The sequence below is a fragment of the Lytechinus variegatus genome, chromosome 2 (genome assembly GCF_018143015.1).
Source record: "Lytechinus variegatus isolate NC3 chromosome 2, Lvar_3.0, whole genome shotgun sequence".
NCBI classification, from domain to species: Eukaryota; Metazoa; Echinodermata; class Echinoidea; order Temnopleuroida; family Toxopneustidae; genus Lytechinus; species Lytechinus variegatus.
The window spans coordinates 59,378,323-59,636,196 of record NC_054741.1 but is presented as its reverse complement, the minus strand read 5'-3'; the positions used below and the strand labels follow the sequence as shown (position 1 = coordinate 59,636,196).

General features: G+C 36.2%; 4 protein-coding genes, 2 long non-coding RNA genes and 18 other non-coding genes across 26 annotated transcripts; 21 read left to right on the top strand and 3 right to left on the bottom strand.

The window, feature by feature from the left end:
* Window positions 1-18,904: 18,904 nt before the first annotated feature.
* On the top strand, window positions 18,905-25,235 carry LOC121406893. Its single transcript, XM_041597764.1, has 4 exons — window positions 18,905-19,488; window positions 20,901-21,197; window positions 23,380-23,511; window positions 24,937-25,235. Exons 1-4 carry the CDS (start codon window positions 19,377-19,379, stop codon window positions 25,233-25,235), a joined length of 840 nt encoding a protein of 279 aa, XP_041453698.1. The 5' UTR covers window positions 18,905-19,376.
* A 70,373-nt stretch (window positions 25,236-95,608) lies between these two features.
* On the top strand, window positions 95,609-169,769 carry LOC121408502 (P2X purinoceptor 4-like). 3 transcript variants are annotated; one of them, XM_041599982.1, is made up of 12 exons: window positions 95,609-95,785; window positions 96,391-96,462; window positions 97,125-97,200; window positions 120,387-120,495; window positions 128,270-128,356; window positions 130,133-130,274; window positions 133,075-133,205; window positions 133,718-133,744; window positions 135,851-136,007; window positions 161,858-161,974; window positions 164,247-164,368; window positions 169,681-169,769. In XM_041599982.1, exons 2-11 carry the CDS (start codon window positions 96,412-96,414, stop codon window positions 164,313-164,315), a joined length of 966 nt encoding a protein of 321 aa, XP_041455916.1. In that variant the 5' UTR covers window positions 95,609-95,785; window positions 96,391-96,411; the 3' UTR covers window positions 164,316-164,368; window positions 169,681-169,769. The 3 variants fall into 3 exon arrangements, with proteins under 3 accessions (XP_041455916.1, XP_041455917.1, XP_041455918.1); XM_041599983.1 differs by having other exon boundaries at window positions 164,247-164,372; window positions 169,681-169,764; XM_041599984.1 differs by lacking the exon at window positions 164,247-164,368 and adding an exon at window positions 163,899-164,114 and having other exon boundaries at window positions 169,681-169,756.
* Window positions 169,770-186,140: 16,371 nt separating this feature from the next.
* LOC121409789 lies at window positions 186,141-186,302 on the top strand. The gene has a single exon (XR_005969223.1). It is a non-coding gene; the product is annotated as a U1 spliceosomal RNA (small nuclear RNA).
* Window positions 186,303-187,430: 1,128 nt separating this feature from the next.
* LOC121409788 lies at window positions 187,431-187,592 on the top strand. Its single transcript, XR_005969222.1, has one exon. It is a non-coding gene; the product is annotated as a U1 spliceosomal RNA (small nuclear RNA).
* A 1,211-nt stretch (window positions 187,593-188,803) lies between these two features.
* Window positions 188,804-188,965, top strand: LOC121409787. Its single transcript, XR_005969221.1, has one exon. It is a non-coding gene; the product is annotated as a U1 spliceosomal RNA (small nuclear RNA).
* A 1,207-nt stretch (window positions 188,966-190,172) lies between these two features.
* On the top strand, window positions 190,173-190,337 carry LOC121409799. The gene has a single exon (XR_005969233.1). It is a non-coding gene; the product is annotated as a U1 spliceosomal RNA (small nuclear RNA).
* A 591-nt stretch (window positions 190,338-190,928) lies between these two features.
* On the top strand, window positions 190,929-194,296 carry LOC121409544. The gene is made up of 2 exons (XR_005969175.1): window positions 190,929-191,250; window positions 194,002-194,296. It is a non-coding gene; the product is annotated as an uncharacterized LOC121409544 (long non-coding RNA).
* Window positions 191,391-191,552, top strand: LOC121409791. The gene has a single exon (XR_005969225.1). It is a non-coding gene; the product is annotated as a U1 spliceosomal RNA (small nuclear RNA).
* On the top strand, window positions 192,774-192,935 carry LOC121409785. Its single transcript, XR_005969219.1, has one exon. It is a non-coding gene; the product is annotated as a U1 spliceosomal RNA (small nuclear RNA).
* LOC121409796 lies at window positions 194,142-194,303 on the top strand. The gene has a single exon (XR_005969230.1). It is a non-coding gene; the product is annotated as a U1 spliceosomal RNA (small nuclear RNA).
* Window positions 194,304-195,529: 1,226 nt separating this feature from the next.
* Window positions 195,530-195,691, top strand: LOC121409786. The gene has a single exon (XR_005969220.1). It is a non-coding gene; the product is annotated as a U1 spliceosomal RNA (small nuclear RNA).
* Window positions 195,692-196,910: 1,219 nt separating this feature from the next.
* On the top strand, window positions 196,911-197,072 carry LOC121409783. The gene has a single exon (XR_005969218.1). It is a non-coding gene; the product is annotated as a U1 spliceosomal RNA (small nuclear RNA).
* Window positions 197,073-198,279: 1,207 nt separating this feature from the next.
* Window positions 198,280-198,441, top strand: LOC121409782. Its single transcript, XR_005969216.1, has one exon. It is a non-coding gene; the product is annotated as a U1 spliceosomal RNA (small nuclear RNA).
* Window positions 198,442-199,668: 1,227 nt separating this feature from the next.
* LOC121409781 lies at window positions 199,669-199,830 on the top strand. Its single transcript, XR_005969215.1, has one exon. It is a non-coding gene; the product is annotated as a U1 spliceosomal RNA (small nuclear RNA).
* Window positions 199,831-201,055: 1,225 nt separating this feature from the next.
* Window positions 201,056-201,217, top strand: LOC121409780. The gene has a single exon (XR_005969214.1). It is a non-coding gene; the product is annotated as a U1 spliceosomal RNA (small nuclear RNA).
* A 1,209-nt stretch (window positions 201,218-202,426) lies between these two features.
* On the top strand, window positions 202,427-202,588 carry LOC121409779. Its single transcript, XR_005969213.1, has one exon. It is a non-coding gene; the product is annotated as a U1 spliceosomal RNA (small nuclear RNA).
* Window positions 202,589-203,654: 1,066 nt separating this feature from the next.
* On the top strand, window positions 203,655-203,816 carry LOC121409794. Its single transcript, XR_005969228.1, has one exon. It is a non-coding gene; the product is annotated as a U1 spliceosomal RNA (small nuclear RNA).
* Window positions 203,817-205,042: 1,226 nt separating this feature from the next.
* On the top strand, window positions 205,043-205,204 carry LOC121409792. The gene has a single exon (XR_005969226.1). It is a non-coding gene; the product is annotated as a U1 spliceosomal RNA (small nuclear RNA).
* Window positions 205,205-206,406: 1,202 nt separating this feature from the next.
* Window positions 206,407-206,568, top strand: LOC121409778. Its single transcript, XR_005969212.1, has one exon. It is a non-coding gene; the product is annotated as a U1 spliceosomal RNA (small nuclear RNA).
* Window positions 206,569-207,634: 1,066 nt separating this feature from the next.
* On the top strand, window positions 207,635-207,796 carry LOC121409777. The gene has a single exon (XR_005969211.1). It is a non-coding gene; the product is annotated as a U1 spliceosomal RNA (small nuclear RNA).
* Window positions 207,797-209,006: 1,210 nt separating this feature from the next.
* LOC121409801 lies at window positions 209,007-209,166 on the top strand. The gene has a single exon (XR_005969235.1). It is a non-coding gene; the product is annotated as a U1 spliceosomal RNA (small nuclear RNA).
* An 18,290-nt stretch (window positions 209,167-227,456) lies between these two features.
* On the bottom strand, window positions 227,457-237,938 carry LOC121409542. Its single transcript, XM_041601456.1, has 8 exons — window positions 237,793-237,938; window positions 237,305-237,425; window positions 235,970-236,089; window positions 233,898-234,059; window positions 233,219-233,290; window positions 229,868-230,059; window positions 228,868-228,954; window positions 227,457-227,651 (listed from the first exon to the last, which is right to left on the bottom strand). The coding sequence occupies exons 1-8, from the start codon at window positions 237,849-237,851 to the stop codon at window positions 227,535-227,537; spliced, it is 930 nt and encodes a 309-aa protein (XP_041457390.1). The 5' UTR covers window positions 237,852-237,938; the 3' UTR covers window positions 227,457-227,534.
* A 48-nt stretch (window positions 237,939-237,986) lies between these two features.
* LOC121406891 (transmembrane protein 145-like) lies at window positions 237,987-242,105 on the bottom strand. Its single transcript, XM_041597763.1, has 6 exons — window positions 241,939-242,105; window positions 241,391-241,462; window positions 240,254-240,403; window positions 239,388-239,466; window positions 238,781-238,950; window positions 237,987-237,997 (listed from the first exon to the last, which is right to left on the bottom strand). The coding sequence occupies exons 1-6, from the start codon at window positions 241,988-241,990 to the stop codon at window positions 237,987-237,989; spliced, it is 534 nt and encodes a 177-aa protein (XP_041453697.1). The 5' UTR covers window positions 241,991-242,105.
* A 2,245-nt stretch (window positions 242,106-244,350) lies between these two features.
* LOC121409541 lies at window positions 244,351-245,640 on the bottom strand. Its single transcript, XR_005969174.1, has 3 exons — window positions 245,563-245,640; window positions 245,250-245,330; window positions 244,351-244,446 (listed from the first exon to the last, which is right to left on the bottom strand). It is a non-coding gene; the product is annotated as an uncharacterized LOC121409541 (long non-coding RNA).
* Window positions 245,641-257,874: the final 12,234 nt, after the last annotated feature.

Here is a 257,874-nt window from a genome sequence, read left to right as displayed (position 1 = left end):
GAGCTGCTCAAAATATTGCGAGCAGTTTTCCGCTCCAGCAAAGTTGACTACCGCTCTTACAACGCCCAGTCAAAGTTTGGCACCGCTGGACGAAAGTTCGTGAACGCTTGGGTCCGCTAGGCCAACGCAGAAATCTTGAACGCTGGACAACCGCTGCTTCGCCAGCGTTGCCCGGCCGGTAATTGAACGGTTCACAAACTTTGGTGGAGCGGTTTTCCGAGCGGACACGGGATTGCTGAAACGGTGCTTTCATCCATTCATTGTTAAATAATAGCAATGAAGGGATGTACTTTTGTCTACCAGAGTAATTGTGGCGACTACAATGAGTAGCTGCATATATAGTACACTCTCATAGTGTTAAACCCGATCATAAACCCATGTTAAACCCATAATCATAGTGTTAAGGTTAAAACTGTCGAGCCGACGCCCGCATGCGCAGAACTCCACTCTATCAAAGCTCGAGTCACCGCTAAACCAACGCTCGCGACCGCTCGCCACCGTTAAACCAACGCTAAAGCTACGCAGCGTAGCTTACGCTGGCTTCAGCGGTGCACCGCTAAGACAACGCCCATGTTTTCGATTTTTCCCCTATTTTGTGAGCGGTGACGAGCGTTGTCGAAATTCGCCCCTCTCTCCCTACCGCTCCAACAACGCTCGGCCACAGGACAATCATACACACAATTATGCACCCTCGCGTATCTTCCCCTCACATTTGACACATTAACCTCTCCGATCCCCCTCTTCCACCCCCCATGGGCGGAAATCCCAGGGGGGACAGGGGGACGTGTCCCCCCTACTCAAAATAGTAGGGGGGACACAATGTCCCCCCTACTAATTTTGGTCTTTTATGATGGTAAGAAATACATCATTCTAAATCGAAATAAAACATGTATTTTGGGACGAGATCCCGGGGGGCCACTTCCATTAACGATTGGATACCATGCGCGACCATGGGGTCTCAAAAAGCACCCTAAACACGTATTTTCCATATTCTGAAAATGCACCCCTAAACAAGTAATGGCGTGTGAAACCTTACCCTTATTGGAAACAAAACGATACTTTTGGCAAGTATTCCCTGAATTGAACCCCTAAGCAAGGAGAGCGATATTTTATTGTTATGTCACGGGCCCGTCGATCGTCGGTTTTACCTTTACACATCATTAATTTTGGTTTAGTATGCGGCCCCACCTTCCACACCTCGCAAAAATCGGACTCTAAGTCTAAACACGTAGTGTTGGGGCAAAAAGGACATCCTTTTAATTTTGTTTTATCATTCCCGCAAATATGACCCTAAACACGTAGCTTTCCTAGCGAAATAGATACCCTTTTTTCATTATTTTTGTGATTTTGACACCCTTATCACGTTACGTACGTAACGTGCCCTATCGTGAAAAAGACATCCTTTTTACGTGTTTTGGGGTCGCGCATGCATGGTATCCACTCGTCAATGTAAGTGCCCCCCCCCCGGGGACGAGATGACCTTACTTTGGCGATAATAACCTTTTATTTTTGCTTGTCATATTTTCCCGCCAATTGTCCCCATTGGCGGATCCAGGGGGCCGAGCACCCCCCCCCCCCTTCTTGGCGGAGCAAAAAAAAAAAGGGGGAAAGAAAGAGGAGAAAGAGAAGAGGACGACGAGTGCATAAAATAAGATGAGGGGAAGACTTGGAAAATAGAAAAAATCTTTCGTGCCACTATATAAAATTTTCGCTCGCGCTCTGCGCTCGCATTGCCTGTTAGGTGATTTACATATCTTGTTCAATATGTAGTTCGTGTATCAAGTTTGGAAGTCAATATACAAAACATATTTCACCTCGGAAATCGAACTTTCATTATGTTGTGCAATTTACAAATTGGTTTTTAAAAAGTGCTCTGTAAAAATGTCAGTTTTATGGTTTGAATGTTAACATTTGCTGCTTGCGCTGCGCGCTCGCAAATATCAGGTACCTATTATTTTCGTGTATTCCATAAAGTTTTCAAAAGACGCATCAGCTAGCGCGCTGCACGCTCGCATTTTGATTGGCGAGTAATATAAATGTTTCAATATTGATTATACAACAAACTACTTAAAATACCCTTTTCATGACAGTTTATCAAAAATTATAGCTCGCGATTTGCGCTCGCATTAATGGTTAAAAATATATTAACTGATGCATCCTATTCATAATCACAAAAGTGAAATGTCCAGTTTTTATGCCATGATATCATCAGATTTCGCGCCCTCATTAGGCATTAATAAATATGATATCAATTTAATAATTAAATTGTCCCTTTTGTTTCATCTCGCGCTTAGCAAGAGGAATAGGAAGATAGTCATCATTTTCATATGATGGCATGTCGTAAGGATGTCCCGGTCCTATGTCAAAACTCAAAGTAATAATAATATCAGCTCTTTTTTTAAATGCGATCCATATTTTCATGATTAAAGTTGTATTTAGAATGCCTAGATTCTAGGTCTAAATATGAAACATGCTCGCGCATGTTTATTCAGATACTCAACTTGTTCTCTAATTTAAATCATTATCCAGTTTCAGATCACAATATCAAAATTTTATGCTCGTGCTTTGTGCTCGCATTATTAATGTAGGAACACCCCATATTACTCATCCTTTTGATGATTTACAAAACATGAACAGAGTGGCCCACTTTTAGGTCTAAATCTCTATTTTTTTCTGCTCGCGCTTCGCGCTCGCATCAATCGTTAAATGATATAGCTATCCTGTTTATGATTACAAAAACTGATTGAAATTTTCCATTCTTTCTTTTAAAAAGTTCAAAAATGTTCAGCTCGCGTTTCGCGCTCGCATTTTTTTATTGTTGAAATATGTGACACCTTCATGGCTAAGTGCAAGCAGTCCTTAGCAAGTACCATTTCAACGGGTAACAGTTTAAAACGTATATAAAAATTTTTGCTCGCGCTTTGCGCTGGCAATATTAATACTCATGCCGTAAAAATGGCTCAATCTATTGTTTACAAGATACTCATTTTGATGCAGGATTATCTGACATAATTAAACAAGAATGGAATGGAAAAGGATTTTTCAGTTTTGGAAATACACAATCAAGAGGAACTGCCATTCTATTCAATCCTAAACTTGATTTCACAGTAAATCAAACAAAAATAGATCCTGAAGGAAACTGGGTAATTTTGGATTTGGTAATGGTTTCACTGAAATTCACATTGATATCATTGTACGGACCAAACGAAGATAATCCTGATTTTTATGAAAAGATAGGGAAACTTGTAACTGATTTTGATAATCCGCATATTATTATATGTGGTGACTGGAACTTAACACAGGATCAAAATATGGATAACTATAATTATGTAAACATAAACAACCCCAGAGCTAAGGGAGTGGTTGAAGAATTAAAAAATAAATTTGAATTAATTGATCCATGGAGACAACAAAATCCATATGTTAAACGTTTTACATGGAGGAGAACATCTCCAGTAAAACAATCCCGTTTGGATTTCTTTTTGTGTTCAAAAGAGCTTTTGTCTATTTTAAAAGAAACAGATATATTGCCTGGTTATCGAACAGATCACTCAATGGTCACTTTAAGTCTTAGATGCTCTGATTTTGCAAGAGGTAAGGGATACTGGAAATTTAACAACTCCCTCTTAGAAGATCAAGCGTATGCAAACTTAGTAGTTGAAAAAATTATTGATCTTAAAAAACAATATGCTGTATATCTCCATACATAAAAGAGAAAATTCAAGATATACCAAGTCAAGACCTGCAGCTGACTATAAATGACCAGTTGTTTTTTGAAGTCTTACTAATGGAAATAAGAGGTTCAGCAATATCTTATTCTGTGAAGAAGAAAAAACATGATTGAAGAAGAGGATTTGTTAGAAAAGAATATACAAAGATTAGAAAGTGAACTGAGCTTTAATCCCAACAGTGATCTAGAAAGACAAGTATTAGAAAAACGTATTCTACTTCAAGAAATAAGAAATGTGAAATTGAAAGGTCAAATGATAAGAGCACGTATAAACGCCATTGCATATGGAGAAAAACCTTCCAAGTTCTTTTTAAATTTGGAGAAGAAAAGAAATGTTGAGAAAACTATGTCGTCTATAACTTTGAGCAATGGATCAGTTGTTGACAACCCAAAAGAAATAACAGATGAATGTAAAAAATTTTATTCAAAATTATATTGTAACAAAGATCATATTTTAGACACAGAAAGTTTTCATGACAGGTTAAAGAATTTGGAGATAAACAAATTAAAAGACCATAACATGAAAAGACTAGGTGGTCCTTTAACCTATGAAGAAGTGACTGAAAGTCTTAAAAACATGAAGAATGGGAAGGCCCCTGGTTCGGATGGATTTACAGTAGAATTCTTCAAGTGTTTTTGGAAAGAATTGGGACATTTTTATGTCAGAGCAATTAACTATTCTTATAAGACAAAGAAGCTCTCAAATTCACAAAGATTGGGAATTATTTCTTTAATACCCAAAGGAGAGAAACCTAGACAATATTTACAAAACTGGAGACCTATAACTCTTTTGAACACGTCATATAAAATTGCATCTTCTGCTATAGCCAATAGAATTAAAAATATATTGCATGAAATTATCCATGAAGATCAAAAAGGGTTCATGAAGAATAGATATATTGGAGAAAATATTCGTATTATTTATGATACTCTCCATGAAACTGAAGAATTAAATACTCCTGGGATGTTGTTATTACTCGACTTCGAGAAAGCTTTTGATTCAGTTTCACATAATTTTTTATACAAAGTCTTAGAAACATTTAATTTGGGGCCTTCCATTCATCAGTGGATTCAAACATTTTATAATGAAAATATGTCTTCAGTATACATAAATGGTCATTTGTCAGAACGTTTCTTTATAAATAGAGGCTGTAGGCAGGGTGATCCCCTTTCCTCTTATTTATTTCTGTTATGTGCTGAAATTTTAGCAGTTATGCTTCGTCAAAATGATTGTATTAAAGGAATTGATATTAAAGGAAATATTCGGAAAATTACTCAGTATGCAGATGATACAACCCTCTTTTTAGATGGTTCGAATGAATCTCTGAACAGTGCCCTTTCTGTTATTGCGATTTTTTATTCACTTTCAGGATTGAAAATTAATGAAGGTAAAACTAAAATTGTTTGGATTGGATCGAAAAAATATAGCCCATACAGAATTAAAACAAAAATGAAACTCTCGTGGGTTGATGATGGCTGTTTCACTTGTTTAGGTATAAACTTTTCTTTAAATTTAGATAACATTGTATCTCTTAATTACATACCTGCCCTAAACAGGGTGAAGCGCCTAATTCAAGTCTGGTCAAATAGAAACATAACCCCACTAGGTAAAGTAACTCTTGTTAAAACTCTTTTTCTTTCACAATTTAATTATTTAATTTTGTCTTTACCAAATCCATCACCTGTGTTTATAAAAGAGCTGGAAAGGGTTCTGTTCAGTTTTTTGTGGAATAAAAAACCTGATCGTATCAAAAGAATTCAGATTTGTAATTCCTATATGGAAGGTGGTGTGAAAATGGTAAATATTGAATGTTTCTTTATGTCGTTGAAATTAACCTGGATACGAAGAATGCATAATGGATTCATGGATAATATATGCTTCAATTCTTTTTTGCATGCCATCCCTTTTTCAGACTCCAATTTTTTACTTTATAGTCATGGCTATTTAGAAAAGTTTGTTGATACAATAACAAACCCTTTTTGGAAAGATGTACTCTCCTCATGGTGTATTTTTCGGAAAGCAAATAGATGTTCCAGTAGAAGAGAATTCTTTTCTGAACTCCTATGTCATAATGAAGACATAGTTATTAACAGAAATCTAGTTAACTTTAGGCACTGGAGTCAAAAGGGTTTAAGATTTGTCAACGACTTAATAGGAACAGATGGTCAGGTTTTAAGTAGACAAAGAATTATTGAAGTGTACAATGTTTCCATTGATTACCTTACATATTTCATTATAAAACAAGAGATCAGTGAAAAGTTAGAGAGTTTTTCGCAACCTGATAACGATTTTGTGAAGTTAACCACTCCATTGAGACCAAATGTCATTACTGTATTGATGAAGCAAAATAAAGGTTGTAAAAATATTTATGTTCCATTGGTGAAAAAAAAGGTATCTGATAACTTTCAAAGAAAAAAAAAATGGGAAGAGAGAATCGGAAAACAATTCTCACTGGAGAAATGGCGTTGTTTTAATTCTATACCGTTTCAAGTAATGACAGATGTTTCAATCAGGTGGTTTCAATATTGCTTAATTAACTGTATTATTCCAACGAATTTGTATTTGTGCAAAATCCAAGCTAAAGCAAGTAGTACTTGTACTTTCTGTACCTCCCAAGTTGAAACTATTGAACATCTGTTCTTTGAATGCCACTTAGTTAAAAAAGTATGGGCATACTTTGAAAGGAGACTGTTTGAAAGATGCAAATTAGTATTAAAATTAACCATGGAAAATGTTCTTTTTGGAATTACTCCCATTAAATACAATAGAGCCTTAAATACACTGATTATTTGGATAAAATGGATGATATATAAAATCAAATTAGCTGGAATTCGTCTTATGCCACAGAAAATCCTCTACGAGTAAAAGAATTATTTTTTGTACGAAAAAGCTATTTCATGTGAAAATATGCAGCAAGCATCTTTTGAAAAGTGTTGGTCAAATTTTATTAATCTTTTCGACTAATGTCGAAAAGATTGTCAACTAATGTCGAAAAGATTTTCAACGGTTTGCGAGATACAATTTTGCATCTTTTTCTTTCGTTCTCTACATGAATTAAAGCTATGTTTTTGCTTTTGGTACCGTAAATGATTCATTTTTGGTTTGGTTTGGTTTGGTTTGGTTTTATTTACCGTATAAAAATCACAATAAAATACATTGCACAAGATATGATATTAAATATAAATATATAAACATGCACATAAAAATATACGGATGGATCACTCTATTCAGAGCCATTGATATAATGGCTCTGTTCTTCCTAGAGGTCCAGTATATTTTATAATAAGACTGTATTATCAGCTTTTTATACTGTTAAACACTCACTTTCTGATTATTTTTGTACATTGACTGAAAACAAATGTAAACTGAAGCCATATTGATTGTGCAAGCAGATCTACATGTAAACTGATTATATATTGAATAAAACACCCTACTGTGGGTGAAAAAGAAATTGGAAAAAAAAATATTAATACTCATCTTTGTCAGGATTTACAAATCAAGAATAGTGTCTGTCGAAAAGATTGTCAACTAATGTCGAAAAGATTTTCAACGGTTTGCGAGATACAATTTTGCATCTTTTTCTTTCGTTCTCTACATGAATTAAAGCTATGTTTTTGCTTTTGGTACCGTAAATGATTCATTTTTGGTTTGGTTTGGTTTGGTTTTATTTACCGTATAAAAATCACAATAAAATACATTGCACAAGATATGATATTAAATATAAATATATAAACATGCACATAAAAATATACGGATGGATCACTCTATTCAGAGCCATTGATATAATGGCTCTGTTCTTCCTAGAGGTCCAGTATATTTTATAATAAGACTGTATTATCAGCTTTTTATACTGTTAAACACTCACTTTCTGATTATTTTTGTACATTGACTGAAAACAAATGTAAACTGAAGCCATATTGATTGTGCAAGCAGATCTACATGTAAACTGATTATATATTGAATAAAACACCCTACTGTGGGTGAAAAAGAAATTGGAAAAAAAAAATATTAATACTCATCTTTGTCAGGATTTACAAATCAAGAATAGTGTCTCGTTCAGTAAATATTATAGGACTAAATCTAGACATTTTCCGCCCGCGCTTCGCGCTCGCTTTAATTGTTTACTCATATACCTATTCTGCTTGATTTACAAAAAGTGCTTAGAATTTCCAGTTTTAGGTAAAAATGTCAAAAAGATTCAGCTCGCGCTTCGCGCTCGCATTATTTGATTGTTAAATGCTACTTTAACAGGTATCTTTTTCGTCAGTTCATTTCCGCTCGCGCTTTGCGTTCGTAGTAATTATAAAGTTGCATACATGTCTTTTTCAGGATAACAAACATTGCCAAGAATCAGTTCAAATTTTAGGAAAAATACATAGAATTTCCAAAAAAAATAGCTCGCGCTTCGCGCTCGTATCATATAAATGAGGATTATGATATTATATATAGTTATAAGAATAAAATTGATCTGTTTCAAATCATTCCAATTACCTGTAAATATTGTGATTATATGTGATTTTGAATACCAATAAAACACATAATTAAAAAAAAAAAAAAAAAAAAAAAGAAGTGATTAATGAGGACTACCATTTCAAAGAAACAAAAATTATCTTCGAGCTGCCGATCGGGGAAAATATGGCTCAAACAAATTTCCGCCCCCCCCCCTATTGGCGAAGGCTGGATCCGCCCCTGTGTCCCCCCTACTTTTTGGGAGAGATTTCCGCCCCTGCACCCCCTCTCCCCTCCCCCTCTCTCTCTATCTCTGTTACATAATGTATTAACAAACATGGTTATTTACGAATATGCTAGGGCTCGAACCTGGAACCTCTGTATCAGTTCGCTACTTTCTCCATGTAGCTTGGATTACAGGCGCACGTCACTACGTCCATCTTTGTTTTAATTTGCCTTGTTTAAACGGTTTATATCTGACGCTGTTATGAGTGTTATGTAGAACTGGGCCCCGTCATACAAAGAGTTTCGATTGATCCAATCAATCGTAACTCTATATTGAAATTCATCAGTGTCATAATTTTTTTTTCTGGGAAAAATTTGCACAATGCCTTTTGTATGCAAAGAGAAGCACAGTGAATTTTCAAGAGAACAATGAACGCATGAATATCCATCATAGCTAAAAATATTTTGAAGTTTGAACAAACATGCATAATAGTTGTTGACGTTTCTGGCCGTCCATAGTTGCGATTGATCGGATCAATCGCAACTCTTTGTAAGACGGGGCCCTGGAGTGCCTTGTCTCTATTTCTCTGTATAGATGATATTATGACACCTAAAATGGACGATAATCTAAACAAAAAATCTGTCACAAAATTATTATTGCTTTGATGGAAAGGGAATAATTGAGAAGGTTACACACACAAATATTGGATAATGATGATGATGATGAGCATTTGTAGAGCGTCATTTATCTCTATAAAAAAAAAACCGGAAAAAAAATATTCAAAGGCACCGGCTCCCCAATATGTCACAATTTATTAAAAAAGATGGTCGTAAGTTCAGATTGTTGTTATACAATCACGAAGATGGATTGGTACAGAATTCCAATGCCAAGGAGCAATATTACTGACGAAAAAGCTCTATCCCCGCAAGTTTTCAAATACCTATATTTATTTTTTAATCAATCAAATAGATTCAGATTTTCTTTCATAATAAAACCGAAAATTCTTGAATCATTTCATTTGGAAACAAAAGAAATAGTTACATTTTTTTCATCGTAACCGACATATCTTGAGTTATTGCGTTTATCAAAGGGAGCAATTTCCTGAAATTGTGAGAGTTTCATCCTTACCTCTCCTTGACGAATCTATTTTGGTATTCTCAAATAGCAATTATCTTTCAGCGACAGTTTTGATTAGGGCCGGGGCAAACGGCGTATTAAAATTGACGTCACGTTTTGTTCTCGTTTGGACTATTTTGGGTATTATTCATTTATATGATTCCGACCTTCCCCCCTTCTTCGTTTTCTTTTCTCAGCGCCTTTTCCACTTTTTCTTGAATGCCATAGGGAGGGTTACTCCCCGCCCCCCCCCCCTTGGAGCTGCTTCTGATCTTACATTAAATTTGTATTAAAATACATATTTATACTTTTTACTTTAGTGATTTAGGCGATCATGATGATCTGAGTGGCTCCATTTCGATTGCAAATAGGTCTACAGCTTAAGTATATATATAGTCATCTATCCTGGATTAATTGGATCGTTCCAACAGTACCTTCTTGTAATCAGCTAAAAGTACATCGACTACCATTGTGCATAATTGGATAATCGAGATGGTGATTTCTACGAGAAGAATGATCTGGCGTTCTTTTATGATTTTGACGTTTATTTTGTCAGCCAGCCATCCCGGAGCAGTGGGTAAGACGATATAGAAAGCCAATGAATGAGACTACTTTAATAAAAAAAACAAAACTTATTATGTAACATGACACACGAAATGTGTGGCATAAATAAATATGTCACTGTGACACAAGTAAGTGTGTCACAGGATAAACAATGTAACTCACTCATGTGTGACTTCATCGAGGCGTCACTTGACTCCATTTAGTGTGCCACTTTGACAGTAGTCCGTATGGAGGGGAAGGGGATATTGAACCCGCATTTGGCCAAGAAATCTTATCTGTATTAAGGAGCACCGACTTAAGACTCGTTAATACACACGATAAAGCGCGCCAAAATTGGCTCCACTTCGTAATTCCGAAGGTTCTTTATTCCGAAACACGTAAACAGCCTAGACCTCGATGTTCTTTAATCCGAAAACGAAAAAGGGTTCGTTAATCCGAACATTTGTGACGTTATTCCGAAGGTTCGGTAATCCGAAAACGAAATAAGGTTCGTTAATCCGAAAACAAAATAAGGTTCGTTGTTCCGAAGGTTCGTTAATCCGAAAACGAAATAAGATTCGCTATTCTAAGGTTCATTAATCCGAAAGCGAAATAAGGTTCTTTATTCCGAAGGTTCGTTAATCAAAATAATGAAAACGGGGAAAGCAGAGGAAGGCAAGGGCGGCCGAACGAAATTTCGTTTGGGGGGCAAAGCCAAAAATAACACTCGTACGTCAAATTGGCACTTTGGTGATATTTTCACCATGAGATTATCATCTGCGTGAAGTCATTGTGTGTTTCATAGTAATTAAGTAGAGAAAAGCCTTTTGAAGTGACTTCTGATTATGGAAAGATGTATATTTAGGCTTTAGTTTTCGCGAGAGAGTATAATGAGCGAGCGGTTTGGAAAAAAATTCAAAGCTGAAGTTGTAAAACTCGTTTTGGGGGTCAATCACTGTTAAAATGGCATTATTGCGAGGTGTTGCGAGCATTTCAATAATAAATGAAAATGAAAAAATTCCGAGCAGGTTTCTGCTATCATTAAAAAGATGTGCATCTAACCATGGACCCTAGGGTCCATGATCTAAATAAAGAATTAACACAAGCGCAAAGCAAGAATTTTAATATACTGTCCAGAAAAGGAATCTGTTAGAGATTGCATTTAGTGACCTATTTATGATTCATATTTCACCAATCTAAAATGCATACTATAAAAAGAGCATTTATTTGGAAAAAAAAGGAAATTTCCCAATTTGGAAAAAGAGCATTTCCCTGTTATTTATTTTGGGGTGCAAGTGCCCCCTTGCCCCCCGGTGGATCTAACTTTCACAAATGGGGGGGGGGGCGAAATTTTTCTCACCCATAATTTCCCCAATCGGCAGCTTAAAATTTACTTTTGTTTGTTTGTTTCTTGAAAGAGTAGTCCTAAGAGTCAATAATAAGCTTTATTCTTATAAAATGAAATAAATGACGAGCTCAAACTTTTGAAAGCATGAAGGCCTAATAAGACATGATAATAAAAATATTGGTATTATTCACCAAGGGAAGCCACTTCAGTTCTGAAAACTGTTCCCTGTGGGCTCTGCTATTATCACTACCCCGGCTTAAGCTGTGCTGCCTAGGCGCCCAAAGGAAGTCATTTAATGAATTTCTTCCTACCGGGCACCTCACCTGGGTTGAGTGCAGCACAGTGTGGATAAATTTCTTGCTAAAGGAAATCAAGCCATGGCTGGGATTCGAACCTATGTTTCATAGTCAGAAGACTAATCAACTTGGCCACAACGCCCCCACATAAAAAGTAAGCATTCCGAGCATTTTTGTAATTATGAAAAAAGGATTAACATTCATAATACCGGGCGTAACGACCAATAACATTTTATTAACATTCATATTCTTTATTGCCATTTTTATTATGATCATCGTTTAGATTAAGATCACCTCTTTTATTAGTAGCAGAAGCTCCTATTAAAAATGACATCCCCTCCAATACAAATCCTATTATCTGGAGGTTACTCGTACGCGACCAACACCCTTAATCTCCTGCGTCCTTAAACCATTTGCTTAGGCAGCATTTGCTCAGATAAAATCGAAATTAAGCATAATTCTTGATCCGGGCGCATATTCTTACTGCAATACATGCTTTGGCCACAACACACATACATGTATGTATCATCGTTCGTTATTACTATTATTGTATAACATCCTGTTATCTTGTAAGAACAACACCGATCTTGTTACCAAAATGAATTGATTTAATTTTCGGAAATACAAACCTTATTTAATTTTCGGATTAACGAGCCTTATTTCGTTTTCGGATTTACGAACCTCATTTCGTTTTCGGACTAACGAACCTTCGGAATTACGAACCTCATTTCGTTTTCGGACTAACGAACCTTCGGAATTACGAACCTCATTTCGCTTTCGGATTAACGATCCTTCGGAAATACGAACCTTCGGAATAACGAACCTTCGGAATATCCGAACCTTCGGAATAACGAAGCTTTGGAATAACGAATGTATGCGCCAATATCGAGTGCCACATTCTCATCCATCATGTCAATGGGCGGTCGGTTGATATAGGGTTGTTATAGATAATAACCAACGGAATTTAATGAAAAGTTTGTTTTAACAACTATCTGTCTTCCAAATTTTCATTTTCATGTCTATATTTAAAAATGACTTGCGTATGTTTATAGACCTCATTTGTCTGAATTTGAATCAGATTTTGAACTTACCCTTTTTCCTTCTTTCATAAATACATTCAGATTCCATTATCATGATTATTGTATTTTTAAATCGTGCATGCATGTTTGATTTCTCAATTCAGTATAAAAGTCCACTTCTTCTCCTTTTTTTCGAAGCGAACATCAAATGCCATCCAAATTCTAGTAGTTGCTACAAGCTTCTACCTGATAACTATAAATATGATACTGCAAGAGGCGCCTGTGACAACATCCAAGACCACACTGGATCGTATCTGTTTGTACCTTCATCTCAAGAAGAAGAAGATTTGGTTAATGTTCTATTCTCAGAAAGGTCAGAGCATGGCTTTTACATCGGCTGTTGGGCGAGCGGTGAAGACTCGAATTTCAAATGCTACCACGAGAACCAGGATTTTCAATATCACAGTAAGTGCTTGCTAAAAATGAGCGATCAAAATGAGCATTTTGGGATTTTATTGTCTTATTCAATATTGATTGGATAACTTGAAACATGCGATTAACATTGTTCTTGCATTCGTAAAATTAGATTCATCATGTTTATCTGTTTATAGTAATATCTCTTTGCTTGACGTATTAATGAGTTTGCTTGTTAAATATGATCTTATTCATTTCTTGTAGTTGCCTGGATAAGCTTTGTACAGACATGTAGGCCTATAAATATTGTCATATCGTATTGTCTTCAGTAAATCGAAAGTCGCCCACGACTTAAGTTTTATCGTTTTATACTTTCCAATTGCTATTACATTTAAATTTGCCTTAAACCAAGATTGGCGTCATATACATGTATGTTTAAAACTTGTTCTTAATTTGAATTTGAATTTCATTTTTTTTATTTTGCTATATTATGAGATATGAAAGCTCTACGAGGCTTCATCGAATTTACTGGTTTAATGTCGACATTCTTATTGGTCATGTGGAATATCATTTAACGATATTAAAAAAAAATGAAAATCCATATTTTATTGTTCGAATGGAAATCTGAAACAGAAATACTCCGAAGAATCTTTTTCCCCATTGATCGTGGGCCCAGCAGTCAGTACTGTGTAGCGCCAGATCAAAATGGTTTGTCAAAACATTTGTATTTATTTATTTATTAGAACATATTTAATCAGGTACAAAAGATCAGTATAAAACTGTTTTTCATCAATGACCTGATGAATACATAAAGAATAACATAAATCATCACATCATACATGAAAATAAAGTCAGAATCTAAATCAAAGATAACAATACTAAGTAACATAAATAAACAAATATTGTTACTCAAATGGTAATATTAATCAAACTAAAATATTTTAAATTATTAAAAGGGGACAGTAACTAATTTCAATACTACTAATTGTATTTTTAATTCGCTGATAAAAACAATGAACAATGAAATAATTCTGGCACAATAGAAAATCGAGTGAAAAAAATGGTAATCAGTTATAAAGTGCTGCGGTCATTTTCTATGACCGTAGCACTTTACATAATTCTAATAGATCTATGGGTTAAAGGGAGGAAAACAATTCTTAACGAACAGCTTACTAATATTTAACTATGTCTTGAGAACTGGAGTCATGTTTTACAATATCATTATTAAGGTCACTCATAAATAACATCCTTTCATTTTGTATGGACAGTCAAGATCAAAAAATTATCAAGATCATGTCCAATGATGGGGCACAATATGTAAGGTCCCAGTGATTATGTTTTTACCTGAAGACTGGGCGAGTTCCATTATCAAAGAAAGCTATGTTGTTTCAGGGTTTTGTCCTTGCGTTCTAAAGAAGATAAAAGATTAATGGACATATAAATTCCAACACAACCTCCGGAATATGTCATATTGTATAATTAGGCCTATATAGACAAGAGGATTGTCTAAGCTTCACCATAATTCGGATTAGAAATTATGTTAAAATACAAGATTAAATGAGGGAATGCTATCTATAGAGTTTGAAAGGCGCCTAGCCTTGAATTGAAAACTAGAAATTTTGTCGCAACTTAGACATGTTGGAAGCTTTTATTTCCATTCACTGAATTCATCAGAACAATGTGATACCAGGAGTCATTCGAACTTTCAGCGTAAATTTGGAAATGAGGATCAACGTCGTCACTATGAACGATGATCTCATGCGCCAAATAGGGACCACAATAAAAGAGAAATTCTGTCAAATCAATAGAAGACCATGACCCGTATTCTGAAGTCGAGTTTAACTTAAACTAAGGTTTAAAGTTGTGGTTTAAGTATGGATAGCCAATTGTTACACAAATCACTAAACAATAGAGATATCATATTTCAGCTCATTTGGCTCTCAAATCATTCATAATTGTCTAGGAAGTATAAATAGATGATTGTCTTCACCATCGATGCATCAGGAAAAAGCACAGTAAAAATAAGAAACTTACAACTTAATAAAGATTTTGACACTTTTGGCTTCCCATACTTAAACCACAACTTTACACCTGAGTTTAAGTTAGACCCGACTTCAGAATACGGGCCCAATGGTCTAGCCTTTTTTGGTAGTAAATCTGAAGAGTAGACCAACTGCTTGTGGGCCAAATGCATTTATACACAAACTTTGGCTCGCCCGCGGCTTTTCATTTCATAATTTCGTTTATTTTCGTTTCCAACGTTTCCAATTATGTTTTATTCTAAGATGTACATTAATTCAAGATAATCATCATATTAGCAGGTGGGGAATGGAGGAAGCTGCTAAAAAACGAAACTTGTAGAGTGCATCCTCCTATTATATTATGCCCTAGCCGCTATGTTAACCTCCTCAAGTTTCAGTTTAATTCGCCACTGACGGAAGTAGGCTATAAACTTGTTTAACGTGAAAAGTATTTAGATTATGAAGTTTTGCGAGTTTTTTTTTCTTTTCTTTTATTTTTGATATTTCTTCACTTCCTCAATATGAATCTTTTCTACAACCTAGGCTTGCATCTTACATTTTCCAACTATGTTTTTCTGGGGCTAGTTTATTTCACCCCTAAAAACTGTTGCCCCAAGCTAGTCTTGTATTAGGTCTTTGACTTAGAAACATTTCTTACACACTTTTCTCGCTTAAAAATATGATACTTTAAACTTAAGATATTTCAAAAACGGAAAAAAGAAGATGAAAAAAGAGAGAGTGTGTAGGACACGGTCAACTGCATGGCGGTCAATTGAATATTGTTGGCATATAATTAATGTTTAAAATCTGCAATCGAACGCATTTTTGGCGCTGAGCCTTAAATCAATGACTTTCTTCCAGACCATATTAAAGCTAATGGAGGATCTTCCTAAATTACTACATACCCGATGCTAAGATGCTAAAATGTACAAATATATAGTCTCTTCTAAATTGAAATTTTTCTCCATGTATACTTTCCTAATTGTTCAGATTGGAACCCAGACAAATCGAAAGACGACAGAGAGGAAAGGGGGATTTGTATGAGGAATACTGGTTGGGAACTGAAAAATGACCATCGGGGTGTTTTGTGTGAACGTAAGTTTCGAGAAGTCAAAGTAACTGTCCCCTATAAACATGATAAAGTTCAAATTCAACTTGATTCCTATCGATACATTGTGCTGGATACAACTCATGGTGGGGGGGGGGGGTGCTTCACAGAGTTTTAGTATATGACTTTAGTGTCGCACCGAAATGTGTTGCTGTGTGCCGTATGGAAGGCATCACCGCATTGGTCAAATTATTTTAAGTTGACGCGCGTTACTTCGTATTAATCAATGAGATTGCGCGTTACATAATTATCATGTGTGTGTCAACACTATATGACTTTAACTTACACCTAACTCTTTGTGGAACACCCCCTCCCCGCTATGTTTTGAATTAATTGTATTGCACACTTGATGAATTAATTGCACAATGTTGCATTTATATTACTTTTTGTCTCATCTGAGACATTCAATACTGTTATATAAAATGAAACGGGTAATGAAATTGGTATCCCGAGGTATATTCATATCACACGATAAATTTAATGATTTATATTAACATGGCTATCATCATATCTATATCTATGAAAAGTCTGTTTGTTGTGGATAAACGTTTTACCTGAATGTTGAAATAAATATGGTATATTCCTAACTGTTTTTCAAGCAAAGAGTAAGTGGGATCAAGTGTTTCAAGATACCATCCTAGGGACGTAGTCTTAACAAAATAACGAAGAGTCAAGAGATTTGCGATCATAACACCTTATTTTTATTTCTTTAATAGTACCAAATGTGACAGTGACACCTGCCATTCCTACTTTATCAAATGTGTCAGTGACGCCTACCATGCCTACTCTAACCCAACCGTTTCGTTCTCGTACGTACGTCGCGTCGCCATCTCCCAATGTCTGCATGATGGCTCAACCTCTCTGGGTGAGTGGTTCGCTCAAGAATGCTAGGCGGTGTGGGGTGATCTGTATGCAGGATACCAGATGCTCTTCATTCGACTTCACCAAGGACTCCTTGGACGGGGACAGAGGGCGCTGTGAACTGTTCACAGAAGAAAATGGCATGATGACAGCAAAGATCAGATGTCGCCATTACACTCTTCTCAATAAAACATTGTAATGCATATCGTAGATATTGAAATGATGGTGTTGATGATGATATCAAGCTCAAGTTTGTGAGTTTATAATTGAACCTACTTCTGGGGATATTTTCCTACATTTTACATATTAACCGGGGACGTCCTCGGTTCAGATAACCATGACAGCCAATTCCTAAATTAATTTCAATCCACTTCATTTAGTTAACTAATGATAACTATATGTAAAAACTAAAGATTCTTTAGTTAGGCTATAGGGGAGTTTGGAATTAAGCATCAAGGTGAGCGAACTTTGCTCACATAAATATATATGTCCAATCATGAGCCCGATTGGTGGATTTAATTTGAACTTTTGAGTGTATGAGACCGCGCATGTCCCCACTTTGGTGATTAACAATATTGGAGTCCCCAATAATTGTCAAAATGCAAAGGTGTGTGTGTTTGTGTTGGGTTGACAAGGATGTGTGCGAGGAAGAGGGGAAGGTAAAATATAATTGATAGCTGTTATTGATAGCTCTTATGAGTAATATCCCCATCTTCAGATGGAGGTCTCCCACATTTCTATACATACATGTTCAGTAATCAAAGAAAAAGTAGATATAATTTTCACAGTACAGTTGATATTTTATAATGATTTATGTACATTATTCATTATGTTTGAAAAATTGTTTGCCTTTTATGTAGTACTGAAAAAAAATATTATACTTGTATATACTTTGTTTTTGTTTTGAAATGTGGAAATAAAATAAATCAAATCAAATCAAAATCAATTATTATCGTCATCATAATTATAGATGTTATACTCATTTTCATCATGACCATTATTTTCGTAATTGACAGTTCGTTATTTCAGGCAAAAATGACGTAAAAACCATCAGGGACATAAAAAAGGGAAAATTATATAATCTGTGCCAATTTGTTTCTAGCATGTAGAACTTTCTTTGTTTAACGGATGAGTAAAGAAAATAAAATAAATGGACCTGCTTACCGTTCGAGAGTCATATTATTTTGTTAATTTATGATTAAGCAAATTTACAGTCATCCGTTTCATTAAAAGCAGAATAGTTGAGATAGCGATAATATATTCTGCTTTCAGCTCCACTTAATGACACTCCGTTGGGAATTGTAAATCATTGTCTTGTCATTTTTGTTTGTTTAATGCAGGCGTCTGTATTTTTGATGTAGTCTTTGTACGGGCAATGATCGTACTTTTTGACGTGCAAAATAATTCTAGTCAAAAAAATATTTCACAAATTTGATAATTTATTTATTATTTTGGTCACTCTTTCCTTTCTTTGTCGGATTGAATAAATTTACGGAACGAAATACAAGGAACCCAGATTGAAAAAAAAATGTCAACCATTCTGCGCAAGACTATCTTCAACCTTGATTCATATAATTTGGATCAAAATATAAAATGTAGCATTTCAAATCCAGCGAGATACTATACCCTGACTTCGTTCTTCCAGATGTGGTCTCTGAATACTAAACACAAATTAAAACCTGTTTTTAATCACCCAGTTTTTAATGATCGAGAGTAAAGCATTGATATTGAATTTCAGGTAATGACCTTTCTCCTAAACACAAAGAGATCCGCAATTGTCTTTCTTGGGAGACGATGAATTAGCACGCGATTATTATTATGGACCCCGGAAATGGACAGTAGTGTCCTATTTTTTAGGTCTAAAATCGTTAATTTGCCGCTATCATTAGTATTCAATGTGTGTTCTTGATTTACTAATAATGGGCAATACTATGATCTGATGATGGTCCAATTAGGTCAATGAAAAGCATTGGAACCCGGATGACAGCCCCATTAACCATTGCTGATAACTAGTCTAGAATCGTTTTACTGTTGACCAGACGTTGATCTGTCATGTCTTCGATTTCTGCAGTGGAAAGCTTCAGAGGAGTCCGAATCGGAATGTATGAGATATTTTGTGTTTGATTTTATTGCACTCATCACATTTCAATCTTCGAACTATAGGACATTAAAACACTATTCCTGATTATTCAGACTGTATCAGATCGATGAGAAATCATTTTTTTATGTGTGTGGAATTTGCGAATGACCATAATGGTCACGGAATATAAGAGGAAAGCGTGGAAAGAGAAACCGGCCTTGCTCATTTTCATCTTGCTCGTCTCTTCGCTTGTAGCAACCGCTTATCCTGCTCAATGTAAGTACACTTCAGATGAAAAAATGTGAATTATTTTTATTGCTAGTTTTATCTTGTACAATCAATAATCAATCAATCTTGAATCTTGTAATTGTGAGAGTGGAAATTAAAACGATTTATCAGGATAGATTAATCATGTTAAAGGAATTTGTTTGGTAGTGAAAGGTGTCAGACTACTTTATTACTATTTCATCAATCGCTACATAAGGAAGATGTTAAACCAATTTATCTAGTGTATTAGTGTACTACATGAACATTTAAAAATTAGATCTATATGTCTGAACTGACATGTTTCGCATTTTGTGATTCAACGGAAAAAAATCAATTTTATTGCGAACCTTTGGACGAGTTTCCTGCTTGTTTTAAACTAGGAAGCAGAAACCTTATATCTTTGATGATACTTTTCTTTAATCATCCGACGAGCAAATGCAAAAGGTGTTTGGACCCCCCTCCCCTCCCGTGGAAAAAAAATGGATGAGTTCCCTAGGCGCCAAGGGTGGTACATGCCCCTATGTGATATATATTCCTATATGGGATATACATGTATGTTATAATATTGTAATAAAGTTCAATCATTATTTTTAGTATAGTGTACTTTCTAAATGATATAATTATAAATCACCCTTTGAAAATCTATTATATGATTTCATCAGTGATTTTTAGTTTAATTAAAAGGAGTTAACAATTTGTATCAATCTTTACTCTTTTCGTGTCATTTTGTCTCCTCACAGGATTAATTCCGGTGTCTACCTATCCTGGAGACTAATAACCGATATCGTCTTTGGAATCTAATGAGAATAATAATAATGATAAGAAAGCTATTCAAAATTCATTATTTGTTCAATATTATTCTTATTACCATTGAGATTTCTTCATCTTTGTTTTTATTTACTTTTGTACAATTATGCGCAGCACCCATGTTAAACATCATGTTATCGTTATCGTCGTTGTTGTTTTGTTGTTGTATATATTCTTATATCATTTAACTATGCCTCTGTTTAATTTGCTTTGTTTTTTTATTTTTTATTTTTAGTGTTGTTATTGTCTGCCAGATTCGAAATAAAATTAACCAAATATTGTTTCCGGTATGCATATTATTTATACAACCTCATGATAATGATTATTTTGCAAATTATGCGGAATTCATAAATTTGGGTTCATCACAGATTAAGTTCATAACCGAATCAATACTTCAAACATTAAACATACATTTAAGATGTTTTCTGACTTCTCTTGTTTAATTATGCAAATCTTGAATTCAATAATCAGTTGATATTATGGTTACCATAACAAATTAAGTACCTAAACAAGTCTACGGCCAAATCAATGTATCTCAATAATCTGGTTTCGAATCAGAATTTGAACTGTGCGGATATCAAATAACTGTCTAATTCTATCAATTTTCTATGCAGTCACGTATTCGTGCCCAGATGGGTGGGCACACCCCTCACTCGACTCCAACCGCTGTTATAAGCTACTGGCCGATGGAAGCGCAATGAAATGGGCCGAGGCCCAGGTAGCGTGTGAGGAACCTTCATTACCTGGCGGCTCTTATCTCTTCGTTCCTTCATCTATGGAAGAGGAGATTGTGATGCAGTCCATCTACCAATCTGCAGTGGCTGATTCTGAAATTTGGATAGGATGTTCTGATCTTGAAACGAACACAACGTTTATTTGCTACCACGAGAACGAGGTCTTAACTTACAAGAGTAAGTCCAATCACATCAGCTGCTTAAAACAATCATGAGGTCAATAAACTGAGAAATATGTTATTGAGAAAGCTACATAATATTGCAGGCTTACCATGGGAAAGATTTAATCAATACTTACCGGGTAAAGGTAGTTAGTTGGCCAGGGGCTGGAAAATATGACAAGCAAAAATGAAACGGTTTTTACCTAAAACGTAAGGTCAATTTAATCCCAACCAAATTGATGACAAGCAAAAAAAAAATCACCCAAAATGTAAGGTCAAGATATGTGTATTATTTCGATTGTGAATGGTGTATCTTTCTCCATCAAAAAAACCAAAAATATTAGGGGGACATTTGATATTTTATCCCCCTACTATTTTTGGTAGGGGGGACACGCCCCCTGTCCCCCTGGAATTTTCGCCCATGGTTAGTTGGGTAAAATAAGGAAGAACGCTGCTGTGTAAAAAAAAAAATGCTCATACATGAGGCATGCAATTTTCTTACAAATAACGTGTCTGTTTTGATGGTGGAAAAGAGACCTTTTTCCTTACTTTCACGACAATTTTCAGCTCGCTTTTCTGTAGTGAACGAGGGCAGACACCGACGTTGACTCGAGCGATCAGAGGACTGCTACGACGTTCTCGTTCACTACTCCTAAAAGTCTATTAATTATTTTCCTTTGGCATCTCAGAACAGATTAGGGACACTGGCCTTTGCCCCCCCCCCCTTGAAAAGAAAACGTCCTTACTGATGAGAATCAGATGTAGTACACTAGGACTCCCTTTTTTTTTAAACAAGTCCTTACATTTTTATTCATAATGCATATAGCATTTTCATTAATTTGGTGTACGATAAAACAGCAGTGTGGTTAAAGGACAAGTGCACCCCAACAAAAATTTGATTTGCCTAAAAAATAGGAAAATTCAACAAGCATAAAACTGAAAATTTCATCAAAATCGGATGTAAAACAAGAAAGTTATGACATTTTAAAGTTTCGCTTCATTTCACAAAACAGTTATGTGAACGAGCCAGTTACATCCAAAATGAGAGAGTCGATGATGTCACTCATACTATATTTCTTTTATTTTTTATTGTTTGAAATATGAAATATTTTGATTTTCTTGTCATTGTCATGTGAAATAAAGTTTCATTCCTCCCTGAACACGTGGAATTCCATTATTTTAACATTTTGTGCTTCAGGCAAGGCGATCCTAATCATCAAATTCGCAAAAAATTAAATATTGTACAATTCAAACAATAAAAAACAAAAGAAATAGTGCGTGAGTGACATCATTGACTCTCATTTTGGATATAACTGGCTCGTTCATACAACTACTTTGTTAAAAATAAGCGAAACTTTGAAATGTCCTAACTTTTTTATTTTACATCTGATTTTGATGAAATCTTCAGCATTGTGCTTGTCTGATTTGTCTCTATTGATTCAAATCAACATTTTTCTGAGGTGGACTTGACCTTTAAGTACAGTGCCGCGAATCGAACCCGCCATCATCGGAGATCCAATCAAGAGCCTTAGACCACTCGGCCACGGCACCTCAACCTCCACTCTTGATCATTGTGTTAACGATGTAATCGCAATCGATTTCTATTTTATCACTTTTTTAACACCAGCTCGTTATTCACGTAACATCACCAAAGTACATCAGTCTGTATATGCCCATAAGGGACGTACCATTAGATATCCAGAGGAGGCTGGAAGTCCCCCTCCCCCCTCCAAAAAAATTGACTCATCATCAGAGTAAAACAAAACTTCGTCCAATAACAATCTGAAAGGTGAAAAAATTGTCTCAATGGAGTAAGGAAAAAAAAATTGCTCAAAGAAGAAAGGAAAAAATATTGCATCAACCCAAACTTCCAGCCCCCCTCCCCCGGTATCTAATGGTGCATTTCTAATAATGTTAATGTCTAGCGATAGACTATACTTATGAGATTGAGTGGCTTAAACTTCAAATTAATAATATTTTATATTCTTTTTCATTAATACTTTTGTGAAGATCGAAGTATTCACATTCCTTTTAAAAGAGGTCACCGGTGGGTTCTAAATCTATTGACTAAAACAATGCGAAGTCTAACGAAGTTTAACGAAGAAGACATTCTTGTGATATCATATGTCTGGCCTGCATTCATTTTCAAGAAGTGGTCAATTCTTTCATTTTCTTTCATTTTTTTCCTACTGTGTCAGATTGGAGTCCTGGAAATCCTGATGAAAATAAGTCAGCGAGTAAACAAAATGGCGCCACAATGAATATCCAGAATCCGACCAGTGGATGGGTGCAACAAAATAAAAACTTCGAAGGACCTACTGTATGTGAACGTAAGTTGATTTGCCATCTTATACAATATCGTAATGCGCCCAAATTTTGAAGAGTGCAGATATGGCGGATGGAGCAAAACTGTTAAAAAGATTGTATTTTTCATACAAAAAAATCACAGATTTTGAAATATGATAATTTCCTCTTCCTTTACCTTTATATCTTTATCTTTAATTTGTTTTTCCTCAATAATTTAAGAGTGCATTAAAGAAGCACCTCAAACTGGAAGCTACTTGAGAACAGTATTACCAGTAAAAATCACACATTTTGTACTGTTAGTTTCTAGTGTTGTAGATTATGCAGGGTATGTTAAAATATAATATTGTTTCATACATTAGGTAGATTATTGTTTGCTTCAGATGTTTGCAAATTATTTGACTGATGGATATGTATTTTTTTACCATAATCCAGTACTTGTCGTAGTTTATACTTTTTGTTACAATATATTGATATTTTATACTAACAATATGACCCCATTGGAAAATGAGCCTTTCGTTTTTCATGGGTTATCTTGTCAATTCTTCAATTCTTCAATTTCATTGTATTCTCCTGTGATATTCTTGACGAATGAAATCAATCAATCAATCAATTTTCTTGGTCGTGAAAAACATTTCATCCCTTGATTCTTTGTGGAAATTATAATGTTTGCGTTTGAACATATTTACCCCCCCCCCTCGGTATTTCTTTATCACTTTAAAAAGATATTTATTTCAAACTTATTTTCATCAAATTGATGATTCTATATGAGAAAGGCGCAATGAATATTAAATCCTGGAATTTGCATGTAAAATCGTAAAATATTTTTACTAAACACGCTTTTTTATATACGCTGTAACAGTTTAATGAATAACGCATAACAACAATAATAAACATAAAAGGTGGGTGACTAATAATTCTGAGGAATTACCAAATCGTTGAAGGAGGTTGTAAAGATTCAGTACAGGTAACATTCATAGGTCTGCTGTTTATGTTATCAAGTTAACTGTGACCATAGGAAGGTTTGGCATCAGTTGAATGTTATTTGAATTTATCATTGATTTTGTTTTATGTAGATCTACCAATTTCTCATGGTGCATTTATATCATCAAATCTCCACAATGCAGCTTTAATACACTTCTAAAGTTTATACCCATCACTGGATCAAGAGGGAACGTGCATGTTTATGATATTTGAAATAACAACTAGTGTTTTTCGATCAATGTTTGTGAAAAAGTAAAACAATACCCATGCAACAGAATTCCTGATATTTTACTTTAGAAAATGGCCAGGGTCAGTTTAAGCCAACTAATGGGTTTATTTTCATTATTTTTTTTAGATTATCAATTAACCAATGTTTGCACTCCATTCATCTGTAAATTCAATTTAATTCAGATTGTGATTTATTTCTGACATATCTTCTACGGTCATTGTTCTCTCTTTGTTTGCAGTACCGGCTACTGAACACGCCATCTCATCCTTTTCTCAAACCTACGTCATCAAGCACGACACTTCGACGGGTGTTGCGTTGCAGGACTGGTGTCAATCGAGTACACCAATTAAGGAACCTTTTGGTGTCAGGAGCGGGACAGAATGTGGCGCAGCTTGCAATCTTTGGAGAGGGTGCTACTCCTTCAACTTCATCCGGCCTCCGGGACAGCCGGGGGAGGGGCGTTGTGAGCTGATGGGGGCTGACAACGGGGATATGCACTATGAGGAAGGATGTAAATACTTTGTTATGAAAGGATAGTGTGTTACATACTTCATCGATTGACAGTTTAGATCTAGGCTAATAGGAGGGCCTATCACTATTTCATAACTCAATCTTTATTCTAGTTATTGTACAAAATAGTTGTCTTTCCGTTGATGCCTACAATCAAAGTTTTGATTGTAATAGTTTGTTTAGGTTTTGGCAACTAGAAATATTTGATTTTTCAACACTCTACTGTAAACAGGTCTTAGCCCTCGTGATTTAATTTCTGGTTCGAGTATAAGCCACATCATTCAGATATCTCCAATCATTGTTAGTATGGCATGCTCATTCAATCATTGCTGGTGCGTGGGCATGGCTTCTTGTACAAAAACACAACAGAACTCATAAGGATCATATATTTCGAAATATTTTTGAAATTTGACATGATTTACTCTCACCATCCTGAAATGATGCGCAAATTCTTCGAAGATTAATAAACTAAAATGATAAACAACTCTTCGTCAGGAGGTTGCAATTATTGACCTAGTTGCTCCTGGAATCTAGAACACATAATTAAATCGATTGTCGTATGGCAGATTATGGAAGGCAAGAATGGAAGAGAGGCTATCAGGAGCGAACTATGTAAATCGTGATGGCTAGCAAACACGCACATACAGTTTATGCACGCACTCACACAAGCCCACTCACCCCCACCTTCGCAAACACCCCAACCCCCCCTCCCACACACACAAACACGCCCTCACACGCCCATTTAAGTCCACCTGTCTTCCCTTACATAGCGGAATGCGAAATTTACAAAGACTAAAACAGAAGGGGCGGAGAGGGGAACGTAGGAAAGAGAGAGAGAGAGAAAGCGATGAGGGAAAGAAAAGGGGAGAGAGGGTAGTATGGAGAAAATTCTTGTACAGTGCGTCCCAGAAGAAAAAGGAAACTAGGATTCCCACATATTTTTTCTTGAAAGTAAAATTAGTTGTGATATTTCATTTACATCTTCGTACAATTCAATTATTTCTCTACATTTTGATACCTAAAATGTGACGAACGTGACGAACACTGAACGCGCGCAGGAAAAATTGACACGATCGATTCGTGATGCGACAGTCGCGCTTATTTGACTATTAACTTGTCAGCATTTCTTTTGTATTCTTAGTTAAGTTTCTCTCGCTGATCCCTGAAATGAGTGAGGATTCAGATTAACACGTGAGTTTCTATGCAAATCGTTTCTAATAGGTCTCATTATATATTCATTGTCTGTAACCGGCCATGCTTGAATGATTTGCTAAGCTGTTGAGATTCCACTCTTACCATAAGTATCAGATTCATGTAGTAAAAGCATATTTAAAGGTCAAGTCCACCCCAGGAAAATGCTGACTTGAATGAATAAAGAAAAATCAAACTAGCAAAGTGCTGAAAATTTCATCAAAATCGGATGTAAAATAAGAAAGTTATGACATTTTAAAGTTTCGCTTATCATTCACAAAACAGTGATATGCACAACTTGGTGACTCAGTCGATGATGTCCATCACTCACTATTTCTTTTGTTTTTTATTGTATGGATTATACAATATTTCATTTTTTATAGATTTGACAATAAGGACCAACTTGACCTAACCATACAGTATTAAACAACGCTATTTCCACATGTTCAGGGAAGAATTAATCGTTGTATCACTTGACAATGAGGAGAAAATTAGAATATTTCATATAATAAAATACAAAAGAAATAGTGAGTGGATGATGTCATAGTCTCCTCATTTGGATACCAGCCAGAATGTACATATAATTATTTTGTAACATTAAGCGGAACTTTAAAATGTCAAAACTTTCTTATTTTACATCCGATTTTGATGAAATTTTCAGTGTTATGCTCATTGGATTTTTCTCTTTTTATTCGAATCAACTTTTTGATGGGGTGGACTTGTCCTTTAATGATTGTAAAATGTATCTATGGAAACGGGCTTTCTTTTTTGTGGGACGCACTGTATATACACGTACCATCATCTATCACAATTTGCAAATCAAATATATATCTATCCTGCTTAAGGATATTAGCCATGAAAAATGTTCAATATAAATTGAATTCATGTTTCGTATCATACCTTATATCAATGGCAATCTCATCAACAATATCGTTTTCTTTCAGACTCGAAGTTCCCAGATCGAGTTCTGCAAGACACCAGATGATATTTAATTTGCATCGATGGTTTTCATCACAACCAGATAGATTTCATCAACAGCGCCATCACCCAAAAACTCCTTGAAAACGAAACACCGATAGAATACTGGTTTCCTTTTTGTCCTTTATCTATTTTTTTGTCCAACTTAAAAAAAAATCAGGCGATACAGGTAAGATTTCCCTCTTTAGTATTTTTTAAAATTTCGGCTGAACTTGGTATTAGTATTAACATAAATGCATGTTGACATAGAATAGACTATTTATACTAACCGTAATCAACCTCTCCCCCCCCCCCTCTCTCTCTCTTGGCTCACCTTGTACTCACATCGTTTTTTTTCTCCCGTTCACCATCCGTCTTCTATCTTTTCACGCACACACAGACGTGTGCACATACCCACACGTTCGTTTAAGGTATGAATACAAGTTTATGAAATATGAAGTTGTAAAGTACGTTTGATGTTTTTCTACCGTTGGCTCTTTTTCTTCTTCGTCATAATTTGGCGATTCCCAAACTTTTTTAGATTCTCGCGTTCATGTGTCTCTAAAATCTCTTACTATGTCGACTACAAAGCTGCCTCCGGGATGAAATTTAGTTTATTGCTGCATAATAAGGTCCCCAAGCATCAGGTGCTTTTGAACATCTTTCGATTCTCCTTTTATACTCATTCGATGTCAATTAAATCGTCTCTTTCTCTCTCCCTCCCTCTTGGTGATGCTGCTCCCCTCTTCTTCTACTTCTCGAATCCCACAGCTCACCAATTTAAGAAGGGTCCGTTTCTTAGTTACTGTCTGATCCAATCCAAGATCTCCATAATTTATCCCATTAGGCCCATGAAAGAAAAGCAGCCAGTTCGTGTCCCTAATCAAATACTGTCCACCAATCTAGCATCTTGCTCGCTTCTGTTCATTTCCTCCTGCCTGTCTCGAGGCATTTACCATCCCTCTTATACGATATTTTCTCCCTTTCTGCCATCCTACCAGGTTAAGAGTCGCCGAAGATAGTGGCATGTCAGGTCTAGATGGCATGACTATACCGATGAGAAGGGTTGCACCCATTTCTTTTTTCTTTTGTAATGTTCCATCGATCGAACATTGACTAGCAAGAAAATAGCGGTAGATGAGGAAACACGGCGCGTTTGAATTGAAGATTTTAGGATGTGAAGAGATTTCAGTCAAACCTGCTTAAAATGTGTATGATATCAAATGGTAATGTTGATCCTTAACTCATCCTGTAAAAGTACAGTTGTCAATACCTCTCCACCCTCTGGGATCTGAGGGAGTGAAGCTATTCCGGGGGATATTCAACGTTCCCTTCTTTCATAAAGTTTTATTGTAATTAAAAGTGTAAGTGTGTGAAGTTTCCGTCAAATACTTTGACTGCACTGGAACTTTTAAGTCAGCACATCGCAGGCAAATTCAGTTATTTCAGGTGATCACAGTCGGATTATATTATTGTTAAGTTTGTTGCTGACATTCATTTTTTTTTTTGGGGGGGGGGCGTCACTATCTTGCTGGAGGGCAGGGCGGGGAGATGCATGATAACAGAATATACGTTAACCGGCTGAATTTTTCGCTCTCAATACCAACGTCAATTCCTACGCCAAACTTCATCACTCGCCCGTCCCCCTCCCCTTCTCGATGGTAGGATGTATTAAGACACCTATACAGTGTCAAGATGTTTTTATACCACATTGTGAACTACCTCTCCCTTGAAGAGATTCATAACGAGTAGCCGGTCCATTGCATCTAATAGCAGAGTTGACCTTCTTGTTTTACCGAGTATCTCTTCAATTTGACCAATTACACCGCTCTATCACTTATCATCCTGCAGTGGTAGCGCCTTGATCATGTTGGTGCACTCAATGAATTACCTGAATTAGGGGGCGCAATCCCTATTATCATGAAGCATATCGTTAATAATTTATGCAGACTGTTAGCCAACTTAATAGTATGGAATATATCTTGCTTTGTATTAGCTGCCCGACACAGCAGTAAACATGAAAATCATTATGCAAGCCTTGGTCGGGGAACAGAATCTTAACTTTTAATGCAAATGATGTGAAAGGTACCCCTATGCTAGAAAATTAGAATACAAATTTTTTTATTTTTCTTTTTCTCAAAATCATTGTTAGTTTTTGATAATGCAAAAGAAAGAGAGACATAGAGTGGGAGAAGGTAGAAAGAATGAATGAAGGGAGTGTGTTTGTATTTTCTATCATCTTCCACCACCATTCATTTTTGTCCTTTATTCCTTTCTTTCTTAACACCCTACTCCCTATTTCTCTGTCATAAAACAGACCAGTGCACTGTCTACAACACATTTAGACAACCTTTCCAATTTAGAGTCATCCTTTACTTACAAGTTTGTGAGGATGCTATGGGGGCGCTATTACATGTAATTATCGTTCCTGACCCGAATGTCTCTGTCTTATGGACTTATCGAATGGATGGTTTCTAATGTGAATTACCGGGAGATCGAGCACGTCCGTCTTCTTAAAAGCTCATTATCCCTGATTATAGCGTGTATCTGCTTATTTTTTGAGCAGGCCCCTTTTGGCCAGCCTTTGGACACAGCTTATCCGAGCTTAGCTCTGTGCTTTTTCATCGCACCAACATCATCGTGGCGAATGTACGAACAAAATTTTGAAAAACGAATCTTTGCATTTGCTAACAGAATGTGTTAACGTAAGGTTTTGTGTGGTAAATAATCTACACAAGGTTTCATCTCCAAGTCGAGAATAAATAGAATCTAATAAAAATATAGTATTTTCTTACGATGCTAATTCTATATTTTAATAAATTCGTTTGATAATCATCACAAATAAAAATTTGCCTTATTTAGAGAATAATGACTACATTTTCTGGTACTAATTTTTAATAATCACTGGCGTGGAAATGGGTGGGCTGAGAGAGGGCTGCTCTCCTCCCCCTTTTTTTGTTCTTAGTCACGACCAAGAACAAAAAAGGAAAGAAAAGGAAAGGGATAAGGCTGAAATATGATATTATTTTGTGAATATTATATTCTGTAAACATTATGTCAAAATCTATCACAAACCTGGATTTTCGTACTGAAAATTTCGAGAAAAAAAAATTTTGCTATCAACTTTTCATTGGTTTGAAGCGTACACCATATCGGGCCCCTTAAAATATTCGGCTCATTACGCCACTGTAAATATCAATTAGGCCTACCTTTTCAGACGATGTCCTGTACGAATTCCTAGTTTAGAAAAAGGTATTCTTCGGAATGGTTAAGAAGGGTTTAATTATCTACTCAATTCAATTCTCAGCGTAGCTGAGAGAGTGGAGGGGGCACTAACAAGCTCTTTGAAGCCAAAGCTCAAAATATAAAATTTGCCGGAGTGCATTTTACACTTATTCGACAGATTTCCTGGATTCCACTAGCAAGGATCATCACAATTCGAAATCTGTTTTGTAATGAAAGCATGCATGCCAGCATGTTAACGAAGAACTCCCCTCATCCAAACTCAGTCCATTACGGAATTTAATTCATTAAAAAGCAAGCGAACGTTGTTGTGCGTGTACCCCCTGTGTCTTGATTGAATTGAAATCAGTAGCCATGTTCCTAACGTCATCATGTCAAATCTCAGTCCCACGGGCTTGTTCCCATGAACGTTTACTCACATCTGGCATGGAAACAATCATTTTGTCAATTGATATTTGTGACGTAATAATTCTCAATTATGGTGATGGTAAGAGCTCTATCATGAAATATGGATATAATGTGCTGTACCACAAAATCATTAAACCTTTGATGATATCCTGAATAATGCGAACACGCCATTCGATGGTCTTCTCTACTTGCTTCACGTCTTATGCTGATAGCAAATACGTCACAACCTGCGCACGCAGCAAAAAGTTAGCGCTCCTGCTTTTATATGACTTCGTACCGCACTCATCGACGAATCAGCGTCGAGGCCTGAAGATAGCGACAGAGCAACTCATACACGCGTATGCTCGCCCGTTACCAGTCGTGCTATCTATCTTTGATAACGCCCTCGTTAGTACTACTTTTTTTCCTTCGAACTTGTCCTATATTTCACGTGCGTAGCTGAGAGAGTGGAGGGAACACTGACAAGCTCTTTGAAGTTGTAGGGTCCATCATTGAGGAGTTGTTCAAAAGGACATCTAGGGGCACATGGTGACAGTTCTTCTCTGCACCGTGTGTTCATTTTTGGCGACCAGCGGCTCAAATGAGTTCCTTCTTTTCATTAAACGAATAATATGGGAGGACGATAATGTCGTTTATCGTATCGTGTGAACCTGTTGGATTTGTTCGAGAGCAGTAGAGCTGTAGGCCTATAGTCGGGGTGCCCTTTGGTCGTGTGAGACACATCGGTTACACCAATTTCCGATTTTCCCCTGCATGTTTTAGTCGGTTTGTCAAGACTTAAGTCTACGAATGATATAATGAATATTGCCTGCCATGGCCATCAGTGGTCATCGATATGACCATAAACGTATCATTGATATATTTGGATTTATTTGTTATAATCGTGATGTAACCAGTGCTCATTTTGTGTTGGCGTGCTTTTGACGGAATCGAAATCATCGTTGAATTGAGAATATCGCGACGTTGAGATCCAACACGTTTTTAGTTACAATTGTTTTCTGTATTTTTTGTCCGACATTGTCTCGCATCGGAGCCCTCCATGTCGAATCCTTGAGGGAAGAAATCTAATCTGATTATTACATTGAACATTCATAGGATTATACCCCCGACGGCTTCCATTTTAGGCGGGTGATTCCGGCCGTGATCGTGACAGGACATCACAATTCGTAGATGCACAAGGCTCCGGTGAGGAATAAGGGAAGGATCGAATGATTAGCAGCGACAGGGAATTCATGCATTCTCCTCTTTCATTTCTCGTCCAAGACCACTTTGCCTCGTTTGAAATCTATACTTAAAGTATTCATGAAATGTGTCTCCCGTGTATGTTATGGTGATGGAAAACAGGATAGTTGGCGAAGATGTCCTAACTGACAAGAAATATTTCGCGGAGAGGTAAGGATATTTTAAAGTGAACTTCACGTAATTGTGTGAATTGTGGACTGGTAACCTGAAACTACATCAAGACGACGATAAGCCTTGTTGCTCTTTCCGGACAGCAACAAATACAATTTGTTTTCTTTTCAAACTTTATAAACGTGACATCACCCTACCGCATTCGTGATCAATACTCGAATTTAATTCTACACCTCATTTCTTTAGTCCAATTTTTTAAGATAATTAAACCAAAGAAGTGAATTAGTTCCAAGCAAGAAAGTCTCCAGAGGACATTTTGGAAATATACAGATTCCCAAGGCCATTGGTTCGCCATCAGTACCTAAAACTCATACAAGTTATCCAGGAATTACTCAAAACACTTTTAAAGAGTATAAACTCTTCTGCTGCGAACACTCTTCTTCCGCACTTTGGGACCTTCCATTATCACCTCCAGAGTCAACCTCATTGCTTCCTATCGTTCTTTTATCTCGGAGACATTGATGGACGCCAAAATGGGTTCGGGAACGAAAATTACGGCGCTTTTTACGTCCATGTCGGACACCTTTTTCGATTACGACACACCTAAGATGGTGCAGATCAAGAGTAAAAAAGTCGGCGCCATCAATCGGCTCGTTCAGATGGGCATCATCTTATATGCTTTCGGGTGAGTTTCATGAAGCAATTGCATTGTTAAGCCTTTACCTGCTGAACGCGACAGTATGAATATCGTCCTGTTTTCATTGTTCATTCATGAGAGTTATAATCGGATTGCATTAATGCGGTTCCACCGGTATGGAAATATGAGAGAGTCTAGTGCACATTTCAATTTCCCGGAGTAATGTTTATTCTAACGTCACTCCGATTTACCCAGTAATACAAGTGTGAGTGTTGGGGACATCTTGTCATGTCCGTGTCTCATTTGGATTTCAATTTTCCTGGGTTTAACAATGTATACCTTCATAAACTTTTTCAAGTAATCAAACTACTGGAAGCCAAGTGTTCCGAGTAATCCCGATGACTGCTATTGTAGTCCCATTATTTTTGATACATGTGATCACCGATTGTCAATGTGATGGGGAAGGCGGGGTAAGTTGAGCGTAGGGGTAAGTTGAGCCACCCCCCCCCCCCCGCCGATAATGAATGCGTCTGACATTGTGGTGGCGCCATATATTGATGACCAAAATTATTGCATATCCCCTAACCCCACCACATTGTTTTCAACGTTGAAACCAAAAATAATTTTTAAGAGGAAAAAATGAAAAATTCATTCAAAACATTAAAAGGAAAAAAGTGTGAAATAAATAAGTGTTTTTTTTAACCAAATGCATCTATAAGTACAATAAAGGCACAAGAACAATATTGTTAGTCCATGCAGGTATGGATCTTCATTCTTGTCATATGCTTTTACATGATTATAAGAAAGGTGTGGATGTGAAAATATTGCATGAAGTTCGGACTGGGGTAGGTTGAGCCAGCCAACATGCGGCAAGATGACCTATGGTAATTCATAGTGATAAAAATATTGAAATGCCATCGATATGCAGGCAGAAAGGACCAAATCACAAGACAGTTGTTTTACTTTTAGAGGATGTTAGTATTTATAGAGAATTAGAAAGTGAAAAGACTTTAAATAAAAAATTGCCATGCTGCTTCTTGTCCCATAGCTATTGTACAAATTTATTGTGGCTCAAATTACACCAGAAGGTAGCTCATCCTACCCCATGGTTGGGGAAAGTTGGGCCATTTGACATCTTTCCCAAGAATTAAGTTTTAAGGCAAGGTACTTATTTCTACACGATTATATCATATAAGTTTTAACATGAAAAAAAGCAAAAAATTGCTCAACTCCCCCAAATTGCTTTCCCATAAATAATGATGATTTGAATTTGCAGTATAGTTCTCACGGCGATTATACTCCGTTCCTACTATTTGTTCTCTCCTAAAATTTGTTAATATTCCCTTTTTATGAGCGTTTCATGGATACCATACTAGTTCAACTCGAGTCAATTCTTGATTTCATTTCAATTCAACTATAATATCAAGTCATATAATCAGAAACAAATTTAAGGTTTGATATTCTAAAGAAAAGCAGTATAAAATAACGCACATGGAAATGGATACAATGGGTTCCACTTAAAATAGTGCTTGTAAAGTATGAATCCCCCTTAAGAATATAGAAATATTTGGGTATTATAATGCACGCTTTTATAATAAGAAGGAAAATAAATGCGTATACAGTTTAAAAGGGGAAAAAGGGAATACGAAATTTTGCTCATAACAGATCACCCCCCCCCTCTCGAGGGACCAACGGACATTTTCATTAATGCATCTCACCCGGTGGAAGTTTCCTTCGAGTACGTGTCTCCCCGCCCAACGATTGCCCAACCTGGTGGGTGTTTCATAAAGCTGTTCGTAAGATAAGAGCGACTTTAAGAACGACTGGTGATCCTTTCTTTTGGTAAATGGTAGACACCATTGACGATGGTTTAGTGCGTAAGAAAGGTTCACCAGTCGTTCTTAAAGTCGCTCTTAACTTACGAACAGCTTTATGAAACACCCACCTGAACATTTTCTCCTTGGAAGACAAATCCTAACCTTCTCCCTTTCTTGCCATTGATTTATAAAACGCCATCGCTGGAGTTTCGCTCCTGGCCAGGTGGAGGTATCGTATAGTAGGACCATCCCCCGTCGTCATTATCAGTGTAGCTACCATCCATTCAACTTAATTGAATGTAATGATAATTTTCTGACTTGTAATAATGCACAAACAATTAAAATAGCCTCTTGTACTATTTATAAAAAAGAGCAATTCGGCTGAAATACATTGATAAAGCGTATCGGGTTCGTCTTAGGTATGTTGAACTCGCAATCCTCACATTCAAATCATGAATGATAAAAGTTCTTGTTTTATCCCTAAATAAATAAATTCTAACTTGCTGGCGAATGTAGGACTTGCAGTTTACAAGTAGCAGTCAGGGTTAGTGTATGCTGGTATTGAGACCCACTTTCCTCAAGAACGCGACGGGGGGGGGGGGGGGGTCTGCAAATTGACCCAAAACCGCCAAAATTAATATTTCTTTCCTGTACTGTTCTACACATATATATCTTCTTCTTTTTTCTGTTTATACCCTCTGGGGTTTTCAAGATATTGAAGGAAAACATTCAATTGGACTGCATCATTTATGTGCTGCAGTTATTTCGGAAGCGCACTTTTGATTGCTATGTTTTAAATGTTTAAACAACTGCCATGTTTAATAGAAAGGTTCATGTTACAGGCCTATACGGAGGAAATGTGAGGGAGAGAGAAAAGAAGAGAGAGAGAGCCAGAGAAAGGGGGAAGGGGGTGAAGGAAGAGTGAAGGGGTGTAGTGTAAATTTCGATTGGTTTGCAACCCCGAAACATCCAAACTCCCGTACCACTTGTTGTCCATCTATCTTTCTATCTATCTATCTAGCTATCTATTTAGGCCTATTTATCTCTTCCTGTCTCAAACTTTCCATCTTCTTTTCCCTACCAGTCTTGCAATAAATTGTTTAATGGTATTTCATTACCTCAATCATTTCCTCTTTCAAAAGTAATCATTACTCTGGTTTTTTTTTATTCAATTCGTTGAATGGGCGGCTCTAATCAAGACAATCATAATGGTTAAATAACCGATGTCAATTCTTATCAATGAAGGTTTTTAGTCAATGTGAATGACGATCGATCAAATCAACCCAATTTCATTAACCCGGTACAGAAAAAAAAGGATCGATGTGAAAGACGTGATGTAATTAATGCATGCTCTTTTACGGATATTCATTCTTCACGCATACATCTACGAGGTAAAATCTTTCATGCTTTATCTCATAAATAACAATTAAAATGTTATTGAACGTCTGAAATAATCAGCACAGCCATTGTTCGGACAGGGATTGAAGTTATCTCTACCGAATTAGATTAACCTGATATAATGAAGAGTCATGATCAGAATGATCATAATGAATTTACTTATAAAGAACAACAAACAAATCATTCAGATTTCACAACAAATCAAACTCGAAAGATGAATTATCAGATTAACATACGGTTTGAATGAAAATAGAGGTTAATTACGCTAGGAAGCGAGTGAAATACGCCGATCATTAAATGTCATACATTTCGATAAAGGTTATGGAAGGGGGAACTATCAATCTTGTTACGATCAGTTTCATAAATTGTATTGTACCGAAATGAAGAAAAAAACTTTCAAAAGTTACTCTGATTGGCTGATCTCAAATTTGTATTTGTAGTGAAATCGAACCCTGATATGACCGCTAGGGAACCATGGAAACTTTCTTTTAAAATGAGGCATGGGGATCTTAAAATCTTAAACGAAATTCTTCTAGGTTTTTTTCAAACTCCTTCAAATTTGAAGGTTCTTTCAGTCCTGATGAAGTAATGTGTACAGTGTGTGTGTGGGTGTGTGTGCGTGATTTGCATCGGGGGGGGGGGCGTTTCATGAAAGGACTTGTCGGACGTTTTATCCGACAAGTCCCATTTTATCCGAAAGTTACCATAGGAACAGTGCCTCTCAGTCAATCAAAATCATAGAAAGATGTCAGATCTTACAACTTGTCGGATGAAAATATTGATGAAACGCTCCCCAGGTTGATTAAAATAAACATCAAAGAATTTATTTATTTATTTCCTTTTGTTTACCCAGGGTAACCCCACCAGTCGACTAAGCACTGTTTTTCTGAGTGGCCCTGCATACAAGTAACAAATACATAAAGCACAAACAATGAAAAAGTATTAAACAAGGAAGAAAATAATTATGTTCTAAGATACAAGCAGCGTGCAGGACATACACACAGACATACTGAAATACATGTGTGTATGTAGAACAAACAAGATGACAATCTTATTTTTTGTTTTACATTTTCAGAGAATATAAGCCTAATTGATCGGCTTTGGTACTAAATTCTTTTCTTAGGGGGTTGCAAAGATTTAAAAAAAAAATACTTTTCTTTAGAATAAGCAGTTGTCCCAAAATGAAGGCTTTCCGTAATACCAAGCATGGTGGCCGTCTCCTTTACCCAATTAGACTTATATGGTCAACAAAATCAAAACTGTGTCATAAGAGTGCGTGTTTTAATGTTGCCAATCAATACTTTGAAACATTAAACATGTTAAATTTCTGACAACAATTTGAGTAAAGTTGGTAGATTGCTGGAAGTGTTTCGAAGAAAATTATATCCAAATAAAGAATTATAGTGTATTTGCATAACCTTTTCACGAGATCTGAAAATGATTTTTAAGACCGTTAGACCAGCCTGAATGCGGTTTTGTGAGCTATTTAACAAGCTGATCACCCTAAAAGCATTTCAAAGTGTTCCCAGATTAACTGAAGATCAGGCTTACTTCTGGCCCCGTCTTACAAAGAGTTATACGATTGATTCAATCAATCATATCTCTAAGGAAATCCATCAGTGTTATAATTTTTTCCAAACTAAATTTGCATAATGTCTTTTGTAAACAAAGGAGAACACATCAAATAGCCAAGAAATCAATGAATTTATGAACATACGTCATATATACATGTATAGATCATATTTTGAACAAATATGCATTTTATAATTACGTTTACTTTGCTGGCTTTCCATAGTTGTGATTGATTGGATCAATCTTAACTCTTTGTCAGATGGGGTCCAGGTCTCGTCTCTTTCTAAGGTTTCACCGATGCTTTCTTGTGGAATGCAGAATGAAATCTTTGAAACACAAACACTCGTAGAATATTTGGGCAATAATTCCCAACTTTTAACTAACCCTGGGGTACATACTGTCCACACAACTATTGGTTAAAATTTGTCAAATTCGAGTAATAAAAAGTAATAATTGAGTAATGAATTTGCTCAATTTGTTAATAATTGCCCAGAATATATATATATCTTTTTACCTATATATCACCCAAAACAGGGGAAAGTATATGTTGCCCAACATTTTAAGTGTGCAAGATAATAAACGCTACCCAGAGGAATAGCGTATATGCATTCAAAGGACAGGGGACTCTGGCTATATACATAACCCTCATATTCACAAAACGTATTCCCAATTTTGGTGAAGATAAGATAATATTTTATTAAACTCTATCGACCCCCGATCGGGAGTATGAGAGTCTCAACAAGAAAATATTTACAATAATGAACATGCACATATAACTGAACATACATGTATTTACAATAATGAGTTTGCGTATAATGAACATATTTACAATAATGAATATGCATACAAAATGAACATATTTACAATAATGACTAAAAAAAAGTATTACATTTTAGACATTAGGCTGAAATATATCAATAATAGGCATAATCATTGACATAAAATATGCTTAAGGTAAGTGAAAAGAAATCTGAATCGTGGAACAATATCGTGTTTGCCCAATTTAGCATATTTTTCGATGACATCTGTATCACTTCATCCCCATGCTCTTTCCTTATTTGCACGACGAAAGTAAGAACTACAGTCATAATGTTATTATCAGAGTTTGTCAGAGTTTGAGGTATGGTACAAGATGAACAGATCATTATCATACTGAAATGCTTTACGCTGCATTATCATTCACGGGAACGGACCGTACATTTTGGTCAGTATATTATCATTCTGAAATACTAAATAAATCATTCCTAAATTAAAGTTTGGTCATCTGTCTCCTTGAGGCTATAGCTAATTTGTCACCGATTCCGATGTGGTGGGGGCATAGACCAGTGGCATAATGTGCAGGAAATTATGTGAGGCTGCGTCGAATGAATGGATTTAACAATTTCGAAGAAAATATGCGTTAGATACCTAATAAGCCCAGCGCGCACTACACTATGCGATCCGGTGCGACGCGATGCGATTATTCAATAAATCGCATTTTGCATTAAATGTGACATTTCCAAGAATCAAATTATTTCATTTGAAGTTCGGCATAATGTTAGGAGTAACAAAATCATCATAATTATACTTTGCGACAGGCCCTGCGTTCGGAGTAAAAACTGATGATGACGTCATGACGATTTGGAATTGATTTTGCTTGTATTCCGAAGTCCTATCGAATTCGGAATTCTGATTGCTAAGATTTTATTGGTTGGAATGTTCTATCAAATATTCAATTTCTTTCAGATTCGAATCGCAACGAATCGCATTGTGTGCGAGTGGACCTTTAAAATAACAGAGAAGTATCATAATGTCGCGGGAGAAAAAGAACTCGGCTAGATGTTAGGGTCAAACCGTTGTTTATTACAGTAAATACCTTATTCTTAAAAACACTTTTTCGGTTTAATTTTAATCTTAATCATTATTTTCAGTATGATTGGAATGGAGCATAGCCTCTTGGAAAACTTCACTCGTAATATTCACACATATTGAGTTAGACCATGGATTGGACGATTAAACCTGCAACCATATCATGATATTTTGGATATCAGAGATTGAATCTCGAAGGTATACATAAAGATGCAGGAATGTTTTACTTGCATGGGTTTTCAAAGGTAATTTGGTGTTTGAATGGTTTACGCAGTTTCTGAGGATTGCCATGTCATCTAGGTCATAGATCCTTCCTCTTTTACCGGAAACCCCTTTCTCCTTTCAATGCCTTTCCCATTTTCTTCCCTCGCCAGCACCATTACAATCACACTGGCCACACCTTGGTGATACAAATAATCCATTTCGTCTACCAACTGACCATCAATATCCTGCCATTTCAAGATGCTTTTACATACACCTTCATCTTAAAATCAAATGCCAGGCAAATTCAGACTGTCCATTTTCCCAAAGCGGGTCCTCACTCATTCTTAGATTTCGGATTGGTGAATACAGGGCCCAGTTTCCGAAAAGGGTATTGCCAGGACCTGTATATCCGATATATTACGCGATGCTGCAAGTAGGGCACCTGTCATTTTAGGGTGTTTTCGCGAGACGACGAATTTTAGAACAAAGAAAATAGTTTTAATGTCAAATGTCCTTCGTTACTAAAGGCAGAGGTCTTTATTAAAATTAATGAATCAAATCGACAGTTTCGTTCACAACTCTGGGAAAACGACATATTTGCAATATCTCGTCAGCTAAAAAACTTTCGACCAAACTTCTTATCCGGTTCACCAACTTTCGACAAAGACCTCCCACCTGCTTTTTTGTCATTTGTCGGGAATTTTCAATACATCAACTGTGTTCTCGAATGCGGCGTGCGTTCCGGTGTGAAAACACACTATTGTCAACGTATTGACGAACAATTCGTTGATAATTTCTCCGCCAAAATTGCTTATAGATCTATTGATCATCACATGAAATATACAATTATTCGTTAATAACAGCTTATATAAACACGACTGTAGACGAAAGATTGCTTGCAGATATTATTCAACTGAGGCTGATAATAACTAATTCACATTATATGGTTTGATAATACCCTAATAAATCGAAACCTCAACAATACGAGAGGCGTTCTTTGCAAAGTCTGTTTCATGAATGTTTAAACCATGGTTTAAACACCAAACATATATCTTGCAGATAGATATCTATTGAACTATTCCATTTGTAAGTAACATAATCCATTTTAGAATCCATTTTTAGAAGCCGTCTTTGATTTTGGACATACTGGACCAATGACTGTCATTTCATCTTGTCCTAATGTATTAGTTGACAATTTAAACCACTGATTATAAAAAAAATAGAGACACTAAAATAAGTAATACAAGTATGTGAATTGTCTATTTTTAAGCATTAGCAGCCATTTTTTTGACGCCATCTTGGATTTGTAGGTCTATAGGTCTATAGGTCTGCTTATGTTCCCTTTACCTGTATCAATAGATCAATTTCCCTTTTCAAACCATGAAACATGCATCGAAATTGGATATCTGGGTGGATTAGTGAGTTATGTCCATTTTCTGTTAATGGCAGCCATTTTGGACGCCATCTTGGATTACGGTAAACGCTAAAGGAGGATTTATGAAGACTTTAGTATGTTACTCAATACGTAATATTGGACCTATCCTGAAAAATATCAGCTTGTTGCCAGAAATTTCCATGTTAAACCTAATGCATTTGGCCTCATGGGTATCCAATACCAGTTAGCCACATTACATTCGATATAAAGATAAAGTGCCCGTTATTTGGTGACTCTCCGCCGTATATAAAGGGAGAACGGAATGAGTTAAGCTCCCCTCCACTAGCAAAAAGGAAACAGGTAACAAAGTGACACTGTCTCTAAAAAAACAAAAATAATCGTTTCCGTAATCTACATTAACTATACTGCAATATACCAAGTAATGACTTGCCTATATCATTTCTCTTTGGATTGATCAGGGATAAGAATTTCCCCCAAAGAAACAAAAAACACTGGATAAAAATTAATGCAAAATTAAAAGCGCCAATTTTCTATTTGTTTTATCCTTTTCTGTCTTGTCAAATCAGAATAGACAGCTTGTGGTAAAGTTATGTTGTGCCATTAAACGTCAAAAATTCAAAGAACATATAGTAGTGCAAATTAATATCCTAGTTTCATCATAATTATTTCCGAAATATGGAGAATGGAGACCAATTGACTTCCACTGATAGGAAGGGGCGTACCATTATAATTACACGGGGAAGGTGATTATTCTAATCGAGGAGACGGTCATCTTTTCATCAGAACGACCTTTCCACAGGCCATTTTCTGACCCTGAATGACTGACGATGACCGGAACGAACGTTATGAGTCTCTTCCTTGATGTTTGGCGCCAAAAACAGCCGTGGCTGGTCATTCTTGGGACTTAGACCAACAATTACATCGCCAATGTACGACTGGATGATTTGCACTTCATCATAATTGTATTTCCTTCTATTGCGAGAAGAAACAGAAACTTTTTTCGTAGGTATCCTTTGGTTTGAATTTGAAGAATTTGACCAGTGATTAACGACTGCCCTCAGGCAATTATAGCGCGGCTAAAAGTGCGTTCTGTTGACATTTCATCAGATGATACCCACAGCATGAAGGTTCTCCTTTAGATGGACATAAACACAGAAAAATAAATGCAAAATAAAGAATAAAAACAGAAAGAGAGAGAAAAAGATAGATAGCTGGATGGATAGAAAGAAAGATCATGACAGTATGAAATAATGAAAAATGTGGAATAATAAAAAAAATGAAAATAAAGAAAATGGAAAGAAAAAAGTGAAGAGTGCGTGAAAGAATAAGACAATAAAAAGACAAAGAAAACAGGCTGCAAAAAATAAAAAATAAACGAAAAAATGAAACAAACAAAAGACGACGTAAGAAAGAAGGGAAGAAAGAAGGGAAAGAGGGAGGGAGAAGAGACAGGAAGTATAAATCATGAAGACGATATCTTTTCGGATGCACTCCCTCACAGCATTTTCATTGCGATGATGAGGATGAGATACTACATTGGTCATATATTAAAGAGAAACGGACGCCACATCCATAGTCGGCCTCTAGTTTATAACGAGTAATTTATAGTGTTTTGATCTTTTCGCTGCCGTGTATGCAGATGTGCGTATTTGTTTGGTATCATTTACATGCAGCTCGGTCGAGTATAAAGTAGAGGTAAAGAGTAAAGGTTACTTATTAAACAGTGGGGTCGGGTTAACGTTGAAGTTGAAGTAAAGGAAATAAAGAAAGGAAAGAGAAGAGAAAAGGGAGCTTTCGCATTTACTACGAAGACACTCTACAACGCATCGTTTGCTTTGGAAATGCAATTAAACTCATAAAAGAGAGCTGAGAGGCTTTTGTCGAAGGTTGGGGGACTGGGACAGCAGATCATTCGAATATTTGGACCGGACGAACAATTGCAAATATCTCGTTATCCAGAGTCAAGAGATTCCGATGCTGTCCCAATCTACCAACTGTCGACAAAAATCTCTCAGCTCTACATTGTGATTTTTCTTGCATTTTCAAAGAAATTGAAGCGTTGTAGAGAGCGTTTCCATAGTAAATGCGAAAAGTCCGAAAGAGAGAAAGGGAAGTGGGAATATGGTGGTGGGGATAAAGGAGAAACAGATAATAGACTACACGCTACATTATGTCACTCGACACTACAATTGTGTTATCAGATACACCATTGTCCCCTGCCCCCTCAGTGTACGGCCATGAAGAGAGTAAAGAGATTTTAGGGACCTGTTGCATAACCCCCCCCAAAAAAAAAGTCTCTAGAAATTAGAAAAAAACTGGCAATTCAAAACCATGCCGATGACACTCGAGACATTAACAAATATCTTGCCAAAAAATTGACAGATCTTTTCTATCATGCAGCAGGCCAAATGATACTTGTCAATAGAAAATGTATCTATTCCTTTGCCTGACGTTCTGAGTGCGTTCCGTTTAAAGTCAAACTTTCATAGTCATCTTTGATGACCACAGTATTATGTTTTCACTCATTGTAGCTTCATAAACGAATTCAGTTAATTTACTATAATGTGAATGTTTCGAGTCTACAATTTAGTCTCCTCGCAAACGCTTTGCTCCGAACATGTTTTCCAGAGCATAACCTAAAAAAATAAAAAACAATCAAAAGCACGCACGGTTCGATCTGAAGTTGGATTCAATCAAGATCACGGGCGGTGATTCCAAAAGTAGGGATGGGGTTGGGGACGAGCCCTCTTAAATCTTTTAATTTCGTACAATCGAACGTTTCGTCTCAACGGCTGTGAAAAAAATTGATGTGCTTGCAGGATACTTCATACAAATTCTAAATATGTAAGGGCGCAATCTGGTGTTAACATGGTTAAGGTTTTTTTCTCATAGCCACAGATAAGATAATCCAACGTGGACTTTCCATACTTTTATGGAGTGTTAGGGGTCTACTCATGCAATAAGTAACAAAATAATTTTCGTCATTAAAGTTAAGAAGAGAAAAGAAACTCAGCATCCAATATAGGTGTGTACCAAATTTCTTAATGAGTGTAGAGTTAGACAACATGGTTTAAAGAACACGGGTCTGCTGTGCACCCCCCCCCTTGAGAGGCATAAATAGAATTTGTAATGTAAAAATGCCGGGAAAACAGACGTGTGCCCCCCCCCCCCTTGAAAGTGAAAAACTTTTTTTTTCTTCTTTTTTTTTGCTTGTCAAATTTTTCCTCGCCCCTTTCCCTCCTTTGAAAATCTTAGGTCCGTCCCTGGGTTAGACCAAGATGTTAACTAATTAGAGCACTTCCATGTGTGTGATTTTATATCAATTTCATCTCATACCTTCGACGTTAATATCCTTGATCCGTCATTGATATGGATGTTTTCTACAGAATATCTATTTAATTGACCGTTGTCCTGGTGATTCTTGTCTTGCTGGTATTATCAAAGATTCAAGTACACTTGAGCATGGAAAATATATGTATTACCCACGAGAATGCTTCATTCTGTTTTGCTTTTTTAACGAGCAAGACAAGCAATGCTATCATCGTTGGCAAGCAATGGCTTTGAAGTCGCATAAACAAAATGACCATGAGAACAATTTAAGAAAAATGATTATCATAACCGAAAGTTAAAGATGATCTTATCTTATTCTCCGCAGAAATACGACGATTCGAATAGGAAACGTTGAGCGTGTTAAAGACAAAAAAAAATGGCACCTTGTATTAAAGTGTATTTCGTACCCCGAAAGTTATTCGACCAAGAAGGAAAAAAAATGAGAAAAATATAGGAAAATGATGAAATATGATATTATTTGAATGTTATGTAAGAGTATATCACAGAATTGGTTTTCCATTTTTAAATGAATGAATTTTCCCACATATGCCATGCTATATACCCCGTCAAATATGTTTGTTCATTATGTCAACATGATTAGTGTATACTTATTATACGTATGGTAACAGCATTAGTTGAATAAATGCCTTTGACATATCCAGTAGGTATATTTTCAGAATAATAATTAGACAAGGACCGCAGACAGCAAAGTAGAATGGGGAGTGAGAATTCGTAGTTGCAATAATATCGGTAGACAGTGCTCTCTTTACGAAATATATCTAAATTGAATAGGGGAAGGCGGGGTAAGTTGAGCATAGGGGCAAGTTGTGCCACCACCTCCAGGCCAACAATGAATAACCCTTTACCCAACCATATTGTTTTTTACTTTGAAACAAAAAGTACTTTTTTAGATGGAAAAAATACAAATTTCAGCAAAAAAGTAAAAAGGGGTGTAAAATAGTGGAGTGCTGTTTCCCCGCACACGTCTTTAAATATGATAAAGAAATAATGTATTTTAAAGACGAATTATCATATCAATTCTAACATGCAAAATGCAAAAAGTGTCACAACTTACCCCGCCTTCCCCTATAACTTTGAAATTGTTGAATGGTGGAGTAAACTGCTGTCCAATTTTCAAGAGAAATGGTGAATCGTTTACATACATCTACATACACAAAGGCGATGAAACTCATTAAACATACCAGGGAATCACTTTGTAAAACCATGGACCTACCACTGTGACAGAGTGGTAGGTCCATGCATGGTGAAACTAATAAAGGATTACACACAGTGATATGCTAGTAAGATTCCGTCTAAACAAAGCCTAAGCTGAAATATTGATTATTTTTACACGAATCTATATATTTTTACATTTAATCTACAAGTTTACTCGTGGGAATAGATTTTATTTTTTTTTCTGAACATCTTGACAATAAGCAGGCAAGAAATCATACATGGATCTATACGCACCCTGAAAATCAAAATTGTTTTATAGTACGAAAAATATCATTCTTTGTACCGTAAAGGTCAAGACATCTTCCTTAATAATGTTTATTTGTTACTCATGAAATATTTTACTAATTTAGCACGTGCCCTGGAAAGAGGGGTGCTGGGCGAGTGGGGGCATAGGCGGCGGAAGCGGGGGTTGGGGAGACAGGTCCCCCTAAATTTGAGGTGGGGGACGGTCCCCCCCTAATTTTTTTTTTGTTGAGAACTTTTTTTTTTGGCTTGTCAATTTTTTTTCCTGCGTCCCCCCAAAAATTGAGACGTACCCCTCCCCCTGAATTTGTTGTAAAGCCCCCCTAAAATTTATCTTTATAAAATTTTTTGGTAGTCAAATTTTTCAGGTGGACCCCCCAGAAAAATTATTTTGCCTTCCGCCGCCAATGGGGGGGGGGGGGGTGCGTGGGTTATTTTCCATAGGCAGCACCCACTGGAAATCCGGTAGGTATAATTTGATAAATAGCAGAAATGTAACCGAAATGAGTTACATTTTCTAGTAAAAGGCTTTTCCCCATTTTGGCTTCTCTAGACCAAAATGACCTTGGTTTTGTACTGAAACTGTTTTTGTGTTTTGCTTGTCAAATTTCTTGAGACAAAAATGACCTTCAATTTATAGTGACCCCCCCCCCTCCCCCTCTTTTTTTGCTTGTCAAATTCACTTCAGCACCCCTTGTGTAAAAAAAGAATGGAAGAATTGTTTAGCAGCGATTATTGTATGATAAGATTCTGACTTATCCCCCAACTCCCTTTGCTCAAATATGGCCTTTTTTCGAATAATGCTGGTGTTTCTATTCATTTTGGAGCAATTTCTTTTTAATTATATAATATACAAATTGTATACGTCAAACCATGTGAAATGTAAACTATTAGAAATTGCCTGAAAAATGAATCTCAGATCACAACATATGCAATAGAAATAAAATATCCTTCTCGAAATGGACTTGATTGTTGGTAAATAATGATTTTTTTTTGTTATTTTTGGCTTACTAGGGACCATTTTCAACCCTACCGGTCGCATCCCGGGTACAAGTAACCTAGAAAAAATATAGCTGGTAATGGTATACTATTATAATCACAATGCCATCATGATAACAATGCATTGGTGAACCTCGAATCTATTGTTCTCGATTGAAAACCCATTTTGTTGATTTTGCTGTTTGAATGTGTCCTTCACAATAATATCTGTAAAAATAACATATTTGAAGAAACTATGTTGGAAACGTATTTTTTTATGCAGAATATCTTAAAAAGATGTCAGATAAATTAATGGCTCTAGATGTATTGTCAACGATCAGGAGAATTGGTTCTTGATATTTGTAGTTTTATGACGTATGCAGTCTCTCATTGTAAACATTTAGAAAATTTGTAACAAAATATTCATATGCCGCCTTAATAATGAATGAATAATGTGTATTTATTTACATAAAACAATGATGTTTGGGAAGGTTGTGTGAGGATCGAGGGGTACACAACTTCGAAAAATACGTGATGAATGTGCAGTTTTATTTTAAGCAGTTTTAACCACTTTTCATGGTATTCGGACCGTTCATTACATTGGAGTCTTATTTACTTGTCTGTAGGAAGTGTTCGCGTATAAATTGCAAGTTACCCATCACCTACAGAGAATGTATGATTGGAACAAACAACAACTTCGAGAAATAATGTCGTTTCCAAATGATTGTTTATTACTTTATCACAAGGTCCTAATAGTTATAAAAGTTAGATATGGATTTGAGGAATGAGTATGACCACAACACTTTTCTCGAATAGAAGCATGAAACGCTCTGCCTTCGAAGGTGTGAAAAAAGTGCGAGGGGCCTCAAAATTCCATCTCCAGTGGTCTGACCGAAACAGCAGTGGTGAGGATGATGGCGACGCTATATTTCAGACCGGTAATTCGGAGAAATTTCCCATAGGCATGCATCCAGTTCAAACCTTACCTGTTGCGCTTGTTAAGTCCGCCTTTCTGTCCAATAAATCTATGGGCTGTTTAAAACGTAAATTTAATGAAAAAAGGGACATCAGGAATTGTGAACGCACCAATGATGGAAGCTTTTATAGAATCTCATTAATGATTTTGTTTTTTACCCCCCCCCCTTCTTAGGCATGCGGAAATGCCGACGATTGTAAAGGTTTTTTGAGAGGGGAAATGCCGTTGATATCACTTACGCTAATGACATAGTGCATTACAAAAATGAGCGGGGATCAAGAAAGCAGTATGAATAATAATGAAGTCAACAAAATGGGCCGTATTAGAAAGATAATGAAACCCCTTTCACGTACACAGAGTCATGATTCGAACTAATACATGATTCATCAAATCCTTGCTTTAAACTATTATAAAGTTGATGAGTTTTTACGCGCAATAAAGTGGAAAGTTGGGTAAAGTTTGGAGCAAATGATAAGGCAATTCATCATTCAGACATGAATTTCTTTCAAACGTCTCTTACTGAAAGAGATCATTGAACACCCACCCCCAAAGATAAATAACTAAATAAATGAATAAAATAAACAAATAAATAAATAATATGGGGTTATTCAATCATTTGGGCCATAGACAGCTATAAGGATGGAATTTGGAGAAAGTAATGAAGGGTTGTCAAGGAGAAAAAAATAAATTTGTTGATACTCCAAGTGCCCTCAACCGTGCTAATAAGATGGAATATTGAAGATAGTTTAGAGAGATATCATGTTGCCCATTTTGATGGGAATAATTAGGGTAATGATTGCTACAGTCTGTGAATGATTAATGTTTCCCATCTGCTGTCTTTTCGATGAAAATTTTATTGGAAAGGGAATGAAAATAGCAGTAAAAGAAAAAGATGCAGTGGGGAAAGTGGTGAATGAGCGTGGCATGGACCCCCACACTGAGGATTTTTTGGGGGCGGTTATGAATAGACAGGAAGAAATGATATTAAGGGAATATGAGGATATAGAGAAAAAGGGGAAGGGGGAGGAAGAGAGGGAGAGTGGAAAACAATGTTTGAAAGTGGTGAAGTGATACTGGTATCTTAAACTTCGATGAACATTGCCAAAACTCGTGTGAACTTTAATGGAATGACTTGCAGTGACGAATAGGCCTCTACTTTAATTAAACTTTCATTTGTCCCCTTTCGAAGTGTTCTTGAGAGCAAGATACACTTACTGTCAAATTTATTCTTAATGGCCTTGCCACCTTTGTACAAAGGTTAGACATGTGAAATCAAGTATTTAGAGTCATTCGAGCAAATAGGTTTGATATACTCTGCTTGGTTCGGTCAAGAATGGTAAGACTGCTGCTGGAATTCAATGTCACATATCTGTCTATTTGTCAGCTTTAGGTCGTAATGCGTGAGAGATAAAGTCTGCCTAATGAACATGACGATTGAATCGCATCGCCAGTTCATTGACAGATTTATTGCTGACAGTCCCGTTTCTATCCAATAATGACAGAAATTTGAGCCGAGAGACCGTGTCATTTTCTGATCTCTGCCCTAATTAGAAACACCACCTATTTTGGTTATTAGATGACAGCTTCGTGCATAGCTTTTGTTTTGAATCTCAATATTTTTACGTTTGTTTTGAAATAGGCCATGACCACTCCCCCCCCCTCCCTCTTCCATATTGTGGGCGAATGCCTATATCATATTCCGGATCAATGTCATGTCCTTCATCAGCATCTGCCCTGTGCTTAAAGATCTAAGAGGCTTACATAGGAGGCAGTAACGTTATAAAGTCAGGCTACCGGCAGGCTACCAAGGGGGAACATAGCAAGCATTCAATTATTGAGTGGGTGTGAGTGGCTTTGATGATTATTTCATAATTATGTACGTTTAATTTGACAACGCATTGTCTGTACATCGATTTGATGTTGTGTATATTCAGTTCAATTTTCTTTCATTAATTAGGCTATAACGAGTGAATTCGTTGATGACAAATGCTGCAATTATGATTTTACTGTGAATATACACTTACAGTCATCTTGTAATTATATCGATTGTTAGGGGAGATAAATTATGATTTACGCAAACTTTTAGACTAAAATTGATTTTTAGAAAACAATTGTTGTTAATAGCAGGTTAGCAGCTATGAGAATTTTTCATTTCATACAGGGTCCGTGTGTTTGTTTGAATGGTTTGGAAATTCATGATTACAAGAACGACGAAGCTTAAACTGTGATATTGTTCCGATAGATCAACTAGGTAAAATAAAATGAGCTCATTATGAAATATTTCACCGAAGGCGGATATACGAAAACTAGGACGTGGCAGTGTAATAACGAAGTTGGTGTGTGTGTGTGTGTGGGGGGGGGGGGTTGCGCTGGTAGTAATGTGTGGGTGTGGGTTAATGTGTGAGATATCACAAAATATTAAAGAAGAAACAAAATTATTAAAGGGATAAGTTTGGGGGAGCATGAAATAAGACAGGTCTTGTATGCCTATGATATGACAATTTGTTGAAAGACATGGATTCAATAGAAAGGTTGCATTTTATTTTTGAAGAATTTGAAAAAGTCAGTGGCTTAAAGGTAAATATGGACAAGACACATTTTATGTACATGGGTAAGGAAAATGGAAAAAAACAAATGACCCTGTATATGTATTTGGCAAATATGTTAGGGACGTTAAAATTTTAGGAGTAATATTTTCAGTTGACTTTAGATTAAAAGATGATCTGAACTATAAAGAAATATTAAGTAAAATAAAAAAGCTTTTAGGTTGGTGGAAACAACGAGACTTGACTATTATGGGAAAAATACATTTATTGAAAACATATGCATTGACAAAGTTAAATTATGTTTCATCCATCCTTGTTGTCCCCTCATGGGTGTATATAGAAATCGAGAAATTATCATTTGATTTTATATGGGGAGGGAAAGATCGTATTAAAAGAAAAATTATGTATCAGAATTATAATTGTGGTGGGGTTAAAATATGATAAATTTTGAAATATTTGTTAGAACGCAGCGTATAATGTGGGTAAAAAGACTTTTGTATGGAGAAAGAAATCTGGGGTGGAAGATATTTTTTTAATATTCCCTAAGTTCAGTTGGAGGAAGGTTAATTTTTCTATGTGATTATGAAATAAAAAGTAAGTTGAATATTCCATCTTATTATTTGGAAATGCTAGATGCTTGGCAAGAGATGGATAATTTAAGACATTTCAATGGTTCTAAAAATCCAATCATTTTCAATAATAAGAATATTTGTATAGAAAATAAGATGATATTTGATAAAGATTTGTTAGAACGAGGGTTAATTAAGGTTAAACATAACATTGACAGTGGACATGCTAAACCAGTCGCATACTTTTTGAACCTTGGTATGGAAAGTGATCTTTTGTTTATAATAGGTGAAATATATCATGCAATTCCAAGTGATTGGAGAAATGATTTAGGTTCGATACAATTTTGTGAGATAGACTTAATTAACTAATAATATAAACTTGTTTCTTTTGGGGAGGAAAATTAGCTTTAAGGAGGTACCATGAAGAAAAATATATGAATATTTTATTAAAGAATTGCAAAAGTCATATGATTTACAGATAAGAGATGGACAAAATAATCATAATTATACAGAGAAAGAAATGGGTGAATGTTTTTTTAGACCAAGAATAACATTATTAATTGGAAGACAGAGGGAATTTCAATTTAAGCTTCTGCATGCTGGGGCAATTTACACTAAAGTTAATTTGTTTAGATTTGGATTTGTTGAAGATAATCTCTGTTCGTACTGTAAACGGGAAACGGAAACATATTCACATATATTTTTGTCTTGCTTAAAGGTCAAACTGATATGGGAAACTTTGATACAGCGATTTGAATAAGATGAAATAAAGGACTTGAATTGGCGGGATATATTTGTTGGTTTGTCAGGCAATACAAATATAATAAAAAGTTGTAAGACTATTATCTTTATGGTAAAATATATATTATTTATATTTAGAAAGGAGGGGGTTTTACCAACCATTGACGATATACATAAACTTATTTTAGAATATAAGGATCAAGAAAAGAAAATAGCTATTAAAATGGAGAAATTAGGGCGGCACGTGGGAAACAGTAGAATTGTGACAAGGTTAAGTTTTAAGTCTTTATTTACTTTCAATATATGTTATGCTTCTCCCGTGAGCTTGTTATATTCAAAATTGTTCATCGAATTGTTTTGTACTTTTAAACATGATTTATTTATGATGAGTGTGAGCAGATCTTCTGGCCAGTGGTGTGTTTGTGTGTGTGTTGGGGCGGGGGAGGGAGGGGGAAGTTTGGTCTTTAAGCATTTTTATAACTGATTTCATTGTAGAAAAAAAAGTGAAAATATGAAGTGTAAAGTATTGTATATGACTTGAAATGTTAAATTGAAATGTTATGTAACTTTTTTTCTTGAAATCAGAATAAAAACATTATTCAAAACAAAAAAAAACGTCGAATAGGCTCTGGAATTGCAGGAGGAAGTGTGTGAGTTTTAAACAAGGCAATCGATAATGCGAATGTTCCAAGTTGAATTTATAAACATTTTGTGTCGGTCCGCCTATTCTTTCTGCCTTTATAATTTTAACTCCATCTCAATTATTTTGTGTTTCAGAATATACACATAAGTATATATATATATATATATATATATATATATATATATATATATATATATATATATATATATATATATATACACATATTATTGATCACACAATTAAGTGCACAACAATGAAACTAAAGAAAATGCATCCACTCAATGCAACTAGATCATTACAATCAGAAGGCTTTGTGTCACTGGGCCCTACCGTTACAAACCTCAATTCATTCTGAAATAAAATATTCATGGTCTGTTCTCCCTCAAGGGGTTGGACAATCAATTATTCATGGAAGGCTGAATTATGTAGCAGAAATATATGGTTCTTAACACGATTTATTTTTGTATCATGACTTGGACTGATTAAATGTTACAGTTTTGCATCATAAAGTAATGTCATGATAGGATATCCAGGGAAGTGGGAGGTCCCTAACCTTTGACAACTTAGTCAAGAGTTGCTCAAGAAAGAAGCAAACACACTTATTCAACTTTCCAAAATGATTATTGATTATGATATAATAGTTTTTTTAAGATAGGTAAATCAAATTTAAATCTGCTTAAATTATTCATGTCATACACTTATGACAACGGCCGTCTGCAGAAACCAATGAAGTCTTTTCTTTTATAATAAGGGTAACAGCGATGATAATAATACGTATAAGCAAAAAGCGCCTATTTACAAAAGTTTCAAAACGCAAGAGAAAATAGTACTTTATTTGTAAGTGCCAAATGCAGTTACATTTCAATGCAAATTAGGTTTATTTTTAAACACCACCAATTCATGGGATCAACATTTACAAGACCACGATGGACTTATCTTTATCTTTTACCTTGATTCCTCCTTGTCGAGGAGCATAAGAAATGAGATGATGACGGACTGGAAGGATGCGACCGAGCGCAGATACAATCCTATCGATTAGACTTAATGAAATATTCACAATTAAACTTTGCCACCTTTCTGTTCCCGCCGTTATAACAACCCGTCGTCTGCTAGCGTATGGAGCGTGAATAATACACGGAAAAACCTTTTCGCGCCTCTTCCCAACCCTAATTGCCCGTTTAGCGCTGTGTGCAAGTTAATTGAGGCCAACTATTTTCCCCTTTCTTCATTTTGAATTCATTTGACTTCGTAAATCCAGCATTTGCCACACACACGATCTATACCCGCCAACTTTTCTTATGCCATTTTTGTTTGTGACATGATTGGCATGTATGAGAAAGATAAGTTCTATTTTATTTTACAAATTTATAAAAGTGTATTGTGAGGTAGATTTCGAAAAAGCATTTAGTTTACTAGATAGATTGTCTTTTACTACTATATTGTAATTTCATTCACATTGTATCAGAACTGCATTTTGGCAAATAGAAAATGCTTTTAACATTTTAAAATAGATATGGCATCTATTCTGCATCATGATAAAAACACACAATATTGTTTGAAGAATTAGCAAATATATTGACTAAATTGCTTTAGCTCATTGCAACCATGGAAACTATAAAACACTTAAAAGGATATTGAAAATGCCCGTGTCTGCGTGTTAAGGAAAATTGTTAGATTCGCTACGTTTTGAACAAGATTGTGTCTTATTCTTGGGCAACAACGAATATCCTGGGAGAAAATTCCCATGGATAAACTTACCCCAGTCCAAATCCTAAACCCTTAGCCTTACCCCCATGGACCTTTCCGCTCCCAGTCATGAGGAGGACTTTTCCTTGAATAAATCCTGAAAGCACCTGTCTGTTTCCACGCCCTGTTAGACTCCAACACATTTCATGACACGCTGAAAGAGTCTGAGGGGAGACTCTGCTCCGAGTGGCATTTCCTCTTCAGCTGCACTCATCCACACTCGATTTACCAGGGAAACAGAAGAATATATGGGAAAAAGCCAGGGAAAGAAACTGAATCAGAAACGCTAAGGCTTGGATGGTGGTACAAAAATAACAAATAATATTTGAATATTTCAATTCTCCTCTCACATCGACCTGCAGGTCTGGTATCAAGAAAGATTGATCTGCGAACGAGAATATATAGAAGTAGCCATCTTTAGATAATGTTATCATAATGAATAAACGAAATATTATTGCAGTTAAACAAAGGGCAATCCTAACGATGTATTGAGGAGTCAAAACATTTTATGAAACACGTTATCCATAATCTTATAATCACAAACCTTGCTTCATCTGCACTTAAAAAACAACATTGTTGAATTCATATTTCCTGAGATTCAACAAGGCTCCGATAATCGCTTGGAATCCTTTGATATCATTTCTGGGAAACACAAAGTCATCTACATGTTTTACCACATAACGACCCCCTATAGGACGACATTCTAACCAAAATGACACTGATGCGTGTTAATGATACATAGATTCGTGTATGGTGTGTCAATATGATGACATCATACGGTTGGCTCATCTCTTTGGACAAGGACAGTATTCCTATATCTTATAAGACACTGGTTACGAAACGCTTCGAATGTTTCACGATGTTGGGCTTTATTAAACCCAATGCAAATATGTTAGTTTTCGCACTTTATGTAAACGTTAGAAATTACCATTCTAGTTTAGCTTGTTAATATCTGCTTTAGCTTTGTTTCATAATTCATATTGGACAACTTAAGTAATAGTGTGTTTATTGTTTCTTGTACATCTGGAATTGATAAAAACAGCTCGATATAGTATAGTTGTACGTGGATTAGCGCGAAGATATGCTCTTTTTATTTACTTTAAAAATGTTTTAATGCCTTAGCTTTTTAGATATTTTTCACAATCTCCTGATGAATTTTGAGAAGCTCTCCCTAGTTGTGATTGTTCAAGAAGAAGAATACTTAGCTGTTCTGTGGATTAGGACTCGCAAAGAGATGGATATACGTGTAGATCTACAGACAGGAAGGGCATCTGGCTTGAAGCAGATGGTTCTTGCATTTTTTTAAAGGAAACCTGTATATACGAGCAATGTTACAGAACAAACCTTGCAGATATTATCTTGAAACACGTCCCTCAGTTCATCCTCTTCTTATCCCCACCCGGGAAATGTTAAAGAGAATACATCCATGATCCACCTATTAACACGGCAGTGCCAAGATCCACACTTGTTCAAAATCAAGGCAGACACCCAACAGTAGAGAAATCAAGAATTACCCCTGCGGGTCTTTATTCGATGTTATTTTCGGGTTAATACCAATAAAGCTACTGCATCAGGGTGGATATGAAACTGTTTAACAGGAGAACGCATGATCTGGACTGAAAGAAACCCTCTCAATTCTCCCATTAGAATTAAAGTACGATGACACAAGCATGTACAGACCAAAGCTTTATGATCTAATCTAATGAAAGTTCGGGTATCTGGTCGAACTATACGCATGCGATATTGCTTTTGCATTACACTGGAATTGAATCACTGATTAAAGTAACTATGGCCTTAATCTAAAGACAACCTCAGTAACGTCATGTCTCCAGACATTATTTTATGGTCCCCTCATTCGCCAAGAAAGAGTTTCGACAAAATACTAAATCATTTTAACAAAAATTCTTAGAGCAGGTTTCGTGATGATATGAGATGGACGTTTTTTGTTTTACGAATCTTGATTGTTAATCATTGTCTAACATTTCGAGAATGCCCTTTAGGAGACAAAGATTCGACTCTGATTAATGATGTACGGTAAATATGAATCCAGATAAGAAAGATAAAGATGAGAGCGGATTGATAGAATGTGACAAATGTAACAAGAGCAGAATTGCGACCAATGTGAGAAGGTTTACAGATGTTAGGAAAGATGTGGAGGGGGAAAACAGGAGAAAGAGGAGGAATCACTTGTATAAAGAAAAAAAGATGCAGAAAAATGTGTGGGAGGTGCAGGATGAAGAGGAGGAGAAGAAGATGATGATGATGATGAAGAAGAAAAGGAGGAGGATGATGATGATTGTGATGATGATGATGAGGAGGAGGAGGAGGATGATAATGATGATGGTGGTGATGATGATGATGATGATAATGATGCAGAAGAAGAAGGAGAAGAAGAAGAAAGAAGAAGAAGATAATACAGCTGAAGAAGAAAAACGAAGAACACAATCGCGGAAACAAACTTTAAAAGAGCACACTCTTTCTTTATCAGTTCCATCTGAAAGTGATCTTCAGTGAGGCAGTGTCATGCTTCCCCGATATATGGAAATCGTTGTAGATCTACCCGAGTACGTATTCCAACAGTGTTGCTCCCTTGAGGGAAGACATGAAGTCGTTCCTTCTCTGGTAACGCCACGAGTCTCCCAAATATTTATACTGTGACACTGAGGATGTGTATTTAATCTAATTCATTCTTGTTAGGACGTGTTTTTTGTCCCTGCATCTTTAGGCAAAACAAAGTTTATGTTTCCGTTTATGGTAAATCCCGTAGGAACTCGGCAGGACAGCTTTTTGCTGGTAAACGCCAAGCTGGTATATGACCAATTACCAAGGAAACATTTTACGTCTAGGTTAATCAGTCAAAGTGACTGACCTTATAGACAACAGAATATTACTCTCGAGTCTTTTTATCAAAGTGGGGAAAATGAATGGGGATTCGAACTCGAACTCACAGCCTTGCGATTGTGAGTCCAGTGCTCTAACCACTGGACCACACGACCCGTATAAGTAATAACACTAATCGTTTTGATCTGTTCAGCTTAACAGAAGGCCAACAAAACCACATTACTTTGGGGTTTAAGTGGAGAATCCCTCAGCAATGCTGATTAGGACGATTCAACATACACAAACGAACGAAATATGAATTAATTTGCGTCTCATATGATCTATTTGATGAGGGTTGCTTAAGAACCCATTAAATATGTTTTTTAACGGAATATGCCAATATTTCACCAACCGACTTGGAGAATTGTTGATGAAGATAATAAATGGAATTTAACATGCCCGAACGACACATTAGCCTTTGTTTCCGAGAATTCCTGCTTTCTGACACGACTAGAATTAAAGTATGAACACAACTAGTTATGAATACACCCGTGAAGAGTGAATGTTAAATGTCAGTTCAATCAAGGCTTTTGTGAGGCCAATTCCAAACTCCAGGAGCTTCCTTGTTTTGTTGGACCCTCCTCGTCTCGTTGCCGCACGGGAAGGAACCGGAGCGTGTGTCAACACTAGACCCTCAAACCGCAGCGATTCTCTGTCTCATCTCTCTATGTTAATTGAGAAATCTGACTCCTATCATCGCGTACCATCTTCAACTCTTCAAGATGCGGCTTAGTGCATATTCACCCAAAATATCTGTTCATATTGAAAGATCTAAGCGAGGTATGACATGTATGGAGGGGGTATGGCTCTTGAAGAGAGGAAGGGGCGATGGTCTTGTGTTTGTGCTTTGCAGTGATGCTCAATGGTTGGAGAGCTCTCAGAACTTCGGTTAGCTTTCGGCCATGCAATCATGTCAGTGATCTTCATCTAAGTCTATCTTTATTCTAGGTTTCCCAGCTTTTCGATAAATCAAAATTCCCTGACTTTTTCCCCGATAGAATCTAAAAAAAAATCTTGATAATTCTTTAAACCCATTGCCAGTTTCGCATGCTTTTTAGCATGTTTCGCAAGTTTTGCAGTGTATTACATGTATTTCCAGTCTAAAAAAACAATTATGTAAAATACCACCATAATAAACCAGCTTTTCAATGGATGTTGTTTTGATATGCAACAAAATATAACAGAGTTTAACTGACTAGTGTGCTTTCGACTTTTGGGCAGATCAGAATTTGCTGATTTTTCCTGTTTCGAGGTATTTTTAAAACAATTTCCCTCATTTTTCCCTGACTGGAAAAAAGTGAAATAATTTTTCTTGAAAGAAAAGTGAACTTAATATAATAACAATAATAATTCTAGTAAAGCTTTGACATTTAGTTTGCCCTATTGTAGAAGAATTTATCCCCATGTATTATATTCAATCATAATAGACTCCTAATGGCTGTTTCATTAGGCTGATCGTATTGTTACGTAAGACTTTCCACAAAACGCTATAAAAATAAATTTTCTTCTTCACATTTCACATATTTAACTATATGCGTTGCCTTAAGACCAAATAGAAATGTATGGAGTAAGTGAACCTAAATACGATTAAAAATGACTGAAAATGTAATTGGTTTGGCACTTTTGCTTATTCGAATTCATGGTAAAGCTCAAGATCATTAAACATGGATTAATTAATCATTCTCATGTTCCATGTGCTTGGTCATATTATATTTATTGTCCAATAGGCGATGAGACTGGATGATCTACAGTGACGGTAAGATAAAGTGTTTGTGCACAAAGGTGCACAATACGTTTATTAGTGTTTGAAAACGATCTAAAGTGTATTTGTTTTTGTTCCAGCCTTTATTTCGAGATTCTTTTATCTGGATAGCTGATAAAATATGCCCACCCCATCCCATTCTTCGTCCGTCACCAATATTCTTATGATCATTATACCGTGACATCAATCGTAAGGCAGCTAATCTCCATCCGCTTTATTTGACTGAATCGATTTTATTGAGAAATTCGAAACTGCGTTAGAATCCTTTATTGATCAGCGGGTTGGGATACCGCACAACCGTCAAGGCTAAATGACGGTATCGCCTCTAAGTTTGATTGGGAATTCAAATCGTAACACTTGATTATTTACGAAGTCCTCTGTATACAGCATTGCGTATGCAGTCTCATTTGCTAAGGGGTGTTTAATTACCCGACCCGACCCAACCCGTACTCAGCTTCATATTCACCACGGAAATATATAATTCTTCCATCCCTGATATCTAAAATAGCTAGAGATTAAATCGCATATATTACGTATGGTCTTAGGGACCCTACAAACTCTCACACTGTCAACTTATTAAGACGTCGACATTAATTGTGACTGAGAATAAAAGTTTATTTCATAAAGGTTGTAGAATGTGGAACGAACTTCTGTAACTACTTCATCTAGCAATGGGTACAGTCTAGTCTTCAAGATCTCTCTGACTTTCAAACAGTCGTGACATTTACCCAAACGATTTGAATCGAAATCGACTTCCTATCTGTCGAAGGTCGTTGGGAAAACATGCACAATCGAAGCTGTAACATTCCTGCTTTCCTTTTCCCTCTCCTTCGAGATGGGATTGGTCTCTTTTCTGAAGGTGAACGAATCTTTTCCACTTGTCATGCTTTGGAGAATTTCCCCCGGAGATTGTTGGACAAACTCCGAACGCAAAGAGGCCTCTGGGGTCCGCCTCTTAGTAACGGATAAAGGGAGATCACTTTCAAGAACGTGAAACATCCGGGTGGCCGATACGATCCCGTGCTCAGGTGAACATGAAAAGAACATGACTTCTCGATGCTCTCTTTAAAAACAACACTTAAAGGTTAGCTAAAGGTTATAAGGTTCAAGTAAAAAAAAAGAACTTTTTAGTTCTTATTCAACTTGGGGAGGGAAGGGGGGGGGGCGGTTCCAGTCACACATTCATGTATGTACAGTTATCCAATGCTTCATTTAATCATTGCAGGTCTGAAATCCATAAAAGGGTTATAACAGATCTTATACAGGGTCTTAGGCAACACAATGGCGTGAACAGTGCACGATCGCCCTCCCCGTCCAACATCTTTCTTCCTATTTCTATGTTAAATGCCAAGTTCAATACAATTGTGATCATTTCCATCTGTAGAAAGAATATCGAAAAATCCATCGTCAGACAAAAGTACACGAAGCCTTGGTGGTTAGGAAGGTCAACCTCTATTGAGGGAAATGGAACAATACGAGGCCTGACAATTAGGGATATATGAAGACTAAAATCAATCTGGGGAAGTAACTATCTCCTACCCATGCACTCTGACGTTAAAGCAAGATATAGTTCTTGTATTACTCACTTTGCCTCTTCACTTAATATAATCATATCTGGGGTATGGCCATTTGAAGGTTAGGGGTTTTCCATAGTCACTCGTTATTCATTTTTAGTTCAGTCGTCGTTATCCATTTCATTTCATGCAGGTATTTTCATGTTATGTTAGTCCTTCCTAACTACCTAACTCATCAGTATCAACACTGCGATGCAATGCCGAGACACCCCGCAAGTTTTGTACATGGTGAATTCATTTTGAATTATTATGTATTATTCACTCTTATTTTTACACAATTTTGAGCTTTAATACAAAAATAGATTCAATAATAAACAAATTTAACAACCGCATACACACTAGTCCGTCGCTATATGTTTCATCAATATGTTTAGGAGTTCTGTCGGATTTTGCCAATCCTCCGAAATATCATTCTCTTTTTTATGTATTCAATCTAATTTAATGGTACCTTTATAAGCAATGTTCAGTGAAGCAACGGATGTTACTCTCTCTCGGACGTGAGACATAAATGTGTTCTTACAGTCTGAGAGAGAAAATGATAACTTGTGGAAGATAAATGGAGAAGATAAAAAAAAGAACCTAGAGAATCTCAGAGGATGAATCAGAATGGGGTTGCGTGGGAGAGACGGGTGACAGAGGTTTAAAGCTCTGTTTTGACAAGGTACTGTATACGGTGTTATAGTGAAAGCGTCCTGATAGTAGGTGTGTATAAAAACAGTCGTGTTCATGAATCCTATTCTCAATTCACCATCGTTTCCTTCCCTCGAGGGCCTGTTGGTATGACAGCTTCTCACAATGCTACAGCCACACCTAAGAAACCGATCACAAAGCGACCGATGGTTTGTAATAGGGAATAACGTCAAAGTATTTTGTCGGCCTGGGGCCCGTAACACAAAGCTTAGCAATGATCGTAGAACATTTTTTATACGATTGATCCTATTGACTACAATGTCAAATCAATCGTTAAAATAAAGTGTACGATCAATCGCTAACCTTTGTGTTACGGACCCTGGTGTTGGTTTCGCCGGTGTGAAGGTGGCATAACTTCCGAATGATCAACAAATCATGACAAGAACCCCTACCCCCACATAAAAATACACAAAAGCACACACAAGCACACCCACACACACACACACGCACACATACCTATCGCACATTCACCCACTGAATGTGTGGACGATGATAAAATTCAGCACAATTTTCTAGCTCTTAGATTCCTAACCTTACTACGATAACTTATAGAGACCTATTCATGGTATTCTACCCTCCATTTTATATTCCATATAAGTGTTTATTTAATGCGGTTTGGGGGAACTGGTGGAGTCTTTGAATCCCTTCAAAAAATGTATAGATATCTTTGATAATCCACAACCCTCGAGATCCTAGACCCATCTTAACAGATCGGGCTATTCGGGGGAAAGAGTTATAGAAAGTGACGTTGGACCTTTTATTAACCGAACGAGGAGGTGTTGTCAAAATTTAAGGCACCTCGGTATTTCTTGATACCTCTTTTGTGCATAGATTATGTCACATTCACACCTTTGTCATATGAAATCTTTTAATCATACAGTCCTTATCAAACGCAATGACAAAGGTCAAATCAATGATATTATCTTGATATAATTATGCGTATTTAAATGAATAAATAAAAATAAACTAATAGACTTGTAATCAATTTTCTTAAAACTTTTCCAATTACCTGTAAATATTGTGATTATATGTGATTTTGAATACCAATAAAACACATAATTTAAAAAAAGAAATTCTTAAAACTAGCTAAAGTCTATAGTCATTAACCACAATATCACTTGCTGAAGATCGTGCTTGATAATACCCCGGTGACCAGTGTCACTATGAAAAAATAACACCTTACCTTGTTTATTCAGGATAGGATTTCTGTTTTTCAAAAGTAGAAATTAATGATTGACTGGAGACGGTGCATGCCACGATATGAAAATATCGAGCTAAAATTGACCAGAGAGAAAAGAGAGATGACCCGACGAGTCGGGCTGAACGATCCCTCGGTTTCAACCTGTCCCTTGTGGTCAGTTTATTTGGACATATCGGACGTGATTCCTGCAATCATCTATCAGGGGTGAACGGCTTGGTGTTTTCTCTCCAGCTCCTCTTGTCACGCTTGTGAAGTATCAGGGTCAAAATGAGTTCACATGACACCATGATTATGCTGAAGCTTAAATTCAAATGACATTTTGGTAAATTACAGTTTACGGCTCGAAGGTACATCTCTTGAACATCTTTCTTTCAATAAGGATGCTTTTTGCACACAGTGGATTTATTCTAAATTCTAGTTTTGGCCTAATGAAAAAATTATTTTAGGGGGGGAAATGTATAGTTCAATTACATTGAACACACTGCTTATTTCATTTTCAGCAAAAAAATATAACCAACATAGCAACAGACTTACTCTTTAATGATGATAGTTTGTTGTAAGGCAACGTGCACCCAAGGTGGTGTCAGAGAAATTTCAATGGGGGAGGGAAGGAGGGGTGCAAGATAACTGAAAAAATGTCCTAAATTTGTCTCAGTGGCACGATAAGAGGATATTTTGTAATATTTTTCAGCCAAACCCTCTCTCTTTCAATACTTTTTTTTCCAGCAGTACCGATGCTTTTAAAACGACATCAACCATTGGATCCTAGAAAGCAGTTGATTACATGTCAACTCCCCTGCGGCACCATCTCTATATGCACGTCATGCATTTCGATATGACATTAGTATTACCGCCATGAAGTATTCTTTCATTTCAGTGTAAGAAATAACTTTATTCTAATATAAATTAGGAAATTAGAGGAAGTTTTAATGACTTGCAGTGCATACCTTGCTTCGGAATTCGATGTACTATAACCCCAGATAATAGACAAATCGCTTTCCCGTGATTCTGTTTACAGCTTATCGTTGCTTTCTGGTTATTTATTGCAAATCTCTGGGAGAATGTCTGGATTGTTTGATACGAACCATGTTGTTTATGGAGGGTATAAATCACACGTGCATACATCATACACAAGAATGTCAATTGCATCGTAATAACTGGCAAATGACATTTCTTATCTTCCTGAGGACTGAATTACAGATGAACCATACATCGATGATCATCATACAACTTGTGGCTTCTTTATGTCATATTCACACGTCTTATCCCAGCCCACATTTTTTGTGAAATATTTAAATATATAATGTATTTTTTAAACTACAGATTAATCAAGAATCTGGTTTCGAAATCTGAAATTACAATTATTACGAATGACCTTTTCTTCACATTAGTTGGGTCAATAACCTTCCAGTTGCAAGCCATCAATTATGCGTGTTTATAATCGACATAATGCCCCTCCCCCCAAAAAATAATAATCAAATATATATCTCATATAAACGTATTGGTGATTTTAAATGCTTACATCATCACCACAATATAGGCCATTGATTTACCTAATTTTATCATGCTAAACAAAATGAAACAATTATGCCTATATTTCTAAGAAAAAAATACAGGAAAAGGCCTACATTTATCTGACAATCTAGTCTAGGTTTACATAATACTTGTACATGTGGATTCATGTCACACAAAGATCTAACCTCTTTAATGTCCTGTTCCTATAGGCTATTTTAATCCCGATGAATGTAAGTATCTACATTACATTATACGTATAATGTAGGACTGCCTTATGGAATAAATACCTTGATAATATCATCAAATGCGTGTAATAATGATCTTGTGTACACACAAATAGATCTACCTTAGATGTGAACATAGCCACATTTTACTTTTATTGTGTGTGAGGAAGGGCGTGAGTGTTTGATTTATATATTGTAATGTGTATGAGAGACACGGTGTGTGGGTGTATGCGGAAGTGTGTTATTATGAAAGAAGCGTGGCACGTTTGAAGTTTGACTTGGAAATGTTTTGATGAGCGTAATCTAGGGAAGATGTTAACATATTCCCACGTAAGACATTATGGATGTAAAAGAAATGTGTGGAGTTTCTGTCTACGTAACCACACGGGTAGCTCGACTGATGCTTTTTAGTTTTGTGTAAGTGGCCGACTCAGCATTGTGAGCTCATCACGTGACATCGGTTAGAATACTCCCCCGTGAGTGGAGAATGTGCATATGCTTTTGCAAGATTTAGATATTGTCTTGAAACATGGGTGTTTGATGGATGATTTGCAAGTGATATAGGGTTATGGTATGGGTTCTTATTTATTTTGCTTAAAATAAATGTTCGAATTAAATTTTTCTTAAATGCTCGAATTAAACAAAAATGTTTTTTTTTTAATTCGAGTACATTCACAAAGTGCGTTATCTTGGTAAGATATTAACAAAGCCAACACGTATTAAACATGAATTAGGGTGTGTTTAGTGTTTGGTAATTTGTGTAATTATCCTCCATAAGTGCTAAGTCTGTATCACATGCTCCATAGGTCATTATATGACTATCCAAAGTCCATTGTACACACTGACCTTGATCTGTGTTAGATGTTAACATATCGTTATACATGACTTCGACATACACGTGTTTAGAAGGTATGTTCGGCTTGTATAAGGGTCTGTGTGTATTTGTGTGTATGTGTTAATGATGGTGAATTAGATTCATAAGGGATTACTATTACCATAAAATGAATTATTCATGCTCGTATTACGATTTGATATGATTTGTGGCTTTCTCGTGTTTTGGCTTACCCCTATTTGATGCACACCAATGGTCAATTTTATTTCTCAATGAATGAAGAGATACACGTTTACAGACGTCAATATACCCTAAATTCTTAAAACTTTTTTCCAGCACATACTTCATATGGATTTAAAGTACCAAATTCATCTTTATTAATGTAATATGCATCTAAATATTCGGACATTTTGTTGGTAACATGATGGATTCGAAATTACCCGGGCAAACATCGAGATGCACTGAACTCATGAATCGTTGACATTCATGTTGACTCATCATTCATTCTTATGACACTGATTTGGAATGAGTAGAAATGTCAACAAAGTATCAAGTCACTCTTTCGAGGTATCTCATCAGCCATTCATGCAGGATGTGATCCTGTAACTACTTATTGGAGTCACATTTTATTAAAGATTCGTTGATTTATTTGATAATTCGTTTTGGTACAATATTCACCTTGGCGCCGCTGACATCGATGAGCATATTGGAAGCGCCGTGGTGTAACGGTTCTGACTCTCGTTTTGTAACCAGAGGGTCGTGTGTTCGAATCCCACCATGGCCTAGCGTCCTTTGGCAAAGCGTCAAACCACAATTTCACTCAGTGTTAAATGGGTACCCGGTAGGATGCGAAAGCCCATGTAGTATGCCTAGCAATTGAGTCTTGGAACTCTTGTTGGAATAATCCCCAGGGATTGGAGAAGGTGCATACATTGTATGCGGGCATGCAAGGATCAGATGACCGGGGTAATAATATATCTGTAAAGCGCTTAGAGACGTCGTTCCCATTTGTTAAGCGCTATATAAATGCGGAATATTATTATCGTTATACTCTTTTTAAACCGGTGTGATATCACCTTTACTGACAGGGTGAAACATACATTATATTTGTGATATATTAAAACGTCAAAGACTTTCCAGGAAAATACATCATTCTTTCAAATGTCAAAACCTAGTTGATCTACCTACCTCATGTCATATACGCGAACCTCGGCTAACACATCTCCTGGGTGTACCGTGAAGACAAATCTTGACCGATAAAACTTATCATCAATGAGGCTTCGAACGAGGTCGTCGGTGTCCCTCGTGGCCTGCTTGCGAGCCGACATCACCTCATAAATATCGATGTCGGCATCATACGTGATTAATCAGTCAAAGCACTGCGACCTCCCACGCCTCGTGTCATCTTTTTTCAGGGGCAAGCTAAACTTCTTTCAATGACAAAAAAATATATATCTATGTATAACCCTTAAAGATGTTAGTATTTCTCAAAGAAAAATAAAGAAATTCAATTTTAATAATTTGCCGCCTGCATTCCTCTCTCCCTCATGACCCTCTTACAGATTCAGATTTAGATTAAAAGTATCCATTGTCTCATATAACAAAGATTCAGTCTGCACTGGCATCCATATATATATGAAAGACATGAAAGATATTCAACACAATTCAATAGCGTACGCAGGGGTGGTAACAGGGAATAAATCCCCTTAATTATTTGCTATCCAGCCCCCCTCCCTAAGAATTCCCCCCCTCCCAAAAAATAATATAATATATAAAATTGATAAATTTTGTAGACCCTTTTTTGTTCGTTTGTTTTATTTTGCGTTTTTTGCTTGTAATTTTTTTTTCAGGTACGAAATGACGTAAAATTTTGGGTGATGACCTGGGGGGGGGGGGGGGGGCTTGTCATTTTTTGTTTGGTAGGAAACGACCTAAAATTGGCGTTGTAGGCTTTTTTTTGGGGGGGTTGTCAACATTTCATTCAGCCCCCCCCCCCCCCCCTCCCTTTAAAACATCCTGCGTATACGTTACAGACACAACTACAAACATAACATCTATCTCTGTTTGCATGATTTTCTTTCTGTCATTTTACTCCCCCCCTTTCTTTCTTTCTCTCTCTCTCTACCCCCTCTGCTCTCTTACCTTCTTATCTATGTCTTAGTTAGTCTGGTTGTCTGCCTCACTCTCTCTCTCTCTCACACACACAAAGACAAGCATGCATACATCAAGATTATAGACAGCTTTCTTTCACCAATAAAATTTGAATATTGGGCTTGTCTCAAGGAATATATAATATAAAAAAATTACAATCTTAGCTTGTTGATAGGGTTGCTGATATACAAGCAAGTATTGTTTGTTGCTAAAAAGGGTGCAACCATCCCCCTCCCAAAAAAATTAAACAATCTAACCGTCGCGAATTTCTCAGATGTGTTTAAACGGCATTATTACTTCGACAGGTTACCACTACCTCTACTTGTTCAGAAATAGTGCATTTCATAGATTTCTTTCTACCTGCACTTCTTGTAAAGAAGAAACAAAAAAAAAGAAACAAAGCCTCGTTTAAATAAGACCTGACTGCGATATTCCTTAATCGATTTCAAAGAGGTGAATTTGAGGTGTTTATGGCGGAGTCGTTTTCTCCATTCGTGATTACACTCAGTGTTCTTGCATTTGAAGTGGGTAAAAATATCATTATACCATATCATATGCACTAAATGATGAGTTTGACGTGATTATCCAGATTATTATATGATAAAAGAACACCAAAAACTCACGTTAACATTCCCTTGGAATATTTTTGTTCATAAAAATAGAATCAACTACTCAGTAATTCTTCTTCCACTCAGTAATTCTTGTTCCATGATGTTCTTACGCATATGACTTGTGTTTATCTACATGCATTTTCGACCGAATGTTTAAACATTGTTTTTTCCGCAGAGTAATGACTTCAAAATTCGAGATTGACAAACGTACTATGTTACTCGCTCATGAATAATGTGTTGAGTGGAAATATTGATTTATTTTCGTGAAGAAACCCTCAGGTATCATAGTTTAGAATTAGTTCTGCTGGCATAGATCATGACATAACCTAGATCATGACGAGAAGTTATTTATCATTCCGGTTCGGGAATGAATAAAATTAAGGAAGGCATATATTACGGTATTTCTGAATAACCTGGTGAGCATTTCCGAAACATGATAGTATTCAACGATTTCACCGACAGCCCTTGTAAAACTGCTACAAATAATTGGCTAAAAATAGATTAATTAGTGAAAAACACTGACAATAATTTGTTTCATGAAACACCCCCCCCTAAAAAAAAAAATGTGTCACGTGATTTTACAAATGGCGGGAATATGAGGTTATCCAAATTGGTCATGAAAGTGTAATTTTATTTCAAATGATAATGAAAATTCTGTAGTGGTTAGGATAAAGGCATAAATGTGCAGAGAATTACTTGTACGAATACATATGTTTATCTACGTACATTATTATTTCAGGTTGAAGTGAATATCATCTAGAATGTAATATGACAGTTTTCCATAACACAAAGGAATGTCTAATGACCCACCTTCTACCTTATTTGGATTGCGTTGAAAGGGAAAATAATTCAAGCTCTTTAAAATCAAACTTTTAGACGAACCTCAATTATTTACGAAAGTTTAGGAGCATATCTTTTCATATTAGGAGCAGAGGCCCGGTCTAGTTTTCTTATTACCTCGGTGGCCTTTCATTCTGCTTCAGGTAGTTCATATTATTAGAAGAATCTTCTATGGCCGACCTATAATTCCAGCAAGCTTAAACACGATGAGAGGATTACCCTCTTCCTAAATACTGTATGTAAGAAAGGTGAGAGGGGTATTGTATCACGTATCTGGTTGATGCGATGAGCCGTGCTTAAGGTGATAGCGTGAATAAAGTCAGTGAAAAAGATAAATTGAAACCGGCATGCGAAAGAAATGGCGCAGACAGATACAGTGATATTGGATTCAATGACGTTACGGTGATTTTGACATAAAATTATTCGATGGATTTAATTGGTCCATTAAAAATACCGAGTTGCAGTAGAGTTAAGACTGCAGAGTAGATAGTGAAGAGCCAATTTGTTAACGGAACCAAAATAGAACCAAAATGCGTTGCGACAGTAGTATAATTTTCCTGTAAAGTGAGTGATAATCGCATGTAACTTTGTTCATGCACATGGGTCTTATGCTAACTACGGACCACCGGTTAATTGTGTCGCATCGAGGATTCAGGAATATCATACTCTTAAAATACTTGGGCAAACAATGCCCAACTCTTAACCAACCCTGGGCAACATACTGTCCACACAACTACTGGTTAAAATCTGCCCAAATTGGGTAATAAAAACTAATGATTGGATAACAAGTTTGCTCAATTTTATAATGATTGGCCAGAATATGTATACATATATTTTTTTACCAGATAAATCATTACCCAACCCAATGGACAATATGTTGCCCAACATTTTAAGTGTGCACGCGTCAATGCAGTAGTCGTGTGTTTTTGTGGGCTGGCATCACCTAATTGTTTCATGTGCGTACAAATTAACATGGGAATGAAAAGAAAATAATGAATTGATAACACATACCATATATTCGTTTTACGTGAATGGAATATTATGATCATTTTTGTACGATTTCTCATTTGCCTACATGCAGTTTCTGTAAAAAAAAAGGTGCGCATCGTATCCAGGGATCAACTCAGTCCTCTGCCCTATTACATGACTGATAAAATAATTAGACAGTATCATTTTCACTGCCTGTTTTCTGTAGATCAGAATATAGACTTCCAAGAATATTGGTATTCATTTAATGCTGTATTTAAAAAAAAAAGCCGAGTGAGGCTTTCTGCTGCTCCATTTTAGGAACCCGCACGTAATAAACGTGGTAATCAAATATGAAAGTGTGTCCCTTCATTTATTATTTACTGCTGATAATGTATTTGAGAGAGCTGAATTACATGAAAAATGAATATGACAAAATGGTCTCATCAATATTGAATTTATGGAGTATTCAAACAGAATAAATCGAAGGAAAGAAAAGAAAAATATAAGCGAAGTTTTGTCACGCAAACGGTGTAAATGATCTTGTGAAGACGTGGGGTTTGATTTTAGATTAGATTGTATTACATGCTAATCAATTCATCCATCTTATTTGTTTATTTATTTATTTATTTATTTACTAATGATGTACAATTGTCAAGCATAGTCACATTTCCTTGTCCTGTAAACACTTTCTCGAGCTAGTCATACAACTAAAACGAGGCACGGTGAATCGTGGTGTTATTAAAGATAGATATCGAGAAACATCAACAACATTGAATCAATAGGATGAGACGTGATGATTATTATGTTGGAGTGCCATCGTCATCGGTCAATTCTTTTTTTTGCCTGGCAAAGAAAAGGTCCATTCCCGCCTTGAGCGGTATGATACATCTAATAATAACCCCCACTTCTTGGGAGTCGAATTGGGTAGGAAAGGGGATGGGTTGATAGCAGGAAGAGGGTGATAGGGGATGCGGAAAAGTAAAGGGATGTGGCGGAGATGGCGGTGATGAGGAAAGAGTGATCGGGGAAACTGGAGCATCAAAGAAATAAGATGAAATCGTTTAGAACGGGGAGGGGAGAGAAAGGGGTGACTAAAATAAAGCTAGGTCATGGAGGGAAGAGAGGAAGATAGTTGGAACGTGAAGATTGAGAGGAAGATAAATGGATGGAGGAAGAGTGGAGTTTGGGGAGGTGCGAACAACTGGGTACGAATGAGATTGGAAATTATTGACCAGTCAGTCTGAATTAATATAAATAGAAACAAAGAGGGATTGTCAAGAGTGACCTTTCAAAGAAAGTGAAACGAGGAGGGAAAGTCGATAGATGAATGGAAAATTAAAAGGAGGTGATAATAAATTCAAAGCCGGGACTCACCACAAAAGGGCAGGGGCAATGGTCCGTTATGAATTTTCAAAAAAATGAAAATAAAAAAGGGAGAAAAAGGGTAAAAATAGCAATAAAAAATTAGAAGAAAGAATAAATCACAATATAAAAAAGGAATCTCTTTATCATAGCATCGGAATTATTTCATTTGCATATTGTTTGATGCATAAGATGGAAATGAAATAAATTTCTTGAATCTTGAGGTAACGTTACAGTTTAGTCGCCCAACCCCCAATAACCTTGTGCCGCCCTAGCTAAGTTTCAGGGCGGCTGAATGCATATAAAGTGGTTGAAAATGAAAATAACAAAAGGATAGATGAACAGACAATCAGACAGAAAGGTAGACAGATATACAGACATAATGTAAGAATAAAATCAATGGACAAACCACATGGTTTTGAAGTTGGTTTATTCAGCTTCTTTTCTGGCGCTGCGATTCTTCTCTCTTTAATTGGTGGGGGTCATACTATCATTCTTCATGGGAAAAAGAAGAAAGCTTCCGGGTTACAGTCTACGGTCTTAAGAATCATTTCATAACGCGCCTCGTCAATTATTTTCACCATTCGAATTTGCTCTCGACTAATCAGAGGCAACGATTTTAGTACCTTACAAGACCTCTCAGTGAATATCACTTTTAAGAGACTTCGTGAAATGAGCCCTGTTCTCATTAGAAATAAAGAAAGGAAATACATCCCCATTTATTACAACATGAATATGTTTTTTTACATGAAGCCCTGAAGCTTAAACCTTAAGGTAACGATTATGTAGTCATGTTCACCGTAATTAGTAATTGTATTTTTGTAATGCGATCCCGGTCTGTATAGTTGTGGGCTCGGAAGCACGTTGATTCAAGGTCATACATCACAATGATTAGTCTGATATCATCACAACCCATCCGTGGTATGCTTTCATCCCGTAATGCGTAACAAACGACCTTGAGGAACGACTTACGTAATTGACACCATGATATATGATTATCAATCTATCTTTCCAACACCACCGGCTTCAAGAGTATGTACTATAACCAATTTTTCGTTCCTGTTTTTTTTCTACATATATATATATAGCTGAAAGATCATTAGGAATAGAATTCGAATCTTTTATTTGATATATTATTATTCTCTTCAGTCATTAAAACGTAAAATTACCCTATTCGGCAATGCTTTAACTGGGCGACCAACGGCATGTCACATCTCCTGGAGACGTTGCACTCACATGCCGACATGCAAGACCAACTTGGTTTTAGTCCGGGTCGCTGAATAGCGAGAACACTCCCTCTCTATTATGAGCTACGTAATGGCGCCTTTAATATATTGTATAAAATTATAACGATGAAGATGTATGCAGTAGTTGTAGCTTTATTCAGCGCTAGTGTGAAGTTTGCTTCGTCACACCTCGATTTCATGAGTTAAGCATGGATATATTTTTTATTACTTTTTCTCAATATGAGTATACCCCTTGCTCTCCTTCCCATATATCCCTTCTCCCTTCCCCGTGTCTCCCGTGGCACCCGCTCCCTCTGTCTTACTCTTATCTTACTCTCTATATATTTCTAATATCTCTACGTATCTATCTACCCCCTCCTTTTCATTATCTTCACCCATCCCGAACCACTCATCTCTCTTGCTTTCAATCTTAGCGAGTGAAGAGTGATTACAATCGATGGGACAGGCCACAATGTCAAGCAAGATGGCCAAAAAAGAATCGCGTTAATGCACGAGTATTAATTGCCTTAAAGCAATATCTGCGCGCACTGACGTCTTATAATCCCATTTGGAAACGGCTGAATATGTCATTAAGTATTCTTTAAATGTTGTATATTCCAATATCATTTATTTCTATTTACCCGTGGTTGAGAAACGCCTCGTGGAATGCTATTTGATATTTCATCAATGCAATCCCATGAGGAAGGTAATGATCATTTCCGTAAAGTTCGTGTATCACTCATGATAATGATATTGAATCTTCATGAACATGGCCAATGCATGATGGGATAGTAAACGTTCATGGAGAAAGGATGGCGGTAATATACCGATTGTTTATGCCTGGCCTCAACGAGACATAAATTATGAATAAAACTTCATACTCATCATCAGTTGAGGTTCCAATTCCTCCTCATTCTTTGAAGACAATATTTTCTTTTTCTTTCTTCTTCTTCTTCTTTCTTCTCCTTCTTCTTCTTCAAAGGGGTTGGGATGACATTTAGTCAATAACTAGTCTTCATTTAGGCACGTTTAGTTTGCCACTATACATCATTGCTCGTAGGGGTTATGAGGCTTATCTACAAAACGGGTTTGGGCAGAATCGTTCTTTGAAATTAATCAATTACTTTAAAAGAATGCCCAAGTTGCAGAGCAGAGTGTAGGAGGAAGGAATGTCTTACCTAAAGGAGAAAGGCAAGATGAAGATTGAAGGGAGGGTATAACGACAGACTCCCTCTCTGCATTCACCCCCCCCCCTGTCACGTCTTTCTGTTCTCTTTCTGTTTTCCTATTTGCCTCGATCACTTTTTTTTCCTTGTTTAATTTTCAATTGCAAGCTTCCATCTCTCACTTCAACACATTCTCATTAAAATGTTTGAAAGCAAAGCTACAATCAAATCATACCTATGAAACTACATGAATTGCAGACTACTGTTGTTTAGTGAACATTAACAAAAACACACAAAGTCGTCCAAGTAAAATGATTGAACACGAGAAGAATTCGAAATCAGTTTCCGCAATCGGAGGATTCTCGTTCATCAAAGCTTCCTTCTAACATTACATTTCTCCCAATTCCATCAATTTTTTTTCAGCAAACTCGAGGGACCCACCTTCATCACGTTCATGAAAGCAATACGGTTGAATGTAGAATGCTGCTCCAGAAATGAGACTTCTCGTGTAAAAGTGATAAGAAATTGTTCTCTTAACCCGCAGCACTTAAGCCCCTTTTACAACTTGTGGTAAGACTGCTTACAACCGTTGCGATTGTATGCAATACATATTGTGACAAAATGATCGCAAACGATCGCACGAGCAATTGTGAAAGCCCCTTCATAAACTTGTCGATTCGATTTCATTTTCTCCAGGATGAAATGTACACCCTCACCCTAAATAATTCATTCTTTTTCCATTCGCTTTTACTTTTATATTATTCTTTATTTAAAGAGGGCTAATTTGGACTTTGTTTATGCCGTTTCAATTCGTAATTCCGAAGCTTCGTAATTCCGAAACACGTAAATTGCCTATACCTCGATGTTCGTTAATCCGAAAACGTAAAAGGGTTCGTTAATCCAAATATTTGTGGCATTGTTCCAAAGGTTCGATAATGCGAAAACGAAATAAGGTTCGATGTTCCGAAGGTTCGTTAATCCGAAAACGAAATAAGGTTCGTTGTTCCGAAGGTTCGTGAGTCCGAAAACGAAATAAGGTTCGTTAATCATTTCGTGGTCGGACTAACGAACCTTCGGAATTACGAACCTCATTTTGTTTTCGGATTAACGAACCTTCGTAATTACGAACCTCATTTCGTTTTCGGACTAACGAACCTTCGGAATTACGAACTTTCAGAAATACGAAGCTTCGGAATATTAAACGAACCTTCGGAATATCCGAACCTTCGGAATAACGAAGCTTCGGAATTACGAATGTATGCGGTTTATACTACAGTCACACCAATGAAACCGCATCCAGATTGACCAAGGTTATTACGTTATCTTAAATGGTGTATTATCGGTAGGTTTGGAGTCAGTTCACTTGGTGTGACTAAAGCCCCTTTCACAACTGACATACGACCATTTGCGAACTTTTGGTCGCGCGACAGGCTGCAACAGGAACCAATCGCTATTCATCTCATAAGATCGCACAGAGGCTTTCACAAAATGCAACAGCTGTCGTACAACACAAGCAACGAGTAAACCCCGTTGCACGAGTAAGTCGCATTTGCTCGTATTGTGCTCGTGCGAGTGGTCGTGCGATGACATGCGAGTGTTGCACGAGGGATTGCGAGTGGATTCATATCAGTCTCAAAAGTTGCACGACTGATTGCATAGTCGCGAGAGTCGACGTGAGACAATGAGATTGCTCGTACCTTTAAATGAAACCAGTGCGAGTGTCGTGATTGGTGAGAGGTATAGACCAATTCGAACTCAGAGCAATGTAATATAGCAGCCATAGCTTGTGGCTTCCAATGGGCTGTCCGCCAATCTGTAATGAGCTAGTTATGCGTATGTATGCGCGTATGTATATGTCATTTTGTTTCAATGGGCCAATGAATTAAACCTGTACAATTACAGATTTATGTAACAATTAGCTGTCCATCATTAAACCACAACCTTAGAAGAGTTTACTTTAAACCAGAGGAACGGTCGCATACATGCGAATGCAACGGTAGTGCAATGTTGTAAGCCGTGTTGCGATATATTATCGCACTCAGTGTGGTCGCTACCACATGTGCAAGTGTTGTACGACCTCCAGTCGACTAAATGCGACTATTTTTATTTGCGCCACCTCTCGCATCAAGTCGTACAACATTGAACAACACTCACACGATAATCGCCCGACCGATGGTACGATCTGATGCGAGTGAATGAATCGATCGTATTTGATCGCGTTTGGATTTTGAACATGTTCAAAGTTCAGATGCGACCAGTCACGACCACCTCGAGTTCTTGCGATCCTCTACAACGACAGCGAGTGCTCGCAAGACACCAAGAGATCGATCGTGCAACAACAAGAAAATGCTGTTGCAGGCGGTCGTAAACTGGTCGTACGTCAATTGTGAAAGAGGCTTAAGGCATTAAAACAGAAATAAAGCTTTATACTAACCAAACCCTCCACGATGCATCTATCAAGCCCATATTTTCTCAAATTTCAATATTCAATTCTAGTTTTAGTAAAGGTCTGGTCTCAACTCCGAAAATCCCAATTATACATGTTATAATTTGTATAAATGTATTTACATATATTCATAATTTCGCCGAGATGACTGATTTTGCCCCGAATGAAAAGAGTTTTAGTTTGTTTGCCAGATGCCATTTTTTCCATTATTCAAGTGTGAGAAGAAATTGATTTGCCCTCAGCTTGGAGATTGTGATACATTTGTCTAGGTTTACAATTTAAGTAGACCCGTCGTTGATCTCACGAAACTCTAACGATTTATCATCATGATCATACATAATGTTATCCCCAAAACACAAATCTTTGGTGAATGTCGTTTTCATTCCATGTTTCCATAACCATGATAATTATCTATTGCTTAGGGCTTTCATGTTCTTTCCCGCAAGCATCGACCTCGCACAGATCACTAGGTTATTCATGAGAAATGTTTGGTGTGAGTTCGTGAACGTATGTGTCGATGTATTCAAGCGTAGAAAACGATTTTGCACCCACAAGTCGCGAAACTCAAGGCTTTGCCAGGATATGACGACAAATTACTTGGTGCATCCATAATCAGGTTTCTAGTAGCATGACTTTTTTTCTGGTGCTTAATAATACAACATACTAACTTTATACGTGAATAATATTTGAGTAATTAACTCTGCTTATTAAGAATTCCTGTAGAGGTACATGCGGGTGAAGGTCCCATGAAACCTTTCAAAAGAAACGCTCATACAAATGTTTAGCCAAACCATGGACCTATTATAATAGGTCCATGGCGAAACTAGGCAAGACTTTTAAACAAATCTGGGGAAAAGTGGTATAAAATCTTAACCACATTATAACCATACCGTTCATGAAAGTTACAAGTGCCGACAAACTTTAAACTTTGTAGCGCGTGTTATAGATGTCAACTGACAAAATTAGATTGATTAAAAGTGATCTTACACTTTTTATCTTGGTGTAAAAAAAGAAAACATTTTTGAGAGACAAATATGTTTTATCAGGGGCCGCGGAATCGGAGGGGGTTGGGGCTTTAGCCTTCCACAACTTTTTCAATAAACATGTATAAAAACGTAAAAAAAATTACCATCTGCATGATAGTGTGTCGTTTGCATAGTAAGCCCCCGCCTCCCCCTACTTTCAATGTTAATGATGTTCATGATGCCCGCAACATTATGTAGGATGTTTAAGTTTATCAGGAGATGTTTCGTGATACACTTTTAGTAGCTTTGTTTCACGGTTCTGTTTTTTGTGGTTTTGTTTCACCCTTTAACCTTCTATCGTCATAAGCCAACTATTGATTAAAACAAGAAAACCATGAGACACATTACCGGTATTGGTCCCCATGAAGATTGACTTGTCGACATTGGTAGATTATTAAAACATGATGACGAACTCCATATTGTTTCGATTTGGTTGGTTCATTCCATCCCTGACCGTGACCTCCATAATGTCGCAGCCACACAAACAAGACAGACTCCAGCCCAATCACAGATAATACGTTATTTCCAGTGTCTACCATCGGTTTGTTTGGGGTCAATTTGGCCAGTGTGATTGAGGCAGTATTTATAACGTCAATGGAATTTCTCGTCGTTTGGCAAATTAACTCCACCGTAGCTAGTTGTGCTGTATAGCAGAATGACGTGTTTTTGTGTTCTCTTCTTCAGAAAAGAATGCGCGTGAAAAATACTGTGTAACAGAAAACAGAATTCACCGTCAAAAGTTGGTAAATATTTGAAGTAAGAAGTACAATCAGTATGAAATTGATGGCCTACCAATGCAAGCATTGCATTGAAAGTCATTTTCTCAGCAACTCTGAAAAGTTTGTTAATTAGTCTTTTTGTCATTATTTCCAGTTGAATTATCGCAGAATGCGCAAATTAATAGCCATTTACGTAGTGTTGACTGACTCGGTTTCGAATCATTGATCTAGCAGCTAAGAGATCATAGTCATCTACCTTCTTTGCCTTTCATACACCCTACATTTTTTATTCCATACCATTTTGATAAATAATAGTTCAAACATTTTCCTTGTTAGTACACATGCCCCTTATAAAGGAATATATAAAAGGAGACCGGTAGATTGCTATAGTAGAAGTAATAGTTTAGTAGTAGCAGTAGCAGCAGCAGCAGCAGCAGTAGTAATAGTAATTTCTTTTTTAGTTTTATTTCATTTTTTTACTACAGTGAGATCTACACGCCTTACAAACTTCAGATATGAAATGTTGCCCATGATTTATACATACAATAATGTCAATTGTGTATTTTAGGGAATATGATCATCAGGGTAATTTATTCATATAGATGGATTACTGGAGGCTGAGTGAATGCTTTGGCAGTCGAACGGCGATTATTAGAAAGCATCTATCACTTGAATTACTTGTGTTTCTGAAGCGAAGAGTAATGTATCCATTAACCTTATCCCGACAGATGAAGATATGAAATGAGCCGGGTAGGAAGAAAGAGAAACAGAGATAGATAGATAGATAGGTAGGTAGGTAGGTAGGTAGATAGATAGATAGATAGATGGATGGATTACTACTACTTCTTCTACTACAGCTACTTCTACTTCTTCTACTACTACTACTACTACTATTACTACTACTACTATGTTGTGGATACAATTCAATTCAGTCGAGGATAAAAAGAATGTGAAAGAAGAAACAAGCAGGGCGAATGGCCAAAAAGATGAAAAAAGACAAACAAAAAAGACATTCAGACATATAAAGATCTTTCAAAGTCTGGATAGACAGAGTAGATCGACAGAAAGACAGAGGGTACAAAGATAATCAGACAAAAAAAGAAAACACGATACCAAAAGCGATGAAGCCTATTTTATACATTTGTCATAATTTCAAGTTCACCTTCTTTTGATTCCAATAACAAAATAAATAAGATGAACACTGACTAGAAAAATTCATATCTCAGGAAACCCAATCCAAGCTATCAGCCCTGTTATAGTCTTCTACCTTGCCACTGTGATCAACCGTATATACTCTGAATTGCTGCAAGCAAATATCTATGCCTTTTTCAAATCTCATTTTGAAAGACTTAACTCCGGTAAGATGAATGGCTGCTCCGGATAAATTGGCAGCTAAGGCGTGAGAGCTTAATTAGTGTGACTTGGTTGGCAATGATGGCCGGTTTGAAGACAGGAAAGAATGATGATGAGCATTCTGCTTGAATATAGACACGCCATCGACGGGTCCTGATAAACTGTGTTATTCTTTGGCATCGGTGGTTTTCGAAAAGACGACAATGGCATTGAGAGAAAGTGGACACAGTATACAAAATATGGTGCCGATATTTATGGATTGTTGGCGCTCTTATTAGGGATGATGATGGTGATTGAGATGGTGATGATAATGATGATGATTGGGATGGCGATGATGATGATGATGATTTGGATGGCGATGATGACGATGATAATGATGATGACAGTGATGATGATAGTGATGGTGTGGTGTTGTTAATGTTGCTGCTGCTACTGATAATGATAATAAGAAAAAATGATGTTGCTGCTGTTGCTGCTGCTGCTGCTCTGCTGATGATGATGGGGAAGGGGATGAGGTTGATGGGTATCATTTTGATGAGGGAGATAAGGAAGAGGCTGATCATAATGAAGGTTTTTAAAATTGATGATTAAAATTACAATGCGAGATGAATCTGTTGGAAAACCAGGAAGGTGGGAGGTTCCCTGGGAAAACAAAGCATGTCTTTGTAGCTTTATTATCATTATACCAATATCATATCAATAATTATGATTGATACAAATAATACTTGTAATCATGTATCTCGCCAAAATCATATTAATATGAGAATAAGCTCCAACTGCTCAATTACTTCAGAAGTACATGTACATTACATATACAGAAAACATGCAAAGGATTGTCCATGAAGATCTAAACCCCTCACAAAATGTTCTGCAGCTCAAGTTTGAGGGATGATATATTTTTTGTTACGGAAGTATTAAAGGTGAAACTGGTTTCATTGGAAAGATTTATTAGTCCTCTTTACAATAATTTGTTGTAATTATGTAATCATGAAATGTGTAATTACCCTGAATAAAGGGCAAAGTCAAAAGTGAAATGTTGCAAAATGCATTTCTTTAGAAATCTACCCAGGATGCAGGTGACAGTGAATGTTTCATTAGTGTGTCATTTAGAGTGAAAGGAGTGGTTTGTGTTGTTGAAGAGATGTGTATCGACTGTTTGCATGATTTAGTGTTTGCTTTAAGAGTGAAGTGAAAGCTTTCATAAATTTAAAATGTTCAACAGCAATGAAACCAACATTCTCATCTTTTGAAAATTCAACATCTTTTTGAAATGGCAGAATTCAACATTATTCCAAATACATTTAATCTATTACCATGAGAACACACCATGCGTGGACTTTCACACATCAGAACATCAACATGATCAATATCATTCAAACTCAGTCCATCTTCGAAACAATTGGAAATTCGCGATTAGAAACGACAAATTTACAACATTTAGTTAATGGCATTGCTGCTTATTTATCAAGTCTATGCATTCCATGATAACATTATCATTTACATCATTGTAAAGTGGAGTAATTATGCTTTCCATCGACGCCATATCCACATATGATAATGGCGCACTAAGGAATAGATTACCCTTCAAACTTAAGTTGTAGAACTTTTTTTTGTAACTTTGATATATCTATATCTTTCTCTTTCAATTTGTATGATTATTATTTCCAGCTGAATCGAATCTTAAAGTAACGACAAATTCGATGGGAGTTCTACTGGTAGTTTGTTTTTTTTTTTTACATAATTTCCACAGATAACCACTTTCCATTGCTTTAGCAGGCATATGACACCTTAAACTAGATAAAAAGATGCAAGAAAGAAGAGAGACTAGCCGATGATGGGTTCGTTTCATTATGATGATTGAAGATTGAGTGTGTAATAGCTCAGCAAACCATGTCATTTGCATGGCTATCGTGACAGGGGATTTCTTTTCACACGTTGCGCCAAGGAAAATCGTGTTAGACCCACTTGTCCACGTCTCCCTTCCGGAAAGGTCGAAAAAGGTGGAGTGACGGGTAATCCCGCACGATCTTTTATACAACTGACACGTTTTAAATGACACTGTTGTTATTAGTATATAATGCCGCTGTGTAGAGAGTAGATAATGTTTGTAGAACATGCTCCCATCTCCCCGTCAAGTAATCAGTCACCAAACATTGGATTTAGACATCTGAATGATGGAACTTCTTTATATCTTGGGAAAATATATCGCGATGATTCCCAGAAGTGCTTTGACTTGCAGCTTAAGAGATATTTGATCATCTGCTTGCTAATCGGTATTTAGTTATACTGTGTCCCCACTGTCGTACAGTCCTTTACGAAAGCCACGATTTTCCTTTCTTAACAGATCGTGAACATTATTGAACTATTCAAAATTTGTCTACGATCAATACGATTACCACGACTGATCTGATACGATCTGATAAGATCACTACGATTTCTTCACGATTAAGTACGACGTTTGAATCGTGGAGCGAATCGTGACAACACTGTAAAAAATGAAGTTTAAATTTGAACTAGAAAATCAGCACTCGTAGTGCAGTCACTATACAAGCACTGTAAGTGCTAAATTAGCACTTCATTTTTTTTCAGCGAGTGAGAACTAGGTTTAATATTTTGTATTATTATCTAGAAGTAGGATTTTAGAGGCGCAGATATTTTTTGACGTCTGACGAGGTTATTTGAGAGAGACAAATTATTAGTTCTTTTAACGTGCATGCCTATGAAACCATCCAACATTGAAAATATTGGACGAAATGATTATTTTTTCCCTGCCCAAAAGATATTCATTGGTTGATAAATAATTGTGCGCATGAAGATGTTGTTACGTCACAATGAAACTGCATTTCGTAGTAGTTGCCAGGCCAGGAGCCCGTTGCAGAAAGAGTTGCAATCAATCGCAACTCTAAAAATCACGCGCAACTTGATTTTCAACCAATCAACAGCGCGCATTTGGGACTTGCGATTGATTTTTTGACTTGCGTTTAAACGCAACTCTTTCTGCAACGGGCCCCAGGTATGGTAAAGGAGCGAGAAATATTGTTACTCGCTGAAGAACAATATTTCTACGCAACCTACTTAATGCCTTCCAATATTCCCTAAACATTTTCTTATCTAACCGGGGGTGCATATGCAATATGCACTGATTTATTACTTTACCTATAACATTACAAAGAGTAAAATGGGAAAATTATAATCCACTTAAAGTAAGGTTCGCCTTTGATTGGTTAAAAGTATGTCACGTGATGTTTTTAGTTCAGCCCCATCATGCCACTCTATCAAGCATTGCCTTGTGTAGTTATTATTGCACATGGTGTTCATGAAGTTGGACATACTGCATTGTGTATCACCCCATCCACAATAAAATATTTAAATATATGGAATAAATGTATGAAGCAATTGATCAAGGTTTCTGTTTTTCACCTGCAGGTACAGGTACAGGTGATGAAACACATGATCTTATCCTCGGTCAAAAGAAAGTAAAGATAAGAAACCTCCATTTCCCTTCATTAGCATCCCATATAAGAAGTGACAATTTATACTGTCTCGAGCTTTGATAACCATGTACTTACTAGACGGGGGAGAGAAACAATGTAGTCTTTGATTTCCAAAGTCATAATTATGTTAGTAGCACATACAGAAAGAGCGTACTAGATATATAGGGTCGGTCAGTTAGGATAGAAAATGTGTAAATCGCTACTGATTTTGCTAAAACGTATTCTTGTAATGTTATATCACATTGGTTACACCTAAATTAAATTGCGCAAATAAAGAGTAATGATATTGTTCATTCCGCTTTGCTCTCCAACCGTATGAATACCCAGAAAGGGGGAGGGGAACTTACCTTATTTTAAAGAACGCCCCATATAATGCTCTGTGTCTCTATTTCGCTCTAGGGCCTTTAATGAACATAATATCTGATTTGATTTCGGTAATATTTGTTCTACCTGCGCCAATGCAGCTCATTTAGACAAGAGAACTCGTCAATTCTCTACAACTCATAACCCAATCAACTTACCCTGGACATAAGCATGCTTACCAGTTATCATTTTTTCACTGCAGCAAAATCACAGATTGATCTGAACGTGCGAATTGTGTAATGTATGTTCCGAACACACAAATGCTACGTGTATAGATCGTCTTCTGTGTCTGCGCTTCGTCTACGTTCGTCTTATGTGTCTACATCGCGCTAATGATGAATTATGCATACAATATAATTATGTTATTCATCTTAAAATGCTAAAAATTATTCGAATATGCACATCAATAATTTGTAGCCTTTCCAAGTAACGTAGAAAACACGGAAACAATTAAATAAATTTATTATCATTTATTTTAATTTAGTCACTCAAACACAATCAGGATTTGGATTTCAAGATCAGTTTATACTGTTAGGAATGTTTTACATCATGGACGTAGATAGGTCTATAATCTTTTTACCCACAATGTTGTGTAATGCCATATGCATTGACTATGGCTGGGCAATAGCAAAAGATATATTAATGACCTCTAGTACATGCGACCCGTGACAATAATGACTATGAGGCAATACTCATTCCTTATTAATTTAGCAATCCCTCGCGAGCTGTCCTGTAGGAATAATAAGCGAGAGATAGGTGTGTTTAGACGCTGGCACGAGACTCAGACTCAATGTCCATAGCAATTAGCTTCAACTTTCGACTTTCAAATCAATCTCTTTTCCACTTTATCAAATATGACGAAGGTATAAAGCTCCATGCAAATGCACGGCTCACTGCATGAAATGAAAGAATGAATACATTTTTTTTACTAAGCATAAAAGCGTAAACTGAAGAAAAAATGTATATACATCAATGCCTGATATAACATTAACCACGTTGGTTACGTGAAAATGTACATTTGCGTAAAAATTTAAACTTCGCCAAACGCGAACTACTGAAGAATATTTTATATCAGTCTGTATTCTTTTGAAACCTCCATTAAAGTAAAAAAAAGTATATCATTGCTCTATCATTAAATTTGCAGATTGTAATTACGTCTTTCTCCCTATACCAATCGCCTTAATTTCGTCTTTTTACTATACCCCATTGCCCTTGTTTCTTCTTTCTACCATGTCTACCTAGACCAATTAACATAATGCCCTCGCCGAATTAGCTACTTTTCCATTTCATCTTTCAGCATTCCATCCCGAGATTTCATTCTAGAATTTCGAATGTATACAGTCCGATGATAGTAAATCGGGACATCTTTATGCTTTCTTTATACACAAAGCTTTCATGAGCATGGAGTATTTACAGATACATGCATGCATGTTGGTTGATTAAGATTATTATAGATATTATTCTACACTATGTTGTGCTGTTTTATATACATCAATGCCCTTTTCTTAAGAAAAGTCAGACTTCTACTAAACAAACAGCCTTGTTAAATGTTTACCAAACGTTTTAGAAATTTTGCTCAACATTTTCAGAGTGTCTGTGAACACCCACATGCAGCAGGTGCAACAGTGAAAAATAGTCAAAATCGATCAGGGGCGGATCCAGGATTTTCCAAAGGGGGGGGGGGACACATTTTTCCGAGGAAAAAATTGACAAGCCAAAAAACAGGTTTTCAACTAAAAATAATGAAAAAAAAACGACAAGGAAAAAAAATAAAGGGTCTTCACTTTCAAAAGGGGACACACTTTTGTTTTAACGGTATTTTTACATTACAAATTTTAATTGTGCCTCTCAAGAGGGGGGCACGGGCCGGATTCACCCCTCCCCCTGGATCCGCCAGTGAAACCGATCGATTTTATGACATTGAAAATAACGTGATAAATTTCATCGATGTGACTTCGGGTTTTCCGGTGTTGCTGTAGCCTCATTACCGAGTATCATTCGTTGCAGTCGAACTTGAGTAAAATCCTATTCGTCATTTTTTTTTATTTATCACTTTTTATTTTCGTCTTTATATCAATTTCTATACAATGTCTTGTAACGATCAGAAACATGAGATCATTATCGACGGAAGCGACAGGTTCATGTTTGACATGAGACGTAAACATTGTTATTATTGCAGGCTTTCTATGGCTCCGGTTATAATGAAAACATGATCTCAAAGGCATTATGATTGTCTAATCATACCAAGGAGAATATAAAATGGATGTCAGATGGCTCCTTCGATGCTATTCCATAATGATTATGATGTCAAGGCTGTTTATTAAATACTTGTAATTATTAAGCTGCCTAAATGATTTTGCCAAAGAATACATTGCGCCAAACGTTTTATGTTTTCAATTTACTTTTCTCTTGTATATTATTGTGATTTAAAACTGAAGTATTGTTATGCGAAATAAACATCACTATGAAAATTCGAGAAATTACTGAAAAGGAAAAGAAATCATTCAGCTTATTCTTGGACAGGGCTATCTACAAGTTCAATATGAATATATTGTCCCTTTACAGGGCAATATTTAGACATGATCGCACACTTTCCTGAAAACAAACACTGCTTGTGACATGACTTGTAAGCAAGTCAAATACGTTTTAATGAGCTAAAGCAATGGCGAGCTCACAAAGACAATCTACTGTCTAAATACACAAGCCTACTTCAATTTCAATTACGGCTTGGCAAATGGCTCATTTAGTACGGCGGCCTTAACAAGGAGGGGAAATCCACCTTCTTAAAATAGGATTACATGGAGATAGAAAAAAGGTAATAATGAGGCCCTTTAATTCCATTACAGGGATAGGAAGTAAAAGTGTATCGTCGTGTGAACAAGTCACACTTCGAATGTATAACATGTTTTAGAAATCCTTAAATTGGTTTTGTTACAAGAAATACGTAATATAACATGTATTATAGCCTACACGAAGGACATAATACAACAATAATTGTGTTTTGCGATTTACTTTTGGGTGAGTATTCGTGATTGCATTTGTCTCATATATTACCTTACAAAATATGGACAAAAGTATGTGTTGAATGATACGTGTAATATTCAACAAGCCAACGACTGGGAAAGCTGTCGAAGTTATGTATTTTCAGCGTTACATGAAGCCTTAGATTCAAATTTTAGGCTAATCATCAATGAGCTATTTGATTGCTGAGTATTTTATTATCAAACAGCTGTATCAACACGTTGCCAAAGGCATTTGATTCAAATTATGTTGAGAGAAAAGGAAATATTGGTTATTCTGTATTTGATACATCAGCTGTGTTTGGCATTGTTGGTAAGGAGAGTTTAGTTTTTCTGTATATTTTCGTCGTGTTCATTCTTTTTACAAAATTAATGGAAACGAAGGAGCTGAAAGTTAAATATTAATTTTGATTTTTTTCTGAATAGTTCAGTACTTGTATAACAATATTAACAGATATATTCAGCTTGTTGTCGTTGATTACTGTATTATTTATAGAAACTAAAAAAACTTACTATAGATTTCGGTTCCGTTTATTTAGGAAGTATTTTAAACAAAGCATCAACATTCGTGCGCTATATGGTAAATGCTTTACAGATATTCAATTTCAAATTATATTCAAATCAAGAAGGAAAATTGTATTGAAAACCCAGTGCTGAATGAAGCCGGGAATTTTTAATTCGTTTACTTATTCATGATTATTTATACAGGGTGGTAAAATTACCAGAGTGAGAGTCTCCCATGTGGTCCTGTATTTAACAATAAAACAAGTACAAACAGTAATATAAATATGTATATAAATCGCCGAATGGGAACATTTTCTTTTAATGTGGACAAACGTCATAATTGAATTCACGGCTAATTAGTATTATTTGTCCATCACTCATTTTGTGTGTGGTATATATACCACACACAAAATGAGTGAATGACAAATACAAATTGCCTTTTATAAAGTGTTTACTTTCATGCAGGAAAACTTTGTCCAATCTCTAATATTATATTCTAAAGGAGATCATTCCCAAGCGATTGCAATTTTCTGAATAATTTCAATCATTGTTCAGAATGCATTGGTAATCATGTAATGTGGAAAACATAATATACTTGAAATCGCTGTTTCGTGTGGAAAAAAAGATTGGAAAATGGAACCGTCACGTTATAGATCATGTTTATCATGTATCCTCGATGACACCATTTTAGGCGTCGGCAACATAGCATACATGATCTTATTATCTTCATTATCCCTCACCGTGTCTACTCAACTGTATCTCTGATGTTTTAATGGATATTTCGAAGGAGAATTAAGCGAAATCAGCCAATTTTTACTTTTAATGGACGAATTTTCATAGGTTAATGTCAGGTGATCTGTGCATAAGGCAAAGCAGTGATGAATAACTATAATGTTCACCATTACGATACATCGTTTCCGCATGATCGCTTTACTGGGAGGTCCTTGACACATATTTTGTGCTAATTTCGGATCCATTTAACATGTTATGTCAGAGTGCATCATCTCTAGTTTCCCGTTTTTTACTTCAGTGCAAATGTTTGAATGTGAAGTCCAACATTTTTTCCCCTTTTAAATGATTATGTGAAACAATTATTTCACTCTCGTCTTGTAATCAGTTAGTTGTGTGTTCGAATCCAACCATGGCCTAGCGTCCTTTGGCAAGGCGTCAATCCGCAATTTGCCACTCTACCAGGTGTTAAATGGGTACCCGGTAGGAATCGAAAGCCTATGTAGTATGCCTAGCAACTGAGTCTTGGAACTCTTGTTGTAATGCTCCCCAGGGAGTGGAGAAAGTGTATACATTGTATGCGGGCATGTCAGGATCCGATGACGGGGTAATAGCATGTATGCAAAGCGCTTTTTACAGAGACGTCGTTCAAATGTATCAAGGCTATATTAAAGCGGATTATTACTATTTATTATTATTCTTTTTGAAAAATAGAGGTGCTTTTTATTTGCTAAATGGGAGTTAATACTATTCGGCAGATTTGGCAGAACGCGACTCAGCTGTATTTATATCATTAATGACGCTTCCTCATCATCTCGTACATTGAGACAAACTCCTTACTTTTTTCACAGTTTCCATTTCTAGGTGAAATTTTGACATATTCCCTTCTGACAGTAAAACATGGGACGTTGCGCAGTGGACCGTGTGCGTTCAATGTTACAACATCGTACAAGCCTCATTGCCCCAATTCTCCACACATCGCTGACTTTATCATCGTTGGGGAGTTCCATTAAAACACGTAATGAGCCCGCTTATGCCTTGCAGCTTAATTTTAATTGAAAATGTAGCCTTTTCGATGCAGATAGTATACTAGAGACTCCTAAATGTTTCATTATCGCTTTCCGATGCAATTAGCACCGGTGATATCATGTCAATATTTCTTTATGCGAAGAGCTTTTTTTTTCTCAGCGAATAACGACGAAATGTTCCTGTGACTTCTAATTATGGAGTATGTTCTGAATCAACAATGGTTATCCATAACTTCAAATTAAAACTTAAGATGCAAACTGATTCCTTTTTCATGTTTATTAAGATTAAAAATTTCCATGGCATTGGATATTTTACCTATAATATTCGCAAGCAAATCGAATGAATGCTTTCAGATATTTTATTTTTCTTTTCCTTATTCCCCCTTTCTTTTCTCTTTCTCTCTTCCCTTCATCTTATACCTTTGCAAGCGGATTGGGAGATGCGCCCCCCCCATCACCACCACAAATTGATACACATTAAAAGAGAGGAGTGAAAAGAGAGAAGAGTGTTAAAGAGACAGAGGGGGAAAAGGTTCGTCGAATTTTATACATAATACATTCCTATTTTTATGTTCTTTCGCCCCTTTATCGAATACACTATCGCAGGGGCCGCGGAACGGTTTTCAAAGTGGGGGGGGGGGGGGGGCGCTGACCATGAAAAAAAAACACAGTCATTTTTACGTTTTGGAAAAAAGTAAGGGGTCGAACCCCGCCCTCCCCCCCCCCCCCCCCCCGCTTCCGCGGCCCCTGTATCGCACCTGCTGGCAGTTACATGTAGTCGATTTTCAAAATTGGACACACTCAAACACACCCACAGTTTTTTTCTGATAGTCACCCTCACCCACCCCAAGCTCTTGATTCCTTGATAACCCACTTTCCCTTTCCCACTGCGTCCTTGTGAGTTTTCGAAGCTTGAAATGATTCATGATTCGATTCCTAGTCGATTGAAAGAACACCATTAATGTCCTTTCCCGTTAAGCCTCATTAGACAGCCCCGGACATATAGCGTCGAAAGGTCAAATAAACAGAGAAAAGCAAAAGTGAAATATCCAGAAGAAAGACCTCTGTAAAATGATTGAGTCTTCTACTTCGTTGGTTTTCAGGATCCGTTTTGCACAGATTGCCCCTTGACTTTACCTCTGCGGATTAACATACGAGCAGATACGGCGAAATATCCATTAATGCGTACATAATTGACAACAAGACCTTGTAATGTGCATAATAAATGATATGGGTTGCATTGCAATGTAACGTTTCTTTCGTTCCCCTAACTTTTTTTTTCAAATTGAGGAACATCCCTTGCTATGTTGCAAACTGTTGTTGGCCTATTTAATAGTTTCAGTATTCAATTGTTGACCAAGAACATAAAACATTCAAGATCACATTATAAAAGATGTGTTTACAGCCATTACTCAAAACTGAAAATAGATACGTTGTCATCGCGGAGGGCACTCAATTATATTTGTATACACGTACATGCGCGACAAAGAAAAAAAATTGTTCATAAGAGTAGCATTTTCAAATTTTGTAGACATGATATGGTGTTTGAGAATTATTCATTTCCGTTCATAAAAGACACAAAAATACGATCAAAGTAACAATACACAGTCAAATGTAACAAAGTTGGCCGAAAATGCCAACCGTGATAGCAAATAAAAATAGGATAATACATAAATGAAATATATGAAATGAATACAAACAATGAAAGCAAAGGGGTATTTTCTTACAGATTTTTTAAGGTTTAATACTGGCCTTTTCCCCAGTAACTGCTTGTCAATCCCGTACAGAAATGGTTTATTTGTGTTTAAAATCATTTCTACAATATACCATTATTTTGCTAACATTATCTTTAGTTCATTATGTTTAGTTCATCATATCGAACAATATTGCACCTTTACACACCCCCCACACACGCACACACACCCGCACACCCACCCACACAAACACACCCTCACACATCCGCACACCCACCCACACACACACACATACCCTTATCATTATCACGCGACTGCACAAATGACAGTGATGTACATTGTACATCATGGAAGAGTTTCACGAATCGTGTGGATTACTTATATGCTTCTAACATATTATGTTATAACTTGTTGGCACGGTACTGTACGAGAGATTGGAAGATGTCGCCAATTCTTCTGGGAACGTATTTTTTTTTTACAATTAGTTCCCATTCATGTCCGTCTTAGAAGACATAGCGAGCATTGTGGTTAATCCTTAAATGAGGGCTTAGGGGCTATTATCGTGCAACCTTAAAGACAGATTATCATCTTCGGCTTTATATTCAAACGCAAGTTATAAATCAGCATCATCGACTAGGGCCCAATTACACAAACTTAGAGATTGATCGCTACTTTGAAAGAATAAATCTGACTGGCTCCTAGTACTGGACAAAATGCGCATATCACGATGATCTTGATAGGCCATAACTTTTGTGTTTCGGGGCCATTGGACAGAAATTTTACAAAGAAGGAGACCTATGTGGGTGAAAGAGAAAAGGCGGGCATATGATATTTTCTTGACTGACTTTCCGAGTTTTCAGTCTCAGAGTAATTTTTGGTTGCTGTTCAGGCAATCTCAATCTTATCTTCTACAAATCTTATCTTCGGCATACCTGAGTGGGATTTGAGTGGCCACTCCCCCCCCCCATGTTGATGACTCTTTTTGCTTGTCAAAAAATGATACCGGAAACTTAGGCGATGAGCCCCTAAATCGTGGGTTCTGTCAACAAGACTTATCGCGTTTACTATTGGAAAAATAAAAAAAATGAAATTAAATGTGAGGGAGTAATAGGACATGGAATCAGGGGTGCTTCTATATCATAGGATTTTGACGAAAGAATATAGAAATGGACGCAAGATATAATTGGTTGACGTGGGTGTAGGCCTAATCGTGACGAGTTTTCATCTGGCGTGTTCGATGATCCTGCACTGGAAATTGTCCATATTGTTATAGCAACATACGCGAAATGAGACGAAAAAATGTTCTGTTCTGTCTTGAATTATTCGTACACACAGAAGGGGATCTAACATTACGTACATTGTTTTGTTTACAATAAAGTTTCACATTAGGAATGTTCCTGAGATTCATTTACATTTTCTATGAATATGATGACATTGGATTTCATCCATTTCTGTATGCCTTTACTTTAAACAGTATGCCAGAAATACGGTATCTTTCATATGGTTTTCACTCTAGAGTAGACAAAATAATGTGATGCGTTTTCGAATCGTCTCAGGTAAAGTGATGCGAAGGTGTGAGATTTTAAGATTATTTCAAGTTGTCAAAGGACTACGCCCAATTGCATGTTTCTTAATCTTGTCCATTTTCCTTGGGTAATCATGAGTACAGAACCAGTATAGGTATAAGAAGGATTTTGAACATCTTATAGAGAAGTAAGAAGCCAAGACGATTTTAAGGTTATTTTTATATAAAAAATAATAATGTAAGGTTTTGTGGTACTTCGTGTGAGTGATGGACAAGGCAACGAAACACATCTCCAGAGAATGTTGGATATAGAGGTAAATGGACAAAGTAAGGTGAAATAGAGAGAGTGAAAGGGAAAGAGTGCAGGTGAGTATGTTTTGGAGGTGTGTATCTTGGTGTGTGTGAGGGTGTGTGTAAGAGAGAGATAGAGAGAGAGTAAAGTTTGGGTTCGAATACACCAAATTATTTTTTGTATCAAATAACTGCATTTATTTGAAGAAAAAAATATTAAGGGCCAACTATGGACTAAAAAAGTACCAGATAAAATATGTTGCGAAATAATCATGATGATAACGCATCGCTGTAGATAATTTAAAATCAAAATGATGCAATTGAAATGCATGCAGGAACAAATGTTGCCCACTGATGAGTTTAGAAACAGAATGAATACATAAAACAAAGTCCTACTTGATGCTGTGCATGCTGTATAACAAATCTAAAGAAACTTCTCTTTTGTAAGTCACGGTGTTTTTTTAATCAAAAAAATATGGTGACTCGTAAACTCATCTCGGTCCCCCGGCGGCACTTAAACGTTCTGAATTATATCGTTCTCAATCGAACCGTGTATCGAATATTCTACATCCACCGGTAATTGTAGATACAACTCGATATAAAGATTAATACAACATTTATCAGACCAATAAAATTATTATTAATGAGTAGACAGTTTTTAGGTTTTAAATCAGCGTTTGAATTGTGTTTTATTCATTACGACCGCCCCGGGTGCCGTTACGAGTTGATGTGTCTCCTAAAGTTTAACGGATGATACGAATGCAATGCTTGGCTCTCTCATGCAACTTCGAGGAAAATAAAATAAATGAGGATAAGTGAAAGAAAAAGAAGTGATCATGGATCGCCTTCCATAATGATTAACGATACAATGTATTTACTTTTTTAAACATTTTTTTCTAGTTTTGTTGGGTTCCCATGATTTTATCATGCAATATTGTTTATACTTAGGAATCCTGTCAGTATAACTGTCATGTTCAATATTTACTTGACATATTTAAATGTATTATTCACGAATGAATGAAACTGAAATGAAAGCCATACCATTTACGCAGTTTAAGATTGTCTAAACCATGTAATCCATCTGCTTGCCTTGGCGAAAACAAAAACCATGAGATAATTATTATGATAGAAATCAGGAAATATGGAATTAATGCTTGTTTTTATATTAATAACTATGCATTATATTTTTATGAATTGAAAGAAAAGCCTATTGATGATTATCACCATTCAATAAGAATTTAAGTTTTAACTTCTTGCAAGATGGAAGCACGGTATCGCTTTTTGTAATGATATAATGTAAACAATTCTGTCATGTTGGAAATAGCTCGAAAAATACCACCCATAATGCATCACTCACTTCATATGCAGACAAGTCTTGAAATGTTTTCTTTGAATAAGTTTTGAGAAACCACTACCGCGGAATACGCACATATAAGGCAGTAATGTTTTTCTTTTCAAACCAGCAGATTGTCTAGACGCATGCCGACAGACGCTATGAATACGTTTACTCCACCTAATTCTAGGTCTTCGCGGCTCTTTAGTCACGTCTTGAGATCGATGTTGTCTACTACTCCTTTGTTTACCCTTAAATGCCCCTGAGCGAGTCCATTACGATCTTCTAGATGTCAGCAAAACCTTTGGCAAACGTCATACACAGGTTTACAGGTGTCTCAAGGTGCCAGGACTCGTCCCCAAGTGAATATTTGATTTGCTCTGTTACGTCAGCGGTGTAGCCCTGGAAGTCGACCTTCAGTTCTATTCTCATCCAGCTCCTCGGTCCTTACTAATCCATCAATAATTAATAAAATTGACATTCAATATTTTACGTTAATTCGACCCCATCGTATCGCTTTAGAAATGTCAAGACGAGCTCGTGAATGACTTTGATCACAGAAGACGTCACTGTGGAGACTGAAGGTGTTCAATGACACGAAAGAGAGAGCTTTGTTTAATGATAGCACAGTCGGTGATACAGCAACATTCAAGCACCAATCCCTTCCCTGTTTACTGATAGTTATATATTACTAGGCTTTGATTAAATGTGCCCATCATGTTGTCGGGTTTGAAAAATGATTCGGTCGTTTATCATGAACTTGGCGAAATAACTCTTTGCACAATCAGCGCATTAATAACAAGAAATAACAATTAATATGATTTATTCACCTCAAAACACCTTGTTACAAAAATATGTGATGGTGAAAGGGTCCATATTGTCTAGACTTGAGGAGTAGTGATGGCACATAAGAATAAGTGACAGTATATCAAATACCTACCAGTTTCAAGCCATTGGTGTAAGGGGGGGGGGCTGTTTTGGTGATGATACAAATAAAACTTTGTATCATAAATCACATCTCAAAAGACTATATATGTCAACTGAGATTGAAAATGTATCTTTTTGAGCAATCACATTGTATAGTACTTTCCTTGGGATCAATATCGACCATAATATTCAACACCTTCTAAACTCAGGCTTCTTTTCGGAATCCCTCAACACCCCTGCTAATCACCCCCCCCCCTCCCGTTCCAAGAAATCCTTGCTTGACATCTTGTACTTATGCTTAATATCCATTTTCTGACGGAGGATGAGACGAGGTAGATAATGTTGTTCGTAAGAACTAGATGATGTTGGTTTCATGTCCGTGTCCACGCCTGTCAATGAATCACTCCCCCATGGGATTTGTACCGTATTTGACACGTAATTAAGTTCTTATTACATGGTGGCCACAGTGGCACGTAAACCCCACATGCAAAACACGCTGTTAGGCACCGAGGGGTCACTGTACCGTTGATTATTTAATCGCTTGCTTTACAGAAAAATTGCTGTTGCTACCATCTTAAAGACCTACCAGGATGATGGTTTTTCAACAGCCATGATCGAGCGAAGACGTAAACATGTTCACAAAAAACCCTCCTCGATTTGTTGTGTTTGAAATGTTCAAGGACTTCTCCTTGGAATGTTTTCAAGGTTCGGATTGAACATCTTAACAACTGGGAATCGTGGCTTGCGCCTGTAGCGTAGTCCAGTGGAAAGGGAAGTTTAAAATTGATGAGGATGTCCTTGGCTCGATCACAGAAGCGTCACGTGTTTTTGGTCCCATATGAAAATACACACACGCATGCATGTGCACTAAACATGCCGGGCAAGATGCAAGGCGGGGAGACAGACTTTCGTCATTTTTTTTTGCACTAACTTGCTCCTAATCACTTTTCTTATGTGAAATTCCACATTTTCTTCATTACACAATGCATATTTCAGCGTACCAATCTAATTGATAATTCAATTGTTATAATATCCACCGCGATACGATGGCACTTAACGTGAACAAATCTCATCAGTTAGACCTTTTAGTATCCGTTCCGGTCAGAGATGATCACTCTGTTGAAGTTTAATCGTAATAAGCAGGTGATTCATCTCCGTTGGTATATAAAGAAAAATTATTTCCAGCATTAATTCAACCAGTGTAGGTCTTACATGTAGGGTCACTGGACACGAAGTAAGATTATCAGAGCGTAATCGATGTCGACCTCATCAGGTCGCCATCTTTCAATGACTGTGCGTCTTTTCCTCTCTTTTAAACAGGTGATTACAATAACCTTACGGATGATATTCATCCGTGAAGGTGTCGTCGAAAGGCGGTCTTTCTCGTTTCCTCAAAGTGTGAAAATGGCTTCTCGGCGTTGGCCCCCCTTATTAAAAAGGCAATGACATTGTAGGCTGCCTCAATGGCTGAGTAGAGGCATCTCCTTTCAAAGATTTCTGGAAATGTCCTTTCTACTTACCATGCTTTTAAAAAAGCTCCATTGAGCAATTAAATTGAAACTTTGAGCAATCTTCGAAAAGTTTAGTCCCGACTTTCAATGAACGATTATTTGAAAAATGATAGAATTATGGCAGCCCCTTCAATGACTGTACTCTTACCCGAATGTTCGGAATGCGAGCAAAAACCCTGTGCAATAATTAATCAGTCACGGGACCGAGAGCCTTGTATCCACCTAGGTATACTCTGTGATATGGGTCGAAGCCTATATACAAATCGATGACATTGGTGTAGAACTCAGTTTCGAGCCAGTCTGGCAACATGAGTATGAAGACATAAAGCTTCCTTCTGGCTTCAAGGATTGTTTTCTCTTTTTTTAATAACATCTTATTTGTTGTTTATGTTGTTTCTGCAGGTACGTGATAATTTGGCAAAAGGGCTACCAAAGCACAGATAACGTTGAGGGTTCAGCCACATCGAAACTAAAAGGAGTTGCTTACACAAATATATCCAATTCTTCAGACCTCAGGACACCGTTTCCAGAGAGATACAATAGAGTGTGGGACGTCTCAGATTACGTCATACCTGCACAGGTACAGTTGATCATTCATAATAATTTTCCAACAAAAATATAAATATATCGGAAAGACGTGTTACTGAAGTCATAACATCATCATACCATCACAATTTTACTCGGGGTTACATTATTTTGATGACAGTGATGCCCTGTAAGTTCAATAACTTTCGGACACAAACATCTATTTAGATTGTTTCTTTGCATTTTTTTAAGGGAAGGGTGACTTTGCTCCTGAAATTGGTTATAGTAATTGATAACTTATAATGCCACGTTATCATAGCCCCCTGCTAGACACTTGCATGTCAATGACTATTTGAAAATCATTGTGTTCAGTTTAGAATAGGGCCAACATTATTTGGTTCTAAATAACGCTTGATAGGGCAGTGACATATGTTTTAAAATCTTTACATTAGCTTATGATCATTAAGACTCATTGTAAAAAATGTATTCATTTTATCTTGAATGTTTCCTTCTTCATGCCCACTTAACTTTATATATATTTATCCTGATTCCCTTTTAATCTTTAGTATCTAACCTAATGTTAAACTTATTGAATCAATTATTCAATCTTATACATCTATATTCTCTTTTGAAACATCTTTTTTTCCCATGTCCTCACAGCAAACAAACGGGTTTTTCGTCATGACAAATATGGTCTTATCGCCAATGCAATCAAGGGGATCATGTCCAGAGGTAGGTATTCCTTTTTTCTTGTCTCTTTTGTTTAATATTTTCAGTCTTTTCTGCGTGGTGTTTCTACGATTTTACAAGTCTAATCTATTCCAAACTCCTACTTTCTTCATCATATTAGTCTCCCTGTCTTCCACTCTCTTACGTTCATTTCATGTCATTTGAATTCATAACGATTGCAAGCGTTATGACTGACATTTGCATAGTTCTTTTTGTATTCCGATATTGTTGTTTAGCCGGAAGCAAAAAAAATATATGTAAAAATCCTATGTAAAGAGATCATGAAGTGGTTTGGGTTTTTATTTTTTAGCATACTTTATGTTTATAAATCTAAATTGAGCATATCAATATATAACGAAATATTATTCAATTCAATTAATGGAAAGAACCAGAATGTCAACATGCATTGTTAAACGTCCTGATACTGAAATCTTCAAGGCTAATTAAAAGAAGTCACATTAACCTAAAAAAATGATGTTGATGAAACTTCTACCTCATTTTATTTTCTTTCACCCCCCCTCTTATGCTATTTGTCTTTTCTCTATTTGTTCCCTAACTCCCTCACCCTATTGCTCTGATCCTTACCCCTCTCTCTCTCCCTGCCCCTCTCTCCCTTCTTCTCTTTCTTTCTCTGTTTCTCTCCCTCCCTCTCATCTTGAATGCAGGATCCCGATATTGATAGAGATACATGCACGTCTGATGATGAATGTACACCAGACGAGGGTATCATAACAGGAAATGGTAAGTTATATTTTCTTTTTTCAACAGCGATGAAGCTGGGGCTTCTCCTCCTGCATTCATACTATCGTATCACATTACTCATGATGAATAAATAATAGACGCTGATAGATAGTAAGGGATATTGAACGGACGGATATGAAAAGACGGGGAATGAAATAACAAAGGTTATGAATGAGCGCGAGATAGCGATGAAGACAGAATCGAAAGAGGAATACCAGATTTTATTGATTCCGCATTTAGAAATATAATAAACAAATTTAAAAGTTTAATCAATCAATATACTCGTAGCTGAAATACCAAGGAACAAAATTAGCCCCAAGAGGATTAAATTAGTTCCAATTTAAACAAGAAAATCAGCACTCGTAGTGCAGTCACTATACAAGCACTGTAAGTGCTAACTTAGCACTTCATATTTTACAGTGTGTCTGGGAAAAAGTAAAATACTGTAGTTTTACCATTAAAGTATTTGGAAAGAGCACAGGACACATAAAAAAGCACAAGGAAATGAACAACATATTGATTTTCTGGCTTCCCCTAGTTTTAGAACATAGGCCATAGCCCAAGCCTCAACGCACAAGCCGTGGGGGTTTCATATCTTCATTAGATTGAGTTCATCTGATGTAATGCTGACTCCATATATAATTGATCATTATTATTAATGTTGAGCTGAAAACTCCGAAAAAGTTGTGGTGTCTAAATTTCACCATCGTTGTTGTACATGCAAGGGCGTGGCAAGTACTACACCCAAACCTTTAACATTTATGGTGTTAGTTCAGCACCAACGGTGTTGATATATCACCTTTGGTTATTTCAGCGACCTTTGTTCAGTTACATCTGGGGTCGTGTTTTTTTGCTATTACACACTGGTGTTTTTCTCAGTACCTTACTATCATGGGTGTCGATCACGGGGGGGATGGGGGGGATATATCCCCCCCAATATTTCAAGTGGGGGGATGGCCTGTATTATCATCCCCCCAATAATTTAGGGTAGAAAAATTATAATAATGATGATGAAAAATGAAAAGTTTGATCATGATGATTATAGTATGCCATCAATCAGTTTGTTTCCCTCGCAATTTGTGTATATTGTTATTAAATAAAAAACATTCTTTTTCAGGACTATTAAACAGATGGGTGGAGGTTCAAGATGAAAAAGAATGAAATGTTTATGAATCTGATATTTTTTAACAAATGACATAAAAGGACCCCAACGAAAATCAACTTTTGTTGATAGGGTGTTCCATCCCACCAGTGGTGAATAAATTAATTTAAATAAATCATTAATTCAAAAGGGTGGAAAAATAAACGGGAGGAAAAGGGTGGCAAGATAAATCTCTAAGGAATGACGGTAAGCCCGATGGCGTACGAGAAGCCACACAGGTTGTAATTTGTGCTAGTCTTAATTGGTCCGAATCTGCATTTTATCATCATGCATTAAGAAGAATAAAGATATTGCCAGTCAGGTTAGATTTAAGAGAGAAGTTGTATACACAGAGGCGTCAATCCTGGGTGGGGGGGGGGGGCAGGGGGCGATCGCCCCACCAATGAAAATATTGGGGGGCAAACATATCGTTTTGCCCCCCCCCAACATTTCCGCATGTGCAACTAAAAATAAGATAAGATTGTAATGCTACACTGAAATCAGCAAGCGAGATTGAGATACCAACTCGATTTTGATTTAAAATCGTGCTCAAAATGTCTGCTTTTCAGATTGGAATATAAAAATTTTCCGCTCGCGCTTCGCGCTCGCATCATGTACCAAAACCCCATACTTTTCATGATTATATAGGTGAATAGAATGTCCCGTTTTCAATTCTAAACCTCAAAAGAACTTTGATTTGCAATAATCTTTTGTTGGATATATATCTTCCATTAAAGTGTCTTTTTTCCAGATCAAAATTTTCAGCTCGCGCTCGCACCTATTGTTCTTCTAGATACCCATCTTAATCATTGGTACCAAAAATGCTTAGAATATCAGCTTTCAGGTCAGAATATAAAGAAATTTCAGCTCGCTCTCTAGTGAGATACATGTATGGACCCTCCTCATGAGTTACTACAAACAAACCTAAACAGGTACATTTTTCCTGTTTTCATGACATACTAAAAAAATTTAGCTCGCGCTTCGCGCTCGCATTGTTGGTGAAGGTGAAATATGTGTCTCTTTCTCATGAGCCTATATATACAGTGAAACCTTTCTATAGTGACCACCCAAGGGAAACACAAAATGTGGCCTTTATAAACAGGTGGCTGCTATAGACAGGTTCTTATACACACAATCTGCCTCCTTGGGAATCGGTTTTGGTGGTCACTATAGGCAGGTGGCCACTATAGACAGGTGGCCACTAACACAGGTTTGACTGTATATATATATATATATATATATATATATATAGGCCTATGTGTGTGGGGGTGTGTGGGTGAGTTTGTTCGTTTTTTGTGATCGAGCGCCTTTGGAACGTTGATTCATAATTTTGCCACCCCCCCCCATCTGAAAAATGGATCGACGCCCCTGTGTATACATCATGCTCAATAAACAGATCACTATGTACATGGTCCAGTCAATTTTTGTCATTTTTTTTCTCGGTATGAGTTTAGAATAGGCTTACTTGTAACACAAATTGAATTTTCAAAAAAAATTATACAAGTATAGTACACTACAACAATGAAGGAATGTCCAAGAACACCATGCATATCAACCACTCCCAAATGTCCTAACTTGTGATTTTAGTGGGGGTAATGTTGAAAGATCCCCATCCACAAGAACATTTGTGTCAATCATCCCCCCCAACCAAGAATACCGATCGACACCCATGCTTACTATATAAAGAGTGCCCGACCTAAGACATCGCCATGACGGATGCGGTCCATGGTATTTTGCGCAGCTCCTCCCTTCCTTTCCCATCCGCCGTATTGAACCTCAACCGTGCAGATATCGACTGCTACAGCTAGGGTAAAAATGCTTAATTATAGAAGAGGGAAAGGAGGACAGGTGCACCCCCTTCCCACCTTGACCAGACAACTTGTGACCAGTTTCGTAACCATATGCCTGACATATTTATTTAACAATTTGATACAGACGGTGTGAAAATTGCTCGGAGGGGACGAATATAAGACTCGGTCAAACCATCACAGAGCGAAATTGGAATCACGAATAAATTCACTGATATTTTAACAACTGGACACTTCACATAGTGGAAGCGTTTCACGAAGTGTATTGTCAGAGATTTTCACCGACAGATGTTATAAGCTACTGAAATCCTTCCATTTGATTGGCTGGGAGAAAATTAGTCGGTGAAAAATCTCTAACAGTACTCTTCATGAAATACTGCTCTGGTCTTGATAGGAATTGTTATAAAGAGAGAGAAAAGTGATGCCGTCTTTCTTTCAAGCCGTTTAATGTATTTATTCCAGGTGCTAAGTTTTAAAACAAAGGGGCTGGAATAGCACCTGTTGCTCGGTGCGGAGTAAAATCAATGAAAGCTGTGTGTTTAAACGCCTGAGGTAAGAGCTAATCGAACAAGCGGAATTTATTATGTGTATCCTTACATTGGGCACGCTTCGACAGTAAAGTGATGTTGTTATTTTTTTGCAAATTATTTTGTTCGAGGCAGCGCAAGGTGACTAGTTGCTTAAAATGTCTCCTGTTAAGTTAAGGTTTTCGACACAAAAAATAAAAGATTTTTCATGATTCATGGAATTTCATTTTTGTGATTAAATAGAAACTCATTTTCATTGCCGCCAAGATCTTTTCATCGACATTAAGAAAAGAAATTATCTCCATCTGTACATCGAATATAGAATCATCTTTAGAAGATGGAATTATAAACGGCCTATATAATATACACCATAAACTTATTAAAGATTAAATCAAGGTCGCGACATGAATGAGGCTATCTCACCAAATCTGACTCCATTGCGATGTTTTTGTTGTTGTTATTTTGCTAATATGGAAATGGAATGGTTCTTGGAACTAGATTGTTACCCGATAATTAGGATTATCTGTCTATCAATGGGAAAGGAATATTCGTTCTCCACTAGCACATGTGACTTTACAGATGAATGTAAAGCGAAACTCTTGGATACAAAAATTCCTTCGCAGAGGATTTTCTTAACCTATAGGGGAACATCAATCGAAACACAGATTGTATAACACATCATGTCCGTGTCGGAGAAACGTGAGGAGAATGTGATATAGATGGGAAAGGTGAAGGAACGTAAAATATGGCAAGAGAAACGGAAAGGTGGGAATGTGAGAGGGAGGGAACATATACTTGTAGTAACATGTGGCGAGAATTTAAAGAACCACGTGTCAAGGCCGTTTTAACACTCGTAATAACCCCCACTCTAAAGCGATACCGAAGACTGAATATCGATCGCTCGATACTCCGCCAGACGATAAGTCTATTTTGGGGAAACCTTGTCTTTTATATATCGCTCAATATTGTTTTACATTGCGATATGCTCTTTTCACGCATACATCCTGAATGTAATTTCAAGATCAAAGAAGGAAATGTAGCTTATTGCATGCATATTAAACGGATCCAAAAGATGGTAGATTATTCGATACGATCTCATTGTTTCGAAGAGTTTCTAGTTGCTTAGGACTGTTGATTCAGTATTTTAAGCATGTTTTCTCCACAATTCACTGCAAGGGCTTTTTGGATCACATGTCTTAGAGCCTTTTCACGCGTGAATCTTGAATCATCATTGTAATAATGATTGCATTTCGTCTTTAGAATCATCGGGCCTTTCACACGCTCACTCGAAAACTGATTGAACTCGAATTCCCGAGAATCAGCAGTATGTGTCCTTGGTGACTTGTCAATCAAAGCACTTCATCACATGTACAAGCTACGATGAGTATATGACAAAAATTATCTACGGAAGTGTTTGAAAGGTCACGGAAGCTCCGCCCCAAAACATGTTTTAAAAGCCAAGCCTTTCACACGCAAAATTCGTACCGTAATTTGAATGAAGCTTAAGTATAATTCACCTCCAGAGTAGAATTTGAATACGTGATTGTGATTACCGTTAGTGATTATAATCATGTTCTAGTTTGTTTTTTTACACGTGGTAAATATTCCTTATTAGCCTTATTTTCACTGGAATAAGGCACTCAAATTACAATTTTACCGTGTGAAAGGGCGGCTGGTTTGGCATTAGTTTGAACTTACAGACGCATAAGTTTGCAATTCGAATGTGCAGAGCAGTATGTAACGGTCGATCGTAATCGATGATTTAACATGTAGAAAGGAGCAAAATGAGACAGTAGTATATAAGCCGATGAAAATGTTCCCATGCAGTGACCACGTTGTTTCCTTGTCTACTATTAGCTTCTTTGAACGTTCTTTTGGTATTATTAAATCACTTGTGCAGAAAATCACATGCAAATGTGATAACTATGAACAGTAAATATAATTAGCGATCCCAGTAGACAATACAGATTGCTGACAAGTAAAAATGGCAATAGGATTAAGTATGTTGTTTACATTGATAATTTCACTGGGGTCATTCAAGACTATTGTAGAACGTGTAGAATTGGACTAATCAAGGAAAAAGCAAAATGTTCTTATTGACGATTGATTTGGACTTTTCTGGAAGATTAGAAATTGTTATATATGTAAAAGGCAGGGAGATTATTCAATGACATCATAACTCAAATTTCAGATCCTAGAATATAAAAGGCTGGGAGATCATTCGACGATATCAGAACTCAGAACTTCAGATTCTACATGTAGAATATCTATTCGTCTAGAGTTTATCTCTTATTTATTATTTTCATATCTAAATACCTATTTGCAACTATTTAAGAGAGTTATTCTCAATTTTCATCAAGATCATCAATCTGTTCTAGAAAACATTTTTCAAACCATGGATTGCTGAAATTACGTGTTTATCGTCATCGACTTTGTATTCAAGGACATTGTAGCTCAGACTGTGATCGCCCAACGCAATTCATCAAAAATTTCATCATCGCCAGCATTGTGCGTTTTAACTTAAGGTGATATTACACGCACATTTGTACCTTTATTGGATTAATAGCAGAACTGGCTCTTCAACCCACTGGGGGATGTGTAAGATAATTTGTTTATTTGTTAACCTTTTTTTTTCACATTTTGTATTACCGGTAATAAAGAAATTCAATAGGTTAATTTAATTTGTTATTCGTTGACGTAAATGATATCGTAACAAAGAAAATTGCATTTTTCAAAACCTTCTTTCTTCAAATCAGCTTCTTTCCAGTGATGAGACGAACTATCATTTGAGGTATCGTTCCTTTCATAAGTATCGATCTATGCTCGCTCAAACTCGGTTGCTCGTATATTAATGTTAATCAATCTATTTGACGAAGCACGGGCGGTTAACCGAACAGCTTTGCTTGAAAACGGCTACGGGAGTCAAGTTTCGCGATATAACGAGACACTGCTGGATCGGTTGAAATGAGAACGGCGCCGATTTGGGGAATAGTAGAATCGTCGGGAGGAGCAAACCCAATAAGAAGATTAATGCTTTAAAATATATCAGTTTCATGATCTTTCCCAACTTGTAGGTTGGAAGTGAGTGGAATTTGCGACCTCTTGGGAACATGCTGTTGAATTGAATTCTAACATTTCAATTTTGAAGCGAAGTTTTTGTTTATGAACGCTCTGCATGCGGATATTTCGCGCTTATGAGACGATACGGTCCTTGGTCATGTTGACAGGCGATGACTAGTGATCTATCACAATGATGCATTCTATTTTGATTTGACTGAAAACTGTCTCCGATGCAATCATTAGAAAGAAAAGAAAATATAGAGTCCTATGAGCTCACTGTTTATGATTCAACAAACTTTGGGTGAGTAAAAGGACTTGTGATATGCTTTATTTTTTAATAAAGTCTGTGTAATTCGATAGTTATCATGGCAACAGACCACTATGCTTCTCAACCAGACACTCAAATCCAAGAATAATAAATCAGACGATGTTTGTTGATGAAAAGCTGTCTGGACATTTGTTGCTTCAACAACAACATCACGAATATCGCAGTGAGGACTATTTCTCACCAATGAGTTTGTGTGTTCGTATAGGCACTGTAGAAGTTTTATCCTGACCTTCTAACTGTTCACACAATGTGGGGCCTTCTAGAAATTGATCGCAGACTCAAAACAAAACGACTACAAACAAGGAACTAAACAACTGACAGCTCAGATATTATATTCCCTTCCTGAAATCAACTTCTGCCGATTTCCATCTAAGCTTCGATGACGTCGTATACACATCATTGTCACTTAAATGAAGACCGCGTCGTCATATTGAATTTAAAGTGGACGCGGAATTAAAGATGGCTGGTGACTGTGATTTAATTTGGCTCTCATTTAAGGTTAAAGCTCGGCCTTTCAGGTTCAATTTCTGAGCGTTAGGCAAGTTAACGGCTTGATTGCTTCATTTTCTTCATTATGGGTGGGACACCCTCTCCTGGTGTTTGCCCTGTAAAGTGAACTTCGACTTCCGACTTTTCTCGCACAAACTTATCTCATTTAGCTAGAATCCACTTCGTGATCCCATTTGATTACCTGTCTGTTTTTTTTTCTTCCTCTCCTTTGCGTTCCACTCTTCAATCCTCTTTTCTCCTTGGAAATCAATACATTATCATGATTATAACCATTGTCGTCATCGTTCTATTTGTTTTCATTATCATCATCGTTATCACCACCACCACCATCATCATCAACAACAACAAGGACAAAATCACCATAGCCATTATCATCGTCTTAACCATCACTCACCGCCATCTTAATCACAACCATCCTCGTTGTCCGTGTCCTTTTTGTCATCATAGTCCTGTGAATCAGAAATTGATCATTTTGGGGTTAATTACCTCAACTTAGTTTCTCAGCTTCTTTGTCCGTCCTTTTTGTTTTCATTTTCTCTCCCTTACATCCTACTTAACTTTCGAATCCACAAAGTTTGGGCCTGAACTGCAGAAATAGTACCCGGTTCCTCAGATAAATACTGTATGGTTTATATTATTTTACTGAACTATTTACAAATATAGCCCACAAATATGCGACAAAAGGCTCATATATTTCCTCCTAAATGCCAAATATTCACATTTTCTGATGAAGTAACAATTGGACCACATTTCAAGCAAAAAAAAATAGTTTCATTTAATAAAAGTTTATTGAACATGTTGAATGACCAAAGTGTGCAAATTCATTTGATAATCATCGTATAATATGAAGAAATATTCCGATTACAGGTTTCGTTTAGATCACAAAAATTACTTATTCCGAGAGTATAAAAACCTATAGGTCAAATTCAAATTCAATTGATCATGACAGATTTCACCCCGATGTTTGAAGTCTTTATATTTGGAAATGCATTTATGTAGCTATACGATCTTCATATATTGAACCTAGAACAGACAACATAGAACAGAACATGGAAATCATAAGACCTATCTATATTCTCGTCTGTTCGTTTGATTAATTAATTACTTTTCTAAACACGCTGAACAAGCCAAATAGTCATAACAGAGGAGTCTTTATGGCGGTAGCATGTGTTCATTTGTTTTATAATTAGCTGTGTTTATTTTACCGTTGAGCAAACATCAGTCTCTATCAAGGGCCATCCTCCAGATATTCCTCCTACTCCTCCTTCTCCTCCCCTTCATCAAGTAAAACAGCAATTGCTTAAAATGTACAGGATCTAATCCTGATAGCAGTTTAAAGGGGAAGTTCACCCTGACAAAAAGTTTATTGTAAAAATAGCAGAAAAAATAATAAGAAATATTGCCGAAGGTTTGAGAAAAATTCATCAAGTAGTTAAAAAGTTATTAGAATTTCAATTATTGGATTTGTGACGTCATATGCGAGCAGCATTCCTACATAGCGAATGGTAAAAAATCAATGAAATGTCATTTTCTCAGAAAATTGAAAATGGTTTTCACTTTACCTTTTGTATATCAATAGACAAATCATTTTACACCCGATCATGAATAGAAAACAAAATTATGTCATCAGGTACCATACAAAGTTTGAAATTCATGCATTTTATATTACATAACACATGGGGCAGCTGCTCGTTTATGACGTCACAAATCAAAAAGTTTGAACCCTAATAACTTTCTTACTCTTTAACGGATTTTCCTCAAACCTTCACCAGTATTTTTTATTATTTCTTCTGCTATTTTTACATTAAAGTTTTCTTTGGGGTGAAGTTCCCCAGCCTAATAGGTGGTTAAGAATTACAGTGACACATTAGTGTACCCATGTCGAGAATCAAGGCTTTGTTTCATATTTGCATGGTCTACTCGCAAACACTTGATTTAATTCTCAGATAGTGTTATAGCACATGGGCCAACTATTTTGGTTTACAGTGATGTAGTCTAATTGCCGTTCACTCGGTCTAGTAACTACTAAGTCTTAGACCTAGTAATGATGATTAATGTCTTACGAAAGGGTACTAGCGCATCAAAAGGGAATCGAACCCGGGTCACCGGAATCCGAACCCCCTGCTCTACCGACTGAGCTATACAAAATTATGTTGCACTATCAGGCGTCAATGTCCATGCGTTTAGCATTACAAATATCCATATCCAATGAGGCCTCTCTCGAACAAGAAGGCTTAAGTATCATAATAAAGATTTAAGCATCGCTGTATGATAATCAGAACCTCATTCATATGTAAGGGTATATTCATATGTAAGGGTATATTGATGATAAAGAGAAATCCAAATTATTATTACCACTAATTTTCAATATCCCATCAATGTGGATCGCACAGTGTGAATTGAGGTTAAGTCCTCTATAGTTTATCGTATATGTCCAATCATAATTCATATGTCTGTGTAGTGTCTCAAGGGGCTCCTATGTACGCTAGGTCTGATTCTAGTTTGTCTCCTCCAAGGCGACGTGATGTTTATTTTCTAATCATACCACGTAGGGTTCATGTATGTTCTGTATAATGTGCATACACATGGTCTTTTCTCCCAGGAATTCCTTTTAACATTCATACCACGAACATAAGCAAGGGTGTGTGGATTGAATGGGGTTTCAAACGCCCCTTTATTTATTTTTCCTACACTCTAAAAACAAGAAATGTTAACTTAACATTTGAAAGGTTGGAGGAGAGACAACATTTTCTAAATGTTGCATTTACCACCTTAAATGGTTCTACCCAACACTTAAAATGTTGGATTCAGCTTTATACAAGTTTGGATGTAACATTTGGAAAAGGTTGTCACTCCTCCAACCTTTCAAATGTTTATTTAACATTCAATTTTTTAGAGTGTACACAAAAATAGATGATTCCAGACCCTTTGACAAAAAATATTTAATTGGTAATATCAGTAATGGGTAATATTTCAAAGCCAAATATTGTGTATTGCAAACGAGTTTGACCTCAATATTTCTTCTACTCCCCCGAAAAAATAGATGTTTTGAAATATTTATATGATTTCATCCAAAATATTCCGAAGATTTTTAGTTGCAGAGTTCTGAAGATCACTGATATCAAATAGGTAACGAAACTGATTCCTCAACTGTTTAGTCTGATAAAAAATAATCGAAAGAATGCTTTGATATAACTAAATATATATTTATTCATTCTATTGATGTTGGTATGTTGGTACACGTTTCTGCTTTTGACATGTTTTTTAATAATGCCTTTGAGCCCTCAGAACAATCACATAACTATAGATATCGAAGAGCGTGTACGAGCATATAATGTTGATATTTACCTATTCCGTTTGATGTGTGAATTAAAGAGACATAGGTGTTCTGTCGGTGTTTCTTAAGCATAATCACCAGGGGGGCCTCTCATATAGTAAATTCCTTCTAATATTCATAGTATTTTCATGTGTTCTCCTATAACGGATTGGCCAGCAGATAATGGGTATATAAAACAGTAATCATGATGATCGCTCATGAAAAATTCAGTTCATATAGAAGGATAATCAGTCTTTGACAGTACACTGGGGTCCAAACTAGGATCATATTCACACATTGGGCATTTACTCACCTTTCCGTCTGTAGATGACATTTCCAAACTGAATTTAAGCCATGATGATCGAGTGAAAATATTGGAAATCAAACGTTAGGACCCTTTAAACTTTTATTTTTATTCCGAGTATTGTTTCCTTCAATTTAACTCATATATATATAACTGTATGTCATATGGGCGGTTGGCCGGCGTATAGGCCGATGAATAATAAAAAATCATGATATTGAGAAATGTGTCAGAATAATATGTATAAAATCTACAGCATATAATATATACATATGTATGTATGTATGCGTGTATGTAGTATGTGACGATGAACAAAATGAGGCGATGGGACGTAGCATTTGGGATCACTCTCCTCTATTGCAAAGTATTTGAACTTCTAAATCATGTTCTTGGCTTTAGACACAAAGTTAAAGGTCAAGTCCACCTCAGAAAAATGTTCATTTGAATCAATGGAGAAAAATCGGACAAGCACAATGCTGAAAATTTCATCAAAATGGGATGTAAAATAACAAAGTTACGACATTTCAAAGTTTCGCTTATTTTTAACAAAATAGTTATATGAACGAGCCAGTTACATCCAAATGAGAGAGTTGATGATGTCACTCACTCACTATTTCTTTTGTTTTTTTATTATTTGAATTATACAATATTTCAATTTTTGCGAATTTGAAGATTAGGTCTTCTTTGCCTGAAGCACAAAATGTTAAAATAAGGGAATTCCACGTGTTTAGGGAGGAATGAAACTTCATTTCACATGACAATGACGAAAAAATCAAAATATTTCATAGTTCAAATAATAAGATACCAAAAAATAGTGATATCATCAGTTCCCTTATTTGCATACCGCCCGAGATGTGCATATAACCGTTTTGTGAAATGAAGCGAAATTTTAAAATGTCATAACTTTCTTATCTTACATCCGATTTTGATGAAATTTTCAGCGTTATGCTTGTTGAATTTTTCTCCTTTTATTCATATCAAGTTTTTGTTGGGGTGGACTTGTCCTTTAACTTTACAAAAATATAACAATAATTACGAAAATAATTCATAAAACAAATCCAATTTGCAAGCACACAACCATATCATAATCAAAGCAAGCATTCAATAAAAACCTTTCCAAATGATCACAGCTTTGTATAAACATAAACCTATATTTGCCTTAATTGTAGCAGAAAGGGACGATCTATTCAATGGTTATGTCTAGTGTAGCTTAGTGAATTAATACCATGAGGGATTGGGTTTTGGAGAACTCGGAGGTGGCGGTATATAAAGGCAATGTACTCTATCGTGTCTATAAGCCAGTTCGTAGTTCCTTTCTGCGCATGATCAAAAGATTCTACGCATGATCAGAAGAAGGTCATTTGTACTAAAATGACATGGTGCTTTAAAATCTAATGAGATAAGCACCAACTTTGATGTCTTGATTATTCATATATTCTTTTGAATTGTCGTTTTCATTTATATCCACAAAAAACAACAATGCTTCCACGAACGACTGGTATTTCACAGTTTGCAAAGTACATTGTGCAACATGCTAAGATATGCATTCAAAGTAGGAATGCAACAAATGCCTTCATTAAGTGTTCATTTGTGTGCTATTCTAGTCACCTGGTCTATTCAATTTCTTCATCCTGCTATGTAAGGCAAGCTTACGTAATATCTTGCTTTGAAATCTGCCTATCATAATGAAAGAAATGAAAGGTCATTTGACCAAAATTGTCCATGAAGTAACTACGAACTGGTCTATTGGTTGGCAGCGGGGTGTGGAGGTGCTTTTGAGTCCCAAAACTTATAGGCGCCAAGGATGGGGGCGGGTTTGTAAGATAATACAGATGCATATAAGCCCGATTAGTAAAGATATTATGGACTATAAAGTCGGTAGAAAATACATATGAGACATGTTTGAAATATCCCCTCCCCCTGAATCCTTGACGCCTTAATGGGCATCAAAAGCATTTCCACACCCCACTGAGCACCAATAGAGATGATCATGATCATGATGATGATAGAGTTCATTGCCTTTACTACCTCCTCCTCTTCAAAAACCTAAACCCTCACTGTATTTTTTTTACTTAACTCTACTTGAGAAAACCATATCAACATAACCAATTCCTCCCCCTCCTCCTGCCAAGGTAACTTGCAAACATTGTTATGATTTCCACTTTCCGTTATACTTCATTTTGATTTCAGCTCTTATGACGGTTTTCTATAATTTCCATTTGTAATTGTGTTACAATGCTGCATGTGTTCACTTGGTTATGGTTTAGTTTAATGCTATGTCCCGGATAGTGTCTTCACGATAACAGAATATCTAATCATACACTCATAGAAATTTTGTGAACATAGCTATGTTTTTTACTGTCAGGGGGGAGTCCCCATTCACTTTGCCTGCATTTATGAAGGTGACTTCCTCAGATCATAAAAAATGATAAATAACCCAGTGATATTTTTAATCATTTCACACAAAAGAGTCATTTTAACAGATTTTTTTTTTTTGGGGGGGGGGCTTCATCAAACAAGTAAGGGAATTCTCGAATGAAAGATGGAAAAGACGCAATAGAATGGTGAGTTCATAATTATGAAGTCGCAAGGAGCATGCTTACTGATTTAAACATCGCGAACTGAGCATGCGCAGATGGATTTCAATCCGAATCCTCTGTCCTCTTCTCCTGCCGTCGTGCTTTTGAAGGCTCCCTATTATGACGTCACAGGTCCGCAACTTCCGTGTTTGCGAGAAGAAGACCGTTTCATTACTTCTGTCTCCCGCAGGAATTTAGGCTGAGCTCAACCAAGAGACAGGAGAAAGAGTAAATAGAAGACGATATGGCGCTTTCCCGACTAGAACAATGTCAACATGGCCGAAGTGCGTGTTTTCTGTCTAAACCTTGTTAATACACTTTTGAGAGCACGGAGAGGGAAAAACCTGAGACGGGTAGCTCACCTATCTTAAGGAGCTGAATTAGTTGATAGCTACATCACAAGTCATCTCATCTTCCACCCGCTGGGGTTGGTTGATCTTGTGTATTACGCGGCTTTGCGTGGTGCTGAATCGCTTAAGGCTCGTGTACAAAGTCACGTGGTACTTCTCAATGCATGTGGTCTTTAAACGTAGCCATCTTGTATCTTCATGTGGATCTTCACTGTAAGGTAGAAGATGCATAACGTTCGGGGGATCGGGTTACTCGTGATACATCACGGCAAACAAGTTACCTACATAATAATCCCTATTTAAATGGCAATTAATCCGCTGAGAGTAATTCGATATCTATTTCTCTGTATTTTTCTTGCCATTGTCGTTCTTTGTGTAAATAAAATAAAAGTCGATAACAAACTTTGACATAATCCCATCGAGTCGAAGTCAATATCTAATCTCTTCTGATGGGATAGCTATTTATTATTCAAAGTTGTCCAGAATTTAGAATCTTTTTATGATATAGAAAATATTTTTAAAGCACTTATAAAAATATTAGGCATAGAATAATAATTTAGGTGAATTATGAAAATTTCATTCCATTTACAAAGTGTAACTTGTCTTTAAATTATGGACATAAGTAGGCCTAGACAGTTAAAAGTTTATGTCAGTTGTATGACACCGATCACTGAAATTGTATTCTGGTTTTCCGGTGTGTTTTTCTTTAACTTCACGAATTGAACACATGATTTGATAATGTAATAGTTACACGAAAATCAGTTTCTAGTATCTACAAAGCATTAGAAACTAATATCCGATAATGCTTCATTAAAGCAAGGTAAATAATCACAAGGACTTATTTAAAACTAAAATGTAATGACCTTCTCTCGTTACAAAGACACATTCTATGTAGAAATTCGATCTAATATTTCAAGCTTTAGTTCTTGAATGCATCAAGGGCAATCTCACTCCATCTGGGATATCCCTTCTATTTTCAGTAGGCAGTATTTCAAAACTTAATACGTGTTTAAGATTCATTGCGTTAGGGATTATGCAGAAACAATAAGGGTTATTTTGGTATTATTTACATCTCTGTTAAGGAGTTTAGAACAGCACATTGGACAACATAATAGTGACCAAAACGAACTTAAATGGGAGAGTCAGGTTAATTATCAATTCTATCACGAATTCTAAGTTGAAGATTATAAGATGAGATTGGTTTGGGATTAAAAATATTACGAACCTTTCCTACCCATGACTATCTGTGTAAGTCCTTTGACAAAATTAATGCTTACAGTATGTCGGGTACGTCAGTTTCGTAACGTCAGTTACTATCAAGTCGAATATAGCATAGCATAAAAGGGAAACATACAATTTAGACGTTTTATTTTGGTCTCGTGTATACTTTTAGTTTTTAACATATACCCTCTCAATAAATCCTAGACATGAGATATTGTAATAGGAATTTCACATCTTTACCATTCATATCTTTTGTGGGTAACGTCAGATACTGACACAGTTTTTGCTTGCTGTATTTTTACAAACGCAGATGTGGTGGGAGATTTCCTCACCAACTTCCTGATGGCTACAGTCAACATTGTAAAGAGCCTTATTATTTAGCGCCAGTTACAGTGAATTTGCCTATTCGCTTACTTTTTTTTAGAAGACATTGACTCGTTTAGCTCATTGTAAACGGTTGTACGCTCCATCAAAGACATCCGACATGACAAACAATCATTTTAAGGGAATCACTTCTATTCAGCTAATTTCCCCAGCGATTTAAGCTCGGCACCAAGAAGAGCTTGTACAAAGAGGGGGGATACGCAAGAGAATTCGAAGAGTATGGAAGACGGGTAAAAGGTTACCATGTTTTGAGTACAAAATAATCCACGGATCGGATAAGTGCTGTCTTTATCAATTTATCTCATCATCATTTTGATTAATCATATTTAAAATTTCAAGTGGATGAAACGTTGTCATGATAACAATTTCAGAGGGTCAGAAAAGTGCATTATATTCCGGGATTTAACGAAGACATTGCGTTTTGGGAATCAATTCTTTCGAGAAAAAAATGTTTACTTATTTAAAAGGGATATTAATGACCGATCTAAAAAAAAACCAGAGGGTAATTTTTCGACAAACCCTCCCCCGCCTCTCCCACCAAAACAATATATTTCAATTATTGCACATCTACGAGGGAGCGAAGCTTAAGAACGACAGATTTTGCAATGTTTGTCTCGATGGTAAAACCCACTGCATGTCAGGCCCGTATTTGTTCAAGGGCTGTCTTTGGTAAGAGCGAGTAAAATCTTGTGAGGTGCGAAATAAAGAATGGGCCATCTCTGTTATAATACGGTACTTTCAGAAGATACGACATCTAATGCATTAGGGGGGGTATTCTTGGGCCTTGGGCCATAAAAAAATGAGTGTGACCGATCATTGGAAGGTTTAAATGGATATTCTAACAATTAATGTGGCCTTATTTGGCGCGACTGCCTGTCTTCCGAAACATCTCGTTGCCAACATTACAAGCGTGCGTGTCGAGCGAGGAATCATATGCATCTTTTTTTTTTATAGATAGACAGGGGCTTCCTCTTTTTCTAATATGCTATATTATGCTAATCAGAAAATTTCTTCATTTAGATACCTCGCTTGTTGATTTATTTTTGCTGCCCAAATATGAAATTTGTGACGTTTACTTCAGTCACATTTTAAAATATAATTCTTAGAATTGGGTGCTATTTTCAAGCTATGAGCCCTTAACGAATGACAAGTTTTATCAATTACACTCTTCTATAGTTAAATCCTTGTTGGGGGTTAAGAAGGGCGCGATTACCGGTGTTTCCACGCATGCATTCACATCACTTGGAATTCAGAAAGGTGAGTGCTTACAACGCGAAAAAAAGAGGGAGATTATGAACCGGAGGGAAGAAAATGAGAATCTGGCGAGACTTTTCTTTGAGAAAGCCGAGAGCGGGGCTGAGATAGGTAAGATCGGATGAGGGTAATGAAAAACTGATCGGGTCAGAGATAAAAAGATGACACGATGAAAGATAAGCCAAGCTCAATATTACATTTCATCTTTGACTGATGGCTATAGTCTACAGGTCTAAAAGTGGTAGAGGTGTCAGTTGAACTGAAACTCCTCAAAAGAAACTACTATATACAAGAACATACGGAGAAAGTATGGGAATACATGAGAGATGAAGAAGAGTCATTTGACAACCTTCCAATACAAATATATGACATCTGATACCATGTATTCCTTCCTTCCAATGGTAGAATTGATAATCATTTCTAATAGTTATAAATCCGATAAATTAGACAATTTGTCCCCCCTTTCCCTTTCTTTTGAGGGACAATTTATTGTGTGCTATTACGTACCCCCCCCCCTCTTCTATGATCCCAAACCGATCGATAGCCCCCCCCCCTTGTGATAATGTAACACCTTTACCGGTCTGGAGTCGAAATTGCCGGTATATGGTTGTATAGCACATCAAAAATGGTATTTAGCTGTTTAGAGACGAGCCACAGGAAACAGGAGAACAGTCGGAAGATAACGATTCTAGAAATACTGCATGACCATTCTATTTTCTTCTCTCTCTTTTTTTTTTGGGGGGGGGAGTGGGGGGTTCTATACCTTCTCTTGATTAGTACTTCGGATGTGGAATACCCCCTTTGATCCCTGACAGAATGATGGATCTCCTAATGACGATTCGTTTGACTCAGAGTATCCCTGTCGGGCTAGATATTGCTACCAAGTTTCTGCAAGAATTATTTTCATATAATTCCCTAATTTATTAACATAATCATAATATCATAGCTCCATGTGTTACCTTGAATTATTTAGAAATTTTAAAAGCAAAAATCAAATTTCTTCATGAAATTGTTAACTAAGATATTTATGTACTTATAATGTCGGACGATTTTCGGCCTATGTCCATCAGGTTTATTCACTGGAAGCCGTGTGCAACGTCGCAACTACGTGAATTACATGCATGTATGTTTTATTTATATGGGCTTTAAAATACGAAAATGGATTAATTGCATCGTAACAATCATATTGAGTGTCTTATATCGGAAATAGTTGATCGTTATCGTAAATAAAAGCAATTAGATATTTACCATTGGTAGTTTCAAAGGCACATCACTTGGTTTTAGTTGGGTTGCGACCGTTATGAAATTTAACATAATTACTACAAAACTCTGTGTTGTACTGATTTTCTCATGAATATTTTAAACAAAGGAGGACATTTTAAATCTCGTTACTTAGTTGTGTGCTACGTATCAACTTATATCACAAAACCAAGTGCTTGATGACCATGTGTTGGCACTGCTCTTCACAAAAGAGAGTCAGCTTTCAACAAAAAAACAACGTTCACACAGCGAAAATCAATGGTCAAGCGCTAACCACCTGGCTAGTTTTAACAATATTATTGAGGGTCAAGGTTTGATAAATATATATATATATATATATATATATATATATATATATATGATTTTGGTAATAAAAGTGACATTTTCAGGCAATCAATATCAATAAAAGAATATTAATTTTAACACCCGTTTAGTCATGAATAAAATACACAATCAGGCTTTATTTGTCAATTTCCCATGAATCCAGCAAGTTTTCGTACTACAATGCCATTTTGTTGAAACAAAGGTTGGTCCAATTATCAAGTGAGAACAAAATTTGTTTAGTAAAACGACAAGTGCGAAAATATTGAAAGACTGGATTTATTTTTGGAGTGGACACATGTTCAAGGATCCGACAAGACAAATGCCAGTAATTATTGCCATAAAATTTTATTTTTAGATTTGAATTAATCTTTCTTTAAATCTTTAAATTTTATACTACGTCTAAAAATCATTCAGCGGCTTTATTTATAGTTTAGAATGTTGTCTTCAACTTTAGCTTCAATTCCTGCTAATGATCATATTAATGATTAATGATGATGATTATGATAGTGATGATGGTAGTGATGACAATCATGATGATAACGATAATGATCCAATGATCATGATGACGACGACGAGGATGATGACGTTAATGATGATGATGATGATGATGCTGATAATGATAGTGCTATACGGTCACACCAACGTATCCGACTCCAAATATGATCGTTTTTATACCATTGAATATAACGTGTTATCTTCTGTTAGTCTGGATTGGTTTCGTCAGTATGACTGTGGCATTGCCGCGGCGATAGTTCAAACTACATCCTGGTAAAGTAAAGCAGCTTAAGAATCTTTAATTCTCTTAGTGATTCTTATTTACTGTCTTACACACTGCATTTATTCCCATGCATTCATTTTGGGTATCAATACCTTCAGAAATGCGTGGTTATCTCTTCGAAGGGTCAATTTCCGATCCATCCTCCCCTAAACTTCACGTCTAATACCCTCTCCGCTATTTCACGACATACCCTGGAATAAGCTTTCGTGACTATTTGGCATTTGAAGCGATGCATGTTTGTTCGATCATCATTACAACAATCCATGCTCCTACACCTGAAAAGGAGGAAAAATCAGGCCTTCTCGTTAAATGTGATGTCCGGAGATGGTTATGTTGTGCTATCCCATTACAAATTCGAATTTCAAAGATACCATGTTCATGATGTTCTATTAAGCGTCAGAATACTAATTCTGGCATGAATTCCTCTTATTAAACCCGATGAGGTTTATAATGTTCTTGACTTTCCTTTTTGATCACTTAAATCATGTTTAATGAGGCTAACTCAGAAAAAAATAAAGAAGAAGAGTTGTTTTTCGTAAAAGAAAATAAAAATCCCTATTAGCTTGTCGAAGTGCACTTGCCCCCTCACATACACCCGTTATATTTGTGTTACATGCATGATATACACCTGTATTCCTTTGCCACTTTAATGAAAGGCAGTAATTTCTTGCAAAACTTCATTAAACAAGTAGAAACAAAGGAAGAAATTAAAATACGAGACAAGTACCATACGTTTGATAACAAATAGTAAATGAGAGTCAAGGATTTGGATATATGATATATGCTCGAGTAATACAGAATAACATAAAATGATAACGTTAATAACGAAAAAGAGTTAACAAGATGATAATTCATGAGCAGTTCATGGTGTAATGGTTGGTTCCCAAACATTCTGAACTATATATTATACATGTATAGTATGATGATGTTTTGTATATGCTTTCAGATAAAGTACGAACAAATAGCTTTTAATAAATGTGATATGTTCTGTAAAATCGGGAACAATGCCTTCCCTTTGCAGCACTATGAGAAAAAACGCAGTTATGACGCACAACAATATTTTGTTTATCAGTTCAGTTTGGTTTATTTTCAATAAAACTCAACTCAATTTAACAGTAAAATAAATCATTACAAAAATATAAATGAATATACAAGTATATACAGTATAACAATGTGACGTAGATAAATAACAATAGACACTAAACAATATGATAATCAATGAACCAGATAATCATGATAAAAATAACTGTAGAATATTCATGATAAAGCATTTTGCATATAACTTCTTTTATTCATCTTTACTCTTTAAATAAATGTTGAGAAAATAGAGGGGTCCACTAAAAAGCAGGACTTGTTGAGTGTGCATTCCTCTAATAATAAAGAAAAAATCTCTACATTTCCAACTTAACTCATGTACTTTTAATTATTACTTCCTAACATTACTTCAGGCCTGTCAGCAGGTTCTAACATAAAATGTCCACTGTGTCTACTGTAGGTGTAACAAGAGTATTACAATCGAAATAAATGTCTTCTGAATTTCCATCTATCAAATGCATTTATTGTCGTCTTTACTGAATTCCCTGATCGTATAAGCAGAAGTCTAACAATGTTAAAGTATCCACGTCGTATTGGATAAAGCATACATATTTTCCACCCCGAGGCATTTTGAAACACCATATACGCAGTCGCTCTCGTCAGCTATCTTTCTGCGGCCTCCTCTCACTTGTGTTCGTCAATCTCTCACTTTACAATACAAATGTCGGCGCTTTATTGGATCTTAACGCATTATAATTGAGAGGAGATACTCTGTGTTTGATGAGAAAACCGGTCGACCGGCACCTTCCTGCATTCGTTGCGGAATTTCCATTTCTCCGCGGGCGCCAGGGGCTTTTTGGCGGGAAACAAGAAAAGCAAATTTGGCTAGTCTTATAAGAATCGCCTGCTAACCTGATTGCAAATTCCTGTAATTTAGGCATAAGTAGTGAACATTGTTTGACGTGTATAATGTGGTAATCGGTTGGGTCGAAGTCATTTGGTCAGTGTGTTGGTGAGTCCCAAACTCCCCGAAAGAAAATCGAAAGTCTTGCAATCAACTTCAAAGTTCACAAAATGTGAAGCATATTGCAACAAAATCCATAAACAATTTCTAGCATTAATATCATTATCATTGCAAATGCGCACTTAATATTTTTAATGGATAGCACATAAACGTCTCACTGTACGTTTACAAGTTTTCATGTGACACTTATAATTGTTGTGATGTTCGAATAAATAAAAAAGTTGCCGTCGTCTTGATTATATTCGTCACTTGCGCCATTCGAAACGGTCCGCATTATGTTTTTAAAAATGGTCTTCGCCCTGTTCGGAGTGTACAATATTTCACTCCCGACATTGGTGCCGAAGTGTAAATCGTTAACAACTTAAATTTTCTTCATGAATTTTCATGATTTTCTTGCCAAGTGCTCATATCTTGACATCATCTGTCAGACCGTAACATTCAATCGAATGTGTAAAATGCTTAATCGAATCGTGAAAGGTCATATTAATAACACTTTCCATCGAAGTACTACGACCTGTGTATTTCCTGTCGGAGATGTTATCTCTGTTGTCATTATTTTGAAGGATAAGATGATGATAAGTATTAGGTTCTAGAAGATGTAGCGAGATATCAAACAGCCCTGATGGAAAGACCACAGTGTCACACAGTGAGACCACAATGGCCCAAATTCACAAAGGAGGTTTTGAAAACCCACGGTTAAGCCATGGTTTATGCAGATTTCCTGTATAAATTACGCTTAATTTAGCGCGTATCTTGCGCGATTATAAAAAAAATGTCCAATTCTGATGCGCGCTTTTGTCACAGTGCGCCAAATTGACGCCTGTTACCATGGTTAGATACGCTATTTTATTCATGAGTCCACTGTTATAGTGATCGAATTCCACAGTGTGAAGATATTTTCACACTGTGGATACCCCGTTCACAGCGTGTTCACAGTCATGGTCGACTATGTGATGCACACTGTTGAAATGCTCAAATTTAACAGTGTGAATAATTGTTTACACTGTAGACACCTAGACAGTGTGATTATTCACAGCGTGTCCACAAGGTCGACTATGTAAATATGTAATTCACACTGTTGAAATGCTCAAATTTAACAGTGTGAAGGTGATTTCACATGGTGGTCCACACTGTGAACACACTGTGGCACACGCTGTACAACCTTTGGTCTGACTTGGGTTGGTTTCAATGGTGTGACTGCAGCATAACGTGACAGTCACACCATTGAAGCCAACTCAATACCGATTGATAAAACGTCATTCAAAATAACACAATGATTTTGATATGTCTTGAATTGGTTTTGTTGGTGTGACTGTAACGTGTTGTCAGGCCATGCGTGCTTGAATTTTTTCATTGCTGTACTCATATCTGTCATATAGGGACTTTACGCAGCGGCTACGTAACGTTTTCTGGAACATAGAGAATCCATGGTCACCCTTCATGCATAACGAAGTCTTTGTCGAGGGTCGGTAAATCGGAACAGCAGTTTCGTCCTTGACCCTTGTCAAACGAAATATTTATGATTTTTCATCAGCTCTGAAACGTCGGACGAAACTACTGTTCAGATTCACCGACCCTTTGATTTCGTCTAATAGCCACTAAGTCCGTATATCAGTTGGTCTAATTAATTAGAACAAGTGTTAATTGGGCAAAATAAATGAAAATAAAACAACGAGTATTAGACCAACTGGTTACGAGACGAAATGGTCATAGACCGACTGGTGATTAGACGAATTGATGATTGGACCAAATGGTTATTGGACTAAAATGTTGCTAGTCCATGGTGATGGACGGAATGGAAATAGTCTAAATGAAGGTAGACCATGTGATGAGTGGACGAGTTGGCAGTGGACGAATTGGCAATTTACCGTTGTGACTATGACATGGGTACGGTTCCCCCCCCCAAAAAAAAAAAAAATCCGTTTGATTTCACCGCCAACGTAGTGTCTCCCTTTACTATTTCTATTTTCATTTCTTTTGCTACAGGTATCAAAACGGGTAGATGTGTAAATACAACACATCCAGAGAGCAAAGAATCAACCACAGTATGTGAAGTTAGAGCATGGTGTCCTGTAGAAGTCGATGTAAGACCTCTGTAAGTAACACGTAGTCCATATTAATAGTTTCATAATTTAGTCCTCATTTGCTCTCTTAAACGTTTTGTTGGAACGGTCCTTGTTCTTTATGTCACCCTGTTGAAAAGATCGCAATGTGGCACCGTGTGTTCACATAGTTGACTATGTGAATACACGATTTACAGTGTTAAAAATACTCAAATTATTAAGGAGGGGGTAATTTCACACTGTTAACAAAAGTGTCAGTGCTCACATGTAGCGCTCGTTTAAAGTGAGAATCGCACTGTGTTCAGCAGTGTGAACAACTCTGTGTAACACATACTGTGTCATATATGCCATCAAAATTGCATAATCATAATTATGACACATACTACAATAATAAATAGACATGTGTCATTAGTCAGAGGACTTCCGGTCGCTGTCACTAGATTAAGACTGATTTTGTTTCGCTTGGAGTAAGACGTATTAACAATTTCAAGCAATAGCATTAACAAGCAATCATGGTGAAATTATTTGCAAATGACCCTTGTTTTGCCTAGAACTTACGTAATATACGCTGTATATCAATAGGTATCCGGTAAGTCATTCATGTTTGCTTGCACTCATTGCTTTTATACACGTAGGAATGAGAACATTGAGGTGATTAGTTATCGTGTCAGGATTACTCGGAAGCAAAGACACCCTCCTGCCCCGCTCATCCTCTCTCTCTCCCTCTCCATCTCTCTCCCACTCACTCTCTATATAGCTAGCCATCTATCCATCACACACACACACACACTGACACCTCCCATCGCCTCTCTATATTTCACTTTCTCTCTCTATTTCTCTCTCACTCATTCTCACTCTCTTGGTCTCTCTGCCTCTTTCTCCCTCTTTTAATAATTTCAAAATCGTAGTGGGGCATTCGATGTCCCCTTCCCACGTAGATGTGCTTTACGTAACTTGGCCTATGTTCATATCTACTGCCGATATCAGAAACTATATTTGATTTGCGCCCTTTCACACACCTAATAGAGTCTTAAGACTCTGTTTCTATGAATTTAGATGAAGGTTACCTTGTTAATCTATCATAGTCATTTAGGTCTATGATTGGATATTATAGGCGGTTTGTGTATGCATTTTATGAAATATGAAACAACATTTCACCTCAATGCGTATCTCAGGATTATAGAATTACAATTGCATTATTTTCATTGTATAACACCCCCTTCATAACGTCTAAACTAATCAGGATTTGAGTCTTTTATAGCAACATAATGAAAACTGGTTATGTTAATGTACCCTAATCGAGGTTTTTATCCTCAATTTTGAAGTCAGAAGATCGAGGCATGATAGCTCAGTCGGTATAGAGCGACGGTTTCAAATCCGGTGGTCAGGTTCGATTCCCACTTGTTGCGCTAGTGCGTTCATTGCTATGCGCGCGTCTCTCAGAGAGAACCTTATTCTTTTGGTCCCCTGGTTGCTTGCTTACAATTAATCATTTTTTCTAAGCAGTCAGGTAAAAAAATCACAACTACCATGATAATACATACTTTTTCAGACAATATAAATCTTTTCGTATTAATATGCAAAGGTATGATTCACTAAGGGACAATTTAATGTTTTCATAATTTGTTATAAATTTTCACAGGGTGCACGTCCTCTCTTTACTTTGTCTCCTATACTATTTCTGATATTTAATTTTAATTCAAGTTCTCATTTTTGAACGATGTTTCGTTTTTCGTTTCGTTTTGTTTTTATCCTCCTCCCCTCAAACCTCTGTTCCAATCTCTTGGTCATTATTTACATGTAGCTCTAGAATTCATGCCTTGCTCTTCCTCACCTTCGGGGTAGTAATATCGCCTAAATCAAACTCAGTGACATAGGTGTTTTGTGACAATAAAGGCTTTAGGCCACACTAATCACCTTAAAATTTGTTTCTGATTGAATTCCTGCGCAGGTAACTCGCACCCTCCTTTCCCCCATTGCAACCTAGATCAAATCGAATAAGCCACAAATGTCGAAGGGACATCTATAATCGTATCTCGGGTTTCCCGCCATCGATTAGTCCGCAATCAGGAGACGATGAAACTTCGCCAACCCGAGACGTACTGCGCTGAAACATGCGGAATAAACACGTCTGGTCGTCTTAAGTCGGCCGTTCGTCAAATTAGCAGCGGAGTGCGTTTTGTGTTTGCCCCTGTAAACTGGTCATTTTCGGGCAGGATCTTCGGTTTGCTCAAGCTCTTGGTGATAATGAAGGAAAGGTTGTGGGTTTTGTGACTCCTCGAATAAGGATGCCCCTGGGGTATTTCTTGGCCATATTGGGAAGGAAATCACCTTGATTATCGTGGATTAATGCATGGGAATGAGGTGGGAATTAAACGTGTTCGCTTTGTGGCAGCAATCGGGCCTGATATCGAAAGAAAGGTTACCAGTTTCCAGAAAGAGGAAAAGTTAGAAGGTCATAATTGTGAACTCTAAGGAAGAACAAAGATCCCCACGAAGCTTTAATTGAATTTGTTAGGGGAGAGAATGACAAAACATATATTGAGGGAATTACGCCTAACTTGGCATTCAGAAAAAAGACACACTTGGAAGTTGGAACTTTCAAACTTTATAAACTGGCATCTAATAGGTTCCGAGTATCAACCATTTTCCATTCATTATTCAATATCTCTTAGATCTAATTGATTGCAAATTAAATATTTGCTCACATAATTTTTGGCCCAGCAGTCAGTTTAATTAATAATAAGCTGGTAATATGATGTGGTATGAAAAGAGCATGCAGGGTCTAATATCTATTCACAGTCGAGGCTCACGAGCTCATTACTAATTGAACTTCACACGTGAAGGTACAACTTCTGGGGATTCGTTGTAATCATGGGGAGGGGTCATGTCACACATGCGATTTTCCCAAGAGATCGCAGTCATGTAACAGAATTTCGGAGGGAGATTTGTCTGGATTGTCTGTGTTGATTTTTGGTTTTCCCCTCCTAAAAAAATGACATTATAGACAAATAAATAATATGAAAAATAAGAAGTAAAATAAAAAGAAAAATAAGAAATAAAGTAAATAAATAAATAAAATGAATGAAATTTGAATATATGAAATGAATACTTAAACCTCCCATGTGAATCGTTTCTTCCCAATGCAGCTTGCATTAAGGTCGACTATGATGCAACGCCCAATCAAAGCAGATGATTTGCTTTTGTGATTGAAGAACAGTAGTTTTCATAATCTACAGGCCAGTAATAATGGGACTTCTAAATATAAACAAGTGCAGTAGTATTCAAAGGACATGAACAGTTGACTAACCGAGCAATGAGGTTTTCATTCGGTATACAAGCAGGTCAACAATTATAACAGAGGTGAATCATGAAACTGTGACAACCAGTGTCCGCAGGTGGCTTGACCCACAGACCTGTCTCTCTCTCCTTTTACATCGATGGAGCAATAAAACTCAAGATGCCGTCCAGGAATCGCCACTTCATTCTCAACGAGCCTCTCTCCGACGTCTTGGTACTTGAAGAACTCACCCCCGCCTTGGCGAGTCTTCAAGGTCTTACGTTCCTCTTGGGAATAATCATGTCTCCAAAGCCGTGAAAAATCATGTCCTGAGAGCGTCCTTCCTGTTGTCGCTGTCACTTGTTGAACCTTCTGATCTTCCATCATCTCTTTCCTTCTTTCTTCTCAAACATTATCTGACCAGACAATAATGCGGATATGATATTCTGCAGCAATTGCGCCACTTCTAGGATTACCACGTCTGTCGGCAATGTCCAATCCTTCACGAATTGTTGCATACGTAATGAATTTTTTTCATGCCTTTTGCTTCTCGGCTTCATTTCTTTCCCCGTCAGGGATTGGAACTTGAGGCAGAAAATATCTACAAATCGGTCGTTTCATTTGATGAAATTGTCTCTAGTATTACATCATAATTATCCACGATTAATTGATACCATGAGATGCGGGATATTTGCATAACAATTCCTTTATATAGCCTTGGTGACAATTATCGCGTTATTATATTTGAGACGCTTCTATACGTGTTACAGACAACCCAACAAAACAAACTCCAAACCTGGTACTCCATGAGCCATAAGCAATGTATTTTTTTTTAGATAAAGGGGGTAAAACGTGTGTATCTTTATAGCACATCCGTTCGTTGCTGGGATTCGAATTCACGACCCGCCGAGCGATTATTGTCAGAACCAACAAAGAACGACCCCCCCACCTCCCGCACCCTCCGTGGATATTTTTTTTTTCACCTGAAGTGTGCACCGGGGACGCAGTCTGAAAAAGGGATTTCTACTCACTCGCTTTATACCCTCGCTTGCGTGTTTAGTCTCCCATTATTGAACATACCCGAAGAAAATCTTGTTCAGGTTTTAACGAAGTGAAAGTGTGCCATGTGTTTGATAAGGTTGAGAAGCATGCCTTATAATATGAAAAGAAAAGTCCGTTTATATTAATTATTTTATTCAAATAATAGAAGACAAACTTACGTGCCCTATTGCTGCAAAAATTATGATGTTAATGCAATACCAAAAGTAGCGCTATAAGCTTCCTTTGAAAAGGTCGATCGATGATACAGTAATTTCACAGTGAATGAAAAATGTATTTCATAGGTCTTTGCCCTGGAAGAAGATTTAATATATATATATATTGAAAGCTCGCGCCAGACTGTCCTTAATAAGAAGTTATCAAAATCAATCAAATACATTTTCTGTGTCGGGTGAACCTCACATAAATGCACTCTGATAGAGGTCGGAGGTAACTTCGGCTGGTAAATGAAATCATATTTTTTTATATAAATTACTAGATTTGCAGCCAACATAAGCTAGTTGGGTTTCTACTCGTAATGCACAATAATATTGGCATGGCCCGATTCCTTGACGTCCCCCCCCCCCTACCGATAATTTGTTCAGCCTTCACGATGATTAGGCTATGATTATGTTAAATTCGTTGAATATATGCTTCAAAATCTGAATACTACAGGAAAATTTCTGTATTTATTTCATACATTTCTCCTGTAAAGGTAGCATGCAAACATCAGTGATGTATACCGTCGGCCTCTATGTCAATGGCTCCCTTCCAACAGAAAGAGATGTAGGCCTATACGGACAGTTTAACATTGGGTCGTTTCGAAATCATTTTGATATTCTGCTTCCTTTGGATTTTCCTTTTAAACGAGATTTTTTTCGAAAAATGACCTAAAACAATAATTAAAAAATATATAATTGAGACAATCAAAACAAAAGTGCATCAATTGAAATTTTAGCGGGGTCACTGGAATTGATGTCACATGACACTTCAGTTTACTACAAAGGACTCATGAGTACATAAAAAAATTATGTTTACGAGAGGGACATACATAATTGCAGAACCCCCCCCCCCCTCCAGCAAAAAAACAAAAGTTAAAATAAATAAATGAATAAAAAAGTAGATAAATAAAAACATAAGAACTTAACAAATGAATAAATCAATAATAAATGAATAAATAGATAGTATTTATTGTTTCATACCTTAAAATGAATCTACATTGTTTGGCGTGGGATCATTAAGAATACATAAAAGAGGTATTTTTCTTTGGGGGGAAAACACATTTTTTTTCAAGAAATGATGGGCTCAGAGGTATTCAGAGTTTCGGTGTCAACCTCTTTCACTCGGTGGTTTGGGGCTAGTTTAATTGTCAGTTATCCATTCCCACTCAATATAACTTGGCTTAATCCAACTACACGTGGAAGTTTAAAACTTAAAGAGCATCATAGTTCGAGCCTTGGGTCCCGTCTTTCGGAAAGTGACGTTGCAGATCGGTCCCCGGACGTAAACGATCATATTATGATTGGTAAACTCTGTAAAACGCAGGCGCCCTCCCAACAGAGAATAGGCTTTTCTAGTTAATTTCACCATGGACCTATAATTTCACACTGTAAAATATCATATACAATTCGAGAGGTGTCATTATATTGGTGCGCTAGTGCCCTTTGGTAAGGCATTTATCGTCATTACCAGGTCCCTCGGAGAGGAACTTAAGCCGTTGGTACCCTGGTTGCTTGCTCACTGGCATTTGTGCTTTCTTAGCAGTCAGGTAAAAAACCTCGGTATAACAATAACAATAAACTGATCACTTCCTTTATCACTTTACATTTTATTCAGGGGCACGAGGTGGCAAAAACAACGCCCACTCGATGGACGAAGAATTTTCGACTTGTATCGAATTTGATGAAGGGGATAATTTTAAAGCCAAAAAACGGACATTTCTCCCGATTCGATATTGGTTTGTGGTCAAAATAAAACGAAATTAATTCGGTTTGTTGATCGCTGCAACTTATGTTACGCGAATACACACCGATTTTCATCAATATTGAAAGATATCCGACGCTCGAATGGTATGCTCAATCAAATCTGATATCACTGTAAGAATTAGAAGGGTTTAGTTACCTTTTTATATCGTAAATCTTTATATACCTTTGTTTCTTGTTATATTTCTATGTATCTGTCTATTTATATATCTAGGACATAAGAGATCTATCTACCAAGTTCCTGCTTTTTCATTTATCCATTTTTTTCTACCTTTCTCTCATCCTTCCTTTTCCTTCTGCTCCATCATAAATTTTGTCCGTATGTATATCAGCACCTTAGTGCATTTTCACCGCTCTAGCATTTTCATTATCCCCTCTTCCTGTCTCCTACTCTTCTCCATCCCCCTCCCCCCTCCCCCCCCCCCCCCCCCCCCCCCCCCCCCCCTCTGTCTCTCTCCCTTTTCCCTCCCTCTCTCCCACAGTCATCTACATAGACTTTGGATCTTTGTGCGATATGTGTCTGCATTCCCATGTCTAAATCGTGCGATCACTTTGCGATCATTTTTTTAAGCAAGTGCACACCTAGCTACCAATAATGCATATAGCATTTTATATAGTTGAAAGCAGGATAAAAGAGCATTGTAGATTAAATGGAATCGTTGCGTTTTAGAGAGCTTCCCCACAGCAAATGCGAACAATCTTTATTCAGTCGTCGGCCCGTCAGGGACGTTTCCGTCATGTAATGTAAGTCCACAGTAGTACCTATTCCAAATACTTGTCCACGATTTACGGACTTTACGTCGTAAACCACCGTTGCGATTCAATTCATAAGAAAAAACCTAACGGTAGAGAAATGGAGTCGCGATAGTCTGCCAGATCGAATCTTGGAATTTAGTGGATGTCTAACGGGTAATAAGAGACGATCGTCAGGTCTTTGAAGTGATTTACAACCCCCAAGTCTAGTCCCATTCCTCCTCGTTCGGCTCACTGGTTAGTGACCCTCGTAAATTCTATGATGAAATCTTGATTGGTGAATGAAATTCAGCTGCGATATACAATTCGTGCCCCTTTCGTCGAGGAAGCGGATTGGCATTTGAAATGTCGAAAACAATCCCCCATGTTAATATAATCCAAATGAACAAGCTTTTTCTCGAAGATTAACCTTTCACAGCACAGAACAGTGGAGAACTGAGGGTATGAAAATATCAGCTGATTCAGTCTTACATTGACCTTTGAAAAAAAGGATACATATTTTGAATGATATTAGCAGAAAGTGAACGGTGATTAGAATTCCATGAATAAAAGGAATTATCCAAATAGGCCTCCAAAAGGAAAACATCATTGTTTATATTATATTTATATGCATAGTTATTTAGGCAAAAACAGCAATTATTGTTACGAGGAGTTGGATATATTTCCCATCATTTTTAGTTGTGACTTATGTAATGAAAAAGTAATAACAATATGTCTCTCTCACTCTCTCTCTCTCTGCATTTCTTATTTCAGACGGAGAAGAGCAATTTTAGAAGAAGCTGAAAATTTCACAGTTCTTATCAAGAATTCTATATCGTTTCCTAAATTCAGATTTGTCAAGTGAGTATTAAACATTTCCAATCTACCCCAATGGAAAGAATGCAGCGTCACACAGCGTGGCTGACAGTGCCTCCACAGTGTGTTCACTGTGAAATCACATTCACATCGAAATTTCAACAGTTTATTTTTACATTTACAGTTCCTTAAATGTACACACTGTCTATACTGTGAAACTGTTTTCGAATTGTTAAGCCTGTCACACTAACAACAAGTTGTTCAATCTTTGTTGTAATTGTTTAAATTTTGAACACTTTGTTTAAAAAGTTTAAACAAAGTTTAAACAGTAGTTGTTAGGGTGACGGGCTTAAACAATGTAATTTTAAACAGCGTTTTTACAATGAATATCCATGTAGTTCACGATTATGAACACACTGTATGCAGACGAGGTGACACTGTTACTTTCAGCACTGTACATTCATCCATACAAATGTAGCGACTGTATTAAAGATTATGCATTGTTATGAAAGTGTTTCCAGACATATTGCGGTTTTTATAACAGATATATTTTCGGAATCTCCCGCATTTTATGTATAAAACTGGCGAAATCATGAAAATAGGCCTTATTTTTCTATTCAGTTTTTTTAGCTCGTACTGAATCGACAACAAATTAGTGCGAGTTTTACCTTTATATCTGCTTCATAAAGAATTTCTATGATTGTATCGATTGACATTTTCATGGATTTTCTTAATTGATTTATTTATTGATTTTTATGAGACATATTTTGAATCGACTATTCAGTGTGTTTCTTATTCAATGTGATTTTGACAACATATACAGCGTATCTCAAGAAATGGAAACTAAAACTTAGAGCCTAATGAAAAAATAGTTATTATTTTACTGTGCAGAATAGCTATCTGTATGTAAAGTGATGGTTACCTCAGCAGTATCTATAACGATAGATTGTATATCTGTAATTATCGACATAAAATATTTGAAAACATCTATTCAATATATTTGTTGTATTAATTAGGTTGTAAACTTTTGCTAATACTGAATTACCAAGTCATTTCAAGAAACGTTCTGATAGATGCAATAGCTCTAGCGCCTTGTACTTTAAAATTCACCATTTTCAAATAAGTTTAAGAGAAGATGAATTAATTCATTAAAATTGAAATGTTATTTTATACTGCAATGGTTCTCTGGAATGTTAAAAATACATTGCTTCCTCCTAGTCATCTAGAACTGATTAAGAATATGCATTAATTCGTCATTCATTACATCAAGCATTTCAAGTTCTAATCTGACTTTGATCCATCCTAAAAACTCTTAACCAAGGGGCCCGTATTCTGAAGTCAGGTTTAACTAAGACCATGGTCTAACTCTGTGTTAAAATTATGGGAAGCCAAAAGTGTCGAAACTTTTATTCAGTTGTATTATTCTTATGTTTACTGTGCTCTTTCCTGATTCATCTATGGTGAAGACAATCATCATTTTATACTTCCTAGACAATTATGAATGATTTGAGAGCCAAATGAGCTGAAATATGATATCTCTATATACTGTTAAAGATTTATGTAACAATTGGCTATCCATACTTAAACCACAACTTTGAACCTGAGTTTAAGTTAAACCTGACTTCAGAATACGGGCCCCTGGCGTCAATCATTTACAAGTATGCTCACATACCTTCTCCACACACACACACACACACCCACACACAATGAAATTAATATCAGTTTTTATCTTAATCAATGGCCTATCGTCTCTGATTGTGCAGCTACTCAAACTATATTCATTATCATCCATTGTGACCCTTTCCCTATGCAATTTCACAGGAGAAATATTTTAGATACCACGGACCCAATGTATCTAAGATCGTGTCGATACAGTCGGCTGAGTGACCCTCTGTGCCCTATCTTCAGATTAGGAACTATTGTGTCAGAAACAGGACAAAGCTTCAAACAAATGGCTATTAAGGTAAGTTTAATCATTTTGTATTGTTTTATTAATTGATACGTGTAGCCCACTCCGGATTGGTGTTATTTTTAGAAATATGATTTCTAGGGCAGTACATCTTGGGAATGCAATTATTTGTTGACTATCATGATGGAAGTAGTGAATACATCGTATAATTTCAATTGTTTTATTTTCTATATTCATCCGATGACGTTTATTTTTGTTTAGCTTGATCGTTCATTTTTTTTTAAGAATAAGTAGAATTAAAAGTACCGTGACATTGATTCTTGACTATATTCTGTACTATAAATAATCGAGATAAAAGTTGCTTCTGAGTGAATGGTTATGTATAAATGATTCGCTATACGCGGACTGGTTAATGCATATTTAATCAAGTAAGGTTCACCAGCCGCCGCCATTATAGACTAACATTTTTCTTAAATGTACTTTGAACTGAGATAATTTCACCTTAATGGTTTATGTGCTTAAAATTTCATGTATGAATACACGGAAATTGGAGCAATAAAATCGACTTTTAATATGCATTAATTGTATGTATACATATTTTAGTTTAATAGTATTTCGTTTGATGGAAAAGCTAATTTGTCATTTTGTATTGGTCCTCTTATGAATGACGCCATAAATGGGAGTAAGATGTTATTTGATTAAAGCCGATGTGCTAATTTACCTCTGGTGCGTTCAGCTGTAATCATCCTTGCTGAATGAAACAAAAACACATTACGCGTATATATGCCATCTATCTGTGATTAGTTTGTAACATGACAAAAACATGAAAGCATTTTACATGTGCATAACAAACGAGTTTATGATGTAATTAGATAAAAAAGAAATATTAATTCATCTCTCAGTTTATGCAGGTCTACTCGTAGTTTAGATAATTACGTATCCCGCACCGGTGTTTGTACTCAAAGTTTAGATATTAAAACAATATCCAGGTATTTGAGCAACGAAATTTGTCTAAGTGCTAGATATGCATTGATGAATATATTTGTTTAATAAGCCTTCGTCAAACGAAATAGCCAATTTGCTCTTTTGCATTGGCCCTCTGTTACGGATGACGTCATAAATGGGAGTAAAATGTGATTTAATTCTAGCTGAGGTGCTAATTTTTACCCCAGGCGTGTTCAACTTTATTCATGCTTGCTGAATGAAACAAAAACATCTCATTTTAATTGAACACTGTTATAGACGTCGTTTTAAGGTCTCCTCTGTAATCATATTGTAAAAAACACAAAAATCGGCCTGGACGTAATACATGAATAATATAGCAAACGACTTAAAAAATGGGCATTTTATTGAAGAATTGATATGTGGATCGACTGCATTGGTTCCAAATGCAAACGATGTATGTAGATCAAAGTGAACGCAATTTCGTAAATGGATAGTGAGGCATTTCAAATGATCGACTTCGGAATATATATATATATATTAATACAAATGCAGGATAAAAGTATGCATTGTAAGTTATGAATGCAGCTGTGTTCATATCCCAGGAGTACAAAAATATGATTAATGGCAAGATGGTTTGCGACTAGTTTTGTGAACCAGCTATAAAATGCTTACACAACCAACTCGCTTTTTAGAAGTCTTTAATAGATAGTGACTTATTTTTTTCATCATTTTAAATTTAAACAATGTATAATTATTTTCAACTCTTCTTATTGAATTGGAGCCTTTCTAAAATTTAAAAGACAATGACAAATCCATGGAAAGTACTCTTTAAGTTTCCTCTAGCACTTATGAATGAAAAAAATAATATAAAATATAATGGAGATGATTTACTTTCAAATAGTCTCATAAATTGTTATCTTGCCTGAATTTCGGAGAGTGTTTCTACTCATCCCCGATGAATTTCCTGCAGACGCTTGCCCCCTGGGGATCCTAGAGAAGATTCTAAAAGACCTCTCTCTTCTTGCTTTCAGTATGATCATTCCATTAGTTTGCCACATTGAAACTTCGAATGTTTCCTTGGAAAGTTAATCAATTATCCCAGAGGCAGAAAAAGAAATAGAAAGGAGATGAAGCAGCAAAGGAGACAGACTAATTTTTCATAAGACATTTTACATATTAACTATTCCGAAGTTAGTCGAGATTTTGATACTTTTTAACAAAAAATAAGAAAGATACGGAATGGAACGATCATATTTGGTGTAGTTTTCATAGGCTAGGCCATTAAATTTCAGATATGATAAGATTGACCAAAAAATCAAGCTTATCAACATATGGGATTAAACAAAAAATAATGGAGGTTTTATTGTTATTTTTTTTTTAATTTCAGCAAATTATCTTTATATAGATAGTCTTGTGATTAGCAATATTACATTTTTTAATGAATTCATCAGAGAACAAATTACAAATGAAAAAATCTAGGGAAGAATAGCATGCTTGATATTTGTTTGTCTAATCCATTCTTTCGACTTGTAATTTCTTACTACTTCACCGTAGTTACTTTTTTTTCTTTCTCCTGTTACATGTACTCATACACGTTAAGCAATCAGGAAAACTTGCCCCCTGTTTCTCCTTCTCTGTCTCCCTATCTATTCCTTCCTCTCTCTCTCTCGCGTTTTATCCTTGTACCCCGTCACCCCCGCCCAACCCCCCCCCCCCGTATGTTTCTGGCCCACTCTCTTGGCATTAAATGATTTCTTTCTCACGGTACAAATCACAATCTCAAATTGTCGTCTATTAACTTCCCTTGAGGCATCAGCTTTCCCGTGATTTGGTTCAACCCAGATACCGACTTCCTATACCTCTAAATCTAAACTTGGTTTCTCCTCTTCTCCAAATTTCTCTTTCACAGGGCGGGGTAATAACCATCGACATTCAATGGAACTGCAATTTAGATATGTCCTATAACCTCTGTTTGCCCAAATATCGCTTCATACGGGCGGACGAACAAGATGCAAAGATAGCCGGCGGCTTTAATTTCAGGTAATATGATATTTGCACGTTCCACTCTCGCATTTCCTCGATGTCTTTTGTGCACGAGATAATCGGTAGTGAGAAAGTGATGTTCTGCTGTGTTTGCTCTCACGCAGTTTTGTGTAGAGTTAATGCTGGATGGTGTAGATGTGAGTCTAACCAGGCAAGGCTGTTCAAACTGTCCGACATGGCGGAATTTGGACGTCACGTGATCCGAGGCTCTTTACTGATTGGATGGCAAAGCAGGAGAGCGACGATCAAATCCAATGTTCATTTTGACGCCAGCCTGTTGATCTTCTCTGTTGATGTACTTTTCATGCTGAAATGTTTATTTCCTTATTCTTAGTTTGTAGAATATTTCTATCAAGCAATGTGTTATGTTTGTTTATAAGAATAAGTGTGTCGATAGAGTTGCTCTAAAAATTATGCAAATGTTTGAACAACATCACAAAAGAGGCCAATTTGCAACATTATGCTTCCATAATTTATTACTTATTTATTTATTCTTATCAAACAATAAGCTACCTCGACACACCACTCAGAGTAGGGTATGTATTTATTTAATGTTCTTGATCAAGAAAATTAACAAGTAGTTTGCAATGGCATGATGTTTGGCACATAGGTGGAATTGAGCTAGGCTCGTGGAAATTTAGTTTTTTTGGTAGATTAATTTCCATGTGAGTGTGAGTGTGTGTTTATGTGTGTATGCACTGGGTTAGCATATGCTTGAGATTTGCAAAAACAAAAATATCACTTTATTTTCATAAGAAAATTATTTTCTTTGGAAATGTTCATTTCATTTATGGTGAAGAAGTCGACGTTATGCGTAAAAACATTTTAACCATTTACATTGCAAAAACACCGGTGTTGATCTAACAGTAGCCCGGTATCTATATCGGAAACCACCAGAGAAGTGTTTAAAAGCACAACTTCGGCATCATTTAGGCTTACCCCAGATAGGCATTCAAAGACAACTTATCAGTTTCAAAACGAGATACATCTGATTCTAAACTGGTGTTGTTTCAACACTTTTCTGATGTTTTCCGATATAGATACCGGGCTGGTGTTAAATCAACACGGGTATTTTTGCAGTGTATCACTCAGAGCTATGCAGATTAATGTGTATCATGTTGCCATGGATGTGTAAAGGTTAAGTGAAAATCTATCGGCACAATTCACATTAAATAATAATCAAAATACTTATCTATCAAAGCATCCCCATTTGAAAATGACAATGATGGTCCAGATAATAGCTACAGGATGTCATGTTGAGTGATAATGCTAAACAAGCTTTGGAGGTCTTTTGATCTAAATGCATCCAGCTCAAACTGGTTGTGGAACGTCTGTCACTTGTTGAAAGCATTTGGAAAATACTGATGTAATTAATGACTGTTCGAAAACATGGTAGCTTTTATTTGATTGAAATCAATGCAATGTAAACAAAGGCTGTCTTCTACTTGCTAGTAAATGACGCACGAGTTGATTCCATGTGTTACATCATCCATGATCCATCGTTCATTTTCCCCCTTATTTCTCTTGTTTATCTTTCTCCCTTGTTTCTCATCCATCCCTTCCCAATTTGTTGATGGAATTGGATAATTGTTTGGAAAGCTTTCTTTTGTACTTTTGGCACTATCGTCTAAACAGGTATAGAGGTCAAGCTTTATTGTGAAGAAATAAACAAAATAATAGTCTGATAAAGCAGCGCGACGTCTCCTAAATTGTGATGCTGTTGTGGTGGCGGCGGCAACGGTTGCGAATAGTTTCCTAGTTAGAAAAGGAACATCTCATGCAACAATCCCATCTGCGAAAACCGACTCCAGACCACTATTTACAATACCATACCATTGTTCGGTTTGTAGTCGGTTTTGTTGGTACGATATCATGTTCTCAGTTTCATTGACGAGACCGACTCCTAACCGACCGATGGTGTTTCCACTAATAGGTTAAAAGAATAACCGACTTGTAAAATGCCACAACCTTCTAATTTTCATTACATTTTCTGTTTTGGGGGAAATATACTACACTTACCAAAGTGGACGAGATCATGTCCGAAGCTCCTAGGGCGAATAATTAATTTTCCAAAAAAAAAACATAAAAAGTTTCATTGGATTTTTCATGCAACAATTTACCACAAGCCTGCTTGACCTGTATACTCTCTTCCTTTTTTTTTATTTTATTACTTTTATTATTTTTTTGATGAATTGTGATTTTATGTATATTGTGATGCAGCAAGTGGCTATTAGTGATGTCATGTACACGTATTTGGCTTGTAGCCGTGGTGTTGTGTGAAATAGATGTCTGGATTTGTCAAAGAGCACAATGTCAAAAATGTGTTTAATTTGGACCTTACCCCATTTCACATGCATGTCATTTGAGTCATCCAAATCATTTTGTTTAAAAAAAATTAAAAAAATATATGTGAGAAGTCATCATCTTGATCTCACTTTGAAATTAATAAAGTTTGATTTTTTATTAATTATTTTGAGAGTAGGTATCATTTTTAGGCAGTAAAAGTAAAAAAAATCAGACTTAAGGAACGCCACCACGGTTACGTAAAACTCAAAGCAGCTAAATGTGAAGTTATGCGCTCAATACGTGTTGACCGAGTTACGTCACTAATAGCCAATGAATCAGGTTTCACTTTTACCCAGATTTGGGAAATTCTACAGAATCAACAACACGGAGTACCGAGACTTGACCAAGGCCTACGGGATACTCTTCCAAGTCAAGATCACCGGGGTCGCCGGCAAGTTCGACATCGTACCGCTCATGTTAAACTTTGCATCGGGCGTTGCTCTCCTCTCATTGGTAAGATTCCAAGTCACGTGATCATTGAACAAATGGAATGTTTGAGTCAAGGTTGGAATGAACAAAAATGTTTCGTGACGTGTGATTAATGATGTAGTAATTCGATATGGACACGAAAGTGAATGTTGGCGACAAGTGTTTTTTGACATGAGAATATTTGATGGTATATTTTCACATTTGTCTCTTCTCGCCCTGGTATATGAAAAGAAAATATGGGGCATGGTAAAATCACGTGAGAGGGTCATGTGAGGACAGTGTCATGTGATAAGCAGTGAGTGATTGATCGTGCAATAATTGCAGGTGACGTGACTGAGATAGTGTATGAAAATGCTGCGCTTTGATAATGGTGAAATAATATATGTCAGTGACGTATTTTAAAGTTGTTATTATATTCGATATAACTGAATAGACTTCATCATGTTCACGGGCTCCGTACTATGTATGCCATGTCATAACCATGATTAATATATATTTACGTGGGAGGAAGGGATGGGATCATTTCATGTTGGTCAAGTATTTCTGTTTCCATTTTCAGCATCATGTAACGGAAATAATGTGACCGAAAGTGCGGAGTCAGGTTGAATGATTTATTATAAATCCATTTATGAATGGATTTTTATTTTCAATATCTGAAGCTACAATTTTCCCAAAAAGATAAATATTATTTGTAAGAAATATAAAAACTTTTTTTTTCCGTTATGCCGCAAATAAATGTTATTTGCCCAGATCGACGTTCCCTTTAAAAATCTTTCCATCTTCCATTAACTCTCTGAATCTAATATTTTATAAAGGGGTAGGGGGACTTAAAAGAAATGGCCTTCCAAGAAGAAGAAGAAAACCATACTAACGCTGAGAATTTCCCCCATGACACAAAATTTGGCAAGCTAAGCAAGGGTCGAGAGGAGAATATTGCCACTCGGCCTCCTAGATCCACACATGCTGACATTTACCCCTAATTGCTATATTGCGCTTCTCTAATCTTCCCAATAGTGACTATAGACTTGCAACTTCATGAAGTAGAAAGGTATACCATCATCCGTAATTGACAAAATTTCATACCCCTGATGAAAGAAGGGGCTTCACCCTGACCTCTAAGTAATCAGTTTGTACTCGAGGAGATATTTTTTTAAGTCAGAAGGGACTTTTGTTCCATTTATCTAAAATATGTTTCACATATATTTATTTTGTATAATGTAGGAGTGGTGTGAGCGGGGGATCTACCACAGGGGACACACAAAAAATCAAGATAATAAAAATATTAAGCCCCCCCCCCCTTGTCCTCCGTTCCTGAATATTAGGAAACAATATAAGATTTGAGACGCGTGATCGAAAATGATTTGAAAATATTTGTCATTCAATTACTTTTCACGTCCAGCAGTAAGACGAGAGATTAGTATTTTTATTGAAAGGCCTTCTCCAGTTGACTAGTGCTAGAAATCGAGTTCTCCTTTTAATCAAATAACATAATTGGCATACTTATTCCTCCTGGCGCCTCCAATTGAGATATTACGTTTCTTATGATGTGCATTTTAATCGACATAATAAAAAGAACAATCTTTGCTTTATTAGACCATTATTGAATCGCAATTGTACATATACACAAATTCCAGCGGCCTAACAACATTAGTAGCCTGGTAAATTGTAAATAGTTTAATATCCACGTGGAAATTATCACTCTCCGTCTACTGCTTTAGCAATTTGACAATTCTGAATTTTCTAATTTCGTACTGGCGTGTGGACATATTCGATGATAATAAAATTGATTCTTCATTTTTCTTGGAAAGCTTCCGCGACCTTTGATGACCCCCTCCCTCCTCCCAACTATTTCTTGGATGCGATCTGTAGACATGCTTTTTATTCCAGCTTGTTGTTTGTTTGTTTTTTGCAGTTTGATACAAATAGTCCGTTCCAACATTGCTAAAGAGGTTGCCTCTATAAAATAATCTGAAAAACAAAAATGCCTGAATTTTAAGAATATTATCTGATATTTCCCACTCGGGAAAAGGAAAGCAACATCTCTAACAAGCCCTTGAGACACTGAAGTGTAACGGGTTTAGGCTTTACATAAACTTTGAATAAAATTAATGAATGCCAGAAGCATTCATTGTAAGGGGAAAATATCCTCTGCACACATTCTTTACAAATATATAACATAATTCACAGCAACATCTCATTCATAATGAACGAGGCTTTTGTTTCACTCAATGGTTTACTCATTCAATTTGTCTTAATTCTTTAGAAATATATAGCATGATTCACACCAACAATGCGTTCATAACGAGCAAGACTTTTATATCGCTCAGTTATCTATCAATTTAATTTAATTGAGGCATTTGGGAATTGGTATCTCTGTGGCATCATGCAGCTATTGCATAACTACCTAAAACAAATCAGGCACACTATTATAAATAAGCAGATCATAAACACTTACATGATAATTATTCTTAAGTATAAAGAAAAAGACAAGAGAAAATCCCTCGTAATTTTGTCTGACAACACCGCATACATCAAGGATGGTGCACAGCAAAAACTGTGGTGTTAACCGGTGTACATAGAGCACCACACCAGATATTTTACACCGGTGTTAAATTGACAGTGTAAGTTTAACACCTATAGGTGTATAAAAACACCTTTGGTTGTTATATTTACACTCTGTGGTGGTATGTTCAATCTCTAGGGTGTAATTTTAACACATCAAGGTGTGGTCCACTATTAACACCAACTGGTGTCAGTTTTAACACCACAGTTTTTACAGTGTGTGGCTGTCAAATATTTTCAAAATTGCGGTATTCAATAAGCTTCCTTAAAGACTGCACTTTTGAAAAATATAGGTATATATATATATACAAGTATCGATGGTGCACTGCATTTCCCATAAATGCCAGAGGTATACATATTGGTGCTATTCTATTTTCAATATTTCTAGAGTATGTTAAGAAAAGAAATCGTAAAGGAATGTGAATATTTTACCCCCACTTATACATATTTGTACTATTCTATTTTTATTATTTCTAGAGTATGTTAAGAAAATCAATCGCAAAGGAATGTGCTAGAAGTGAACATTTTACCCCCACTTTGCCCTCGCACCTGGTCCATATGTGGCTTTTTACCCTCCTAATTCATTCTTGAGCTGAAGGAACCCGTACTGATGATGTAAAAGCTTTATTCAGACAGCCTGTCAGCATTGCCCATTTATACATTCCTCTTTTAAAAGCGACTGCAATTAGTGTCACCGGGCGGGTAATAGTAAGAATATAAGAGGCTTGACGCTGATGCACACCCAACCCATGACATATTGTTAATAACATTCATCGCCCGGTGATGGTTGTATATACGAAACTAACACCCCGCTACAATAATTGAAACCGGAGATGTTCCACGGTTGGGGAGCAAAGGGGGGCTCAAGAAATGAGATGGGTTACTGCATTCATAAGTATGGTCACTTTCATTTCTTAGAACGTACAAGCATACGAATTGGAATATGAATAGTACATTTAAAAATCAATCAAGTATCTTCAAGGAATAGCCAAGGCAATGAGAATACTGATGACAAAATGTAGGCTTACACCAGAGGGAGGCGAAAGGGTTGTTAAATCTGCACAATTTACAAGTTTCTAATTTCAAGGTTTTTTTAAGATGGATAATAGCACTCTCCTTCAGTAGGGCTAATTTCTTGAAGAAGAATGACTAAATGCATCAGTAGATACCATTACATATCATTTCGATGTGAAAAGTGCAATTGCTGATCACTATGTACTTTTGAGGGTGGAGAATGCCTCGAAACCACGTGATAAATCGTCTTGTCAGCATGAAGCTCCACAGGGACGTGAATTTTCCCCTCGTTTATTCCAAAGATGTTGAATCTTGTCCGAAGTCTGTCAAAGAAATTGAATGTCATCTTGTTAATTCCATGCCAGTTGACTTGGTTCCATTATTTACGGTACTCCTTTTGATTGCACGTGAAGGAAGAAGAGGAAACGAATTGATCTTTACATTTAAGTATGTGGCAAATTGTGGTGTGGATAACATTTAGATCGTATCATGTCTGATGCGTTGCATTCACATGGAAACTTCAAAAGACATTTGCCCCAATCCGTGTTACATGACGAAATTAAACGAGCTGGAGAAAGAGAAAAATATCCGTAATACCCCCCGTAATGAATTATTAAGCACACAGCAAGGACATACGATGCACACGCTGTGTGTTTGGGGGAGGGGGTATACATATCCGCCGATTTTTATTGTCTCACATATATGCACCGTTAAGTCGGTTGGCAGGGGAAGCTACAGGTATTATGACAATGAATGGGAAAGCATCCGATAAGTTTGTCCAATTCCCTTTTCTCATCTTTGCTCTTTCTTTTCCCTTTCGTCTGTTCTTCTACTCTGTTATTATTGAACAATTATAAATAAATTCACAAACAGAACTCATTTTGTGGGATAAATATGAGTCCATATTCAGTGTCTATCTTTCTACTATCAGATGTGATACGATCTGAATGTGGACGTACCGTGCCAGATTGGTTTAAGGTGCCTGAGTTGACAGATGAAAGTCCGGGGTTCGATCCCTGGCCACGCCACTTATACCCGTAAACAAGGCCTTTAATCAACAGTGATCTTTTATCCTTCATTCAAATAAATGGAGATTAAAAAAATATATACATATTTATGACATATTTTTCGGATTAAGGTCAAACGTTTTTCATTGAAAAGAGCGTTCATATCTACAGTCGATAACACATATTGGCCCTGTCTTTCGAAGAGTAACCATTGATCCGATCACCATAACTATGGATGGTCCGCAACGTCAACAACTAAAATGCATGTTTTTTTCACAATATTCACTAGGAATGATGTATATTCAATACGTTCGTCGTTCTCTCGAAAGTTCAATGTGATTATTTGTGTTTACTCATTAGGGAGATTGTGCAAATTTCCTGCAGAGAAAAAAAAATATGTCATGGATAGATTTCCTTTTACAGTTGGGATTGACTCGGTCAATCTACAACGAAGTATTTTCTCAAGGGCAATCGCGTTAGTTTTACAATTGATATTCTTTTTAAAGCCCATCTAGTACTCTTGTGTCTTCACTCGAGCCTGCATACTGCACTCCACATTCTTTTAGCAAACACAATTCTTAACCGCTGTTCCACAAGCCGAAAAGTCGTATATCGTTTGGATTGCAAAAATAACATCTAGCACATCTCTCAGATAAATACTCGAAATAGTGGTCATCTTTCTACCTCCATATCATAACCCTACCCCCTTCCTCTTTCACTCACGCCGTCCCCTCTTACTATTTCTTTCTCCCTCTCTCTCTCTCTTTCGTTAATTTTGTCTCTCACCCACACGCGCGCGCACTCCTACAATCAAACCTTTCAAGAGTAGGTCATTATCTTCCACTTTCTTTGCTGCTTTTGTTCTCTTCTTACGATGCCCGTGGAATAAATGCGGTCTACAATGGCGTATTAGCACCCCAAAACAAAACTATTGAAAGAGCAGAATACATATAGGGGGAAAAATCTAAAAATATGTCCGTCCCATACATGCCAGTGGTTGTCGATTCCCGTTTCATTTTGTTTTTAATTGCTGAATAACTTTATGATAAATGCGCAAAAGAGAACGAAGTGTGTGCAGATTTTGTATTATTCAACCCAAATGTACCAAGATTAAACAATTTAATCTTACAAATTATGTATCATTTGTTTCTTCTCCGTACTTCAAAGAATGACAAAATACATACAGTATGATAGAAAAAAACCCTCATATACCCAATGAGTTATTCTATGACAAATAAACATAATGATAGATCAATATGAAAACAAAGTCCTCTGTGTAAATCATGCACTATTGTTCAAAAAAAATATGAGATAATAGCTTCCCATTCCCAGACATATCAACATATACTAGCATGTGATATGTATTACATCGACCGATGTGTACTGCAATCGCATCAGCCTCCTCTGCTGCAGCATCATCAACCTGACGCAATCGCTTTGATCGGATTGGAATCTGTAACGTTGATGTGACTGTGACGTCAATTATGATGACGGCTGATTTTGCTATGTTTGATCGATGGCATGATGATTAGTGACGTTTGAAAGTGGGGTAGAATGATAATTCAAGGACATGCTCTTTGTTCTTTAGATCATGACGTGATTTAGAGGATGTAAAATCGATTCATGACCAAAAAAAAACAGATGCGAAACTTACACGGCTGAACATGTAGACTTGCAACAACAAAAAAACCCATGAAATTGGTTCGATAACTGTTATAAATCACAGTGGAAATACTTTCCCCAATCCCAGAGATCGGTAACTGATTTGTCATGAAGATCCATGAATATAAATACGTTAAAATCAAGTAAAGATCTTAAACTCTTTGGATGAGTTAGAATTTTAAGAGATTGTCAGGTTTCAGATATTTCATATTGGTAAGAGATGTAAGTCATAAAGGGCTTTCTATAATTATATTTTTTTAATTATTCCATCGCGTTGTTTTGATGTAAATAGTTGGTATCCATCCGGAGCACACATCCACCTTCTCATCAAGCAGAAGGCGCTGCTGTATTTGGGTTTTTTTAAAGAATTTTTTTCCTGCCGATACCCATTTACCTCACCTGGGTCAAGTGCAGCAAGATGAGAAGGAAATTTGTCGTTATAAAGGAATTTGAACTCGAGAACTTCAGAGAGCAAGACGAGTGTCAGAACCACTACACCAGGATTATTTTCAATAATTATCACCGTGATAAGATAATCTCAAAATGCATGGAATTAATTGTTGCCAGTTTAAGGATCATTCCTTACCATTTTTTTTTTATCTATTCGGCCCGAAGAATCCCCGCCATGGAAAGACATACAACAGGCTATATAAGAGAGATTGACATTTTTTAAATTGTTCCATTCGTCTGCGATCTGTCTTCCATTTTATTTTCTCTTTTAATCAATATTTGCACGACCCAAATTAAAAATGACATCGGAAATCAAAGGAGTGTTTCATAAACATTTTCATCCGACAAGTTGTAAGATCTGACAACTTTCCTTGATTCTGATTGGCTTACAAGCGCTGTTACCGTGGTAACTGTTGGATAAAACATTTTCATGAAACACTCTCCAGGCATTTACTTCACTACTTTAGAAATGAAGATCATTTGAAGATTACTGAGTTTACCGAGAAAAGACTTCCTCGACATTAAATAAATTTACAGGCGGAAGTAAAAGAAAAATAACATGAAGAAAAAAAAACGATAAAAATTAATGATTCGTATGTTAAATAGATTCTTTGAAAGGAATGAAATCTAAAGATAAATACAGAGTTTGTTGTACAGTAGCAATATTTATATACAATGATGTGGTTCCCTTCCCTTACTGATTTAGCCAGGCCTATGTCAGAACATGTACCATACACTATTGTACACGGCGAACCTTTTTTTGCTGGTCCTTCTACATAGTGTAATGACGCAGATACAAAAGAAAATGACGACGATGGCATACTATGCCCGTAGAATGTTTAATCTAAATAGCTTTACCTTACCTCAGATGACCGTTCATATTAACGATTTTCAAAAAGAATGATATTACAAGCCTATATTTTAGTCCTATTCTGATAAACCATATTTTTAATTGCTCCGGACAGAACCTTGACGACTTTGGTACCATCTATAATCTATCATGATCGGAAAACCGTGCATCGTCTGCAAAAATGTGGTGTTTCCATAAACATGATAAACGTTCCCTTTATCAAAGTCTATATTCTTGTGGTTGGGAGTGCGCATGCGTGGCTGGAATTAATACGAGTTTAATGGTTCATGCCTGAGGTGTATTTTTATGTGAAGTATATAATGTCTCTACCGCTTTACAGGTCATGATCGTGTGAATGGTCGACAAAGACCTTTAATGACTTGGCCTGCAAAGATTGGGAAAATGTATCAGGATTTTTACTCTAAATTCTAAGAGTCATTATCTTTTGTTTCCCGTAATATCTACACAGAAACACTTTCTGCAGCCAATGTGTTTTTTTTCTGCTAGTATGCACAATGCACATTGGTCCTAAATGCCATTAAAAAAACCCATCAAGGATGGAGTATAGATCCAAACTTATAATTAAGGACAGGCATACCCAATTCCCAAATGTAAAGTACAGTGGATTTTTTTTCATCCAATGTACGATTGTAGTCTTTTGATATTCTGTTCTTTGCGATAAAATGCAAATGTGCGTATCGATTTATTTCTATTTTTTCTATTATTTTAACTCATCATGTTCATCGACACGTTTGCAGTCACTTTTCCCAGTGGCAGTTTAGATTTCGTTTCTCCAGTCCATCTCCTCCCACTATAACATTTCAATCTTTAGTTCCTTCCTTGTGGCCACAATCGCAATGCAATATACTGGCAAGATAATATAAATTATATAAGGGCGTGGGAAATTTCGGGCTAACATTACCTTGAAGCATGCATTGGATGTTTGGTTGTTGTCTCTTTGACACTACCATAAGATACAGCTCTCTGCGACGCCTAAACTAGCTTCTTGCTTTCTACCAAAGAGAAAAGCGAGATAATGAAGTACATAATGAGACACCATCCCCGACACCATCCGCAGAGGATCGTCACTGATATGCGAAATTACAACTCTTTCAATTAGTGGGTTCCATGAGTTCTCTTTTTACTGATGTTTGACATTTTGTTGTTATGTGATCTTGGATGAAGGTTTTCATTACATTGAGTGAATATTGAATGCGTAAAACCACGTAGGCATATTTACAATGTAGAATGTTAGAATGTCATTATGTAGAGAGATGTCTATCCCGACAAAAATTATTTAGTACAGAAAAGTGTAACCATGTAATAGGTGTCCGAATTTTAAAGATAAAGCAGAATGATTTAATATGAACATGATAAAAGAGAGATAAGAGGACCAAGGTCCCGTTCACATAATACCAAATGCATAATTCTAATATTTACTATCAGCCAATCAGTTTGAAGGATTACTTGAAAATTTGTTATTATGACCAGTTTTATGAAACGGACCCCATAGGATTAAAGTGCCCGTGGATAGGCCGGGCAGATGGCTTCTCACGAATCTCACATATTGGACTAATCGTAATCAAATAAGGTCCGTGTGTTGTCAATCGAGTATTAAAGATCTAATTACGTCTTGAAACACACCGACTGTTTTGTTTAATTCATTCTTTTTTAGATAAGAGCTTCAGTGAATAGGCTTGATTCACTTTTCGTCATATACTTCTCAACAATGGGTTTTTATTACGTTATTTCTTCTGTAACTATTTTCTTCATGTAAAAATTCGGAATTGGGTCTGTTTGTGTTTGAGTTTTGTTTGTTTTATTCATTTCAATAGGTTTAAAAAACGTGGCCGACGAGGCTGTATTTCAGCAAGTCCGTAAAAACAAAAGCTACAAAATATTAAAAAAAAAAATTCATACATTAATTTTTAGTAATAGCATGAGTAATAATAACTCATTACCATAGAGTTATAACACGCACAAATTATAATCACGCACACACACGCAATAGATACACACAAAAAATACTTAAAATCTTAATGAGCTTTTAACAGAGGATTTGTGTCAAATCAGAAATGATTATTTTCTTCTGAAACCGACATGTAACGTCACCATCCGAAGGGCAGATTCAGAATTTGATCCTCTGCATCTATCATTTGGCTCTCAAACATGTGAAAAGGGGATAAAATCGTGCGCATGTCCTTGCCGATTGTCATGGACGATACTTCCCGCCTTTGAGCTCGGACAAAGTCAACCATGAAACAACAACCTAGTTTTTCAGTGCTGATTCAACATCTCCTTTGACAGTGGTTCATCTGCAGTCACAATACGGATGCGATGTGCAATCGAAGCCCTTTAGGTGAGGGACAACACAGAAGATAACGTATGGGACCACACCGTGTCTGTCACGGTCTGTGTTAAGTAAACAGATGAATAACCAGCGACAGTCAACATGGCCAATGGGTATTTTCCTCCGTTAGGGCTTGAATAAATCACCCTCACTTCATGTCCATGCCCAATTGCAACTCGACCATACTGCGGGGTAATATATTTGGAATCATTCCTCTGTCTTACTTCTTTCCTTCTTCTTGTTCTTTGATTAACACGCACCATCGCTCGAAATTGATGCGAGGATCTCCCCGTACGCCCACGCATAAAAGCACATAAACTCAAATGATATAAACGCAGTAATAATTGTCAATTACTCAGCGGGACATCTCAGCGAGGGGTGCCGAGATCCTCAGGCAGAGCTCTACAAACATTGGGCCCCCATCCTGCGGCGCCGTGACGATTCCAAAAGTGACGCTCGTGTTGCGCCGTTTTTCGCTGTCTTCCTCATCTATTTCTCCCTCTTTTCAACCAATAAGGCAAGGATTGAGACGATGGAGAAGGGATCTTTCAAGATGTAGCAAACTAGAAACATTACGTGCCAGTTTTGATCTAGTTGTATATTCTTCTTTGTGGTTGACTAATGAGGAGAAAGGTTATCACTGTTTAGTGGATGCAGTTCAAAGGGGTTCTTTTGGGGGAATAGACACTCGGGTATCAAGGTGTGATATAGCTATGTGATGACAAATACAATAGAATGCTGTAGAATAATAATGGTTTATCGGCAATACGTGATTTGCAGCCAGTAGGTGTAATATACATGTTTACAACAAATAATATACAAAAATATTATACAAAGAATAGATATATATTTTTTAATGCATTAAATTCTTCATTATAGTGCATTGACTCTCATACTGGCCAGCTCGGCCAGTGACCAATGTGTTATCGAATTAGCAGCATTGCAAGTGTGAAAATATGACTGGCGGCGATTAGCAACATGTTTAAATCTACAAGATCTTGCTATTTTCGTGCAAGGCCATATCCATTATAATCAGTTTATAGAGGTACGCAAGGATGCAAAAAGGGGTGTCGAAGTGTGTATTAACGTTGTTACTACACCAATTAGTATGAGAGACAATCGTAATTGTTTTTTTCTTTAAAGAATCATTCAGATTTGCAACATGTAGTGTCGTATCGCTTTTCAAATAAACTTGTTCACTGTCGGGGGGGGGGGGGGCAAAGCCGGCCCGTGCGCCCCCCCCCCCCCTTCTCCCTGAGAGGCACAATTACAATTTGTAATGCAAAAATGCCGTTAAAACGGAAGTGTGCCCCCCTCCTTTGAAAGATGAAGGCCTTTTTTTCTTTCTTTTCAATTTTTTTGGTGGACGAAATTTATAAAAACCTTTATTTATTTATATTTGAGGCGGGCTTGTCAATTTTTTTCCTCTTGAAAATGTGCCCCCCTCCCCTTTGGAAAATCCTGGATCCGCCCCTGAACTTGCTTGTTTATCTATTCACCCTTTTTTATAATCATCACTTTATAAATAGAAACTGTGTAAATTGTCTTTACCACCCTCGCCATGTCCAACCCCCCCCCCCCCAAAAAAAAAAAAATGCTGTTCATCCTAGTCGTGCTTGTGGTGCGGGCTATCTAAATGATTCTATTAATTTCTGATGGGTCTTCGGTCTAAGATTCAGAACGATTACCGTCATGAATCTCAATTCCGCAATTATCTATATAAATCATAAAAAAAATTAATTTCATACATGAAGTAATGGCTACGTTCATCATGACTATGTGAATTCGGTTTTAACTTCCTCATTTATTTGCAGATAAAAATTTAATCTTCTGTTAAAAAGAACAACAAAAGTTGACCTTCCCATGAATTCAGACAAAAATTAAACCTACGTAATGACAGAGTGAATATTATTTTGAAATTTTCTTTCTCCGTGTTTACTAAGACGCATGTCATTTTCTTTATTATGTATCTTTTAAAATCAAAGTTCCGTCCGGGTTCCCTGCCACGTGAATTTTCAAGACATTTTCACGCATTTTCAGGAACGACCTGCAATTATCTATAAATATCAATACTCGATTTCAATTTCCAATTTCAAATGCATACATTGGAATAGCAACAATATTGATTACCCTTCCTCTGTACAGAAGTGGTAGTCTGTTAATAAACGGATGAAGAATAAGACAAAAACTGCTTATTTCACAAATCCCATTCGGTCGGATGAGACCTGAGGATTCACCAATCGATATCTGAAGTACTATATTCCACCAGGATCCTCTAGATTTCAAGGATTCCTTCTATGAAGCGATAGATAAAGCATTCTGAGACTGCAAATAAACGCTTTTACTATGCGTAAAGAAATTCTGTTATTGTTTTATTTGCATGTCCAAGTACTTTGCGGAGAAAGGGAAGAGTACTAAAACAGCTTTTTGGCGGATAGCTATTGCAGATTATTGATTTGGGGTTTCATTTGGTTTCACGGTGGCACCACAGGGGTGGATAGGGGACGATCACCCCCCCCCCTTAGTTTAAATAATACAAATTATGAAGAGGACAAGATGTACAATAATAGGAAGAAGGGAGAGGAGCACAAAACGATGTCTGTGTTTTGTATCTCGATAACACTTCTGTCATATTTACAAAATAGTGACGCCATATTTGTGTCGTCTTGTATCCCCCCTCTATAACGCTGGCCCCACCCACCCTTGTAAGTTTGTAAAAGGAAATCTTATGAAAGGACAAGGAAACGATTGTGAGTGAAAAATCGGCAATTTTCAAATGATCTCCGAGGAAGGTCGTGGGGCAAGGCGCATTGTCCCATCTATAATATTTCTTGATTTATTTCACGATGTGTTTCCTAAATTTTATTGCTGACTTAAAATAAGAAACGAGAATTTGTTCGTTGATTATTTCCGTATGGATAACTTTAGAACATTCCAATCACTTTTATATATTCTATATTTTGGTTCTCTCCGTTGTCTCCCAAATGTTTTCGAGGGGAAATTTTCAAGATGAAAATGGACAGCAGGCGTTCTAACAGTCCATGATTTGTCCGATTATGTTCAAGTTCAACGAGAGACGGTTGAAATTTGCAGACAATTTTTGTTCTTGAAAAAAACTCGCGTTCAGTTGCAAAGAACACCAGACATTGCCAAATCAGGTTAATCCTCTTACAACACACGAGAAGGTTAATGTGATTTCCCATGATCATAGACTGTAAAAATTAACTCCTTGAAAAAGAATTCGTTGGTAGGTAAAAGGACACAGAATCCGATTACAAAAACGTTCATTTAGACTAATGAAGCAATGTTACCAATATAGCACATTAATCTGTTTAATGCAAGGATAGCAATCCTAAAAATGATTAAAGGTAAAGACATGTTTCTTATAAACAGAAGCATTCCTGAAATAAAATGATCATTACTCAGTTTATAGAGATTATTTACCTCGCTTTTTATTTCAAGTGAAGAATAATGTAAACTGCATCGTACAATCCATATTAAGTGGCTACTTATTTCATTACAAAAAGGCGATGAGCGCATAAATTGTATTTACCTCCACAACAAGTTCCAAACCAGTGGCCCGTTGCATAAAAACTTTTGCCATATAAATCTGAGCAAATATCTTGCCAGAGATTTTTAATGTGTAATTTTCAGGGGCATAATTTTCTTTGCCAGAGTTTTTTATGTCAAAGGTTTTATGCAACGAGTCCCAGATGTGTGTTTCATGAAGCTGTTATGCACGGTTTTACGAATGATTGGAACATGTTCTTAGGTGCTAAGACAGCTTCATAGGGATACACTATGTATCCGGAGAAAGGATCACCAGTCGTTTGTAAAGTCATTCGTAACTTACGAACAGCTTTATGAAACACCCACCAGGTGGGTGTTTCATAGTAAGTTAAGAGCGACTTTAAGATCGACTGGTGAACCTTTCTTACGAGCGCAACCATCACCAATGAATATACCATTTACCACAATAAAGGATCACCAGTCGTTCTTAAAGACGCTCTTAACTTTTGAACAGCTTTATGAAACGCCCCCAGGGCCACAATCGCTACCGCAAAATTAATTGCAATTTTATTTTCGATGTACACTGGGACTTGCGTTTGATCTGTTTAGTTTAAACGCAAATCTTTATGCAACTAGCCCCTGTACAAAATTAACGTTATACTTAATACAACTGTGCTATGCAGCATGTAACAGGATTATGTGAAGTATATCTTACGCAAATCAATAAACCACATACTGTCCCCGCAGAGTTAGCATGCCCAGATAAAAATCCAATAATATTCCAAATCGGGATTTTTAATTCTGTAAATTAATACCTATACCCAACTTGCGCACGAAATCAATTATATTTTCAACCCCCAGGGTGAAAATTACTTAACTTATGATGTCCCTCGAGTGGAACAAACCCTTTTTTTTCTTCAAAATCTTCCATAAGAGGCCGACAAGTACTTCTTATACTTCCTTGTGTTTCATTTCCCTTTGATATTACAGAACCACGTTTGATGAGTATGCACAATTTCAACAAGCGATACACTTGGTATTAACGAGGCAGTGCAAACACTGCTTAGATTTTTGTGGCGTCATAACGATGATTTCTCCAGGAAATACACGATCGATACTTTCTAACATAGATGGGGAAGATTATAGTCCATTTAAGATTCATTTACACCATATCGAAGGTATCAAGTGACAGAATAAGCCTCGAAGATTAGTCAGATAATGAATGAAGTAACTTCTCGGAAGATCGGATAAAGTCGGCAATGACCGGAGGGCCGAACAGAGAGTGGTTTCGTATTGATATCCTCGGTTATTTGTCAAGGAGTGTGTGCGTTTGTGCACTTTAGGTTCCCCCTTACCTTTGATAAATAGATTAGTAAATGATTTAGTTTCTATTCAAAATCGGCTAAATTCGGAAACGAAAATTCACAGTAGGGCACTAGTAGTTGATGGGATACATAATATCGTTGTTCAAGAGAATATAACTGAACGTTTATATTTTCACTTTTCATCCCGTCACCAATTCGGCACAAACTTTGAGATCTGCACAGCCTACATTGCAACATATCTCCTTTCTTCGTGATTTAGTGGTTCTGACTCTCACCTTTCAAACAGAGGGTCGTGGGCTCGAATCCTTATCATGGCTTGTTTTCCTTCAGCAGGATTAAATCCTTGCATGCACTGAGCGCCGGTGTTGGTAGCTCGAGCTAAAGCCGGGGTGATAATAGCAGCTCTTTGCATCCTCATAATAATATAATTACAGCTATTATTATTATTACATTGAATTACAAATCACACAATCAAATTGACTTTCGGGCAGTGGCGTAATGAGGTAAACATTTTGAGGAGGCTAGATATTGCATATCGCGTAAAATTTGTTTTAAAAAAAATTGCGAGCGAGCGAGCAAAAATTTCCACATTTTTACTACAAAAATTTATACTACAAAATTTAGTCGTTAAAAGCCTCTCCCCATCTGTAGGCCAGTGCTTTCGAAAAAATACCTTAATTATTCATTTAATATTTTTCAAAGTATGTCGACACGAAAAGGGGAGCCAAATTACGGCTCAACTCCATACTATCAAGAAGACGCGAAGACCCGTGCTTTGTGGAGACTGCTCCTAAAATCCATATTGGAAAAATAAAGTTCTCTTTGTAATGCTCCATAATTGAAAAGAAAGGGGAAGAAAATAGAATATTAAATAGAGGTCATGATTGTAGGTTTTAAGATATCATTACCCATTGTATAATGATAACCAATCAACATCACAAATGAAATAAACAAACGTCTATAAACAATGAAAGAGGTTCCCTCAAAAACTCTATAGGACTATACGGTTTTTTATATTATTATATTATTTAAGCTTGTATAATCACTCGACGACTTTAAACCTCAACGCTGAGTTTGCTCATCTCGCTCTGTTCATCCCTGTGCATGCCTTTCATAATTTGAGTGTTCCCCACAAAGTGCTCTTGTGTGCTCTCCGGGGGGACTACTCCTATTTCTCGTCATAACCTTGTTAATTGTCCCTAACGTCAAGCCTGAGGGTCTCACATTCCTTGTAATCGGTATTTTTTCATGTTGTACCTAAAATGGCAACCTCTTTCTCAACTGTCCCGCCTTTTCTTCGGAAGGTTTGAAGTCAGTGACGTCTGTTCATAAAAGCATCCCCTTGGAATATCAGCGTATCACATAATGTCGTACTTGGCTAATTATTTTAGTTCTGATCACGCTCCTCTTTTTTATTCTTAATCTCACATATTGAAGGATAGAGTAGCGCAAACAAAGCAAATTCATTTAAAAAAAATCAGATTAACTTTGAAGTTAAAAATTGTAAATGAAATAAGTTTTCCAAGATTGTTTCACAAAGCTAATTGTATAGTTTTAGTTTTAAGAAGGACTGGACCTTGATAAAATTCAATCATGAGATTCATAGCGTTTTCTGAAGTCTAAGAGTTGGTAATTACCATTCTAACTGTAAAAGTACCTACTTTAAATGATGTCATTTCTTTGCGATATCAACAAAATCCTATGAATAATAAAAGTAAACACCCTTTCTTAACAGACAGAACCACCATGTTTCTAATGGAAAAAAAACATAATCTAAACATGCTGGAATGACCACAGTGTGATAAAGTATGAACATATTCACTACATTACCACCCATCAGTTACCACAGCGTGACACAATGTGACTATAATGAGCATGTTCCAATTACAACAGTGAGAACATATTAACTTACGTGAACACGTTCCAATTAACAGTGTGATACAGTGTGAACACAGTAACTATATGTGCATACTACCATAGTGTGAACACAGACACTTTATGAACATGTTCAAATTACCAGTGTGAAAGCACAGTCACTGCGTGAAATTGATAAAGATTTGTACCAGTCGCCATGTTGACTTGATGAATTTCATGCACTTACTGCGTGTTCACACAGAATCACACTGTTTATTCTGGTAAGAAGGAGTATTAAGATGAATACACTTTTTAAAATCCGAATACTAACTTCACATCTACTAAAGATCGGGTGAACATTCGATAAACACAAATTGTTTTTCACCAGTTTGAAAGATGTGATTGTACGAATTAACACGCTGTTGATTCACGACACGCGCACATGCGTCCCTTTCGTCAGTTAATTATGCTGCTTCCTTCATTTGTATTCGCCGCAACGCGTTGCAGGATAATTCATCCGTGTCGCCTGCCTTTAGTCCCAAGGGAAGCAGCGAAACTAATGAATCAGGCCATGTTTGCGTCTTCGCTTACCACTAACGACGTTGTGATTTGGTCTCTTGGTTAACCACATCGCGAGTCAAAATTGTTATTTCCTCCATTCAGGCTCGTTTGAATTCATATTTTATTTTAAATGGTCCAAGGTGACTCCATCATGTTCACAGTATATTCGAAGACCTTTATGCACGCTATTCTCTTGTTTTCCCATAATTTGATGGATTACAACATTTTGCTATCGTAGGAATGATAGAATGCATGAAGAAATTCGTCTTTATAGTTATTTGGGGTTTTCTCTTTGAACTAGTCTTTCTAGTCATATTTTTCATAAGAAAAATTGACATCCTTCGTTTGTATCGCATTTTATCTATAGATTTATACACTATTTTAAAAGATAACTTTGAATTTTCTAAAGGCTGGTCTTCCTCAGCTTCATCTCCTTTTATCAACAAATGCAATAGTTTCAATTTCAATAGTAGGTTTCCGTGACACGATGCAATCATTTTTATTATCCAACACACTTCCATGGTGTATCTTCTCATTTATTTTCCCATTAATCAAATAAAGAAAACGACAAGCTCTTTGAGAAAAAAAACAATCTTCTTCTCTCGTGGGAATGTTCCTTTTACAGCTGTCCTACCGGGTGATATTTTCATCTTTTTTTTCATCGGTTTCCTTTCCATTTCGTATATCGTTTAGCGCACCTCAAATCGCGGACAAGTACTCTATTGGAATCGACAAGCAGATGCCATTATTATTACCTCTTGAGTCCTAACCGGTTCGGGGAGAGGGCTGAAGATGTTAGATATTGTATCCTCGACTTTTTAAGACTGTCAAATTTGATGGAATTGGTCATCTGGTTGGCAGATACCCATCTAATCCTAGGTCTGATCGCCGCTGCCCTTTTTGAAAGCAAAGATGCACCAAAGAATCGCAATGAGACTTCCCTGTAGGATTTATTTGCTCGGGGAGCGTTTCGTGAGATTTTTTTCCTTGTCAACGATTTTCACTGACAGATGTTATAAGCTACTGCAAATGCTTGCATCTGATTGGATGTGAGGATATTAGTCCGTGAAAATCACTGACGAAAGTGTTCAATGAAACGCTCCCCTGGATCCCGGAATTCTCATTAAGGTTCACATTTGACATGTTTGAAGTAGGAAGGGGAACAGGCTCTCGCATCACCACTTTATCATTCCTATTTCATCTCTTGGAAAGAAATCGCAGATATTCTAGTCTGTGGAATGAAAGATTTCGGTTTCATTTCTTGACAAATTCCTCTAAGTCAATGACATGTTTGCAGTAAGTTGATCGCATGATGAGCACAGTGAGATACCATCAGACGACTGTTATTAATCAGCCATCACCTTAAAAGGTTCATGCACGACATGAATCACTAATGATCTGTCATCTTTTGCACTGAAGGGGGAAACAAACAAAGCAACAGACAACTATTCAAGATTTAGCATCACAATTTTAGCAATGACTCCTTGGAATTACATTATTTCTTTTTTGCGTCAACTTTATCATGTTTTTATGCTCAGATAGTGATTTTCCATATTTTATGCAATATCCTGGGGAAAACTTTTTAACTAATCTCCCCTAACTAACCAATAAAGTAAACGTTGGTTAAAACACAAGGATATTTATCATAAATATCAATGAGCTTGATTAACCTAACAAGGAAAATAAAAAATGCTATTATCATCAAGAACACTGGAGTTCATCTGACTTAAAAAGCGTAATGCTTGAAAGAATAGTTTGAATGTTTTTCTTTTGTTCATGACTCCAAAGTTTGCACAAGCTAGTCCAAGGACACTCAAATTATTAGTAATATCAGTATATAGAAGAAGCAGGAGTAAATTAATGCAATGTCTTAAGAGTTCAATCTAAGTCAATAAAAGAAGACCTATATGTTTTTGGATCTGACTACCTCGTGTAATAAAAAAAATATGAGCTCTCATTTACACTACCAAGTTCGGACAAATAATCTCTTAGTTGTAGGATAGGATATTAGAATCCTTGCGTCCACCTGTTTGTTAACGAAATGAGAAGGAGTTGAACTTTAAGATAGCTTGAAAGAGAAAGTAACGAAGAGTGACTTAAAAGTGAAAAGGTGAAGAAAGGGGCGGCTTTTAGGTGTAAATCAGAGTTGTCATGCAGGGGTTGAATTGAATTTCAAGAAGCTGCTATGAATGTAATTACTCATCCCGAATGCTCCTGACCCAAAGTATCCCCTAGAGATGAGAGGAAAGGAAAGATCCTCCAGCCTCCATCATCTCTCTCCGGTGTGATATGAATAGCAAAGCACTTCCCAAGTTGACTTCTAGCTTGAAAGTTCATTCAAAGTCCGAAGGTCCTTCAAGTTATCGGCGATACTAATTCAGCGTCTTGCGACAAATAGTTTTGAAATGACCTTTTCAACTTTCCTTTTTCTCCAAAGACATGTATTTTGTTGTAATGCCTAATATTCTTTGATTTTGTGGGTGTGCCGACTACTTAAAAAGTGAGCTCCAGACGAATGCAGTTTTCTAACGTATAACGTTTATGTGAGCGAGATTTAGTACTGAATAGAGAGGCTTACAATATTTAGAGAAACTAAAAGTGTGTAGGTTAGAACTATTCAGACATTCACATCATTTGTGAAAAACTTTTTTTTACAAAGGATGTAAATTCTAAACAGTCGCTCCTTTTGCATCTTATCTTTCGCATGTTCTCCCTTGTATTCAAAAGTGTGCCTATTTTTGTTAAGATTGCTGGTCAAATTAAAAAAATAGGAAACCTATTGCAAATATTTTATTCATCCCACGAACAACTGAAGATGTTTGCTTAGATAAACAATCATCTGGATCTGTTTCGATTTCTCTCTTTTGTGAAAAAGAAAAATTATCTAAGCCCCCTCATTCCTTTAGCTTCAAGTGTGGTTGGTGTTACTATGGCAACTGTTGATTTGTTTTTTAAAATGGTACCTTCGAGGGTATCTTCCTTCTCTATTAATCTGATTGGTTAACCAGTTTGCTAAGTTATTCCATGTTTATTAGGATAGGATAGTGATCGCTTCAAAATTAGCCGCTACCACCGCAAATTACCGTGATTACGGATATTGAGAATATTTGAATTTAAAATTGAAATTCAATTTAGAATAGTGAAAAAAAATGCTCGTGGTTGAAACTTTTCAAAACCCATCTTGTAATCAGTAACCGCCTTTAAAGAATCGAAAACTAAAATATAAATAGCTGGGGTTCACTAAAACAAATATACGGTTAGAATTATTTTTACGCACTTATTCTGATATGGAAATGGAATGTTGCCTTTTTCGACAAGCCTCCTCGTTTTATATTCATGAAGTACTTAATTTTGCTAAGGCCATTTTTGTATGGCGTCAGTAATGTTTCCTCAAAAATTATAATTATATCATATATTATGTCTGATACCTTAAATATGTCACGCTTGGTTTGTTTTTATTCTGTTAATGTGAAACGGAATTTAACAAAATTCTAATCTAAGTCCAGCACATGTAACTCACGAATTTTTACCCAAGTGAAGCATGGAGTAAATAGTTGACTTTAGTGTTCTATTTTAGGTTCCCAAACACGTTCGAATCAGCAATCATCACGTCGCACTGCGTCAGATAAAAAACACGTACTTCTTTAGTCAAGTATCTTATTCTTATCTGAAGCACCTGTTTCGTAATGAGAGCATCGGCACACCTTTACCTAAATCTAAGATTACCTGTTTTCAGATACTCCCTCTCCCCACGCTCCCAATATTCTTGTCTAATTCATTTCTTTACAACCCTTTCATGTGTTGATTGGTGCCGCTTAAATCTAATTTGTTGCAATCTTTTTCTAATAATCTCTATTTACTCATCTCAGCTCTGTGTTAATGTCTTCTCTCAGTGTACTTCAAGATCTTCTTCCATTATAATTTCATCCCTTAAATTCACTTATGACAACTCCCTCCTATTTTCGCCTCCTTTCCACACATTTCACCTTTCCCGCTCTCCCTCCCTCACTCATTTTTTCTCCCCCCCCCCCTCTCCCTCATGCACACACGCATTCCCTGTTTGTCCCTCATATACAGACTCTCTCTTATTTTTTTGCATGTCTCCCCCCCCCTCCCCCCCCCCCCCCTCTCCTCGATCTTACATGTAATCTCGTTGGATTCGTATTCTGTGCTCGTTTACTAACATATCCATTAAAAAAATAAAACTATGCATATACATTTCTGCCTGGGATATCAGTCGTTTTTCATCCCATGTCAATATCCTCTATGATATATATTACTTCTTATAATCCTATTCTTTGTCGTCCAATTACATATAAATTATATATTACCAGAGTAGCAGAACGATTCCAGTGAGGCTTAATGATATGATTTCTGGACCGGTAAACCCATAACGACTTTCATCAACTCTTGATTGAACCATGACGTCTTTTGATATCAGAGAATATCTTCCGGTAAAAAAAAAGAATCCATGAGAGTAGGGATTTTTTTTTAATTTAAGCTCCTGGAATGAGCATGACTTGAAAGTTATTGCTTTCAAAATGCATATTCACGATTATATCAATATTATCTGATTCCACTCTGAAGTTATTAAATGTATAGACTTTCGGATACGATACCATTTTTTTTGTTAAGTTGAAACTATTTTCAGTGCTCTATCAGCTACTTTCTTTCGTATGGTTACATCATGTGTATAGTGCTCAACCCGGCGAAGGAAGCAATTCACTCTATCATGGCTCAGTTAATAATTACCTCGTAAACTCTGTGGTATGCAACATTATATTTCCACGTTATGTGTCTATTTCAAATATTACATGGTATGGCTTTCTTCCAGACCTCATATTGGAAATCTTGTTTTACTCGATACTCCTCCTGTTAAGAGTACTAACGAGTATCTACATGGAACACCCTAATAACAGTCAATCCATTGACCGCAGACATTTAACCCTAACAAAAACGTATTTGGTACATCTAAGGATTAGAAATCCGTCAAAATTCGTCCGAATTTGTAAAAGATACAAGCAGAAAGGATATATCTTACAGTATAATGACGTGTTTTTAGGTGTTTGTCTGGACATGAGTGATGTTCTTATCTATAGGATTTTAATGTCAAATGTGATTCAACTCAAAGGCCCATATTCTGAAGTCGGGTTTAACTTAAAGAGAAATGTCAGTAGTTGCAGTAAACCCTGATTTCATGAGAAAGTCTGTAAACCAGGCTTTATTGTCAGTATATCATCGAGAATCCAGATCTGGTACAGTTACATAAAATGAACTTTGTAAAATCTTGAAATCCACGCTGAAAAATGTTCACACTGAAGATAACCAACACAGAAAGGCACACGTGGGACAGTGTATTATTATTGCTGGAATAAAGACCCAACGGAAGTGACCGAATCCGCGCTTATTTTGCTTATTTCTCAGCAATTACACAATTTCTTCCAAAATCCTTTGGCACATATTTTTTATTCATAAAAACAGACACTTAGGTGGTAATTATATAAGATTCTGTAAAAAGTCATTTTGAGATCGTTACCAATACTAGAATTTATCTTTAAACTCAGGTTTAAAGTTGTGGTTTAAGTATGGATAGCCAATTGTTACATAATTCAACAGTAAAGATATCATTATTTCAGCTCATTTGGCTCTCAAATCATTCATAATTGTCTAGGAAGTATAAATATATGATTGTCTTCACCATTGAAGAATCAGGAAAGAGCACAGTTAATATAACAAACATACAACTTAATAACATTTTTGGCACTTTTGGCTTTCCATAATTTTAGCACAGTTAGACCATGGTCTAAGTCAAACCTGACTTAAGAATACGGGCTAAAAAGGATATCGTGGTTTTAGTATCTATTGTGATTTTGTTTTCAAAGATCATGCATCAAACGAATCTTCTCTATATCAACGAAACGGAGTACAAATCCGCCAAAGACGGGCCATTCGAAATAACAATAGTTTGGATCGGTTTGGAGTCGGTTCGTTAATGTAATTGTAATTAATCATGACAGAGCAGCCTCCTTCAAAAAATCAAAGCATCGAAACATCAGTGCAGTCCTGGACTATGGACAAACGACATATTTGCATTTTTTTTTCGTCAGCTCCGAAAGTTAGGACAATCTGCAGTAGCGGTTCGCCAATTTTCGACAAAAACCTCTAAGCTGTCCACTGATTTGACGGACATATTCAATGGATTTACTATGTTGCAGAATGCTTCATTGTTGCAATTGCGAAACTCGCTATTACCACAAAACATCTGAACGTCCCTTAAACAGATTTATAGCACCTGTGGCTTCATTGCTCTCCCGGAATGAGGAAATCGATTAGTCTAGTCGGGGGTGAATGAGCGGTTCAAAACAAAATCTGGAAGGATACACAGTACAGAGCGGCTGGCTAAACTTCGCCTGTTTTTTAATAATTGTCGTGACATTTTCATGTTCTTTCCGATACCCATCTATAGCATATAATGTTACGAGCCGTGCCCAAATTAAGCTTTCCCGTAATTACCCGAATCACTGGGAGAAGAACGACGACATCTTTATTAGTTTTCGGCCGAAATCGAGTTATCGAGTTAAACACCCAATTAACATTATGCCAGTCGCCATTAATCCACGGGCAATGGTATTTATCAAAGGGGACAATTTAGCCCATTTCTGACGAATTAGACATGTTTGCTTTATTTTTGCAATAAATGTGGCTTTGGTATTTGAATAAGCATTTGAGTGATAGATGGAATGCATTTTGTCAATACTAGCATGAAAATTGTCCAGCTCCCTCCTCAGTGTCGAATTCAGAATTTTATTTTAAAATGAAGGGGGCACAGAAAGTTGCTTGAAATCTTCCTGAATAGCAATGCAAGGATGAAAGGTAATTGCTGGAAAAAAAATATCAAAAACATTTATAGAACCTCACAAACACCTCTTTAACTAGGGCTGTTTTCTTTTAAGATGAAATATATATACTGTTAGAAAGTTTATCCTTAAAATAAAAGAAGTTCCTCCAGCAGAGTCCCGAGAACATATATAATCTTACCAGATTGCGTAATCTTGCAGAAAATTGGTATTTGGTGTATGGAACCTTATAAATTTCCTGAAATAAAACACCCTGTTCCCTTTTTTATAAATTTACAGAATGGTTCTGTTATTGCCTTCTGCAAAATCTCCCTTTTCTGTAAAATCAGGGGGGTTTTAACAGTGTACAATGATTTTGTGCCCCCTCCCCCGACACATGTATAGATGTACCTTGATGCAATGAACAGCGAGGTCCGATTCGGACTGTATAATTATGATTATATTCATCTTGTAATCGCTGATAATATCAGTGTTATGACTTCATTTTGTGGTAATCTGTGACAAGCCAGTTACAGTCTCACCAACGAAACGTAGTCCAAACAGACCAATGGTGTGTAATCGCGAATAATGTAAAAGCTAGATAGAGCCTGTTTCCTCGATGAGACTGTTGCCACATTATCTACAAATAATATCTCTTACGTCATATGAATTGTAATAGTTAGTTGAGATATTCACTTGTATTATTATCCACTATTGATCTAAATCTTATTCAATTTGTAATAAAAGAGGTCCGGGTTGTCACCATTTTTTCAGGTCCTTATGATAATAATATTCCTTCATGTTAATTAAAGCCCGGGAATCTTGGTGTGCGTGGATAGCAGGTCTGCGTCGAGAATTAACCACAGTGAAGTCACTTGGGAAATGTTTCAGCTGCTGCCCTTATCATAATTATTCTTGTAATTTACAGCAAAAAATAGGTCAGTGGTAGAATGATAACATACTACTAGGTAATCAGACCAGGCAGACGTATTTTTTTAATGTTTTTTCCTATCAATCTCATGGGGAACTCTTCATGAACAAATAGTATTTGATATTTTCTGACAATTCAGATCCGAGTCAATCAGATGCTTTTGAAACTAGAGCAGCTAAGATTTGAAATCAACTTCCCTACAATAAGAAAGGCCTAGACTGTTCCTATTTTTAAATCATTATTGAAGACTTACCTGTTTTATAAGGAAGCATTTAAGTGGTTTTCTTGATTTTGTAGCACATGTATATGAGCAGTAAGGGTACATGTATAAGTACTGTATTTCTAGGCATATCAGTTGCACCCATTTGACTACCAATAATTTAGTCACTATATGAGCGCTTTGATAAATTGTGATGTTGAAAGTGTGTATTGGCAGATGTGCGTGTGTTTGTTGTATGTGTGTTTTGTTTAATGTGTTTATTATTGAAGAGAGGTCGTGTGTGTGATGAATTTACATTTTTACAGATCTGAATTTTCATTGATTCAAATCTTTGAGATGAGCTAATCTCGTCATCATACTCCTTTTGATTTCTCGTTTTCTAAATTAAAGTCGAACTCATACTAGTTTCTGTGATTGTCATTTCCCATAGATCAATTTGATATGACTTGGATAATGATATAAGAGTATCGAAGTTTTATTTCATGAATTAGCCAACATTTTTTTATGAAATAATATAACACCGTCATCATCCTTCTATTATTTATTCCCTGCATAGATTAATAACTTCCACCATGACACACATTAATAATGCCAGCTGGTAAACGCATATGCTTGCAATTTTACATTTTAAGAATTCCCAACAATGAATGAGGGAATTATCGTTTCACTTTTGTTATTTGAAGGCAATCTCGGTTTGACGTGATTGATTTAATGAAATCTCCTGTTCTATTTTTTTTTGCAGGCTACTGTCATGTGTGATGTCGTTGTACTATATCTTCTTAAAAAGAGGAAATACTACAAAGAAGCAAAATTTCAGAACGTAGCAAATAATGAGAACGGAGCGCAGAAGACATATGAGGTAAGACTTAAACCCCTTGCACCTCCCCCCCCCCCCTGCCCATCATCTCTCTATCTCCCTTTATCTTTTTTTTCAGTCTCTTCCACTATTTGTTTTCCCTCCCCCACCTCTTCCCGTCCCAAATTGTTCAATTTCTACCCTATCGAAACATAATTGAACAATTTAATTCACTCTCATAAAAAAGTATATGTGTTTCAGGTTGCTTGACGTGTAAACCTACCAATTATTCGTAAAAAAGTCTCGTTTAAAAAAAGAATGACAACTCTTTAACGAACGGTTGCTTTATTATATATCAAATAAAATACCAGAGTGTACTTGGTTTTTAATTTTGGAAATTATGATTTTGATATTTCGGCTAATACATTATGTAGTGTGTATTATGTAATTTTGTCAATGACTACCTTAACGTAAATATATCCATTTAATCGTGTCATGAACAACATGATGACAAGAATTTCTTATTTCTAAATAGGTATCATTATTTGACAGCCTGGTTATATTTAATCTGCCCAGGCATGCGTTCAAAGTAACTTGGTGATATTTCATAGGCCTACAGCCGTAACTTTTCGTAGTAAACGTTTTTTTGTCGTGATAACCGTTGCCATGTAAGTGGATGGGAGAAAATCAGAAGGATTACTTCGTTGCACTCATTAAGTAGTATACGTCTTTAAGTTTTAGCTCAGAACTCAGTAAGTTATAATAATGTTTTTGCTACTTTCCCTTTTGATTATTACTACTGGAACTTATTTGATATGGTTTATCCATTTAATGATTGGCTATAAAAATCGCCAAATTGATAGATAAGTTTTTAGTTTAAAGGGATCAATTCACCTTTTTTCTGATTTTAAAAATTCTCATTTTTTTCTAAGTTTAGTTCTTGAAAAGGGGCTTAACATTACGATTATGGTGTAAAATACCATCTCAAAAGTGTATCATATCTACAGGAACTATTTTAAACCAGTTTGAAAATAATTGGTTGGTTTAATGATTATGTGTATAATTCTGTACATTACAACACATAAACTCTGGATGAACCCAGCATGACCTACATACAGTGTGTACAACGTATACTGAATGTGCAGCTAATAATAGTGTGTGCATAGGAGACACACACACAACAGAAGGCAGTCAACAGAGCCAACAGACTTTTTGAATTTGAGAAAACTGGACATAAGCTGAATGCGTCTTACAGACGGTTCTCGAAATCAGGCTAATAAATTGCTACTTGTGTCTAAATTAGAGTTTTTCATCCTATTTTGTGGTCTGTTTCAGGGTTTTTGAGGACAAATACAAGCACACATACACATGTTTCATCTTAGTTTTAGAACTGTTTTAATCGGCTGCTCACAAAGGGAAACGATTCCCTACTGCATTAGAATTTCCGCTTGATGTTAATTAAGGGGGGAGGTGGTGAAAACTTACACCATCAAATTTCAGATTATGCATGCTATACGATGTTTTAGATTGAAATAAGACGGTTGATTTTTTAAGGATTATGCTTTGAGAGAAAATGACCTGACTCATTGTTATTACTGTCGTGTTCTTTTATTAAGGCGCCATATTATTGATATAATTGACGCTAATTAATGTGACGAAAATGAATTGAGAAACAGAGTGTAGTCTGGTTTATGTAGTATGTATATAATTATGGTATTCAAATGTATTAATCTCATCTCTCATATAATATCATATACATATTTGTACATAACCTTTACCAAATACCTATAATAACAACAACTTCATTTCTGAATAGTCTCTGCGCACTACGGTAATGGCGACGACGACAGGATGGTTTTCGACCACATGATCAAATTTTCTATTTATTCTAAACCTGTTCTAGTATTTGGAGAAAAAGAAAATGTTTAGCTGGTTGTTTCTCATTCTACATAATTCCTTATATTCAACTGTCTTTGTGTTTATGTAGGCCTTTGTTGAACTATTGTTCTTGATGGACGACTAAAATCACGGTCATTACATCAAAAACACAACACAGTGTTGCACATGTGGGACTAGTGCTAGATGCGAAACCCAACACTACTACATCTTCCATGGATGAAATCAAGCAGGCTCGTTCCATCGCACTTCACAATAGTCGGCAATAATCATCATAAACCATCTCACAATCACGACATAAATTCGTGTAAATATTTTTGTTATCATCCTTTTCATGTTTTGTCATCATCCCAAGAATGATCTGAAATGAATTTTTAGACGACTTTTTGTCTTTATTTCACTGCTTTGCATGCCGCCTTTTTTTTCCACGCCACCGTAGCTTGTTCCTTGCAAGCGGACGGGGGACGTGAAAGGTCCCACACCGACCTCACGATTGGCTAGCAGGTAGCTTGGTTCTCACGCACACCACATCGGAATGGCATTCGAATCTCTCAACGTAATGTAGGTACAAAAAAAATAAAGCTCATCGGGCAACACCTGATTTTCTTTCCAAAAGCGGAAATCCTGCTATTTTGCAAAAATGTTTCGTGGTTTGTGGATCACCATTCTGCTTCACCATCTTCATTGCACAGTTGCGGAGACCTCTCCATCCACCGCTCTCTCATTAGTCATCATGTTGCCGTAGAATAAATGGTGTAGGAAATTCACCAGCTTCTTAGAAGAGAAACTTTTTTCCATCATTCCATTCCATCCAAGCATTTTATATTTCATTTTACGCACAGTCGTCTAAAAGTTGCATTTTTCCCGTAGAATACCACATTGCACATGCACAGATGCATTTATTCATTTTGACACTTTGATAATCGTACCTCTCAACCCAAACCTGTATTACAGATCGTTTTTATTTTTCCACAAACGCATCTATCATTTCTGAATCACCGGTAACAAAACTAAAAAGAAACGAATAAAGGGGTAGTTTTAACGATCCACGTGAAAAATGGTTTGAGTTGACGGGTATGATATATTCGCACTAGCACCTCCTCTACGACCATCTGCGCATGCGCATTACATTACCTCATTACTTTTTTTTTATTTTTCTGAATTTTAAATCTGTTCTGATATAATTTATAGATTTTATCTTCGAGGTTTGATTCTTCACATCCATGCACCTGTAAATGTTCATCAAATATTAATGCTTTGGTGTTGTCGGTATTGTTGCAGCTTCGTTTAGACTACATCTCGCTCTTTTGGTTGCTACATTTCATTTAGCGTCGTATAGAGTATTGGATTATTGTTTTTCAGATGTCAAGAAAGTACAATATTAGCCTGAACACGCACAAATATTTTATAGGAATATTTCACTGTTCTTTGGTTGTCACTTTTATCATTTTTTTCTCCAGTAAAATTTGTTTGTAAATTAAAAAAAAAGAACGAAACATCTGAAAATATTTCCAATGGTCTACATGACTGACATGACACAACCTCTGGTTTGCTTCTTTCTTGCAATTGCTAATGTTACATTGCACTGTATATAGTTATTTTGTGTTAGTCTTATCTGTATATGTATGTGATGTCGTCATGTTCGTGTCATGTGACCTATTTCAAAGGGGTCGTGGATGAAAATGGTCGGGACTTATTTCATACGAAGTTTTGGTGAAAAGAGGAAATCATAAAATAATGCTGTAGTCATCCATTCCTGAGCCCCGTAACAAAATGTTTGTGATGGATTGTATTATTATGAAAGAACATTTTGATTGGTTTCTGGTCAGAGTTGAAAAAATAAAGTTTATAAAATGTTTAAGTTATGCATTACTTTTTGGAAGGCCAAATAAAATGCATAATTGTATTTTCGATGGTTTAATTTGAAATGAGAAAAAATATAATTGTCATTTAAAAAGCTCCATGATAGATTTTATTGATAGACGATTGATTTTTATTCGTAAAGACATGCGTAAATTAAACACAAAAATATTTCCTCTTTGTATCCAAAATAACCCTATCGTTTCTGTTCATGTGCTAAATGTAATAACTTGCTTTTTCTTAGTTTCCTTTCGTTTTGTGATTTTAAAGTCTTGCTCTGCAAAATGCTTTATATAATCATGGGACGTAAATTACTTCTTTCTATATATTGTTTGTCATGTATAGGCCTACCGTACATCCTATTTATATTCAACTTATCTTGTACACAAATTAATCAGTTATTTCATACCGTCATGATTTACCGTCATCTTCAGCCTATATTGCACAATTCAAGTCTATCATAAAAGCCATCAGTAATTTATCTGTTCTTCCTAGACCTTCCACATATTTTAAAGATCATAATGGTGAAAAGTGATAAAAGTGGCTGAAAAGGCTCCCCGGAGAATCCATTAATTTTATCAAAATGCATCTAAATGAGCACTCTACCACATCCACATCACCTAAGCAGATACGCGACCAATTTGTTAAAGAGGACAATTTCCTCTTGCAAGCGATAGAGCAATCATTTTGGAATGCGCTTTTGAAATTGATAGGCTAAACACGCAATCAGTTAGCAGAAATTACCGGTTAAAGTGCGACGGTTTTCGCCTCAGCGAGACCGAGTTTCTATGACCGCCATTTTGTAGAGCGCACTCGCTAATTGTTGTCAGTATGCTGTTAACAAGTCGACCTTCAAGGAATGCACGAGTACAAATTAATGTAGAGATGTAAAGTACTGGGCACAGAAAAGGGGGAAGTCTAATATTTAATCATTGATTCGAGTAAAGGTGAAAGCTTCCATTATATTGCCTGCATTTTATAAACAATTTTGAAATCAATGTGAAAGGGCCTACTCGGCTGTAATACAGGTGTTTACAATACACATTGAAATGATGCAGTAGATCTTTAATTTTTCATCGTAGAGGTAGCTTTCTTTAGAGCAATCAGCTATGTTTATATCCGATGCAGTAATGCCATTTAGCAGTGATCCCCTAAATCACAAGTGCATCAGCTAAATTCCGTCCATGCCAAGATATTCCTCTTGCCAGCCAAATTATATTTTCATGTACTTCTACCCCCCCCCCCATGCCAAGCATTTTATTGTTTCCATGGAAACATTTTGCATGTAACGTCGAAACGGCAACCACTGCTTTAGGCAATTTATTCAAATCTTATTAGGCTGATTTGGGGTTTTCGTATGAAAATCTACAGATCGTCAGAAACAGGGAGAGGAATTTGATAAAACGTATTATTTCGGGACAGTTTATATATCTGCCCTGGAGGAACTCATTTTAGATGAATTATTGGAGGAATATTGACAATTTAACATTCTCGTCTGAGCTGAGGAATAAATAAGAGCAGACAGTATCAAGGCATAAATGCCATTGTACAAGGGGTGCTCACATTTTCATATAATCGCACACCCGTAACATTTTTTTTTTCCAATTGTTGGATTTGTTAGGAAATTACCTTTATACTGATTATATTACCAAGCGAAATTCATCATCATTGGCGCAATCATAAAAGAAGACCATGGGATCACCACCCCCCCCCCCCCCACCTCTCCTCAACACACCCATTTTTTGGCATCTGAAGCTCTGTGTTACCGGCAATCTATTTAGCTATCCTTCGCTCACTACATTGTTTATATTGAACATAATATATCAACATTACATAGATGTCATGGAAGTTGGCATTTGGAATTGTTTCATTGTAATATTAATAGTATTATGATTTAATGAACATCTATTATTTTAGACAGGAGTGCAAAAGTAAGTCGGTTTATTCCATGACGTGTAAACAACTCAATGGGGCAGAAACCTATATAGATATAAATTTATAGGTTGCATATCATACTACAATTTACACAACCTTTCCATAATTCCTGTCATAACTAGGCTATACGTTTCATATATCAATTTAAATTCCTTTATCGGGTTGTCATGGAAACGGGTACGATATAGATATGAAGAAAGTCTCAAGAGTTCCAACTGTGGTTCAATCATCCTCTATTTATCTTGGCTTATTCTAAATCCATTTGTTTTCTATTCTTTCATTTTATAATCCATCCACATATCTATTGTTTTCTGCCTTTGTCAATATCTCATGTGCAAAGGTTCAAATACCAAAAGTTCCACATTCCTCGACTGCGTTATATTCTTAGAGCAGTTCGATAAATTTGAATTAATTTCCAGATTGTATTTCAGGATTTTTGACTTAAATACATCACAATCATTTCGTATCAGTAATAGGAGTTACCTACTTTTCAAAGTTTGAAATATTTTCTGATCATTATATTCTTCTTAATATGATATGCAATTATTATGTTTAAAATAAAAATGGCATCCCATCCCTTCTTTTAGTGTGGGTCTAGATAACAATCGCAAAGAAGCCGGTTTCAGAGAAAAATGCTATGGGTGTTACTTTAATAGTCCAAAGGAAATTTTGAGTTCAACGTATATTGAACGAAAAACCTAGCAATCCGCCTCCTAAATGGTTACATGACTTTTCCTCTCGCGGCATATTCTTAATTATTCCAGAACAATATTGAGGGTTCACAGTTCAGGCTTTTTAATGGGGGTTTAGAGTTTGTTTACACGTACTGGTCACAAGGCAAATAAAATTGGTGTCCTTTTCTCACCTGCAGTCAGTTATATTAGTAGGGTATACTATTGAAATAATTTGTTTGAAATTCACAAAACGTTGGGAATTCGATTTGAAAACTCAAAGCAAATATAATCATAACATAAAGAAGTTCTTGATAAAAAAAAACATTAGCCCAGTAATGAGTATACTGACATTCGAAACCTACGTATATATTCGGTAAGAGGAGGGATTCGTAAATATGTTGTTAGAGGAAATGTCGTGTGATACAAAATTATATGTAGATTTAGTTTTTCTGATTATTGCTCTTTTGCCAATGCTTGTTTATGACTTCACACACTATTTTCATTTCTTAGAAGTGCATATTAGCTCAATCCAAACTCACGCATCCTCATATTGTTGCTTTTGTCTAAATGTTTGTGTGCTGTATGTCTGCAATCGTCTGCTTTTTACGAGAAGATCTTAAATTGTTTTGATTTACCCAAAGCTGTAAAGACCTTCCTGGAAGCTGACGTGTTCCAATGGGTGTTTATCACAATGTAATTGACACCCTCTAACTTGTTTGAGCTTTATGCAGACTCGCTGTTAAATGTCACTTTTGTCAATGAATGTTTATCTGTTTTACGGAAGATAAACACATAACAATTCTGCCCATACGCCATTATGCATATTAGTATTCCAAAGTAATAATTACAGATTCATTATTTTGTATGACTTACTTGTAAAAATATTGATTTGAACAAGAATATACTCTGATTGATGAATATATTAACTATAAAGTTTGACCGTCCATTTGAAAAATAAATGATGAATCGTTCTGTACATGTTCGTAAGGATATTATTTAAAAAAAACTTTGTCTTTTATAGCGATCCAAATAACCTTTTTCATCTGCTCTCCATCTCCCTCTCTCTCTCTCTATGGCCTTCATGGATTTTTTTAATAACCATTTTACCTCTCCTTTCTTTCAATCCATTCCCTTTTTTATGACGCTATTACAACCCCCCCCCCCCCCCTTCCTCCTCCGACTCTCCTCCCCCTTCCTCTCTCCTCCCCCTCCTTTCTGCATATGTCTGTAAATCTTCTCTCTGCGCTCCCTCTCTATTTCTCTCTCTGTCTTTCTCTCCCACTCCCCATCTCTCTCCGCCAACCTCTTCCCCTCCCCTTCTTTCTCTTTACCAATCTCCTCGACTATCATATTTCCTTTTCTGACCCTCCCTGGTGCCATTCGTCCGATCCCCATCCATCACAGGAGGTAGCTGCATTGTGTGAGCAAGCCCTTGTGACATCCCTCCCCATCTCACAGCTTAACAACAACCACCAAGACCCGCCTTCGGGATTAGGAGGGGTAGCAACCACTCCCTTCGCGATGAAATCATCCTCCCTACCACCAACGAAACCAATAAACCCACCAGTTTGTGATGACACGCCCACGCATCAAAGCCTTCGAACTATTTTCTATCAAACTAAAGCAACAAAGTGACCAAAAATGACATAAAACATTCGAGAGAAACCTAGAGAAAACCAAAGGACTTTTGCCTGACATGTATGTATATTTATTGTTCCATTCGTCTTCAGAGAGCGTTTTATCACGAGATTCTTTACTTGTGAGGAAAAGCGAGATTATCTCGCTAATTTTACTGATCGTTCATTGAATCATGATCCTTAATGAATTTTGCCTAACGAGGAGCATAGTTATTATCGTAAGTGTATCTTAACCATTATGTCGTATTTGAACTGCCATTGGAGAAATTTGAGATGACAATCACGTATGTGGCTGGATCCGCACGTCAAATTGTCCCCCGAGCGTAAAAATCAAAGTAGTAGATCTTTGCGTGTTTGTCTGCTGCCGCATCACCGAAGCCTTCATTTTGAACCAGAATCTTATTAAGAGAATCCTGCTATTTTTTGTAGCCTGTAAATACTGGAAGTTGCAGATTGATTCAAGCTCATTCCCATTCGAAAACGTTTCCCTTAGCGATGACACAAACGGGGAACGAAGAGAGGGGTAATGTTTCTGTGAAATGGACACGCGTTTCACGTGGGGAGAAAGAGAGAATGGACGAAATTCGCATTGTGATTGGTTCACTGTTACCATCACGTGATGGAGTGTCGTCTTTTCTTCTCATCACAGGAGACCTTTGAAAACTATCAGGTGATTTCGTCTTGACCTTTATACTTCACGATCTGATCAAGATGGAGGAATATTGTATTTGATTACACACGATATGACTTTCTTCGGAAAAATGTACATGTATATATATACATCAATATCATATCGCAATAAGCACTTAAGTATATGTTGCTGATAACTCTTATTATGTTAGAACAAAGTAGTTATGGTGTCATCGATTAATAAAATAATTTTAAAAGGTACTAGAAATTGAACCCCCGTATCTCCTAGACGTTTCACTTAGATGTTGAATAATAGATTAGCCTTCAATAAATTCCTCTCCTTTTAGAGAAGGTTGTATGACGTTCAAGAATTTCAGAAGTTGATATGTCTCATTCACTTTTTATTCTATAAGTACACCCTCTAGCTAATTTCGTTACTCCTATTATTTGATGAACTTTACAAATCAGAAGGGAGATTGCACATTATATTCCACGTTTCAGTGTGTAAATATGAAGATGAAAGTAAATGTTACAATAGTCTTTCTTGTATATTTGAACCAAGAAACAATTTGCATGTATATTCATCGTGTTTCAATCCACTCACGTGTAGAGCAAACTTTATAGCGTTATGTTCAAGAAAATAGATTTCTTTACTTGTTTATGATGTTTTGAAGGTGTACCAATACTTTTCATCAGACATAGAGTCGGCTGCTATTTTTTTCAAATCAATGTGAGTGTGTGTTATGCTAATAGACATTGTTGTTAAAGACAGATATAATGTTACGTTGTTAATGTTACTTTATCAATGACAAGAGCATTATCCACCGCTTATAATCTATTAGTGGAGATTTCGTTGTTCCTGCCATTTTAAAATGTCAAAGATCAGTATTGTAATGAATTTCGATTGTTTTATCACCTATGAATATAAACGTCTAATATGTCGTAGGTTTACTTAAATCTCTAGATATGGTTCATAAAAGACGTTAGAAAGCATTTGAAATTTCGAGGTAGTTGGAACAATTAGCTGCACACGTTTTTAAAGACATAAACAAACTGACGGATAAATATGGAGCCTTTATTTCAAGGTATTTTATCAGGCACATTAAAAGCAAATCTATTAATTACCAAATCTAGCGCATGGGTGTTATTGTACTGATGTAGGATAGTCAAAGGACTGTTTTTATTTAAATTTTTACTATGATACGCCAAGCACGCGATCCAATCGACCATGGAGCGAGCCGTTTTCCCAAATCACGGAAAAGGACAATGATAGTGGTTATCAATTTTCGAACAATACATGCAGGTAACGCGATTTTTTTTTTCTAACCAAAAAAAAATTCATGCACCAACTCCATTTTCTCATTGTGGCAGATGAATAACTGCGACGCGCGCATTTTTTTAGACCACAATTCAAAGTCCAAGTGACCATGTTTTGTTCATAGGAAACTTATTTAACCAAATCACTTGATCCTTGATTTTGAGTAGAGAAGAACTATAACGTGCTACTGATTTACAGTCTGGTCTTCAGTGACATGTGTCCGTTAATGTAACTAGATTTCATCAATCACTGACAAGAAATTACATAGGCAATGCAAGCGATATTATTGCTTCCCTAACATCTAAGAACACTAGAAATCATGAAGTGTCATCGAATAAAAATACATTTTTAGTTGAGAATAACCTTAAGAAATGTGTTTCACCCGTAAAATGCTTCTGAATTAAAAATGTTTCGTTTCTTACTCTTCTTAAACAGGTTAAGGGGGCATATGTGTTTACTGGGTAAGTGATACCGTGTATTCGGTGATATTAAACATATCACCCATGTATTTTTTTCATCATATTGGATCAATTCTACCAAAAAAATGCATATTGCATTTTATTCTATATTCTGTTATTACTCACCGTTTTAACAGGCAAGGTTATTATCGTCAAGGTAAAAAAATACATTGATTTATAATGCATAAGTAATCATCACGTTCACAATGTTCAGAAAACAAAAATGCGATTTCACCTCAGAAATGAATTGTCATTTTTTTAAATCAGTCATGTTTGATTAAAATCCGTGTCCCTTTTTCCTTACTCATTTTTATCAAACTTATTAACTACTGCATCATTATTTTACAAAAGAATTGAATATCAGAAGCTGAGACTGTTGTCCATTTTCAAAAATTTCATTCCAATTCCTCTTGCTTTTCACCTTGCTGTCATTATGGACAATTTTTATTGACTCGGTGTTAGGGTGATGATAATTCTTTGGCAATATATGAAATTGAAAATACCGGATAAAACTAATGCATTTCAATTCAAACCACGACCGTTAAGAGGAAAATCTTCTTTTAAGATATTGGTCTGCAAATTGGCTAACACTGTAATTACCTGTAAAAGTCGGTTCTTGGTTCATCTATCATGCTTTTAAAAATCTGTGAGTATGCAAGGCAGGCCATACTTAGGACGGTTTCTTCATTCATTTCGTTCTGGGTCAATGTATTCTAAACCCCACTCCAAGCCGTGGATATCCATTCGCCCTTGTCACGGCGTATTACCGAACCAAATATAGTAGTAGCTATGAATCAATACACTTTTCCGAAAAAAGTAGTATTTGAACTTGATTCATTTTCATAACTGATGTTCCCAAAAGAGTAATTTGTGTCTTGTAAGCTGAAAATGTTACGTTTTAAGTGCTAACATTAAAGGATTCATCATTTAAAAGAAAAGGATGTGTTACTTGAAAATTACTATAACGCGACAATACGATAACGGGTTATGGAAGTAAGTTGTAAAAGTCTAGGAGAGCAATTATTAGTGTTTAATTTTTTTTCATTAATGCTTAATAGATTGGTGTTAATCAAATATCCTCAGCATAATTATTATGACGCTGATTCTTCCATTTCTGTTTGAAAATGTGACCGTGTTATTGAATGTATTTTTTCGTAATTGTTTTGTGCGTCTATATACAGCAATGAAGTGGAGCTCGGAAGTTGAATCTATATTTTAGAACACGAGATAAATTTGTTATGTTTTACATGATGTAATACTTCATATTTTCATAGTTCAAACATTTTTGTCAAATTATGCAACAGTGTGTCACTGCTCTTCTTTTGTCGATGCATCTGTCTGTATTTGTCGACTTTTAGTGTAAGTTGTTTTAACAAAATATGAATACAGCATTGTTTACATGCTATAGAGCATATTCAAATATTTTGTCAAGATTATACAGTGTAGATAGCTTTTTAGTATTGAGATGTAAAGGTACATACTTGAAAACAAACGTCCATTTCAACGAAGTTATTGACGAGGATTGATGGAGAAAAATTAGTATTTTCCGCTTCTGATCATTTCTTGATTTTGAATCAAATAAATTAATGTAAAAACCAGAGAACGGCTGTCTTTGTTTTTCAATTGTGTCTCTGTTTGTTTGTGTGTAACACAAGAAACTTTAAAGGCAATGATAAAGATAGCAATGGTGATGATTATATTGATAATAGTAATGGTAATAAAAATAACAACCTCATTATCAATATTAGTATCAGTGTGATCATCATCATAATAAAAATTTTGCTTAATGTTTTCTGCAAATGTTTCGATATTAATATATTTTAATTGCTAAAATCGTGCCTTGTAATTATTTCGATCTTTTTGAAGAATTAAGCAAATTGAATGAAAAGGGAAATACGACAAGATTCATAAAAAAGATTGCGATCCGATCTCATTTTTTATTATTTACATATTTCTTGATAATGCATTGTAGAGCATGAAACTTGAGTAACTTTCTTACCTGACTGAGTCTTTACCCTTCAAATTACAACATCCACATTGGTTTAAGATTCAAAACCTACTTTCTCTCTCTTGGTCTTTATCATCACCCCACCGCCATTAGAGTCTAGTTCATCTACGCTATAAAAAATGCTGGATAAAATTTTTACCAGCACGAGTGAAAATTATGTGTCAAACCAATTTTGGGCAGTGTTTTATCCAATGCGGGAAGCATATTGTCCAGTAAGGTAAAAAAAATAATAACCAGCATTTACTTTAGAATGGGCAAAATTTTCATCACACTGGATAAATAAATTGCCCTAAAAAAATGCCCATTGTTGCTTTGACACATAATTACCCTCATGGAGCATTTTTACCCAATAAATTTTAGAGTGTAAGGATCATTGTATAGCTTTACTATGCAACCGAACACATCTCACATCTACCATATAGCGAATCAATGACTTTTAGTTAAATTTATCCCTATGTGCAAGAGAATACAATTCGGGCCACTTAAAGTGGGTCCGTGTACAAGGACTTCCTCAGTGTGCTGTGTGTCCTCAATCCAACTGTAGGGTCGTGTGTATCCTCGTTTTTCACCACGGGTACGTGTGTTTGTGTATTTACCCTCAAATGTGGGGAAATCTGAAACACCACGTTAGAATCGAGAACACCCTCCGTGGACTGCCCATGGTAAGATGATTAGTGCAAACTGATGCAAATAGAAGTGGCAAAACCGAAAAATATAACGTTTCAGGCATATGTCCACGGTTAGCGAGTGACATTTTACAAACCGGATGATGTGACTACATTTACCAAGTGGAATTTCACTAACACAATCATGTCCGCGTTTGTCTAAAGTGGGGTCTCAGAAAATTGAATTTGATCCACTAACCGGCCTCATGGACCATAGGGGATGCTTCTTACCGCCCTATACACACACAAATTTAGCTTAATTAACCCATAGAGCTATAGCTTAATGATTAACCGAAAGGGAACTTTTAACACATTATGAGTTTACTACGGCTTAAATGAGAGAAGAGTTGATTGGCGCTTTTTTGTGAACCGGGGATTGATAGGTGAAATATAAAAATAAAAGTGTCCCCAGAAGTAGGTCATTACAAACTCACACACCCTGTCGCACAAACACACACTTAATGTACTGGAATTTCCAGAGACCTTAGTTTTGCACGTTGGAAAACGGACTTCTCGTATTGAACCACTTGCTACTGATAACTGGGGGACCATTGCAGTTGATCGTATATTCATTACTTTCAATGAAATAAATAATTGGTCGCCATTCCAGAACAAAAGTTAATTTGTAATATTACATGGGCAGTGTCTTCAAACAAATCGGAGGCAACGCTTCGGTTGTATGATAAAAATGTCTCGTTTTTCCCAATCCACTCCCCAAACTGCCGACCTCCCCCCCCCTCTCTCTTTCTTTCTTTTTCTTTTACTTTTCTTTTCTTCTGGTTACTTTACCATCTCAAAATCTCTTCCCATCAATGATGAAGTACAGCATGTAGGTGTAGATAATCTACATTCTCAGGAATAAGCCGACCCCCCCCCCTATACCATCGCAAAAAGATAAGTTACAAATTTCGCCTTTTTAACACGAGGGGGTGCTGGTAATATTGTCGATTCCTCGGCGCAGCAGAATTGAGAAAGCGACACGAGTGATGAACGAAATAGGTCGTTTTTTTATTGTAATTAACTGCTTCAGAATGATTATTCATCCGATCATAAACAGATTTCGCACAGTTATTCTATTGCCTCGAAACATTGCCAAACATTTATGATAGCAATCAACACATTGTTTATATTTTATGTGTTTTTTTTTTATTTTTTATTTCATCAGAACCAGGGATCACGGAATTCCTCTTTTAAGTAATTTTGATTTTATAAACAAATATCATAATAGATCAACATGATAGTAATTAATATTAGCACCATAGTAGGGTAATTGTAGATATACATAAAACATGAAAACACTATATTCTTAAATTCAAAACATCTTTCAAATATTATATCAAGACGAATATAACTAATCGTTAACTCCCTTTAAATTTCCAAACGTCCCTCCGATTGTCTTCCAATAAGCTGCCGGTTCTTGGTTCATAAGTTATCGTTTTTAGTCATGAAAAATATCGCCATGCTGGATTCCATGACGATTCTTCGGCATCGGATGGCTTAATGCACCTCAGCATTCCTCCACTTGACATCCCCATTCCAAGCATGTGAAGAACTCGGTCGCCGGCCCCACTTATCGTCAGCCCTACCTGCCTTACCAAATCCTCGTCTACAATTATAACTAATTCCCCGATGCGCACACCGGGTATTTATTTCCATTTCGTTTCCAGCGCGTCCCAACCAAAGCCCGTGGATTTCCGTAATTATTTTTGCATTGTATCAAATTATGGCTGTCTGTTGAGGAGAGGCTGTATAACACTGTGCCTTCCTCCGTCTAAAACTTTAATTATTGACTCTCTTGTGGCAACCCTCTTTCTCTTTCCGACGCTATCTCGATCTTCCCTGTCATAAGCGAGCGAGAATCACTCGGGTAATTTAGGTCCGCTGAATGATACCCCGGTCGAGTTGTTTTTTGGTATGCGCTCGATTATTTGGGGTCCGACCATACGAATCTAGAAAGATGTATAAAATAAAAGAAATAATCAGAAGTGGTCACAAATATGATCGCATGCAATGAGTAGATGAACGTTGATGGACTATACTGTTTATAGTGAATAAGGATAGAAATAGACGATGGAAGAGACAGAGAGGGAGTTAGGCGAGGATAAGTTAAAATGAAAGTCCACCCTGACATCCAACTATGTCTTTATTATTAAAATTTAGAGAGAATCATTTATGAAATTTTGACAAGCATCCGACAAAGAATAGAAGAATGCATCGTTTAGTTAAATTTTCATTGTTCAATGTTTGATAATCACATAAGCATAAATGAAATAATGTGTGATGATTATTTTGATTGCACAGGTAGAATGAAGTCCAATTTTCTGAGAAATGTTTCTTTGTGTGGAAATTCAGAATATATATTACTTGAAATGTGGAGAAGCTGCTGCATTGAACGTCAAAATAAAACTTCCAAAATATATTTACAAAAAAAACCCTCTTATTGTTGATTGTTTTTCATACAAAAAAAATTTTGTTTGCTCCATTTTTTTTGCTCCTCTCTTTAAATTTATATGCCACATCAGCCATACCGTGGAAAGCGATTCAAGACCAGCCAAATTTATTACGCTGTTTCCAATGGATTTAAATAGCATACCATTGATCAAGTTGGGATCGGTTTCACTGTTATAAGTGTTACACACTCTAAAAAAAGGTTTACCCAATATTGGGTAAAATGTGAAATGCATGTTGGATGGGTAAATATTGTGTAAATTTTACGCAAAGTTGCGTTGAAATAGCGCAATATTGGGTTTAACCCAGCAATCATGCATGTTCCCTTTCTACCAAATATTGGGTAGTTTTTTTTTTAGAGTGCATGACTGAATTTGAATGATCTTAAAGGGATGGTCCAGGCTGGGGGTATTTTTATCTCAATAAATATAGTAAAATTCACAAAGCCAAAATGCTAAAAAAATTGATCAAAATCGGATAACAAATTACGAAGTTATTGAAGTTTAAAGATTTGCATTATTCCAGTGAAACAGTTCTAGGCATGTCTTTATGAATATTATGGTGATGTCATATCCCCACTTGTTCTTTTGTATTCTATTACATAAAATTAGTTGTTTTGTTTCAAATTTTGTCTACCAAGAACTAAAACAATTGGATTGACAACTGATTAAACGCATTAGTTATTTATTGTCACAACTTATTTCATCATAATAGAGACACATTATTTACACATGTATGAAAAAATGAAACATGTATAATTTCATGCAATAAAATAAGAAAAAGGAAAATGGGGATGCGACATCATCAGCCCACTTAATTAATGTTCATGACGATGTGAATATAACTGTTTTTACAAAATATTTATAAACTTGAACATTCAACAACTATGTTATTTGTTATTCGATTTTGATGAAATTTTCAGCATTTTGCTCTGTGAATTTTACTCTATTTATTCAAATATAAATATTTTCAGCATGGACCATCCCTTCAAGGAGGGAGTGCACTGGAGTGGTATGGGCGAGATAGACATAATAGTAAGCAAGATCAAAGTCGAATGACACAGGGATGAAAAGAGAGAAGAGGGGAATAGCATAGGACGGAAAAAATATGGAAAGGTTGAGAGGTAAAGGGTGCCATGGCAAGGGCGGAAATCTCAACCCAAAGGTAAGGGGGACTCAAGCCAAAAATAATAAAAGATTATAAAACGTAAGGTCATCTCCTTCAAAATACATGTTTTATTTCGAGTTTTAATAATGCATTTATTTCCATCACAAAAGAACAAAAATAGTCGGGAAACATTTGATATTGTGTCCCCCTACTATTTTGGGTAGGGGGACGCGTCCCCCCTGGGATTTCCACACATGCGCCATGGAGTGAAAGAAAGTGAATTAACACTCGGAGAAGAGAGCAAAAAGTGGAAGAACGGAAGAGAGAGTCTGGGAGACAGCTGTTTTATGAGGGAAAGAGGGTAGACATGATAGTCGTGAGTATTCAAATTGTATTATTTGCTTCATTTACAAATTCGCCTCGAAGGAAAATAGGGTTTTTCAAAGGTTTGTGTTTTCCATAAAGGTTCATTGGCATTTGCTCATAAACGACTCCGCAATGAAGCAGACAGCAATTAAAGGAAACGACATTAAACATTTAATGAAATACGAGCTGAAAAATGAAACGATGACACATGACTTTCAGATCCCCAGGAACATGGACATTTATCAGATGTCTCGTTGTATAACATTCAGCTTTTATTCAATTCAATTCAATTCAATTCTTTTATTTCATTTCCATTCAAAACATAATACAAAGTAATATAAAACAATATAAATCAAATACAATTTTACAGAAAGGCATTCTTACTTCGTAAAAAAAACACAGTATAATATAGAGCATAAATGGATATGGAAATGAGGGGGATCCACTAAAAAGCAAAGCTTGTAAAATTGTGGATCCCCCTTGGAAAAGAAGAAATTATAGTCGACTTACTATATGCGTACATGCATGTATTACAGGAAAGAAAAAGAGAAAAAGAAATCATATTGACGGAAACATAAAAACTGAACAAATGCAAAGCTTTTCACACAAAGAGGTCTTCGTTGTAAAGGATATGTTGCGCAAGACAGGAAAAAACAGAGAGAGGGGATGACAAGACGTAGAAGACAAGACAAAACAAGAGACAGGACAGTACAAGACAACTAGTTTTTAAAAAGGAGTAAAACTAAGAATGGGAAAGGGCTGACCATGAACCAGCTTGATCTGGTGAAATAACAAAGGATATGACTGGACAATATAGATGAAAAAAGATAAAATAAAAGTGAAAAATGTAAGGATTATAATCAAGATAATGAAGTGTTAGTTCCGTTGAGAAGAATTATAGGAATTAAGCAGGATACGTTTGAGTTTACGTTTGAATGAATTCAAGGAGACACTGTCTTTAACATTATTAGCGAGTGAGTTCCAGAATTTAGGACCGTTGAATAGGAATGTATTTTTGGCCAGTAAAGTTCTGTAAAGTGGGATGTGAAGTTCGTCAGAGTGTCTCGTGGGGTAGTTATGATAAAATTGATTTTTAGGGAACATGGCATCAAAAATATGGGGAAGTGCATTATTATTATAACTATACATGAAGTGCCCTAACTGTAGTAAATACAGGTCTTTGACTTTCAACAGTTTACTTTCTAGAAAAAGTGGGTCCGTATGAGAACGGAAACATGTACTATGAATAATACGAAGTGCTTTCTTTTGCAAAAGCAACAATTTATCTAATAAATATTGATGGGTATCACCCCAAATAAGAATCCCATAGTTCAAATAAGGCAAGATTAAGGATGAGTAGAGCATGATTAATGATGTGGAGGGAATGCAAAATTTTAGCCTATTAATAATACCAATATTTCGTGAAATTATTTTGGATATATTTTCAATATGATTTTTCCATGTTTCTTACGAGACGCCTAATGCATTATTCATCGGTAAATGTTCTGGTAAGTTGTTTATCCCAGTAAACTCAAATGAAACTATGAGGAAAATATAGTTATTCCATGATGTATATGTATACGGACTGAAATTTTCACACGAGAGGCAAATATTAATGGTGTTCAGATACCCGTTCTCTCGCATGTTAACTCCATCGCCCCCCCCCCCCCCTCCTTCCCGAACAGAAAAAAATAATTATAATAACTGGCTGCTTAGCATGATAACGTTATTATCACCCCGGCTTTAGCAAGGCTACATGGACCTTGATCGGACGCTCGAGCACATGAGGAATTTCTTCCTATACCGGGTACCCATTCACCTCACCTGGGTCGAGTGCAGGAAAAAAAACTGGATGCCCTCTTATTTCCATTGGCATTGATTATATTATTCCAGGGCGGCGCCAGTGATAGCTTAGGGGGAGGCAAGACAACTCAAGCGTTAAGTCATGTGTTGTCTCCGTTGAATAATATGTATAATGTACGATATAGAACTTTCATTTTTATTTTCTCTATTTTTCCTTCTTTGCATTACCCCAGCCCCCCTATGTTGCCACCCCTCTCTAATTCATTCATTGTTTTCCCCTTATATTCAAAATAAATGTCCGCGCACAATCGTACGGAATTAGTGTGGTACCTCTGATGAAATTTGTTTTTGATCTGTTTCTACTTTGTTCAAAAGCCCAATTTTTAGCTATTAGCCAACAGACCGTGCATACTCAATATCAATATGGAGTAATTATCAGAAAGTAAACAATAAGAAATCTCCATAGTTACTTACTTTTTGGTTAAGCTTTTATTTAATGTACACATAATGGGGGAAAGTAAAATTGGTTTCTTGAGCACCCCCTCCGCATCACAGAAAATAAAATATACGGCTACATGGACTAACTTTCTATAATCATAACGAATCATTGGCTAATAGATTGACATTGAATGAAATAAGGAGATAAATTGAGAAATATGAAAACGGAAAGTGTAACCAAGAAACGTAAATGCACCTCCATCCCAAAACCGTTCGATAGAACCTTCCAGCGATAAAAAGAAATTTACAAGGAGAAAAATGAAATGATCGTAAAATCACACGAACATGACGAATGAGGGGTATATTCATAAGAGATTGTTGAGTCGTGTAATTAGGCAATATCTGTACTTTTCCCTCTGAATATGAAAGGAAACTGATAACAATAATAATAACATGCAACATTTATATAGGGCTTAATACAATGTTTCTAATCGCTGCATACTACTCTGGCCTTAGCACGGCTACCCTGAATGGACCCGAGCACTCAAGGAATTTCTCCCTGCCGGATACCCATTAACTACACCTGTGTGGGGAGTGGCAAATGTACACTCTAAAAACACTTGAGTAAAATTTTACCCAATATTGGGTAGAAAGGGAACATGCATGTTTGCTGGGTAATTTTTTACTCCATATTAGGCAAAATGCATGTTTTAAGGGTAAATTTCAACGCAACATTGCGTAAAATTTACAAAATATTTGATATCTTAATACCTAACCAACAAGCATGTTCCTATTTTACCCACTATTGGGTAAACTTTTTTAGAGTGTAGATAAACGCCTTGCAATAGGACGCGAGTGCTGCGGTGGGATTCGAACCCCAGACCTTGTGGTTTAAGTCAGGAGACTTATCCATTGAGCCACACCACCTCTACATACCTACTTTCGCCCCATCCTGCTCCTAATATCAGAGGACCATTGTGGTCCCCCTCATTTTTATCTGGTATGCCTTACATACAGAAATTGGGAGTTATTACTTTAATCCCCAAAGGAAATAAAGATAGACACTATTTAAAAAATTGGAGACCCATATCATTATTAAATGTCGTATACAAAATAGGATCTACTTGTATAGCTAATAGATTGAAGAATGTACTCCCTCTTCTTATTCATGAAAATCAGAAAGGGTTTATGTCCGGACGCTTTATCGGAGAAAACATCCGCTTGTTATATGATATATTATTATATACTGAATTAAACGATATTCCCGGTTTATTGTTACTTATAGATTTTGAGAAGGCATTCGATTCAATTTCTCATGACTTTATTCGCAATGTACTACACTTCTTTAAATTCGGTCCGACCATTGTTAAATGGTTTGATGTGTTTTATGAAAATGCTCAATCTTGTGTTTTAATCAATGGACACCTGTCTCCCAGATTTTCAATAGAGCGAGGCTGTCGCCAAGGAGATCCATTGTCTCCATATATTTTTCTATTATGTGCTGAAATACTTGGCGTTTTGTTTCGACAATCAATGTCAATAGATGGTTTGAGGATGCCCTCTGGTAAATGTCATAAAATATTACAGTATGCAGATGACACACTCTTCTGACATTAAACGGTTCAGAAAGAGAATTGAGTAGTGCTTTTGACATCTTGGAAAAATATAAAACAATTTCAGGTTTGACTGTTAATATAACAAAGACACATGCAATATGGATTGGAGGATACAAGAACAAGAAAGACTGTATTCTTGCCAACAGGAATTTGAATTGGGTATTTGATGAATACTTCAGATATTTAGGTATAGATTTTTGTACAGATCTTCAGAAAATGACAGTGCATAATTACAATGAAAAGTTTAAAGAAATCAAAAGTCAAATGACTTCATGGTTGAGACGTTACCTGACGGTCCTTGGAAGAGTTACGGTTGTCAAGTCATTGTTTGTGTCTAAATTGAACTACTTAATTCTTTCTCTCCCGAATCCAAGTGAGTTATTTCTAAAAGATGTAAATTCCCAATTTCATAGATTCATATGGGGAGAGAAACCAGATAAAGTAAGTAGAAATCAAATGTCTCAGAGTTATTCTGAAGGTGGAGTAAAAATGATAGACATAAATCTGCATTGCCAGTCATTGAAAATTTCTTGGATGAAAAAAATGATAAACGGTTCCATTGACGGTAATATTATTTGTCTTCTCCACTCTTTTTTGCATAAAACTAAAAACTTGGATCTTTATATGGGAAATAGCTATTTTTTTAGACTGGCACACGAAATTAAAAATACTTTTTGGAAAGAAATGTTCTTAGCGTATAGCACACTGTTATCTATGCACTGTAATGATATACCTTGCCAACCCTTATGGAACAATGATTTTATCAAAATAGGTAATAGCTCAATTCACAGTAGATCTCTAAATAATAGGGGTGTTCGTTTTGTTAATGATATTTTAGATGTACATGGCAATTTCCTCTCTTTGAATGACCTTCAGGAAAAATACAATGTTCAAATAAATTTTCTTTTTTACCGTGGATTATGTGATGCTATAAGAGACGGTTTTAGCAATGGCACACACTTTAGCAAGTTCCAAGAACCTATTATCCCTGATACAATAGCACTTGTTATGAAATATGATAAAGGTTGTTCACACATCTATACGATTCTTAAAAAGAAAAGAAAAGTGGAGTGTAAAAGTTTTCTTAAGTGGAAGTGTATATTCGATATGAATGATAATCAATGGCAGTCGTATTGCTCTATTGGATTCAGTTGTACTACCGATGTGAATTTACGTTGGTTTCAGTTCAAAATAATGCAACGCATTTTATATACAAATGAAATATTGTTTAAAATTAATTTAGCTCAACAAAAAGAATGTACTTTTTGTAATGTACACCGTGAAACAGTCACTCATCTACTTTGTGAATGTACATGTATTAAACATATATGGGACAAGTTTGAACAATGGATATTTCTTAAAACTGGAAATAGAATATTTTTCTCTAATAAAGAAAAATTATTTGGCTTAAGAGGTTCAAGTAATCATGCATTAAATTGTTTATTGATAGTGATACGGCAAATGATTTACACTTCCAGAGTAAAACATCAATTACCTGTTTTTGATAATATCAAATTTGCACTTCAGAACTATTTCAAGAATGAAAAATATATCGCAGAGTCAAATTGTAAAATGGTAAAGTTTACAAAGAAATGGTTTCAATTACGTGCCATGTTTACATGAGGTGATCTGTTCAGTTCCCTTTCCATGTACAATTATACATATGAATATTATTGTTCATTTACTCCTCGCTTGTTTCTTAAATTGTTTACTATTATGTGAACCTGACAGTTCAATTTATATATTTGTTGCAATTACTGTTGTACTGTATTTTGTTGTTATTAATTTGATTTGTCATTGAAAAGATATCTTGTTATGTTTGAATAATAATAAAATCCCTGTGGAGGGGAAACAAATTGAAAAAAAAAAATTGTGGCGCCCAAGTGTCGATGTAGCCTCAGAAGATTACCCTGCATGGTTTTACTCTCTGTTTCATAGGACGATGGGGGAGATAGGATGTGATTGATCGAAAGAAAAGAATTGTGATCAATCAAACTGATTACATCGAAACAGTCTCACCGCATTTAAATAGACAAAAGGGAATATTTGCCTCGTTGTGAATTCTGTAGGAATGTTAAAGGAAAAGGCATAGGGAAAGTGTTGACAACAGAAATGAATTGAGAACGTGACCCTGTCATGATAAACATCTATTTTTTTCTAAAAGCCGTAGGACATCATGAATTGAATTGATCATGATTTTATTCAAAGATGTTATCAATTTAGATTACCTGATCGTTGATATTTGTTAACTTAATTATGTAGACAAGATCTGCCTTGGCGTTATACATGTATATCTCCTACAATAGCGAGTTTTGAAATTGTCCGTCACATGACAATGGAAAATTGGAAAGTCTTTGTAGTAAAATGGCGAACCGGAACCGCTATTTCGTTGTAAGTTTCGGAGCTGATGGGAAAAATGCAAATGTGACGTGTGTCCAGAGTCCAGGACGAAACTGCTGTATTGATTCATCAATATTTGCGACAAAGACTTCTTGGTTGTGCTTTGTCACGAAGGGATTTGACAATACAGTTTCTATGTTCTTGAATCTGCCGGGTGTCGTGGAAGCGAAAACTCATTAAAAACAAAATAGGATAGTATTAATAATAATTACAGCTGGATTTATTAAGCGCTTTTTTCCTTAGGATAAAAGCGCTGCTATTATCACCCCGGGTTTAGCTCGACCTACACCATCACCGGCGATCAGTGCACGCAAGGAGTGATTCCTACCGGATTCACCTCACCTGGGTCGAGTCCTGCACAGTTTGGATAAATTTCTTGCTGAAGGGAAACACGCCAATGCTAGGATTCGAACCCACGACCCACTGATTAAAAAACGCGAGTTAGTACCACTAGAACACGACGCGCCCACAACTAGGGGGCTGTAATAATATGTGGATAATTTATTATCTGGATATTGTCATTTCAACAACTTTTGTTTATGTGTGTATACATGGACTTTCAAACAGTTTGGTTTTTTTCGTCTTGGATAGGGTTTCTACATGGAGAGACCATTCATTAAAATTTCGAAAAAGTTGTGAGATTTAAATCATTGTCATAAAAAATCATGTCGCTTTATGTGGCATAGGCCTAGTTGTTTTAAAATGCATTTCACGAATTTGATAAGATCAAATTTCAAGCTGACTGTCTGTTAAATCTATCAATGTGAGATTTATTTCATAACGAGAGGTCTTGGTAATGCTTAAAAGTTGTTAAACATCACGCATTTCAATCGAAAATTAGAGAAAAATTCAAGAGCCACTACATGAATAAGAGCCGTTGTAGAGGCTTTAGTTCGACAGTACAATTCTCTTTGTAGTGTAAGATCGCAGATAAGATTTGATCAAGTACGGCGACCGATGGATGGGGAGCATACTTACCTGGCGCAGGGGTCGCATTGATCAAGAAGGATGCACCCCCAGGGCGAGGCTTGCCATTGCACTCCGGCTTGCTGAACCTTGCGATTCCCCCAAACGTGGGGAACTCGGGCGTACAATTTATGGTAGCGGAGATCTGCGTTCGCGCTATCTCCTACAATTCAACTAATGCAAAGAAAGAAAACAAAAGCCACCCGAAATAATTTCATGCTGGAATGTATGGAGTAATCCCTTCAAAAACTATTGCTCAATTGGACCTTATCATGCTTTTTATGACATATGGTTGAATTTTCAACCCAACTTGTGTCTTTAGGGGGTTAGGATTTTTATTCCTTTCTAGTAAAAAACAAATCCGACTTCTTAGTGGCTTGCTCACTTTGCTTGGTCGCATGTTTCCGATAAAAGCAGATTTTTAAAACAGTTTTCTTAATGACACATAATCTGTAAAAATAACTTTTAAGGTAATCTTTCTAAACGATGCATATTTCAACTTGGCATACTTCTAAAAATATTGGTTCGCTGTTGCTTAGTTTTCCGTCTGACCATTGGTTACTTGTCAAAAGTTGCATTATGATTCTCAACTAAACAAACGACTCGTTTAAAGCGTCAGCTTTTACCAACCACTACTTTCGTCACCGATCTTTAAAAAAGGGGGAAAAATAATCAGGGTGCATGGTCATTTCCAATGGGTGGCGTCCAGGCTAATGACTACTCATTTAATGTCTGAACTAGTTTCAACTTTGTGGCATATTTTCTTTTTTTTCGCTTGATATGAAAATAAACAATCATTTTAACTTTATAGAGATATTAAGCCTCACATTTCATTCTAAAATGAGACGAAAGCTTTCGGGTCTACTACCAACTAGAGCCCATGGAACGAGATATTAAAGAGAGCAAAGTATAATTTTGCCCAAGTAAGACGACGACCAATAAAAGAAAGGTTGACCCGATAACAGGATGCGAGTAAGCTGACGCTTTTGTCATTATAATCTGCAACGTCAGTAAAGTTATTGTGAAGTTCATGAATATTCACATCCTTACTTCTTCACATCTTACGTGCAATTTTGTACTTGTTATTACGTTTAAATTATAGAATTACATGGATACGTCATTAATGTTGCTCCAGAGAGCGGCACAGATATTTGAGGTTTCTTTCTCTCAAAAATTGCCAAAATTGTACAAATTCATAAAATCATGTGACTGTTCTCTTTGTAGTGTGAGATGTTTAACTGCTTTATATCGCAGATAAGATTTGATCAAGTACGGCGACCGATGGATGGGGAGCATACTTACCTGGCGCAGGGGTCGCATTGATCAAGAAGGATGCACCCCCAGGGCGAGGCTTGCCATTGCACTCCGGCTTGCTGAACCTTGCGATTCCCCCAAACGTGGGGAACTCGGGCGTACAATTTATGGTAGCGGAGATCTGCGTTCGCGCTATCTCCTACAATTCAACTAATGCAAAGAAAGAAAACAAAAGCCACCCGAATTAATTTCATGCTGGAATGTATGGAGTAATCCCTTCAAAAACTATTGCTCAATTGGACCTTATCATGCTTTTTATGACATATGGTTGAATTTTCAACCCAACTTGTGTCTTTAGGGGGTTAGGATTTTTATTCCTTTCTAGTAAAAAACTCAGACTAAAATGAGTGTCACATTCCTGTAAATTTTGGCCAATTGTACAAGCGAAATGTGTTTCCAAATAATATTTGCTAATTTAGAAAAAACAAATCCGACTTCTTAGTGGCTTGCTCACTTTGCTTGGTCGCAGGTTTCCGATAAAAGCAGATTTAAAACAGTTTTCTTAATGACACATAATCTGTAAAAATAACTTTTAAGGTAATCTTTCTAAACGATGCATATTTCAACTTGGCATACTTCTAAAAATATTGGTTCGCTGTTGCTTAGTTTTCCGTCTGACCATTGGTTACTTGTCAAAAGTTGCATTATGATTCTCAACTAAAAAACAACAAACGACTCGTTTAAAGCGTCAGCTTTTACCAACCACTACTTTCGTCACCGATCTTTAAAAAAGGGGGAAAAATAATCAGGGTGCATGGTCATTTCCAATGGGTGGCGTCCAGGCTAATGACTACTCATTTAATGTCTGAACTAGTTTCAACTTTGTGGCATATTTTCTTTTTTTTCGCTTGATATGAAAATAAACAATCATTTTAACTTTATAGAGATATTAAGCCTCACATTTCATTCTAAAATGAGACGAAAGCTTTCGGGTCTACTACCAACTAGAGCCCATGGAACGAGATATTAAAGAGAGCAAAGTATAATTTTGCCCAAGTAAGACGACGACCAATAAAAGAAAGGTTGACCCGATAACAGGATGCGAGTAAGCTGACGCTTTTGTCATTATAATCTGCAACGTCAGTAAAGTTATTGTGAAGTTCATGAATATTCACATCCTTACTTCTTCACATCTTACGTGCAATTTTGTACTTGTTATTACGTTTAAATTATAGAATTACATGGATACCAGAGAGCGGCCAAGAGATTTTAGGTTTCTTTCTCTCAAAAATTGCCAAAATTGTACAAATTCATAAAATCATGTGACTGTTTTCTCTTTGTAGTGTGAGATGTTTAACTGCTTTATATCGCAGATAAGATTTGATCAAGTACGGCGACCGATGGATGGGGAGCATACTTACCTGGCGCAGGGGTCGCATTGATCAAGAAGGATGCACCCCCAGGGCGAGGCTTGCCATTGCACTCCGGCTTGCTGAACCTTGCGATTCCCCCAAACGTGGGGAACTCGGGCGTACAATTTATGGTAGCGGAGATCTGCGTTCGCGCTATCTCCTACAATTCAACTAATGCAAAGAAAGAAAACAAAAGCCACCCGAAATAATTTCATGCTGGAATGTATGGAGTAATCCCTTCAAAAACTATTGCTCAATTGGACCTTATCATGCTTTTTATGACATATGGTTGAATTTTCAACCCAACTTGTGTCTTTAGGGGGTTAGGATTTTTATTCCTTTCTAGTAAAAAACTCAGACTAAAACGAGTGTCACATTCCTGTAAATTTTGGCCAATTGTACAAGCGAAATGTGTTTCCAAATAATATTTGCTAATTTGGAAAAAAGAAATCCGACTTCTTAGTGGCTTGCTCACTTTGCTTGGTCGCAGGTTTCCGATAAAAGCAGATTTAAAACAGTTTTCTTAATGACACATAATCTGTAAAAATAACTTTTAAGGTAATCTTTCTAAACGATGCATATTTCAACTTGGCATACTTCTAAAAATATTGGTTCGCTGTTGCTTAGTTTTCCGTCTGACCATTGGTTACTTGTCAAAAGTTGCATTATGATTCTCAACTAAAAAACAACAAACGACTCGTTTAAAGCGTCAGCTTTTACCAACCACTACTTTCGTCACCGATCTTTAAAAAAGGGGGAAAAATAATCAGGGTGCATGGTCATTTCCAATGGGTGGCGTCCAGGCTAATGACTACTCATTTAATGTCTGAACTAGTTTCAACTTTGTGGCATATTTTCTTTTCGCTTGATATGAAAATAAACAATCATTTTAACTTTATAGAGATATTAAGCCTCACATTTCATTCTAAAATGAGACGAAAGCTTTCGGGTCTACTACCAACTAGAGCCCATGGAACGAGATATTAAAGAGAGCAAAGTATAATTTTGCCCAAGTAAGACGACGACCAATAAAAGAAAGGTTGACCCGATAACAGGATGCGAGTAAGCTGACGCTTTTGTCATTATAATCTGCAACGTCAGTAAAGTTATTGTGAAGTTCATGAATATTCACATCCTTACTTCTTCACATCTTACGTGCAATTTTGTACTTGTTATTACGTTTAAATTATAGAATTACATGGATACCAGAGAGCGGCACAGAGATTTGAGGTTTCTTTCTCTCAAAACTTGCCAAAATTGTACAGATTCATAAAATCATGTGACTGTGTTCTCTTTGTAGTGTGAGATGTTTAACTGCTTTATATCGCAGATAAGATTTGATCAAGTACGGCGACCGATGGATGGGGAGCATACTTACCTGGCGCAGGGGTCGCATTGATCAAGAAGGATGCACCCCCAGGGCGAGGCTTGCCATTGCACTCCGGCTTGCTGAACCTTGCGATTCCCCCAAGCGTGGGGAACTCGGGCGTACAATTATTTATGGTAGCGGAGATCTGCGTTCGCGCTATCTCCTACAATTCAACTAATGCAAAGAAAGAAAACAAAAGCCACCCGAAATAATTCCATGCTGGAATGTTGGCCAATTGTACAAGCGAAATGTGTTTCCAAATAATATTTGCTAATTTAGAAAAAAACAAATCCGACTTCTTAGTGGCTTGCTCACTTTGCTTGGTCGCAGGTTTCCGATAAAAGCAGATTTAAAACAGTTTTCTTGTTGACAAATAATCTGTATAAATAACTTTTAAGGTAATCTTTCTGAACGATGCATATTTCAACTTGGCATACTTCTAGAAATATTGGTTTGCTGTTGCTTAGTTTTCCGTCTGACCATTGGTTACTTGTCAAAAGTTGCATTATGATTCTCAACTAAAAAAACAAACGACTCGTTTAAAGCGTCAGCTTTTACCAACCACTACTTTCGTCACCGATCTTTAAAAAAGGGGGAAAATAATCAGGGTGCATGATCATTTCCAATGGGTGGCGTCCAGGCTAATAACTACTCATTTAATGTCTGAATTAGTTTCAACTTTGTGGCATATTTTCTTTTTTTTCGCTTGATATGAAAATAAAATAACTTGATAGAGATATTAAGCCTCCCATTTCATTCTAAAATGAGACGAAAGCTTTCGGGTCTACTACCAACTAGAGCCCATGGAACGAGATATTAAAGAGAGCAAAGTATAATTTTGCCCAAGTAAGACGACGACCAATAAAAGAAAGGTTGACCCGATAACAGGATGCGAGTAAGCTGACGCTTTTGTCATTATAATCTGCAACGTCAGTAAAGTTATTGTGAAGTTCATGAATATTCACATCCTTACTTCTTCACATCTTACGTGCAATTTTGTACTTGTTATTACGTTTAAATTATAGAATTACATGGATACGTCATTAATGTTGCTCCAGAGAGCGGCACAGAGATTTGAGGTTTCTTTCTCTCAAAAATTGCCAAAATTGTACAAATTCATAAAATCATGTGACTGTTTTCTCTTTGTAGTGTGAGATGTTTAACTGCTTTATATCGCAGATAAGATTTGATCAAGTACGGCGACCGATGGATGGGGAGCATACTTACCTGGCGCAGGGGTCGCATTGATCAAGAAGGATGCACCCCCAGGGCGAGGCTTGCCATTGCACTCCGGCTTGCTGAACCTTGCGATTCCCCCAAACGTGGGGAACTCGGGCGTACAATTTATGATAGCGGAGATCTGCGTTCGCGCTATCTCCTACAATTCAACTAATGCAAAGAAAGAAAACAAAAGCCACCTGAAATAATATCATGCTGGAATGTATGGAGTAATCCCTTCAAAAACTATTGCTCAATTGGACCTTATCATGCTTTTTATGACATATGGTTAAATTTTCAACCCAACTTGTGTCTTTAGGGGGTTAGGATTTTTATTCCTTTCTAGTAAAAAAACTCAGACTAAAATGAGTGTCACATTCCTGTAAATTTTGGCCAATTGTACAAGCGAAATGTGTTTCCAAATAATATTTGCTAATTTAGAAAAAAGAAATCCGACTTCTTAGTGGCTTGCTCACTTTGCTTGGTCGCAGGTTTCCGATAAAAGCAGATTTAAAACAGTTTTCTTAATGACACATAATCTGTAAAAATAACTTTTAAGGTAATCTTTCTAAACGATGCATATTTCAACTTGGCATACTTCTAAAAATATTGGTTCGCTGTTGCTTAGTTTTCCGTCTGACCATTGGTTACTTGTCAAAAGTTGCATTATGATTCTCAACTAAAAAAACAAACGACTCGTTTTAAGCGTCAGCTTTTACCAACCACTACTTTCGTCACCGATCTTTAAAAAAGGGGGAAAATAATCAGGGTGCATGGTCATTTCCAATGGGTGGCGTCCAGGCTAATGACTACTCATTTAATGTCTGAACTAGTTTCAACTTTGTGGCATATTTTTTTTTCGCTTGATATGAAAATAAACAATCATTTTAACTTTATAGAGATATTAAGCCTCACATTTCATTCTAAAATGAGACGAAAGCTTTCGGGTCTACTACCAACTAGAGCCCATGGAACGAGATATTAAAGAGAGCAAAGTATAATTTTGCCCAAGTAAGACGACGACCAATAAAAGAAAGGTTGACCCGATAACAGGATGCGAGTAAGCTGACGCTTTTGTCATTATAATCTGCAACGTCAGTAAAGTTATTGTGAAGTTCATGAATATTCACATCCTTACTTCTTCACATCTTACGTGCAATTTTGTACTTGTTATTACGTTTAAATTATAGAATTACATGGATACGTCATTAATGTTGCTCCAGAGAGCGGCACAGAGATTTGAGGTTTCTTTCTCTCAAAAATTGCCAAAATTGTACAGATTCATAAAATCATGTGACTGTTTTCTCTTTGTAGTGTGAGATGTTTAACTGCTTTATATCGCAGATAAGATTTGATCAAGTACGGCGACCGATGGATGGGGAGCATACTTACCTGGCGCAGGGGTCGCATTGATCAAGAAGGATGCACCCCCAGGGCGAGGCTTGCCATTGCACTCCGGCTTGCTGAACCTTGCGATTCCCCCAAACGTGGGGAACTCGGGCGTACAATTTATGGTAGCGGAGATCTGCGTTCGCGCTATCTCCAACAATTCAACTAATGCAAAGAAAGAAAACAAAAGCCACCCGAAATAATTTCATCCGGAATGTATGGAGTAATCCCTTCAAAAACTATTGCTCAATTGGACCTTATCATGCTTTTTATGACATGTGGTTAAATTTTCAACCCAACTTGTGTCTTTAGGGGGTTAGGATTTTTATTCCTTTCTAGTAAAAAACTCAGACTAAAATGAGTGTCACATTCCTGTAAATTTTGGCCAATTGTACAAGCGAAATGTGTTTACAAATAATATTTGCTAATTTAGAAAAAACAAATCCGACTTCTTAGTGGCTTGCTCACTTTGCTTGGTCGCATGTTTCCGATAAAAGCAGATTTAAAACAGTTTTCTTAATGACACATAATCTGTAAAAATAACTTTTAAGGTAATCTTTCTAAACGATGCATATTTCAACTTGGCATACTTCTAGAAATAATGGTTTGCTGTTGCTTAGTTTTCAGTCTGACCATTGGTTACTTGTCAAAAGTTGCATTATGATTCTCAACTAAAAAAAAAACGACTCGTTTAAAGCGTCATTGTTTACCAACCACTACTTTCGTCACCGATCTTTAAAAAAGGGGTAAAAATAATCAGGGTGCATGATCATTTCCAATGGGTGGCGTCCAGGCTAATAACTACTCATTTAATGTCTGAATTAGTTTCAAATTTGTGGGATATTTTCTTTTTTTCGCTTGATATGAAAATAAACAATCATTCTAACTTTGTAGAGATATTAAGCCACACATTTCATTCTAAAATGAGACGAAAGCTTTCGGGTCTACTACCAACTAGAGCTCATGGAACGAGATATTAAAGAGAGCAAAGTATAATTTTGCCAAAGTAAGACGACGACCAATAAAAGAAAGGTTGACCCGATAACAGGATGCGAGTAAGCTGACGCTTTTGTCATTATAATCTGCAACGTCAGTAAAGTTATTGTGAAGTTCATGAATATTCACATCCTTACTTCTTCACATCTTACGTGCAATTTTGTACTTGTTATTACGTTTAAATTATAGAATTACATGGATACCAGAGAGCGGCCAAGAGATTTTAGGTTTCTTTCTCTCAAAACTTGCCAAGATTGTACAGATTCATAAAATCATGTGACTGTGTTCTCTTTGTAGTGTGAGATGTTTAACTGATTTATATCGCAGATAAGATTTGATCAAGTACGGCGACCGATGGATGGGGAGCATACTTACCTGGCGCAGGGGTCGCATTGATCAAGAAGGATGCACCCCCAGGGCGAGGCTTGCCATTGCACTCCGGCTTGCTGAACCTTGCGATTCCCCCAAATGTGGGGAACTCGGGCGTACAATTTATGGTAGCGGAGATCTGCGTTCGCGCTATCTCCTACAATTCAACTAATGCAAAGAAAGAAAACAAAAGCCACCCGAAATAATTTCATCCGGGAATGTATGGAGTAATCCCTTCAAAAACTATTGCTCAATTGGACCTTATCATGCTTTTTATGACATATGGTTGAATTTTCAACCCAACTTGTGTCTTTAGGGGGTTAGGATTTTTATTCCTTTCTAGTAAAAAACTCAGACTAAAATGAGTGTCACATTCCTGTAAATTTTGGCCAATTGTACAAGCGAAATGTGTTTCCAAATAATATTTGCTAATTTAGAAAAAAACAAATCCGACTTCTTAGTGGCTTGCTCACTTTGCTTGGTCGCAGGTTTCCGATAAAAGCAGATTTAAAACAGTTTTCTTAATGACACATAATCTGTAAAAACAACTTTTAAGGTAATCTTTCTAAACGATGCATATTTCAACTTGGCATACTTCTAAAAATATTGGTTCGCTGTTGCTTAGTTTTCCGTCTGACCATTGGTTACTTGTCAAAAGTTGCATTATGATTCTCAACTAAAACAACAAACGACTCGTTTAAAGCGTCAGCTTTTACCAACCACTAATTTCGTCACCGATCTTTAAAAAAGGGGTAAAAATAATCAGGGTGCATGATCATTTCCAATGGGTGGCGTCCAGGCTAATAACTACTCATTTAATGTCTGAATTAGTTTCAACTTTGTGGCATATTTTCTTTTTTTTCGCTTGATATGAAAATAAACAATCATTTTAACTTGATAGAGATATTAAGCCTCCCATTTCATTCTAAAATGAGACGAAAGCTTTCGGGTCTACTACCAACTAGAGCTCATGGAACGAGATATTAAAGAGAGCAAAGTATAATTTTGCCCAAGTAAGACGACGACCAATAAAAGAAAGGTTGACCCGATAACAGGATGCGAGTAAGCTGACGCTTTTGTCATTATAATCTGCAACGTCAGTAAAGTTATTGTGAAGTTCATGAATATTCACATCCTTACTTCTTCACATCTTACGTGCAATTTTGTACTTGTTATTACGTTTAAATTATAGAATTACATGGATACGTCATTAATGTTGCTCCAGAGAGCGGCACAGAGATTTGAGGTTTCTTTCTCTCAAAAATTGCCAAAATTGTACAAATTCATAAAATCATGTGACTGTTTTCACTTTGTAGTGTGAGATGTTTAACTGCTTTATATCGCAGATAAGATTTGATCAAGTACGGCGACCGATGGATGGGGAGCATACTTACCTGGCGCAGGGGTCGCATTGATCAAGAAGGATGCACCCCCAGGGCGAGGCTTGCCATTGCACTCCGGCTTGCTGAACCTTGCGATTCCCCCAAACGTGGGGAACTCGGGCGTACAATTTATGGTAGCGGAGATCTGCGTTCGCGCTATCTCCTACAATTCAACTAATGCAAAGAAAGAAAACAAAAGCCACCCGAAATAATTTCATGCTGGAATGTATGGAGTAATCCCTTCAAAAACTATTGCTCAATTGGACCTTATCATGCTTTTTATGACATATGGTTAAATTTTCAACCCAACTTGTGTCTTTAGGGGGTTAGGATTTTTATTCCTTTCTAGTAAAAAAACTCAGACTAAAATGAGTGTCACATTCCTGTAAATTTTGGCCAATTGTACAAGCGAAATGTGTTTCCAAATAATATTTGCTAATTTAGAAAAAACAAATCCGACTTCTTAGTGGCTTGCTCACTTTGCTTGGTCGCAGGTTTCCGATAAAAGCAGATTTAAAACAGTTTTCTTAATGACACATAATCTGTAAAAATAACTTTTAAGGTAATCTTTCTAAACGATGCATATTTCAACTTGGCATACTTCTAAAAATATTGGTTTGCTGTTGCTTAGTTTTCCGTCTGACCATTGGTTACTTGTCAAAAGTTGCATTATGATTCTCAACTAAAAAAAAACGACTCGTTTAAAGCGTCAGCGTTTACCAACCACTACTTTCGTCAACTATCTTTAAAACAGGGGGAAAATAATCAGGGTGCATGGTCATTTCCAATGGGTGGCGTCCAGGCTAATGACTACTCATTTAATGTCTGAACTAGTTTCAACTTTGTGGCATATTTTTTTTTCGCTTGATATGAAAATAAACAATCATTTTAACTTTATAGAGATATTAAGCCTCACATTTCATTCTAAAATGAGACGAAAGCTTTCGGGTCTACTACCAACTAGAGCCCATGGAACGAGATATTAAAGAGAGCAAAGTATAATTTTGCCCAAGTAAGACGACGACCAATAAAAGAAAGGTTGACCCGATAACAGGATGCGAGTAAGCTGACGCTTTTGTCATTATAATCTGCAACGTCAGTAAAGTTATTGTGAAGTTCATGAATATTCACATCCTTACTTCTTCACATCTTACGTGCAATTTTGTACTTGTTATTACGTTTAAATTATAGAATTACATGGATACGTCATTAATGTTGCTCCAGAGAGCGGCACAGAGATTTGAGGTTTCTTTCTCTCAAAAATTGCCAAAATTGTACAAATTCATAAAATCATGTGACTGTTTTCTCTTTGTAGTGTGAGATGTTTAACTGCTTTATATCGCAGATAAGATTTGATCAAGTACGGCGACCGATGGATGGGGAGCATACTTACCTGGCGCAGGGGTCGCATTGATCAAGAAGGATGCACCCCCAGGGCGAGGCTTGCCATTGCACTCCGGCTTGCTGAACCTTGCGATTCCCCCAAACGTGGGGAACTCGGGCGTACAATTTATGGTAGCGGAGATCTGCGTTCGCGCTATCTCCTACAATTCAACTAATGCAAAGAAAGAAAACAAAAGCCACCCGAAATAATTTCATCCGGGAATGTATGGAGTAATCCCTTCAAAAACTATTGCTCAATTGGACCTTATCAGGCTTTTTATGACATGTGGTTAAATTTTCAACCCAACTTGTGTCTTTAGGGGGTTAGGATTTTTATTCCTTTCTAGTAAAAAACTCAGACTAAAATGAGTGTCACATTCCTGTAAATTTTGGCCAATTGTACAAGCGAAATGTGTTTCCAAATAATATTTGCTAATTTAGAAAAAACAAATCCGACTTCTTAGTGGCTTGCTCACTTTGCTTGGTCGCAGGTTTCCGATAAAAGCAGATTTAAAACAGTTTTCTTAATGACACATAATCTGTAAAAATAACTTTTAAGGTAATCTTTCTAAACGATGCATATTTCAACTTGGCATACTTCTAGAAATAATGGTTTGCTGTTGCTTAGTTTTCAGTCTGACCATTGGTTACTTGTCAAAAGTTGCATTATGATTCTCAACTAAAAAAAAAACGACTCGTTTAAAGCGTCATTGTTTACCAACCACTACTTTCGTCACCGATCTTTAAAAAAGGGGTAAAAATAATCAGGGTGCATGATCATTTCCAATGGGTGGCGTCCAGGCTAATAACTACTCATTTAATGTCTGAATTAGTTTCAAATTTGTGGGATATTTTCTTTTTTTCGCTTGATATGAAAATAAACAATCATTCTAACTTTGTAGAGATATTAAGCCACACATTTCATTCTAAAATGAGACGAAAGCTTTCGGGTCTACTACCAACTAGAGCTCATGGAACGAGATATTAAAGAGAGCAAAGTATAATTTTGCCCAAGTAAGACGACGACCAATAAAAGAAAGGTTGACCCGATAACAGGATGCGAGTAAGCTGACGCTTTTGTCATTATAATCTGCAACGTCAGTAAAGTTATTGTGAAGTTCATGAATATTCACATCCTTACTTCTTCACATCTTACGTGCAATTTTGTACTTGTTATTACGTTTAAATTATAGAATTACATGGATACCAGAGAGCGGCCAAGAGATTTTAGGTTTCTTTCTCTCAAAAATTGCCAAAATTGTACAAATTCATAAAATCATGTGACTGTTTTCTCTTTGTAGTGTGAGATGTTTAACTGCTTTATATCGCAGATAAGATTTGATCAAGTACGGCGACCGATGGATGGGGAGCATACTTACCTGGCGCAGGGGTCGCATTGATCAAGAAGGATGCACCCCCAGGGCGAGGCTTGCCATTGCACTCCGGCTTGCTGAACCTTGCGATTCCCCCAAACGTGGGGAACTCGGGCGTACAATTTATGGTAGCGGAGATCTGCGTTCGCGCTATCTCCTACAATTCAACTAATGCAAAGAAAGAAAACAAAAGCCACCCGAAATAATTTCATCCGGGAATGTATGGAGTAATCCCTTCAAAAACTATTGCTCAATTGGACCTTATCATGCTTTTTATGACATATGGTTGAATTTTCAACCCAACTTGTGTCTTTAGGGGGTTAGGATTTTTATTCCTTTCTAGTAAAAAACTCAGACTAAAATGAGTGTCACATTCCTGTAAATTTTGGCCAATTGTACAAGCGAAATGTGTTTCCAAATAATATTTGCTAATTTAGAAAAAAACAAATCCGACTTCTTAGTGGCTTGCTCACTTTGCTTGGTCGCAGGTTTCCGATAAAAGCAGATTTAAAACAGTTTTCTTAATGACACATAATCTGTAAAAACAACTATTAAGGTAATCTTTCTAAACGATGCATATTTCAACTTGGCATACTTCTAAAAATATTGGTTCGCTGTTGCTTAGTTTTCCGTCTGACCATTGGTTACTTGTCAAAAGTTGCATTATGATTCTCAACTAAAAAAACAAACGACTCGTTTAAAGCGTCAGCGTTTACCAACCACTAATTTCGTCACCGATCTTTAAAAAAGGGGTAAAAATAATCAGGGTGCATGATCATTTCCAATGGGTGGCGTCCAGGCTAATAACTACTCATTTAATGTCTGAATTAGTTTCAACTTTGTGGCATATTTTCTTTTTTTTTCGCTTGATATGAAAATAAACAATCATTTTAACTTGATAGAGATATTAAGCCTCCCATTTCATTCTAAAATGAGACGAAAGCTTTCGGGTCTACTACCAACTAGAGCTCATGGAACGAGATATTAAAGAGAGCAAAGTATAATTTTGCCCAAGTAAGACGACGACCAATAAAAGAAAGGTTGACCCGATAACAGGATGCGAGTAAGCTGACGCTTTTGTCATTATAATCTGCAACGTCAGTAAAGTTATTGTGAAGTTCATGAATATTCACATCCTTACTTCTTCACATCTTACGTGCAATTTTGTACTTGTTATTACGTTTAAATTATAGAATTACATGGATACGTCATTAATGTTGCTCCAGAGAGCGGCACAGAGATTTGAGGTTTCTTTCTCTCAAAACTTGCAAAGATTGTACAGATTCATAAAATCATGTGACTGTGTTCACTTTGTAGTGTGAGATGTTTAACTGCTTTATATCGCAGATAAGATTTGATCAAGTACGGCGACCGATGGATGGGGAGCATACTTACCTGGCGCAGGGGTCGCATTGATCAAGAAGGATGCACCCCCAGGGCGAGGCTTGCCATTGCACTCCGGCTTGCTGAACCTTGCGATTCCCCCAAACGTGGGGAACTCGGGCGTACAATTTATGGTAGCGGAGATCTGCGTTCGCGCTATCTCCTACAATTCAACTAATGCAAAGAAAGAAAACAAAAGCCACCCGAAATAATTTCATGCTGGAATATATGGAGTAATCCCTTCAAAAACTGTTGCTCAATTGGACCTTATCATACTTTTTATGACATATGGTTGAATTTTCAACCCAACTTGTGTCTTTAGGGGTTAGGATTTTTATTCCTTTCTAGTAAAAAACTCAGACTAAAACGAATGTCACATTCCTGTAAATTTTGGCCAATTGTACAAGCGAAATGTGTTTCCAAATAATATTTGCTAATTTGGAAAAAAGAAATCCGACTTCTTAGTGGCTTGCTCACTTTGCTTGGTCGCAGGTTTCCGATAAAAGCAGATTTAAAACAGTTTTCTTAATGACACATAATCTGTAAAAATAACTTTTAAGGTAATCTTTCTAAACGATGCATATTTCAACTTGGCATACTTCTAAAAATATTGGTTCGCTGTTGCTTAGTTTTCCGTCTGACCATTGGTTACTTGTCAAAAGTTGCATTATGATTCTCAACTAAAAAAACAAACGACTCGTTTAAAGCGTCAGCTTTTACCAACCACTACTTTTGTCACCGATCTTTAAAAAAGGGGTAAAAATAATCAGGGTGCATGATCATTTCAAATGGGCGGCGTCCAGGCTAATAACTACTCATTTAATGTCTGAATTAGTTTCAACTTTGTGGCATATTTTCTTTTTTTTTCGCTTGATATGAAAATAAACAATCATTTTAACTTTATAGAGATATTAAGCCTCACATTTCATTCTAAAATGAGACGAAAGCTTTCGGGTCTACTACCAACTAGAGCCCATGGAACGAGATATTAAAGAGAGCAAAGTATCATTTTGCCCAAGTAAGACGACGACCAATAAAAGAAAGATTGACCCGATAACAGGATGCGAGTAAGCTGACGCTTTTGTCATTATAATCTGCAACGTCAGTAAAGTAATTGTGAAGTTCATGAATATTCACCTGCTTACTTCTTCACATCTTACGTGCAATTTTGTACTTGTTATTACGTTTGAATTATAGAATTACATGGATACGTCATTAATGTTGCTCCAGAGAGCGGCACAGAGATTTGAGGTTTCTTTCTCTCAAAAATTGCCAAAATTGTACAAATTCATAAAATCATGTGACTGTGTTCTCTTTGTAGTGTGAGATGTTTAACTGCTTTATATCGCAGATAAGATTTGATCAAGTACGGCGACCGATGGATGGGGAGCATACTTACCTGGCGCAGGGGTCGCATTGATCAAGAAGGATGCACCCCCAGGGCGAGGCTTGCCATTGCACTCCGGCTTGCTGAACCTTGCGATTCCCCCAAACGTGGGGAACTCGGGCGTACAATTTATGGTAGCGGAGATCTGCGTTCGCGCTATCTCCTACAATTCAACTAATGCAAAGAAAGAAAACAAAAGCCACCCGAAATAATTTCATCCGGGAATGTATGGAGTAATCCCTTCAAAAACTATTGCTCAATTGAACCTTATCATGCTTTTTATGACATATGGTTAAATTTTCAACCCAACTTGTGTCTTTAGGGGGTTAGGATTTTTATTCCTTTCTAGTAGCAAACTCAGACTAAAATGAGTGTCACATTCCTGTAAATTTTGGCCAATTGTACAAGCGAAATGTGTTTCCAAATAATATTTGCTAATTTAGAAAAAACAAATCCGACTTCTTAGTGGCTTGCTCACTTTGCTTGGTAACAGGTTTCCGATAAAAGCAGATTCAAAACAGTTTTCTTAATGACACATAATCTGTAAAAACAACTTTTAAGGTAATCTTTCTAAACGATGCATATTTCAACTTGGCATACTTCTAAAAATAATGGTTTGCTGTTGCTTAGTTTTCAGTCTGACCATTGGTTACTTTTCAAAAGTTGCATTATGATTCTCAACTAAAAAAACAAACGACTCGTTTAAAGCGTCAGCGTTTACCAACCACTAATTTCGTCACCGATCTTTAAAAAAGGGGTAAAAATAATCAGGGTGCATGATCATTTCCAATGGGTGGCGTCCAGGGTAATAACTACTCATTTAATGTCTGAATTAGTTTCAACTTTGTGGCATATTTTCTTTTTTTTCGCTTGATATGAAAATAAACAATCATTTTAACTTGATAGAGATATTAAGCCTCCCATTTCATTCTAAAATGAGACGAAAGTTTTCGGGTCTACTACCAACTAGAGCTCATGGAACGAGATATTAAAGAGAGCAAAGTATAATTTTGCCCAAGTAAGACGACGACCAATAAAAGAAAGGTTGACCCGATAACAGGATGCGAGTAAGCTGACGCTTTTGTCATTATAATCTGCAACGTCAGTAAAGTTATTGTGAAGTTCATGAATATTCACATCCTTACTTCTTCACATCTAACGTGCAATTTTGTACTTGTTATTACGTTTAAATTATAGAATTACATGGATACCAGAGAGCGGCACAGAGATTTGAGGTTTCTTTCTCTCAAAACTTGCCAAAATTGTACAAATTCATAAAATCATGTGACTGTTTTCTCTTTGTAGTGTGAGATGTTTAACTGCTTTATATCGCAGATAAGATTTGATCAAGTACGGCGACCGATGGATGGGGAGCATACTTACCTGGCGCAGGGGTCGCATTGATCAAGAAGGATGCACCCCCAGGGCGAGGCTTGCCATTGCACTCCGGCTTGCTGAACCTTGCGATTCCCCCAAACGTGGGGAACTCGGGCGTACAATTTATGGTAGCGGAGATCTGCGTTCGCGCTATCTCCTACAATTCAACTAATGCAAAGAAAGAAAACAAAAGCCACCCGAAATAATTTCATGCTGGAATGTTGGCCAATTGTACAAGCGAAATGTGTTTCCAAATAATATTTGCTAATTTAGAAAAAAACAAATCCGACTTCTTAGTGGCTTGCTCACTTTGCTTGGTCGCAGGTTTCCGATAAAAGCAGATTTAAAACAGTTTTCTTAATGACACATAATCTGTAAAAATAACTTTTAAGGTAATCTTTCTAAACGATGCATATTTCAACTTGGCATACTTCTAAAAATATTGGTTCGCTGTTGCTTAGTTTTCCGTCTGACCATTGGTTACTTGTCAAAAGTTGCATTATGATTCTCATCTAAAAAAAAAACAAACGACTCGTTTAAAGCGTCAGCTTTTACCAACCACTACTTTCGTCACCGATCTTTAAAAAAGGGGTAAAAATAATCAGGGTGCATGATCATTTCCAATGGGTGGCGTCCAGGCTAATAACTACTCATTTAATGTCTGAATTAGTTTCAACTTTGTGGCATATTTTCTTTTTTTTTCGCTTGATATGAAAATAAACAATCATTTTAACTTTATAGAGATATTAAGCCTCACATTTCATTCTAAAATGAGACGAAAGCTTTCGGGTCTACTACCAACTAGAGCCCATGGAACGAGATATTAAAGAGAGCAAAGTATAATTTTGCCCAAGTAAGACGACGACCAATAAAAGAAAGGTTGACCCGATAACAGGATGCGAGTAAGCTGACGCTTTTGTCATTATAATCTGCAACGTCAGTAAAGTTATTGTGAAGTTCATGAATATTCACCTGCTTACTTCTTCACATCAAACGTGCAATTTTGTACTTGTTATTACGTTTGAATTATAGAATTACATGGATACGTCATTAATGTTGCTCCAGAGAGCGGCACAGAGATTTGAGGTTTCTTTCTCTCAAAAATTGCCAAAATTGTACAAATTCATAAAATCATGTGACTGTTTTCTCTTTGTAGTGTGAGATGTTTAACTGCTTTATATCACAGATAAGATTTGATCAAGTACGGCGACCGATGGATGGGGAGCATACTTACCTGGCGCAGGGGTCGCATTGATCAAGAAGGATGCACCCCCAGGGCAAGGCTTGCCATTGCACTCCGGCTTGCTGAACCTTGTGATTCCCCCAAACGTGGGGAACTCGGGCGTACAATTTATGGTAGCGGAGATCTGCGTTCGCGCTATCTCCTACAATTCAACTAATGCAAAGAAAGAAAACAAAAGCCACCCGAAATAATTTCATCCGGGAATGTATGGAGTAATCCCTTCAAAAACTATTGCTCAATTGGACCTTATCATGCTTTTTATGACATATGGTTGAATTTTCAACCCAACTTGTGTCTTTAGGGGGTTAGGATTTTTATTCCTTTCTAGTAAAAAACTCAGACTAAAACGAATGTCACATTCCTGTAAATTTTGGCCAATTGTACAAGCGAAATGTGTTTCCAAATAATATTTGCTAATTTGGAAAAAAGAAATCCGACTTCTTAGTGGCTTGCTCACTTTGCTTGGTCGCAGGTTTCCGATAAAAGCAGATTTAAAACAGTTTTCTTAATGACACATAATCTGTAAAAATAACTTTTAAGGTAATCTTTCTAAACGATGCATATTTCAACTTGGCATACTTCTAAAAATATTGGTTCGCTGTTGCTTAGTTTTCCGTCTGACCATTGGTTACTTGTCAAAAGTTGCATTATGATTCTCAACTAAAAAAACAAACGACTCGTTTAAAGCGTCAGCTTTTACCAACCACTACTTTCGTCACCGATCTTTAAAAAAGGGGTAAAAATAATCAGGGTGCATGATCATTTCCAATGGGCGGCGTCCAGGCTAATAACTACTCATTTAATGTCTGAACTAGTTTCAACTTTGTGGCATATTTTCTTTTTTTTTCGCTTGATATGAAAATAAACAATCATTTTAACTTTATCGAGATATTAAGCCTCACATTTCATTCTAAAATGAGACGAAAGCTTTCGGGTCTACTACCAACTAGAGCCCATGGAACGAGATATTAAAGAGAGCAAAGTATCATTTTGCCCAAGTAAGACGACGACCAATAAAAGAAAGATTGACCCGATAACAGGATGCGAGTAAGCTGACGCTTTTGTCATTATAATCTGACACGTCAGTAAAGTTATTGTGAAGTTCATGAATATTCACATCCTTACTTCTTCACATCTTACGTGCAATTTTGTACTTGTTATTACGTTTAAATTATAGAATTACATGGATACGTCATTAATGTTGCTCCAGAGAGCGGCACAGAGATTTGAGGTTTCTTTCTCTCAAAAATTGCCAAAATTGTACAAATTCATAAAATCATGTGACTGTTTTCTCTTTGTAGTGTGAGATGTTTAACTGCTTTATATCGCAGATAAGATTTGATCAAGTACGGCGACCGATGGATGGGGAGCATACTTACCTGGCGCAGGGGACGCATTGATCAAGAAGGATGCACCCCCAGGGCGAGGCTTGCCATTGCACTCCGGCTTGCTGAACCTTGCGATTCCCCCAAACGTGGGGAACTCGGGCGTACAATTTATGGTAGCGGAGATCTGCGTTCGCGCTATCTCCTACAATTCAACTAATGCAAAGAAAGAAAACAAAAGCCACCCGAAATAATTTCATCCGGGAATGTATGGAGTAATCCCTTCAAAAACTATTGCTCAATTGGACCTTATCATGCTTTTTATGACATATGGTTAAATTTTCAACCCAACTTGTGTCTTTAGGGGGTTAGGATTTTTATTCCTTTCTAGTAGCAAACTCAGACTAAAATGAGTGTCACATTCCTGTAAATTTTGGCCAATTGTACAAGCGAAATGTGTTTCCAAATAATATTTGCTAATTTAGAAAAAAACAAATCCGACTTCTTAGTGGCTTGCTCACTTTGCTTGGTCGCAGGTTTCCGATAAAAGCAGATTCAAAACAGTTTTCTTAATGACACATAATCTGTAAAAACAACTTTTAAGGTAATCTTTCTAAACGATGCATATTTCAACTTGGCATACTTCTAAAAATAATGGTTTGCTGTTGCTTAGTTTTCAGTCTGACCATTGGTTACTTTTCAAAAGTTGCATTATGATTCTCAACTAAAAAAACAAACGACTCGTTTAAAGCGTCAGCTTTTACCAACCACTACTTTCGTCACCGATCTTTAAAAAAGGGGGAAAAATAATCAGGGTGCATGGTCATTTCCAATGGGTGGCGTCCAGGGTAATAACTACTCATTTAATGTCTGAATTAGTTTCAACTTTGTGGCATATTTTCTTTTTTTTCGTTTGATATGAAAATAAAATAACTTGATAGAGATATTAAGCCTCCCATTTCATTCTAAAATGAGACGAAAGTTTTCGGGTCTACTACCAACTAGAGCTCATGGAACGAGATATTAAAGAGAGCAAAGTATAATTTTGCCCAAGTAAGACGACGACCGATAAAAGAAAGGTTGACCCGATAACAGGATGCGAGTAAGCTGACGCTTTTGTCATTATAATCTGCAACGTCAGTAAAGTTATTGTGAAGTTCATGAATATTCACATCCTTACTTCTTCACATCTAACGTGCAATTTTGTACTTGTTATTACGTTTAAATTATAGAATTACATGGATACCAGAGAGCGGCACAGAGATTTGAGGTTTCTTTCTCTCAAAACTTGCCAAAATTGTACAGATTCATAAAATCATGTGACTGTGTTCTCTTTGTAGTGTGAGATGTTTAACTGCTTTATATCGCAGATAAGATTTGATCAAGTACGGCGACCGATGGATGGGGAGCATACTTACCTGGCGCAGGGGTCGCATTGATCAAGAAGGATGCACCCCCAGGGCGAGGCTTGCCATTGCACTCCGGCTTGCTGAACCTTGCGATTCCCCCAAACGTGGGGAACTCGGGCGTACAATTTATGGTAGCGGAGATCTGCGTTCGCGCTATCTCCTACAATTCAACTAATGCAAAGAAAGAAAACAAAAGCCACCCGAAATAATTTCATGCCGGAATGTTGGCCAATTGTACAAGCGAAATGTGTTTCCAAATAATATTTGCTAATTTAGAAAAAAACAAATCCGACTTCTTAGTGGCTTGCTCACTTTGCTTGGTCGCAGGTTTCCGATAAAAGCAGATTTAAAACAGTTTTCTTAATGACACATAATCTGTAAAAATAACTTTTAAGGTAATCTTTCTAAACGATGCATATTTCAACTTGGCATACTTCTAAGAATATTGGTTCGCTGTTGCTTAGTTTTCCGTCTGACCATTGGTTACTTGTCAAAAGTTGCATTATGATTCTCATCTAAAAAAAAAACAAACGACTCGTTTAAAGCGTCAGCTTTTACCAACCACTACTTTCGTCACCGATCTTTAAAAAAGGGGTAAAAATAATCAGGGTGCATGATCATTTCCAATGGGTGGCGTCCAGGCTAATAACTACTCATTTAATGTCTGAACTAGTTTCAACTTTGTGGCATATTTTCTTTTTTTTTCGCTTGATATGAAAATAAACAATCATTTTAACTTTATAGAGATATTAAGCCTCACATTTCATTCTAAAATGAGACGAAAGCTTTCGGGTCTACTACCAACTAGAGCCCATGGAACGAGATATTAAAGAGAGCAAAGTATAATTTTGCCCAAGTAAGACGACGACCAATAAAAGAAAGGTTGACCCGATAACAGGATGCGAGTAAGCTGACGCTTTTGTCATTATAATCTGCAACGTCAGTAAAGTTATTGTGAAGTTCATGAATATTCACATCCTTACTTCTTCACATCTTACGTGCAATTTTGTACTTGTTATTACGTTTAAATTATAGAATTACATGGATACGTCATTAATGTTGCTCCAGAGAGCGGCACAGAGATTTGAGGTTTCTTTCTCTCAAAAATTGCCAAAATTGTACAAATTCATAAAATCATGTGACTGTTTTCTCTTTGTAGTGTGAGATGTTTAACTGCTTTATATCACAGATAAGATTTGATCAAGTACGGCGACCGATGGATGAGGAGCATACTTACCTGGCGCAGGGGTCGCATTGATCAAGAAGGATGCACCCCCAGGGCGAGGCTTGCCATTGCACTCCGGCTTGCTGAACCTTGCGATTCCCCCAAACGTGGGGAACTCGGGCGTACAATTTATGGTAGCGGAGATCTGCGTTCGCGCTATCTCCTACAATTCAACTAATGCAAAGAAAGAAAACAAAAGCCACCCGAAATAATTTCATCCGGGAATGTATGGAGTAATCCCTTCAAAAACTATTGCTCAATTGGACCTTATCATGCTTTTTATGACATATGGTTAAATTTTCAACCCAACTTGTGTCTTTAGGGGGTTAGGATTTTTATTCCTTTCTAGTAAAAAACTCAGACTAAAATGAGTGTCACATTCCTGTAAATTTTGGCCAATTGTACAAGCGAAATGTGTTTCCAAATAATATTTGCTAATTTAGAAAAAAACAAATCCGACTTCTTAGTGGCTTGCTCACTTTACTTGGTCACAGGTTTCCGATAAAAGCAGATTTAAAACAGTTTTCTTAATGACACATAATCTGTAAAAACAACTTTTAAGGTAATCTTTCTAAACGATGCATATTTCAACTTGGCATACTTCTAAAAATAATGGTTTGCTGTTGCTTAGTTTTCAGTCTGACCATTGGTTACTTTTCAAAAGTTGCATTATGATTCTCAACTAAAAAAACAAACGACTCGTTTAAAGCGTCAGCGTTTACCAACCACTAATTTCGTCACCGATCTTTAAAAAAGGGGTAAAAATAATAAGGGTGCATGATCATTTCCAATGGGTGGCGTCCAGGCTAATAACTACTCATTTAATGTCTGAATTAGTTTCAACTTTGTGGCATATTTTCTTTTTTTTCGCTTGATATGAAAATAAACAATCATTTTAACTTGATAGAGATATTAAGCCTCCCATTTCATTCTAAAATGAGACGAAAGCTTTCGGGTCTACTACCAACTAGAGCTCATGGAACGAGATATTAAAGAGAGCAAAGTATAATTTTGCCCAAGTAAGACGACGACCGATAAAAGAAAGGTTGACCCGATAACAGGATGCGAGTAAGCTGACGCTTTTGTCATTATAATCTGCAACGTCAGTAAAGTTATTGTGAAGTTCATGAATATTCACCTCCTTACTTCTTCACATCTAACGTGCAATTTTGTACTTGTTATTACGTTTAAATTATAGAATTACATGGATACCAGAGAGCGGCACAGAGATTTGAGGTTTCTTTCTCTCAAAAATTGCCAAAATTGTACAAATTCATAAAATCATGTGACTGTTTTCTCTTTGTAGTGTGAGATGTTTAACTGCTTTATATCGCAGATAAGATTTTATCAAGTACGGCGACCGATGGATGGGGAGCATACTTACCTGGCGCAGGGGTCGCATTGATCAAGAAGGATGCACCCCCAGGGCGAGGCTTGCCATTGCACTCCGGCTTGCTGAACCTTGCGATTCCCCCAAACGTGGGGAACTCGGGCGTACAATTATGGTAGCTTAGATCTGCGTTCGCGCTATCTCCTACAATTCAACTAATGCAAAGAAAGGAAACAAAAGCCACCCGAAATAATTTCATGCCGGAATGTTGTCCAATTGTACAAGCGAAATGTGTTTCCAAATAATATTTGCTAATTTAGAAAAAAAAACAAATCCGGCTCCTTAGTGGCTTGCTCACTTTGCTTGGTCGCAGGTTTCCGATAAAAGCAGACTTAAAACAGTTTTCTTGTTGACAAATAATCTGTATAAATATCTTTTATGGTAATCTTTCTGAACGATGCATATTTCAACTTGGCATACTTCAAAACCTATTGGTTTACTGTTGTTTAGTTTTCCGTATGAGCATTGGTTACTTGTCAAAAGTTGCATTATGATTCTCAACTAAAAAAACAAACGACTCGTTTAAAGCGTCAGCTTTTACCCATCACTACTTTCGTCACCGAACTTTTAAAAAAGGGAAAAAAAATAATCATGGTGCACGGTCATTTCCAATGGGTGGCGTCCAGGCTAATGACTACTCATTCAATGTCTGAACTAGTTTCAACTTTGTGGCATATTTTCTTTTTTTTTCGCTTGATACGAAATTAAAAAATCATTTTAACTTAATAGAGATATTGAGCCTCACACATTTCATTTTGAAATGGGACGAAAGATTTAGGGTCTACTACCAACTAGAGCCCATGGAACAAGATATAGTTAAGAGAGCAACGTATAATTTGGCTTTAGTATGATGACGACCAATAAAAGAATGGTTGACCCTATAACAGGATGCGAGTAAGCGTCAATTGTTGTGACACTTTTGTCATTATAATCTACGACGTCACTAAAGTAATTATGAAGTTCATGAATATTCAGATCCTTACTTTTATTCTTAACATGTTGCGTGCAATTTGATGGTGATTAAACTTAAATCATTAAATTACATCGATGCGTCAAATATTTTTTTAAGGGCTAGCACACTTTTAAAAGAAATATAAAGGGGGAAAAACTGAAGGACATTTGGGTTACATATTTCGATTTTAGCATACCAATCTGATTTTCCGGGGTGCTGCCTATGCTGCGTCAGGGCCGTCACCAGCTTTTTTCTAGGGGGGTGCTTTTTATGAAAAAAACCCACAAAAACACAAAAAACAATGTATTAACTCAATTTCATGCAGTTATATAGCCCGCCGGCCAGAATGGATATAGAAAGTACATACTGGTCAACATGCCTATTGTTCCTCAATGCAGTTTCGGTGTCTGTGTGTCTTTTTTTTTTTTTTTTTTTTTTTTGGTTCTGAAGGGGGGTGCGTTCGCACCCTCCGCACCCCCCTGGCGACGGCCCTGTGTGTACCCTAGAAAAATATTCGGGTTACTTCAGCAACCCCAGTAATCCCGCTTCCCAGGGCCACGGCATTGATTAAAGACAGCTTTGGGACTTTTCTGGTGCATGCTATTTTTCGATTAAATTTCTTAATAACAATGCCGATATTCTGTTTTGATAAACTCAGGGGCCCGTTGCAGAAAGAGTTGCGTTTAAACGCAAGTCAAAAAATCATTCGCAAGTCTAAAACGCGCGCTGTTGATTCGTTGAAGATCAAGTTACGCATGATTTTTAGAGTTGCGATTGATTGTAACTCTTCTGTAACGGGTCCCTGAATTGTACGTCTTCTTATTTAGTAATTTATGATGCACACATAAGAAAGCTGTCCACGCTCAGATTATGTCGATACATTTCCTCAAGATCTATGACGTCAGCTTTCGGCGCCATCTCCCAAACTGTTTTCCACTGTACTCCAAATATTGGCGGGAAGCGTCATTGTTCCAAATGTTATTTAAAATATCAGACAAGGTCATCATCACATTCCGAGATAATTGTGGGTCAGATGAGTGAATGGCTCTTTCCATATTGATGTAGCTCCGATTGGAAGGTGAATTTAAAGTTTAGTAGTAATTTTTACAAGGAAAGGAAAATGTAACGGTTCCTTCACATCGGAATTTGATCTAATTATTTTATTTCATTATACATACATAATAACGTGATTGTCAGTGTTATTAGAATATGAAGAATGAAAAGTTTTTCATTCAGAGTACTGTACAAAGAAAAAACAGTTAGGATAGTAAATTCGGCCTTTCCCCTTTTACAGAACGTTGAATACTAAACTATCATTTTGCATTAAAACGGCAACTTAACCATTGAAAAAATTTCGTGATGCAAATACAAAAACTCGTTTTATTTTCTGCCATTTTAACAGCAAAACACTTTTTTAATTCATGGGAGCTGATACATCTTAACCCATAGTTTTTCACACTTCTTAAGACAACGGGTGTCAACGCCTTTCCCACGTTTCTTTAATATTCATATTACAAATTCTTGCAAAACTATCAAAAATATCAATTCTGAATAGTTCACTTGACTCCGACACAGCGCGAAACATGACCTTTGGATTCGATTTGATGTCACAGAAAGGACAACTTACCGAAATGTTCAAATATCGAGCTTTAATTGCTTTTTACGACAGGTGTCGCTTCCAACAGAATAGAGAAAATGTTTCAGTTTCAGTTTCAGTTTCAGTTTGGTTTATTTCATTTCAACTCAAATCAATTTTAACAGCAAAAGAAATCATTACAAAGATATAAATGAATATGCAAGTATATACAGTATGACAATGTAGCATATATAAGTAAATATATACAATAGACACGAAACAATATAATCATAATAATAATGATATTTACGATGAACTAGATAATCTGCAGACTATTCATGTTAAAGAGTTTTGCATATGATTTATTTTATTCATCTTTACTATTTAAATAAATGTTGAGGAAATGGAGGGATCCACTAAAAAGCAGGGCTTGTTGAGTGTGGATTCCTCAAAGAATAAGTTAAAAGACACGTTTGTAGGTATAAGTATAAATGCAAGAACGAGAAAAAAAAATCGTAAGAAAGCTATTGTGATGGATGGAGTACGGAAATGATGGATGAAAGTGAAAAGATAGATAACCGAGAAGAAAGACTGGTGCACCTGTGTGGATGAAAGAGAATGAAGGGGGGGGGGGAAATGAGGGTGATGGGAGATGAAAGGGAAGGACATAGAGGAAAGAAGAGAGAGAGAAAGAGAGAAGTTGGGTCCTGAGCGCTCAATTTGGACTTACTCTATAAGATTCGAGAATGTGCTTTTTTAGCTTGATTTTAAAACAGTTCAGACTAACGGAGTTAATGATGTCGTGAGTGAGTGTATTCCAGTATTTAGGACCGTAAAAGGAAATTGTTTTTTGTGCGAGTTGAGTGCGGGTACGGGGAAGGTGAAAACGGAGTGATTGTCTTGTTGGGTAATTGTGAATGGCGTTATTTTTTGTAAACATGTTAATTAATATGTTTGGGAGTTCGTTTGAATTCAATTTGTACATAAATTGCCCTGTTTGAAAAAGAAATAGATCTGGAAGTTTTAAAATATTGGACTTGTAAAATAAATTGTTAGTATGAGAACGATGAGGAGCATTATGTATAATTCTTATAATGTTCTTTTGTAAGATGAGAATTTTGTCTGTAAGATATTTGTTGGCGTTACCCCATGTCATTATTCCATAATTCAGATAGGGAAGTATTAGGGAGGAATATAGTGTAAAAAGTGTTGATTTTGGAAAAAAGTGTCTTATTTTATTCATTATACCAATGTTCCTTGATATAGTTTTGGATATATTTTGAATATGAATGTTCCATTTCAATTTATCGTCTATCATGAGGCCTAAAAATTTAGTAGAAGAGACCCTATTTAGAGCAGTATCGTCCAAAAGGATGTCTCCAAGTAGATTTTGCAAAGTGTTACTAAATAACATAAAGTTTGTCTTCAGGATGTTAAGGGATAATTTGTTTGCTTTAACCCATTCAACTACATGTCTCAGTTCACGATTTATAGTAGACAATAGTGTATTTTGGTTCGCATGGGAATAAAATAAGGTCGAATCGTCTGCAAATAAAATGAAAGATAGAACATCTGAGGATTTATAAAAGTCATTTATGTATATTATAAATAACAAGGGACCTAGTATACTACCCTGTGGAACTCCACAATTTATTGGTCGCAATGCAGAACTGTGATTATCTATTTGTACAAATTGTTTTCTATTCGATAAATAATTCCTGAACCATTCCAAGGCTTTCCCTCTAACACCATAGTGTGACAACTTTACTAATAGGATATCATGGTTAATTGTATCGAAAGCCTTGGAAAAGTCCAGGAATATTGCAATTGTATGTAAATGTTGATCAACGGCATGTGATAATGTATCGATGCATTTCAATACCGCTTGAGTTGTATTGTGATTTGCTCGAAAGCCAAACTGTGATTCGCAAAAAATATTATGTTTGTTGAAGAAGTCTGTTACTCTAATAAATACGATCCTTTCCAAAACTTTGGATAAGGATGGTAACAGTGATATTGGTCTGTAGTTTTTTGTTTCAGATGTGTCTCCTTTTTTGAATATCGGGATTACTTTCGCAATTTTAATGTTATTTGGTACAATGCCACTAGTGAGTGATAGGTTAAAAATGTGGGCCAGCGGAGTCGCTATTGTTAAGATTATGGATTTGAGGAGACAGTTATCAATTTCGTCGTGTCCTGAGCTTTTCTTTCCTTCTAACCTATTCACTATACCGATAATTTCCTCACGGTCAGTAGGGACAAAAAACAAAGAAGATTGGTTATTATTCCCCAGATAATTATCAAATTTACTGCCAGTTGTCGGAATATTTTCAGCAAGTTTTTCTCCAATTTGAGAGAAGTACGAGTTAAAAATCTCAGCTATCGCTTGAGGTTCTTCAATAAGATCGTTAGTCTCTGATTTAATTTTGATAATATTTTGCGTTTTACTGTTTCTGTTTAATGTTCTGTTAATTATTTTCCACGTGTTTCTCATGTTATTTTTATTAAGCTCAAATTGCATTGCATAATAATGTTTTTTCGCTTGTCGTAGTAAATTGGTCAAAATATTTTTATATCGAGTGTATTTTTCACGAGTCTTATTATTTGGATTAGTTTTGTATTTATAAAACAGATTATTTTTCCGGTTTATCGATCTTAAGATAGATTTAGTCACCCATGGAGATCTAGGGTATTTTTTATAGTTATTCACTCGTTCTCTAAATGGTATACAAATATCAAATTTATCCTTTAAAATATCAATAAAATTATTGTAAGCCTCATTCACGTCTTCAGAATCATAAATTTGTTGCCAGTTAACTGTACTTAAATTTTCATTCAGGCGCTCTAAATTTCTGGCATTTAAACATCGAGTTTTTATTTTAGAATTACGACTTTCATCTCGTGTGTTTAAAAGAGTAGTTCTACAGAAAATAGGGTAATGGTCAGATATATCAGAAATAACGATTCCTGATTCTAAAGGCATATCTTGCATATTAGTAAAAATGTTATCAATTAATGTGGAAGATCGATCTGTTACTCTCGTAGGTTTAGTTATGGTAGGTAAAAAAGAAGCCGAAAGAATCATTTCAAGAAAATCGTGAGGAAATCCTTGAGAATTGGACTGCAACAAATTGGCATTGAAGTCACCCATTAAGAAACAGTGTTTATTTTGAATAATTGGACTTTGTAAAATGTTTTGGATATCTCTTAAGAAATCATCATGGGGACATTGAGGAGGACGATAAATCACCCCTATTATTACATTCCTACTGTGTTTATTTTTAACCTCTATAAAAAGTGATTCAAGACTGTCATTCATGTGGGTAAGATTTTTTAAACAAGAGTAATCTAGTCGGTTCGGTATATACATACCAACACCGCCTCCTGGTCTATTATGTCTGTTGTTTGTGAGTAAATAATAATCATCAATATTCAAAAGAGAGTTACTAGAGTGTTGGAGCCACGTTTCAGTCAGACCAATAATAGGGCTATTATGTGAATTAAAATGTTCTAGAAGTAGATCAAGCTGATCAAAATTCTTGTTCAGGCTCCTTATATTTAAATGTAAAAGAAACGTGTTTTCATTTACATTGTTCAAACTATTTGATTTGTATTCATTTACCGTATAGTATTTAGATGAAGCAAACTGTTGTACTGGGTCATTGTCATCAAAGTTAAGGGACAACTCTTCTGAGTTTGTGTTTAAATCATAAGAGATGCTGTTGTCGTATTCGGGATTATGTATAGCTCTAGTGATTTTCCTATCTGCATGAAGCTGGAGCAAAAACTCGTCGTCGTCAATAGAATTGAAAGGAAATTCTGTTGCTAACGCAGGAGAGACTGAGGAACGAATCCCAATACTACATAAATATTTTTAGTTATAAATACTTTCAAATTCAAATTGAGCAAGCCAGATAATGATCCCAACATTTGGAAATAGGGACTAGATAGTGCAATGCATGTGTGTAGTGAGATATAACTAAGTGATGAGAAGGAGACAATGATATGGGAAAAAGAAATAAAAGAAAACATGACATGAAATGAAAACATAAAATTTAAGTAGAGCATGTTTGAGATAAGCGAAATTGTGAAACGGCGGTGGTTAACCCCTGTTTGTATAGACTAAGCTATTTTAGAAATTCCCTTTGGTATTATTCTGCATAATTAGTAGGAACCTGCTTGAACAAAATTGTAAACAAAGAGCCAGAAATAGAAATTAGATGAGTATGATGTCACGAGAAATGCTATTCAAAAAAAAATGTAATGGCCTACTCAGTATCTATGCAAGCAAATAAAATTAAGTTTGGGGAAGCGTGATTAGAGTCATAATGACATACATATTTATTTGTGTTTGGAAGGGGGGTGGGTATTTACAGGAGTCTCTGTAATTAACTGTTCAAAAAAAAAATTCAGATGATCGTACATATTTGATTCTAATTAGACATTTGGTCACTCAATGAGACGGAATATATTAATAATAATTAAAGCTGTAAAAACAGAGCAAAGAATTTATTTTAGATTCCTGAATACGTCACGCATTGTGTTCACAAGCATGACAAGTGAATTCGTGAATAGATTTAAGCATGAGTAAAACATGATAATGCTGACAAGCAAATGCAATATTTTCTATGGCATCTATGACATGTACAATGCATTTAAAATGCTGATTGGATTTATGTTATCTTAGTCCAAAAAGGCATCAAATTATAATATTAAAGTACATCCAGGACTACAATGAGAACGCCACAAATCATACGATATATTTCAATTGAACTTGATTGTGGACAATCCAAGATATTTCTCAATTACATATTGGCTGTGGAAAATTTACAGAAAATCTCGAAAAGATCTTGGTTGTGAACCATCTATATAATGCATCTAAATAAACTCCAGGTTGTGAACCAAGTATTTTAGATCTTAGTTGTGATCAAACTACAATAAAGATCTTGGTTGTGAACCATCTTTATAGTGCATCTAAATAAAATCCAGGTTGTGAACCAAGTATTTTAGATCTTAGTTGTGATTAAACTACAATAAAGATCTTGGCTGTGAACAATCAATAAGGATAATTCATCACATCAAGATCTAGTAGTGATCAAACTACAATATAGATCTTAATTGTAAAAAATCCACATTTAAGAGCCTGATTTGGATCAATCTTCAGTAGAGATCTAGACTGTGTTCAATCTGTAATAAGATGCTGGCTGTGAATTATTTAATGCCATTAGACATGTTAGATATTGGCTTTAATCAATCTACAATTAAAGTCTGGTTGTTGTCAATCTACCAAACACATCTCGGTTGTAAAAGTAAAAAATCTTAAAATGAAAATACATTTCAAAGATCCTGGTTGTGATTAAACTGCAATATAGATATTGGTAGTGATCAATTAACAATATATTCAAATAAGATCTTGATGGTGAATAACCAGAAATGCATCTCATTAAAAACTTATTATTATTAATCTAAGATAAATCTCATTTAGATCTTGATTGTCTATAAGCTGAAATATATTTCATTAAAATTTTGTCTATAATGATAATGCATCACATCAAGATCTTAGTTGTGATCAATCTACAATATAGATCTATATTGTAATAATCCACATTGAGCCTGGCTATATGATCAATGTTCAGTAGAGATCTTGACTGTATTCAATCTATAATAAGATCCTGGCTGTGAATTATATAATGCCATTAGACATGTTGGATATTTGGCTTTTATCAATCGGAAATAAGATCCTGGTTGTGATTAAACTGCATTATAGATATTCGTAGTGATCGGTTAACAATATTTTCAAATAAGATCTTGATGGTGAATAACCAGAAATGCATCTCATTAAAAACTTATTATTAATAATCTAAGATAAATCTCATTTAGATCTTGATTGTCTATAAGCTGAAATATATTTCATTAAAATTTTGTCTATAATGATAATGCATCACATCAAGATCTTAGTTGTGATCAATCTACAATATAGATCTACAATATAGATCTATATTGTAATAATCCACATTGAGCCTGGCTATATGATCAATCTTCAGTAGAGATCTTGACTGTATTCAATCTATAATAAGATCCTGGCTGTGAATTATATAATGCCATTAGACATGTTAGATATTTGGCTTTTATCAATCGAAAATAAGATCCTGGTTGTGATTAAACTGCATTATAGATATTCGTAGTGATCGGTTAACAATATTTTCAAATAAGATCTTGATGGTGAATAACCAGAAATGCATCTCATTAAAAACTTATTATTAATAATCTAAGATAAATCTCATTTAGATCTTGATTGTCTATAAGCTGAAATATATTTCATTAAAATTTTGTCTATAATGATAATGCATCACATCAAGATCTTAGTTGTGATCAATCTACAATATAGATCTATATTGTAATAATCCACATTGAGCCTGGCTATATGATCAATCTTCAGTAGAGATCTTGACTGTATTCAATCTATAATAAGATCCTGGCTGTGAATTATATAATGCCATTAGACATGTTAGATATTTGGCTTTTATCAATCGAAAAAAAGACCCTGGTTGTGATTAAACTGCATTATAGATATTCGTAGTGATCGGTTAACAATATTTTCAAATAAGATCTTGATGGTGAATAACCAGAAATGCATCTCATTAAAAACTAATTATGATAATCTGAAATATATCTCATTAAGATCTTGATAGTGAATAATCTGAAATTGTTTATGTTTTATTAAGATTTTGATTGTAAGCAAATTACTAACATATCACTAAGATTTTAAGTGTGATCAGCCTTCAATAAGTTTAATACTGCTCTACAACATCTTGGTTGCGAATTGTAAGCTCAATATCTTGGCTGTTTTCAATCGACAATATAGATTTTGATTTCCATCAATCTACAATACATCTCAATAATTGGGTGTGATCAATCTACAATACATGTAAATAATTGGGTATGATCAATACAGATGTAGGCTATATTTCAATAACATTTTGCTTGTGGATATAGATTGCAGCATGCTTTGGTGCAGTAAGAGGATAATTTACAAAGCATATCAAAGAGATCATGGTTGTGATCAACTGCAATGTGTCATACTCATTAGGTGTGATCACTTTATTAAGTATCTTGTCAGGATCTTTGATGTGATTTATTAATAACACACGTCAATAAAAGCTTGGAGATTTTAGTGAACAGATCCTGATACATTTTATAAGGTATACTTTTGATCAACTCCGCATACATCATCATTTCGATCATAAACTGTGATCAAATTTATTAGTTATTGTTTTCATAGCACTTGAATAAGATTGTCGATCACGGGTGTTCAAGATTTTGTAAAACCTAGGTGTTTCGAAAATATATTTGACAGCTTACGATGATCAGTACAATAACCTCTCGAATGTAAATGACCAAAGAAAAACATCTGACGTTTCAATAAAGTAATAACGCACTCCAAATTGTTTGCAATTGATCAATTTCTTAGAAATTTCAATAAATGCCTGTATGTGTACAGGTCATATTAAATTTATAGAACTATTACATAGAACATTAGGCGATTGCCTACCAAGCATTATTTCACCATAAGGTATTTTTGGGGGGCAGGTGACAGACGTTTCAATCCATTAGAGGATAAATACTACTACTCATCCATAAAGATGAATGTTTTATTGATTTTTATAGAGATCTTCTCCATCTTTCCTGTTGTCTATAAATGTTCAAGGTTCACGGCGCCATCACATGAACGAGGGGGCCAAGACACAAGTATACTTATCAGACAATGATTAAAAATAATTTAGTTTTAAAAAAGTGTTTGCATCAAGTTGTTTTAATAATAGCTCTGAAACTTTGCATGGTAATCATACGAGATAGTTCCTTTTATTCCTACACATCTAGTATTATTATTTGGGCGGTATGGGGTACATCATTTTTTTATTTGCAGCAAAGTAATACCTCAAGAATACTGCTAATTCCTTGATGCAACCATTGACCATGCATCCTACCTGTTTTAGGTTATTTGGGGCTGTCTATGACAACGATATTATTGGTTCTAGTTGAAGTAAATTTAACAATATACCTATTACAAACTTTCAGAGAAATTAATGATGTCACTGATGGAGTAGGGGGCATTAGTAAACATTGAAATTGATCGAAATTTATAGATCAGTTTTCATCGTACATTCCTGTTTAACATTAATCTATGGGAAATGTGTAATTCTATATTCATGTTCAATGTGTAATGCTTAAGTCACACCGCCAGAACTTTGATGGAGCGGTCTTTGAACGGTAAGGAGAGGGGGTCGAATTTCGACAACGCTCGTCATCGCGCGTAAAATGGAAAAAAAAATCGAAAACGAGGGCGTTGCCTTAGCGGTGCACCGCTGAAACCGGCGTTGCTTCAGCGTTGGATTAACGGTAGCGAGCGTTGGTTTAGCGGTGACACCTCCATACCAACGTCAAACCAAAGTTCATCATCGCACTGGATCGCTGCTTCAACGTCCGACACTGTTCCAGCAATCCCGTATACGACAATTGTAAACCACATACAACCTCTCTACCAAAGTTTATGCAACGTTTAATCATCGCAGCGGTGGTCCAGCTTTCAAGATTTCTGCGTTGGCTTAGCGGACCCAAGCGACCATGAACTTGCGTCTAGTGGTGCCAAGCTTTGACCGGGCGTTGTTGGAGCGGGGGGTGAACTTTGCCGGAGCGGAAAATTGCCCGCTCCTCACCGCTCGGAATGTTTTCTGCAGCTCAATACAAAACTTTCGGAGCAGTAGGAGGGACCATCAGCGGCGGTCGAGCGTATACGGCTTTGCCTTAATGGTGGCTAACTTCTATTAAACGGTGGTGAACGGTGACGAGCCATAGGCGGATCCAGGGGGGAGGGGGCGAGGGGCCCGCCCCCGCCCCCCCCCCTATTTGCGGAGCAAAAAAATAAACGAAAAAAAAAGGGGAAGGAGGGAAAAGATAGGAGAAAAAAGAGAGGAGGAAGACGAGTGAATAATAAGATGAGGGGAAGACTTGGAAAATAAAAAGAATCTTTCATGTCGCTGTATAATTTTTTCCTCGCGCTTCGCGCTCGCAGTGCCTATTAGGCGACTTTCATATCTTGTTTAATATGGAAATTAAATATCAAGTTTGGAAGTCAATATACAAAATATATTTCACCTCGGAAATCGAACTTTCATTATTTTGTGTGATTTACAAATTTATTTTAAAAGTGTTCTGTAAAAATGTAAGTTTGTGGTATATTAGCATTTTCTGCTCGTGCTTGCGCGCTCGCAAATTTCGATTTATCAGGTACCTATTACTTTCGTGTATTCCATAAAATTTTCTAAATGTCCCTTTTCAGGTCTGATTGTCCAAACTTATTAGCCAGCGCTGCATGCTAGCATTTTGATTGGCGAGTTATGTATGTCTCAATATTGATTATAACTACTTAAAATCCCCTTTTCATGACAGTTAATGACAAATTTTGTCTCGCGATTTGCGCTCGCATTAATGGTTAAAATAAATTAACTTGATGCATTCTATTTATGATTACAAAAGTGAAATGTCCAGTTTCATGTCACAATATCATCAGATTTCACGCCCTCATTAGGCATTAATGAATAAGATATTAATTTAATAATTAAATTATCCCTTCTGTTTCATCTCGCATTTAGAAAGAGGAATTGGAAGATAGTCATCATTTTCATTTGCATGTCCTAAGGACGTCTCGGTCCTATGTTAAAACTCACAATAATAATAATATCAGCTCTTTATGAAGTGCTATCCATTTCCACTTCACAATTTTCCCACAAAGTGCTTGAAATATAGAGCTGAAATTGAATATTTTTTCAGATCGGAATATCAATATAAGCACGTGCTTCGCGCTCGCTTTGATTTTCATGAAAAAAAAAGATGTATTTAGCAAGCCTAGATTCTGTATAGGTCTAAATAATGAAACACATGCGCGCATGTTTATTCAGATAGTCAACTTGTTCTCTATTTAAATCATTATCCAGTTTCAAATCACAATGACAAAAATTTCTGCTCGCGCTTTGTGCTTGCATTATTATTGTAGGAAGATCCCCTATTACTCATTCTTTTCATGATTTACAAAACATCAGGACCGGGCTCAATGTAATAATTTGTCAGCCTAGCGCCTTAGCATACATGTGGAGGGGCGGAGTTCCCCCTGCCCCTATAGGCATGCACTTAGAAGACCCTTTCGGGGAGGGGAGGGGACTTATCAGAAAATATTTGACAGGGAAATTATGCTTTCACAGATTGCGAAGACCCTTGTGGCTTTATTTTTTTTAATTGCCTCATATTTTAAGATAGGAAAGTGTTTTCGGAAAGGTGAAGACACTTTTTCCAAGATCCCCCCCCCCCGGCGATGTTTCCAGGTCCGCCACTGCTACGGGGTAAAAGTAACAGCTGCCGCGACTGGCCTCGAAAAGGTTTGTTGAAGTTTAACGATGAATTAGTTGAACATTTACAATCATGCTTAGAAAACTTTGAAACTAGATCATCAAACTTAGGCAATAACAGAAACAAACTTTATGTCGCATTGATTAACGCTTGCTTGAGCGGCAAACAAATCTAAGTGCCTCTGAGTCACTGAAATCTATGGAAATCATTATTCCTGGGAGATATGAAATGCATCGATTATTTATCATTCGGTTACAACATATGCGGTGGCTCGGTCATTTTAAATTCCTGAGTGTAAGAAAATGATGTCCGTTGATGGTCATCCAACTTTTACGGTGATTCGTAGAGAAAGGCATTCCAATGGCAGGCTTGGCAGCAATGACAGAAGTGATGATAAAATTACGAAATGGACAGTAAATGACACAGGGAGCATGAAAGGACTTACGTTTTATCCAGCATGAATTGTTTTATCCGACAGTTACTATGGCAACAGTGCCTTTCAGTCAATCATAATCAAGAAAAGTTGTCAGCCCTGACAACTTGTCGGACGAAAATGACTGGGGGGCTGCTGCGTACATTAAAAAACAAGTGGAATGCCTCTGGCCGTCTCACCTGCATCACGCGGTTCATATGGCAGCAGTGCTGACTTTGAAAACTACTCTAACTCGCACAAGATCTTCAATGATACATGGTTACTCTTATGTTCACTTTTCATGAATCAGATCCATAAACTTTCAAAGTTATGATGGTAATTCAACAGATACACCTAATTCGGCCAAGGTTCATTGACCTTTGACCTTGGTCATGTGACCTGAAAGTGCACAGGATGTTCAGTGATACTTGATTACTCTAACATGTCTAATGTCCAAGTTTAACGAACTAGACCAACATACTTTTAAAGTTATGAAATGAAAAATGAAAATCCATAATTTATTGTTCGAAATAGACATTAAAATGAAATACTCCGAAAATTTGCTTTGCCCAATTGATCGTGGGCCCGGCAGCCACCGTGCAGCGCCAGATCGACGAGGCTCTATACCTTTAATTGTTGAACGCCAAACAGGGTAGCAGCAACTTCCATCTTTTAACGTCTTTTGGTCTGACGCGGCCGGGGTTTGAACCCCCGACCTCCCGGTTGTGAGACGGACGCTCTACCAACTGAGCCAACACACCGGTTATGATGGTAATTCAACAAATACCCCCAATTCGGCCAAACTTGGTTCATTGACCCTAAATGACCTTTGACCTTGATCATGTGACCTGAAACTTGCACAGGATGTTCAGTGATACTTGATTACTATTATGTCCAAGTTTCATGAATCAGATCCAAAAACTTTTAAAGTTTTGATTGTAATTCAACAGATACCCCCACATCGGCCAAAGTTCATTGACCCTAAATGACCTTTGACCTTGGTCATGTGACGTGAAACTCACGCAGAATTTTCGATGATACTTTATTAACCTTATGTCCAAGTTTAATGAACTAGGTCTATATTTTCTAAGTTATGATGACATTTCAAAAACTTAACCTCAGGTTAAGATTTTGATGTTGATTCCCCCAACATGGTCTAAGTTCATTGACCCTAAATGACCTTTGACCTTGGTCATGTGACATGAAACACTAATAGGATGTTCAGTAATACTTGACTAACCTTATGACCAAGTTTCATGAACTAGGTCCATATACTTTTTAAGTTATGATGTCATTTCAAAAACTTAACCTTAGGTTAAGATTTGATGTTGACGCCGCCTCCGTCGCACAGTGGGCCGGGGCGAGACAAAAGTGCGCCAAAAGTCATTTTGGGCGATTTCAGATTTTTAATTTTTGTCATGCCCAGCTGAAAGACAATACTTTGAAGAATATTTCAGCAAAATATTTCATTCCGAAATTTGCATAAAGGTTGTTAATTTCCTCCCTCAAATCGTAAAATGTGAAATTTTGCGAAATGTCGCGTATATATATGACATCCCAGTTGAAAAACAGGCCATTTCACAGGAGGTTTTTCATGTAGGAATCTGAAATGGCTCCCACATAATCCTGATATATTCTTTTTTCGTGTGAAAGGGTTCAAAGAAGATAAAAGACACATTTTAAGAGGTTTATAGGATGATTTTTCCTCGAAATAGGCTGAAAAATCCATGTTTTTTGCATTTACAATAGAATAGTTTAGATTTCCGTGGATTTCCGTCAACATCATTTTACCCGATGTCTAAGTCGATACCAAATTTAGCTGCCCGTATTTGCCCGTTTTTATAGCCGATTTAACTTGACACAACACACCAAAAACCTGTTAAAAAACGGTCATTTTTATACCGCGCAGTCATCTTTAGCGCATGCACTGCCGTTCGCTTTTGCGCGGCGAGGACGATTCCCTTTCCATTCCATGAAAGTGACATGAATTCCGGGCTTAATTTAAACAAAATAAATGTTGCTAAAGCAAATAAGGGCTATACCCACAACTCTTCCAGGGAAAAACTTACTTGTAGAATAATTTCATCCCAAAACCCTCGTGATACATTCGTGGTGTTATATACTCTACGTTTTACACAAGTCGACACAGCTTGATAAAGCACGGTTAATATTTTTCAGATTTTAAAGTTTTTTTTTGTTTATAAATGTAATTAATAATCATTTTGATGCAATAAAAATTATTTTCGGCATCTCTTAAAACACTTTTTAGGCATAAACTAACATTCACTCTGGCCAACTTTAAAGTCGCACATAACACAAAGTTATATACTACACTATGTAATTTGTGTTTTCACAGATATTTCAAGTAGCCAATCAAAATTTGGTATCAAGGTGACGTCATATCGGCTTTAAATTATGTTCAGTCGATTCTACGCCCAAAATTACCCATAATCAACATGTTAAAGTAAAAATCTAACACGGAATATAATTTTCGCGCACTTTCAACCCATTCTGGCCCACTGTGCTTTGCCGTCGGAAAAGCGGCGCCTATAGTCTCACTCTGCTACGCAGGTGAGACAGAAACTGAGTAAAATTTTACCCAACCAGCATGCATGTTCAAATTTTACCCAATATTGGGTAAACCTTTTTTTAAGAGTGTGTACTCGTTTTCTTCATGAAAACCTTTTGCATGCATTCTTCAGATTTCGGCTAAATTTAGTTTGGTAATAGTTCAAATGGAACTCTGCACATGGCAGATTGGCAAAATAATTCACGACCGTTTATTGCAGATTATGGACGGGTTGGATTTACTAAGCATTACAAAGCGTAAGGTAAAAAATGTGCATTCCAGTTTGTCTACTGGGTGGAATTGGACATAATGAGGCTAGGATATGATGTGTTAGAATATGATAGAACTGGATATAAAAGTTAATGTTTAAACAAGTGTGAAATAAAAATTGCTATTTTTTTACTAAAATGAAAAAAAAAATCAAAACATTATTTTTCTGCTACACTACCTCTAAACCTCCTTGGTCAATCCAAAAGTTGGCCTAATGACAAGGCCCTTGTCAAATGGCTATCCCTAATTATCATTTTCAATTGAGGACTAAAATGAATATTTTCAAGATTCATTTTCCGCGTCTGGTTTCCAAATCTCCATTACTTGTTCATATTCATCCAAATCTCCATTAAACACAGCCTTCTTTTAACATGTTTACCTTTCTTACATCAACTTTTTTTTGGAGGATTGCCATTTTCAACCTGTCGATCCTTGAACGTCTTTCTCATTGTCACCCCCTTCCATAGCTTCATCGGCTCCAAGTTTCCTCGGGGTTTTTCCCCCTCATCTCTATTTCTCCTTTCCTCTTCTCTGTCTTTTCTCTTTCTTGCTTTTATCTCTCTCCTTAGCTGTCCTCTATCTCTACATTCTCATTCTTTCCCCCTGTATCTACCACGTTAACAGTTCATGATACTACCGGTTTGATAGCCATCTCTCCTTTCCATCCCTCTCAATTTCTCTCTCCTCCATCTTCACCTATTGATTCATCCTATCTCTCATCACACCCTTCTTTCTTCTCTCTCATTTCTAAATAATTCTTTTAAAGTAACTTCCTAGGGCTCTCATATTTTATATCTTTTGATTACTTTCTTTCAACTGTTACAGTAGCATGAGCTCTATCGGTACATCAACATTGTCACTCTATGCAAGTGTACTTGGTGTATCGAGAGTTTATACCTTTTCCCATATTACTTTTTTTTAAACTATAACCCCAGTTTTCAATGTTCTAAAATGTCAATACAGTGTTCTTTGGTGCTTTAAGCACCACATTCCGTGTTTTTCTGATATGTACAAATCATGTGATAAAGCAGTTGTAGATACATGTAGTGAAAATTTTTAGAAACACTTATGGGTATCATGTAGATAAAGCTTGGCATATGAATACGAAATACTGGACACATGGTCGATCACATGCAGATTTTCCCACTTGTGCAGTTTTGTTTTTATGGATTATGATGATTCTCAATGCATTTTTCTGATTTGTTTTTCTTAAAAAAAAAAATGTTTTCAGTGCAATTCTGTGTATTACATGTTGTTCATCCTGGGTTCTGTGATTTTTTTCTTCGTTTCGTGGAAAATAGGGATATTTACAATACCAGTCTCTGTTTCACTCTGCAAAATTTCATTCACAATGGAGAACAAAACCAAATGCTTTCCTTGAAGGATGTATTTAATTTTGATAAATGCATCCATAATAAATCAAAACCAACAAATATTGTGTCAATTCATCATAATACAAGTTACAATCAAAACATTCATTGTTGAAAATTGGCGTCTTCTTTTACTGATACACATGTTATGAATAAAATCTTGAAAGATTGAATTATAGAAACATACAAATGTATTCTAATATTGATGAGATTTTCAGCATTATGCTTCTTTGACTTTTTTTCTTTTTATTCAAATCCGCATTTCATTGGGGGTAAACAATGTCGTTATTACGGGATCAGTTGCACAAAATTTGTAATCAATTGCAGAACTCAGTACTGCCAATCAAATAAGCAGTTGCATGGACATATGTTCTATTTAATCCACTATCAACCAATCAAATGTTTGTCCAATGACTCTGGTTTTTAATGCTGATAGAGTGATTTCAGACAGTTTGGCAAGTTCTGTGCTTTAAGGGTCAATGTTTCCTTTATGGGATGAACTTAACTTGAGAAAAACAATTCTTGGGACATCAACTAACATCTATACCTGGAAGAGGTTTGATACCAGGAATATTTAACATCATTGCTCAAGGTTTTCACCCCTTGTAGGCTGTGTTTGAAGGACTTTGTAGCCTTTGTATGACTCTTCAGTCTCTTCCTCTTCCTATCGATCCTTCTTTATACAACTTGATATCCAGGAAAGCTTGTTTGATGCCAAGAGTAGTAGCATCAAGGTCTAGAGGTCTTTCGTGGTTACTCTGTTATGGTCTTTATACCTGAAAGATTGATATTTTTTTCAAAGAACTTGCTAGAATTTGAAGGATTCTCAATCAGTCTCTTCATTTCAATTCCTTCTTTATGGAACTGGACCAAACTTGGAGGAAACACAAGTAGAGGAGATCTCAACTGATATACAGGAACTTAGGAGAGATCCAATTCCAGGAGCTGTTAGCATCAAGTTCTAAAGATCTATCTTGGTTACTCTTGTGGTCTTTATCCCTGGAAGCTTCATTTCAGAGAACTTGGCGAGCTTTGACAGACGCTTCAGTCTCTTCTTCTCCTTCTTAACGGAACCAGACTGCATGAAGAAAATTCATAATATATGACTGGAGCTTACGTCAAAGTACTGTATCATTTGGGTTTTTTTTAATTACTTACATGCACATGTTTATATACCAACCAGTATATCATGAGCTGAAAGTGAAATATGTATGACCACTGTCAATCATCCTGATTTGAAATATTGAGGTAAATTTGGTGATCAAATGGCAGTAGAGTCTTATTATGATCTGGTTTCTGGATCGGCATAAACAATCAGAGTGATTGAAGGGTTCACTTCAGACTGAGGGTCTTGTGAGACCTTTGGTCAAGTGGCTTGCAGACAAAGAGCTGAGGTAATGAAAAGTGAAAATGGGGGGAAGTAGAGAGGGGCAGAGAGAAAGAGAGAGAGAAAGAGTGAGAGTGATAGAGAGATCAGATACTGAGACACAACATGCAAGGAAGAGAGATAGACAGAGAAGGGTAGATAAATAGAAAAAGAGAAAAGGCACAGACAGCAAGAGAGAGATAGAAGGTAGAGAGAATAACTGCAAGCCAAAATGTAAGATAAATAGCAAGAATATGCTTTTCACACTGCACTTTTTGTCCTAAATTGGTGGGGCTAAGGGGGGTCTTAGCCCCACCAATTTCCCGGGGTTAAGCTTAGCCCACTTCGTTTTCACACTACGTTTTAGCAAAGTGGGCTAGCACGGTAAATAGTACGGTACTATCTGGCCCTGCAAAAAAGCAGGGTTAGCCGGCTTATTGTGGTGCTAGCACCACAATTGCGGTGCTAAGAGATGCAGTGTGAAAACGAAACAGGGCTAAGGAAAGTGGGGCTAAGCATTAGCCAATCACAGAAGTCGAATTGCACGTTAATCACGCTCTGTTTGGTAAAACCATCAATATTCATGAGCTGAGGGATAGTCCGGGGTTAAGGCATTAACCACGGTTGAGCAGATAGTATGGGGTCAAGAAAGACAGTGTGAATCGAAAAAATTAAGGATAGTATGGGGTTAAGGAAATGCAATGTGAAAAGTATATAAGAGAAGCAGAACATAGCCAGTTATGTTTCAAAGCATTAAACATGGCTGAATTTAACAGGTAATTTGCATTTGTATTATCATGAGATAGAGAAAGGCTAAAAAATAGTCATCATATAATTCATAATGTTCAACTTAGTAGGACAAAAATTACCTTCTTGTTTGAGAGTGCGTGTATATAATACAACACATATATGAGGAAGTCTTACATACCCATGCTAGCTTTGATGTGGGACCTTGGAAAATATGCTTCCAATCATTAGATCTTGGAGTTTTGACTGGCGACCGTGAATGCCTCTTCTGAAAATTGATATTATAAATCAAGAGATTCAATTTACATATTTTCCATTCTGAAATATGCACATGTGCACAAAGCAAAAATAAGAAAAAAATGCACATATGCACAAACAAGAACAAAATTAGTGGGAGCTAGGAAACTTGAAATAGAAGCCACGGTTATTTGAATGCTCCTTAGAATTAACGATCATAAGCTATTTTTAGGCATAATTAATCAAAAAACAACAATCAAGTATAAAAATTGCAAAGGACTCTTTAATCATTTCACTACAGAATTCAAATCTTAAGAAATGTATTTATGCAAACAATCCTATGTAGAATGGTCATGGTCTGGAGATTTTTGATTTGTAAGAAACAATATAAGCAGATGGTGTGAATCATCAAAACTATTGCATTTTTAATGTAACAACTGTTATTAAAATGATTGTTATGAATAATGACTTTATGGTTAATCAAAAATAAACTAAGGCTGGAAGTCACTAAAGCATACATGTGCAAACAATGACATTCATAAAATAAAAGAAATTCTTTAAGATGCACACATAAGTATTGTGCACTTATTGACGCTTTATCACTGCACTTTGAAAACTAAGGTGTAGGTGAAACTTCTCTTTCGTGAAAAAAAAGGCGCGAATTCAGGGGAAAATTTCAAATTCATATTTAATACATGAATTAAAGAGGCTGCCTAATAATGATCATTGAAATCATTTTTTAAAATAACATTAAAAAAATCAATACAGAGATTGACACCGAATTGTTGGATCATCTGGGTCCCGTAACACAAAGGTTAGCCATTAATCGTATGCATGGTTTTTACGATTAGTTGTACACAATATAGTCATTGCAATCAATTGTAAAAAAAATGTTCTAAGAAGATTGCCAAGGGTAAATGTTACCGGCCCAAGGTGTAAAATACCTTTCCTGGTATCTTGAGTTGAGGGAGTTTGGTAGGCGGAGGAAATCTGGGAATCCTGTTTAGGTCATCGCCGGGAAGAGGTTTGTTGAATACATCTAAACCGAGCGACATAACACTGATATCATCACCGATATCATCAAAATCATCATTGCTATCATCATATGGAAGGATGGGTGTCATCTTGTAAGGCAACTATAGGTAATAATAAATAAAATCTTTATTGAAAACAGGGCCATTTACCCACTTTTGTTGGATCGTAAATATCACACGATGATGGCAAAAGTAGGCCTAATATTTATTCATGAGGGCAAGATTTACTTCATGAATCAGTCTTGATAACATTACATCATGGACCTATCATGAACATGATTAAAAGAGATGATAAACTAAAAATGATTCATTGGAATTTGTGTGGTAGATGAAATTTTATCATGATGGACAGAAATTTCAGAGAAAGAGTAATCCAAATAATCATGCAATTAGTAGTTGGTAGTCATCTATCAAATTCCAATATGGTATTTCACTTAATAAGATAATGAGATTTTTTCCAGGAATGCAATGCAATTACATTGATGATTAGTGCAGGAAAACATTCAATCAATCTCTGAAGGATGACATCCGAGAAATATTTTGACAACAGGGAAAATGATACATTTTACATCCATTCAATAGGGGAAAGAAACCAAAGTGTGAATTTATGCTTTCATATCTTTCAAATTACCAACACCTAACATAATCGGTTTAATGAATAATGTTGGGATATTTTTTCATAAATTCAACATGTTATGCTTTACTGTATATCCTTTACCTAGAAATAAATTGTGATAAGAGTCCTAAATTTGTATTTTCTGATCATTTGGCAATCTACTCATTGAAAGAAGTTATCGATTTTTCAAAAGCATACGGAGGGGAGTAGAATATAACAAATAAAACAAATATGCAGAAATATACTAATATTGTACTATACATCACTGGTACAATGTAGGTTTCTGTATTCTGATCTGATAAATAGCCTATGACATAAACAAATATGGATACACATATCAAATCAAAGTTTACGGCATATGAAATGCAACTACATCAGCATGTAATTAGATATATATATGTATATGCCATAACTAGAAATCTGATTTGGCTTACTGGGGTCATGCTCTATATGCCATATATGTCATATATCAGACCTCAATCTTGAAAATCAGTCAAAACTACTTTAATGACAAGGAAAGGTGCCTGAAAATATCATTACATATCTTGTAGGTCAATAATTGATATTTCATGTGCAGTTTGGATAATGTTAATGACTACATAGTACAGAATTGATATTACCATTTTGAGTTCAATAAACAGAATTTTCTGTACTTTTATAATACATTCAGATTATTTATACTAGGAATACAAATCAATGTTGTGCATATTTACACAGGTAGCTACACCGGCTTGTTATGTTTAAAAAAATAAAATGCAATTTAATTCTTTTACAATATGTCAATAAGTTTACGTGATGTTTGTTCATGAACAAATTCCTGGCTTAAGCATGATGAAATATGATCAAGACATTGCAGCGCATGTCAATCACATTTGTTCTTTTCTACATGGATATGTATTCTACATAATTAATAAATATACTGTGTGCAGTGTTATTGATCACTAATACCATGGTCACATTTGCTCTACGGCGGCCGTAGGGCGAGTCGAAAACAGCCGTTTTATTCATTTTTATGCAAACCGCCTATATTTAGCTGGTACAAAAATGTTAAAACGGCTGTTTTTGACTCGCCGTACGGCCGCCGTAGAACAAATGTGACCATGGTATTACGGTGCCAGTGTCATATGCATGCACATGGTAAGGAAATTCCATCGAGACAGATGTACGATGTTAACAAATATTGAAGTTTACAGGATCAATCAGGGCCCTGTCTTACAAAGAGCTGCGATTGATCCAATTAATCGCAACTATGAAAAGCCAGCAAAGTCATTATATAAAATGCACATGTTAATTTTTTTTAAATTCTAGATATATATGAATGTATATCCATAAAATCATTGATTTCTTGACAATTTCGTGTGATCTCCTTTGTTACAAAGGACATTTTGCAAATTTCCTGTAAAAAAAAATTGTGACACTGATGGATTTCCATAGTTATGATTGATTGGATCAATCGTAACTCTCTGTAGGACGGGGCCCAGATATAATACCCAACCAGAGGGGTTTTTTTTAACCACACCGCATAGTTTATTTACTCTATGATCCAGGCACACAAAATCATAAAACAATGTTCTAGAGATAACATAAAGACAATCGAATGGTTAATATTGAACTTCTGATACACAATAATTTTTCTGAATGAAATTGGTAAATTATGTCATAACCATTAAAAAGGGAAAAGGACAGTTTCATAGCTTTGCAACCTTTGTGAACACATTTTTTTAAAAAGATACTATCACAAAACTGCAGGTTTTATATAAAGGAAGCATCATCATATTAGAAGAAAATCTTTGAACATGAAAACTCCTAGTTGATGCATTAAGGTGTAGGATCAAGAAATAAACAGCACATACTCTCTTGTAAATGGCTACAAATCATGCTCATAAGAAATTGGTCAAAAGAGTATAATAAAATCATCAAAATGGGCCTTTTTTGTAAAAATTGAATTTTCTTTGGACCACAGATATACAAAATGAGAATTCATATTCACTATTGTCTAAAAAATTTGGCAACTATGAACATTAAAGTAGAATTTAAGTGATCCAGCCGATAGACTTATTACATAATCCCTTGCTGTTTGTTGCAATTGATATGACTCTGACACTGATTTGCAATGCATATTCTGGAGAATCCGTGGGTAAGTGCATACAACTGTAAATATTCTAAGTTTTGGCGTTAATTATATTGATTATAGAAATATTTCATATATTTTTGCATTAACATGAACCCAGAGTATCAATTATTTCAGGGGGTGGGTGACTGGTTGTATACAAAATGCAAACTACTTGATTTCTAAGAATCAATAGTGGTTTGTCAGCTCATCATACACTACTATAAGGAACAAACTGCAAACGTTTACATTAAGATGGCAACTGTAGTGTATGCAGGATTTTTTAAAGGGGGGGATGCTTCAGGCTAAATGAAATATGTTGACAACCAAAAAAAAATTGAAGGGGGGGTGAGCACCTGAACCCCCCCCCCCTGCATACTCTACTGGATGACAACATTTTAAAAGGAGAGAAACTACAAAAGTAAGTTGTTTGTCAATCATATATTTCACACACTGTGGTACAGCTAGCCCACAATAGACAATGCAATATAAAGTGAATCTATGAAATAGATTCTATTTTCAACATGTCTGTTACCTGTTGTGGATTGCATGTTTCAGCCATCGCACAGAAGACAGAGAAACCACCCGATGGGCTGGTCACTGGAAGCTAGAGGTAACATGAGATGAGATAGATATAAGTGAGGTATAGACAAATCCCCCTACCCAAACACACACATACAAAGAAAAAATAAATTTGAAAAATAACACAGTACTAAATAAATACAAAATAAACAAATAGAAAAGTAGCAACAACAAAACACAAAACAAAAATACTACTACAAGTAATAATAATCATGATAATATAATAGTATTGACAATAATAATGATAATACTAATAACAACAACAATGATAATAATAATGATAATAGTAATAATGATAATGAAATAATAAAGTGCAAAAAGCAAGCTAGAGATTAATCTACAAAGAAAGATAAACGTACACCAGGAGAGGAATAATGAAAAATAAATCATGGAAGAAATTTAAATATAAAGAAGGAATAATTGGTACACAAATAATGAATAAAATAAGAAAAATTAGATAGACAGTATGCATATATGACAATCAGCAGAGAACAAAGAAAACAAAGAATGAAAGTGAGATAAAAATAATTTTTAACATGACACTGAGACTGACAATCATAACATTTCCATAACAAGAAAAAAACAACAGAAACTACATATATTGCTTAGGGGGAATTATTTAGCTCACTCACATGGTCTCGTTCACTTTTAGATTCTTTGGGAGGGGTGGGCATTGCTAGTCTTGTCAGCATCGTTGAAGCAACACGAGTATTGACACTCTGCCTTCTCTGTTCATCAAATGACGCTTCATGAAGGAAGACTGGGGGTGGTATGATAGGGTCTGAAGAGCAAGACTACATTTGAATGGAGAGGAGGCCGGAGATTATTTGAAGTATACAAAGATGATTGTACGATTGATACAGATTACTGTAATAGTCCATTGCTGCCAAATCCCAAGGGGGGACTGTGACTTATGAAATTCCACCATCCACAGTAATATTGAGCCAAAAGACGACTGGCACAAGCCTGTGTGCCTGTTTTTTTTCAAGCATAAGAAATGGTTTGTTACCAAGTATAGTCATCTAGATGGTGATATAGACAATGCAGACTGAAATCAAATGGGCATTAGACAACTTGGAAGCATATCAAGTGGCAGCTAGTTTCTTAGCCATGGAATCCCAACTTAAAACAGTATATGTATACAATGGATATGTGTCTGATTCAGTGAATTATGCTTTAAATAATGTTGCATAATAAACTGGGTTCACAGCAGTGTTACATCCTAGACTCTAATTTTGGAGTGGGCTTCTGAACGAACACATGGCAAACATGAAATGATAAAACCAGTGGACTTCATCAATGAGAGGATCAAAGTGACAACCATATAAGGTGTCACGCGCGTAAAACATTCCCCATAGACTTGTGTGTTATAAATTAATAATAAAAAAATGTGACATTAGCAGGTCGAATGTTTACTACCTTTGGATAGGATATATATCTGACATTCCATATCTGACCATTTTAAAAAATAAATTGCCATTTATAAAGATAACTATGATGGGACCAAATTCATCAACTGAAACAGTAAACTAGCCCCCATTCTTTCGCCAGTCAAAAAATAGTTCCAAATCATTGATCTTCCCAATTTGGGCAAAGGAAGTTCAGTAGTTACCATTTCTGGAATCAGTGTTAGATTTTGAATCATATTCATACACTTTTGTCAATCAGCAATATCAAATTGAAAAAAATTTGAATGGGTTGGGTCGAACAAATATCTTTAGCCCTCCTGATGTAATTAGGCTCGTGGCACCATAAACATGCATATAGGAATTTTGTTTCTACTTACTCCATTTAGGCTTAAAATGAGCACTCTTTATTTACTTCTCAAGTTTCAATATAAATATGTATTGGGCTGAACAAGCTATTACTTTAATTCTGAACATTATTCTCAGAAGGGCAACTTCTATTTAACAATTTTTGGTGATAGTTTGAATATTTTGAGGAACAACTAACATACGTAAATAATGGTTTTAAACATTTTTGAGGGGAAACGAGCCACAATGACACAATAATCGCTCCTGCGACATTTGCTCTGGGATTAATTTCGTAGAAGATGAAGGGCTAGAGTTGCAATAGTTTTATGTTAGGTTAAGGGTAGGGTATATAGTGTTAAACCCAGGGTTGAAGTAGATCATTTGAAAAGTGTGTGGAATTTAGAGCGGAGCTATTGTCGCTGGAGCAAATGGAACCTGAGCTCCTGCACCCTTACCCCCCCCCCCCACATGTTCGAATATCGGCTCTCACACATTTGTTGATGCTCTTAAAGACAATCTCAAAAACCTTAGAGTGATCATGAGAAATTACAAACTTCAGCACTGCCATTGCTTCTTCTACATCATTATGGCCCGTATTTTGAAGTCAGGTTTAACTTAAACTCTGGTTTAAAGTTGTGGTTTAGGTATGGATAGCCGATTGTTACATAAATCAATAACAGTAGAGATATAATATTTCACCTCATTTGGCTCTCAAATCATTCATGATGGTGTAGGAAGTATAAATAGATGATTGTCTTCACCATCGATGATTCAGGAAAGAGCACAGTAAACATAAGAAACATACAGCTTAATAAGAATTTTGACACTTTTGGCTTCCCATAATTTAAGCACAGTTAGACCATGGTCTAAGTTAAACCTGACTTAAGAGTACGGGCCTAAGAGTCTAGCTATGCCGAAACAGTTATTTTCCTTGTTAGTGTATGATTTACATTGACAGATTTGACTGCTCCTCTGGCCGAGTTAGGGCTACCATTGGAGAATACATCGTAGTGTTCTTCGGAGGGTTTATAGAGAGACCCAACACCTTCGGAAGGAGGCAGGACTCCAACCTGAAATCATGAAAATCATAAAAGAGCCGGGCACGTCTCTTTACATTGATCAGATCCAAGCAAGTTTAGTGCTAACTGCAATAGTTGTAATTATTATTATGCTTGCACACTCAATTGCACAAAATGCTAAATTTCAGAAATATCTGCATGACTGGTTCAAAATATGATAAAGGTTAAAGTGAAGAAATTCTAAAAAAGAAATTCTCTTTACTCTTAATTATTATATTTATATAAGTACCCCACAGACTTAAGCAGAATTGCAGGCATTTATTCCTCGTTTCACACGAGATATTCTCTTTGCTACTTTCTAAAACTAGTAAAATCAATTACTTCACATCAAATATTTTACACACTTTGTTAATAGGTATTAAAAAAAATGAATTAGGAGTGTGACTGATCACAAATTAAAAACAAAAAGGCTGAAAAACCTGGAGAGCATTTTAAAAAGCTAAGATTGAGAGAGCCCCCATACTTTTATACAGTGGAAAACTAAATAACTTAGCTGAAATTAAGCTTAAATCAAAAGCAAAAAAGCTGAAATGAGCTAAAAATCTCAACCCTCACACTTCAAATAAATGGAAAAGATAAATGATTATTGACACACATAATTAATGAAGGAATAAAATGCTTGAACATGCTTGTCCAGTTAAAATATGGCAAAGAAAATATCCTTGATCAGGAGAGGAGCTACTCAACCAAATGGATGTGCACATATTTTTTCACCTATTACTCAGGTACTTAAAAGAAGAGAAGAGGGGCAGGGGTTTCAATTTGTTTGGTAGACAGTAAAATTACACCCATAGGAATAGCAGGAATGGTATATCAAAGAAATGTGTAATGCAGTAAAATATAAAAATAACCGTGACCAATCCAGTTTAAAAGCAACAATGATTTGACCCAAACAAATAAATGAAGATAAATGAATAAACAAACAAATAAATGAATAAAGAAAGAAAGAAAGAAAAAGAAAGAAAGAAAATTTTAAAAAATAAATGAATAAATATATTAATCAAGAAAATGTCCATTTTGAGAAACCTTTACATTGGTACTGTTTCAGATATTAAAGTAAATTGTCTACAAATTTATTATTAACCCCAAAGGGAAGAATTATAGAGAACCCAATGTGGGTTTTGGGCTGAATGTTCACAAATAATTTTATAATATGAAATCTAGTAAAGTAGCAAATTTATAATGTTTATATTATGAACAACAGACCTTTGAGACTGGAAGATGAAATGGGAAACTCTTGTTGAGTGTTACAGGCATTGTTAGGAAGAGAAAGTAGGTATGTCCAAGAAATGCTGTCAGAAGCTGGAGACCATTGAGGATCAGTGAACTTCATCAAGGTATTGAAAACAAAAAGAAATAAAAGGCAAGAAAACAAAATGTGAATGAGAAGACAATGATTTCATTAAGAACAGATATTTGATGATTATTAAAGAAATATTTGTTCACATACATGAATTAAAATTGGGAAATATGAAAGTATTAATTGGAACACCACCTTTCAGGGATTAAATAGGTCATAAAATTGATGATTTTGGACAAAAAGTCCCTGTGAAATTAACATAATTTGGGAGAAAGATATATATATTTATGTGAGTGTGTGTAAGTGTGACAATTACAGTATCAACAGCACCCTAACACTCAATTACATAGTAATTAGTATCTTACATAGTTGAATAACAACAAACTTTCTGTACCTGTCCATTTTAGGAAACACACATGAGATAGCGAGAATGAGAGCCACAGGCTCAATCATGAACCATAATGAGAAGCAAGCAAAGGGTAGATAGAAGGCAAGCTTATTGCGATGACGTTTTACAGTGAAGTACACCCCACGAAGGGTCCAAACAAGACCTGTAGAAGAAATGGGATATTTGTTTAGATACCTGCTTTACTTCTCCACTAATTGCCAAAGCATGATGGGGAAGAGCCAAACATGCATGGTCATGTTATACAAAACATTATTAATACCCTGACTAATGGATTCTACTATGCTATTTACATGTATATTTTCATAAATTTAACAAAATAATATAGGATTTGTATAGCGCATGTATCCACTTTGCTAGGTGCTCCTATATTACTCTGGCTAAGCTGGTCTACCGATCCTGGTGTGCACAGCTTTTTGAGGAATTTCTTTCTGCCGGTACCCATTTACCTCCCTGGGTCGAGTGCAGCACATTGTGGATAATTTCTTGCTGAAGGAAAACACGATCGCCATGGCTAGGATTTGAACCCACGACCCTCTGCTTGAAAGGCGAGAGTCAGAACCACTAGACCACAACGCGCCCACAACTTTAATCAAGTCGGGGATCTTTATTGGCTTAGCTTTACATATCCTTCCCCTTATTTTCTTTGTCATTATTCTATTCTTGTAATATCTGTCTTCTCATGTTTGTATATTCTTGTAAATTATGTCTTCTGAATTTGAATAAATCTAATTAAGTACATGTACTAATAGGTCATATGCAATGACAACCTCATAGCCAGAAGTTTGAGAGTGAATAGAAAAAAAATTATTGCAAAAGCAAGATTGAAAAAAAAATTCATTAACCCCCCAGGAGAACAATATACTTGGGTCTGAGGGCTATCTAGCCTCCCAAAGAGTAAAGAGAAATCCCCTTATACATCCCTATATGCCCAATCCCCTTATGCAAAGTAGCACAAACGAAATACATGAAATACCTGCAATGCGACAAATAATTGAACCAGCTGCAACCTGAATACTATACTGGGCTAGGATATCTCTAGGGTCCAACAGTATGGTCTGATAGACGGAGAAGATCAGGTAGGATACAGCATACAAGAGACAGAGGATTGCTAGCTGGATGGAACCGTTAAAACTCATACGGGCCCTGTGTGGAAGCAGTTAGGTATAGAGTTTAAGCTAAATGGTTGAATCTTTATACCAAAAACTTGCACGTTACTTTGGAAATTATGTCGGTGGTACAAGAGGGCTACAGTACCGCAATGGCTGCTAATCGAGCATGCCATGTTGTACATATTTTCATTATTGCTAATGATAGCAAGTTTAGAAATGCCTCTACGGCTCCGTAACACAAAGGTTAGCAACTGATCGTACGTTTGATTTCACAATTGACTGTACATTGTAGTCAATGGAATCAATCGTAAAAAAAATTTCATTGCTAAGCTTTGTGTTATGAAGCCCTGTCCGGGTTAGAATACCACTGCTATGCCAGCCAACTGCCTAATGGTGCTTGTCTTTATCTATACTATCTCTACACTGCGTTGCGTGAAGTTTTCATGGGTTAACAACACTTTGAACACTCACCTAGTAACTGTATAACCTTTGGAAACCAAGAAGAGGAGGGCTACAAATATCACACTAGATAGGCCATGGAGCATGTCAGCTGAAAATGTTGAAACATAACATTTTACTTGGTATGCCTCAGCAAGAATAACCCTTTTACTGATAAATCATCAATGTATGTACATGTATTTTCATTAGCTTTCAGTCCAAGAAATTTTTTGACATCAACCCTTGTATCTTATTTTTAGTCTTATTTAAAAAAAATCAAATTCAACAGAATGAGTAAACAGGAGATACTTGATGAGATAAATATTTGTCAATTTCTTATTTTTAGATTTAATATTTTGGCTAATTACAGAAACCTTCACTGGCAACCTATTGTTGGTTTTAAGGTGGAGGGTTACTATGTTTTTCATAAAAGGATATGAATCATTTATAGATATAGACACATGAAAATGATCATTGTAGTCTGTGAAAGATTTGAATGACGACTTAATGAATACAAATATCATTGGCCTATTCTTGTAATGAGATAGATAAACATAAATAGATAGATAGATACACAGATACATGTAGATAATTATATTGCTTGAGAAAAAAATCACACAAATTATCTTTATTTTCCTGTGATACTAAACAATAGCATTATTAAGGTCTCTTTCTTTGCATAATCAATGTGTAATATGAACATGTTTTATTCTCACTATCATAACAATTTATAACAATATGAACAATGATACTACCACTACTTTACTAAGGCTATTACCACTGATATTACTGTAAATAAACATAACAATGATAATAATTATAATAATCACAATGATAGTTACAGATGTTTCATTCAAACATGAACATCAACCAAACAAGAATAATATAACACCACAAACCTGAATTGTTCAACCTGGGAAGACTAATGCCATTATTGGAGAAGCAACCCATGGCAATGCAGTGGAGTAGTAAAGAAATCAGCTGAAGACTAAGACTAAGATAGAACAGTCTGTAAGTCACATGGAGGAGGTGCTTCCTGAACAGAGTTACTGCAACACAATCGTTTATAATGGAAACGTGACCTTTTTCTATTTAATATTCAGTTTACTGGTCCAATTGCAACAAGACGTTTGCTCTTGCCACAAAATCTCCAGACTTTTATCATTTGAGTGTTAAATACAGGGTTGAAGTTGAGTTTGTGGAATTGATAGTAGAGCAATAGTCGCTGGAAAGAGAATGTCCTGGAACTTGTCCAATGCGCAGAATGTAGGATACCTTTTCTGATGTAATAGGGACCAGACATTGAATACACATGTAGATTTAGATGGATTGAGCACGCAGTTGAAGAATTATGCCTGGAGTAGTTATTGCCAGGTTTGAAATATATTACACGGCACTTAACTTAAAAGTTTTCAAGAACTTTCATAATCAGGTTGTATTTATCATGAACCAAATCTTGCTTATCAATTGGACCTAGACATGGTGACAATGAGTAGCAATAAACCATGTCCTCTGTGAGTACTGACCTCATAATCGGATCCAAACACTGTGACTTCAACACAAATTATCTAATGTTTCTTTAAGTTTTGCAATGACATTACAAGCAGTTTTCACGTACATGCACTCGTATACAATGACTTCTCTGACCGTTGACCTTTATATTCCCAAAATAATCCGACCATCGTCACTCAAATACGCATACATGACCCAACATGAACCAAGCTGAAGATGATTGTCAAAAAACTCTTTATATATTAAGAATTAAAAATGGGAATCACATGCAGGTGCAAACATTCAAATCCTGTGGTAACCACCTTCAATGGTGTGCAGCATAAAAGACATATTTATATCAAAGCTATTCCTGAAAAATAAAAATCCAAGTTTATTTGGATAGAATAACAAATTTTCAACCAAATAAGTAGATTACCTTTTAAAGATATAATTTTTTTACTAACATTATGTCATTTTTCCACCATGGCCCCCCCCCCAAAAAGAAGATTATATTACACAAGTTTTAGAGATCACAGGATACATACCATGGTTGACGGTTGCTACTAGAAATATTCCAAGATATGAGAACAAAAATCCAAGATCAGTCACCATCAAATCTGAAGAGGAAAAAAACAATCTACAATGAATTCATGAATGACCCTTAAGATAAGTTCTGCATGAGAATGTGTTTATTGTGATTGTGTTTTATACTGAAAAAAAAAACAGTATCTGGAATGTACTGGAATTTACTTTTCATCACATTCATTTCATATTTTCAGCAACTAAAAATATATTTTTCATAGCAGTATAATAAAAAAAAGTATAAATCCCCCCAAAAAGATTTTTCAAAGCATTTTCATATATCTACCTAAAAATGAAGACAAATGATTAATGATACCTATATTTCAGACATAATAAATTTCGTTGATTTCATTACTTTTCTTGACAAATTTGTGCAAAAATAGGAACATGGGATTGTTAAGTTGAGGAAATACCTTTCTCATTGTCAAAAATAGGGATGGTTCCCATAGAATAATAAAAAAAAGATAGTTGGTCAGAAGGTACTATTCAATGGATGTTAAAAACAACTTACACCTCTCATCATAAGAAAATTCCCTTTCCAGGCTCTTAAGTCCATTAGTCATATGAAGTCTGTAAGTCACATTCCAAATTCCAGGTACTTCTCCTCCATGGCAGTTTGCTAGGTTGAAGAAGTATCGACGAGGCCTCTTGTTTGAAGAGAAATCTTTGTATCCTCTGCACAGAAGCCACTATTTTGATATGAAAAAAACTTTGTGGCAAATATTCTGGTCTTGTCCATGGAATACATCAATAAAACATTACACAGGTTCTTAGAAAGAAAATAATCCCTTTCCAGTTTTGAAGCTACAATTTTGTTCCTCTGATAATCCGACAATTCTTTAACCCTCTGAAAATTGAATTCTGACTTACCATAGGCTTTGTTCAGGGATCAATTGGTTTAATATAATGCAAAGGATTAATAAAGCTAATTAATTCACAAATGATTGGACCATATTAGCCTAAAGTTTGTCGAGGTGACATTTGACAAAGTATTAAAGTACCCCAATTCATTCCTTTATACTGATGTTAAGAATATAAAATCAAAATTTGTATATGTCACCTTTAGCTGATGTCATTAAAACTTTCCAGCTGCTTGCATTTATATCATGTACATTTATAAGCAGGACTTTCAAACAACATCATGATACACATCTTTGATAAAAAAAAATATTTGGTTATACTGACAACTACTTCTGTAATACAAGTAAATTGAATGGGAGCTTATAGACTGACTCCATGAATTGCAAATAATGTTAAATGCCTTTGACTTTCTCTTTATTTATTTGAATTAGAACAAGTTTTTTTTCTTTTTCAAAGTAACTAGGGGAGTGTTTTTGTGTGCAATAATCAGTTTTTCTTTGAAATTCACATAAAAAGCAATCATTATGAAGCAGACTTATCATTTTTTTCAGAAATAAAAACATTTTAAAAATTTCTGCTATCAGGTGAAGATGTAGAAGTAGTCTGTTTTTTATTCCTTGGAGAAAAATCTCAATGCGATATACCCTGTATGAGAGGTGTTTCCAGGTATTTTTGTTTGCAATGATGTGCAAATTTTTTAAGTCTCTTCTGCCAGGTATAGTAGTTGATATGTGATCAATCAACTGAAAATACATTTCAAACTCATTGAATATGCTATTATTATATGATATTAATATTCATGATGTTCAGTGGTGGACTGTGACCTGGAGGAGACAAAGCATTGAGGGGGCACTATATTGTTAGTGAACAATGCTGTGCCCCTCCAATGCTTTGTCTCCTCCAGGTCATGGTCCGCCAATGATGTTGCTGTACAAGGAAAAGTAAAACCTCTTGATGGCTTTGCCTCTTACTATGAACACCCTCAATAAGAATATTTTCATCCTCACAGAAATTGAGCATAATTATTTTTCAATACAGTTGTCCTATTCACCTTACTGTTATCTGATGAAGATATTAAGCTATTGACATCAAGTTATTTTACAAGAAAACGTTTCATCTTTTGATAAATTGATTTCTTTGGCCAAGAAAATCCCTCAATAAGAATACTTTAATCATCTTAGTAATGGAGGAATAATACTTTAAAATATATAAATGTGGTTTACTAATAATTATTATTGATCTCAATGTTATCTGATGAAGATATTAAACTATCAGCATCAACTGCAGTAGCTTAAAGCACATTCTCTTGACAAAATTGTTTCTTTGACAAAGTCCTCGATAAGATAACTTCATAATGACATGAATTGAGCAATAAGTCTTTAAAATTTATAATATGGTTGACTAATTCATCTTAATGTTATCTGATGAAGATATTAAACAATCATAATCAACTGCAGTACTTTAAAACAATGACTCTTAACAAAATTATTTCTTTTACAAAAAAAATCATCAATAAGATTACTTTCATTATGAATTGAGCTATAACTCTTTAATATTGTTAATTCATCTTAATGTTATCCAATGAAGATATTAAATGACTGGTATCATGCTAACTTACCTACATGTATTGCAAAAATACAAAAAGTATGTATACATGTAATATGTAACATTTGGCGCATGATTTTTTTATCACTGATCTGAATATCTTAATGCTAATGAATGAATGTTTGACCTTTTTTGTTTTAACGTGTAAATACTGAATCCTTGCTATCAGACAAAGATGTAGAACAAGTCATACATGTACATATATATACATGATGTGAAAACAATAAAAAAGGTTAAAACTTTCAATCTTTTTTTACCCACAAGCTACAAGGTAAAGGAAGATTGAATATCAAGGCTGATACATTTTGAAATGTAAAAGGAACAAGAACTATGAGTAGAATTCAAAGATTATACCTTGATATCTAATGAAGATATGAAAATGCTGCAACATTTAAAACTCAGATCAATGAAATAATTTTTTTAATTAGAAGTGTAACCTGAACAACTTTACCTTTTCTTTTGATTTCCAAGTCACTTTACACTGGTCTGATGATTCACTCAGGTTGACCTTGAAACTCGGGTCTATGATTTTGGAAACTTTTTCAGTGCATGACTAAGAACAAAAAAAAGGAGAAAGAATCTATCTCAACAAAGTTCAATACAAATACTTGTATGGATTGCTCAATAATGCCATCATGAAACCATCTCCCTGGAAATTCATACTTGGTTTTCTAAACAGAAGTATGAAATAAATCTTTAAAACTTTGACAAAACTTGACCTACTACATATTTTTGTACATTTATTTGCATTTTGTCTTCATTCATCAAGCATTCAATAACATCTACATGTGCTGTGTGTTTGTAATTACCAATTGGAACCACATTCTACAAGCTTTACTTTTATAATAGACCCCTTCATTTCTTATGTATGGACACAATTTTATAAATCTTGATACAAGTACTTTGCTCTATCATACATGTATCTTATTGTATTATTCAATGTACAAGAATATAATTTGAACTTCTGTATGGAAATTGAATGAATGACTTGTGTTGTTTTTCTTAAAAATACAAGTTTTGTTCATCCTATGAAAATAAAGCTCCATAATCTAGCTAAATACTCAAAAGAATTGATAAGACGTTATATCCATTCTAACTAGAATAGACATATATGCAATAAAAAGTTTAAAATCTCAAATTGCATAGCTAGTCAAAAATATAAATGAAAGCAAAATTACATTTTACATCTTCAATGCACTCACAATAAACAAATAAACATTTTAATTTTGCAATTAAAGAAAGGGCCTACAGGGACTCCAAAATAGGTAATTTTCTGTATACAATTGCAAATTATTTGAGGATTTACTGTATATCTACAATGTACAATGGGGGACAATCAAATGCATTTCAACTTACCAAACTTTCTTCATTTTGTCTGATAAAAGGCCACTGATTGACAGAATCACCAAACATCACAAGTTCATAGTTATGAGGATTCTGCGTAGAAAGGAATAAATTGACAGAATTACCAATGGTCAGAAGCCTTAATAAATAACATTAGTGTGAACTCATATCACTGACATATATACTGGTAGCAGTAATTGAAACATATCATCAAAAACATTCAAATAAATGTATACAAGTACCGTGTGTTTGAATGTCAGCAGAATGTTTCAAAATGAATTGAATTTCACATTGATATAAACGTTTGTTACATATTTCTACTTACTGAAGGAAAGAAAAACTTGAATCGTAAGAAGTTAACATTGTCAGTCCCATACGCAAATGAATCCAGAAAAACAACATCCTGGAATAAAGAAAAATAATAATTAGGGTCTCAAACTGTAAAAACGAAAATACAATCACATTTATTTTAGATCTACATTTTATACATGTAGAGGTACTATTATATTAGGCAAATTGTTTAGGCCTATCGATCCTATAGATTATAGTGAGTGATTTTACTATCGACCAGTGCTGTACATACTTATAAGTATAACCGAACACACCCATTTACTCAATTTACAGGAAGGTAATTTCAATATGCTTTGAAATTTGAAACATCCTTTTAAATGGAATTTGAATAGAAAGACAAAAACACATTCAAAGTCTTTGCTTTCTCAAAACTACAATTACAAAATATGTTCAAAATAGAAGATGTGATTTTTCAACTTTTCCAACAGAAAACAGTTTTCAGTATTTAATACAATACTGTTTCCAAGGGACCAAACTATTTTACATGCAAAGAGGGGTGGGCTCGAAAGCTGATTTCATGAAAAAAAAATGATCTCGGCCAAAATTTTACATCTTGACTTTATTTTTTGTATTTAAATTGTAGGGACTTGTGTATTCATGGTGGAAGTTTAAAGAATTTCAAGAAAATTTTGCTTTTGATATGATTGAATTTGTAAAGTGTTTGGTAATACAGTCCACTGACATGTCATAGGCCCCCTACCCATTTTATTAATATCAAGGATTTCAATTTAACGTTAGGCTATGTTCTTAAGTTATTGAATTTTACTCAAGTCAAGTCAAAGTAAAACTAAAAAAAGCCGAAGCAAAGGCACTTAGATCTAGGCCTACTTTTTAATTTAAGTTTTATAAACCTAACATAGGCATAATATTTAAATTGATATGATTGATATGAAAGAAAATCAAACAAAGTAGATCTAGGCCTAGATAATTTATTATAATTTTTGAAGTTTCCTGATTTCAATAGTGGTACCGTAAGGGCACTATTATTCAACCCGGCATAATTCAAAGATTTTGACATATTTCCAAAAATATTTAGAAATATGGAAACTATCTTAATTTCATACCTTTGTTATTTCCAGGGTAATCTGTTGTCGGTATTTTCTTTATCAATCTGTCGACTGTATGCGCGTAGGATCGAATTATGCGCCGATGGCCTTTTGCACTGAATTGCACTAGTATTCAACCTAGTGAGGATAGATAGCAAATGATCCAAATCTCAAAAGGGTTTATGTTGGTAAATTAGATCTAGATCTATGTAAGTCTCTGACTTTGATTAATTCCCCGTTTGGTCTCATCTCAAATGGTCTAGTCCATAGTCGGATGGGACAAGGGCAGATTGAGAGACAGGACCATCTTTCATCGCTAGGTTGAATACTAGTGCAGACGGGTTGAATACTAGTGCAGACGGGTTGAATACTAGTGCAAAAAACCGTCGCCGTATAATTCGATCGCCCGCGCACACAGTCGACTGGTTGAAGAAAAAAATAACGGAAAAAGAATAACCAGCATTTGCTCTTAGAAATAAGACGGGTCTGAAATTCAGGTAAATTCTATGTTTCTATATATTTGAGGAAACTCTCCAAACGGGTTGAATACTAGTGCCCTTACGGTAGTTTCCTTTCAGTTTCTTCAGCTAAAAATGTTAAGCTGGTCCGCAAGCAATTAGGCCTAGGGCCTAACCGTTACTACTTTCGACAATGTCAATGTCAATGACACTGTCACTGACAGAGCAATTTAATCGGGCTGCCGCCCCGTCGGTTCCGGTCTGAGACTGAGGGCAGCCGGCCAGCGATACGGGCGGTACCGGTACGTACCGTACCTTTTGCGGCAGCGCGGTCAATCACGACTCAAGTTCCCGACTCAGGTCTTGAGATGAATTTTATTTATAACACGATTATCGTGCATAAAGAAAATGTTAGTATTACCTTATGACTTTTGATAGTGCCATCTTGTATCATTCCCATAGACCTGTTGATGTCCAATAGACAAAGAAAAAGGAGCGGAAACATGACTAATCATTCACGACATTTCTCGACGTTGTAACAAAGTTCAATTCATTATGCAAATTTTATGCGCGCGCATTTTCGTGTATTTTTTTTTATTGTGACGCGACGTTTAAAAACATCCAATTCATGAAATGCCCCCCCAAAGAAAATAATTATAACAAATTAAAGGAGGATGTAGATTGTCAGTGCTGACAATAATTGTAGTGAAATCCTTGGTCTCGATTGGCTGGGAAACAAATTATTGATAAAAGGAGATGAGAGAAAAAAAAATGCTCGCATCAATATTATTGTTTAGAAAGATACTCATCCTGTTCATGGTCACAATACGTAGGGGAAGGCGGGGTAAGTTGTGACAATTTTTACTTTTTGCATGTTAGAATTGATGTGATTAATAATCTTGTCGAAATAAGTCCCTTGCCTTGAAATTTAATTCTACTGAAATATTTTTCACCTACTAGTATATATAACTTTCTACCCCCCACACTGAAAGTCATTGTCACCTTTGAAAAAAGAGGTGTCAAATTGCTCAACTTGCCCCATTTGTGGGGTAGAATTGAGCCACCTTCTGGGTTAAGTTGAGCCACAAAAACTATGTACAAAATGTATGAGGGGGAGAACCAGCATGTCAATTTTTTGTTTAAAGTCTTTTCACTTGCTAATTCTCTATAAATACTACATCCTTTAAAAGGAAAAGAGCAGTCATGTAAATTTGCTCCTTTCAGCCTGCATTTCAATTGATTTTTATGGTTTGTTTGTTTTTTTAAGATACATTACCATAAGAATTACCATGGCTCAACTTGCCCCATGCTGTTTGGCTCAACTTACCCCAGTCCGAACTTAGTGCGATGATTTTGTATCCACACATTTATTATGCATCCATCATATAAAAGACTATGACAAGAATGAAGTCCATACCTGGACAATCATGTCCTTATTATATTTAAAGACGTGTGTGTGTGTATAAAGGACTTATCCATTTCACACTCTTTTTTACTTTTTTGGCTGAAATTCATATTTTTCCCTCAAAAAAAAACGGAGTGGGGTCGACTGGTGATTGAGAATATACAATTTTGCTCCTTAATAATTCGTTGGAATGATTGCTTCGGCGAAACTTAGTTGGGGCGCCCTGGATAATATGCCTCTGAATCTACCAGAAAGTGTAAAAGTTAGTTTACATTAAATACAAATATGTCTGACCTATACATTTCAGTGAAAACGTACATGACCAGGCGCGCCGGAACACTTTCAGTTTTGGGGGGGGCAAAATCCCGAAGAGGGCACAATATTTTTGACAGCGTGAGATACCGAAGCGATCGAGCGGGAGAGGCTATAGGACCCCCACCCACCCCCCCACGGTAAGGATTTTGTGTAAAAATGGAGTATAAAAGTTGCGTTTCTAAGTGCATTCAAAAATAAATTTCTTGAGAATTAAACAGTCTTGGAGTTCTTTTTGCTCCTTCTGTTTCCTCCCTCCTGACCCAGCCTGGTGTTTCTTCATGATGCAAGGTCGCAGTTCCAGCAAATTACGAGCCTTATTGCAAACGAAATTGTTTCAAACCAATGTAATATAGGCCTTTTAAAGACTTTAAGATGACAAACATGACCTTACGCAGCCGTGGGCCGCCGATCGAGAGGGCAAAATTCACAAAATTCACCCAAAGTGTGCACGAAATCCTTCAATTTTATTCTAGAAAATGCAAAAGCTCCCCCATCACAAATCCCCTCGCTCTTACGTTTCTTCGAAAATTTAGGTCTTGCAGCCCCACCCACTCCCGGTTTTTTTTATTTTTGCAAACGTCCATGAATAACAAAAGCTGGGATGAACCAGAGAACATTACATAGCTGCCATCTCGATGTGATTAGTAACAGGTAATGGGAATAAGTTTTGGAATCTAAAATACATAAGTGCTATATATGAGCTGAAATATTATCAGACAAAACGCCTTCCAATCATGCCAATGAAAAGGAATAGAGGAAAATACGGGGCTGTGAAAATATCTTAAGATTTTTTTTTATAGTAGAGCAGTACTGTAACTTATACTGCTTATTTTTTCTTTTATATTCTTTACATTTTTATTAATATCTCGGATAATATGAGTCCGGTCAGAAGACACTTTCACAGATGATTTTATTTTTTTCATGTCTAAACATCTCTAAGTTGCTTTCGAGTGGGATTCATCATTTTTACAAATTATAATCCTCTACACATGATTATTCTGAGTGTAATTTTCTGATAACATCTATATTGAGTTGAAATGACCTTGGTATTTTCTTTAGGGCACTGAATTGTTTTTATTATTTGTTTGGCGTCACCTGTGCCTGAGAGGAGAAAAGCGAACTGAATCACTATGATCCACAGGTCTCTCCTCGCGATATAACTTACTGGGGGATGCAGGTGGACCTCGACACCGGGGTGTCCCCCTACTCTTATACGAATAGTGCAGTGGGTTCTTAACGTGCAAAGGTGGTGACTCTCCTCTTCACGGGGCCTCCATTTAACGTCCTATCCGAGGGACGGAGTGTTTTCCATTGTAACATAGCCTGTATCTATGAAACATGGGAGAGACGTTTACACACAACGCACTGACTTCAGTTATCCGCCCAGGGTGGACTCGAACCCACGATCTTTGGTTCGACTTCGACGGGCAGACGCGTTATTTACCGACTGAGCCATCACCGCTCTCTTGTTATCACTGTATTAACTCAATTTATATTTAGTTCAAAATGAAATAATTGAAACAAGTTTCTCGACATGTTATGATTTCTGGGCTTGACAGCTATGACATAGATTCCATATCTTGCTCGAGTAGTGTTCACGCGCGTTAGCGATATCGAGTCCGGTCTGAGCGTTTCTGGGCGACCGCGCGTTGTTAGACGACACAGCCAGCATCATAGAATTATAAACCTAATCATTGGTGGACCACTATCAATTTGCCATTCGCTTTTAGTCTGAAATGTATTCATTAAAAGGTTAAACGTTATCACACTGTAATAAGATGGAAAAGGGGCTTATCAAAGCTATGTTTCACAGAGGAACTGTTCGTCAAAAGACGCGATCAGGCTTACTATGATAATGTTCTTGCCCCGTCAGGGGAAAATTTTTTCACTTTTGACAATGGAAATTACAATTTTCAGGCAGAAAAGTGCCTTCATTTACTGTTGTCCTTAAATAATTTATCATTTTTCATTTTTCAGGGGGGCACGTTGGGGGGGCAAAATCTCGTTTTGCCCCCCCCCAAAAAAATTTTATTTGGGGGGGCAAGTGCCCCCCCTGCCCCCCCGCTTCCGGCGCCCTTGTACATGACCAAGGCAGAATGATAATGCTGCGCACGTGGCGCCCGATATATAGGGCTTCATCTTTGAGTGAAGAATAATCTCGGGGAGACAATCATTATCATTCGCATCGTTGACACTTTCTCTCGCGATCTGTTACTTACAATTTACATGTATTTGCCATAAAGACGGACAAACGCATGTTACAAAAAACACAAAATTTCGGGAAAAAATGATATCCAATCCAACATCTTCACACTGGTCACTGCACTGCAACTCCCGATTACAAGTGGTGCAACTTTCCAACCAATCGACTTGCGGGCCCTGGAATTCCGGAATTTACATATTGCAATACAGTATGACAGACAGGGGCGGATCCAGCTTTCGCCAATAGGGGGGGCCGAAAAATATTTTGATCAACATATTTCTCGATTGGCCGCTACATTCTGGCTTTTTGTTGTTGGTTTTTCAGGGGGTAGTCTTAACTAAAGACTGAAGTTTTAAGTATATGTTAATTTTTATTGCTATAAACAATATACGGTATCTCATGTGGTCTTAATATTTAATGCGAGCGCGAAGCGCGAGCTAAAAATCTTTGATATTTTATGTCCTTAGAACTGAAGATTCAGAGCAGTTTTTATAATCATGAACAAAGATAAGTATCCAACTAAACAATGCGAGCGCGAGCCGAAATTTTATCATATAGTAACGTGAAAAGTGACTCAATTAGGACTGTTTTTAGTGATTAATGAAGAGGATACAAGTATCACCAATTAAATAATGAGAGTGCGAAGCGCGAGTTCAAAATTTCTGATATTCCGACCTGAAAAAATGAACAGTCTAAGCGGGTTTTTATTTGACTAAACAAGCTGTGTGTCTCAAACAATTAAATGCGAGATAAAGGAGCATTTTGACAAATTTTGGTAAGAATTTCCAAAGAGCATAGGTTTCTCACAAATCAAACAATACGAGCGCGCAGCGCGAGCTGAACATTTTGATACACATCAACAATTTGTGTAAATCAAACAAAATAATGAAAGCTTGATGTGCGAGCTAAAAAAATGTATGCAAATTGATATCAGAACTGGATATATTGTATATATATTGGTTATATATTAGTGTCATTTAACCCTCTTGAATGGGATTCATTACACAGGCAATGCGAGCGCGAAGCGCGAGCGAAAATTTTATATAAAGTCTATTTTCCAATTCTTCCCCTCACTTTTTTTTGTTGTTTCCTTTCGGGGTCGGGCCGGCCGTTACGAGGCTGTAAATTACACATCATGGGTAAAATACCTCTTCCTTACTTTTCTTTCTGTTTTTCGTAGTTTCTATCAAGGAAAAGAGTATACACTTTTTCTGCAGGTTGTCAAAAAATAGGGGGGGGGGGCCGGGGCCGGCTCGGCCCCCTCCTGGATCCGCCCCTGACAGAGGTGCATTTGTGCGAACACAAAGGCCATGAGCGTAAGTTAAAATATAGTTTTGACTAAATCTAGCCCTTGAAATTGACTACATTGTACCAATCCAGTAAATATAACCATCAAAAAAAAAAATCCGGCGAAAATAGGGGGGGCGCGCCCGGGGCGCCCCCTCTGGATCCGCCACTGAGTTAAATCGCTTATTCGATAGGCCTATAGCGATTAAGTAATTAAGCACTATTCAGTTTTAAGATGTTTTAATTTTTACTATGATGTGTTTTTTTTTCAAATTCAAAGGTCAAATACGTTTAATATCAGTAGTCACGTGATCAGGAGAAACAATTTTTTTATAATAAAAAAAAATGATCTAAATTCAGAACAAGACAAACACTAATAGTTGTTTCAAGTACAAGTGCCCCCCCAAAAATTGAAGACAACGAAACGCTTCTTCAGGAAAGAAAAAAGGGGGCTGGATAAATAGAATAATAAAATATAAATATGATATATTACACTAACATGTGTTTGAGCATGCGAGATCGAAAGGCGAATGCCGCGGTGAATTTTTACGATCAAAAGAATGATCGGGAAACTCTAGACGCATGGGACGAAGGAGGATTTGTCTGACTTGGTTTTGGCGGGAAAACAGTCAGAAAAAATGAAAGCAGTTTGGTCAGTTTGATGAGATTTAAATCCCCCCATGTCATTCCTGGCAAATCCTTGGCAATTTCAATCGAATTGCTATGTACTGACGGGAATATTCGTGGTGAGACCAAACTCCGATTCATATTGCCATTATTGATGGTAGGCCTATAGTTTCTAAGGCAACCTTTGGGTTTGTTTGATCGTCAGGGCCGGTGGAACATGGGGGCAGGGGTTGACTGCTGCGAATGATTTTTCAAATAGTGTGGGGGATAAAAGAAAAAGGGTAAAAACTGAAGGAAAATAGTATTTAAAAAAAAGAGAGCTCTGGGTCGTGTAATTCAAAGTATTACTGCTAAATTGTAGAACAAAATATGACGTCACCTCTTTGATCGTCTTGCCACCCGTTCCCCCACCTCCACTCTGCTAGTTGATTTGAATATATAAAAATGAAGAAAGAGATAAATCAAACATAACAAAATTCGGAGGAAAAAAAAGTCGCTTACTCACCAACAGGATGAAAATGAGGAAGCAAGTAATCATGCAATCGCCATATTTTTGGCTTAATTAAATGAACTTATGATAATTTTCCCCCTCCTATAATCAGAACATGTGTGATTATTTTGGAATAAACTTTAGCAAAAAAAATACTTTCAAAGCTCGAAAATGTTGACCTATCTATTTCTGCCAGTATTTTTTTTTAACAATATGGGCCTCTCATGCGCCCCCATATGCCTATAAAAGTTATTATTCTGAATCCTACTCTGTTTCATTTGCAATCTAGAAGTGCTTCCTTCGCTGATATTTTTAAATGATTGTTATATCGGAATATTGAGTGGATACCCATCCCCCTTTTTTCAATGTTTGCCTGTCTCAGAATTTTGTCAAAAAATATATGTGGAGCTATTTTAAAGATTTTGTGAGTCCCCTTTCGTTTGAAATTCTAGATTCGCCCATTATTGATATACGCACCCTTTCTTTTATCCTCACATTTATGTCGATTTCAGCTAAATCTCTTTATACTGCATCTCGCGAGAAGACAGATGGGACCAGATCAGCATCGAGGAATACGACTCCTTAGTTAGAGATTGGTAAAATCATGGGTATGAATTTGCTAGCCCCACTTAAAGCACCCCAGCGATTTCAGCAAATCCCAGGGCCAGCTTTGTCCCAAAGCTCACCAGGGATAAGAGAAGAAGAACCGGCTATAATGATGATAATGCCCTCATGACGTCAGTTTAAGGGATATAGATCGGGATGATTTGGTAGACGAGGGGAAAATGATGAGGGATATGTCATCTTCCTTGGCGTGATGATCAATGCGGCAGAAAGAGGATTCGGGGAGGTATATTATGAGCAAGGGGTATGGATGTGTAATTTGTTTATATGAGTATTCAAGCATTCATGGACCATGCAGATTGTACATTCATTTATATTTATGGAAAAGCTTGATTATCGCGATCAACTGCCATGCATCAATCTGCAAGCTCTAAAATATTATTGTATTCTTCGGGGCTACATCAAATCATCAATGTCGTCATCATCATCATCCTCATCATAATCATCATCGTTGTTTTCATCACCATCATCATCATCATCACCTCCAGTATTCTTCCCGTTCTTCTTAGACAGAGTCGTCATTCTTCCTCAAAACATGTTTTTTCATTGTCAGCTAATCAATCAAAAGTATCCACAAATCCAAGTTGTCCCTTATGTCAAGTCTGCTAACTGCGGATTTGTCAGTTGGATGTTATGGGTATCGATGAAATGTCTTTAGATGAATCGTGACCTTGGCCTCGTGACGATCAATATTATGGATTTACACCATATTTCGTACCCTATTCCACTTTGATAATTTTCCCTTCAGTAAAAAGGAGCATGACTTTTGACGCGAACATGCCCATGCTACTTTGTCATGCCTGTTGTACAAGTTTTCGGTCGCATTTCAAGAACTCCCATTGATTTTTTTAATATCTTTTTTAACATAACACCCTCCCCTATCAGCGCAGATTTATTGATTGTGCATTCGTTTTGCTGCCCCATTTGAAAATTCAGCGTCTTTCTCCTTGCTCATTCTTTACAATAATTTCAGCATGTTTAGTATTGATCCTGAAGCACCCCCCCCCCCCTCACATGCTCTTACCCCTCTTCCCTTGTCGGCCTCTCTGTAAGTCTCTCCTCTCTCTGCCTCTCCCTCTCTCCTGTCTGCATATCTCTTTCTCACTCTTGTGTTTATTCATATCTCTCTGTTTGACTAGTAACTCTATTTCTTTACCTTGCCTATGTAGACCAGTATACCTACCTGAAAATAATCGAAACAAATTCATAAAAAGACATACACACCAGTACAGTCAGCTTTTATAATTTTATTCATTATAAAGAAAATCAGCAGCTCTTTCAAAGAGAATAGGATATGAAGTTAATTTGTTAATCTCAAATAATAGGAATGGATTTAGAATTGTAAATGGCAACAAGTGCATAAACATTTCAGCAAAGAATGCAAGTTTTAGTGTTTCTGGGAAGATATAAAAAGATATTAAAAAAAACTGCAATCTTACCAGAGGCATGAAGGCATAGTATATTCAGTGCAATACTGCAATTATAGTTTTGAATATGAAATTGTGCCAAAATTCTTTAACCTCTTTTCAATATTACTTCCAGTTTAAGCTGCACAATAAACATGATAGTGACCTGCAATTGGTTTACATCATTTGCCATTTTGGCAATGAAAATGATGATAGTGATCTCTCATTGTTGATAAACATTTCTTTTCAATTTGACTATGAAATAGTAGGTATCTCATGGTTGGTTTACCTCTTTAGCCTTTTAAGTATGAAGTATGATATTCTATTTTGCATCTTATCTCTTTATTATTTGTCTCGATGAAGAAATGATGTCAGGTCCTTGCCCTTTCTTGTCTTTGTTTTGCTGCCTTTTAAAAACAAAGACCATATCGAATCAATTTGAATTTGAGCAACATTGATGTATAGATGAAAATCAAGAAATCTGTATTTTAATTCACATATAGTGAAGAACAGTGACTCCAAAATAACACACACACACCAAACCAAATACATTGGACGGAACAAAAAGATTATGCACTCAACATAAACACATCTTTCAAAATGTTTTGCTACTCCACCCATTCAACTATTATGAAATATTGATTTTAAATATACATATTGGGATAAAGCCATTTGATCTACTCTTTTAATCAAAACATTGTATCATTTCAGATAAATAATTCTCTTTCTTTATGGCTACTAGAAATTTCCCGTACAAGATATAACCTGAGTTAAAAAAAAAGAAATTACCCCTCACACCCCCTCATTTGTTAACTAGTTAGTTAACATGTATTGTATTTTACCACAATGCCTTATGGCACATTTATATATCCTTTTTAATAGGCTTGTGAAATAAAGATGAATTGAATTGAAAAATTGAATTTGCGCACACAACCACACAACAAATGCCGAGATTTACATTTGGAAAGAGTACTTACACTTAAACAGAAACTAATTTTTCTACAGGAACTCATTTAGGGAAAGATTTAGGATTTCCTTCTGAGATAGGCCGACATTCGCTTGGTCTATAAGCATGTAGGTCTGCTACAAAGATAGTCTAATACCACATGGGATAAACCCATTTGGTCTACTCCCAATTAGGTCTAATTGCCGTTTGGTCTACTTTGCGCATGGCCTGACACTTGGTCTAATTGTCATTTAGTCTAATGCCTAATGATCAAATTTCCATTTTCTCCATTTTACACTTTGCCATGTGAAAATTTGGTCACCATTTAGACTAAATGATGTTAGACCATGAGGATATTAGATAAAATGAGAGTAGCAGAAAACTGGAAATTAGACAAAGTGGTAAATGGGTTGTAGAACGAAATAGGATTAGACTATGTGAGATCAGTGCCCTGTTGTACAAAGAGTTACGATGGATCCGATCAATCACAACTATGGACGGCCAGCAACGTCAACATCTATTATGCATGTTTGTTCAAAATATTTTCTAGCTGTGGTGTATATTCATGCATTCATTGCTTTCTTGAAAATTCACTGCGCTTCTCCTTGCATGAAAAGGACATTGTGCAAATTTTTCATAGAATAAATTGACACTAATGGATTTCCATAGAGTTATGATTGATCAGATCAATCGTAACTCTTCGTACATTTTTGTACAACAGTGCCCAGATCAAGTGGAAAATACACAAAGCAGGTCTTTAGACCAAGGTCCCCCTTTCATAATACTTGTTATAGCAACAAATGAACTGTTTCTATAACAAATTTACCATCAGCCAATCAGATTGAAGGAATTCATTCAGTAGCTTTTAAAGCCTGTGTATAGCTTTGGTAAAGGGTCAATAATGTGATTGATAATCGAATATTATCTAATATGACAGTCTTACTAAAGCGTAGAGACCGTTAGATATTTTTCCAACTGCACTTCTCTGAGAAAATTTCAAATATTCAAATCTTGGATATATAGCGCCCTCTCTCGGCGATGCTTGTTTTAAATTAAAAAATGGGCATTCAAGCACTTATCTTATAAATTTAGTGATTAGATATCCAAAAGTTACAGACAAAGAACATATCTTGAAAGTTTCAGCCCATTCCATGATTTGGAATAGGATTTAATTGAAAGACAAAAACACACAGATATTTTAATTTGATCGGGTGACCCGATAAAGTTAAATTTCCATGTAAAATCGCAAAATTTATCATGTAAAACACATTTTCATTTCATATCCTCCACATCATAACTGTTATAGGGCATATCCATTCATATTAGCTAGCAATGAATTGGAATAGTGATAGGTGCATTTTGGTGGATTTACCAAAACTATACACAAGCTTTAACTGTTATTGCAAATTTGATATTATAACAAGTTTTATGAAACAGATCTTAAGTGGCAATTTACCTTCCTTTCTTTTTTCAAGAAAA

What these genes read in the sequence shown, in the direction of transcription:
- LOC121406893 (XM_041597764.1), top strand. Translation starts at nt 19,377, where the DNA reads ATGACCATAATGGTCACGGAATATAAGAGGAAAGCGTGGAAAGAGAAA. An exon ending in CGAGGTCTTAACTTACAAGA is followed by an intron (nt 21,198 to 23,379) that starts GTAAGTCCAATC and finishes CTACTGTGTCAG; the next exon opens with ATTGGAGTCCTGGAAATCCT. An exon ending in AGGACCTACTGTATGTGAAC is followed by an intron (nt 23,512 to 24,936) that starts GTAAGTTGATTT and finishes CTTTGTTTGCAG; the next exon opens with TACCGGCTACTGAACACGCC.
- LOC121408502 (XM_041599982.1), top strand. Translation starts at nt 96,412, where the DNA reads ATGACAAATATGGTCTTATCGCCAATGCAATCAAGGGGATCATGTCCA. An exon ending in GCCGGCGGCTTTAATTTCAG is followed by an intron (nt 133,206 to 133,717) that starts GTAATATGATAT and finishes TCAAACAATAAG; the next exon opens with CTACCTCGACACACCACTCA. An exon ending in GAGCGCAGAAGACATATGAG is followed by an intron (nt 161,975 to 164,246) that starts GTAAGACTTAAA and finishes ACGCCACCGTAG; the next exon opens with CTTGTTCCTTGCAAGCGGAC.
- LOC121409542 (XM_041601456.1), bottom strand. Translation starts at nt 237,851, where the DNA reads ATGATTGAGCCTGTGGCTCTCATTCTCGCTATCTCATGTGTGTTTCCT. An exon ending in TTCATCTTCCAGTCTCAAAG is followed by an intron (nt 236,090 to 237,304) that starts GTCTGTTGTTCA and finishes TCATGATTTCAG; the next exon opens with GTTGGAGTCCTGCCTCCTTC. An exon ending in AAACATGCAATCCACAACAG is followed by an intron (nt 230,060 to 233,218) that starts GTAACAGACATG and finishes TATTACCTATAG; the next exon opens with TTGCCTTACAAGATGACACC.
- LOC121406891 (XM_041597763.1), bottom strand. Translation starts at nt 241,990, where the DNA reads ATGACTAATGGACTTAAGAGCCTGGAAAGGGAATTTTCTTATGATGAG. An exon ending in AGTAGCAACCGTCAACCATG is followed by an intron (nt 240,404 to 241,390) that starts GTATGTATCCTG and finishes ATTGTGTTGCAG; the next exon opens with TAACTCTGTTCAGGAAGCAC. An exon ending in TCCCAGGTTGAACAATTCAG is followed by an intron (nt 239,467 to 240,253) that starts GTTTGTGGTGTT and finishes CAACATTTTCAG; the next exon opens with CTGACATGCTCCATGGCCTA.